This window comes from Bacillus rossius, chromosome 7, assembly GCF_032445375.1.
Source record: "Bacillus rossius redtenbacheri isolate Brsri chromosome 7, Brsri_v3, whole genome shotgun sequence".
NCBI classification, from domain to species: domain Eukaryota; kingdom Metazoa; phylum Arthropoda; class Insecta; order Phasmatodea; family Bacillidae; genus Bacillus; species Bacillus rossius.
Genome location: NC_086335.1, coordinates 62707672 through 62963467, shown reverse-complemented (window position 1 = coordinate 62963467; position 255796 = coordinate 62707672). Strand labels below are relative to the sequence as shown.

The 255796-nt window shown below is 38.3% G+C and overlaps 8 protein-coding genes across 13 annotated transcripts; 7 read left to right on the top strand and 1 right to left on the bottom strand.

Annotated features, from left to right (window-relative positions):
* Positions 1–7364: 7364 nt before the first annotated feature.
* LOC134534597 (zinc finger protein 425-like) lies at positions 7365–13016 on the top strand. The gene is made up of 3 exons (XM_063373078.1): positions 7365–7398; positions 7942–8175; positions 12766–13016. Exons 1-3 carry the CDS (start codon positions 7365–7367, stop codon positions 13014–13016), a joined length of 519 nt encoding a protein of 172 aa, XP_063229148.1.
* Positions 13017–27254: 14238 nt separating this feature from the next.
* On the top strand, positions 27255–31565 carry LOC134534596 (zinc finger protein 629-like). Its single transcript, XM_063373077.1, has 3 exons — positions 27255–27259; positions 28549–28811; positions 31342–31565. The coding sequence occupies exons 1-3, from the start codon at positions 27255–27257 to the stop codon at positions 31563–31565; spliced, it is 492 nt and encodes a 163-aa protein (XP_063229147.1).
* A 994-nt stretch (positions 31566–32559) lies between these two features.
* On the top strand, positions 32560–34710 carry LOC134534595 (zinc finger protein 397-like). Its single transcript, XM_063373076.1, has 3 exons — positions 32560–32568; positions 33095–33392; positions 34484–34710. The coding sequence occupies exons 1-3, from the start codon at positions 32560–32562 to the stop codon at positions 34708–34710; spliced, it is 534 nt and encodes a 177-aa protein (XP_063229146.1).
* Positions 34711–39041: 4331 nt separating this feature from the next.
* Positions 39042–51552, top strand: LOC134534192 (heparanase-like). The gene is made up of 9 exons (XM_063372352.1): positions 39042–39328; positions 40065–40278; positions 41000–41160; positions 41735–41908; positions 45827–46043; positions 48682–48815; positions 49478–49659; positions 50586–50833; positions 51294–51552. The coding sequence occupies exons 1-9, from the start codon at positions 39325–39327 to the stop codon at positions 51454–51456; spliced, it is 1497 nt and encodes a 498-aa protein (XP_063228422.1). The 5' UTR covers positions 39042–39324; the 3' UTR covers positions 51457–51552.
* A 5467-nt stretch (positions 51553–57019) lies between these two features.
* On the top strand, positions 57020–93907 carry LOC134534190 (sepiapterin reductase). Of its 5 annotated transcripts, XM_063372349.1 has the most exons (3): positions 57026–57211; positions 63397–63451; positions 91047–93907. In XM_063372349.1, the coding sequence occupies exon 3, from the start codon at positions 91246–91248 to the stop codon at positions 92044–92046; it is 801 nt and encodes a 266-aa protein (XP_063228419.1). In that variant the 5' UTR covers positions 57026–57211; positions 63397–63451; positions 91047–91245; the 3' UTR covers positions 92047–93907. The 5 variants fall into 5 exon arrangements, with proteins under 5 accessions (XP_063228418.1, XP_063228419.1, XP_063228420.1 ...); XM_063372348.1 differs by lacking the exon at positions 63397–63451 and having other exon boundaries at positions 57020–57211; XM_063372350.1 differs by lacking the exons at positions 57026–57211; positions 63397–63451 and adding an exon at positions 65442–65811.
* Positions 93908–110031: 16124 nt separating this feature from the next.
* Positions 110032–209115, top strand: LOC134534594 (sialin-like). The gene is made up of 16 exons (XM_063373075.1): positions 110032–110038; positions 121388–121548; positions 127330–127452; positions 127835–127957; positions 128441–128563; positions 129578–129801; positions 134743–134798; positions 159359–159582; positions 163231–163467; positions 174381–174465; positions 187620–187840; positions 189585–189731; positions 197880–198012; positions 199703–199858; positions 203098–203183; positions 207376–209115. Exons 1-16 carry the CDS (start codon positions 110032–110034, stop codon positions 207577–207579), a joined length of 2310 nt encoding a protein of 769 aa, XP_063229145.1. The 3' UTR covers positions 207580–209115.
* Positions 209116–209857: 742 nt separating this feature from the next.
* Positions 209858–230764, bottom strand: LOC134534189 (28S rRNA (cytosine-C(5))-methyltransferase-like). The gene is made up of 6 exons (XM_063372346.1): positions 230546–230764; positions 227856–228132; positions 223499–223758; positions 215988–216103; positions 213864–214036; positions 209858–210655 (listed from the first exon to the last, which is right to left on the bottom strand). The coding sequence occupies exons 1-6, from the start codon at positions 230660–230662 to the stop codon at positions 210210–210212; spliced, it is 1389 nt and encodes a 462-aa protein (XP_063228416.1). The 5' UTR covers positions 230663–230764; the 3' UTR covers positions 209858–210209.
* An 891-nt stretch (positions 230765–231655) lies between these two features.
* Positions 231656–251573, top strand: LOC134534470 (uncharacterized). 2 transcript variants are annotated; one of them, XM_063372946.1, is made up of 8 exons: positions 231656–232104; positions 233373–233666; positions 236145–238139; positions 239589–239838; positions 241258–241417; positions 247062–247182; positions 249042–249161; positions 251394–251573. In XM_063372946.1, exons 1-7 carry the CDS (start codon positions 231940–231942, stop codon positions 249123–249125), a joined length of 3069 nt encoding a protein of 1022 aa, XP_063229016.1. In that variant the 5' UTR covers positions 231656–231939; the 3' UTR covers positions 249126–249161; positions 251394–251573. The 2 variants fall into 2 exon arrangements, with proteins under 2 accessions (XP_063229016.1, XP_063229017.1); XM_063372947.1 differs by having other exon boundaries at positions 241264–241417; positions 251394–251572.
* The last annotated feature ends 4223 nt before the right edge of the window (positions 251574–255796 follow it).

Here is a 255796-nt window from a genome sequence, read left to right as displayed (position 1 = left end):
AAGAACGTTTGCGGGTGGTTCTGAAATTAGTTGCTAAGTTAAGTTCATTCCAATAACAATTTATTGACAAACTCAATGACACAAACAAGTACTTCATTGATTCTCAAACTGACATAAAAAGTAAATAAGTCGGGTTCTTGTGGAGTCGAACTGCTGATGCAAGACATATGAATTAACTTTCTGTGATGGATTGCAGAACAATTAAAAAAACAATACCCTTAATTCTGGGGAGCCGTGAGCTCGTCACCACCTACGACCGATACGCCGTCAAGCTAAACTACTAAGACTAGAAAACATACAAAGTCACACTGAACATTCAAAATCTTAATATTACTCAATATTACTCGTAACAGATCATTCATACAAGTGGTTACAATTATTTACACACAAACATTCGTTAAACAAAGTCTCTGTTTATCCGGTTTGTTTTTCTGTTACTCTTCCGCCGCAACCAAGTGAAGCTCGCTAAACATCGCCGCAGTAACGCACAAGTCCTTATCCCACTCGCTTTTTTTGGTGTCTACAATTCTTCGTTACCGGCGGTAGAAGTCCGTACTGTGTTGTAATCTGGTGGTGATTGTGTCGTGATAGTGTCGGGATTGTGCCAAGACACCCGCTCGCTCGGCCCTCACGGAAGTTGCTAATGCATGCCCTCTTGCCCTTGTGGTTGGACCTTCGTTTTTAGTTTATGTCAGTTCGGAAAGATTTTATGCCTAATCCAGCGACGCTTCCACATGAACTGTCCATATCCTGGGTTACAACTCGGAGAGGTCTCACCCAGTCGATGTCTTCTCGGTCCTCGGGCGGCAGCAACTCCGCGGTTGATGACGGTGTAGGCCGGCGAGCGGTGTCGGAGCAGCGTGGCAGCCTGCCCGCTTGATGTCCCAGTTGTTCTGCTCATCGGTTGACTTGGCGCATGCCCTTTTATACTCGTTGGCTTCCCTGACGAGCTGGAAGAAGAATAGTCTCGTCTATTCGGGGGAAGCCTGCCCAGCTCACTGTTGCGCGGGTGGTATGCAGTGAAAAGTCAGGGGTACTATTCTTTGCCTGTGTAAGCAGATACACACGTTACAAACGGTTGTTTTCTTACATCAAAATAGAACTAAATTGTATATATACCATTTGGATTCTTAAAAACAAAAAAATTGCTCAAAGATATCTAATTTTACTTACTAGGTTGTGCCAACATCATGTTTTTCATAGGTTTCAAGTGAACAAAACTAGATGTGATGTTAATGGAATATTATTTTATTTATTGGGTTTACATGTTCAGAGTAAAATGATAACCAGCTATGCAGGTATGGATATTGAGTAAGTCAAAATTACCTATGTGTGAGTAGTGAAAGGGCCTAATATGAACACATCACAGGGCCATGGTGGCAGTGTTCGGTCTGTCCTTGTTATTGGTTGGAACACACGTGTGCATACGCACTCTCTCGTGAGTTGCAGTTGCCGTAAGTGTTTGTGCATTCATTTTGCGTCGAAAATTCTTTGTTGCAAGGAAGATGCAGAGGTAATGCTGAGTACAACAGGCTTTTTGTGAATGTAAGTGATGCTGCTTTAAGTGCAATTATCGTGAGTAGCTAAAAGTTACATCTGTACATGTAGTCATCGCCATGGGGCTGAATTGATTGGATCATCGCTGGGATCGGTCAATGTCCTAGTCTTTGGGTGTTACTGTGACACAACATTGCTGTCTCCCCATGCAACCAACACTGAGAACTGACTCGGAACTGAACAGGTGTACTAAGCGTGACCAGGGATACAAATAGTGCAATAATCAGCAGAAAGTGTGCAGCATTATGTACTTTCAGTGTGTATTTGCGCAGGTGAATTAGCCATTAGAGTGATACGATAAGTCGTCATCATCAACTGCTTCTAGTTGGCGGCTGGGTCAGCAGAGTAAAATTCATCTATCTTCCTCTGCAATTCTACTAGTCCTCCTCCTTCACTCTGTTCCAGTGTTCTCCTCTCTCCTGCACTTCTTCAACTAACGCTCTTCCCACCTCCTTTTAGTCTTCCTTGAGGCCTCCTTCCTGTTTACTTCAACTCCATCATTTTCTTAGTTAACCTCTCTTTCCCCATTCTCTGCATATGCTCATACCATCTCATTCTTGCTTTTCCCGTGATATCATTCAAGACCTGTTCACCTGCTCCTGCTTACAACGTCTCATTCCCGATCCTGTCTCGCCTTGTAACATACTCCTCATAAACTCCATACCTATTGCTCTGATATTCCCAGTCTCTCTCTTGTCTACTGTCAAAATCTCTGCTATAAGTATTGCCTAACTTTTATAATGAATAATGGCTGAATGATGTCTGAAGGAAGTATTTAAGTCTTTATTTGGGGTTCAGTAGTGATGAGTTGAAGTGGAGCAGCGACAGAATGCACTGGGGAGGAAATGGGAAGACCCTGAGAAAACCCATGCGTTCACGCCAACATATGCCATATTTCCTGCATGCATAAAATTCTAGCACGATCCTGCTGAGAATTGAACCCGGATAGCCGTGGTTGAAAGGTGATCTGACCACTGAATGACAGTGGCTCTGTACGTAATAATAATAATATTATAAAGTTATTAATTGTGTGTTTGTATAGTATTTATTTTGAAATGATCTCTAGTATACAATTATATATTTGTGTAATTAATAGTATAATTTATGTTACTTATAATTACCATAAAATGGGGTCAATATGATCAAAAGTTTGAAACATAATATAGCAAAAAAAGAATTATATGTATAACTATGTATTAGAAATATCATTAGAATTATTGGAACACTGTATAAGTTTTTCTGCTATATTATGTTTCAAAATATAATATTACAAACTTTTGATCTTATTCACCCTGTTTTGCGGTGTGCATACAGTAGAGTCTCGCTAATCCAGGTCCCGCTCATCCGGACATCCAATTAATTCAGACAGGTTTTAATCACAAATCTTTTGTTTTGTTGATCCAACAACAGTTCGTAGGTTTAAAAACTTGGGTTCACGCATACAGTTGCATCAAGTATTAAAACTGAGATATAGGAAAAGTTGTATTTATGAAGAAGAAGAGAAAAAAAACATTTACTTTTACAGTTTAACCCATTTTAAGACAAATTCCGTGTAGTCTGGATTTTCGTTGATCCGGAAAGGGTCCAGTTTGCTTCTAGTCCGGATTAGCGAGATTCCACTGTATGTTTATTTTTTATTTATTTATTTATTTATTTATTTATTTATTTTGAATTTGTCACATGCCCACCAACAGTCGTAGACCTTAGTGGTGGGCACTGCATGCAATGACAGGAACACAGTTATCACTACCGGCATATGGACTCCCCACCTCCGTCGGTTTCAGTTCATATTAATTTTTATGGTTAATAGCATGTTAGTTAAGTTAATTCTTGGTGGAAAATATGTGATCTGTGAGGATTTCCTGATGGTTCTGGTTGGCAGAGGCTTGCAGCCTTCTCTCGCCGAGCGTGCCGAGCGTGAGCCGACGGGGCACGCTCTACAACGTGGTGGTCCTGGACGGCGGGCCCAGCATGCTGCAGTGCTGCAACTGCAGCAGGCTGTACGCGAGCCGGCGCTCGTACCGGCGCCACGTCAACCAGGAGTGCGGCAAGACGCCGGGCTTCTCCTGCCGTCTCTGCGGCTGCCGGATGAAGCAGAAGCACAACCTGAAAGGCCACCTGGTCCACCGCCACAACGTGGACGAGCACTGCTACAAGGACTTCATCCTCACCGACTGAATCAAACATTCGTACAGTGTCTTCGTCGTGATCGCCTGCAAACTTGAGCATGTTCAGTGTTTGAGTTGTTTCATTGCAATAAATTTCTGTGGCACATATAATCGATGTTATCTTTTTTAATTATGTACAAAATTACAGAAAGATACTTCTGAGTTCATAACTTCTAGTTAGGTTACTACATAGGTTTTTGCAACATTTAGCCACCTGTGCTGACCTTAGCTCCTTTTCTTTCTCTCACTCTTGTTTCTTTCTTTTCACTCTTTTCCTATCTTTTTCTCTTTTTCTCTCCATCTCTGTTGTTCTGTTTGGTTTTTTTGGGAACACATAGTTGCAACTATGATTCTAACTTGTTCTTCAACTACTAGTAAGTAATGTACGTGTTCCTCCATTATTCTTCCTTATCGTGTACGTTTACCAAACTTTGCAGTTGGGCGATGCCGGCCTTACGATTAACAGATGTTAAAAAAAACACAGTTTTATCAGCATTACAAGTGTGATTTTTTTTTATGGTTATGCTATGTCTTCGCCTTGTGCATCCTGCCCCGTCAGCTGGTTCCGTGAAGTGGCTGGCGTGGAAGGTATGCAGCTAGCCGGTGGGCTGGGTGTCTGTGCCCACACGGTAGTGCAAAGCAACAGAAAAAACAGTGTCGTGTTTCAAAGATAATGTTTCACTGTACTGTTGCTACAAAAGAAAAATACTTTTTAAGGACACACACATGCAGCTGTTCCACTGAGTGAGTTGTCGGCTCTCGGCTCCAGGGCTTCTCAGAACTTTATACCCTGTAATCCAGTCCACGGGTCACTTAACGATACTGTAGCTTAATGGCCAAAAGATGTTTACTACTCAGATTCAAGTAACACTTACAAGCTTTGAAATGTTTGCCATCTGCATTAATGTAATGCAAAATTTACTATAACATAAAATCGTTTAGTTAGTGTCAGCATGAAATACCTCGCAGTTAAAAAATAAGTGTGCCTGTAACCACATAGTGAGTAATTTTTGTTTGTGACATTTCTGTGATTATGAGGCTTTTTAGTAACACATTTTTAAATGAACCGGTCAATTTAATGAGAATGCACTCTTTGTGAATATGCTTAACCTGTTGCAGTTGTAACACCGTCGAAGGAAATCAATTTATTGATGCGGGCGTTCTCTGAACCTGCGAATGTGTAACTTCTCGCTATTCTCAGTATAGTGAATCATGACACTTATGTAATTGGTAAGTGTTGATGAGCATGATGTCAGTTAGATTTTAAATACTGTATCTGTGATGATGACATTTTGAAAAATGTCAGTTGGTGTAGATGTGCGTGATGCTCACAAGTTGCAAACATCTCGCAGTGGGGACTCGTAGCGTGCCGATGGCCAGTGAAAGACTCGCTTGTCGGGCTGGTTGCAGGGGCGTGCCTGGGACTGCCGGAGGGGTGGCTGCAGCTCGCCAGAGAAGAAGCATCCTTCCCCTGTCCCAGCTGCAGCAAGTCGTACAAGCTGAAGAGCAGCCTGACGCGGCACGTGCGGTTCGAGTGCGGCAAGGCGCCGTGGTTCAAGTGCCCGCACTGCCCCCGGCTGGCCAAGCACCGCCACCATCTGGCGCGCCACACACTGTCCCAGCACCACGCGCCCCTGCCACCCGACTTCTAGCTCCAGCAGCGCTCTGCCCGCACTCGAGTGCCAACACTTAGTTCACTTTTCAAGCGACTTGGGTCACAAAGGTCTCGAAAAAATTTACAAAACTGAAGGGCTGCTCTTGAAAGATGCAATAAAGTTAGAAATGAACCATAACAATGCTGGAAATCAAAGTAACTTTAATTTTCATCAGAAGAATTTTGGTAACTTGCATTCGGTTTATATTATGCCTTACTTAAGTTTGTAGTTACAGTTACACCTTAAATATGTTAAGTTGGAGACAGTCCACGTAAGTTTTTTTTTAAATTATTTCTGTAAGGATTTTTTAGCTTCTTGACATAAAAATCCCTTGTGTAGTACATTTTTTTTTTCAGAATTGTGTTTAATTTTGCTTAATTTACATATATAAATTACCTTTGTGATATAAAGAATTGTAAGTAGATTAAATAAAAGGTCCTGAAGAAGGTTCACCAATAATTGGTAGAAAAAGGGACATCATGGTTAAATAATTTAAGAACATAAAAGGAGAGAGGAACATTTGTCTCCTTCGCTCTTTCCCCATGAATCCATTTCTGTTTTTAATGTTGATAGGGTAGTCATTAATAGGTTTGTATTTAAATTTTTGAACCTAATGATATGTTGCTACATGAGCGTAAACTTGCCAAAAAATTGACTGCTTGTATAAAATAAAATGTTTATTTTGTTGGTTGCAAATGAATACCAAATGTTAATTGTTTTTAATAGTTTATGGGAGTGTTGGAATCTGCCAGAACTCTCGCCACATTCAAGCCAAGGACAATTTCTTCCTTTAATTTGTTCCTTGCTTTGTTCAGATCACCTACATAAATTAGTACAGCTTTCAAAACTGAATATGAAAACAAATTAAAAAGAAGAAAGGTGCTTCATGTATTTTGTTTTTCATATTTGGAATTTGTGAGTAAAGATAATTTAACTCATTTATTATGCAGAAAATAGAAACAGTCCAATTATTTTGGATTGAATTTCATAGTATCATCATGCCTACTACATTATATTTTAAGGATAAAGTGCAACACTTTCTTAATGCTTACTTGTGAAACAGTGAAAAATATTAAAATGCATTACATACTCATTAGTTTACTGATATATAGTGAAATTCTATTATGGATGTACTTATATAACACTACAAATGTAAAGCATTATGCATGAATCTGTATGTTTATTTAATAAAAATACCAAAACATCTGTATAGAAATATTTAATTTTGTGTACATACTAATTGGTCAAAAAACCTGTGAATTCTGTACCTTTCAGTATAGTCAAGTGTTAGTTTTACAGCATTGTGCATGAAGTTGGATTTACTTAAAACTAATTAAACAAAGACGTTGCCGGGAGATCCCGAGTGGACCCGAACTTGACCAAAAGTCTCAGTTATTTAACATACACTTTATTAAGCTACTGTTTCATGTAATAACAAGGGCGTGAAAGGGCGTACCTCCGTTGTGCAAGTTTTTTTTGTCTTTTCCAATATTAACATAATCCAATTAAGAGTTACGGTCCTGCTGTTTGGCATGAAGGCGCCATGATGCCTCGGAGAGCACGCTCTTCTGGCCCAGTCTGTCTCCATCTCCGGCTACGCATCATCGTCTTGCAACACTGATCTAGTAATTCCATTCTTCATATTTAACAATCTTAATCACTTTCCTAGTGTCCTCGGGGCCTGCCTCGGACAGCAGACCGTTTAACTTAAGTATTTTTGTGCCTGACACGGGACTTTGAATTCAGCCAACGAGAAGCGTGTGTGCCACCACAGATGTGGATCGCACTTTTTGTAAACTGATTAGTGCCTTAGGGCACTAATAGTATAAAACGTGTGGAGAGGCGGATTGTAACTTGTGAATCTCAATAAACACGTGTCCGATAAGCCGTTTTACTTCTTGGCCACATGTTGCCCAGCAGTAGTACCAGACCTGTGGAATGCCTTAAGAGCCCAAGCAGTGTTCATGTATAACATCTAAACAGCATGCCCGACGCTCAGAGCGGGCCAGGTCCGCAAGGTTTGAGGGGGGGGGGGGATAATTAGGGCGTCTCGAGTCTCGACCACACACATGGTTGTTAGTTAAATTTGTACAATTTCTTTCGGAACAAAATGTCTCGAGACTTTTCTGCAAGCAGAACTGTTTCCATAGAAGGTTATTGACATTATTTTTTTTCCAGTTGGTGTGATTATCTACTCACGGCCCAAGGTATTTGGTGTCAGCGTGTTCTTAAATTTCATTAACCTCATTGACATTATCCAGCTCTGAGAAACTATGTGAAGTTTAATAAAGGAGAGTGATGGAGGGAGTCGATGTATAAGACTGAAATTTTTCCTGAAAGCATGTTACACTGAATCTAAGAAATATAGTGTAAAATATGTCAATGTAAAAAGTAGTAAATTTCAATAAACAAGTAATAGCAGGTACATACTGCATCATTTACCTACCTTCAACGTGCACTGACAGGCTAATGATGATGTGGTTTAAGACGGTGTGTCGACGGTTACGGCTGGGCGTGTCGGCAGCAGTGGCGGAGGAGCTGAGATGCTGATCCTGTTGCAGGTCTCCTCGCCAGCTTCCGCCTGAACCCGTGGCGCGCGGACGACGACGGCGCGGCGCGGCGCTACCCGTGCCCGCTCTGCGGCAAGAAGTACCGCTGGAAGAAGTCCGTGCTGGCGCACGTGCGCTCCGAGTGCGGCCGCAGGCGGTCCTTCCAGTGCCCGTTCTGCGCCTACCGCGCCAAGAGGAACACGCACCTCAAGGCTCATGTCAAGTCCATCCACCCGGGAACCTCGTGTCTCTAGAGACCAAACCCTGAGCTTGTTGTTGTTGCTTGATCGTTACTGTCCGCCAGTGCCAGGGCCGGATTCACTGCCTGTGGGGCCCCTAGGCTGAGTCTGTGGTGCGGGCCCTCTCTAAGGGGAAGGAGTATCCCCTTCCAGTGAAACAGTGAGTGCCTGTTGCCTGGGTCTGGGTGGCTAGTTTATTTTAATTGACCTACAAAACTCATAGTTTTGATCAATCTTCCATTTTGAAAAAAAATTAGTTTATTATTAAACTAGACAGTTTAACCAAACAGTATTTAGAGGTTAAGGAATTAAGTGACACCAAAACCGATGAAAATAATCGATAATTTCTAAATGCTGACACAACTCATATGTCAGCTTTCCACAGAAGAGTTTAGTTCGGCGCAATTAATCCACACAAAACAACTGGACACTATGTCGACGCGTATTGTAAGAATATAACAAGATCCACATCGCAGTATAATTTTTTTTTCGTGTCGTGTGGTGCAGGCCCTCATTTGTGGTGCGGGCCCATAGGCTACAGCCTAGATAGCCTGCGCCTAAATACGGCCCTGGCCAGTGCTGAGTACAAGGACAGACAACAAAATATACGTCTATAAAGTTATTTTTAAAGTTACAGATTTTAAATGAAAATCAAAATAATTTAATGAATACCTATACTCGGGACATGTAGCAATAGCTTATGAAATATGCATTGTGTGTATGTATGTACATATTCTATTTTTTACCAATTTTTTGTTAACTTGCTTTTCTTGTCTGTCTGTTTGTTTTTCAGTTCGGTACAAATTTTACAATCAATTTTAAACTATCTTCTAGATGAGCTAGAGCCTTGAAACTTTAAACATAGCTCAGAACGTAATGACAGACAGATAATATATACATATTATATAAATAACAGCTAATAATATATAAAAATATAAAAATAACAGCTCACAATGATGTGATTGCACTTATTCTTGTCATGGTCCTACAACTTTGTATATTACTTTGAGCTGTAATGATTAGAATTGGCTTGACATACACAAAGCTTTTTTGATTACAGATAGCAGACCCGATGAAGGTCCTAGCCAATTAAATCTTGATGAAGTTCAGCTTTTGATTGAATCATATCCTTTTGTTTTAAGTCAACATGTTTCCCGCCATGTCGATACTTTCATGAAACAGATCAAACAAAATGACAAATTTCTTGGTGGAAAAATCATTGCTATATGGACATGAATTGAGTTTCAGAACTGTTCAAAAATAACAATGTAACATATTGATATAATATTGGTACGTATGTACAACAATATTGTATTTCAGATACGATCAGGTGAAGAGAAACTGAAACAAACCTTTTATTTGCCAAATGTCTCTGTTATAATTCCATCATGATGTTTAAAATTGATTGTAAAATTTCACACACATAATACTAAAATGCAGAATTTAATTATTTAAATTAAAATTTTTTCATATTTCACATTTTTAAAATGGAATAAAAAGTATAAAATGATTTTTCGTAGTCCCATACAGTTTTATAACCCCATACAAATTGTCCTGAAAATTTGTACTACCTATGAAAATACTTGTAAAATTTAAAATGAAAAATGTGGGGCGCATTCAATTGATAATAGTGACGAGTGTACGGAGTAGCTGTTGAGAAAACTCGCGCAATACAAGACTAAAAAGCATAAAAAAATTATTTAATTGAAAAAATTTTAATATACCACATTTTTAAAATGCACTAAAAAGTATAAATAATTATTTCTCCTTGCCCCTCATAGATTTATAACCCCATACAGATTATATTTATCTTTAAATTTACAGAATTTAAAAGAAAATTTATAAAAATAATTTAACGACGTCACATACTTGGGAAGTTTAGCAATATCTTATGAAATATACATGGTGTGTGTGTGTTCTGTGTATATATAAACTATTTTTTCTGTTGTCAGTTTACTTCCAAACTTATTTTAAGTGAGTTATAAGAGTACAAAATTGGTCTGCATTATACTACCAGCAAACTTTACATGTGTGTTTTTATTATTAATGAAAATATTAAAATAAGTTAATGTACACAGTGGCTGCATTCCATTTTGTCGCTGATCACTCGCAATGTGTGTGGTGTTGCTAGTACAGTGTATCTATCAGTCTTACTTAAGTATCTAGATTTGCATGGTTGGGTAATGTAGAATGCTGTTAACATTCAGTTTTAATAAACTTACTCTGTAATATGTTAGTTAACTATTTCAGTTGGCAGCATTACCTTTGATGCGTGATACCTTAAAAAGTAATATTTTACGTGGTATACTGCTTTTGGAGTGAAAATTTTGGAAATTTGGTAATGTTACGTTGTGTGGAAAAATGGTAGAGTCAAACCTCAATAATGCAAACCTGATGGGACCATATTTTTATCACTTTGCAATAACAAGGTTTGTATTTACTTAACTATTACAAAATTTAATCACACTTGTTATATAATTTTAAAATCAAATTCAAATAAAGTTAGAAACATTTTTCACATTTAGTACATGCATGACATCCCTAAAATAATAGTACATATTCCAAGGAAACTTGCACACAGTTTTATGCAGCACCAAATGTAATTTTTTAAGGATTGTTACATACAATTTTATGAATGCTAAAAGAAAAAAATATATACTGTATTACTTTTTACAAAAAGATTTAAGACAGAAGAATAAAGCAATAGTTTAGAAACTACCTACAAAAAGACATACATACCATCATTTTGGAAGAATATGTAATTTCTAAGCATTTCACCCCCCCCCCCCCCCCCCCCTTCCCCATCAACCTCTTCATCCACACTGAACCAATGCAATGGCATCAGTGTTATTTTAGCTGAATCTTTGATTTTTTCTTTACATTATTATGGGATATTTGCTTTAACCATCCTTTATTTCACATAATTTTTTCCCCTTGGGACAAAAACAGCTTTGTATTATGTATTAACCATCCTTTTGTATTAAACAAATTAATTTTCACTATAATGCCCACATAATTTGTAGGCACTATGAAAACATTGTGTATTAATGAGAGTTATGTATTAAACAGGTTTTTATTAATGAGGTTTCACTATCCATGTTAATGTAGTACTAAAATTTTGTTTTAACACATTAAAAAATAGATCACTATGTTCTGTGCATTACAATTATCTTGTAGGTTTTTTTGATAAAAACTCCATAGGTGGTTACAAGCAGGCTAATGTAGTAGACCTCATAAACTTTTATGAAAGCCTGCTGATACAGTTATTGTCTTATAGAAGTTCTAGTTAACAACACCAGAAATTGGTGATCCTTCCAGCTAAAGCAGGGTATTACTAACTTCAATACAAATATCTTAAAAAAATAGTTGTTTTGCTAACATCTACATTGTAACTTCCTTTGTGATCAATAAATACTTTGGTAAATATATTCCTTTATAAGTCATTATTTGGTGTTGTGTCAATTTCCAAGATCCCAAATTCAGCATTTTGACAGAGACATATGTCGACCTCCAAAGCATACCTCGTTATGTCTCTGTATTGTTTTGTACTAACATAATGGCTAAGTTGGTGGACAGTAATAACTATAAGCCGTATGGAGCTTTTCCATCAAGCTGTACTAGTACCAGAAATGACATATTTATTTCATTTTAATCTCTAATTTATTTGCAGGATAGGAATGAAATGATGTTGGCCACCACACTTTCAGGCAAATTAAATTATAAAATTAATTTTTGAATTTTTTATTTATTTATTTTTTTATTTCTGAACTTCGTACTTGTACAAGTGTATGAAAAATGTGGGTAGATGCATATAAATACATTCAAACCTCAATAATGCACACCTGAAAGAACCATAATTCTGTCACTTTGCAATAACAAGATTTGTTAAAACCAGGGGTGCAAGAACAGGGGGGGCAAGGGTATTTTGCCCCCCCTCTGAAACCTTGAAGTGGGGGCAAACGGGGGCAAAGAAAGTGCTATGTAATCAATTTTTGGATAATAAAACTGCTTAAATAGCACCATTTTCCACCTTGAAGTACAAATTTTCCCGGACCCCCCGCTTCAATAGGAGGGATCGATGATTCTTTATAAAAAGGTATATTGCCCCTCCCCCCCCCCCCCCCCCTTTTGGAAATTTAGTTGTTGCACCCCTGGTTAAAACCAACCTTTTACTAAATTTAGTCACAATTTTTATATTATTTCTAAATAAAATTTCAAATAAAGTTAAATCTTGCACACAGTTTTATATCGCACACAGAATGTACTTTTTTTTTTTTTAGGGATTAAAAAATACAATTTTAGGATGGCTACACCTGTGGCTCAAAAAAAATATTTTCTACTGTATTACACAAAAAGGCTTAAGACGGAATAATAAAGCAGTGGTTATAAATGTTCTACAATGAAGCAAAGCAATGGCATCAGTATTATATTAGTTGAAACATCACATTGTGTCTTGACATAAATCTGGGATAGATGTATTAATCATTCATTTTTACTACATGTAATTGTTTTCCCTTGGAACGAAAACAACTTTGTTTTACATAATAACTGTACTTATTGATGAGGTTTCACGGTACTGTGATGGTTGTGCGTGTAGTTCCCAGGTTCGACATGGCGGAGTCGTTGGATGCGGACCGGCCCTGGGCGTCGTGGGGTCGCGGCGACGACCCCAAGCTGTTCCCCTGCGGCCAGTGCGACAAGGCCTACAAGTCGCGCCACACGCTGCTCCGGCACAGGAAGTTTGAGTGCGGCAAGGAGCCACAGTTCCGGTGTCCCTGCTGCCCCTACCGGGCCTACCACAAGTGCAACCTCAAGTCGCACGTCAGGAACGTCCACAAGCTCGTTTAGCAGCTCTGGGACACCGACCTTCCTCTCTTGAGGGATCGCCAGTAACGTTCACTTCTCTCGAGAGATCGTCAACGATCTTTGCTTTTTCTCTTGAGAACTTGTTAAGATAGTTAACTTTATTTCAGGAGCTAGCCAAGAAGCTTGTCTAAGTTCACTTCCTCTCTTGAGAGATCATCAATAATGTTCACTTCTCTCGAGAGATCATCAATAATGTTTGCTTTTTCTCTTGAGAACTTGTTAAGAAAGATTTAACTTCATCTTGAAGTTTGAAATGAAACTTTACTTCCTCTCTTCAGGGCTTTTCAAGATTTACTTACTTTCTTAAGCACTTGAAAGAAAGTTTGTATCAATTTTGAGACCTTGTCAAAAATGTTTACTCTCTCTTGAGATCTTGTTAAGTAAACTCGGTTCCTCACTTGAGAATATTTGTGTCAAGTGTTGGTGTGAAAGCGAGCTAGCAACGAGACTTCCTGAACACCGAGTGCCACAAATTGGGGGTATATTTTCTTGTTAATGTCTGTGATCCGGAGAGACACTGCTATATTTTGTTTATTTAAAAACTTTCTTAGTTATAGAGCATTTGGTCTAGTTTCACTGAAGAATAATTATAGAAGATAATTATATTGGTTACTGAAGTAGTGATTGATTATACATTTATAACATTTTCCATTTGTTAACATGTATGTAGAATTTTTTTTTCTCACCTAACCCATATAAAGACATTAAAATTACAATGGCAAACATTTAAAAAACCTTACAGCGTCTATTCTAACAAAACAGATAAAAATAAATTTTGTCCAAAGTGTTATTTGATGAACTGCATCAGTAAATAATAAAGTACCATTTAAATTTTTTATGTGTAAACATCTCAGCACTCGGTATACAGCATTTGGTAGGAGTAATTTTGTGATAATGGAACGGAAATAGATGAACGGAAATGTGTTAAAAAGATGGCGGACTCACATGAAGCAACATAAACCAGTGTATAGACACTTTAATAAATATTAGAGTATATACCAAACGTATTGGTGTGCCAAATGAAACTTTATGATAGTGAAACTACTCTGAAATATATTTGATAAACTAAAATAGTTATAGTAAATAGTAATCCCAAGTTTTAAAATGCCTAAGAAAACTGACATTGCACTGTTGATACTACACAGTTTCCTTCTCTAACTCCAATTGTCTCAATAGCATAGTGGTAGAATGCGTGGTTGAAAAGCTCAAAGGGGTATTCTTGACGTGGTTCAAACCTTATTACTGGAAAAACTTTTTTTTTTTACTTTCTTATACCTGATTACTGGATTATACAAATTGTGCTATAGGTAAATAAATATGAGTACATTTTATTTGTTTATCTAATTGCTACAATATTATTAAATACATAGCTCAGTCAATTGGACTGATTATTTCATACTAGGTAGGCCTATATATTTTATTTCTACTTGAAATAAAATTTAATGAATTATGTTATTTAATGTATTATAATTCAGGAAATTAAAGTCTATGAAATCACATAGGGATTAATAAATAAAACTGTATAATAGTAGAACTAGCCTTTAATACTTAGTGTTATATTTTATAGTCATCTAACATGCGTGGAAACTTTATAGTATTAACTAATTAATGTATTTTAACCAGATGGACAATATTTTAATAAAATTCCTCGTCGAAAATCATTTCCAAAGCCGGGGTTTAGTACATATTTATTCAAGTCTTCTTCGCTTTTATTGGAGCCATTTCATTATGTTATTTAACCTTTCGCTCTGCAAATAGAATGATTTGATAGTCAACGTACATGCTCCAACAGCAGTTCTAGCGGCGAGTGCAGAAATACGTGTGATTCGCGTCCAGAAATTTTGTTGCAAACACAATTTGCATACAAGTATTTATCACTCTCTGCGTTATTTTTAAGATTTCTACATGAACTTTGTGTCAGAGTTTCATATTATAAGTTTATTTACAACATAACACGAATTTTCTCGTTACTGAGGTTAAATGTTTACACACTACTGGCGGGTACCTACTGAAAGACTCGCTCAAATTTTTTTAGGCTAACCTCTTTTTCAATGTGTGATTAAGTATTTGTTAATTGATTTGTTAGTATGTAGATAAAACTATACTGGGCTTGTGTATTTATTTATTTATTGTAAAATATTTGTTATTGTATTCTTATTGTATATTTATTAATTTTTTACTGACTTAAATGTAAAACATTTATGGTAAAATAAAAATAAATACTTAAGTAATGAAAGTATTTGTTACAAAAAATTTGTAATTATGTTAACCATTCACTCACATTTTTAAAATTTAAATGAGTTACCCAGTTACGAATGTCAGATCTGCTTTTTTTTTTATTTCTTTCTTTTTAGAGACTTTTCTCTTCTCAATCACCAAGTATTTCTCACTGAAAGTAAGTGAATTTTTTTTTGTGAGATACCAGAGGCAAGGTGTTTTGAGTGTTTTAAAACACCCGCCTCCCACCAAGGCGTGACCGGGGTCTAATTCCCGGCGGGGTCAATTTCTGGATTTTCGCTAGTGAGCAACGTGGTTGACGTTGCCGTGACTTGTGGGTTTTCTCTGGGTGTTCACGTTCCCCCAACCAATTCATCCCGTCGCTGCTTCCACACCCCGTCTCAGGCATTCTCCAGGCCGGCCGGAACGACAGGTCTGTCCCTCTGGCAGGACAGCCGGCTCCTGTGAGTGTCAGCCCCGTTCCATCCATGTAGACCCTGCCTCGGGCGGGAAGCTTCACATCAATTTTTTTTTACCAATCGTATCAAAAATTCAGAGCAGTTCGGAAAATTCCATAGCAATCATTATTGAGTTCTGATACTGAAGATCATTTAAGAAACAGTATGATTTCCAGGTCGGTGTGTTTGTCTGAATTGAAATGTTTATAAACATTTTCCCTTGAAGCAGTTGTTCGGCTAACGACGGAACGTTTCGTAAATAATGGAGAGCAGCTGATGTTAGGACCCAAAGAGGTGTTAGTTAGCCACAGGTAAATGCTACCTGTAGTACCCTCATTTCGATCATACCCATGAAGTATGACACTGCTCGCCTACTTTTTGGCTCTCTGTTGAAGTATCGATTCTTTGAGAACGTTAGTATTTCTTTTCCTTGGTAAACTGAAATTCATGCTAATACCATTTGTACACTTTATTAATGATTCAATGTTTTACATTTTTTTTTTTCCGCATGTAAAGTTAACACTGAAGAGAGTTTTATAATTTACTTGATTGCATTGAAATGTGCATGTTCAGTGCTTAAGAAAGCTGTAGTTGAGATACATCTAAATCTATCCACCTTTAGGATTATGATTTATCTTAATCTGCACATATAAAAGGATAGTTACTTGGTTAAGCGATGTTGAAATAACAGGCAGCACTGAGTTAGGTATACTACTATGTGATTGTCTACAATTATTTAACTTCATGATGCGTTATTCCGTGTAGCAAAAAGTATACATACCCTTGTATTTATAATTATTTTAAGTTCTTGGGCATACCTTGTAAATCAGTTGTATACATCTGTAACTTTTAAACCATTTGGTGAGCGGGCTGGACTGTTGTTTTGATCATGCCCAGCCTCTGGCTCTAATTTGGTAACCAAGTGATTTGCAGTCTTTTATATTTACATATGTCTTATATTAAAAATTAATATTTTAAACTATGATATAAATGCTAATTCTAGCTTAAGGTATTTGCTTGTTAGAATGTAGTTGCACTGTAGGTATGCCTGTGTGAATATTCAAATTTTCTAATAAAAATAATAAACTATTCGTATTCAATTTGACATTGAATACTAACACTTCGAAGTAACGAATATTTGTTTGCTTATGAATACTTTACATAGCATACCTTGTTGAGTTACAACACCATAAAACAAAGACACTCCATTGGAATGGGCATTAAAATAAGTAATCCAAGACCTTGGCTGCGACTAAAAAATATATTTAAAAAAGTAAATAACGGTTTAATATTTCAGATGAAATTAGCAAAAAATTGTGTTAATAATATTGCTTAACTAAAATACAATTTACCTGGCTGCCATTAACGAAAACTTGTGAATAACTAGGGTTTAAATATGTAAATATGAGCTTATTCAAACAAAAGTTGGGACTACAGCATTTTAAAAAAAGATTTACATTTTTGGTAAAATAGATTGCAGTGGGTGTCAAGGTATTTTGCGGTTCGCAAAAATTTTCTTGATCAATATGTGGAGTAACAGGTTGTGGAAAATAAGGCTAATATGAACTGAAATGAAAGGTAGGTTGGTTTTATAGGTTAAGTTAAGTCAAGTTAGGTTAGTTCCAGAAATAATTTTTTTTTTCATAATTTAAATATTTTAACAAACATTTTCCATATAATTATTATAGCTGACTTAACTTAACCAAACTTTCACTTTAGTACTAATTGGTTTATTTTCCAGAATTTGTTACATGACGTGAAATAATAATTTTTTAATGGGATTCAAATACTCATTATTACTATTTGAATTTGATATTTGTATTCGTATTCGATTCGAACTAAAAAAAAACGTGATATTCGCACAAGCCTAATAGGCTATTGGAACCTCTTGATATTTGTAAAGAAAATAAATTTCTACAATTTTATTTTTGAGTTTAACCTATCCAGTTAAATTGCAATGTGTCATTAATTACTTCTATGTAAACATATAAATGAACATTGTCCATTGCCAAACAAGATAACAAAAAAAAATGACTGTTTAACCAACTGAATAAAAAAATACAGAGAAGAATAAAGTCAGCATAGACATATTGTTGAAGTCTTATGTTGTAATGTCTGACATCTTTTTATGTTTAGTTATTTTCGGTTTTTCTTTGGTTATTCAAGTTTATTATTACTTCAACCTCTATTTGCTGAGTAGTTACCGTATTTACTCGTGTATAGCGCGCCCTCGTGTATAGCGCGCACCACGATTTTTGCAACTAATTCCAAAGAAAAAAAAAATTGAAATTTTTTTTTCCCCCATAAATAAATTTTACTAACATTTTGTGGTACCTGATTATTTAAATTGATGTGTGGTGATGCGTCAGGAAAATACATAAACTCTGCTGTCTAAACGGAAGATAATGAAGCGCTATATCGTCACAACTGGTACGTGGAAGGAAGGAAGGGAGGGAGGCGTGCCGCGCTACGTTGCTAAGCTGGCGCGGAGAACTTGATGACTCACCGGTGAGGAATGGAGGAAGCGAAGAAGTTGCCGGGGGGGGGGGGAGGGGGGGAAATGGTGACAACATTCTCTCTTTCTCTCTCTCTCTTTTTACTAGCTTCTGAGCTGGCTTTCTGTAAAGGGGGGAGGTCTAAAAATAAACAAGAGACCATGATGTGCGAGCTTGCGCGCGCGCGTGTGCGTGTGTGTGTGTGTGTGTGTGAAACAGAGGCCTTGTTGCTTGTGCGTATGTGTGGGGGCTGGCCAGAAACGTCACCCGGCAGTTAACGACTTCCACTCCTCCCCGCCTCCCCCCCCAAAAAATTTTTTTTCCCGTGTATAGCGCGCATCCTTATTTTTTTCCTTTACTTGAGGGGAAAAAAGGGCGCGCTATACACGAGTATATACGGTATTTATCTTCCTTCATTCCCATTATATTGACAAGAATTAATCATTCTAAACTATATTAATTTTGATCATAACTGGTTATGCTTTTTTTGCTTGTCTACCATTTTTGTTCGAAGGCAACTTCTAGGTTTCTGAATTGATTTTCAAGCCTGTGATTTTCTACCATTTGTTATTTTTTTGTAGGTCTTGAGGTTGCATCTGTTCTAATGATCCAGTTAAAAGCATAGAATAATCAGGGGTGGACACACAGTATTTCCTTCAGAGAGGACACCAGTTGTTTGAATACATTCTCCTCTGTAAAATCGGGGGAACGAGATGTAATATCTAGATTTTAAAAGTCTAGATATTAGATCCAGATTAAGTTATTAATAGTTCTACACCCACCTTTGATAATTATTTAATATTAAAATAACTCAAAATTTTACTTCAGAAGTTATTTTATGTGTAACATCTTAGCTCACGTATACAGCATTTGATAGGAGTAGTTTCGTGAATGTGACTACAGTTGCATGGAACAGAATGTGTAACCATGCTGCTGATGTATGTGGCATATGGTGCGAACCAAATTTCACAAAGCTGAAGGAAAATGTTACTTGCAGTGTTAACTGTATAGTGAATTTTAACAAGATGGGCAGTATTTTAATAAAATTCCTTGTCGAAATACAGGTACAAAGGGATCTTCCATTAATCACGTGAGGCGCGAAAGGGGGGGGGGAGGGGGGGGGGAAATCACAAAATATCACAAGGGGGGAGGAGGGGTGTAGAGAGATATCACGTGTATTTTTTTTTCGCCAGATTTCTACTAAACCGAAAAGCGATGCGTGACCTTGACTCGCCGTAGCCAGGCAACAATATCCCCGCCCGCCGCAACATGAACCACCCGGCTCGGCTTGCCAGTCGCCAGTAAGACTGTGATTTTGGCGCCGACTACATGTGTAAATCACATATAAGCCTTTCCTTTATTATTTTTATGCCAGTGAGAATAAACCTGCAACCTAAATGTGTGTCTGGACATTTTTATCACTGTGCTTAATTTTCCAGAATTAAATTAGATTATACCTATATTTAAAGATAATATTCCGAAATTTTTAAAAATATTTTGCACCAAAAAATTGACGTGATTTATTGGGGGGGGAAGGGGGGGGGGGGTTGTTGTCTGAAAACTCACCACAAATCACTAGAGGGGAGGGGGGGTTAAAAATTTGCTAAAAAAAAATCACGTGATTAATGGACAACCCCAAAGCCGGGGTTTAGTATTTTTTCAAGTATTTTTCTATTTAATTGGAGGTGTTTCTTTACATAGTTTAAAATTTTGTCTGCTGATCAAGTGATTCAATAGTCGACGTAGCTGCTCCAGCAACAAATTCCAGCGGTGGGAGCGGAAAACTATGTGCGATTCGCGTCAATAAACGCATTTTAAAACACCAAGTTGCGTATATTTATCACGCTCTGCATTATTTTAAAGAATTCTACGGTAAATTTTGTGTCCGAGTTACACTATTATAATGTGTATTTGCAATGTGAGGACTTGAATTTGCTCATTATTGAGGTTGGATGTTATAAATCTCTCAGTCACATTTTTTATCATTGCATTTTTACCTTATGGGAAAGAAGGGGGTGGGGGGGTTGCACGTGCCCCTGTGCCTCCCTTTCCTGATCCGGCTCCGGATATCAATCGCAGCCTCGCCGTGTCAGATGTTATCCAACCTTACGTTGGCGAAAAATTGATTCACACCCTGAGTCCTCTTCAAGATGTAAGCCCTCTTGGGGTATACTTGAAGGATTTATTCTTGTAATTCGTTAAATCAGAAAGTGTTTTGTTCTTCCTCTATTCTAATAAGTAGTTGGTTTTTCTTGGGTTTGAACTGAATCTTCTTTATCATCTATGCTAATAATATATATGAATATAATAATAATAATAATTGAATATATACTTCGTTTATTCTTCTTGGGAGTGTCAGTTGTCACTGTTCAGTTCTAAGCGAAGCACCAAGCCTCCTTGCTGGCTCTGACGCCTGCGTGCTCTGTGGCAGAGCCTGCCGGGAGCTGGGCGATGCTCGGCGGCCCAGCGCACCGGTGTGCGAGGTGCGGCCGCTCGTACCGCTGGAAGAGGAACCTCATGAGGCACGTGCGGCTCGAGTGCGGCAAGGAGCCCCAGTTCCAGTGCCCGCACTGCCCCAAGCGCAGCAAGCTCAAGAGCAACCTCATGCAGCACATCCGCATCAAGCACCGCGGCTACTTCTGACCAGCCACGCCGTCGCTGCCGCTCCCGGCTTCTCGTCGCGAGTCGCCGATAAAAGCAGTCCGACCATAACATAGATTAATATTATTCACATTTTGTTTGAGAATTCTGTAAGCTTCTTAAAATACAAATAAAATCATCTAACATCTTTATCTATCTATTAACTATGTTACCTGATTCCCTGAAGTAAACATGTGGCATGCTACACGATATTCTGAGCAATGAAAAATAAAAAATAAAAATGGATTTTTCATTTCTGTTGTTTGTTTAGGATGTTATTCGATGACGTTATAGGCGTTACTAGTCTGGTGTCACTTTGAAATTTACTCCCCCAAAATTGCATGTATTTTGGTTGAAAAATCAATTAGGCTCTTGAAACTCTGAACCATATTTTAAAATAGGTACAAAAAAAATTTCAGTTTTAATAATACTGATACCATTGCTTTGGCTCATTGTAGGTTGGAGAAAAAAAGCTTAGAAATATTATTCTTTGAAAATGATGTGATAGTATGTTGTTTCTTAGGTAAATTTTAAACTTTTGCTTTATTCATCTGTCTTTCATCCTTTTAAGTGTTATACTACAATAGAAACTCTTTTTTGAGCCACAGGTGTAGCCATCCTAAAATTTGTATTTTAAAATCCCTAAAAAGAGAAAATTTTGTATGGTGTGAAATTGTTTACAAGTTTTCAATTTATTTGAATTTTTTTATAAATTATATATTTTATGTTTTAATTGGTTAATACCAACCTCGTTATTGCAAAGTGACAAAATTATTGTCTCGTATTGTTTGTATTTTTGAGGTTTGTTTGTATGTCCAATGAAGGCATGCAATATGCCAGAGAGCCATGTAACTAACCATCTTTTAGAGTATGTTTGTTTTGTAATATTCTTAATGCTGAGAGTGTACAAGGTCTTTGTACTCTTAACATTTCAGTACGGAGATTGCATCTAGTGGTCACTTGGGACGTCAATCCCTTAGCGAATCTCCCTTTGAGTCCTGTGACAGAGTCATCCAGCCCAACTCTGACCACGGATGCTTCTACCTTTTGGACGCTTTGTTAGCATCGTAAACATCTTCCCAAGAATTAGGTTACCATATATTCATACTTTAGATGCAAAGGACAACAGCTGATGTATCTATCAGTCTAAAATTTAATTTATCTGATTTTTTTAAAACCCAAGTTATTCAACTACTGTCCAATATGTATTAAAATAATTACAGTACTACAATGGAGTCTGCAAAATAAAAAGATACCACTGGTAAATATATATTTGTAACTGTGTATTGTGATTACACTGCTCATTAATGCATTATCCGTCACTGCTAACAGTAGCGTATGCAGTAGTATTCTAGAAACTCTAAAATTTTATTTGTGCTTCCTAAATAAAAAAAAAAAAGTTTTTTGACTGACATTACCAACTAAACACTGTCAAACCAATTAAAAATTAATAATTAATATTTTAAGCACAGACAAAATACCTTTAAATACCTATGCATAATAGAAGAAAAATTAGTATGAATTAATTATGAAACATTAAGATAAGAAAACACCAACAACATAAAACATTCTCAGTTAGTGTTGTTAGTAGCAGGGGGCAGGAATTATGCTGTGTAACAACATGTACATACCAACAATCAAGGATCTTGGCATTTTAAAATGTGATTAAATCTACCACCAAGCTCATACGAATGAAAGTTAAAATTTTGTGATTGTAATTAGGGAGCATAAGTCTTGTTGTCTACGACCGTACCATCATCATCTGACCGATGATGCAGTCACCCTTATTATTTTCCGTCTTTGTTTTTCATCTGCCCTCCTTAGGGCTTGTTTGTCAGCTCTCTCCTCTATGCAACTAACTCGAGCTGTCGCTGAACTGTCGGTGGAGTGCCGGGCACCATCGGGTTGACCGTGTGTTTGCTGGTGTTCTGTCGCAGGGAGCCTCGCTGTGGACCAGCCCTGGGCGCCGTGGGGCTCCGGCGGCGCGCGGCGGGAGACGTTCGCCTGCGACCGCTGCAACAGGGTGTACAAGCAGCAGCGCACCCTCCACAGGCACAAGAAGTTCGAGTGCGGCAAGGAGCCGCAGTTCCGGTGTCCCTGTTGCCCCTACCGCGCCTACCACAAGTGCAACCTCAAGTCGCACGTCAGGAACTATCACTCCCTCTCTTCTGCAGGCTCTCTTGAGACATTGTAGAAGTATGGGTGTTTGTCCACAGTATCGTGAGAGAGTGTAGAATATTTACTTCCTCTCCTGAGCCACTGTCAAGAAGGATAACTTCCCTAACTTGAACGCTTCTAGAAAGTTAGATTCCTCTTTTAAGAGCTCATCAAGAACATTTACATTTTTTAAAAATTAGGGCAAACTATTTTCCCTTCATTTCTTGGAATGCTTTTCACGAAGGTTTATTTTTTATTACTTGAGAGCGTTAAAAATTTTATCTTCTTCTCTGGAGAGCTCAATGTCCAGAAGTGTGGGCAATGAGAAGTGACAATTTTTTGATAAAAGTTTTTTTAGATTTATGCAGCCATTATGCATTGCTAACATATCTTGTGACTGTTCTTGGGTGTTAATTTAAACTCTTATTTTTTTTCTCGATAACACAAAGTTAATATATTGGCATGTACAACAAGGCACTAAATAAAAGTATTTTCTTCAAGCTTTCAATATTCTGTATTAAAACATACCGAAATTTTTTGTAATTTAATTAATTAACAATGTGTAATTTTTAAGATAGTAAATATATTTAATTTATTTATTATCCAGTTAATGAATGATTGTTGTTCCAAATAATTTTGTTTAAATACTGTATTTACCCGCATATGGATCGCAGATTTTATGCTGATTTATTGTTTAATAAAATGTACTGCGACCCGTATGCGAAAATTACCATTTTACGTTAATAAAACCACTGTTGTGGTTGACTGTATGCTTAAATAACTAACCTGTGTTGGTTTTTAATAAATATGTCACAAGTAAATATAAATTGTTTACTTAAAATATCTCAGCAGTAAGTGTAAAACATCATGAACTGCACTGTTAAGCTACGTCTGCCACCTGTCAGGTGTGATTTACGTTATTAATTAATTGAGCAACGCTACGGATGGCACACATGGGCGCCACCACGTGGACCCGGCTAACAGCTCTGTCCCAAGGTTGTGATGCGACCCGTGTGGGAGCTAGGCTTGATTCCCTTTATACTGCTTCACAATCTACCCTACCAGCCCGCTCTGAGCGGCGGGCACCGAGTGATGGTCGTCGGTGGGCTCTTGTGGCGTCCCACACAGCGGTGGTGCACGTGGTCAGGTGAAGACACACGCGGTATCTGGTACAAGGGTTTCATTGCACAGAGTACTGACACCTTGCAATTCTCCTCCCCAGTTATACTGTAAACATTACCAACTGTGGGCCAGGACCCCTCGTGACCTGGCCAAGAAAAGTCTTGTGGGTTTATTTTAACTGTTCCGGAGAACTAAATAATAAAGTGAAACAGCCTGCCACCCGGAGTAGGCATCGAAGATAAAAGAAAATGTTTAAAATATATATAAATTGATGTATGTTCCCTATGGACTCCAAAATGGCTGGACCGATTTTGATGAAATTTTCAGGCAATCTTCATATTAGCGGGTGATTCTGTGAAGTTTGGTAGTGATCTTATCAACAGAGAGTTTTTTTTTAATTTTGAGCCATTTTCAATACAAATTAAAACAAAATTAGTTTTTTTTTTGTACATTCACAATTAAAAGCGATATAAGGGTCGCTAGTATTAATAGATACGGCAGATGCTAAACAATCAGTTAAACTCACGGTGAAGTCAACGAGGTGTGGACGACACTTCCTACCCCGGGTGGCAATCGGAAGAGACTGCTGAGGTTGGGGTGTTAGTTCTGTTACAAACTTACGGGGATAAAAGTCATAAACAAAAATTCCCTCTGTAGTTAATAACAAATTACAATTAATTATTGTGAAATTTTATTACATACAAGATTACTTGTCTATTTCTTAAATTAAAATATACCGTCTACCCTCATCGAGTTAGTTTGGAGCGCTACTCCATCCTCGATAAAACAACTGAAAGGCATATACACTTGGAGTTGAAGAGAAAACTAATTGCCTCTTGCGGGGCGGACAAACACACGCACGCACGCGCACACACTCATTGGCGAGAGGTGCTGGTGGGTGGAGGTGGGGAATGAAGCAGGGCAAGGCACATTGGGCTAAGGGAGGGCTTAGCCCTTGTCAATGTCAGTGTGATGGTATTGTTTGCGTAGTTTTATCCCTCAAATTAATTATTGAATATTTGGTTTTCTTTGTTTGAGTGTGTTACGAAGTTTCACTTCTAAATTGCTTGGTGGCCATGCATCCAATTTTCTTTTAATTATTTGTGTATGTGCGTGTGTTTTGTTTTCTCTACTTGAGATAAAGGAGATCCAAAGATCTAGTGATTTTTTGCGGTGGTTTGTTTGCTTGTTTGTTTGTTTGTTTGTTTGTGCCCTGCCCATTTTAATGATCCAAATGAATTATTTTAGTGGTTTTCCCTGTTCCCTTGGGCGACCGGACGGGAACGTTGTGAGTATATTGGGTGCGGACGAAGGTGGTCCTGACACGTGCGCTCTGTTGCAGAGCCCGCCGGGAGCTGGGCAATGCTCGGCGGCCACGTGTACCGCTGCCCGAGGTGCGGCCGCCCGTACCGCTGGAAGAACACCCTCCAGCGGCACGTGCGGCTCGAGTGCGGCAAGGAGCCCCAGTTCCAGTGCCCGCACTGCCCCAAGCGCAGCAAGCTCAAGAGCAACCTCATGCAGCACATCCGCATCAAGCACCGCGACTACTTCTGACAAGCCACGCCATCGCGAGCCGCCCGCTGAGTGCGACCCTAGGCAGTGATCATTTAAACACTTGTTACCGAAGCCCGGTTGCCAAGTTGGCTTCCATGACAGCTTTCCCACGCCTGTTTACGAGCACCTACGGACAGGGACAATATTGTATGGTGAATCGCAATAAAACCGAAATAACTCCGCATCACACTGAAATGTTATCTTTAAAAGATTTGTGCAATGGGAGTGCATGACTTGATGTAAGTTTTTGGACATACGCCATTGCCATTCTTAGCAATGGCGTATGTCCAAAAACTTACATCAAGTCATCACACTGAAATGCAAGTTAATGCACCATGTAGCATCGAAATGCAAGTTATAATATATAATTACGTAAGTAGAATTTAACGAATACTTATTTAATGTTTTGAAATTTAAGGAATGTAATTTCCGGACAAAAATGGTACCATTTTGCGTGGATCACAAAAATAATTTAATTGGTTTTTCTTTGTCCATATCTTATTGACTCACTTTCAAACTTTCTCGCTAATTTATTTTTATTGTTCTGAATGTATTTGTTATAGACCAATATTTTCACACAAATTATTTTATCGTAAAATTGCAGCATATAAATTTTACAGTGATTTCAGTGGAGTAAGTATTACAAAACAGCGTTTATAAAAATAAAAACAATAAAGTATGGTCTCTTAGCTATGGATGTTTCTGTACAACCACCATCACACAATGTTTCACTCTCAGCTACTGCAGTATTATTTTTTTTAATAAATCACACTTATTTGTGATAATTTTCATATGAAGATATTACATATCAGATATTCTGTATTTAATAAGACACTAGTCACTCTAAAAACATCTTTTATCACTAGAAGCAGCACCAGTCTATCTGATCAACTTAAATTTCCACCCAGAAGGAATCCTACGAGAAATATCCCACGAATGAAACCAGAACTTTCACAGAAAATTCACTACCGGTGGCCATGGAAGTGTCAGTCATGACATACCCACCCAAGTATAAAAATACGTGCAATTCATAAAATATTGTTTCTGTTAAGTTATTTGATTATTACTTGTGTACAACCCTTATGTAGGGCGTTTGTTGAGCACAAGCAGTGTTTGTACTCAGAAAAATAAAATGGTGTTTTCAATGTGTTGTATCACTGAACTTTGTGCATATAGACTACTACACAGTACCACATTCAACTTGCCCAGCAAGGAAGATGTTGGGTGACAAAATCTTTCCCAACACAGACAGCTTGAAATTGCATAGTGGTTCGAGCTCATTGTTAACATAAATTTTATTTTTAATGGGATTTCTACTGAAGTAGGAAGTGATTCATACTTCAAATGGCGAGCTTTATGAACACCAGTTATGTATAAATGTTTACCTAACTACAGTCTTTTATGTTATTGAATTATGATTCGTGATCCAATTTTATGGGAATACATTGCAGTCTTTGTAAACACTATCAACAACACTGTTGTTATAAGAATATTACAAGAGTCGGTTTTTTATTCACATAAATTTATTTTGAATTAAAGTGAAGCATTATTAATGGTTACAACACTTGTTATCAAAAATGTGGTATGTGTATCGCATAGTACCTTTTGTATAATGCTTGAATAAATTTAAGTGTTTACGTTATGACTCCATCATTATCATATCGTGTGGTATGGGGGTTTTAGTATTACACATTTGTCCCACACCTCAGTGCGAAATAATATAAGCAGTTACATTATTAAATTGGATTTCTTTGCGGAAATTTTTAATGTGTTGGTGTTGAATAAGTATATACACAGGAGGAGTCCTTCAGAAATGTATACATCCACGCTCTTGCCTCTTTCTTGAAACTTTTTTTAAATTGGCAACTGCGTACACAAATGGACTCTTAGTTTGGAAAATTTACCATGCCCTTATAATCTGAACCATTCATTCAGTAAGCTACGAGTTAATGACTAGTACTGATTTGTACAGAAAATGTTTGGTATAATAATGCAATGTAACTTTGTGATGCATGTAATAGTTTTGCTGCCAACCAGGTTCGTAGCCAGGATTTCATTTTGTGAGGGGAAATTTGCTGGCATTGTTTGCTAAAGATTTATAATAGCTCTCACTGTTGTTTTAGACCATGAGTTTTTAATTTGAAAGCCTAACAATTGCTATTTTGAAAATAATCGAAGACAGCAAGAATTTAAAAAAAAGTGTGTGCATGGAGTCCATGCAGGCCAGTAAAGTATAGATGGAGATAAAATGTTAGTTTTTTTTTAATTGAACAAGAGATAATAATTGAGTATAATAATAGTAAGATTGGGTATGATCTCAAATGGAAAAAAAAAAAAACTTGAGTAGACAAACAGAAGCAGCATTACGAGAATTCCGTAGCATCACTGCTGCAGCATTTCTACCTCTCCCATGCCGTCTTCCTTTCTGGCCGTACAACTAGCATACAGCATGCTACGCTAAGTACCTATTCTCCCTCTGCCATCTTCCCTTTCGGCCGCTGGTGCATGCGTTGGAGTTCGTCGCCGCTGGCATACTCTCCTCCTCTACCGGTTCCCCCACCACGTACCCAACTATTCCCCTCATGCTATCACAATTTTCGTAACGCTCAAGAATTGTAGCCCTCCACAGCAAAAACATTTCACGTCAATTAAGTATCTAAAGTGTGACTGTGAAAGTACTTCTTTCCACAGGATTTCAGGGAGGGATATATTTAGATGTCCTTTCTCCTGGCTAACGTCTGCTGTCGATGCCACCATTCCTCTTCCATCTTACTCTCTTGGCCGCCCTTGCCATCATCTGTTCTTACCACCTGTTTGTTGGTCTCCATCAGCGGCTGGGAGTTCCCCACTCTGACCCGTGTTCCTCCCCAGCTGGTCACCACGGTGTCTCGTTCCAGAGGCGGACCAGGCGCGGGTCCCCGGCGACGGCCCGGAGCTGCTGGCTTGCGGGCAGTGCTTCAAGACCTACAAGCTGCCCTACAACCTCTTCAAGCACAAGCAGTTTGAGTGCGGCCAGGAGCCCCGGTGGCGGTGCCCGCACTGCCCCTTCCGCAGCCGGCTGGAGAACGGGCTGGTGCACCACATCCGAGCCAAGCATGAGTCGGCTCCGCCGCGAGCCTCTCTAGAGTGCGAGCGTGCCGACGACTGAGCCACGTGCTTTGTTGATGTTGTGTACAGTAGAGACACCAGGCATGCTGTCTCCCCTACCTTTGAATATATATACTGTATAGAAGTCGCGAGTGGATAGGATTTACTCTACGTTTTTCAGGAGCGTATGATGAGCAGCTTTGGGAACTTCACTGCTGCAGTGCGCTGCCGTAACGCCCTGTATCATCTTAGGTTGTTATTTACACGTTAGAGCGCAGCACTGTCGCCCGCTGTCATTCCCCCGCACCCCCCCCCCACCCATCATTCACTGCAGCTCAAGGTCGTTCAACGGGAGGGGGGAAGGGGTGTTTGAAGAGTTCGACACTTGTCCGCTAGGGACCACCACAAGTCGATACCCTAGAGATGGTGGCGATTTCGGCGGTGAATTAACCAACTACCTCAAAACCGTATTAGAAATTTTAACCTGGGCTGGCGACTTCTATACAGTATATGTATTCAAAGCTCCTACTGAGGTACACCATCTCCCTTAGAGACACACTAGTTGTAGTACCCGGCGTCACCCGGGGATATTTATTGACGACGGAGTTCAAAACTAAACTGTTACTAGCACCATTAGTTCGCTAGCCGCTGTGAACTCCGCTTAGTGGGTCTTGTCAAGGAGAAGGATAGGACGTTGCCAAAATTTACTTACTATACGACCGTGTGTCGACATAGAGAAATGGCACACATTCACTGTTTGTATGTCTATGACCTATGACTTTCTGTTATAAAAATGAAAATTTAACCCATGGCGATCGGTTGAACGACGTAGAAGTTGATATGCGTTGCGCTGCATCGCCATTTAGTGGAGAGTTACAAAAATGAATAGCATAAAAACATTCTCCATGAAAAAACACTTTGATGTGCCAATTTTAATGGCGATCGGTCAAAACGGTGTCGAAGTTTGTCAATGTCATACGTACCATCATTTTTCTGTATATAATAACAAAGCTAAATAAAAAATAATTTCCCTTCACTAGAAAATTTCAACCAATTAGGCATTTTTGTATACTTGATAACACTCAGATCTCAGTAACCCTATGGTATCATCTTGGACTTCAAATAGTTTTTTTCACCAACATGTGAACTCTCTAATATGTATCCATTTTCCGCAGAACCCTAACATTATTTAATTAATTAAGTAATATCTTATGACTTAAATATTGTGTCTATTCTTACACTTTACCTAGCTTTAGTCAGATCTAAATTAGAATACTGTTAAGAAATTTGGAATAATAATAATTATGATAGTGAATAAATAGAATACATACAAAAAAAAAATCAAATTTTTCAAAATTGTGAGTTAAATACATTATCAGCTACATTTTTGATTGTAGAGTATATTTGGATTCTCTTTTTGTATAAAATTGTTGTAAATCAAAACTTTATTGTAAATATTTCCTTGATGATACTGGTATTAGAGCTCCCCAGTTAAATAGTCACCAACAATGTATGTTATGTACTACATACAACAAAAATTATTTAATTTGTAGATTAATTTTGATCATTAATAAATAATATAAAAATTGTGTGTTTTAATTCATTTATAACCCTTAATCATTTAATTTTTCTGTAATTGTTCTGTTCTTGTAGTAATGTCATATTGCATGTTACAGTTATTGTTTTGTATGCTGTGCCTTGTTTATATTCATGTCTGTTAATGTACGTCTGTCTTCATTGTCTGTTGTCATGTGGTCACTGCTTGTTGCGTGACTGCTAGCGTGGGGTTTATATCTGCATGGTTGGTATCCTGCAGGTAGTGCCCGTACACGTAGTGGCAACTGGCCTGCGGTACCTCGCCTCTTGCAGTGCCTGCATTTATTTTCTACAAGTTATGTGTCTGTTTTCTCTTTGTAAATGTATAATTTGTATGTGTATGTCGTGCCCACCGTTTTAAGTTCTCAAACTGTCGGTAGGTATTTCTAAGTTTATGTAAGCTTATTTCATTGTAAATATAACCATTCAATCTTTATATGCAGGTGTGAATCAACTATCTCTCCTAAGAAACATGGTACGATGGTTTGCGTTCCACTTATCACATCCGTGTAATGCTTCCGGCTGAATGCCTATCAAGACTATTATGCGTAAAACCACAAGTCTCTCCATAGAGCACCGTCGCTAAAAATTTACTGCTCTGGGTAGAAAGCTGCTGAACAAGAACTGGTATTGTTTCAAAACATTTTCAAACATATATCTGGACTTCGGATACCCTTTCAAAGAATTATAATTTTTCAGGAGAATAAGTTTTTTAATTTGTTTCAACTTTAATTTCGGATCTCTTTGCCAGGAGTTGTAATTGCTTTACGAAACTTTTTAACAGATTATTCTTGGCGTTCTCTATTCAAGCCACTGTCAGTTGTCTTTCGCCTCGGTGGTCTCATTTCCGAGTTGTGATTCGTCCACTCCAGCCTCTTATAAACCTCATTTCAGAACCTGTCTCTCAAGAGTGATGCCTGTATGTGTGAGAAGGCAGACGACGCACGCGACTCACATCCAGTCGACGCGTGTTCTGCGCAGGATTGTTCGGTGTTGACCGGCCCTGGGGGGTGTGCGGACCGAGCCCCGAGCTGTTCCCCTGCGAGAAGTGCGGCAAGGCGTACAGCCTGCGCAACAACCTGCTTCGCCACGTGCGGCGCGAGTGCGGCCAGGAGCCCCAGTTCCGGTGCCCGCACTGCCCCAAGCGCAGCAAGCGCAAGAGCAATCTCTTGCAGCACATCCGCACCAAGCACGGCACCTACTGAGCGTTTACCTCCGACGGGTTTTCTCATCGCAAGACGCTGAGCTGAACAACAACTAAACAACGTGTTGTGGCAGGGACGTCGGAACTTTTTCATGAGTGGTGGGGGGGCGAAAATATGTATCACACTTACCTCAGTCCTAGAGCGGGGGGGGGGGGGGGGGGGGTTCCGGAAAAATTTGGAAACTTAGATGCAAAATTGTGCTATTTAATGAGTTTCCGAACCAAAATAATATATACCATTCCAAGAATTTGATGACGTAGTATGTATTAAATATGGATTAAAATATCGTGGGTAGTGGGTGAAAAATAACCTAACCCACGTTTGTAACTACTGGTTGAGAAAAATACTACTAGGACCAAACATTTATTCTGGGAAAAGGAAGGGGGGCGAAATGCTATACTCTCGCCCCCCAATTCATAACAGCACGGGGGCGACTCGCCCCTGCTGCCCCCCCTGTTCCGACGTCCCTGTGTTGTGGTATTAAATTTGATCAGTGTGCAGTCGAGAAACATGGTAATGATTCTGTAAACTTGTTTGCAAATAAAATCTTCTAGCCTTTGCGTTGTGTGTATGATAATTACCAAGCCAAAGAGCCTATGCAAAGTCAACAAAAAGCCTTGTCACTCTAGACTCATAAAGAAAGGGAAAATTGCTTTGCACTTTGTACTGAGTACTTAAGGCATCACTAGAGTATTGTTATTTTAAAATTCACCACCACAGTTGTCAATAAACACCACTAGAACTACTCAGATTTGAAAAATTTCTCTCTATGGTTATAATTTCAATGTTTGTAAAATTGTGTATTTGATTGTGGTGGAAGTAAATTTAGGTAATGTTAATGAACAAATAATTAATTGTATAACCTATTCTTTCTATAAAGTCCAAGATTCTTTAAATGTGTGACATCCTACCCAAACGTATCATCCTCAACAAAATTTGAATGAGCTCTTGGCATATCACAGAACGTTGCAGCTGCAGCAGTATTGATACTGCTATGTCAGCGGTAAACCACACTGCACTGCTCATGCACACACACACACACACGAAGGCGGCAGAGGAGAGTTGTGCAAGGTGTCGTGATAACCTGGAACATGGCAGCTACTGCTAGAGCACTTTGTCATAATTATAGGGAGCACACAGGGTCAATGTGCACACAACCTTCGTACCGCTGCGTAAAATTTTATAGCAGCAATTTTGCACAAAAGTAGCTGTAGTGTAGTACCACTCCAGTACGTATTTGCATCTTTAGGTAGCACCGTATATGCGATACCACTGAACCATACCTCTATTGAGTGCTGTGCCGGTATACAACTTTTATCTCGTAGACTCCAGTTTGTGACTTCTGAATATTATATGAATGAAACTGTTAAAATAAATTTTCTGTGATATGCTGATGTATATTAGGTATTGCAGATTTATAACCATCTTGTTAATTTCACTACCTGTTCCTGCCTGCTTCCCGGTAGGCTTATGAAATTTGCTGCGTATTCCCTTTATTTTTTGGTGATAATTCCTCTTCCTTTCCTCAGCTCCTGGCTCCTTGCTTCTTCAGCTGTGGCCACCGTGTGAACGGCCCACTCCGGCACATACGTCTGCTGCTGACTGTGTGGGAGAATGCAGGTGGTGAGTGTCCAGCTCCCGTGTCTGTCGGCGCAGGTCTGCCCTGGGCGTCGAGGGCCCCGGGGAGGGGCCCCTTGCGGTTCGCCTGCGACCAGTGCGGCAAGGCCTACAACCTGCGGCACACCCTCCTGCGGCACATGCGGCTCGAGTGCGGCAAGGAGCCCCAGTTCCAGTGCCCGCACTGCCCCAAGCGCAGCAAGCGGAGAAGCAACCTCCTGCAGCACATCCGGATCATACACGGCCTCTGAGACTGCCGCCACTACTGCTTCCAGCTGATCGTTCAAGTGCCACTATAGAAACTATTCAACCTCATGTTTGCTATTAAATATTAATAATGTACAGTTGAATTATTTTTTTTTTTGTGATCTTTAATGATTGTAAATAAAATCTTTCACCCCAGGAAGTCGGGTGTGTATCAATTCTCACGGTAAAGATTCCTGTATAAATTTAATAAACCTTATCATTTTAGAAAGATAAAAGAAAGCAATTTTTTTGTACTTAGTGTGTGCTTTACGGCATGTGCGCAAGAAGGCAAACTCCAAGCTTTATGACACCCTTTTTTCCTATTAAAAAAAATCATTTTAGTGTTGGGGATTTTCCAAAAAAGTTTTTGTTTCTATTTGTCTACTTGTTGGCATGTGTGTATGAATTTCAGTGTGAAAACAACAATATGCTTCAAATCTGGTAACATTTTTATCTTTGTTGACGTTCATACGAAAAATAAATTCAAATATTTTAGTAGTTCTTAAGCTTTTTAAAACCATTTTTCTTTGCCATTCTCTACAGTAAACAAAAAATGCAGTTTTAATTGTGTTATTCCCAGTGGGGATGCTACAGCATTGTCACTGTAAAATTATACAGTGGTTTATTACTAACTCAACAAGGACTGGCCAGTTTCTAAACATTTATGTGCAGTTATTTCAAACTTTGTAGAGCTGTCATTTTGATTGTAATGAAGTAAACAGTATTAACAAAAAATTTATTATAATGGAGATAAGTAAAAAAAATAGTATCTATGCTAATTTTTTTGGCCTCTAGTTATTGCAGTCATCAATCTTCCCTATCGGTTCCAAACAGCTTCCCGCTAGTCCGAGAAAATGGCTGTCGTTGCCTGCTATCTCTCCGCCACTTCTCTTCCGTTGTTCTGCTGTTCTATTTCTTTCGCTCTGGTCAGTATCTATTGTTTCCACCTTGCTTCCTCCCTGGAGCGCCTTAATCGTCTACTCCCATCAACCGGGCCTCTCCACGTGTGCACGCGTGGGGGCAGCAGCTCGCGGTGACACGTGTTTGTCTGGCAGGAACCCTCGGTCCGGACCAGCGCGGGGCGTTGTGGGGGCTCGGGGGCGGGCCCTCGCTGTTCGCCTGCGACCAGTGCGGCAAGGCCTACAACCTGCGGCACACCCTCCTGCGGCACATGCGGCTCGAGTGCGGCAAGGAGCCCCAGTTCCAGTGCCCGCACTGCCCCAAGCGCAGCAAGCGGAGAAGCAACCTCCTGCAGCACATCCGGATCATACACGGCCTCTGAGACTGCCGCCGCTACTGCTTCCAGCTGGTCGTCGCAATCAGACCAAGTGCCACTATACAAACTATTCAACCTCATGTTTGTTGTTAAATATTCATAATGTACAGTATAATTTTTTTTTTTTGTGATCTTCAATGATTGCAAATAAAATCTTTCACCCCAGGAAGTCGGGTGGGTAATAAATTTCACGGAAAAGATTCCTGTATAAATTCAATAAACCTTAGCATTTTAGAAAGATAAAAACAACAATCGTTTTGTACTTAGTGTGTGTGCTTTATGGCATGTGCGCAAGAAGGCAAACTCAGAGAAGGCCATTCCCCCAAGCTTTATGAGACCCATTTTTCCTATTAAATAAGTCACTTTAGTGTTGGGAATTTCCAAAAAAAATTTTGTTTCAATTTGTCTACTTGTTGGCATGTGTGTATGAATTTCAGTGTAAAAACAACAAAAGGCTTCAAGACTGGTAACATTTTTATCTTTTTTAATGATCATACGAAAAATAAATTCAAATATTTTAGTAGTTCTTAAGCTATTTAAAACCATTTTTATTTGCCATTCTCTCCTGTAAACACAAAATGCAGTTTGAAGCGTGTAATTCTCATTGGGCACATGGTAGGCTACAGCATTGTCACTGTAAAATTATAGTGGTTTATTACTAACTCAACAAGGACTGGCCAGTTTCTAAACATTTCTGTGCAGTTATTTCAAACTTTGTAAAGCTGTAATTTTCATTGTAATGAAGTAAATAGTAATTTTTTAACAAAAAAGTTTATTATAATGGAGATAAGTAAAAAAAAATAGTATCTATGCTAATTTTTTTGGCCTCTAGTTATTGCAGTCATCAATCTTCCCTATCGGTTCCAAACAGCTTCCCGCTAGTCCGAGAAAATGGCTGTCGTTGCCTGCTATCTCTCCGCCACTTCTCTTCCGTTGTTCTGCTGTTCTATTTCTTTCGCTCTGGTCAGTATCTATTGTTTCCACCTTGCTTCCTCCCTGGAGCGCCTTAATCGTCTACTCCCATCAACCGGGCCTCTCCACGTGTGCACGCGTGGGGGCAGCAGCTCGCGGTGACACGTGTTTGTCTGGCAGGAACCCTCGGTCCGGACCAGCGCGGGGCGTTGTGGGGGCTCGGGGGCGGGCCCTCGCTGTTCGCCTGCGACCAGTGCGGCAAGGCCTACAACCTGCGGCACACCCTCCTGCGGCACATGCGGCTCGAGTGCGGCAAGGAGCCCCAGTTCCAGTGCCCGCACTGCCCCAAGCGCAGCAAGCGGAGAAGCAACCTCCTGCAGCACATCCGCGCCAAGCACTGCGACCTGGAATGACGGTCCCCGCTCCCTCAAGCTGCTCGTTGCTAGTAGCTCACTAAGTGTTCAAAGTTTGACAACTTTTATACTTAACTTGTATATTGTGTTAACCAGGGGTGCAACAACTAAATTTCCAAAGGGTAGGCAATATACCTTTTTATAAAGAATCATCGATCCCCCTATTGAAGCGGGGGGTCCGGGGGTCCTCCCCCGGGAAAATTTGTATTTCAAGGTGGAAAATGGTGCTACATATTTAAACAGTTTTATTATCTAAAAATTGATTTCACAGCACTTTCTTGCCCCCGTTTGCCCCCACTTCAAGGCTTCAGAGGGGGGGGGCAAAATACCCTTCCCCCCCCCCCCCCCTTCTGTTGTTGCGCCCCTGGTGATAACATATGTTGTAAATAAATTCATCTAACTTGTACGTGTGGTCGTTTATTAATCATCACAACAAAGGTCCCGATATAAATAGCATGTGCTTGTCATTGCTTCACAGGGCAGCTTAATAGGTACCTTAGTGGGAGATTGAATTAATGCATTAGGGTTGGAGGCTCACCAGAACTGGTTAGCTTGGAATTCTGTGGCATGACTTGAGGACAGATACTTGAATTTGATGAAAGATGATATTCAAGTCCTTTGTTATTGAGCTTCATTTTTTATTTTTTTGTGGCATTGCACACAACCACCTAACTAGTGACATAAAATTTTAAAAATTGTATTTTTAATTTGGACATATATTTTAGGATTAGGTATGTAACATCAAAAATGGAGATGCTGTGATGAATATTTGAGATATGAATGTTGCAAAACTAGATGCTCGTGAAAAATGTAGGCAGCTTTAAACACATGTATCAATACTTGATGTAAAGGGTTAAGTATTCTCAGTACCATACAATTGTGCAGGGCAAAGAAAGTGTACCTACTGTTACATACTGTTAGGACATCCCCTTGCAAGTTGCCTTTTCTAAGAGATGGCAAGAATAGCTCTTCTAAGTCCTAACAGTAATTATACTACAGTAATTAAATTAAGATGATGGTATCAAAATGTGTTATCCTGACATATCCTGTTGTAATGCCTACAGGCATAAGGACGGGGTGGAACGCCATAGCATGGCAAGGATTGCGAACGGGTATTTGTAACAACAAATTTTTAACAAAAATAAAGGTTTAATAAAACTTAACAAAAATAAATAACAAGGTGTTCATTACGTAACAAGAGTTTAACACACACAGCAAAAGTAAACGAGCCATTATCAAGGCTACAAAAGGTTAGATTTTACGCCAGCGCAACGTGGTACAAAACATGCGCGGTCCCATTAAGGGGCCTCGAAAAAGGGCGTCACAAGGTAGACGCATTGAAACTGCCAAATTACAAGATTGCCAAAATGCAGGGAAACCCACTGCCTTATGCGTATTACGTGCGTTACAAAAGTAAGTTACTTTATCTTAAAATGAATAATTATGTTACGTTTTACGTACGTCGACGACTCAGGGGAGAACAGTTACAAACAATTGAAGTTAAATTAAATTTATTCAAGTTACATGATTTCCAAAAGTAATTTTCCAGGTTGTGATCGAAAAGGAATTTAGACAAAACACACAAAATTCAATAAACGTTTACATTATGGCAAGGGCCACCGCCTTACTCCAACTTACATTTTCTTTCCCCCGAGGTCGCGCACGTCGTACAAAGTTAAAGTCTAAGTGACTGACTACATGCTGGCTAACAACCACTCGAGCTCTCACAAGAGACTAAAATAGGTCTGACGAGCTAGTTGATACAATAAGAACAAGACCGAATAAATCGAAAACGTCTGCTTTTATAACATATGTGCCGCGCAGTGCACATGCGCCGAACGGAGGAGGAGAGGGGAGAAGCAAGCAGGCATACACTAGGAGGGGGAAGGAAGGAGGGGACGACAAGCCGCTGCCCGCGCAGACGCGCGGTGTTTGAAAGAAGCGGCGATCCTAACGCTTCACTGTATGTACCTAATAAATACCAATCTGTCTGTCTGCTAGACACAACATTACTGCTACTAGCATAAAAAATATAAGCTAGATTGTCATACAGGCTATATTACCTTACAAAATATAGGCTATTTCATAAAATAATGCAGCTCAGCTTATTTTATCTCATTTAAGGGTTTGGCTCTTACACTTCGTTATAAGTGTTTCTTTTTCTTGCATTTTTTTTTTTCATTTTAAATATTCACATTAGATATGTTCTAAATATTATCTAATCTGTAAAAAGTGTTCATAGATATGATAATTTACGTAATTTTTTACGGCTTGATATCAAGTATTTGTGACTCAACAACACTTTCAAGAGAGCCACCAAAATATATTTGCAAGAAATTCTCTACTCAGTAATGACAAGTAAATTAATTAACCAACTTAGCGTATGAGATGGTGCCTAAACAGGAATATCACCACCAGCAGTTAATTTCTTTGTGATTTATGAACTTGTAGGCTAACTGTAGCTCCCTAGTATTGGTCCCATTTTAAGACGTGCAAGCGTCCGCTTGCAAGGAGCAGCAGTAGCGGCGAAGCACGTGGTCTCACGGACTTGCTGGAACAAACACTTCAAGCCAACTTAAATTCCAATTATTTGTATTTTATTAATAAGGATCAGAATAAAATCTTCCTAATAGAATAATTCTATGTTGTGATTTTATTGACTTCATTAACCTGAATTAAAAAGTAATTTTCTTTCAGTGAAATTAGTTATTCTTTCATGTGTACTGGTAGAAAACATTAAGCAATGGGTTGGATCTATGCATACTTTATGTTGGCCTAACAGGATTGCTAGTTGCGTGATCGCTTACAAGATAGCAGACGCAATAGATATCAATGATTTCCACACAAAATATTAGTGAAATTTTTTGGTCGTAGTGATTTTTGTTGTGGAAATGTGGCCATTGTTTTAACTTGGACGTATGATATTAGGGAACGAAAATATAAACCCAAAAGGAGTTTGCAGGCAATAAATTCTATTTTTTAATTATAATTTATTTATTATATTCTATTACTTATAACTATTAATTAAGTGGGGCTGATGAAGGTAAATTGGTAAGATATTCTTCATTTATCACGGGTTGTGCCACAAATCTTACAGAACTTATTATCTGTAGTGTTATCAGTTGTGATAATTTTTGACATTGTGGCATGATTTTATTGAGAAAAAAAATAATCAACAGAACTTTATCACAGTTAATTGAACTGTGGGCCTACATTTGTTTTAACACTCGTCTACTACCATTTAAGGTTCCTCTGTGATACTGTAAGCTTATCGGCTTACGAAAAATACACAGAAATGGGTAAGTAGACCGACACATACATCTTGTATCGTTATGTTGATTGCAAATTAAAATATCAGAATGCCTCACTGCAGTAGATTAAGCATACCGCAGAGATAACCACAGCTCTCTTGATTCGAATTTACAGCTTACCTAACAGCATGAATTTAAAATTACGTTTCACCTTTTTAAGTTTGATAGCTCGTAACTGATTAATTAATATATATGAATTTATTATATAGTAAATTGTTTACGAGTTATTTAAAAAACATCTCAGGAATGTTTGGGATAATCAGCCATTGACTGTAGCAATAACCCTTTCCCATATTCATCTGGAGAAGCCATGGGAAACTGAAATTCTGATGGTCGAACTGAAATTTGAACCCGTGTCGTCTGGAATGCAAACCGGTGTGTAACTACTGTGCCACCTTACTTTTTTTTTTAAATTTTAGGGTCATTTATTTATTATTCGAAGCCTTTAACTATCGTATCATTGATCAAATTGCTGTATGTAGAATAACACACATGCCTTACCCGGGACTCGAACTCAGAACCCTTCACACCGTAAGCCGGTGTGCCAGTTTCCTCCTTGATGGTCTCATTCTATCACACCTTAAACTTGTAAAATATCCCCAGGTTCGTAGATATGGAGGATTTCGAATCTGCTGTATGAAAACACAAATGCACACATGCTTTGACCCAAACTAGTGTTTACCTCCCTGTGCAGCTTACGGTTTGTTTTGTTCGTGCTCCACAGGTGTGTTTTGGCAGCAGCTGGTGGCGACGCTGCTGTTAGGCTTGAACATGGGTGTCGTACAAGTGTTGGCGACTCCCCATGAACCCAGAGACGTCGCTGTGGTCACCCTGGATGCGCCCGCTCTTTCTCTCGTGCGCAGAGCCAACGAGCGTATTCTGAGCTTCACCCTGGACTCGTCATTCATCATGGATAGATGGGTGGACAAACACATGAGGTGAGTGACCAGTCATTTAACATATCATGGAACAATGGATGGACTGTCACACTCATTTAACACATCACAAAATTGCAGAATGGATACATGAGGAACGACGGGGAAAAACAAATCACATGAGATGAGTGACCTGTCAACACATCATGAAAAGATGTGTGTGATATGTCAGCTTGTCAATACAGTTTGGCACTATATATAGGGCATTTTTAAAATTAAATATGCATTGTAGCACTATTTCTGTGCAAGACCACAGCATCATGTTCAACTGAAGATCCGTGATTCGTCTTAAGTTAAATAGCCATAGGAATATGGAGAAGCTACAGTATTTTGGACAACATGTTTGTCCGAAAAATTGTCACGAAATCTCTTTATATTGTGTGTGTTGATAAAAGTCAGGTAAAACTATTCCCCACGTTACTACCAATATGACTTCAGACAATCAAAATATTTATGGGCAGCTTTCTTAGCGATACAAAAAAACAAGTGAAATCGCACTAGCATTCGGAAGATTCTGAATTATAATACTGATCCATTGATCCTGATTTGGGTTTAAAATGGTAAATGGTTGCCCAAAAACTCTCCCGAACCATGGCTGACTCCTTCACCTATCATCTTACTTGAGTTGTTTCATGTATTTATCTCTATCGATATTGTTGTCGATGACTCTTGAGGCCACGCGAATAAGTTTCGTGAATGTCATCCAGAGTGGTTTTTGTTCCAGGAATGAGAAATTCCTGAAGCTGGCTTCACATCTGACAGCAGCCTACATGCGGGTTGGAGGCACCGTGAGCGACGCGATGTTGTTCAAGGAGAGCTCGTCGCTGGAAGGGAAGATGTCTGGAGAGGATTCTACGCGGGACTTTGCAACGTTCTACATGACCGGTACTTGGGTGTTCTTGGTTACAGTTTGCTACCCGGCCATACTGCTCTGGAGTCTGGCTCCTTGTGGGTGCTGAGTTCTGTACCTTACTCACGCACACAATGCGCAGAGGCAGGAGTTCCATAATCTCAGCAGGGGTACCAGCCAATAATAATACATAAACTGCACATGGTCTGGAGCGCAGGAGTTTTATGTGACTATGTTATATGATGAAAACTGTGGGCAAAAAAGCTGTGGTTTTTAAGTTGGCGAGTAAATTTAGTTTATCGTCCAAGAATGTCTTTTTCTTACATGTGGGCAATTATGCTGTCAGGTTATATCTCAAACTATACCTATATATCATAATTAAATTAAATTTTCATTCTACGTTTGGATTTGGAAAAGCTATAGAAATAAAACAGTCAAAATGGCATTGGCAGGTTTAATAATACATGCAGATTATGCATTTAGAGTAATACACACATATTGTTTATTTTCTTTGGGTATGTGCTAGAGACAAGTAATTTCTGAAAAATTTGTTTTTCTTGCTATGACTCTGTTAGAATTTAAGAAAAGAGTATGCATTTTTTTTTTCAGGTAACGAATGGAAGCTGATCAACGAATTCGTGAGGAAAGCCGGCCTCAAACTCGTGTTTTGCCTGAACGCGCTCCACAGGACTGGCTCCGCCTGGAATCCCGCTAATGCTAAGGAGCTGCTGGAGTTCTCCAGCAAGCAAGGCTACAGCAACATCACCTTCCAGCTGGGGAACGGTAAGAGACTTGTCTTCAGCCAGCGGCGACTGCATTGAGAGGAACAGAACTCTGATGTCGTCTGTAATGTTGGAATCACGATAGAGCGAGGGAATGTTTCTGGTCATTAGATATGCACTACAGTTATTAATATTTACATTTTTAACATCCATGTGTTTGAGATAAATATGTTCAGCCATAACTAAATTTTAAGTTCATTCGGAAAAAATTACTTTGTCGAAACATATTTAAAAAATGAAACAAATAAATGTAGGAAAAAATCTTTGAAAATATACTAAAAATAAATTTATTAATGTACCAATCTAACCATCATTTAAAAACAAAATTCCGATGCTCTTTTTAGTTACTTCGCACCCAAAACGCGATATAAATCAGTCGCGTCTGCGAATTTGGTTGCGTTGACGTTACAGATGTGTCAAATGTGATTGGCTACGAAATTTGAATCTAAATGGAGCCAACAAAGTCACAAAGCGCTAAAAAAAAAAGTCGTCAGCTTTTGAGTTAAAACTGCTTTATTTAAAGAGTACAATGTTAATTCAGCCTACAATAAACTCGTAATATCTTAGATTACACTGCAAGACCAGATTTGTGTTAGACATAATTATTGTATGAACTTTCACTCTATAAAATATTTTTTGTAGCCACTAATATATTTTTTCAAGTAACTCTAGTCAAGTTGTTAAATTAATGTATCACCTGCAGCCGAAAAACCAAACCATTTTTTTTTTTCATAATTAACTGGATTCTACTCTGACACAAATTTATCACGAAGCCTTATCTGACATAAAACTACTTAAACAACTATGATAGGCACTTTAACAAATAAAGTAATTTTAAGTGCCATATCTTTCGATTAGCTATCACTTTTAAATATGCTCTGATAACATTGTGTCTTCTACGTGAAAATAAAAATTTTATTCAAACATTATGTTTTGTTTCAGCAGATTATTTTAACCTAGTTATATACAAAAATAGTAACATAAAGATCAGGCGCGTAGGAAGCAAATATTTATTGGGGGGGCAAAGGAGAGTACCTATCATTATAAGTGGTGGATTTAACAATGGGGGTGTCCGGGGGCTCTCCCCCGGTAGAAAAAAAAATTGTATTGTAAGGAGAAAAATGGTGCTATTTAAGCATCTTTCGTACATAAAAATAGAATGTACTACTAGCAGAAATTGTAACTAATTTTTTATAACAAATTTACTTAAGGCTCGGCATCACAAAACAGTGTTCACTTTTCAGTTTTCACCTCGTAGAATTCATTTAAAAGGCAAGTTGGATAGGTCTATCGGTACATCAATCAAATCTCAAGTAAGGCTCCAGATTTTTGAAAATATACTATTCAGTATTCATTATATATTTTTATTGAAGGGAGTACTAGAAAGTATTTAGATTGTATTCAGAAAGGTCAAAATAATATTTTTTTATCATTTAAAATTTGAAAGTTAAAAAATAATAATTTTCAAAAAATGCAGTTCAACTTAAAAAAATAAAAAATAAATATAAATGGAAAAAAAACCTTTTTGCAATAACAATCATATAATTTTATTCATGAAAGACTTAAGTTTATTTTTACATTAAAAATGAACAATAAACTTTTTTTATTTTTTTTTTTTATTTTTACTGTCAGACTTAATAAATCTAGGTCAATATAGGAAAGGTCTATACATCAACTAAATATGAATTAAGGCTCCAAAGTTTTAAAAATTGACTACTCGTTATATTTTTTATTTAAAGGAGTACTAGAAAGTATTTACATTGTATGTATTCAGAAAAGTCAAAATATTTTTTTTAGCATTTAAAAATAAAAAAGTCACAAAAATTAATTTTTTCAAAAAATGCAGTTCAACTTTTAGAAAATAAAAAATTAATGATGGAAAATAGCTTTACGCAATAACACTCATATAATTTTATTCAGGAAAGTGAAAATTTTATTTTGGTATTAAAAATTAAAAAAGTCAATGTTTTAATTTTTTACTGTCAGACTCCCCTTAAGAATAAGTTTAAAATGCGAACCCCACAGAATAGGCGAGCGAAGATGCTTAAAAATAACTGCAAATCTGTTTGATAAATTCTTGTTCAATGATTTGTAGATTCAAAGAAAATTTTTTATTACTCGATGGAATAATCACGAGCGACGAGCGGAAAAAAAATAATGTACCGACATACTAAACTTTAATGTTAAATAGGTATATTACATATGGTTTTCGAGATCATGTAAAAATTTGTCTCGGTCTAAACTGCTCAAAAGTAATACCTGAGTTAAAGGAATCCAACTCTTCTTTAGGATCTTTGTCTTCACAGGCATTACAGCCTTTTAGGCGGTGGTTGTGATGAACTGCAGGACTGTGCAGAACGGTTGTTGAAGAAAAAGTTGATGCTTTTCTGAGTCATTGTACGCCGCAAAAATTAAAATACTGTTATAAATTTTCTCCTTAAACCCTAAATGTTTTTCATCACAGCCATTCCACACTACTCACTCACGATACTATAGATAAATAAGTTTATTTTAAACAGTTCTGTAGTACGGCTAACAAGTTTCTTGGACTTAAAAGCAAGACGTACAGCTGTTGAATGATGACATGTGGAAAGCGCTCTGCACGTCAGGTCGTTACCTTTAGGTAGAAACGAGGCGGGGTGAATGCAAGGGTCTGAAGGTCAGGTAGACAAGGGTGGACAAAAACGGAGCGTAAGCTACTGCAACGAGCGGAATCATTTACTGGTCTTATATCCCACAATAATATTTCCGCTATCAGCACTGTGAAACGTGAATATTTAGAAGAAAACAAGAACAGTTGCCGTATTTATTGTGCCTGTACACTTATCGAAAGGTCTTAATTTATTTTAAGAATAAGGTAACGCACAGACAAGAAAATCCCACAAAACCACTTAGCATTGCAATGAAGACAATGCCTCTTGTTCATCTGATGCAATGGCCGGGCAAAACCATCACTTTGCCCGGCCATGAAATGTTATGGCCGGGCAGTCTCCTGGGTCGCCCCCCCGGTTCCTACGCGCCTGATAAAGATGCAACTTCGCCTTTCTATTATTCATATTTCACATGTTTATGCTTAAGTTAATTTTTGTCTGATGGTTCAGACATGCATGCTAGTTGTTTTCTGCTTTCTTATCCGACACTTGATTTATTATCAACTTTGAACTGTCACATTTTTATGAAACAAAATTTTATTGCTACTTTAAAATCATTTAACTTATATTTACTGGATTAATCTGACGAACTAAGTTGAAAACATACTTATTTTAACGCAGTGAACCAACCTACAGTCGAAGTTTTTCAGTTGAATTCAGACTCATTATGTGTAAGCCTATACAAGCATACTAGCTGACGATACACCCGTGCTTCGCTACAGAAGACTGCAGGCAGAACAGTCTCGTACCCACCCCCGTTCAAAACCTTACAGCTCTTTGGTTGCTGTGAGCAACAAAATTCAGCAGCATATTTTTTGGGAGTTCATTTCCAAAAAATCAGTTCTTAGTGAATGCTCATAGATGAAAAAAAAAACACAGAATGGGAGATACCTACATATATCCTGAATGATTGAATTTTTTTTCCAAGGCATTGTTTTTGCTTTTGAGTTGTGCACTGGATTCCAAGAGTTGGGGCATTATAACCTGAGACTCTGTATGTGTGTGTGTGTGTATGTGTATATATATTTATATATATCTGTACCTTGGAGGCATAAGACACTATGTCCAATTTTGGGCCCAAATTAACTTGACCACCGTTTGACATTATTTCTAGTAGCATACAACACTAAGATCTACGATGTGTCAAAAATTCAGAGTAATTAAGTGAAGTGCTACTCGAAATCATTTAAACTGCTTTAACAGTGTGGTGTGCCCCCGAAGTGCAGGCACGAACTAGGGATGAGAGGAGCAGTAACTGTCGCCCGCAGAGCCGGACCTGTTCAGCGCTATGTACCACCAGTACGTGACGACCAGCCAGCTGGCGACGGACTTCGCCTCCCTGCGGTCGCTGCTCGACTCGTTCCCCGGGTTCCGGGGCAGCGCCCTGGTGGGGCCCGACGTGTTCAGCTCCGACTGGTACCTGGGCCGCTTCCTGGCGGCGCAGAAGGCGCAGAACCACTCGCTCAGCGTCGTGTCCGCGCACCAGTGAGTCCCGGCCGACGCCCTTCCGCGACAGGGGCGTAGCCAGGGGGAGGGGGAGGTTTAAGGTGTTTAACCCCCCCCCCCTTCTCTTAGCACCAAATCTTTAATTAATTTTTTATTCATCACTCAAACAAATTTCATATTAAAATTAATAAAAATTTTATCATTACAATATTTAAATTTAAGTACCGAAAACTGCTAAAATAGCACTATTTTACACCTTAAAATCCAAATTTTCCCGGGGGAGGACCCCCGGACCCCTGGACCCCCTTTTTAATACGGGGGGGGGGGGGGGGGGCATGCTTCTTAACACCCCCCATACACAAAACCTGGCTACGCCACTGTATCCGCGATACCCGAGAAGAAGCACAAACACAGGCCACTTAGCTCCAATGTATACAAGGAGATTATTGTAGAAGGATCTAGTGGGCTGTAATAGTGTGTTTCCTTCCAATTATGGCCCGACATCCCGCATACACAGAAGCAGCATACAAACTTTTGAATTGTTTGGGCGAAATCATCAAATAATTGCTATAAGAACAAAAAAATCCAAAATATATAATTGTTCAGTTGTCTTCTATCAAGCAAATACATTACTTAAATTTCTATGCCTGAACTTGGGAGTTCTAAAAGTCTACCATTCCCTGAGGTTTAAGTGTAACAATCAATATTTATTTTTTAAATTCAACTATAAAGAAAACTTGCTCGTAAAATTGTTTCACTGGACCTCCGCCTTCACAAACTCCTGGCCACGGGCTAGGTTGGGCTTTGAGCGGAATTGGGCTTCACCATCTTGCAATTCCAAGTATTCTGATTCCGCTTGAAATAAAGATTCCGTGTTACTTTTTTTTGGGGGGTCTAACGGGGCATAGAACTTAGCTTTTGGCTACTTGTTGAAGTCAACACCTGTGATCTGGTGTGATTATCGGGACAGCTGTAGTAGTAGGCATGCAATAATAAGTTATTTCTTCGCAGCACTTACAGACTAGAGCATGTTAGTATGTGTGCAAGATATATATTTAAGCCTTGACATGCCAAAATATTGGGATGAATAAATAAAAATTAGAAATATACTAAATAGTTTTGAGAAACCCAAGATGATGGGTCCTAAACCTCCTTATAGTGGTAGCCAAAAGAACGGCATGCAGAGCTCCAGGTGTTAACGCGCCATGTACAAACCGCTCAAGGTATACAATAAGTGTCTGACTACGAATAGCATTTTGGAGGCATCGCATGTTTCCATGCAGGTTTTGTTCCATGGTTTCGTCTATAACGTGTATTTTTTAAAACAGTGAAAAAGTAAAAAAAGGCAGTGTTTTCACGGACATTTTTAGGCAAGAAAAATTCAACACACAGTAGGTACCTATTGTAAGTAGTATAGGGACGTGCAAGGCGCCTTTATCTTTAATATTCCATCATAAAAGATTCACCGCAACAACGAAGTCTGTGCGTCAGCTCTGCACCTGGCGCATAGAGTGAAGAGGCGTGTAAGGGAGACACTGGTTCGCGCATCACACCCCTCATCGCCTCTATGTGCTAGGCACAGAACTGGCGTGAAGTTGACGCGTGGGTTACGTTCCTGTATGGGACTTTTAAGAGGAGACCCTATTAATTATAGATGATATTTTAAAGATAAAAGTTCTCCGCACGCTCCTATCCTACTTATAATGTATGCCGAATTTTAAACAAGGTACCTAAAAATGGCTGTGAAAACACCTGTTTTTTAATATTTTCACATGTTAAAAACGAAACCATGAAACTATACCTCAATAGGAAAGTGCAATGGCTCTTAAACACTCTCGGTGATCGGCCACCTTTAATAAAATAGACCGGTTTGCGTGCCTTTTGACGATCCAGCCAACTGGCCACTTTACAACAAAAGGTCCTCGAACGCCATGATCGCTACACAGAGAAAACGTTTTGGTTGAAGAATATAGAAATTCAGAGTTCTATTCCTAGTGGCGGAGTGCTGAGCCGGACGCCATCTTATATGAGCTCCTTTGACCATGCCGCCTGTCCTAGAACTCTCCAGCTATGCAGTCTCACTTGTACTATAGTATTAGCATTAGGCATGTCTTTATCTTTTTCATCTAGCATTACACTTTTGCCATAGTCAAACTTACGGATATTTATTAAGGAATCAGCCATGGCCTATAATAGGTAAACCTCTCGAGCATCTATCTGAATTTATTTCATGAAAACACGGAAAAACTTAAATCAAATTGGACGTACTGGTATTCGAAACTGGGTTTAACGTTTTACCACTGCGTAACCTTATTTTCATATTAAAAAATCGTCATGAATTATCTGAAAATCCCTAATTATTGATATGTTATTGACAGTAAAGTATTTTTGGTTTGGCAGTTTCACTGATTTCGACAAAATTTTGACCGATTCAGACGATACAAATGTACATCCTCAGCCGGGAATCGAACCCAGAACCCATCGCATTAAAAAGTCAGCGTGTAACTAACTGCTTTACGGAGGTCGGTGAACCTATTTTGGTTTTTCATGTTAGTATATGTAATTAATGGCTAAATCAGGTATTCCAGCGTTGTGTTAAACAACTAAAACTGTCTCCTTCATCTCATTATAGTTAAGTACAGAGTTTAAATTTGCTTATTTTATGTTTTTTTTACAGTTATTACGTAGCAGGGGATGTTGCAAAGGTGACAGATTTTTACAACCCCACAATTCTGAACACGCTCATTTCGTACATCAACGAAAAGAAGGCACTTCTCGTCAACACGAGCACGAACTCCCCATTTTGGCTGTGTGAGTATATTTAAATACATGATCAACAACTAGCAACTTACACCTCGTAATTAGATGAGTGTGAGTTAAGTTGGGGAAGAGGCTACTGTGGTTGATTGGACGAATCACTCGTTTCCCATCATCATCATTGCTGTAGTAATATGGACTTTCTCACCAACTAATTGTGGCAATGCTGCATTCTCATTTAATTACCTTGGTGTCGACAATGCGTTATGGGTAAGCGATTGTAACTGAAAGATGCCAAAAAAAATTAGGCCATAATAGTACTCTATCGTTAAGTGTTCAACATTTGGCTCGTTAAAGGATACATAGTAAGTTTAGTGAAATACCTTACATTAATAATTATTGGTTGATACAGTTTTCACCTGTGAAGCCATTCGTGTTTAGTTAAGTATTTAATTTATTTTTGAGTGTTACTACAACTGTAATAATTCTGTAAATAGACATTATGTTATGCACTTGGAAATTTTACTTAATGTGTCATACTTAAAAAGTAAACAATATAAAACTGTTATGGCGTAAAAACTTTTGAAACCAATATGTTCTTTTGGCAACTTTCTTTACCCAAAAGCCAGTTCATGAAGTTCATTAATTCAATAATTTGTGGTCACTCTAGCGGTCTTGATACTTGATTGCAAGGCTGCGTGTTCGTTTGATCGCAGCCGAGACGAGCTCTGCCTACAAAGGCGGGGCGGCCAACATCTCGAACAAGTTTGTGGATGGCTTCATGTGGCTGGACAAGCTGGCCCTCGCGGCGAAGTTGGGGGTGGACGTGGTTTGCAGGCAGGACATATACGGCAACAAGTACGGCCTGCTCAACATAGACAATTTGGATCCCAACCCTGTAAGTGTTCATAATATTTTTTTTTTAATTCGTGGTACCGTATGTAACGTTGTAGCCGGTTGAGTTTCGAGCTCATGTAAAGAATTTTCATGAAAGAATGTCCCAGATTCAATTATATATTATAACAGTTTTAATTTAGACTATTTACAACAAATAATACTCCAAATTGAAGGTAAACGAACCTATGTTCAATATGTGCACCTTTATTTATACGGTGCACATCCAACCTTAAGTCCAATTCTTCCCATACTTTGATTATCAAGTCCGGAGTAATGGAATCAGTATACTCTTCAACCCTTTGTCTCAACTCTGGCAAATCAATTGGTATAAGCAGATCGTAGATACTATCTTTTAAAAAGCCCCAAAGGCAAAAAAGTTGCGTTTTGTCTTTGAACGCGGAGGCCAGCGAAAAAGAGCTCTGTCATCTCGACCATGATGACCAATCCAATGGTCAGGGACTACGACATTAAACCACTCTCGTAAAAAGAGATTCCAATGGGGTGAGGCTCCATTCTGTTGCCAAATAATGCTTTACAGGTTTACCCGATACTAATTGGGAAGATAGCCAGTATTTTCTGCTGCAAGTGAGAATACAACAAAGCAATATTATCGCGTGCGCTTATCTAAAACTGTTTGAGTTACTCTTTAATTGTAACCTTGAACCAACACACTACAGTACTTAAAGTTGATACAATTAAATTTTATTTATAACTGGGACAATATTTTAATATAATACTCAGTTGGTTGTTACATTCTGGCATATACAATAAATTGTAATCAACCAAGAAAAAGAACAAAGTTTAAATAAAAAACATAATAAACAAATTGGCCGGCTAGAATTAGAAATGTTTACCGACTGCATTCCATGGTTGAGCGCCAACTTCGAAACAAATTGGTTCAAAAAGACGTGTTTCCGACGTGCGCAGGACTGGTGGTTGTCGGTGCTGTACAAGAAGCTGGTGGGCACTGGCGTGCTGAACACCACCCTGCCCAGCGGGGCGGTGCGGCTGTACGCGCAGTGCTCCAAGACCTCCCCGGGCTCCGTGCTGCTGTTCGGCATGAACCTGGACTCGCAGGAGGTGCAGGTGCAGCTCAGGCTGGGCGCGGCTGGGCGCTCGGCCCAGGGCAAGGTGTCCGCCTACGTGCTCACCGGGGAGTCCGGCCTGCTGTCGCAGTGAGTGGCCCCTTCTTCCTGGCCGCGGCCATTACCACTGACACGTGACACACGTATTGTGGGGAAATTGCCCGAGAGTAGCTCAAAGAAAACTGTAGTTCAAGATTTTTGGTCAACTCATTATGGTCTTTGGGGTTTTTAAAACCTTCATATTTTACTGAAGTCTCCATGTAACTAAGTCTAGAATATTACGGTCTAAATATCATAACTTAATTTATTTATATAACCTAACGTTTCGTTGCTACAATGTCGGGAAGCGAAAGTGTGGCATTTTATACTTAGTCTTGAATCCAAAAAGATAAATTTTTACTCTCTTATCACTGAATTTTTCTTTTAATCGAACTTTTGACGTATTTATTACTTTATTAGTTAGGCAAATTGGCCATCACTAGTGGCATTTGTCTCTGCAGCTAGCTAAGAGAGTGCGCGCCATGCTCAAATGCTGGGGTTGTTCCTTCAGGACGGTGCTGCTGAACGGCAAACGGCTCGAGCTGGGGGCGAACTACAGCCTGCCGACCCTGCAGCCCGTGTCGGTGGAGGCGTCTGCGCTCCGCCTTCCTGCTTTCTCCTTGGCCTTCCTCGTGCTGGAAGACGTGCAAGCGTCCGCTTGCAAGCAGCAGTAGCGGCGAAGCATGCGTACAGGGACTCGATACATATGTTAGCAACATGGCGTAGTTTTGTTACGACTGCAATAAACTTTTCCTGATTAGTAAATCATTTATGTATATTGTTTTTATTTGCTTAGGCCCTCTCATGCATTCATTATTTGAATTTGAATATCAGTTTTATAATTCTGAAAACGTTTTCAAAATTGTTACCCTCCACGCATGCGCCTCAGGTTACAAAATTCCGGACATTGAATAATAAAATAAATTTTGACAGTTCAAATGCCCAACATCCAGTAGCGTAGCCAGGATTTGTGAATGGGGGGGGGGGTGGTTAAGAAGCATGGTCCCCCCCCCCCCCCTTATTAAAGCGGGTGGTCCGGGGGTCCTCTACCGGAAAAATTGGGATTTTAAGGTGTAAAATAGTGCTATTTGAGCAGTTTTCGGTACTTAACTTTAAATATTGTAATGGTAAAAATATTATTAATTTTTTAATAAAAAATTTTTTTGAGTGATGAAGTAAGAAATTAATTAAATATGTTTTAATCAATCCAAGTGCCTTATCCACGTCCACTCAAAATCATAAATCATGGTCGAAGCTCAACAATACGAAAAAAAAAAAAAAAAAAAAAAAAAAAAAGGAATAAAAATGGTTGGGTTTCAGCAGAACTGGCCTATTCCTGAGAACAATTAGCTTTAGCTTGAAGAGTTACCCAGTCACCACCTGCTTATAATTACCGCGCTGGTTAAATACAATAAGTGTAAGATATTTGAAAACTTGGGACCCGTCACTGCATCACAACCTTATAGCTTCTGCTCGTGACAGGGGTAGGGGAAGGGAAGGAGAATCGGTAGGGCTCGCTTACTCTTCCCCTCCAGTGCAGTGGCCGGTGATAGCAGTAAGACACCCTGGCTTTTAGCTAACCTGCTTTCAGATAAGAAAAAATGGTGGATAAGGAGGGGGGGGTTTAGAACCCCTAAACCACCCCTCCCCCGGCTACGCCCCTGCCAACATCTACACGGAAGGAACTTTTCTGCCCCGACCATCTTTTCGAAATCACCTTCATCAATGCATCACTGCTGATGACCCATCATCTTCTTAATGTGATCTCCCGAACTTGATAAAAAAAAAGGGAGTTTTACTTATTCTAATAAAATAAACTTCATTTCTGTAAGTCACTCCATTTTTTTTAATAGTTATTCAATACCGCTATACACCTTTTGCCCCAACCTGTATAATATATAATGTTAAATTAAGCAATTATTTCTTTTGGAAGTTCCGATGCAAATATACAGAATGTCCCAGAACTCAACGACAGTCGATAGGTATATTTATAACTGTTCTGAACCAGAAAACTAAAACAAAAAAAAGTGTGGTAGTTTTCGATCTAAAGATATTTTTTCAAACTTTTTAAATCACCACCCTGCGCCCAATTATTAGATACAGGGAGTTAACATTTTCACACTCTCTACATTGGCCTTCTTGGTATATCACTGTGCTTAAGTGATAGATATCTCAACTTTCAAACAACAAAGGCGTTTCAACATGCTACAAAAGACGTCATAAAAGATTATCATTCTGGTCTCTTTTTTTTAAATTTCAAAGTCAAATATTTTTGGTATGAATTTTTTCAATTACACGTAACAAACAATGCGAACGAATCACGTTAATACTTGAACATATTACAGGAAGGAGCCGACGACTTTCTGAAAGTTTCCCATTGATTATGAACATACCTACTTCATAAATATAACAAACATGTATAGGTTATTCAACGCGTTTACAGGCATTGCATAGTCAACAAAATATAAATATTGAAGGCGTTACTTTATAGGCTATAATCACGTGCAAACAATCATAACGGATTTTCCATTATATTAATACCTATACATCATAGTTATAACACATTATAATTTACTTCTAATATTTCCAGCGTTACAAAAATTAATAAATACATTTTAAGCACTTTATTAATGATTAAATCTTGAGCCACTATAAAATTTAGCCCCTAACAAAATTACAACATGTAAATCCCTAGACAGGGAGCATTTCGTAACACGTAACTCCTAGCCCTCGGGGAGACCCGCGTACAGTGGCGCGCTTTTACGACGTGCTCCGTAGCCGATTGTGTAATCTATCATAAACGATGACCTGAAGAGATCGACCTTCGAAGCCCTATCCTCATAGCTACTCATAAATGCAAAAAAAAAAAAAAAAACTGTTACTTACGTTTCAACAATTCAAAATTTACAAGTGCATTTAAGAAAATTTACCCAAACCATACACAAAGTGTTGGGTATACAACGATCGCAGCACTACACACGAATGACCGGCATGTACCGAGCTTAAAACAATCAAGTATACACTGTCAACCTTTACAACCTGGACAAGCACTGATCCTTTATTAGGCCCGGTCCACACGAACGGGCAGTGTGCGGGACGGGAGCCGCGCGGCGCCCGCACGGTTTGTTACGGACAGTAAGATAGGTAGAGCAGCCCACACAGGGCGGGCACTGCGCGGCAGCGGTGCGGCAGCCGTGCGGCTGAAGCTGCCACCCGCACTGCCCATAGCGCGACGGGCACCGCGCGGCAGCCGCAACTTTGTTACGGGTTGTTGTGAGATACAGAGTCGTACACACGAGCGGTCGCGCCAGTCTTGCGGGGGAACCGTCTTGTGTGTGCTGTCAAGTTAGTAAGAATTGGTTTCCACCATGAATCATACTGACGTAAAAAAAGTTGATGTTGAAGTGTATACAGACCAGAAACTGGTTTACTCCAAAAAATTAGACGGGCAACATTGCAACCAGGTCAAATAATTGATTCCCTAAATACAGCTCCTATGTAGCCACTGCAAAGTACTTCCGCACACCCAAAACACATTTCTGCTTTCCAGACACCACTTACAAGTGTGTACCACCCACCTCCAACACCTATGTATGGACACCTCCAGGTACAAAGTGCAAAACCTATGTATACCCATCATCTGTCACAAATACAAGGAAGCCAAAACAGCGAGCTTACAGAAAATCGGCTTTTCACTTCATGTAGTTCCATCGTGTCACCATGTGACACCGAACTGTCTGCATTCTCGGATTACTCCTAATGTGCATACCATAAATATACACTTTGAATATCAAGTTTCATATTTATTATCTTTAATTTTATATTGTACGTGAATAGCTGTGCGAAAGAATTTTTTCAGACTTAAGGACATATTTGTTTTCCAGTGCGTACTGTACATAACAATATTTATAGAATTGTATAAATACACCTACAATACAATTATATTTTTAACTTTCTCATATTTAAAACAAACCTGTATTGTCTAAGAAAGTTATTGCGATATGTAAATGGCCATTTAGTACAAGTTAGTACAAGAAAAAGGAAACACGCTTAACTAAGCGTTAAAGCCATAATTTCCATTGTAGGTATAGCCAGCCTCATGTTTGTATCTTGCTTTTGCAGTCTCATGCAGTTAATGAAAGCTTGCAGACGACATTCACAAGTAATTAAAAATTTCATTTCGTCTTCTTGCAATAAAAAGTTCCTTGTAACAAACGACTGCTCACTATGGGATGTACCCAATAGGTACTTAAGATTCGACTTTCTTATTTTTAACACCTGAATACCTACGTACACAAGTACTGCACTATGGCGTGCATCCATTGCATCTAATGACTGAACTCCAAAATGGTAATGCCCGCAGACATCAGCCGCACACTGACCGCTCGTGTGGACTGCACCACGCAACTGCTATGCGGGCGCCGCGCGGCTCCCGTCCCGCACACTGGCCGTTCGTGTGGACCGGGCCTAACTAACACTTTATCGGCGCTCATCGCGTTAAGAAACAATATGGACCAGTATTCAGTATAAAGTATTTGATACAAAGGAAACTTTTTTGACGTGACAACGTCTAATAAATCGATGAACGCCGGCTGCACGCACGAAAAAGGATGACGCATTGTCCCGTTACGCACATTGTCCCGTTACGCCCATTGTACGCTTGCGCCGCATCTATATCTCTTCCACTCGATTGGAACAACCATCGATTTGACTTTTTCGAGGCACATTAAACATGAAACATTCCCATTTGTTTCCTACTTTTCCTATCATCGTCCTATCCTTAACGGAATAACACAGATTGGAAGAAGTTAAATAGCAAACATGTATAAAAGTTATAGTTAAAATAATTTCTTCGTTAAAGTAATAAACATATTTGAATTAATGAGTGCAAATAAAAGTAAATTTATCAATTAAATTGTAGATTTCATTTCACTCCTTCTTTGTATTCATACAAAATAGTGATAATTCAATAAAAATGATTCAATTTTATTCATAAAAGTATGCAATCATTTCATCAATGTTTTGTTATGACGTTGTCACGTTAAACTATCGTCCGTAAACCGACTTTACAAACAACCAATTTTTTTTGCGTGTAGCCTTTTTTTTTATCCAATAATTTTTTGTTGCATGCTGCGCGCGCATCGTAAAAATTCACTCTCATCTTTTTTTTTTTTTTTTTTTCATAACGCGGCAGAAGAAGTATTACTTCCAAAAGTTAATTTCAACGAAAAATCTAATTTGGTCTGAAATTCAATAGTAAACCGATTTTGCATGCGTCGTGCGCACGATCTGCTACGCACACGCCCAGCAACTTGATGTTCCGACACTGCTGGAGGAGGTGTCGCCCAGGCCCCCCACATCATTCTGTGGGCCCCGTTGCTAGAAGTCATGATGCCCCCCCCCCCCCCCACGCCCTTTTCTTTCCTAACAGAGATAAAAAAATGTTTTTTTTTCCTTTATGTACATTGTTTTAGTTATATATTTTTTTAAACCTTTTCACAATTATTTTTAAAACACATTAAAAATAGTTTCAAGTCAGTGTTTCGATTGTCAACGTAAATTTATTTTGATTAATGGCAAATAAATGAGCGTAAGTGTTCTGCACCGTCAGCACGGTGTCACGTCAATTGGTGGTGGTTTCGTTACTCGCAGTTGTGGATTCAGACACGTTCTGTACGCACAGCATATTCCGAATCATATATTACTCTGGTGTAATATTTCATCGGTAACCAAATTTAAGGCCTTACTGTTTAATTGTTTTCTATGATCAATTAAAAATTATCTACTTTTTTGTTTTAAGTTTTTTTTTCTTTCCTTCGCAGGCCCCCTAGCCAGGGGCGCAACAACAGGGGGGGGGGCAAGGGTATTTTGCCCCCCCCCCCTCTGAAACCTTGAAGTGGGGGCAAACGGGGGCAAAGAAAGTGCTGTGTAATCAATTTTTAGATAATAAAACTGCTTAAATAGCACCATTTTCCACCTTGAAATACAAATTTTCCCCGGCGGAGGACCCCCGGACCCCCCCCCCCCCCCCCGCTCCATTAGGGGGGATCGAGGATTCTTTATAAAAAGGTATATTGCCCCCTCTAGACCCATGGGCCCTGTTGCCATAGCAACGGTAGCACGGGCCATGTGGGGGTCCTGGCTGTCGCGTGACGCACGCGCCGCCGCGGAAAGGTCGCGCGTGACGTCACCGGACGGTCGCATTGACGTCAGCGCGGGCTGCACTGACGCGATAGGAACCTGTTCCCCGGCAGTGCGCACAGCGACAGGAATGCAGGCGGTCCTGTGGGCTCGCGGCTGTCGGCTCCGAGCCTGGACCGCTTAGCTCCCGATGTGCGGCGTTTCGGCGGCGGCAAATTCGTGAGAACGGAACGGCGCGGCGGTCGATGTGTCGCGAAGTCGCGGACCCGCGCGTAGCAACGCAAACCCGTACGTAGTCACGTCTGTAAAAGTTAGCGGACGTACCAAACCTTGTTGTTGTGCCAAATGAAACTTTTATGATGGTAAAACTACCCTGGTCGTTCAGTCGTATGGCGGACTTTTGCGTTTGGAAATTCACTTTTGAAAAATATATCTCTGCACACTCATTTCTACGCACTTCAACTTATTTTTTTATTTAACACGTATCCGTTTAAACGAATCACGAACTATTTTTTTTTTCGTTCCAGTTTTAGACTTTTGTATTAAAATAAATTGCAGAACGTGCTGAACTCATCCTAATTAAAACCTAAAACAATACTATAGATTGAAAAAAAATTGGGTCACGAATTTGTGAATTTCTTATTTTGAAAGTCAACGTTAAAAATTCTATTCGACGTACGATATATATGATATTGATTCTTAGTTAAAAATAAAATAAAATAAACAACAATTTCGGTGTCGTAATGATACTATCAAGTCCACTATGTTCTGTGCAAAATGTTATTGTTCACCGTTACGTAAGGAACGTAACGAAGCAGTAACGCAACACGCAACCAGCACATTAATCACGTTCGTTTATAAATCACGCAAGTCGCAAGGCGTAACCAACCCTATAAGTTAAAATTGTAAAACGGTAGAAAACAAATTTCTACCCCGTGTTTCTGGTGATAGTTCATGTTTATCGTGAAAACAATAATTTAATTGAAAAGTGTTATTTTCTTTCACTGTACAAAAGTTGAACAGGTGAAAATAATTATGATGTGTTTAATGAAGACAACATTGTGACCTTCTGTGCCCATAACGTCTGCGTCTTCAAAACCTTTTGGAACACTTCTTTTCACCAAATATATACTTTTTCAGTAGAATTCCAGTGGTACAAGTGAATTATTTTTTGTTCCACGGTGCAAAACATTGTGCTTTACATGCATTGCTAAGATAGTTTAATTTAACAATGTTTCCGTTTACATTTATTAAAAACTAACAGTTTTTTATGCACATACTTAATTACACATCTGTACATAAGCAGAAAACTGCAAAATATACAGAAAGTTTCCCATAAAACATATTTTCATAAGCCCTCAGTGAAGGGTTCCTTGATTCCAAAACAAGCCCCCCCCCCCCCCCCCCCCCGATCTACTCCCGTGTTTCTACATATATAAATCTATCTACTAATAATAAACACTGCTCCACAAATTGTTCTAACTGCGAAAATCGTTGAGGCGAAATAAATTTTTATCAAAATGTTTTCTAAGCGAATCATCAGTAACATTTGGGTATTTCCGTTAATATTATGCAGGAAGGCTTTTTGATCTTTAAGATAAACATATGCACAGTAATGTTGTTTAAAGTATTTTTAGTCAGTGTCATAACTTATCCATGTTTCCACTCGTAAAACTTTCGTGCAGTGAAAAGCGACTAACACTTTAAAATAACATTGTTGAGAATGTAACATGCTTTCATGATAAACATGAACTATTCAAAGAAGTCCGATGACGTAAATAACGCAATAAAACAACAGTCGGTTGTAAAAGCGCGGAAGATGCATGACGTCGTCAAACAGGTCGTTGTTTTCTTGCGTTAATTGCGTTCTGCGTCCTCGCGTTTATTATAAATACAGGTTGTTTACAGTTGTTTTTTTCGTCACTCGTTCTGTCTCTCTTCAACCCCATCCCCCAACTCCGCACAAAAAAATGGTTTGCTTTTGGAGTCACACTTCAAATAGGCTACAGTTGATTTAACCCTTTCATTCCCAAATTATTTAAAATAGAAAAAATATTCTTAGGTAAAATACGGATGAATATATATCTAGAATTACAATTATATTAAAAAAATAAATTTAATAAAACGTATATACATTTTGAGGATGTGGCCATATGGCAACCATTGGAAAACAGAATTGCCTTTATATTTATATTTATATTTGCATTCACAAGAGAGGTTTAAAATTTGTGTTGCCATATGGTATCAAAGGGAATGAAAGGGAAAGTAAAATTCGCCAACCCTATAACTTAAAATTGTAAAACAATGGAACAAAAAAAATTTCTTCCACGCGCATCTTTTGATAGTTCGTATTTGCCATGGAAACTAAACAAAAAAAGTAAATAATTTGATTTAAAAGTCGGTTTATTTTTTCACTTTGTGGATGTTTAACATATGATTTATGACGTAGAAAAAATAATCATCGTGGGTTCCTATGCAGCTAACGTGTGCGTCTTGAAGAAGAGGTTTTCGGAACACAACTCTCTGGAAAGGCCTCTGCTCAGACTGTTTGCTTAGTCAGACAACACTGCGACACAGTGTGCTGCATGTGTGTGTATTGTCATGATAGCTACTGCGGGCCTCGTGGTCCGGATGCCATAATCCAGCATCGAACCAAGCCCCTGTGAGGAGTTCCAGGCCACGGAGTGCCGCCCACTGCCTCTTGTTGTGAAATAGAGTTCATGTGCGGATGTCTGTGAAAAGGATGATACTTGGTTACTTATAAGGCGGTGTTAAAATTTGTTTCTCTAACGGGATCGCGGTAGGGACTCGAACCCATATGCTGCTGTGGGCATTGCGGTGAATAAAGATAGAAGTCACTTCTTTTCCTTGGGCTATCTGCAACCGATGTGGGCGATTTCTTGAGGACATGAGTGAGATGACACACTGCGCAGGGCGGCATTGTAGGAACGAAACTTTAGGTTATATAAATAAATTAAGTTATGATTTTTAGAGCGTGATATTTTAGACTTAGTTACAGGGAGACTTCAGTAAAATATGAAGCTTACAAACACCAAAGACCATAATGAGTTGATCAGAACGGCCCAATACGGCCCCTGGGAGCTCTCCCACCTCCGCTCGACCAACCACGGAGCGGGGTCCCCGCTGGCCCCGACGCCTCCCCTCCTTCCCCCCCTGGTCCCCCGCGCTGCAGTCACGGCCCCTTCGCGGACCCCGACGAGTCGCGGCCTCGAGGTCCTACCCCGCGCCGCCAGGATGTGCAGAGGCGTCTGCCGCGCCGGGCACCGCGTGCTGTTCGAGGATGGGCGAGTGCTCCTCACCGAAACAACAAATAAACTAAGTATTAAAAAAAAAAAAAAAAGGGCTAGGCTGATCCGAGACGTGTCGAAACAATAAGTGCGCGCCCATGTCTTGCCGGAGTGCGCGGGAGTGAAGCGGCCAGCGATGTCGGCGGTCTGCGTGCGGCTCCAAGGTATTTCACGGGGGTTGCGTGACCGTAACTTGGTTCCCTGCCTTCGACAGTTCTCGTGTTGCTCTTGGGGCGCGCCCAACGCGTCGGCGTGTCTCCCGGACCCGTGACTCGAGCAGTGGTTCGGTCCGTCAACAAGCCGAACCATCCACAACGATCCACACATCCATCAAATATTTCTCCGTTCTGACGCTCCCAACAGACTTGGTGGAGATTTATCTTGTATATACATAAATTAGTTTGACTATCATTAAAGTTTAGAATGTATTAATCATTTGAGTAGTCAAGTAGCGTTATTGGTAGGTACCGGAAAAAAAAAACTCTCTGGTTCAATGGCGTGCAGTATGGACTCCAAAGCTCTGCGTTTACTCGGTCACGCGTCACCCCCTCATGGATGCTGTCTTGGGAGACGTCCCAGCGTAGTAGCCTGTGATCCGTTACAGATTTTGTTGGGTGTTTCTTATTGGTCCAAAATCCTCCAGATGAGTTATCAGCCAATATAGGCATCAGAGGATTATAACCATTTAAATTTTTGCCTAACGCGCAATGAATTTGCGAATTTTCCCGGTCTCTACATATTGAATAAATTATTTTCATATTTCTCTAACGTATTTAATTGCACGTCCGTGCCTGGCTCGATTTTGGTATCGAACATTAAACTTAAAAATGTGATCAGACGTAAGTGAAAGACATTTATTTGAAGCGACTAAAAAGATAAACAAAATTAAAAACCTTTAAGCTTGTTATATAATTGCACGGAAACGGAGACGGACCACGCAAATGGAAATGGATCTTCCGGAACATTTCACTCTCGCATCTGCTGCTTCCGAAATGTACGGAAACGTAACAAATGGCAACCAATGAAATTGAATTTTAAGGTAACGAATTATGAATTTAATTAAAAATAATATTATGCTTCTAGATCACAGTACGGGCAGAATTTACATATACAGGGGTGCCCACATGGGGGGGTAACGACGCAGACTGCGTCATTAAAATTTCAGGGGGGGGGGGGGGTGTTAAAAGACGAGAAAAATGTATATATTATTTACATACTTATAACTTCTAATGTTAAAATACGTTTCTGGTGCTTTGATAGGTAGTTGAAAGGGATCTTTTAAATCAATTTGGCAACCCCGCACTTTCCTCAACAAAAGCAGTTTGGCATCTGTGGGTTCAGGATGGAAATATTACCTGATATGACCAAAATTATTATTAGAAAACCAGTTTTAATTAATGCAAAATGTGACAAAATATAATATTAAAAAAGTATAATATTATAAAATAATTGAGTAAATCATTGAGAAAATGGCATAAAAAATTTCGATTGGGAGGGGGGGTTGGCGCATCTTTAGGTTAGAGGGGGGGGGGGGGGGTAGTGATAGTGTTTGGGGGGGTGGGCACCTCTGACATATACAATAAAATTAAATGACAGAGTAATAAAAGAATATTAGATATTCTTGTACTTGAAACAATTTTTAACGTATTTAGAACACAAACAAACATGGCAACCACCGCAGCCAAATACTTTGCTTCTATTGGTCGCGCGGAGCACCGTGAACGTAAGAGTCCAGCATTGCCGAGGTTATCAGTACGGGTTCGTCTCCGTCTGCGTGCTGTTGCAGAAACTGTTCCGTGAGATACGTCTCGGTGTGCTCACGAAAATGTTCGACAAACATGCAGTTAATTATATTTTACTATAGATAATTATAATTTGTGCTTTACAACAGTTAAAAAAACAATTAGAAAACGTAAGTAATATTATTTCTTTTTAATTTGTAAGTCTACAGTTACTTATCTCAGTAAAATTTCCATTTTAATATACACTAAAACAACTACTTAGTAGTTTGTGTAGTTTTTGGATGTCAGTACAGGGGCGTACATGCTGGGGAGGGGGGTGGGGTGATATTTATCTCTCTCTTCCCCCCCCCCCCCCCCCCCCCATTTTGCCTGGAAATCATAAGAGACTCTAAAAATAAATCATTACCGCCAACAAAAGGAAAGAAATTATGAGCAAAGTTGTTCTATTCCCCTCCCCTTTTCCCTAAAAATACATTTCTCCGAATGCTTCTGGTCAAAACTACCTTTTGTTATGGTTACAACCAACAAGTCCATGATGTAATCTTGAAGAATACTAATATGCCTGCAAAGAAACATTCAATTCCCAAATTTTTACTTAGAGATACTTCCCAATGGAACTACAATTGGGAATGGAAGATAAATTACTCAATTTGAATTATTTACAACAATTTACTGTGTGGCAAGATCAACTGTTATGATGTAATACTTGAGACCTTCTTAAAATATAATCACATAATAAAAACTGTTGATAAGATCGTTAATACTGTCAACAAATTTTGAAATATATACCTAGGAGCTGGAATTATATTAACAAATATTAAAAAAAAAAAGTTTCGATACAGCCTATAGGGGTATGTAGTTTTAGAAGTACCTATTTCTTATGTAAATATTTTTAAAACTTTTATAAACTTCTGGACATTTTGAGAACATAATGTACATAACATCTTTATGTTCTCCAATATTAAAAAATGATCTATTAAACATTTTCTCATTTTCCTTGCAGAAAAAATATTATTAATGTTTTTAACTCACTGTATCCAGCAATAAATAGCTTAGAACGAATTGTTTATTATGCTAACTGAGGTGGTTATTCAATTTTAGGTAGATTTCAAATAGGTACTATATATAATAGCCTTTACTATGGTGTGACTGTCGGAAATTTAAAAAAAAATTATATAATTTTTTTTTGTTTCATGGTCCATAGACCCCTACATAAAATCGATGGTGGTTGTTGTTGCTGTTGTCCTAGGCATTATCATAAAGTTTCATTTGACACAACAATATGTAGGGTGTGTACCATAATGTTTACGAAAGTTATTATAAATGTGTTTATTTTGCTACAACATGGGTCAGCCATTATTGTAACACATTTCTGTTCATCAACTTATGTTCCATTTCACACAATTATTCCTACAAAATGCAGTATTTCGAGAGCTAAGACACTTCAATAAAAGGACTAACCACATCGCAACTGTATTGTGAGTAATCCTTTATGGTTTATGGTTTAACCCGCCTGTCCTCCTATTTGCCTTGTCCTATACATTTGTGTGTAGGAAATGTGCTTAGGGGCTTGTCCACGGGTCCATACATGTGGAACTATGCGGTATAACGGCCAGTTTCTCTCCCGGCTCAATCTAGTATTCATTGGTCACCGGGGCCGCATGTCCACACTTCGTCTTCCCAGAGAGGCTGCTCTCTGAGAACTGGTGCCTGGCAAACCAGAGAAAAGTCTGCAGCTTCTTCTCTCCCTTACACTATTGTGGCTACTAGAGGTGAGAACAAGGCAATGTGAGATCCAGTGGTGGTTCGCATGCGTCCGGTCCCTGAGACAGTCAGACGACTGGCGCGTCTCTGGCGGCTCTTCACCCATGGCCGGCGCGTCCACACAGGCGAACTAGGCAACCGCCTAGGGCGCCAAGTAGCTGGGGGCGGCGCAGCACGACACATAACAGCTGATATAATATGTTTAACGATTATTGAAACTAGATTAAAATGGATTTTTGTAACAGTTTGGAATGTTTATATTGATATAAGTAATTATTTAAAGTCCACAGTGACCTGTTTATAATTTGTAATAAGTAAAACTGTAAAAAAAAAAAAAAAACACAAGCCTGCTTACATTTGATTGTTGAAAAAATTTTAAGCTTACGTGATGTATTTTGAGGCAAGGCAAATTTTTTTGTGGTGTCCGGCCGGGAGGGGAGGGGGGCATTAAGGTTTTTCGCCTAGGGCGCCAATTTACCTTGCACGGGCCCTGTCTTCACCGCCAAAGATCATATTTCCCACGTTAAGTACACAGAGTTTTAGTCGAGTAGAAATAAGCAAAAAATGGGCCCGACATAGAACTAATACAAACAAAAAGTCTGATTGCGGTGTGTCTGCAAAATTCAAAATTAATTCCAATGTTTAAATTTAAATAACAGAAAAACCATGAGAGATACGGGGAAAACGAATAGACCTAAATTGTTTTAAATTTTATTCCCTTTAATTTAATTCTTATACATGTTTTCGCTAAACTGCATGGTTTACCCGTAAAATAACAAAAACTGCCGGAAATGTGCATACTGTCAGCCATATATCCAATATGGCGGCCAAAGGTGCAAAGATGCGAATGTAGATTTTTAGTATGTTAAACACTAAGGTATTACCTGCAAGACACCGCAATCAGACTTTTTATTTGTATTAATTCCATGTCAATGTTTATTTCTACTCGACTATTTAGGAACGACTCGGGCTGAGTTTGGTGGCATATTCGCACAGTGATTAATCTTTGCTTTATTAATAAATACAAATGATGATAATATTTCAATTAATATTTAACAATTCAAGGAAAACATAATAAAGTTTGGTGATTATATTTAGCGAATTAATACATGAGATTCCTGTGGAGGAACACAGAAGTGTCGCAAGGGCAGCTAACGATATATCGGCCATGGAGCCTTTCCACTTGCTGCACTTTCTTACACCATCGTCTGACGTGCAACATGCTGCAGGGCAGGCATCGATGTGGCATAACAGCCTGTGCGACAGAGGAGCACTGACTGTTGGCGTTTCACAACCATGTTGCATGCCAGTTTCACTTCGCCTATCTTAAATACCTGATCCCTAACTAGCTTAAAATCATCATCTAACATGTGCTAAAATTCAGTAGTAGAATAAATGCTGGACTAAGACAAATATGAAGTGGACAAGCCCTCTAAACTGTCTGCCCATCCTCGTGCGCAGGCGCGACTGTGCAATAGAGGAGGTTACAGCTAAAAGCAAATCTGGGAAAGGGATGTGGGAGCGGAGTGGAAAAATTCCTTCCAGTAAATTTAAACAATTGAAGTTGGAATCGTTTATGTTGTTAAAGTCTAGTTAAATAATTATCAAGAATTTGTTCGTTTATTTAGTTACAGTTGTTATTTTAGGTAACCTGGTTTAAAACGAGGTTCTGAAAAAAAAAACTTCAGAAAAAAACACATAGTAAAATTCTCTAATTACTGGTGGCCATTACATATGTTCTATCTCATCTCTGGAATTAATAAAATTGTAGTTTGTTACCAGGTGGTGGTAAAAATTACATAATTATATTTTAACCAAGTGATGCTGTTTTCTTTTGTCATCACATAGTCTAGGCTAAGTTGGTTGTTTTGCCAAAATGTCGGTTAAATGTGAGTTGTTTGCACTGTGGAAACATTTTAAAACGACTATATTATCATATCGAAGTGAAGGTTGTACGGCGGAGATTCTAATTCATACTGTTTAACAAACAGTCAAGCAACATTTCTGCAATGTTTTGGCCGTATCAATATGGCGATTTTAAGAAGTGATTCTTTTAGCATGCATCAAAAGACAGGTATTATGAATCTCACGCTATATTATACTTAAATAAAATGTAAATAAATAATTAAACGGTTAAGTTACAACCCAAATGTTGTTTGTAATATAAATAATATTTTTAAAATTATAAATATATTCCAACGACATAAATTTTGTACAAAGATCCTACATGTAGGACCATTTTAAGAGTCTGGCAAGCAAAACCTTTGGAAGTTGATTATTTATATTCAGAAACATTTTACTTTGCCCTAAGTTATGACTGTGCAAGTAGCCATAATGTCATTTTTAATTTAAAAAAAAATTCAAATGGGAAAATTACTAAGTAACTTTTTTTGGTTGTTTATTTTTTCATGGTTAGGTGCTTTTTTTTTTTTTTTTGCGGTTGAGGAGGAATTATTTTTTTTACGATGATATGAAAAGATTTTGCAAAATATCAGTGAAGACAGTATATCATATAAAGTGATGCAAGGTAAGCTGTTACAATTGCTAATTAAATTGTGTGGGAAGAAACGTCACCAACGGCTAAATTTGTAGGTCCATGTGTCAATTTGGTTAGTAACAATATTAAAGTCATTAAATTCTTTTAAATATACTTGTAAATTTTTTTTTTAATTTTTCAAACCCCGCTCTTTTTTCGAAGAAAATTAATGTATCCGCCCTGCCTGATCATTTATGTTAAAACAATTTTTGTTATTTCTCTATTTAAATTATTTAAAAATAATTTTTTTAAGTTGAACTATGAACACACCTGCCATTAAGAAAATTAGTATGATTTCCGAATGCACTCTCATATTAATTTCCTTTAAAAGAGTGCTCTGCCTGTAATTTCATAGCACATCGCAGCTGACAGACCCGATGTTGGTTTGGATGCTGAGTTTTGCAGGTTAGTACGGAACTTTCCATTGCTTGCTGCAGTGATAATACTGTTACAGGAAATTAAAGGTACAATAATTTTCTTTATGTGAAGTATTTTCATAGTGGTATTTTTTATAAGTTATTTATAAATTATTTTTATTTACAAATAACTAATAAATACATTTTTTACATATATGAATCAGTCAAGGGCGAATGCATTAATTTTCTTCGGAATAGGAGGGAGATTTTAAAAAAAACTTTATAATAACACTTGTATTCAAAAGAAATTAATTACATTACTGTTAGCACTAACCCACTGACAAATGGGCCTACATACCTATGTAAGAATAGGCGACGTGTCTTATCACACATTTTGATTAGCATGTGTAACAGAACACCTTGTATCATTCAAAATAAAATTTATATATTGATATATTTCTGTTATACCATGTAAATTATTAAATTAATTAGGCTATAATTTGCCTTATTTCCTAAAAGCCTCTGTTATGTGTAGTATCTTTTAATACCCTAAATTATAATGTCAAGCATCATCCATCACAGGATCATACCATCAGGATCTAGTGCACAGGAAAACTTTTAATATGAAGATGAATTATGCAATACAAATCATGCCAAGAACCTAACAAAAAAAAAACTCAAGTAGTAAAAATACTCGCCTATTCGGGAGGCGGGTTAAAAGCTTGACTCTCCACTGTGACTGACGATTAGGATAGCAACAGTTTATATTGTAGCTGACCTAACAAAACTAACCTTTCACATCATTGTACAATATTGTAGATATATTTGGGATGATATTTTTGACATAACACTATTGCTGGTTACATCGTACATCATAAGAGACTCGAGTAACGTACAAAAAAGATGAATATTCAAAAAAAGATAAACATGCTATGTCAAAAATTTCAAAACCTAATCAAGCACAGAAAATTACATGGTAGGAATTAATTGAAAAGTTATAACAGCAAAGGTGGACACAGTGAACTGACAAAATTAAGATAGTAGCAAGGAAAGTAAAAATAACCTGGGACAATAAAGTAACAAACAGGTGTACCCAACAATGATGCGGAACAGATAATGTGAACAAACACAATAACACAGAGGTGCACAATGGAAACCAAGCAATGTGACAGAGCAGATGATCTGGACAACGACAAACAGCACAGATAAACACTTGGAAACAGTGGCGTAGACAAGATTTATGTATTGAGGGGGGGGGGGGGGGGGTTAAGAAGCATGGTAACCCCCTCCCCCCCTATTAAAATGGTAGAGTCCGGGGGTCCGCCCCCGGAAAAAATTAGGATTTTAAGGTGTAAAATAGTGCTATTTTAGCAGTTTTCGGTACTTTAAATATTCTAATGGTAAAATATTTTTAATTTTTTAATAAAAAAAATTGTTTGATTGATGAAGTGATAAATTAATTAAAGATATTTATATATATCCAAGGGCCTTGTTTACGTCCACTCAAAATCATAAATCATGCTTGAAGCTCAACAATACAAAAAAAAAGGAATAAAAAGGGTTGGGTTTCGGCAGAACTGATCTATTCCTGGAAACAATTAGCTTTAGCTTGAAGAGTTACATGACACCATGTCATCGTCTCAATTCTATACACACACAGCGATATTTACACTTTTGGAAGCCCAGTCAACACCTGCTTATAATTACCGCGCTGGTTAAACACAGTAGGTGTAAGATATTTGATAGCTTGGGACCTGTCACGGCGTCACAACCTTATAGCTTCTGCTTGCAACAGGGGTAGGGGAAGGGAAGTAGAATCGGTAGGGCTCGCTTACTCTTCCCCTCTAGTGCAGTGGCCGGTGATAGCAGTAAGACACCCAGGCTTTTAGCTAACCTGCTTTCAGATAAGAAAAAAAAAATTTGGTTAAGGGGGGGGGGGGGGTTAGAACCCCGAATACCCCTCCCCCTTCCCCCCGGCTACACCCCTGCTTGGGAAGTCTTATGTAGCATGATATTAATTATGAATACTTGTGCAACTTTATGCCCATTATATTACTCTCAATTAATATTGAAAATAAATATGACGGAACAATAAATTCAAGGGAGGTACCATGATAAAATTTCAGGTTTACCCGTAAATAATAATAATAATGTCGAAAAATGAAAAAAATTAAAATGGTGTGTGAGACCAAGCCTTGAAAATGCTTTAAATAAGACCAATCCAAAAGTTTTTACTTTAGAAGTACGTATGTGTTTCAACACATAGCAAATACTGATGAAATCCTGCTACTTTACTACCCAGCATACTTTCACAGAATCTTTGAAAGCTTGGTGTCACTCGTCTATTTTTTTTTTGTTTGAAATAAAGTAAGAGTAAAAAGATTTGGAAACTCAAAGATTTAACAGTTAGAAGAAAGATTACAGGGTGTCTTGAGGTCACGGAAGTCCCAAAAAAGTAAAGAAACTGAAGGATGGATTTTGAAAGTCCCAAAATAAATGGTAAATGTTCTAGAAGTCACAAAAATTAATTCTCTGCATCATTTTGCTAACTTTCATTTTGTTTTTTTGATGATTCACTTATGTTATAGTTGCACATCAAATATTAATAGTTGTAGAATGTTGACATATATCATATATATAATATATCATATATACATAAGTAAACATATATGTATATATATAAATTACTGTGTAAAAGAAAATGGGTTAAGGATAAAAGTTTGGTATTGCATATCCAAGTCTATCATTTGATCCTAATGGCATGATACTGAATACATTGATCCTGTGATATGTGATTCTTGCTGTTTTAATTTAGTACCTACATCGAAAAATCCTGAATATAACAAAACTTGTGTTGTAACAATGAATTATGATTGAATTAGTTAAAATAAAAATCTGAATTAATTTTTTTTACTTCCTAACATTGTTTATGTTGTAATATTTTTGTTATGTCCAAGATCTTTCTACATACTAAATTAAAAATGCAAGTATCATGTACCATTGGATCAATCATATGGATGATCTCATCAGAATCAAAGGATAGATTTGGAAATGTGATACAGAACAATTACCGAGTTAAGAAAATTTATTTTAAAAATGTTTGAAACTGGTGTACCAGGTAATTTTAGACACACTAAAATAACGAAGAAATGCTGGTTACTGCAGTGCATTACATCAAAATCCAGGGCAAAACAAGAAATTTACCTGGTATTAAGCAAATTTGGTGTATACCAACTCAATCTTAAATATATAGAAATTTGTTAAACTGTAAAACCATTAAAACCTTGGCTTTACAAATAGCATGATCCAGAGTACTTCGGGTTTTTGGCCTGCAAATACCTACTTGAAGATTGTAAGAATAGTATATGTTGACATCAACGTAGGCAAAAATTTTAATTCTGTATTTGTTTGGTTTTTGGAGGTACAGTAAACTCCCTATTATCCACGGGCGGCGCATGCTACGAAAAAATACAGCACATATGTAAACCTGTATTTTATTACAAGTGAGCAAATTTGAACTCTACTGACGAGTGTATTGTGTGCAGTATACAGTAAAACGCCACAGGCCTTCTCGGAACTCACGCAGTAGGCTGGCATGCGTTGCTATTTTTGTCTCTGTCGTGCTTTGTTTCTAGTCGTATGGTTGAGCACTTTTATGTTTACATTTCTGAAATGTATTGTATGTTAATAATTCAGTGAAATACTAAAATTTTAGCATCATTTAAAAAATTTTTACTGTTGATTATAACTTTTACTGTACATAAAGTTTTAGATTTTTAAGTTGAAATTAATGTTTCCTTTTTTGTTTTCCATTTTTAGCTCTTTTGTGGATTATCCGCGATTTTCACTATCCGCGGTGGCCCTGCCACTTAATTTCACGGATAATCGGGAGTGTACTGTATGTTTCATCTGAAACCACATCTACCTCTGAATTATTCCTTTTCATTAAATAGTTACATTTCATCACATAGGCTAACATTTCTGGCAATTATCAACAAATGATGGGAGCACTACTTGATTATAAGCAAAGCGATATCACTGTTTTCTCTCTTCATATGTTTTGTCATCAAATATGATGCATCGAATCAGAAATTTAAAAAATGTTGATTTCATTCCCAGACAAAATGTGTCAACACTATCTCCCATAATTTTTCTAAATTTTCTGATTCCCTCTGAGAATTCCCACTAAATAAACCAGTCCAATAACAGCCTTTATTACTTTTTTTGTGCATTTTTAATCTTTCTCATGACTGTAATTGTCTGAAACTGACTCAATGTGTTGATATTGGACAATAACATCAAATTCATAATCTGTTATAAGAAAGTTCCAATGCTTGACTGGCATCTTAGCTGTCTTGCCCCTTTACTCCTGGGAAATGACTAAGTTATGTGATTATGTTTTTTTTGGTTTCGGTCTTGTTTCCTTCCATTCCGTAACCTTGTTTTTCGTGATTTAGTAATCATTACCATTACTTTTTACTTCTTTATCAGTATCATCTTGTATTTTATCAGATTCTTTGTGACAAATTTCGACTATCTTCGGCACCTGTCTCACTTAAACCGCCAACATCATCACCGACAACAGTTACGTTGAACAACATATCCATTACTGCTTGAAAATCACTAGGTTTGTTAACATCAAAAGTTATTTTCTCGCTGCAATATTTTATTCGCTCAATATGTGCTTACAATAATAAACATAAACTATCAAACATGTACCCTATCGGTTGAAATGTATCTCACATGTACCCTGTCTGTTGAAACATATCTCACACTATTACTTACTTGCGTGCAGTGTGTCTTGCAGATAAAACCGAACCATAGAGAGCTTAACTCATGTTAGTACACTGGTGAATCCAGAAAGGGGGGTGGGGGGGAGCATAACGGCATGCTAGATAACAGGACACATTTGAACCAAAACTAAAGTGTACTAAATATTCTGATTCTAAATGCACTAAAATTGTATTAGAATATTTAATTTGGCTCTCTGCTGACCATCAATCTGGATCCACCCTTGGGTCAGTGTGCCAATGATCATTGTGGGAGTGTCTCGCAGGAAGGTATTGGGAAGGGGGGGAAAGTCTGGGAATCTCCGTTTTGAAACAACACTCGGATTGATTGCAACTAATGGGGGTGTTAGGGATCGTCCATTAATCACGTGAGGCTCGAAGGGGGGGGGGGGGGGGGGGTTTCGGGAAAAATCACGAAATATCACAAGGGGGGAGGAGGGGTGTAGAGAGATATCACGTGTATTTATTTTTTCGCGCGATTTCTACTAAACCGAAAAGCGACGCGTGACCTTGACTCGTCGTAGCCAGGCAACAATATCCCCGCCCGCCGCAACATGAACCACCCGGCTCGGCTTGCCAGTCGCCAGTAAGACTGTGATTTTGGCGCCGAATATACATGCTGTGCTTAATTTTCCAGAATTAAATTAGATTATACCTATATTTAAATATAATATTCTGAAATTTTTAAAAATATTTTGTACCAAAAAAATACACGTGATTTATTGGAAGAGGGGGGGGGGGGGGGGGGGGTAAAGTCTAAAACCTCACCACAAATCACTAGGGGGGAGGGGGGGTTAAAAATTTGCTAAAAAAAAACATCACGTGATTAATGGACGACCCCTTACGTAAGTAAATAAAAATACAATAGTCTAAATCTGATTCCATACATATGTGGCTAAAGGCACACAAAGAACCATTAGGATTTTGCATTGACTTTTTTTATATTAATAGTATTTTAATACGTAAACAAAGAGAAAGGATAAATTAAAATTGGAAACCATATAAGCACTAGAAAATTGACTAAACCATGCAATCAATCAAAATAAAATTGTTTCCCCCTCAAATTGATAGTAAAGTCATGAAATTTAAGTAATAATACATTGTTTCTTGCTGGATACATAATCTGCTACAATTGGAATAATTTGATTTATTTATGTACGATAATAGAGATGTATGTTCAACATTCTTAAAAATTAAAATGGTTCCAACTTTATCTTAAATTTTGCACATAGAAATTTGTCAAAATGTAAAACCATAAAAACCTTGGCTCTACAAATAGCGTGTTCCAGAGGACTGAACTGTGTTTGCATACAGTGCACTGTGACAGAAAAGAGCAAGTGTTTGTGACCTGCTCCTAGCGAGTGCAGTTTGATGTCGTACCAGCAACTGGAACGTGACCCGAAATAGGTGCAGCCAGCTTTAGGACCTACTGTTTTAGTATTTAAGTTTTAAATGTGAAAATACACTCTTAAGCTCGGTCTCACATAACATGTTTAAGGTATTTTATTGTCAATACTATTATGTGAGGGCTTTTCCTTTAAATGTATGATTATTGTGCTCTAAAATATTCTCAAAATATATAAATATATTAAAGATTTTCTAATTGCTGTATAAAGTTGCATACAATCGTTCAATTTTATGATTACTTGTACAATCCAGTTTGAAAATAACATGAGAAAATTTGTAACTCAACAAAAAATGCAAGAGAGCTATCAAAATAAATTTACAGGAAAATCTCCCGGTAGCAATGACAAGAAATTGAAGTAACCAATCTAAGCCTTAAGTTTTATTGAATTGCTGGGAGACAAAATAACTCTTGATAATCCATTCCAAACAGTATCAAAAAATTAATTTTATTCCTCAATTATAAATTTTTTTGTTTGCTTAGTGACAAACTCAAACACAAACACAATTGCTGTTTTTAAATTATTTTAAAATTCTCATAATCTTTTACAACTCATTTTATTTGCTCTTTCCATCTGAATTCATCTGAACTGATTTTATGAATAGTTTTAATGTTTTGATTCTTGATTAGTGATTGAAAAATGCTCAGACACTGGAAATGGAAATGAATCGGTTTGAGGTGATAGTCATCAGTAATGTTGGAGACAATCGACAGGCAATGAGATGCTGAGAGCACTGATGGAAATGAGTAGGATGGGTAAATGGGAGCGCTCCGAGAAAACCCATTCGACTCTCGGCAAAGTGCACCATTGCAGAAAATCCGGGTTTGACCTCACCGGGAATTGAACCCGGCTTGCCTTGGGGAAAAAGGGGGGGGGGGGGGTGTTGGAGTTTGTGATGATTCTGACTCTGCCACATCGACCACCACTGACATCTTGGAGACAGGTGGAAGTTAGAGCTTTTGGTGCGCTCTCTCTTGATGCAGTTCGCTTCTGGAACCTGAAAAACTACCGCTATCACAGTGAGTGCGTTGGGACTGAATACGTCTCTCGGCCAGTACAGACCAAGAGCAGGCTAGTGCAGATGCTGATGTTCCCCATTGGTTTCAGTTAAGACTTCATATAGCCGTACTGCATTGATTGTATGCAAAATAGTATATTTAATAACTGAACTAATATGGTGAGAAACTCATAACAATTCCACTAATACGATTTTACTTGAAAAAAAGAGTTGATCAAAAATGGAGCAAGTGAGATATGTATTAGGTAAATTCGTAAACAGAAACCATACTGGAATGATTTATGCTTTTGATATGTGTTTGAGAGTCACATACAAATTTACAACAATTATTGCACATTTTAAACTACCAACTATCAAGATGTGGTGGCAACCTCAGTCAAAGAAAAAGGTTGAATTTTCTCATTTTCTGTTATTGCTGATGTTCTACATTCATAAGGCAAGGGTTGCAGTTTGAATACCAACCCCAGACATTGCTTCAATTTGAGAACTAGTCTATTCACGAGGCTATATGCACTAAAAAAAAATCTTAAGAAGTTCTCACTTAAGTTTTCTTGCTTTATACTATTAAAAACTTGAGCACTTGACCTATAAATACATACTGTAGATGTACATAGTGAAGCACTCATAGAAGTAAAACATTTGTTTTTAAATGTTTTTATTTTAGTCTCTGTGTAATTTTATCTTTGCCTTATATTGAAAATTATTTCCAAATTTTGTTCTCTATGAATATTTCACTCTAGCTTAGACGTTAATTTTATTACTTTCTATAAATATGTTTCTTGATTAAAATAATTATTAATGCTTTGTTTGATATTGTCCCATTAAATTCGGTGTTACTATATTTATGTATTGTTCCTGAGAGATAACACTTAAGAGATTATTATTCTTGGAGGCTAGGGCACAATTAATATTTCCGCTTAAACTATATTTGCGATTTCAAGCGATATATCGATGAGCTCGGAACAAGGAAAATTAAAATGTTTATTTTTTTTAAAAATTTGGAAGCTTAGTTTTGGATTGTTCTTTCGACGGCCAAGGGATTAAGATACATCGTTAATAAGTTCCATGTAATTTGAGATTATAGAATCAAAGAATCAACGTGTAAAGTTTTAGTAGCAATTAATGAACTACTAAAACCAGGAATAATATTGATACATTTCAAGAAACCCGGTACTACTAAGTATTAGAAGAGGTAGTGACCAATTATGGAGCATGACATCAAGACCGTCGATTGGTACAGGCAACGTTAATTAGCTTGATACCAGAGAATCAAATATGTCCGTGAAGCAAGAAAGAAGAGATGCCGACCCACGCCGCGAAGGAAGGATGTCGATCTACTAGAGGAGACATCGCGGACGACGGGATCCGAGGCAGCATCCACTACGACGACTCCAATTTTACCGACGTCAAGTTCAGAGGGAGAGGACCGGAGGAGTAACCTAACATTCGACTTCGGCAGTTGCAGAGCCAGCAGCACAGGAAGGAAGCCACGGAGTTTGAAAGGTTTTCCAGAGCATTCCAAATCGTGTAGCAGTTCGACGAGGTTTGTTTCCCCAACCAAAGGTATCCCAAACTGCATAAAGTTCGTGTTAACCTTTGATACTGAACAGTCACAAGATTTATAATTGTTTTATTATTTGACCCACAAATAATTAGTCAAATTTGTTCAAAAGAAACTATGGTGAATTAAGTGTTATCTCACAGATTTGAAATGTCATAAGTTCAATCCAATAATGCTATTCATAAAAGTAATTATATAAATGTCCACTCTCCAATTGTAAACTGAGTTTGTATGCTACTATTAGTTCTAAGTCCAAAGGTTCCTATAACTCTTGCTCTTCGACTGAGTATTATAAACATCTTTGGTTTGAAATCTAACATAAACAAACTACCAAACTTAAATACTACGAATATCATCAATAAAAAGATGATGAGCTATATTGATCTGGAATATTTGTAAATGATAATCACTTGTCACGTTTTCATTATTTTAGTACGCAGTGTAAATGGGTATGTCTGTGTAAATGTGTATTGTCACCAGCGTCACAATTAATTACGTTGGTAGTAAAAATTCAAATTTCAATACACCTTTCATTTTCAGCATCTCTGTTACACTGATGTTCATGACCACTTCACAGCTTACAGATGTTTTGAACTACTATACTGGACTAATTAATGAATAACGTTAAAGATAAGATATTGTTTTTGCAAAAAGATCTTATTCGTGGATTCAGCCCTTAGAAGAGTGAAATTAATTAAAGTACATGTATACTTGGATATCTTCATCTCTATATATTAGTTTCCATAGATTCGGTGTATCAACTGCAGGTAATAATTGTAGTTACTTTGTAGGTCTGCGCCTATTGAACTGGTGACTAACAAAGGGGCTAGATCCATAAATCTGTCTGTTCATCTCGGTGACTGACAGTTTTACGATTTTATAAGTTTTCCATGTTTGTTTGTCAATGAAGATGATAAATACTAAATAAATTTCTAAGTAACTTCAGAAACTTCTTATTACGGTTTTACTATATAATCTCAACTGTGCGTGACTTCATTGTGGGGATGATGTGACTTGCTTTTCATTTAAATGGATGCTGTTGTTTACTTAAACATTTGAAATAGATACTGAAGAGCTCATTTTTAACTACTACATTCTTGCATGGTGAAGCAACATTGCTCTGCATCTTTCACAGAATTCGCTTTGGCTTGTAGCCAACTTTTCTATAGTTATACGAAGTTACTTCTTTAGCCTAAATTGAAAAGTAATGACTTAAAAAAAAATCTTTTAAGTGAAAATGTTAGAGTTCACAAATGTTTGATTGTTTTTCAGAACAGTGATTAATATATTATTAATGACATTTTCAAACAGGAATCTACTAGGATAGGTGCTTCAACTAAACCACAATTCTTGAACATCAGTCCAACAATGTAATGAACTATCACATATATGTTTAAGGCTTTAGATTTTTTTTTTTACATTTAAAACTTAAAGTAAAGTGTTAATATTAATTTTTTTTAGCCTGTGTTATTTTAAGTAATTTTTTATGGTTTTCTTGAATATAAATTTTTCAACCAAGAAATATTTTTTTGTCAAGTTAGATGTTAGCATGTATCTATCAGTATTCACCATTGTTTAGAGAAATTTAAGATGTCTATATACATGCAGGGGGGTAGCCAGGATTTTATTTAACGGAGGAAATGGCAATATCATTGTTTGAATTTAACTTTTTACAAATTTTGAGGATGATATTTCCCCCTCCTCCCTTGATTGTTCCCCTGTTTATGCTCCAATTTCATCTGGTTAGGTGTACTAGTTTAAAGGGGACTGCCTGCGAGGTAGAGGGTGAAATGCACATTCTAATGCACCCGTTGCAGTTAGCTTGGGTGTATGTAGCCTTTATGTAAGGCTGCATGCCACTGTAGCACTTAAAGCTGTGATCTTGTAATTTTATCAGTGGGAGTATGAAACATAGTTCACTGCATAACATCACTTGATAAGTTTTAATCTATATAGCAATATGAAAATATCTAACCTAGCTATGTTGAAGGGTGCTATGTCATCCAACATAGTCTGAAGCTTTACCTACTTCTTTTCATGTAAAAACGCATTGAAAATATGTTCAGTATTTTCCTGTGAAAATGTGTAATTTAAAAACTACAGCACAATTATGCCCACATAAAGTGGATCTAAAAATTTTTTTTTTCCAATGTTAAGTTGAATGGTTTTAATCCTTGGTAGGCACATCATGTTATTCATATACACTTCAAAAAATAAATGTTACTTTTTTGTTTTATAAAGTTTTTTTGTCACAATTTCCTTTTGGAGTCAATGCAATGTGTGTGTGTGTGTATATGTGTATGTATATATGTGTGTGTGTGAAAAGGCCCTTTTACATGACTACTAAAAACTTATAGATATGTATTTACTTCACCCTGTTGCATTATGACAATTATTCAGTTAATCTGAATGTGTGTATGTGTATGTATGTATGTATGTATGTATGTATATATATATATATATATATATATATATATATATATATATATATATATATATATATATATATATATATATATATGCATGCATGTGTTTGTGCACATGCACATATACAAAAAATCTGGCTAATGCAATCAAGTTTTAAGGGAAAATAAATATTTAAAAAAAAATAATGAAATTTTTATTTTTTAAAAATTATATCAGTGGTTAAACATTTTTGAAACATTTAGAGGCTTATAGAGATACATTTTACTACACGTTGCATTACAGCAGTATTCGGTTTATTAAAAACCACAATAGTCTGAAGCAGGTCTCAGCCCCAATTTGTTCAAATGACTGGTATTTCACTGTATGTATATTTAAGGGCACAAGTTAAGTTTCCCTGTTCAGCAACAAAATCTTACAACAGTCTGTTTGCTAGGAAAATGTACTGAAATATTGCATTCAAAAATTAATTTATATCATTTAATATTTTATATGAAATATCTAATAATAGTTTCAATTGTTTATATTCTCTGTAAATATATAAGGCTAATAAAAAAAATTTTTTAGCCCTAAACATTTCAAAACTTTTTTTTACAATTCTTACTTCAAAGTGTGTAAATAAGACATGTTTATTTTTGTGAAATTTCATTTTTTTAAAAAAAATCCTGTTTATTTGCATTTTTTAAATTTATTCTGCCGAAGTTTGATCGTATATTTAAGAAGGAAGAAATTAAATATCAAATTTGGGAGAATATTTTAATGTTAGTTTTACAAAATAATGAAAAAGCAATTCTGTTTATAATTTTTTTTCATTATCTCATTTATTGAAGACAATTTAGAATTTGCAATATATTGATTGAATAATAAATTATACTTTTCCTGAAATTACTTTCGTTGAATAAATATTGAAAGGATTTACTTCTCTGATAATGAGTCCCGATTGTTCTATTCTAAGCTTGGTGACCACGGATAACACCTTCATGGTAGATGCCATGGTGCCTACGAGGTTTTACTTGGCGGGGTCATTTCGTGAAGGCGAAGCGGCAAAACCACGCCCTGTACTGAGCTCAGGAAAGAAGCTTTCCACAGGTTGAAGATATCAATAGTAGCTGGCAACTGAACCTGGGACCTAAGTTGACTTGCCAGCTAAGAGTTATGACCACTAGCTTAAACAGCTGGATTTAAATATATAATATATTTTCATCAAAACAGTTTAAGTTAATGCTGTTGTTAATGAATGGGTATTTATAAACAATATAAATTTTTTTAGCATTTTTAATACGGTGCTTTTTCTGGACATTGCGTATTTTGTTGGCTAAGCTTTAGAGGCCCGCCTACTCAGGGGTGTATCTGTGTCAGCGAGGCGGGATAAGCGCGACGCTCGCTGGTTCTTCTAGCGCGGTGTCTCCTCTGGACTGGCGCGCAGTCTTCTCGTCGTGCACAAGAAGACTACGAGATTTGAGTGGTATCCATAACATTATATGGCAGGGAAATGAAAATTAAGATGTGATGCAAGTTCCTGTAGAGCTCTCAAAAATCTGTGCCGGGTGTTTCATGCCTAAAAAATTATTTTGAAAACATGCATTTCAGCCATTTTCATTCTTCTAAAAATACAGTTTACAAACAAAATACGGAAAAAGTACTACTCATCCACCCTCAGTGTATTCTTAAATACCTTTCGTAAACACACCACTCTAATACCTCGAGCAGTTTTCAAATTGCATGGTTTTTTTTTCTGACGCTCTATATACGGTACGCGGGGCCATTAAGGAAAGTGGTAGTGTTAGTCCACCAATAGGGTTCATAACTTATTTTGATAAAAAAAAACCTTATAACTATTAAATTCAAAACTGGAATTAAGTTGGCTGGTGGCACCGCCCGAAAGAGTTAGTTCTATCTCGAACGACCCATAACTACCTTCCTGCACAGTTGCGTAACCGAGCGAGGCGCGGTGAGAGCTGCGTGTTGTTAATCTAGAAGTTCCCGAGGGCAAAAAAAAAAAAAGAGAAAGAGGAAGGGGAAATAGTTTCGAGGGGCCGTCGACTAGACTCCGCCATGACTGCTATTTCACTTGTGCCTTGCTAGCCTCGAAGCTTCCTGGTAACGAGAGCAGCTCGCAGGAGTGGTGGTTGCCCCCCCCCCCCCCCCCCCGCCCCCAATCACGCTTGTGCTCAATTTGATTTTACTTTTAGGAGTGAAGCTTTTTGGGTGTGATGAGAGTAAAATTTCAAGGCCGACTTTAATGCAACGTCTTCTGACGCGAAAGAGATGGCCAAAGAGATACACCGCCGTTTCTTCACATGCTGGGCCGGGAGCGAGTGAAGGTGACACCAGCAACTATTATGTTCCCATAACTCGCTATGTGGAATTGCAATAAAAGATTGTGACCCCGTCACTTGTTCTAATAATCAGAAACGACGGTGGGACTCAAAGTGTGCGGTTTTAAGATCAAAGTGGCTCACGGTCCAGTAAGGTAGCAAAAACATGTAGGGTTGCTTGACTCTAATTTATTTATTTATTGTATGTGTTAGGCGGCCCCTCAGATAGTTGGCTAACTGGTGTTTGTAAAGGCCCGTCTACAATTGCAGTCCTTAACTGTGTCTGACTGACACTGATCACTGATTGGCCGACGTGACGTTCTGACGTCATGCGTAGTGTGGGCGATGGTCCGAACACATTGTTCAACTTGAACTTTTTGTCCCAATCTGCGTCCTTTGTTTTAATAGAAGAAAGAACACTCGTAATATGTGCTGTATCCGGTTCACGTTTCAAAAGATAAACAGAAAATAGCATTTACTTTAGCCTTACAGAATATAAATAAATGCTATTGAACTCTCACAAATTTTCCAAGTCAACTAAAGCATGAAAATAGTAAACAAAAACAATTGAAAAAGGAATTATTTTAGCACTCTAAATTTACTGCACTCTGGCGACTACTTTATAAATCGTCACCACTTTTGTAAACCGAGCTGTTTTCCGTTATTTCTGTGAATCAATTTGAATACACATACATTTCGTATCTGAGCGCACGTCACGCTCTAAGATGTGAAAGAGTGGAAGATAGGAGCGGATAAAGCTCCCGCTCGCGAGGACGAGCCTTGAGGTTGTCCGTGTGATGATAAGCTCCAGAGCCGCAGGCGTCGCTCCCTGAGACAGTAAGCTCAGCTGTGGGACAGCGGCGAGAGGCATTGTTGTAGAACAATGGCCGCGCGGTGTTCTGCTCGCGCGCGACTGTGCTGCCCCCTGGGCGGGTGGTGATCGCAACCTGCGCCCACTAGCGCCGCGTGGCGGTGGTGCGCGGCACTCGCTACCCACTAGTCTCTCATGAAGCACGTGCCGCGCGTCAGTTGACGCCCGAAGTCATCTGCTTTTTTGTCAGTGGTTCGTCGATTATCTTGTTCCGGCTTCGCGATCAATCACCCCTGTAGCAGGTGGGCGCAACTGAATAGGCGGCATATGGCCACAAAACAAAAACTGTGCGGTTGAGCAATGCCAACATAAAAAATAAAGTTTTAAATATAAAGAAATCATTATTAAACATAATGACTTAAATAAAAAAAAGTAATTTTACGTTATTAGTTCAGAATTTATAGAATGTTGTATTAACGGTGTGGCGAATTGAGTATGATTGCAACCTATTATAGCCTGTAAAAATATTTGACAATATTGAATTATCTTGTTATCAATTAAATAAGCATGGCTGATATGTGCCCATGAGCAGGCTTGTGCGTGTGTGTGTGTGTTTTTTTTTTTGCAATTGAAAATGAAGTTATGATTTTCAACACTCGTAATTTGCGAATATGCTGTTTTTAAGTTTTGAAACAAAAGATAAAGCACTTTAATGTAGTGTTTTGGTCTTTACGTATTGAGAAAATAGATAATCTGAAATATTTATGAACATTCCCAGTAACGAACGACCAAAAATAAATAATTAAAATAATATAGCCAACATGTTCTTTCGAAAAGTTAACGACCTTTAGGGGTTTAGTTGCTGATAAATACCGCACAGTTGCCGATTTGCAAAGAAAATAAGAGCTTTAGTTAAAGCATTGAGTTGCGCCTCTTTGACATTCAGAGCTTAATTTGAAATAATTTTTAGTAATGTGACTTGTGAACGATCTGTGATTTATTTCTTAATATAATTATTTTGACTCTAAAAAAAATTATTGTTGAGGAAACACTTAATGTTTTTTTATATATAAATAAAAGTGCGAATCAACAAATGTTACATCGTCAGGTTGGAGTACTTTTTCTTTTTAAAACGCGCTCGTTAAAAAAAACACGCTGTTTTGCATATGCCTGTCTAATGCGTATATTAAAAATAATAAATAGGATGCATAACTATTAAATAATGTTTAGCACCTAAATGCAAAGGAATCGAGAGACCTCGGTAAATGTTTATATAAATACCAACATTCGTGTTAATTTTTGTGCAACCATACGTGTTTGAATGTATCAATTGATTCTTCAAGGCACTGGTTACTGGTCGTCTGGTCCATTCCTGTTTGCGTATTTGCTTTGAATGCGGCTACAACTTCAAATAAAGCCAATTAGTGCGGATTGCATTAGATGGGTAATTATGTAAATTAATATTAGGATTTTAGAAGCCAAAGATGGTTATATATTGTGCAACAATTAGGTTAACCTAACAGTGTTTTAGACCACCAACACCACCTTCCATCTCTAATAAAATCTTATAAAAATCCTTAATTTTTGTGGCATTGCATATCAAGACACTGAAATACAAATTAGACAATATTTTATTAAAAATTTAAATTTATTAAAATGCCCTAGATCTTGAACCCAAAGATTGCTACGGAGAACCTGGATCCTAGTATAGTTCGGCACAAAACTAAATTTCTTTGGTTTTATGCTGTGAGGTTGGTAGTGTGAGAAATATTAGTGACCGATTTCAGAAAGAAAAAAAAGGAACTATTTTTAAGCTGGCAGTGAAATCTTATGTTAACTTCTATACTCGTTGCATCAGCCGACGCAACTTGAAACTTTTATGAGCGGCCAGGTGTTCCGAGGGTCACTACAGCTCTTACCCAGCTAGCCGGCGATGTGCAGTTGTTGACGATTGTAGTAAAGGTGGGTTTACAATTGAAAATTAAGAATTAAGACTTAGTCGTGTACTTACCATATGACTCTATGAAAACTAGTGGAATGGTTTATGATTGTCGTGTGTTAATTTTGACGGGTCGTGTGCGAACCATATGATGACTTAAGACTTAACAGAAATGATTATATTTTATATTTTACGTTAAGACTTAAGGGAAGCTACCAATCACAACAAACCGGAACCTTTCAGCCGGAAGTTTATGTCTTGGTATTGGACCGAGCGAGGCAGTATTTTTGGTTAGAATTCGTATGTTTGTAATTACGAATTAATTTAGACATGAGTAAACATTCTTATGCAACAATTTGACATTTCAGTAGATGATGATGATGATGAAAAATAGATATCCCATTTGTCAATAACCTATTTCAAACCTGCTTCTCCATTTCGAACAATGGCCGACCATGTTTTTTTGTGCTGCGATTGGTTGGAATTAACGACTTCTATGTCAATCATAAACTGGAAAATGTAGTTTTGAATTAATCGTGTGCTCGATGTTAAGTTATAATTCTTAAGGAAGTCAATCGTAAACCCAGCTTAACCCCCCCGCTCAGCGATTACTGCCGACACTCCTGGCCCAAAACACATTCTAACTGAAGGTCTTCCTTCCTTGGATCCTCGAAGGACAACGAAGACAGCAGCGCATTCGTCAGCTGGTCCACGAGTTGGTTATCTATATATTCCCAACAAATCCAATTGCTCATCACGGCTGGATCCCTGTATTCGCCACCGACAGGACGCCTTCGATTTCAGTTGGTCGCTATGTACACAATGTACACAAAATGATTCCCGCACAATCTCCGATGCCAGGGGCAATGAACCTCCGGGCAGAGCAGTCAGCTTTTTCCTCCAATTTTTTATTTTTTTTTTTAAGTTATACTTCTTTAGGCGCGTTATGAAAAAATGATGAGTGAAATTTTAAGATGCGCGCGCATCACTGTAACACAAAATTAACAGGTTGAAGCTGCGCGCGCACCATGTGCCGACATTTTCACAGGAAGATGGCGGACCCACGTGTATGAACATAAACCCACATTGGGGACATACCAAACGTATCGGTGTGCCAAATGAAACTTTATGATAGTGAAATTACCATGGAATTTATTTTGGTAAACTAAAATAGTCATAGTAAAGAGTAAATTCCAAGGTTTTAAAAAACCACATTATTTTGGTATTACATTAAATATAATACACATTTTCCTCGTAACCTTCTGTCAGAGCAGTGGTTATACTGCGCGGTCAACATGCTGAAGGGCCGTGGTTCAAAACTCGGCGGTAGGTTTTTTTTTTTTTTACTTTTTTAAAGTTATATTTCTTTAGACGCGTTATGAAAAAGACGATGAGAGTGAAATTTTAAGATGCGCGCGCATCACTGTAACACAAAATTAACAGGTTGAAGCTGCCCGCTAAACCGCTCATTAAGTCTCGAAAAAAAGCTACCAACAAAATAGAAATAGAACCTCTATTAGTCGCGCATGTTGGCACGCTCGTCGCCTCTGATCGCTGTTTTCATATTTATAATATTTATCCACATGTTTCTAGTTTCTACATTCACAACACGTGTTTTAGTTTCATACAAGTGCGAATTATATTCAGTAGTGATTTAAATTGAATATTTTGATTAATATTATTTACTATTCGTAAATATTAGTAAATAAATTGTGCCTTTTTACTTTTTCAAGTGCTCCGATATAATTGAGGTTAACCATGTGTATGTATTATTTATTGATATAAATAAAAATATTATTTAATATAATTAATACTAAATATTATTAAATTATTAACGTTAAATATTTATTATTGGTTATTAAATATTTACAAAATAAAGAAATAAATTTAATAAAACATTTAAGTAATAAAATATTTGTGATAAAAATTAAAATCGAACACCAAAATAAAATATTAATTTTTAATATTCATTATTAAATTGAATCAATAATAAATATTTATAAAAATAAATGAACAAATATAATGAAAACGTTTTGATAAAAATGAAAAGTGAATATTAAATTACGAAAATAATAAACATTTAAAAAAAAATAAACTTAAATTAAATTTTTGAATTTATTATTAAATTTATTTATTTTCTTTTAAAATATTAAATAATAAATAATTAAAATAAAGAATCTTATAATATTTAGTAAAATTGTCATATATATTATCTTCTAAATTTTATTTATTTAATTCAATTTTAAACTGAACTTTATTGACTGTGTTGACTATCTTTTTCCAGCCCTTTTATTATTTTATTGTAATTAATTATTGCATGCAATTAAAAACTGTTTTTAATGATGCCAAAGAAGTATAACTTCTCACGCGCGTACATAAGTACACGCACCCATTATTATTATTATTTTTTAGGTTATTTACAATTTCATCACATTATTACGTGTACATTTTTACGTTTACATCTCATCAGCTCTTCGAGCTTTTTCGCGAATACATACATTATCACATTTTTACACTTTTGGGTTTACAACATTTACATTTTTAAGCTTATTGGAAAAATGAATTCCATCTATTCTAACTAGTGCTACCAACAGTTGGCGCTGCCAGCCAGAGCATGCCACTTGTTGGGAAGGGCAACTGAGTTTCTTGGTCCCGTTGTAAGCAAGGTAAATAGACACGTGAACGGGAAACATCTGCAGACTTGACTCGTTCTTGCAGGGGGGTTGGTTGATAACACGATTCTTTTGTAACTGAACATTTACGAAGATCCCAGCATGATTTTTTAACAAGTGTTCTAGTGAATTTTTTAACAGTTTGTTGCTTGGCTTCTGGACTGCTCCCTGATGATGGCGACTGCAACGTCGACCGAAACGTCACGTCGGTGCTATATTTTTCTTCGACGCGGCTACAATCCGGAAGCCAAGCAACTCCGGACTTTTAACCGCGAAAGCCTGCGATCCTTTTTTAACAGTTAAGTTATGCATCGAGCTGGTGTAAACTGTTGCATTGTTGGAAATGTAGAAATGTTGCTTTCACTGTACATATGATTCTAACGCACCGAAAACATACCAAATTATTTCGCAGCCACATGTCTAAAACGCATAACTTTTCTTACAATTTTAAAAATATTTTTTGCCGATGTTGCTGGAAGGTATTTCAGACACGCAACACGCAGTTCTGTCATCAGATAGACGGATATAGTAACGGAAACTGCATGCCAGGAAAACGCCATTACGCCGAGAAGGATGACTCTGACGTTTTTGAGAATTTCTTGTACTTGGACTCGCGTTGGTGTCAGCCTTAAATGGTTTAGGTAGAGAGATAAGCCAAGACTGTTTCCCACGAAACACTGTAGTTTATTTTTCTGTTTGATTCGAAGGTATAAATGAAAAAAAGTGTAGCTCCAACCCTAACCGCTTCAGTTATTATTTTGATTTTTTAGTCACACGTTTTTTCTCCTGTTTTATTCGTATTGTCTTCGGAGGTAATCCATGCTGTTATTAGGGGAGGCCGAGGCTAGTTGTTACTGGCATGTAACTTTTTTTTTTAAATTATTTTTAACAGCGTGAACATACAGAACAGAACAACTTGCCCCGTGTAACAACCACCCATTGCCTTCTTGTCGTTATGTCGTAACACCTGTGTTCAGTGTGAGGACGTGACTCGTGGGCACCGCCGTGATTTGGGGGGGGGGGGGGGGGGGGGTGCATCCCATCGATTTGACTTTTTCGAGGCACATTAAACTTGAAACACTCCCATACGTTTCCTACTTTTCCTATCATCGTCCTATCCTTAACAGAATAACACAAATTGGAAGAAGTTAAATAGCAAACATGTATAAAAGTTATAGTTAAAATAATCTGTTCGTTAAAGTAATAAACATATTTGAAATAATGAGTGCAAATAAAAGTAAATTTATCAAATTGTAGATTTCATTTGACTCCTTCTTTGTATCCATACAAAATAGCGATAATTCAATAAAAATCATTCAATTTTATTTATAAAAGTATGCAATCATTTCATCAATGTTTTGTTATGACGTTGTCACGTTAAACTATCGTCAGTAAACCGACTTTACAGGCAACCAATTTTTTCTTAATCTTAATATTAATGTTAGATATTTTTGTCAAATTATGGCCCATGTGTGAAAAGTTACTTTCAATACATTCAGCTTACAAAAAAATAGTTTAAAGCCATTGTTATTCTGTTCGAATTTGCAGTAATTTACTGTGAACCAAAAAAAAATCTAGTTTGTGCTTTAAGTAATAACAGTAGCATGTAATCTAACATGATTAGTATAAATAATTGCACATATTTTGAACCAGAAAATGTACATTTAATTATTCATACAAATAACTATTTATTTAAGAGGGATATAGTTCGATTCAGAAAATAATACACAAGATGACACACGTTTTCTCAGATTTAAAGTTGTGAGATACGTTTCCTGCCCATTTTAAAATCATTTTGTTTGTCACGGAGGGTGCTTTTGTTTTGCATTTAAAGTTGCAGTATCTGTTATTTTGTGGTATGATATTCTTGAGACGTCTATCAACAAAAGTGAATTTCCTTTGCATTAAAAATAATTTAAGTTTTCTCATAAAAAGGTTTCTGAGTATAAATGACTTCGTACGCAATATTGTTACGTATTGTGTGTGACTCGGTACTTTGCTTTCTTTTGGCGAAAACAGGACAAAAATAACAGTATTTAATGATATTTTTTTTTTTTTTTTTCAGAAAATATTTTTACGTTTAATTGTTATATTAAGATCGTGAAAGTTTATGTTTTGTCTTAAGCTACTAATATTGTCGTTAATATGTACTTCACGTTAGGAGCGTACTAAAACTAGTCCACTCCTAATTTATGTTTGTTAAAGGCATAAAACGCAAACATGCTTGCACATATATTTATTCTATAGTCTGCCTACTGAAATAGAATCAAATATGAAAAAAGTACATTATATTTTCTATAAAAAATTACCAAAAACGAACTTTGGGCATGAATTTCGCTATATCTTTCACGTCATTGTGATTTTTTTGTAGACAACAATACGTTCAATTTGTTTTGTGGTCTCAATTTGTTTGTATGAAATGTCGCAAATGAAAATGAAACAATACAGTATTAAATTTAAACAAAACAAATTCGTTTCCGTGTAAAAAAAACACGGAATATGTATTTGGCGCTGGTTGCTCGTTAAATTTCTAGCTTATTTTTGAGAACGGTAGGATGCGGTTCGAAAGTATCAATGTGCTCGGAGAGCATAAACTATTTGAATTTATTCATTTCGTACTAACCAGTCGTCTAAAGTTTTCGTACGAAGACGTGAAACCCAATAACGTAATAATGATTATCGTGATTTATGAATTATCCGCGACATTGCCTCTTCGATTTAAGGCTTGCATTTCTTTAAGCCCGGGATTCCCAGAGGCCCATGGCAGGACGATGCGCGGGGAGTGGAGGGGGGTGTGGGTAGCGGTGATTCTTGCGATCCGGCCAGGCGTGGCATGCCTTACGTCAGCGGCCGGCGCGTGACGTCAGTGGCCGGCGTGTGACGTCAGTGGCCGGCGCGTGACGTCAGTGGCCGGCGCGTGACGTCAGTGGCCGGCGTGTGACGTCAGCGGTCGCCCACTGACGACTCGCCCCGAACCTGGCGCGCGTCGCGTCTTGTCTCTGGCGTTCATAGCAATATTATGCTTTCCCCACATTTTGCATATTCACAGGAAGAATGTAATCTTTCCCCCCCCCCCCCCCCCCCCCAAAAAAAAGACCTTTCATTTCGTTCATATCTGAATAAAGTTAGGCTACTTTTCATTTAGAAAAAAAAATACTTTAAAATAGTTAATAATTTTTTCGCATGATTCTTGACATACAATCGCGAAGTTTAGCTTTTCGGGAGTACCCCGAGAAAACCTACCGGCTCGCTAAAAACATTTCCACTCTAGCTGAAAATTCGGGGTCGACCTTTATTACTTTAATATTATATTTCGAAACAGAAATTTATCTATGTTACACCCTCTGTAGAGTCCAATACCCGTGATAGAAGTATTATGAAAGATACGCAAAGTACTCTAGATATAGTATGAGCCTGATGCAGGTTCATCACGTGAAAATAAGTTGAAAACATACATGAGAATCGCTGTCTAAAGTGCTTTGAAGATTCAGCCGAACCAGTCGTTTATTGAAATTAAAAAATAAAGTATTGATGATGGAATGTCAAGCATGGGGATAACGACCAATTGAACGACGCTTTACAAACACTGCAAATCTTGTATCTGAACTAAAATTATTTAACTATAATTAGGATAACACCTTTATTTCAAATACATTTTTATGACATTGAGTAATAATATGGTTTCAATAGGCTGATTAATAACCTACACGTATGTTCGCGCGGGACGAACTACATACTTCGACGCCTGGCAGGCATGCAACACCCAACACCCAAAACTCTGTTTGATTAAGCTGCCTACAATCAGGGGCACTGATTGCTAAGTGATGTACACGCCAATGAAGATACTCGAAGAAAACACTGAACTAATAATTAAACTAAAACAACTACAGATGTTACCTAAAGAATATAATCGTGAATTCTTAGCAACCATATTTGTCATGAAACACAACACGAGAAAAAAAAATGTGCGTGCGCCTTTATTTGTTATGTAATAACTTATTTTAAATAATATCTTGATAATTAAAGGACGTTTTACTTTCCGTACCGCAGTTTAAAAAATGCAGCTCTTGAAATTTGAGTATTGCGTTTTAAATATGGAAGTCGGGCAGCGCGTTTAACAGCTGCCCGGACTTGAATCAAGCTGCCAGAAAAATGACTTTACAGCGCTTTCGGATAACGACTATAAGCTCGGCCCTTAGTGTCCGTCAATGTATGTATTTCGACGGTAAATGAGACATCCTGTTTCCAGCCGCTGTGGCTTGGGGCATAGTGACTTCCAGTATTGGGGTGCATTCCTCGCATTTTAAGAGCTACATTTTGTGAACTGCGGTACAGTAATAAAACGTCCTTTCATTATAGTGTTGTGGTTTACTAGAAAATATTTCCTCGCAAATAAAGGCGCGACCACAATGTGAACTTTATCCTTACTTTTGACATGTGGATAAATAAATCAGCCTTTCAAAAACAACCAATTCCTCGGTCTCACAAACATTTATCGTAAATATGCGTGTTACTCAAAATTATTTCAGTTAAATAATGTTAGGTAATGGACAAGATTTTCAGTGTTTGTAAAGCTTTGTCCAGTTATACATTAACCTTATGCTTGACATTCTATCATTAATACCTTCTTTATTAATTTAAATAAACGACTGGTTCAGTTGCATATCAGTCTTTGAAAGCACTTTAGATCATGAGTAGCATATATATTTTCAACTTATTTTTACGCGATGAAGTTTCAGCCGAAGTTGATCTGTCAAATTCAGACTCGCTCTGCATAGTGCACTTGACTATGCACACTTTTAAATTGTGCCACTAAAAATTGAAGTTTTGTGGATACCAAAAAAAAAAAAAAAAAAAAAAACTTGCAGCTTTTCGTAGTATAAACTTCGATTAGTAAGCTTTCGGTTTGTTTGAACTACCATCAAATGCTATTTGGTAATCTTCACGTTTGAGCTTAATATATTTCGAGGGTTATGTTAGAATCTTTGATTAGATTAGGACTGGTCTGGGTTTCCCTTCAAGAGTAGCTTTTGTCATAGAAACAAAATACCATAATTGTTAAAGTAATTTAATTATATATCACAACGATTTAGCAACAGTAAAAATCACAAAAATTAGACAACTGTTTGAATGCTGTCAAGCTTAACCCTTTACTTTTATTAATTGTTTCAAATTACTAATTGCTGGCATTGACGAACTTAAGAAATGTGTGCGCAAAAACTCTTACACACAAATAGTGCTTTAGGCTGCTACAGATGATTTACGTAGTCTTTGAAAAATACTTTAATGCTACTGTTTGGAGTACTTTATTCGACCCACTTTTTATATGTACTTATTCTGACCAGTGTGTCAAAGTGTGTATGTGTGATATTAAACTGACATTGTAGTAATGAAAAACTTGCATGCAGTCATTTAAAATATACATATTTTTAACCAGACGTAAATTATTATACTTTTTTTGTTTTGTTTTGTTTTCAGATTTCAACCTGGCTTCGTGAGAGTTCTGAAGAGGAACAAGGAGACTGCTTATTCTGAAATTGCATTTATGGGAAAAATAATCGTGACTGCAAGTCTTTAATTTTTGATTGGAGTAACATTAGCAACATTTTTTTTTTTTCGGTTCACAAATTTTGAGATATCCTAAACTATCTGAAGCGCGAAGGGCAGTTGACACGAAATGGCTTTCTGGGGCAAAAAGACTTTCTGCGTGGTGACCGGCGCCAGCAGAGGCATCGGACGGTACTTCTCCATCGAGTTCTCCCGCCACTTCGCGGACGGGTCCGTGGTGGTGCTGCTGGCGCGGTCCGAGGCCGCGCTGGACGACACGAGGGCCGCGATCCTGAAGAACAACCCGAACCTGCGCGTGTCGGCGGCTCGGGTGGACCTCTCGCGGCCCGCGGCGGGGGCCTACCGGAAGATCGTGAAGGCGGCCCTGGACGAGCACAAGCTGTCCCCGTCCGACGTGGACCTCGCGCTGCTGGTCAACAACGCGGGCACGGTGGGAGACGTCTCGCAGGCCGCCAGGGACGCCGGCGACCCGGCGCAGTGGCAGGACTACCTGTCGCTCAACGTCACGTCGTGCGTCTGCTTCACGGCGCAGTTCCTGCAGGTGTTCGGCGCCGACTCGGTGAAGAAGACTGTCGTGAACATCACGTCGCTGAGCGCCGTGGCGCCCATGAAGTCGTTCGCCTACTACTGCGTCGGCAAGGCCGCCCGGGAGATGTACTTCCGCGTGCTGGCCGAGGAGTCGCCCGACGTGGACGTGCTCAACTACTCCCCGGGGCCCATCGACACGGACATGGTGTCGGAGGTCATCGACAACGTCGGGCGCAAGGACATGCGCGACATGTTCGTGAACCTGAAAGACACGCAGAAGTTGGTCACGTTGGATCAAACCACGTCGAGGATCATTAAAATTTTGGAGGAAGGAAAGTATTCGTCTGGAGACCATGTGGACTACTACGACACCAAATTTTAAATTACTTAAATTTTCATTTAAGTATTTGACAAGTGTGTTAAATTACTTCAATAATGGGGGGGGGGGGGGATATATTAATTGTAACTATTCCATGCACCTTAATTGGTATAATTTGGTTCACTTTATTGAATGTTGCTACATAAATGGATATCGGTTGCATTACAATGTGTATCAATCAGGTTTACAGTATCCGCCTTATCATCGTTACTGTGAGTTTACATATGAAATATGTTTTTGATGTTGCTATGGTATATTTTGATGTGCATAGCCTCGTTTTACATCAATTATTTAGGACTAGTCAATGTGAAATATTTCATCATTTTAAAATGCCTTGGTTTTAATTAGTAACTATGTATTAGTATTGCTTGAGTGCTTGATTATGTGGGTCTAATAATTTGAGTTGGTTGAATTTTTTTTCGCTGTGTTGTACAGATTCAGTAATCTAAAGTCTGTACTGAAATGGACATGAAAGCCGGTGTGTGAATGCCTTGTGAATACTCCATGCACTCATCCTTTGGAAAAGGCCTTTATTTGTAGTATTATAGATCTTACTAGCAGTATTGCTTGAACTTGATTATGTGGATCTGATAAATTGAGTTGGTTAAATTTTTTTTAGCACTGTGATATACAGAATCAATAATTTTAACTTAAATGAAAGCAAGTTTGTGTGCCGTGCTCCATGAACATTTTGTGTGATCACTGAAGAGCATTGGCAACTTAATACAATTACATTTAATTATGATAATTTAGCCATAATTGTGTTGATTGCACGGTCCTTACTGCCTGTGGAGGCAGCGGCAAACCCATGACTTTTATTAGCTCATCAGCGTTATGAGCCCCGCGATTCAATAAAGTAATGTGACATGTTCTGAGCCCAACTACACGGTGTGAGGCTTAATCTACTCGACCGCATAATCTCTCTGAAAACTTTCCGACGTGTTGCAATTGGTAACTTATCCATTCGACACGCCGCAAATGGTTTGCTAAGCATGTGCAACATTTTCTGCAATATATATATGCATACCGGATTATTAATACATATTTAGTAATACTGATGTGTATTTGTTTAATCATTTGTTTATACTTTATATTATAGTTCTTTAATGAACTATAAAAAATGCATTTATCTGTATTACTGTGTCAGTCAGCATAGGTGTGCCCAGACATTTCCATTAGGGGGGGCCCTACTAAATTTTTATATCAGAAGCTGAAATTAGAATGTTAAATAGCCTAAATACATTCACTCATTGCCGTGTTTATATTTTTGTGCAGTATCAAAGAGATATGTTTACTAGTTAATATTTATATCCGTATAATTTTAACAATCTTGAAAATATGTTTGTTTTTCCATAGACAATGTTTTAAGTGTACTTACACATCTTTCCCCCTCGAATTTCCAATAGCTTGGTCCAGATCTACCTTGAAATGAACTTCTTTTTAGTGAATGCAAACACAGAAATTCAGATAACAGAACTTTAACAAACCTCTTAAAATATTTTTTTTTGCTTGGCCATTTTAAGGGACCTCATGTTTTAAATAAACTAAGGCGGCTGTATTTCCAGACGATAAAATGTTTAAAAATATAGTTAGCATGCTGCAACACTGAAACACAGTTTGAGTGTCACAGTGTAAGGAATATACGAATATTAACGAACGCATTAGAGAAAATGCCGATCTGAGTGATTACATTAGGGGGGCCATGGCCCACCTGGCCCCCCCTGTAGGCACGCCTATGTCAGTCAGAAAACTTAGATAAGTGAGCATAGTATTTTAGCGTTTCATGTATGTTGGTGTATTGCTGTCAATTTTGGGTTCTGTATATAACTTTTTTACTTTTTTTATTAAATTTATATTTATGTGATTTTGATTTTAATTAACTTCCTAGCATATGTGTAGTTTTTTTGTGGTACATTGTACGGAAACGTAAAGTTTATAAATAAGGTTGGGTTCAACATGTTTTTTTTAAATTTTAATCACTTACTAGTAGGTATTTTTAAAAGGCTATTTCTGTAAATTTTAGCAGACACCTCCCTTAAAATTTCGTGTTCTGTTACAAATATGTTTAAAGAATTTTTACAAAGTGTTATAATATAATGGGTGTAAAAAGTCACGCAAGTCATAATTGCAAATAACTTATGTGCGTTTTAAAGTTTTTTTTACGCCTCAATTCAGGTATCCAGACAGCATTATGTCCCATTGTGGCCAGTGGCCACGCCACATTTAATTTTTACACTTAAGTAGATAAAATTTCAATTATTAATAAAAAAATTCTCTGTCTTATGTTTGGCATTTCAGCTTTAGTACGAATATTTTTATGTTATTTAAAATTGCAAAACGCAGCTTTAATCGTTTGTTCGTATTTAATTAATGAGGTCTTTCAAGTAAAAAATTAAAAGTATTAAAATAAAAAATATATAAACCATAGTGGACCGACGGGGCTTTGAACCCGCGCCCGGCAGAGTTTATGTGGAGTTTAGAAACGGAAACTATCGTTTTCGACACCGGAGTGCGGGAGTGGCGTGTGACGTCAGGACAGAGTGGCATGAGAGAGTCGTCGACAGAGCAGAGTGGCGCAGTTTGGCTACCCCCTTGCAGGTATACTAACACACAATCATCAAACAAAGAACTTAAGAAAAAATCATTAAAAAATTAAAAATACGAAAAACTAAATGTAAGTTTTCATTTCTCTAGCAGAATAATTATTTCAATTTCTATGTGTAAACATTGGAGTTCATATACTCGTATTATTCCCTGAGATTTCGTCGCAATAAATTTTCTTATTTAATTAAAATTGAATGCATACTTATAAAAATTGATACAATGGTTATACTGTACCCTTTTCTTTACAAAAACCCTGGCTACGGCCCTGGTGTAACAGCATCTTGTCCGGATTAAGGTGAACTCTACATACTGCAACGAAAATCTTAAATAATGATTTGTTTTTTCAAAGATACCACCTCCACAATCGTCACGTTGGATGCACGACCCTCCAGCTGGTGTAGTGGAGGGGGGGAGGGGGGACCATGGCATGGCTGCAGTGGTTCCCCTTTGCCTTCTCGGGTAGGGAATGGTTTATTAACTGAAAACAAAAGACCCCTACCCAGCCGGTAATTGAAGCCCAGAGCCTTAATCAATTTTTTTGAAAAAAAAAAAAAATGTTTTAGACTTTTTCTTGTTGCCAGTTTTCATCATAAACGATTCGACCATCAGCCCTGTAAAAGTTGAAATCGACATTCATTTGTTAAGTTCGACAGTTGTATTGACTTTTGACGCTTGGCTTTACAACCAGGGCCGGTGCAAGGTAAATTGGCGCCCCAGGCGAAAAACCTTAATGCCCCCCCCCCCCCCCCCCCCCGGCCGGACACCCCAAAAAAAATTTTCCTTGCCTCAAAATACATCACGTAAGCCTAAGAATTTGTCAACAATCAAATGTAAGCAGGCTTGTGTTTTTTTTTTTTTTTTTTTACTTATTGCAAATCATAGACAGGCCACCGTGGACTTTAAATAATTACTTATATCAATATAAACATTCCAAACTGTTACAAAAATCCATTTTCATCTAGTTTCAGTAATCGTTAAAACATATTATATGAGCTGTTATGTGTCGTGCTGCGCCGCCCCCAGCTACTTTGTGCCCTAGGCGGTTGCCTAGTTCGCCTATATGGTCGCGCCGGCCCTGTTTACAACCAAACCTTACCCGGGGCTCGAACCCAGGACGCCTCGCACAGAGAGTTGGCGGGCGTCCAACTGATGTACGGAGTTCGGCGCCATTGAGCCAGCAGGCAGGTGTCTTTCTAAATAGCAGTGGATTAAACATGCTGAGTATAGGAATACTAGTACTTTAGAATCCAAAAAAAGGAATTTCTCTTGGCTAATGTGGGCTCTCGGGAAGGAACGTAACTGGCCAAGAAACCCCATCTTGCTCGCGGCTTTGTGGGTCACCTCGGCAAGATCGTGTCCTGTTTAGAACAGTAGGAGGGTAATTTTCCGGTATTCAACCTCTCTTGTGGGGAAGCCTTCTTTTCACAGACGAGAGAGCCAAATGCCCGATCGTGCATCTGCGGTTTTTTTTTTTGTTCATTGTAAATAAATATGGCTGTGTTGATAAAAGTAAAGACCATAAACAAGGCACCGGTATTTATTTGTACGCCGCCATATTTTTCGTTTGCCGTGTGTCCGTGAATGTTTTTGGACAACACATGATAACTAATGGTCAATTAGGTTAGGTTAGATACATTATAAATACTTTAAAACATTGTGGACTGTTGATTTGGTTAGGATAGCTACATTAAAGATACTGTGAAATCATGTAAACGGTTTTCTAGCCCTGGATAGCTACATATTAAAAAGTTATTTGCTTAGCAACCATAAAATGATTTTGCAGTATTTTTAACGTAGCCATACTTACCTAATATAACCAACCATCCACAATGTTTTAAAGTATTTATAATGTAGCTAACCTATCCTAATCGACCGCAAAATTTAATGCCACACCGGTTTATACAATGAGATAGAACGGTGCTAAATCCCAAATAAATACACCTGTTGTGGTACGAAAAAAAAAAAGCGAGCATGAACTTCGGGGAACTTCGGGTGTGGCTCTCTCGTCTGTGAACAGATGGCTTCCCTCTCTTATGGGGAGGAGGGTCCGTGGGGCCATAGATAATATAATTAAGCTCATCACTGACTCTGTAACGCTGTAAGATTCCAGCGCAAAGCTTTTTTTATATAATGCTATATACACACAATAAAAAAAAACACACACACACACAACCCCACCGTCCCTTCCTCACCAGCATGCTTTTGCATAATATTAAAAAAATCCTACAAAGGTCAGAGCATAATTTATGAAAAAAAAAATGGACAACAGTTTGTAAGGATAAGTTACCAATTTTACTTACCTACAGCTCCTTTACACCTGTTTTAAATGTTTCCCCACTTCGGAAAGGTGGACAGGTATCCCTCTTGCCACTCTTACTGGATACGTCCTTTGTTCTCGGTGCTGTGTCGGGTGGCTTTGTGCTGTCACGGAGCCACTTCGGCTTGGTTCCACACGGACTGACTCCAGTGTTTGATAGGAACTAACCAGCCATGCACAGTGCTGGCGGGAAGAGGGTTGAGGGCAAAATCCCCGCCACCCGGTTAAGATTTGAGAACTCTTTTAAAGCATGAGTTTACTCCTTTTGCAGGATGAAATAAGAAGTCTATTATTAATAAAATTCGTTGGAAATCTTACTGTGATGTTTACAGTTTTTGTGTTTTTTTTTTAAACCGTGGGGTTTGAAATACTAAGTTGCATTTAAGTTTTTTTTATAATGTATATCGCTGTAGTTTGTGAGAATTATGTTTAAGTGCTTTAATAATTAACATAAATTTTAGTTACAACTATTATATACGCCTTAATTTGTATAACTGTGTTCATTTTATAGGACATTGCTACACAAATGGATATCAATATAGTGAGTCAGCATTTCTTTATGATATGTATCAATCAGGTTTTTAGTGTCCGCCTTATTATTACTGTATGTTTACAGATTATATATGTTTTTTTATGGGCTATGATATATTATGATGTGCATAGCCTCGTTTTACTTCAATTACTTAGGACTAGTCAATATGAATTATATTATATTTTGAAAAATGGCTTGGTGTTAAGTAGCATAGGTGTAATGGTATTGCTTGGACTAGTCAATATAAAGTATATCTAATTTTTAAAATGGTTTGGTATTAAGTAGTATAGATATTAGTATTGCTTGATTACTTGATTATGCGGGTCTAATAATTTGGGTTGGTTCAATTTTTATTTTTGTTTTTGCACTATTTTGTGCAGAATCAATCATTTTAACTCTGCATTGAAGCTTAAATGAAAGCAAGTGCGTGAACGCACTGTAAGTGCTCCATGAACATTTTTTTGTGATACACTGAAGAGCATTGGCAACTTAATATAATTATATTTAATTATGATAATTTAATCATAATTGTGTTGATTGCACGGTCCTTACTTCCTGTGGTAGCAGCGGCAAACCCACGACTTTTATTAGCTCATCTGCGTTATGAGCCCCTCGATTCATTTCAATGTATTTTACACGGTGTGAGGCATAATCTACTCGACCGCATAATCTACGTGAAAAATTTCCGACCTGTCGTAATCTGAAACTTATCCTTTCAAGCCACATATGATGTGCTATACATGTTGCAACATTTTCTGTAATTTTAACTAGATTATTATTTTCGGAATTTCTCGGTAAATGTAGAGAAACAAAACGCACTTAAAATACTTAATTTCAGCCATTTTATTGCAAATTCTGTTGTATTAGAATGCATACCTGAGTATGAATATATATTTAGTAATACTGATGTGTACTTGATTAATCGATTGTTTATACTTTATATAATTGTTTATACTTTTTTAATGAACTATAAAGAATGCATTTATCTGTATTACTGTGTCAGTCAGAAACCCTAAATAAGTGAGCATAGTAATTCAGTATTTCATGTATGTTGATGTATTGCTGTCAATTTTAGATTCTGTATAGAAATTATATACTTTTTTATTAAATTAGTTTTTATGTGATGTTGATTTTAATTTCGTAGCATATGTGTAGTTTAATTGTGGTACATTGTACGGCAACCTAAATTTGATAAATAAGGTTCGGTTCAACATTTTTTATTTATATTTGTCGTTTAGTAATAGGTATTATTTGAAGGCTTTTCCTGTGAATTTTAGCACGACACCCTTGTTGCCTATTCGTGTTCTCTTACAAATATTTTCAACTGATGTTTACTAAGTGTTAAAATATAATGGGTTTAAAAAGTCACGCAAGTCATAATTACGAATACTTGAAAATAACTTGTGTTATGTGCGTTTTAAGGTAAATTCCTTTTACTCCGCATTTTCGGTGATCTGGCCAGGTTCGGACACGCAAGTGATTTTTACACTTAAGCAGATAACATTTAAATAATTTTAAGTAATAAAAATGCCCCTGTCTTATTATTTTAAACAGATCTGTTTTCGAATGAGTTTTTGTGTATGTTTTTTGACGTGACGTCTAATAAATCGATGAACGCCGGCTGCACGCACGAAAATGTGTCCATACAAAATAGTGATGATTCAATAAAAACGATTCATTTTTATTCATAAAAGTATGCAATCATTTCATCAATGTTTTGTTATGACGTCACGTTAAACTATAGTCCGTAAACCGACTATACAGACAACCAATTTTTTAAAATTGTAAATGACAGTTTTAATCGTTGGTTCGTACTTAATTAATAAGATACTTCAAGTAAGAAAATTATAAGTATTAAAATTAAAATAAAAGAAATATATTAATCATAGTGGATCGACTGGGCTTTGAACCGGCGCCCGGCAGAGTTTATGTGGAGTTTGGAAACTGTATATTGGCCTCGACACCGGAGTGCGGGAGTGGCGTGTGACGTCAGGACAGAGTGGCGTGAGAGTGTCTACGGCAGAGCAGAGTGGCTCAGTATTGCTACACCATGGCTGGTCTGCCAACACAGCCAGCGATAGAGCGAAGAGTTGTTTGCCTTTGCCGGGCATGTTGGCGGACCAGCAAGGGGGCAACCAGGGGCAACCAGGGGCAACCAGGGGCAACCAGGGGCAACCAGGGGACAACCAGCGAGCAACTAGGGTCGTGGCCAGGGGGAGGTCCGTGGGCGACAGATCCTTCCATTCCAGGATTTAAAAATAAACACAAGCGAAGACAGTGTTAATCAAATAATAACCAATTAGCTACACAAGGTTACAGAGAGATTGATTTGAAAGGATGATTGTAATCCTTAGTGGGCTACAATAACGCATTTCTTCCCCATTTTAGCCCGAAATGCCTCGTACACAAGGGCGGCAGGATTCATGTTCCAAGTAGTCCGTATTAATTGCCGGTTTGCACACGTGTTAAAGCAGTAACGTCTTTCACACATACTTGACTAACGTTTCACGTATTTGATAACATTAAACACTATCCTGGAATACATTTTGTACACTTTTAATTTTCATAACAAGAAATAATAGCAACTTAAAAAGAAAGACTGTTCTATTGTGCGATCGTGCTGCTATCTCTAGTATTTTTTTTACGCGACAATTATTGTACCGATGGTTACGAAACGTCCTCTAGAATGCGTTGAATCCAGTTTCTAGCCTCGCACAAGGGTACCGTTTATTTAAACGGTTGCCGGATTTTTTTTACCATATACTGGAATTAGATTGGACACGTTTTGGAATACGGGCGCGAGTTAGTCAACGACATGTGGAACTCAACTGAAACTGTCACCGATGTTGAAAACATCGACCTAAAGTGCCCGAAGACGCATTTCCATACTCGACGATCAAGAAAACTCCCAGTAAAGCTTGCAAACAATTGATTGCGTCTCCTAATACGGGTACCTGGTTTTCGCACGTGCCGGCTGGACATGCATTGTATTCGCGAATGTTGCGTTGCCAGCCAAACCGAATAAATCACTGGAACTGGTTTGATACTAATCGCTGCAACTGCTGGGCTGGATTTATCGCAGGGAGGAGGTAAAGGCGAAGGTTACAAAACGAAACAGCACGTGTACTTACGTAATACTGAGCCGTACACTCACACGCCGTACACAAAAAAAAAAAATTAAACTGTACGAGGAAAGCTAGTATGCACAATATGTAATTACTTAACAGAATAAATGTGTGTTATGATGTGATTTAAATGTGATAGCAAGGAGAGTAAATTATGTAATACAGAACGAATTAAAAGAATAAGCAGTTCACACTATTGTTTTCTCTATATATATAGCGGCAGGCATGCTATCTACTGAACCAGCAGCACTCGTAGGAAGTGGATGTTTGAGTAAGGTTATTATAAAATCTATATATATACACATACATACACACCCAACTTTGAATAATCTTGTAATTATTTTGAAACGAAATGAAAATAATGGGCATTTCAAATGAAACTTTTGGCCAATATATTTAATAACCCGCCAGTTTTGAGCACAGTGTTACTAATGCTCGAATCTAAAAAAATCGGGAATTCGTTGAAGTAAATTTTAAATACATAAACAAGATGCCGTAAAGGCACAACAGCTATATTTATTAATTTCCCTTTGCTCTTCAAACATAAAAGTTTTCAATAATGATTTGTCAACTTAATTTATTCACTTTGGAAATTTTAACCCATCAAAAAGTTTGTTTTTAAACAGTATAGTTATTTATTCCAATCTACACTGATTTTTTAAGTATATTTTTGGGGATCTACTGTAGGAATAAAATTTGAGAAGGAGAAGCGTATTAGGGTGGTATTCCAATACGTTCGGGTAAGGTAGTGAATAAGCACTGCATTGTTGGGACACAACCGTAACCTAACTCGCGAACCGTATTCCTAAACATGTCCAAACAGAAGCCCAGTAAGGAAACAAATCGTCGGAAAACGTTTTAATAAACAGTGCCCTGCGCGAGTTTATAAACTCGTTTCAACGCTTTATAGCGGACGTTTCGCAACCACCGATACAATTGTTGTTACGGTAAAATTACTAGAGATAGCAGCACCATCGCACAAAAATAGAACGACCTTCGTGATATGCTCAAGTACCTACTTTGGAAGTTGCGATTATTTGTTATGGCTATTAAAGTTTACAGAATGTTTTCCAGGATTGTTTTTCGCTGCCATAGTGTACCATTTAGCCCACCGACACGCTTGATACGTCCCCCCCCCCCCCCCAATGATCGCAAAAATGACTGAATTCGAGTCAATGGCGCCAGACGCGCTTCTACCATCTGGACGGAATCAACGAATGAGTGAGCTCTGCGAATGCGCAGAATTTGTGCAACAGAACGGCAATAAGGGACTGGCCGTGTACTATTCGCACTAGTAGTACTGTTAGGTTACCTAAACCCTTATTAATGTGTCTTGGAACACTGGCCTTAACGTGGGTCGTTACCACAACGCCGAACGTACAATAACGCCGAATGCCAAATTTACCGCAACGCCGACAGCTAGAAAACTGCTGTGTACCACAACGCCGAATTACAGTAACGCCGAAAAATGTTGCTGCGGGAAGGGGGGGGGGGGGGGGCACAGGAGCAAAAAGAAAAACAACTGAATGAATGTGTGTGTTTCTTAAATGTATCTTAACGCCGAAATAACACAACCTAACCTAACCTTGGCTAGCCTAACCTAGCCTAACCTAACCTTACCTTACCTAACCTAACATTTGTGGCAGTCCTGCAATGACATTTTTCGGCGTTAATGTATTTCGGCGTTGTGGTACACAGAAGTTTTCTAGCTGTCGGCGTTGTAGTCAATTTGGCATTCGGCGTTATGGTTTTCGGCGTTATTGTACGTTCGGCTTTGTGGTATTTCGGCGTTGTGGTGCGTCCCCCCTTAACTATATATTTGTATTGGGAGTGGCCACTGACTTGGTAATGGACTTACTCAGTGCTATTATTGCATATACGGATTTTGTAAATAGTTTACTTGATGGTGTTGAGGTAGGTCGGGTTGATAGGGCACGACAGAAAGCGCCTACTTCAGAAGACTGCCGCACGCTATTATTTTGAACGCAATTCCTGTCACGAGTGTACAAGTGTCGCCTACCTTCCAGGCGTACACTATCATCCAGTAGGAAGGGACTACAAGTTTCGTCGTTAACTAGCACCACATAAATTTACGAAAAGATAGACTCGTAGATGGCGATCGTAGTTGTCCAAAGATTTCTAGCTTCTTTCTGTCCTCACGAGCCTTATTGTTACATTTGAATAAATACCTGGAAGTTTGTTTTCAAATATGTACTACTTAGCAGGAATATCACGTTTTTTTTATAACGTATTATTTTAACCATTTCATTTTTTTTCAAATTCATAACTGAGGGTAGGGGAAGAAAAAAGGGTGATCAAAATATTATATAAATTAATATATTTTGACTCTTGATATGAATTAAGATTTCAGTCAACCAGTGGCCTAGTGCGTGATAATTTGTACAACTATACCTGATGTTTTACAGTAGACTTTAAAATAACTGTTTTAAAAAGTCTCTTTAAAGCATAGCTAATGTAGTTTTTGAGTAGACAGGTAACCCACTCTGAAAATACCAGGAATATTTACTTGTTTTCGACTAATCAAATTATCCTAAAGTATTTTCGGCCGTTACGAGAATCACGAAATAAATTCGCTTAGCAAGAATGATATGAGTGGAAAACTTTCGAACAGTGAAATTAAATGAAGAGTTATTTGCAAGTTAGGCTTAATGCTAGACTTCAACCGCCATGTTGATTTTGATTTTTTTTTGGTGATTGCAGATTTTTATCAAGAGTTATTTAAAATATGATATTACATAGGATGATTCGAATTTTTACGAACAAACTTCTACTGCGGGTTCATTACGAATTTAAGTTAAAAGATTTATTTTACATAACTTTTTCCGTCACGTCTTGACCCCAATTGTTTCAATTAATTCAAACCAGCTTTGCGGTGATTATAGATATTTTTTTAACTAAACATAAACCAAACTCTTAGGTATTCCAGCTTAAGTATTATTTATTATTTGCAATAAAATAGTTGTTCAGCTTAAACTTCAAGGTAATTTTGACCATAAGAATCTTAAGCCGAATTCTGAATCACTAAGTAGAAACAATTTTGTTTGTGTAACCTATCTGTGAAAACCCAGCAAATATCCACGACGCTTAAATGTCGGGCAACAATATTAATGACTGATTTACGTTTGACATTTTACAAATAGCTGAGATCAAATAGCACACATATGGGGACGAAATTTTCTACGGGACCCAAAGTTCAATGCTTGAATACTTGAACATTAATTCTCTTACACGAAGAAATTGTCATAACAACGCAATAAACAACATGGCGAGGGGAACCAAGCATTAAGAACATTTTTATGATGGAGTAACGATTTTTTTGTGATGTGAAAATCCAGCCCCAGTTCCAGGTTAGGAACAACGTGCCGGTGTAAAGAAATTTCCCTTTTGGAAAACTTGTTCTGTTCAAGGCCACAAGGAATGAGCCTGCCTTGGTAACAAACAGCACGTGCCTGTTGTACTACCAGTGAGGGGATGGATCTGTATCGTGATTGATGAAGATGACATAACCATTAGAGATTTAGACTGCCTGGCGACTTTTTCTCAAGGGCACGTGTCTTGCCATTAAGGGGGTGCCTTTCATTTCAGGTCATGATTTCATATTTATATTAATCACTGATCAACTTTTAGACTTTTTCCATTGTTTAACTCACACGAAATTAAAAATTTATTTACACAGCGCATATTTTTTTTTTGGCATAATTAGCTGCCAAAGTTACATTTTTTAACATTTTTGGGTTGTACAAATAAGGAGAATTTAATTTATTGCAAAACTGAAACTTTTTAGGCTTAACTGCAATGCCACTGGCTACTTCATGATATGGTTTGCATTTCTATCACAAAAACTCATTTCATGTTTCTTCGCTGTCAAAATCGTAACAAATTTGAGAATTTTGAAATGCCAGGTAAAATTAATTAATATTTTTTGAAAGAAATTCAAACCATTTCTTGAAGTAGCCAGTAGCATTGCAGTTAAACCTAAAAAGTTTCAGTTCTGCAATAAATTTTATTCTCCTTATTTGTACAACCCAAAAATGTTAAAAATGTAACTTTGGCAGCTAATTATGCAAAAAGTATGCGCTGTATATATTTTTCATTTCGTGAAAGTTTAACAATTGAAAAAGTCTACAAGTTTATCTGTAATTGCTGTAAATATAAAATCTTGACCTGAAATGGGAGGGCACCCCCTAAGACTGTAAAAAATAGGCTCTGTAACCACATGTCGTTACGAACAGACCTTTTTACAAAATATTTTCATAAGTTGAAATTTACAAGGAAAATTTTTTAATTGTGGGTGCTTGTAACCATCGGGATTTGCCAATGTTATCTCCTTTTATTAATGTACTATTAATAGTTATTATTTGAATGAATGTTGAACTTATGATTCTACTTCATTTGTTTTTTATTTAACTCTGTATGGGAATAACTACACCAAACACCTTTATGCATGATAATTATTAGTAAACTAGTTAATTTAACCTACCTTCCTTTTGAGGCAGAAATAAAATTTATAGTCAACAAATATAACCTTACTGGTTTGTCGTACACAGTTGTCAGTAACCTAGGTTTTTCAAGTAGCCAACAATTAAATCACATGCAACTTGTGAACATAGACTGTTCGTTACTAGTTTACAAGAGTGCTGTTGTGAAACACCAATAACTGATTTTTTTAACATAGTTGTAAAATGTTACTTGTTAGTAACGAACTTGTAGATTTTTGAAATGGGCCCATGGGGCTCATTTCTCAACGGTAAAAGTATTTTTATTACCAATTACAAAAAAAAAAATCTCTGGTAATCTCAAGTTGTTACGAACAGGCATTTCACATTTGTTTTTTACTGAAGTTGTCATTAACGAGTCAAAGATATTTTTTGGTGTGACAAGTGTAGTTGGCACACGTGAAATAACAATATTTGGCTACATTATGTCATTTAATTGATGTTCCAGCCGATTTCCGAAGAGTAGTTGGATGAACACTGACCAACGGTGCGAAGGGTTCTGGTTTCGAGTCCCGGATAAGACGTGGATGTAACATTTCAATGCTTAAGCTACAAATGTTGTCAGTGCCGTAGAACGAGGCCTCTGCAAGCAAGTTACAGCCATCGACTGCAAAACAACTTTTTTCCATATTATAAGTGAGTTTATATATTTTTTCTTTTATTCTTCTGGCTCGCTGGTAAGTTGACAAAGGTTGGCAGCCGCCCAGCAGACTTTTTTTGTCGACGGGCATCACGCGAGCAGCCTGCAGCAGATGACCTCGGTACTCTCACGTGGTCTTAAATTGAAACGGGTTTCGATAACAGACCTCCGAGAAATTCCCCCCGGGCGTCAGGAGACAGAGAGACAGGCAACGTGTAGGGTGCACACACATCTTCAATACTTGGACAAGTGCGCAAGTATGCAATTTGCGTACAGGCGAGAGTGTGTGAATGTGTGCAAGTATCCGGGTGCTAGTATGCGAATGCCCAAGTATGCACGTGTGATATACTGCAAACATGCCATCGAGCGCTTTTGCTGCCACCTGTAATTGATGCCTGAGGTGATGGTACACTGATACGCTTCATTAAAGTAAGCAGTGGAAGTTCAAAATCGTAACAAACATGGCAACGAAAACCCTGAAGAAAAAAAAGTTTCACATTTGTCGACTGTCTACTTTATTCGGTGTTCCGTCCTCGAGCGCCCCACTCCCGGGGGTTGCACTTTTCGTCTCCTGTTACGCTCTGATCTCGACCATCTTACCGGCCGCAAAGAAGTTTCACCTCAGGAATGCGTATGTAGCTGTTGTTGATGATAATAGTATAAACACGGATAATCAGGGACGTAACTAGAAAAGGAAGGGGGGGGGGGGGAAGGGTGCCAGACGGGCTGTTGCCCCGGGCGCCGCATTTAGGGGGGGAGGGGGAGCTAAACTGGCAAAGAAATTTTTACTACATCATTTTACTTAAATATCGTAGTGATAGAACACGAAAAAAATTGTTGGAGGGCAGATGAACTGAATTAATTTTAATTGAAAGTTTCATACATGTACACCGTCAAATATTAAAAAAAAAAAAAACTGGTATTTTTTGCGTTCTATCCAACTTGCGATGTGTTCCAAATGAAATGACTTAAAATAAATCTATTTATTTACCATATAACTTTAATAAATATATTTTGGAATAGTAGCATTAGTATGTGGTGGCTATATGAGGTGTTGTCTGGAAAGGTTTTGGTTTGGTTGATTGAAAAAATTAAAAAAGGGAAGGGGGGCCCCGCTAAAATAAGTTCTTGCCCCGGGTAGAAACTAGTCTAGTTACGTATCTGCGGATAATGTTAGATTTATTAGAAAGTCATAACTGTAAAGCTGAACAAGTGATGTGTCAAATGCATGTCACTGTTTGTACAACGAGCCCACATGTTTCATGTTCAGTTCAAGAGACCAAACTTAGCTTTCGTAAGCCAAGTACCTGACTCTGTGGTAAACAGCTGGCGACATGGCTGTAGGTACCTGAACTTTGATTTTAATGTAGTCTGTTGATAGTGATTAAAAATACTACCTCATAAGGTAATTCACCTGCCCCTGTGTTTAATCATCTGGTATTTTAATGGTTCAAACTTATCCGAATGTTTTTGGAAGCCCTGCTGAAGATATACCGTCACATTCTTCACACCCACCTGTCGGCATGCGCTGAGCGAGGCGAATCTGTTACGTAACTATAAAAATGTTGCTGTCAAGCTGGAAGTTATACCGTTCCAAATTGATGAAAACAAACATATTTAGGAAGCCACAAGTTTTAAACGTAGAACTGCTTTTATAAGAAACTAAGTGGAGGAACTACTTTCCTTGATGCGCCCTACCTACCTGAGTAATATACCTACCAGGTTTGAAACAAAAATCTGGTATTACCAGTTTACAGGCAGTGATTTTTTGTAAGAGTTGGTTTCAAAAAATATTCAGATAAGCTTGAATAGACTGTAGTAACTTATATTGACCGTTTTTCATATTTGTTAGAACTGAAAGTTTTAATTGTTAAGAAATTTCGTTTTGCAGTTTATTTTATTTATGAAGAGCTTTGGTTTTCGAGAGACTTTTTTGTAGTAATATTATTTTGTTTATTATTGAAGTTCCTAAATATTTGTTTTATCAGTAAAAACTGATCATGTATATTACTTCAGCACATGGTCTTCACATGTACGAAATATAATTGAAATAGGTTTAGTAGTTTTGGCGTGACGCGGTCACAAATTACCATCTGCTCACTTAAGTAACTTAGGTTTTTTTGGCAATACTTTCAACATGGGTACCCCAAAACTTTGAGTCCAGTGTTTTCAATTTCACGCGACCAAAATCATACCTAATAAATTTACAAAATCTGTTTCACCAGTTTTTTCCCAGGGATTTATCTAAACGGGGGTTGTGCCCCGGACATGGTATTATTTATTATGGACATTTACTTTGTTCATTACAGACTGGCCAGGATAAGCAAACCAGAATAGTAACAAGTTCATGATACATTTCATAAAAATTACGTTAATCCTCAATGATTTTTAATAGGTTATTATTTTCAAGTTAGTCTTTTCACAGAAGTTGAGATAAGTTATTTTTTAAATAGAGCAGTTTTTTTCTTATAATTTTTTTCCAAATAAACCAGTTTCGAAAAGTATTTTGTTCTATCATAACATTTTAAAAACAAAACAAAAATTCCGATCACAACTTACATAACAGGTCCAGACGATCTATACACATTGTCACTGTCACTCGTCACTCGGAAGTATATAGCACACGTTCATTAAATCATTAGGTTAAACAACGTTTTGAAGTTATACTTCTTTAGGCGCGTTATGAAATAATGATGAGAGTTAAATTTTTAGATGCGCGCGTATCACTGTAACACAAAATTATAATATTTATCCAAATGTTTCTTGTTTCTACATTCACAACACGTGTTTTAGTTTCATACAAGTGCGAATTATATACTGTATGTGCTAATAAATTATACTCAGTAGTGATTTAAATTGAATATTTTGATTAATATTATTTACTATTCGTAAATATTAGTAAAAAAAATTTGTGCCTTTATACTTTTTCTAGTGCTCCAATATAATTGAGGTTAACTATCCGTATGTATTATTTATTGATATAAATGAAAATATCATTATTTAATATAATTAATACATACTAAATATTATTATATGATTAATATTAAATATGTATTACAGGTTATTTAATATTTAAAAAATAAAGAAATAAATTTAATAAAAAAATTGTGATAAAAATTAAAATCGAACATCAAATTAAAATATTAATTTTTAATATTTAGTATTAAATTGAATAAAAAAAAATATTTATAAAAATAAATGATCAAATTTAATGAATGTTTTTGATAAAAATGAAAAGTGAATATTAAATTAAGAAAATAATAAATATTAAAAAAAACGAGTTAACTTATATTTAATTTGTGAATTTATTATTAAATTGATTTATTTTCTTTTAAAATATTTAATAATTAATAATAAATATTTAAAATTAAGAATCTTATAATATTTAGTACAAATTATGTCATATATATTTATTAATTTTCTAAATTTTATTTATTTAATTTTTCAAATTTAAACTGAACTTTATTGAATGTGTTGAATATCTTTTTCCAGCCCTTTTATTTTATTGTAATTAATTATTTGCATGCAATTAAAAACTATTTTTTAATGATGCCAAAGAAGTATAACTTCGCACGCGCGTACATAAGTACACGCACCCATTTTGTTTCTTTTTTAACGAAGTACAGAATGACATTATCTTTGAAAGATTTGTGCAATGGGAGTGCATGACTTGATGTAAGCTTTTGGACACACGCCATTGCTAAGCACATGTATGTCTGTAGAAGAAAACTACAAAAAAAAAAACCCAAAAGACAAAAAAAAAATTACAATTTAAGCAAAAAATTGCTGTTGTCAACAGGATATAAACACTACATAATATTCCATAACAGGAATATGGTAGAAAAAAAACAAAGAAAAACAAAGAAAAATGGACTAAGAGAACGGAAAAAAACCCACAAATGATGACAGCACAAAAATATTGAACCCAAAAAAATTCAGCACAACAGTTGAAACGAGACAAAAACACGACAAAACGAAAAGACTAAACAAACACAATAGTTTTCCGAAACAGAAACGAGCGACGTTTCGGGAACTGCTATCTGCTCCCGTCCTCAGGCAGAGGCGCTCATGGTACGAACACACAGGTGCGACTGATGCAGAACGACGCGGGACCCGCGTGGTCTCTCCGGCGATGGCCGACGTCTGGGTTCGATTTTCTCGTTACGTAAGTCCGGAAAAGAAAAGAAAAAGGTTCCTGTTCGGCCTGGCCTCGACCGGCAGGCGTGAAATCATGCCGTCGCACTTCCATCTAGATGCCCGGTGAGTTGCCGACGGCGAGTCCAGTCCATCCGACGATCAAGTGACGACTGGTTCACTGGTTTGAAAAAAGAAGCTGTCTTCCCTGACCGAGGCGGTCACGAAGGGGAAGCAACCCTCCGTGGGTCGACTCACCAATCACAGCACAGAACTAGGCACAGGGCCGGATTTAGAGGTCTGGAGGCCTCGGGGCAACAGAGGAGCGGAGGCCCCCTGGCCCCAAATTATTTTCCAAATAAAATGAACAATTTTTTTTTTCAGTCGAGTTTTCCAATAAATAATTTATTGTGAAATCAAGTAGATTCTCTAAGTATTTTAAAAACATACATAAATATAATCCAAGACAAGAATTATATTAAATTATTGTGGGGGCCCTCCGTTTGTGGAGGCCCCGGGGCTTTCGCCCCGGTTGCCCTCCCCTAAATCCGGCCCTGACTAAGCACATGACCATATGTGGAATAATATTGAGAGAAAAAAAATTTTTTTTTCTCTCTCTTATGAAAGTATGGAAAGACACATCGCGCCACTGCATGGTTCGTTCTGATTGGTTTGGCGAAGCAGCGTCCAACGGAAGTTCTCGTCCGTTGCTGCGCAGTCATGCGCTTGCGCGCTGGGTTTTTCCCCGACAGCGCACTGACTTGTGGCGCGAAAAAAAACGATTTTTTTTCCCTAACCTAACTAAAACTAAGTGTATTTGGGCGGAGTCCGGGTTAGGGAAGGAACCTAGATTAGGGTGACCAAATCATAAACTCGAAAAAACGGGACACATCCAAGGAGGGTTTGGGGGCGATACCCTCCAGCTGAAGGGGAGTCGGAGGGGCCTCCATCGAGACGTAATCTCATTGAAACCTGCTCTTTTTTTTGCTAATTTGAGACCTATAAATCTTTTTTAATTTACCTATGAATGTGTAATTGAATTTAAATTGTGAGGCCTATAATAAATGAAAACAACAATTATGCAGTGAATACTTATAATAAATAAGTATTATGACATACTTCAAAACATAATTAAACAAGATAACTAAAATTGTTTGTCAAAGTTATGTTAAAAATCTTTAGGATTTAAATTGGGGATATTTTTCTTTCGTTCCAGACAATTTTAAAACCTCTTTCTTTTCCGATATAAAGTTGTAAATACTAGAACAGTCCATTCTTAAATTGTAGAATACCTCCAAAAGTTCAACTGTCGAGGAGAGGGGAAGACGGTCCGAGGAGAGGCGCGACAAAAGTGTATCATCAACCCAACCTATATACGGGACATTTAGGCGTCCCGGGAGACTTTTTCGGGACCCCGTGTACGATCGTTAAAAAACGGGACCTAGATGCGTCTCAGGCCGAAGCCTATACGCCTAGTCATGCTGGGATTAGTCATGCAGGGAGAGGGTCGCATGCATCGTGTGCTAGGAGGGGATTGGCCAGCCATGGCAACGATTGGCGCCATGACTAACTCCCCTCACTCAAATCTAGACTCTAACTAGAGATAGGTTGGGCCCAGGTAAAACCTGCACAGACACAGGGAAAACCCTGGGCACTGTCATGCGGGGTGCAAATTTTCACGCATTAGGTGTAGGAAAATACAGGAGACAGAGGATGATGAAAAATGACTAACTGGCGACAAAGTGTGGCGCCTGTGTATCACTTTCTTTTGAAACCTTCTAGAAGATGCTTTGAAATTGTACAAATTAAATTAAATACAAATTAATTAAATAAACATTAATTTTAACTGTCCCAACCAAATTGAGAAAAAATAATAATATTACATTCATATTTATGTGAAACCTAACCAAAGTTAATAATAATTAATTAATATTTAAGCTCAAACAAAATACATTAAATTCCTAAACATAATATAAAAAGCATGAGTATAAATTAATTATGGAATATTAAGAAATCATCAACTGCATAACACATTCTAAGTTACAGTGTTATTAGAAGCAGGAAAAAAAGGGGGGGGTGGGTTGTAGTAACTATGCTAGCTACAACTTGAATATCGTAGTGATAAAAGATAAAAACAAGTATTAGGGGCAAATCAACTGAAATATACATATACGTAAATCATCAAATATTTAAAAACTGGTATTTTTCGCGTACTATTCAACTTGCGATGTATCACAACTGAAATTACTGCGAATAAATGTATTTATTAAATAAAATTTTTTTTTTGAATAGTGAAATTAATGTGTGGTGGCGATATGAGGTGTTGTTGGGAAAGGTTATGGTTTAGATGGTTTAACAGACCTTAGTTTCCTATACTCTCTGTACAATATCTGATTTCATACTTCCAATACAAGCTAGGATTGACATAAAAAATTGGTTGTCTGTAAAGTCGGTTTACGGACGATAGTTTAACGTGACGTCATAACAAAACATTGATGAAATGATTGCATTCTTTTATGAATAAAATTGAATCATTTTTATTGAATTATCACTATTTTGTATGGATACAAAGAAGGAGTGAAATGAAATCTACAATTTAATTGATAAATTTACTTTTATTTGCACTCATTAATTCAAATATGTTTATTACTTTAACTGTAACTTTTATACGTGTTTGCTATTAAACTTCTTCTAATCTGTGTTATTCTGTTAAGGATAGGACGATGATAGGAAAAGTAGGAAACGAATGAGAGTGTTTCAAGGATGATGTGAAGGAAAATGGCTCACCCAACACCAAGATGCAGTCAAAAATAATATATTTGGGCCACGGAATCTGCAGCAATGCTAGGAGGAACGGGTTAGCAAAGAGCAATGAAAATGTTACATTGAAATGCATGTAAACAGAATTGTGCCACGGACTAGGTCGCAATGCTAGGAGGTACAGGTTAGCAAAGAAAAATATAAAATGAGCGTAACGGGATACAGCGAAACGGAAAATGTGCGTAACGGGACATTTTTTTCGTGCGTGCAGCCGGCGTTCATCGATTTACTAGACGTTGTCACGTCAAAATGTTTCATTTAACTCAAAAAACATTTATTAGTAATTGTTTGGTAAAAAATAGCTTTTTGTAAAGAAGTACGTAAATATTATTATAATATAAAACTAATTAAAATCATGTGCGAAAACACGAAGTATGTCCCGTTACATGTCATTCTTTTATATGTACGCTGAACACGGTTGGACTTGTAGTCTTTTTTTAATCGCTAAACCTTCATAAAATGAGTGTACATATTGCATACACTTGTTGCTAATTAGCTGCCAAAATTTGCGTTTGTATAAAGTTTTTGTGCAGCGTGTACCAGGAGAACCAAAATCCAACAACCAAAGGGAAAACTTCCAGGTCTCGAGAGGCGGTGCCTCCAGCTGAAGACTCTCTGCTCTGGCCTGGAATACGAGATTCTTCCTGTTGCGTGTCCGGATGTTATTTCTCCCTCCCCCCCCCCCCTTGTGAACACCCCTCATCAATCCCTTGGGAAGGGGGAGGGGGGGAGGGGCAGCCCGGCCAGACCGCAGCGCCATGTAACTGGACGGGTTCTGGGTACATTAATGGCCGACGGAGCTGCGGTCGCATGGGCGTGCCAGGGTGGTTACATAACCTCCAAACATCTGGGGGGATCTCTTTCTCTTTCTCTCTCTCTCTCTCTCTCTCTCGCTCTCTCTCTCTATCCCTCCCTATCCCGGACACCGTCACGTATCGCGCCGGCATCACAAGAGCGCGCGCGGAGAGATGCCCGCGTTACCTCCCAGTTAAATACGCACCACACATGCGTCAACCGCCGACGTCTGCACGTCGACAAGGTTTGAGGATAGTATTGTTGCGATGCTGCTGGAGACGAGGCAGGCCAGCAAGCCCCGGCGCGCCTTCCTCTAGGAATCCGTAAGGTCCTGGGCAAGGAGTATAGAAGTAAACAGATTTCACTCCCAGGCTAATTTTTTTTTCCTCTCTCTATGAAATCCGTCACTAACGATTCTGATACTACCAAACACACATCATAAAAACCAAAGTAACTCAGTTTTGTTCCGGACGATATTGGGATCTAGGTTGTCCACCGAATTTAACAAAAGCTTGATTACCACTGTGAAAAGAGAATATGTTTTATAATCATTGTAATGCCAATTTTATTTTAGGTACTTTTAAACATGAGATTACTTTTAAATATGACTATTTTAGTTTACAAAATATGTTACGAGATAGTTTTTCACTATAACAAAGATTTATTTGGGACACTGGTGCGTCCTCCGATGATCACCAGACGCGGGTCCACCATCTGGATGAAATCAACGAAAAGTGAGCTCTGCGCATGCGCGGAATTTGGGCAATAAAAAAATCGGCAACGGATAGGAAACAAAATTACGTTCCCTAAAAAGGACTGGCCGGTCAATTTAAATATCACCCATAAACGCAGTTTCTACCATTGACGCTATTCTATAAACTACAAAAAAAAAAAAAAAAAAAATAAAAAAAAAATTAAAATAGATACGTTATCTTACACAACCACGTTAAAAAATTATTATTTTACGACATTAAAAATATACTTTTTATTACATATAAAATATACTTTTGTATCTCAGTCATTTAAATTAAAAAGCTATTTACATACAAATGAAGGGCCCAAAAGTGAAACGAATCTTAATACAAGTATTTTCATAATCCTTTGTGTTTAAGACGGTTTGTATTTGAATCGTTACAGTGGCCTGAGCGTCGCAGAGTTAACGGTACTGCGGCGACGCTACGGTACCTGGAGACGCAGCAAGCTGGTGCTGAATTTCGTAACACACGACCTCCATGGCCGAGTATTCACAAGTCAAAAGTATTTTCTTCTTTTAGGGAAATCTGAAAATATGTTACGTTTCACAAATCGACCACATCCAAGTTATATTTATGTGAGATGTATTTTAATAATTTTTTTCTCTAGCAAAGGACTGTTTATACAGTCCCATAAAATCAAAATTTATCTTATTCTTTCCTACCTTGTCAACATGAAGCACGATTTTAAAGTTGTTATTTTTATTTTGACAAGTTCATCCTGTCACTCACAAGGTTGAAATCCTGTAGGCTACTCAAGGGATCGAACACATGGCACACTTTTCAGACGAGGCGTGTCATTTTTATTAGAAAATACGGTTTCAGTATGTAAATATCCAAGAAGTAAAAGCTGTTTTGAAGACTTTAAACATACGACATAAAAAAAAACAGGAAACGTTAATTTAAAGAATATAATTTTATAGATAGTATCAATACCAATCCAAACGAATGAATTCTAACTGCCCGTGGTCGGGAAAAGTGTCTCGCCAGTCCAAACTGTCAGTCCAAACTGTCAGTCCAAACTGTCAGTCCAAACTGTCAGTCCAAACTGTCAGTTCAAACTGTCAGTCCAAACTGTCATCGGACTAGTGTTGTGGCAGCTGGCAGATGCATTTGTTTATACTATTTGGTTGCTTTGATATATTTCCCCCTCATTTTCAAACTTAAAAAAGTGTGACTTCCACAGTTTCTTCCATAATTTTTGAAAGATTTGTGGAATGGGAGTGCATTACTTCATGTAAGCTTTTGGACATACGCCATTGCTAAGCACATGTATGTCTGTAGAAGAAAACTACAAAAAACACAAAAGACAAAAACACAAATTAAAAAATTGCTGTTGTCAACAGGATATAAACACCACATAATATTCCATAACAGGAATATGGTCAACAAACAAACAAAAAACCAAGAAAAATGGACTAACAGAACGAAAAAAAAAAACCACAAATGAAGACAGCACAAAAATTATCAACAAAAAAAAATCCAGCACAATAGTTGAAACGAGACAAAAACACGACAAAACGAAAAGACGAAACCGACACAATAGTTTTCTAAAACAGAAACATGTTCTGCGATGGAACGATACATCCAACAGCAAACAGCAACCACAAGACTGATCTCGTGTGAGGAAGGCTTCAGTTCAGTCCAAACTGTCAGTTCGGACTGAGCAGTTGGACTGACGGTGCGTTGGGACGCGGCGAGAGCAGCGAGTGGTGGGTGTTGTGGCTTCAGGCTGACCTTCAACAGTTGCCACCGGGCCGTCAGCTCAGCCACCACAGGACCGGAGTCAGCAGGGAGCACTAACGCCCCTGACCTCCAGCGCTGAATTTATCAAAGCTAGGTTTTGCTGGTCGTGTGATGAAGACGAGCAGGGCTGTTACGCAGCCTATAGTTCTGAAGGGGGGCAGGGAAGGTTGTTTCGGAAACACCCTACCACGGGCAGGGGTCACTGGAGGGGGGATGGAAGGAAACCCCGTGTAGACAAGAACCAGCCGCGGCCAGAACTACCTGCTGAGGAGACCCAGAGGTCCACTCCCAGCTCGTAGCTGCTGAACGATGCAGTCCCCGCAGGTCCGTAGCGGGGACGCACCACAACGCCGAACGTACAATAACGCCGAAAACAATAACGCCGAATGCCAAATTGACTACAACGCCGACAGCTAGAAAACTGCTGTGTACCACAACGCCGAATTACCACAACGCCTAAATACATTAACGCCTAAATACATTAACGCCTAAATACATTAACGCCGAAAAATGTAATTGCAGGACTGCCACAAAGGTTAGGTTAGGTAAGGTTAGCACACAAATTCATTCAGTTGTTTTTCATTTTTTTCCTGTGACCCCCCCCCTTCCCCGCAGCAACATTTTTCGGCGTTACTGTATTTCGGCGTTGTGGTACACAGAAGTTTTCTAGCTGTCGGCATTGCGGTCAATTTGGCATTCGGCGTTATGGTATTCGGAGTTATTGTACGTTCGGCGTTGTGGTATTTCGGCGTTGTGGTAACGACCCGTCCGTAGCCAGGATTTCGTTAACCAAGATACCAATTTTGTGAGAAATTTTATTTATAATCGAATAATAAAACATCGCCACACTTAAAATCTAGGGAAACAGTAAACTTTTAGATCTCCAAGGTTTACACATGGAAATAAAAGTATTAATTTTGCTTGAGAAAATAAAACTCAACATATCGTATTTTGATTTCGATTATTTTTTTTTAAATAATGTGTTACTAAGATAATTTTCTGATAATTTTTTTTCTAAACAAGTCAAGTATCATATGATTTACAGCCCTAGATACACTAGCTAGCGTCGCACTCATCACACCGCATCACTGACACAAATACACCCCTGACTAGGCGGTACCTTAACAGATTATTACAGGCCATCAAATAGTGTTTATATTTTACATTTGTAGTAGTTCCCAAAATATATAACAGATAATCAAAACTATTTATTTAAGAACACTGCCACTGCGAAATTTCATTGGTTAAAATAAATACATATAAATTTAATTGTGAACCGGTTTTCTCGCCCAGTCGTGTTCATTGGTAACTATGCACTACTCATGTTTTTTTATTATTTTTAAATTGTGAACACCGCCTCGTCAGGGGTGTATGTGCGTTAGCGAGGCGGGATGATAAGCGCGACGCTCGCTGGTGCTTCTAGCGCGGTGTCTCCTCTGGACTGGCGCGCAGTCTTCTCGTCGTCACAGGATAACTGTGAAATTTGAGCGGCGACCGTAACATTATACGGCCAAAATATTAAGATAAAGGTGTAATGCAAGTCCCTTAAGTGCTTTCAAGAATCTGTACTGGTTGTTTTACGCCTAACAATTACTCTGAAAACATGCGTTTTAGCCATTTTAACTCTTCTAAAAATACAGTTTTAAAACTTAATCCGGAATCAAAAGTACTTTTCGGCTTTCGGCGAACTCTTAAATGCTTTTCGTAAGCAAACCCCACTCGGATATCTTGAGTAGTTTTTAAATCGCGTTGTTTTTCCTGAAGCTCTGCACACCGTATATGTGTTTGGGTAGGCGGAGCCCTTAAGACATGGTTTGAATACCAGTGGCTCCATCCCACGGAGCTGGCTGTTACTGAAATGCTGTTTTAGTTCGTGTATTCGCCACTCCATGCCCGCAGTCAGCGCCACCGTGCTGGCGACAAGCTACCACCTTACGTAATCTGTTGAACAGGTTTTTACTTCATTTTTACTTTCAGTAAATTTGCATACGTCATCAATGTGAGTGCTGATTTCAGAGCTAAACTCTGGACGGAATACACAAACACGATGCTTCAGAACGATTGCGAAATACGTATAGGGGAAACAGTATTATGATAACCAAAGCCCTGTCATTACTTGGAAGCATGAGTGGCTGACTTAAAGAAGAGCGGGTCGAGTAAAAAAAATCAAAGGTGCCGATTCAAGTTTTTATTTTTTTTACTAATGTATTTTTAGACATTTTGTTTTTAATAGAACGTAAATACAGACAACTTAGGCATTACATTAGTAAAATTACAGCTCTCGTGTATAGCAATTTAAATTATAATTTACGAAGTGGAATTGTTTAAGACTCTGTTATCTTGTTTGATTTCAATAGAGGCGGTCAGAAGCAAAGGAGTGGAAGTGACTCAATAAAGATACGTATTATGTTTAGTTGTATACTGATATGAAAACAGGAGCGTACGCACATAAGTTGGGGGGGGGGGGGGGGGGGGAAGGACAAACAATTTTTGGCGGGAATGATGGATTTTTGTTTATGTTTCGTGAAAAAGGGGTGGGATGATATCCCACAACCTTTTCAGTCTCACCTACAAAACGATGTCTTTCATATCAGCACCTGAATCTCTTACGAGTTTGTAGCAAAAGGTATGTGCTACATACGAGCATCATGTTAAGCCATACTATAATTATGGAATACATGGGAAGAAATTGTAGTGCGTAGAAAGTATTCGAGAGAAATAATTATTGTGCGTGGTCTGGAGTCTCCAACTGAAATTGCAAAAATGTCCGAGATAAGTAAATAAGTCCATGTTTAAATGCAGTAATTACTGCAGGCGTGTACTAGGGGTCAGGGGCGGTACATATAGGCATAGGCCCACCCACCAGGTCTGTCAGTTGACACTAATATCTCCTCTCCTAGAGTTTACAAGTTCAGTACAGTGAATATAGTAATAGAACGCATGCAAGGCTGCATAGTCTGCCGTACAAACACACATGTGAGAGAGCCGTTGACTAATCAATATCAAGGATTCATTCTGACAAATATAAACCGGGGAGGAAATATTGTTTGCTTTTGTGTGGTAATTGAAGTTTGGAATTTGTGTCCTGGGAATAGGACCGCTCATGACCACACCTGTAGCCACGCCTATGGTAAGTAGCTGATATTTTGTGAGTACTACATTAAAATATGCACTGCGTAAAATTGCAGCCATACTATTTTTGTTATTATTCCAACTAAAAATTGTTCGTCTGGGGAGTCCTAATTTTAAACAAATAAACGATTCATTATTTGCACGGTCTAATTTTCACAGTTTTACTGGCAAATCGTAAGTCATTGATGCGTAGAAGAAAAGAATCTATCCATGTCATCAATCATCTACGGCCCAGCAAAGTTGTTAATCTCGAAAAGTTGTCAGGACTGGAATAGTGACAAGATAAATGGTATATTGATATCGCGGTCGAGTAACGGTTGTGTAAAGAACTCGAATAAATGTTGCCACCTTTCACGAAGGCTATGGAAAGCGTTCCAAGAACAAAAAATGCTCGGAGAATGCTGTTTTTACTGGTCAGTACTCCACACATTTACGTACCTTGCTTTATTTTTAAAATTATAGTTTGCCTGCCTTTAAGTTAACACTTTTTACAGTAAAGGCCACAACACATTTTATTAAAGTTATACTTCTATTTCGACTTCCAACAAGGTTGCGTTAAACGTTTAACGCTCCTGGGGAGGGGGAATAGAAAAAGAGAGAGCGAGAGTGAATGCCATTGTAAGGAACTAAGTAGAGAGTAAGAAAAAATAAAGATCCTGAAAGTTTGTACTGTCGTCATATTTGTTTCAATTTTCAATACCCTTTTTGTATATTACAATTTAAATTGCAGAAAAAAATCATGTTTCATAGACACATAAATTGTGAGTGTGTGTCATTTCTCTATGTCCACGATGTCTCGCCGCGTCAATTTTCTCCTTGGGGCGAACCCGTCCGCTTGATTACATAAACAGCTTTTATCGTTGAATGATTTCATGATTTATTTCATGAAAATCTGCTCTCATAAAAAAGTTAGTTTTATAGACATTCAATAGGTCTCTCTCTCTCTCTCTATCTCTCTCTCTGAAAATCAATCTATGAATCGTTACAAATTTATTTCCTTAATTTTTTTAGTTTGATTTGATACAATATGATTTCATAAAAATCAATTTCTACCCCTTCCTATTTTAATTTCCACATTACGAAGTTTCACTTCTTCCGCGCGGAGGGACTCCACGCACTATTTTTGCATGCAATTAAAAACTATTTTTTAATGATGCCAAAGAAGTATAACTTCTCACGCGCGTACCTAAGTACACGCACCCATTTTATTTATTTTGTTCGTAACGCATTTATTAGTATTGACCGCAAAATATGTTGAAATGGTATCATGCATGTAACATCCCAGGTTTGTCAACGCGTAAATTACTTATGGGGTTTGTATCGATAAAAAAAAAATGCAGCTAATATAAAAAAAATATTTTCAGCGTGTCAATCCTTTGAATGGTCACAAAAAAACACTAATTTATTTTAAATATTTTACTGGCGAGGCAGTAACTAGTCAACGTACACAGCTGCGAATAATAAGTATTTTTTAAACGTTATCCAAATTATATTTAGAAAAATTACAATAAAAATACTTAAAAATTAAAAACGTTTTAGAGGAAAATGAGAAAAAATAACAAGCTTTACACATTCATTCCTCATAATGAAGATAATTCCGCGGAAGATACGTAAACTTTATACTTTATGCTACCAGTGGACATGTTCGATTTAGATTGAACATTGAAAACTATATTATTAATATCTAAACACTTTAGCCAAATAAATATTATTTATATAAAGTAATGAAATAATTATAAGTGGCTATAGAATAACCTAAAGCGAGTTTTATGTTCAAGTGTCGTGGTGCAATAGTATAAATATAAAAAAAGAAAATTGTTCCAAAATAAATTTGATTTTTTTCCTCCACTGCGAAACGTTATTACAATTCAACAGCGTTCGAGGGATGTTCATAAAGTAAGATCTGTTATGTCATTAGAAATAAACTCATTAGAAAATATATTCATTGACATTTTTAGTTCACTACATATCTACTTCATTTTTCCACTTAATCGCCCTTCAGTTCCAAGCACTTTTTGTTCGTCGCCTGGAAATTAAACCAGTTCACGACGGAAGTCTTCAACTCCTCGTCGGCAGCTTGATGACTGAACGTTCGTGGTCATCCTCAAAGAGGCCGCGGCAACATCTTCGAAGACAGTCCAGCAAACAGCGATCAGCAGCGACAGCAGCCAGTCCCTCGCATCGCCGAAGCGAGCGGGCGAGTCACGCCGGGAAGCGCGGCTACCCGCAGTGCGGACGAGTGAAGCGGGCAGCCCGCTCGCAGGGGCAAATGATCGTAGCATCCCAGCCCCCTTCGACTATCAAGCCGATGGCATCTTGGCGAGTCACGCGCCGGGCAGACACGGCTACTCGCCGGCCACCTCAGGTGGCAAGGAGAGCGAGGTCAGGCGTGTGAGGACGCGCGTCGTGATTATATTTGTGTGTGCAGAAGTATCTTCACTCGCCCCTGAGTGTGGGCTTCCTGCTTTACTTGCTTGCACTGCGAGTAGCCGCGCTTTCTGGCTGTTCAATTTCCGGGCGGCGAACTTGATGACGATTATGTTGGAAAATGAAGTAGATAATATGTAGACAAAATAAAACTGTCAAAACCTTTTTTTTTACACTAGTTTATTTTTGACGTGGCAACGTCTAATAAATCGATGAACGCCGGCTGCACGCACGAAAAAGTGTCCCATTACGCACATTGTTCCGTTACGCTGTGTCCCGTTACGCTCATTGTACGCTTGTGCCGCACCGACAGAAGTGAAAAATTAAAACTTTGTTTATAAATGTGTAATATGAAATAATTTCTACGTCAAATGTACGTAAGAAAATGAATCTGATTACTAGTATAATTTCAAGTATTTATTCTTTTATTATTAAAATAAAAATGATTCAATTTTATTCATAAAAGTATGCAATCATTTCATCAATGTTTTGTTATGACGTTGTCACGTTAAACTATCGTCCGTAAACCGACTTTACAGACAACCAATTTCTTAAATGACCAAACGGACCTCACTTTGTAAACAACCCTCGTATATTTCGTGGTCAAAGTCACTAATTACTTCTGGGATTCTTGGTCGAGGCCTGTGTAATCAGCGGTCTTCCCCCCAGTTTACGACGTGCCTTGTTGCAGCCGTCTTTAAGGGCGATCAATAACTTAAGTCCTCGTGTTCTCTGGTACAGCTCGGCTGGGAATGACTCCGTATTCTGGTACAGCTCGGCTGTACGAAAATACTGACCCGGATAATGTTGTTAATCACGCTTGAAGACGACTGCGACAAGGCGTGCCGAAACGGCAGACCCTCCGTAATTCTCAGTTACAACTATTCGTCTGCCCTAACATGATCACTTTCGAGATAAATAAATAAAAATACTGCCAGTTAGATCGAATTATTTAACTTAAAAGTAGAGGAGGAAGAGAGTTATCTCTAGAAATGATGTCTCACTACCCCCTTCCCCCACTTCACACCACCACAGCGCCACTATAGGGATCGGCATGTTCCAGAGCCCCGTAATTGTTCCGGGAGCTTCGGGTGTCAAGTAGACCTGATGACGCCACACTCCAAAAAAAGGCGCGAGACCATTCTAGAAAGGGGGGCGGGGCTGAGGTGTATATAAACGGTGACGCCGGCCTCCGAGGCATTGAAGTGACCCCTTGGCGAGTGAAAGTGAACGACGAGCGACGGACTTGGTGTGCGCAGAATGGTGCATCGGGACTGTGTTCTGTGCGACGGACGAGTGAGTAGTGCGAGGCAGTGAGAAGTGCGAGACGGGTCGTTACCACAACGCCGAAATACCATAACGCCAAATGTCAAAATTGACCACAACGCCGACAGCTAGAAAACTGCTGTGTTCCACAACGCCGAAATAACAACTGAATGAATTTGTGTGTGTTTCTTAAATGTACCTTAACGCCGAAATACCACAATCAAACCTAACCATACCTAACCTAACCTAGCGTAATACAACCTAACCTAACTTAACCTAGCCTATCCTACCCTAGCATACCCTAGCCTAATCTAGTCTACCCTAACCTAGTCTAACCTAACCTAGTCTAGCCTAACCTTGTCTAACCTAACCTAGTCTAACCTAACCTAGTCTAACCTAACCTAACCTTTGTGGCAGTCCTGCAATGATATTTTTCGGCGTTGTGGTATTTCGGCGTTGTGGTATTTCGGCGTTGTGGTGCGTCCCCGTGCGAGGCAGTGTGTTGGAACAGAGGTGCTAGGTAAGAGACGAGCAGTAGAGACAACCACTGTCGAACCGAGCTCCTGTGGGGAGAGTGAACTGTGGACTAAACAAAAGAGTGATTTATTTGTGGACAACTTTATTAAAAGTGTAAACAGCAGTTAACATATAAAACAATATTTAATTAAATTAGTTTATCATTTTCCAAACTTACGGGGGAACGTTTTGCACCACAACTTGCATGCAACAGGACCGACTGATCAGAGAGACTTCATACAACACCTCCACCTGGCAATTCATCAAACATAACATGTTGACCAAATATTTAGGACACTATTAGAATGGGTTTTAATAAGAGAATAGCAAATTAAAACGTAAAATATAAACTACAGGGTAATCTTTGAAATTACGTTTATAAAGATTTCTAATTGAAAAAAAAAATTACCTGACATGCAAAAAATTAAATTATGTAACATGACCGTCCTATATACATCATTTGTATAATTTAAAAGTATTAAATAGCAAACCAGACTTAAAGGTTGTTCCATTGGCTAGCGTGCCTGGCTGATGTGCCAAGGGACTCGTGTTCATATCCAAGCTGGGGAAATGATTTTTATTAGATACTTTATATAAATACTGAAATTGAATTCTCGAGTTAGTGCTAATATTGATTATACCTAGACAAAAAGTCAATTCTAGGTTTTTAGTATCCTTTCCTGTATATTTAAAATTAATTTTATGTGTAGACATTAAATTATACTTTTGCAAATATGTATTAAATTTGATATACAAATAAATATTTTATGAGACAAAAAATCTATAAATAAAATTTTATAAAATGCATAATTTACTGGGAATATATATTTTTTAATTTTTAATTTCATCTTAAAAACATTACGTATTCAATTTGATGAAAAAATAAATTTTTGTTAGGCAAAAAACTTATATCAATTAATTATATCAATAAATTTTATGTCCAGACACAAAACTATTTCATGATTTTTACACTTGACTGAAGAAAAATGGTTTCGGAAACTATTAGTTTCTGTTAAAATGAAATAAAGTTTTATTTTTATTTATTTATGGTTCACTATTTTTGACAATAAATAAGAAAACGACGTGCTATAAGCATCACAATTCGATTAAAAACGGCGCTTTATACGCTGATATATATATATATATATATATATATATATATATATATATATATATATATATATATAGAGCGCTCGTCACTTGACGGCCAAAGACGAAAACGCGTGAAATAATAAAAAGAGAGGTCAAAAATGGTTCCGTCTCTCACTCGCACTGGCTAGTCATGACGGAGAGGCCCGAGTATTGCCGAAGACCCTTCGTTTGTGTTTAGTTCACACGTACGCTCGCCCGCACACAGCCCCACTTTTACAATAACGCTTTACTACTTTCTCTCCAATATTTCTCGCTCATGTTTGCAAATACGCAGATGGAACTGGGAACCTTTTATATGTATTTTTTAATTCTCCACAACTTTTTTTTGCTTAAACGCCTAGATTCTGAGAAAAACTGAGTCAAACAATTTTTTAACCCTTTTCTCCAAAAACGTCACGTCCGATTTAAAAAAAAATTAGCACCATTCGATTCAGCGTCCTCGAAATACCCTTATATAAAGTTTTCAGGTCTGCTGGTAAAAAGTGCTTACTTTGCTTCTTGTTGACTAGTCTATATTACCATATGTCCCAGATGTTGAATCACGTTTTTAAATTAACTGTAAAAATCAACGAACTACACTAATATTTTTACTACATATTTATCGGTAATTTTTCCACCAGTTTTGAAGCTGATTATTAAAGTTAAGTAGCAAATGCATGCAGCACCTTGTATATGACGAATTATGGTAAAAATTAAAACTGTAGGTACTGCAATAGAGGCAATAGAGGCTATAGAGCATAGAAAAGAGAGGAAACCCTTACGCTAATATCCATAGATAAAGTATGATGAAGATGTAAATATCCACGAGAAAGTTTTTTTTATATCAGACACATAATAATATATCGTTAAAGAACATGGATGTATTTAAGTATTCATAAAAACTAACTTTTGGCTTTACTTAAAATCGGTTTTTACACACAAATATTTAACACGTTTAAGTTAACAGCTATCTAATGAGTTAAAATTTTTCAAAAAATATTTTAAAATGTATTTTTAACTTATCACAAAGTTGGTAGCCATGTCCGCTGAATCGGGTTAGCGGCGAGCACGAAGAACATCTGGGCGCGCACCGCCAGCTCAGTGACGTCAGTACAATCCTTTATATAATCATTCCCAAGGTCGTGTGTCCCCTCCCCCTCCCCCCTCCTGTGACGCATGAGCGCAACTGCTCGCGAGTCGACAATTCCTTCACGCGCGTGGGACATGAGCGCTCCAAGGACATGAGCCGACCCGGGGTCCCAGCGGCCAGTGGCCCTGCGACATGAGCGCCTGGCTCATGTGTCCCGGCAACACTCCGGAGGGGGGGAGAGCGTTAGCCAGGTGGGACTCTTTTAAATATGAGCAATATTTCATTGAGGCGGACAGCACGCCTCATGTCTCGTGTTTTGTTTATATATTTATTTATTTGATATTTTCACTTCAAGGTAAACTAGTTCTGCCATTTCGTATTTTTAGTAATTTTCCTTTTTTTTTTTGCTTGGACTGTGCTTATTTACTTCTCAAAAATATTGTAATTTTTAACGGAAATATGTTTTGTAATTTATTTATAACTTTTATTAAAGATATTACGGGTGCCACCAACGCAGGAACGACGTACCGAAAGTGTACGAGAAGTGTGTGTGTGTGTTAGTGGGTGTGCCACCCTGTGCCGGGACTCATACCAGAATTCCGGTGTTTATTTTTTTCGGATGCGCGGATGGCGCGCTTTGCGCATGCGCGGCGCCCGAGCGTGGAGCTAATGGTCGGAGCCGCGGGAAGAGTCTGCTTCGCGACGCCTGGTGGTGTGCACACGTCAGCGAGTGGGGCGCTCGACGTCAGCGAGTGGGGCGCTCGACGTCAGCGAGTGGGGCGCTCGACGTCAGCGAGTGGGGCGCTCAACGCGCCTTCGCGGGCCGGAACATCTAGTGCAGAGCGACGAGCACCGCCTGGACTCTGGACTGCAACACCTCCACTGCCAAAGGAAGATCTGCCCAGTATCTTGGCCTCAATGGTGACGGAACAGTTTCCTGAATTTAAGTTTTACATTTCCAGTTTGCTAGTGCCGGGGCACTTTGCTTGATGCGGGACGCTTTTTTTTGGGAAATTTTCTGAGAACTATTTTGCCAGTTTTTCACAGCACCGCAAATAATTCATTTTAGTTTTGGAACTGGTGTGTGAGCGAGACTTCCGCGCGCCTCCACCACGAGATATTTTCATGGCAAGCAGTGCGCGGGAGTGCGCGCCCAGGGTAACCTAGCCGCGCGCACTGGACTGCGAGCGCGGCGCGTGCAGTGTAATCCCTCCGGTAGCCGCCTGCGTGTCTGCAGTGCGCGGGAGTGCGCGCCCAGGGTAACCTAGCTGCGCGCACTGGACTGCGAGCGCGGCGCGTGCAGTGTAATCCCTCCGGTAGCCGCCTGCGTGTCTGCAGTGCGCGGGAGTGCGCGCCCAGGGTAACCTAGCTGCGCGCACTGGACTGCGAGCGCGGCGCGTGCAGTGTAATCCCTCCGGTAGCCGCCTGCGTGTCTGCAGTGCGCGGGAGTGCGCGCCCAGGGTAACCTAGCCGCGCGCACTGGACTGCGAGCGCGGCGCGTGCAGTGTAATCCCTCCGGTAGCCGCCTGCGTGTCTGCAGTGCGCGGGAGTGCGCGCCCAGGGTAACCTAGCTGCGCGCACTGGACTGCGAGCGCGGCGCGTGCAGTGTAATCCCTCCGGTAGCCGCCTGCGTGTCTGCAGTGCGCGGGAGTGCGCGCCCAGGGTAACCTAGCCGCGCGCACTGGACTGCGAGCGCGGCGCGTGCAGTGTAATCCCTCCGGTAGCCGCCTGCGTGTCTGCAGTGCGCGGGAGTGCGCGCCCAGGGTAACCTAGCCGCGCGCATTGGACTGCGAGCGCGGCGCGTGCAGTGTAATCCCTCCGGTAGCCGCCTGCGTGTCTGCAGTGCGCGGGAGTGCGCGCCCAGGGTAACCTAGCCGCGCGCACTGGACTGCGAGCGCGGCGCGTGCAGTGTAATCCCTCCGGTAGCCGCCTGCGTGTCTGCAGTGCGCGGGAGTGCGCGCCCAGGGTAACCTAGCCGCGCGCACTGAACTGCGAGCGCGGCGCGTGCAGTGTAATCCCTCCGGTAGCCGCCTGCGTGTCTGCAGTGCGCGGGAGTGCGCGCCCAGGGTAACCTAGCCGCGCGCACTGGACTGCGAGCGCGGCGCGTGCAGTGTAATCCCTCCGGTAGCCGCCTGCGTGTCTGCAGTGCGCGGGAGTGCGCGCCCAGGGTAACCTAGCCGCGCGCACTGGACTGCGAGCGCGGCGCGTGCAGTGTAATCCCTCCGGTAGCCGCCTGCGTGTCTGCAGTGCGCGGGAGTGCGCGCCCAGGGTAACCTAGCCGCGCGCACTGAACTGCGAGCGCGGCGCGTGCAGTGTAATCCCTCCGGTAGCCGCCTGCGTGTCTGCAGTGCGCGGGAGTGCGCGCCCAGGGTAACCTAGCCGCGCGCACTGGACTGCGAGCGCGGCGCGTGCAGTGTAATCCCTCCGGTAGCCGCCTGCGTGTCTGCAGTGCGCGGGAGTGCGCGCCCAGGGTAACCTAGCCGCGCGCACTGGACTGCGAGCGCGGCGCGTGCAGTGTAATCCCTCCGGTAGCCGCCTGCGTGTCTGCAGTGCGCGGGAGTGCGCGCCCAGGGTAACCTAGCCGCGCGCATTGGTCTGCGAGCGCGGCGCGTGCAGTGTAATCCCTCCGGTAGCCGCCTGCGTGTCTGCAGTGCGCGGGAGTGCGCGCCCAGGGTAACCTAGCCGCGCGCACTGGACTGCGAGCGCGGCGCGTGCAGTGTAATCCCTCCGGTAGCCGTCTGCGTGTCTGCAGTGCGCGGGAGTGCGCGCCCAGGGTAACCTAGCCGCGCGCACTGGACTGCGAGCGCGGCGCGTGCAGTGTAATCCCTCCGGTAGCCGTCTGCGTGTCTGCAGTGCGCGGGAGTGCGCGCCCAGGGTAACCTAGCCGCGCGCATTGGTCTGCGAGCGCGGCGCGTGCAGTGTAATCCCTCCGGTAGCCGCCTGCGTGTCTGCAGTGCGCGGGAGTGCGCGCCCAGGGTAACCTAGCCGCGCGCACTGGACTGCGAGCGCGGCGCGTGCAGTGTAATCCCTCCGGTAGCCGCCTGCGTGTCTGCAGTGCGCGGGAGTGCGCGCCCAGGGTAACCTAGCCGCGCGCACTGGACTGCGAGCGCGGCGCGTGCAGTGTAATCCCTCCGGTAGCCGCCTGCGTGTCTGCAGTGCGCGGGAGTGCGCGCCCAGGGTAACCTAGCCGCGCGCACTGGACTGCGAGCGCGGCGCGTGCAGTGTAATCCCTCCGGTAGCCGTCTGCGTGTCTGCAGTGCGCGGGAGTGCGCGCCCAGGGTAACCTAGCCGCGCGCACTGGACTGCGAGCGCGGCGCGTGCAGTGTAATCCCTCCGGTAGCCGCCTGCGTGTCTGCAGTGCGCGGGAGTGCGCGCCCAGGGTAACCTAGCCGCGCGCACTGGACTGCGAGCGCGGCGCGTGCAGTGTAATCCCTCCGGTAGCCGCCTGCGTGTCTGCAGTGCGCGGGAGTGCGCGCCCAGGGTAACCTAGCCGCGCGCACTGGACTGCGAGCGCGGCGCGTGCAGTGTAATCCCTCCGGTAGCCGTCTGCGTGTCTGCAGTGCGCGGGAGTGCGCGCCCAGGGTAACCTAGCCGCGCGCACTGGACTGCGAGCGCGGCGCGTGCAGTGTAATCCCTCCGGTAGCCGTCTGCGTGTCTGCAGTGCGCGGGAGTGCGCGCCCAGGGTAACCTAGCCGCGCGCACTGGACTGCGAGCGCGGCGCGTGCAGTGTAATCCCTCCGGTAGCCGTCTGCGTGTCTGCAGTGCGCGGGAGTGCGCGCCCAGGGTAACCTAGCTGCGCGCACTGGACTGCGAGCGCGGCGCGTGCAGTGTAATCCCTCCGGTAGCCGTCTGCGTGTCTAGAGCGGGAGGGAGGTGGGGTGGGGAGAAATAGGCTCTCTACACTAGGCCTGCACAGGACCTCTTCAGCGGTGGATTCAAATTCAATAACGGTCGGTCTGCACGATCCTTGCTCTACGGCGCTGGCACCAGCACGGGGGCGCGGCTCCAAGGTTGCCGGCCCTGCTCGCAGACAGCTTCTCCCGGCTGCCGCGTGGCCGCGCTGGGGGGCTCGGGCCGGCAGGTCTGCCCACCTCCGCGCGCGGGACGAGCGGAGACTTCGACGCACGACCACCACCAGTGCGCACGTTTAGGGTCGCCGGGGCGGCCGCTGCACCTCCTCCTCCTCCAGCCATGGACCGCGTCCCGCGAGACAAGTGAGTACCGACCCTGTAATTACGGCGCACCGGCTGTCGGGCAGCGCTGCTCGTGGCGAACACGAGAACTGCCAGCCGGTTCGAAACGCCGCTAGACGTGCGCGCGTCCCAAGTTGAGGAACAGGCCTGACGTTTGGGTTGACGTTACAGCAGAGATGTCCTCCCCCACCCTCGACCACCCAAGTGATGATGGTGCATTCCCCCACTCCCTTGAACCCTCAATCGTTTCCCTTCCCCCCAAATAAAAAAAATTGGTTGTCTGTAAAGTCGGTTTGCGGACGATAGTTTAACGGGACAACGTCATAACAAAACATTGATGAAATGATTGCATACTTTATGAATAAAATCGAATCATTTTTATTTTAATAATAAAAGAATAAATACTGGAAATTATACTAGTAATCAGATTTTTAAAATGCAAAAATAATTAACCTTTATTGCCGAAATTGTTGTGTAATAAGCAATGAAAACCACATTAACTTTTCACTTCACTTTTTAAACAGTAGAGTAGAAAAGAGATAGATTCGGCGTAAGCGTACAATGAGCGTAACGGGACACAGCGTAACGGAACAATGTGCGTAAAGGGACACTTTTACGTGCGTGCAGCCGGCGTTCATCGATTTATTAGACGTTGTCACGTCAAAAATAATGTAACCTAGAATTTGAATTTGAAAGTGACCAACCAACCGGTCCGGGGATCCCAACCCTAGAAAATCTTTGAAAAAAAGTACATCAAAACGGTTTTTTAATGTAAAAAGCTTTTAGATTTAGAATTGGTTTATTTTTTACTATCACACCCCCTTCCCCTTTTACAAGTGTTTTAAATTCCCGCCCAAAATGTTCCTAAATGGCACAGTTCGCACCATATTTCCCCCCCCGTGAACAGCCCTGCGTTGCAGTCACACCATTTGCTAATCTAGTATGTCGTTGCCGCGGCAATGCAGGACGTTTCTCAGATGTTCCTGTGCTATCAAGAGTATTTATAACTGAATAATACTCTGAAAACACGAGTTTCGCCTTTTTCACGCTCATAAAAAATACAGCTTGAAAACGAAATTCGGAAACATAACTACTAATTCAACCTCATCGTATTTTTTTTTGTGCTTTTCGTAAACAGAAACCACTCTGATATCTTTATCTGTTTTCAAATGAATCTCTGCACACCATATATGTAACCTTGTGGCAGTCCCTAAACCCCGAGTATTTTTTTAAAATATCTTCTAATACCTTATAGTTTACCAAAATTACTTAAGTTTTATTTTACTGAAGTGCTAGAGATAACAGGACTTTTTTTAACTACAAATAAAATGTACAAAATATTTCAATTCTAAATGTACAAAAATTATATTAGAAAATTTGATTTGGCCCTCCCCTGACCATCAATCTGGATCCGCTCTTGCAATCCATGTCAATAGCTCTCTTGTAATTTATACGTTATTTGAGAAGAAAAAAACTACATTAAATTGCATTTTATGAGTCGTCTCGATTTCCTCAACATATATTAACTGAATGCTATAAATTCGCTCTAAAAAGTCACACAATTGTTCATAATTATAAAAATTTGCTTGGCCTTTTGCAGCTAGAAAATAACATTTAATAAATATATGCTGAGGACATTTGTGCCCCAACAATAAATGCAACAGAGCTATAAAATAAGTGAGCTATTCTTTCAGTTATCGCCAGTGATGTGTATAAACATCTAACCTCGGTAACGAGCAAATTAATCTGTTTTCATTTTGCAAATGAGCTTATAATACGAACTTCGGACACCAAATTTAACTTAGAATTCTTTGAAATTATGCCGAGCATGATAAAAATTCTAAAAGTGTGCATTTTAAGGAAAAATTGTAGAAAAGATTTTCCTGTTTTGAAACGTAATTTTAATTCTGTTTAACAAGATGGTACTACTGATTTCTCAGGGCTAGCCTAACCATAGGTGTACCGAACGCGTTACTTGTATGTAAATAATGACTCAACGCTGAACCTGTGAAATTTCATGCCTAGACAGGAATAAACATAGCCTGCGTTTTTTGAGATTATACCTCTTTAGACGGATTGAGGATGAAAATTTTAATATGCACCCGAAATGCAATGAAACAAGCACTTTGAAAGTTGGATGCAGAAACTGCTGTAGCCTCGAGCTGAAGTCGTCAATATGGCGGACCCACGTGTGACAACCTGCATCCGTGCATGTTTCGCGAATATCGGGGGACGTACTGAAGTAGTATGCAAATACCGGTCCGGGAACAGGTTTCAGGCTTGAGGATGGAGGATTGTCGACGGCATATTGGATTGCGACGTCACGGCGGCCATCTTGGATGACCTTGACCTTTATCTTTTACCTTGGCCGTCGAAATTTGTCAAAATTTTCCCAAACCTCGCCACAATCTGCTAAAGTTTCAATTTTTTTAGAAAAGAATTCTGCCAAAAAATCTAAAAAAATTTGAAAAATAAAACATTTCTCTATTTCGAGGGTAAAAATTCCCGTTTGAGGAAAAATTTCCCGGTTTATTCATGAAAAATTCAAATATTCTGAATTATAAAAATCTCAAAAGACTTTTGCCTTTGAAAGAACCAAAATTACCTACCCATTGAGGTTTAAATTCCCAATTAGCAGGGCTCCAATAAGCCTCCGGTGAGTAGCTTTAACCTTGGCCTCCACATGGACCGCAAACTTGAAATCTTTAATTTGCAACCAAAAAAATTCCAAAACATTAAAAATAATTGCTTACTTCAAATGTTTACTTAATCGATTTCGGTCCTCGGTTCGATTCCCGACGAGAGTAAACATTACATTTATTAATAAAAAATTTAAAAAAATTTTAATTTACAATTTAATTGAAATGAGAGAAATCCTTGCATATGTCATATTCGCCATCTTGAATTATGACCTAACCGCTGAAATTTTCGTTACGGCCTCCATCTTGAAAATTCGCAAATATTAAGTTATAAACACGGTAAAATTTTAAAATTAAGTAAAATAGTAATTAATAAACGTTTTAATAAAAAAACATTCCACCATGTTGGATTATGACATCACGACTGCCATATTTTATCGCATCAAGCAAGGATCAAACCAAGGACCCTAATAATATTATTAACGCAAAAATTATATAACCAAATTGGCGTGTGAGACCGAACCTTGAAGTATACTAACACATTTTGAAATCTTACTTCGCGAACCCGCAGCAAGTAAAATCATAGAAATAGTTTTATTAGTTATTATAAAATGAATATAACATTGATACAGGTGTGCTTGAAAAAGAAATTAAAGTTAAATTTTTAAAAAGATTTTACACTTGAGTAAACTACCACGAGTAAGTGAATTACATCATTGGAAAAGTAATGCATCCAAAATTTGTTTGAAACCTTACATTCGGAAGAAAAAAAACTGCCTAGAATCGATAGTGAGTCCAACCGATTACATCAAACTTTGGAAATCAATTAAATAATTTAGTGCTAAAACGGTTGGGGAAAAAATTTTCACGTACTTTTAACTAAAATCTTTATTTAGCAGTGCAACAATTCAATGTTTAAACTGTCAGAAGAAAAAAAAAATCTCCACGATTTTTGAACTTTGCCCGCACTCGTGAGTGCACGGCTACTCACACGGTTAGCAAGGCCGTTGACATTCCAGCCGTCGGCCCAAGGATACGCGCCCATTCAAAGAAGTCTCTGTTCGTTCCGTTTACGTAACTACGGTATCTGGCGTTACGTAACTTTGGGCCGCCAACAGGACCGGCTTTATGGCTAGAGGTGGTCGGACCCATAACTTATCTCACTACCTTTTTATTTTTACAACTTACTACCGGGTTCATTAAAAAATTACAATAGACAAGTTTCAGTTGTGTATAATTGCCTACTTTGTATTCCGTTCACGTTAAATTGAAAATGACAACTGCAGCTCAGAAAATTATTTCACCCGATTAAAAAAAAAGTGTAACATTTGATTAATAATCTCAAATAAAATATACCACGCCCTGTATGACTAAATATTTAAGCTATAATATGGATAAAAGTTAGTTTGGTTAAATGAGCCCTTTTGTGATTTACACCACAAACGCTAATGCAGTGGTTCCCAAAACATTTTCAGCTGGTGCCCCTCCCCCCCTTTTTTTTTGCTTTAGAAATGTGATGAATCACCACGTTTTGACTACGTCGACGGGGAGGAATGAAAAACAGAATCTTACTTAGCAAGCAATAACACTATTGAATAAAATATTTCATTGCCTTAATTCTCCAGCACCTAATATACAAAAACTTTTATCAAATAAACATATTGTTAGTTTAAAAAAAAAGAAATAGGTATAGCTACTACATGTCAACCATTTCGAATTTGAATGGCATTGTGCATTAGTCTACATGCTAAGATGTGTTACAAACGAATATACGCCTAAAAGACAAAATTAATTTGGATATAATAGTAACCCCCCCTCGTACCACTCCGTAGACTAACCACGCCACCACTGAGGGAAAAAAAAGAATAAGAAGGGGAGGGAATTGGAATAAAGACAACGACAAGATGTGTCACGAAAAAAAATAAAATAAAAACTAGCTCCCACTAGCTTGAACGTAAACCTGCACCTTCGAAAGGAGTATTTATAGAGTTGTTCGTTGGCGAAGTATTAGCTGAGAACACACAACCTTCTGATATACAGCTCTCAGTACGTGTACATCTCGACACTCGGTCCTGGATCTTTCGTTACAAAAGCCAACTTTCCAGCCAATGAACAGAGGATATTTACTCGTGTGTGTGTGAATGACTGTGCAGTCTATCCTAGAGTCAATGAACCTCGTGATTTTTTTCTTCCGATTTTATAGTGATCACCCTGAATTTTAATTTTTGTCCCTGACGACGACTTGCGAATACGAACAGAATTAATAAATACAGACTTTGCCTTTTTTTTCTGCGGAGTAAATGATTTTAATTTTGTGTTGCAGGTTCCCAGATGACTCCAACTCCATCAACGCACAAGAGAGAACTGTAGACTCAAATGGTGAGTTTTCGGTTCATGCAGCGAGTAAAGAGAAATTATTGGTCTGGATATATATATATATATATATATATCGACGATGGGAATTTTAATACGTAAGTCTATTTAACAGCATATGAGGAAATAAATATCTAAAATTTAGATTCATGTCAACGCAGTCACTGCTAAAAGTTGCTGAGGAGTTCGATCCCCGACGAGGCCGCAAGCGGAAAGCGTGACGGACGTTTACGGTTTGTTTTCTCAGGGCGCTCTCGATTCCTTCAGACATTCATTCCGTCAACGCTCCATTCCCATCTCGTCGCCCCCCCCCCCCCCCTTCCGGGTCGCAGCAGAAGCAACCACGACGCGACCCATGTTGACTGCCGCCTATGACTTATCTGCCAAAAGAACTTAAATAGTCTGGAAAAGTCTATTGAAACTAATGCATCGGGTTGAAATCTACGCTTACCATATTTAAAAAAAAGCGTAACTGAAAATAAAATATTAATACGTTGATGCCACGTGGGTCAAAAGAAAAAAAAATTCGCATTTAAATAATGTTTTTTTTTTTTTTTTAACTATGAGATGAAACAATAAAGTACGCAATGGAGGTTCGCACTGGAAGAACACAATTGTAACAAACCTGGTGACGAAAATAGTACCGATAGTCTTGCAGTTGCCTGACTGTCTACTTAATTCGTTATTCCCCCTCCCTCCCATCACCTCACTCAATAGACTTATCCACTTTCCGTTACACTATGATTAGTCATCGACTTGACTTATCCTACCATCTGTAAAGAAGTTTCACTTCAAAAAATTGTTACCCAGAAGTTACAACTATAAAATCAAAATATGTCCAACATAAATATATTAAAAATATGTTTAAAATATTTATAAAATAATAAGTCCAGCAAAAATAAATTATTATAAAGGAATTACTCGGGAGCACTTCATCTTCATTTCGTAGATGAACTAATGAGATGATATAGTGATGGACATCTAAGCCTCAAATTGACCTTGAAGCCTTTTTTGAAGTCTTTTTCAAATGTTGGCATTATTACAAGTTTTCCCAACAATTAGAGAATTTAGGCTTTTCATTTATCCAATCATTTTATTTATTTAATTGAATACTTATTTAACATACTGTTACGAACGTGAGCAAGGCCGCGACACATGCAGGTGCAGGGCTGGCTGGCGGTTGCCGCAACATGATATGCGCCCCCCCTCCTTCCCTCCACTCCCCGCGCGGCGCAGTGCCTTTGACACGTAACTGACACCTGACAGCTGCGGAGTTACGCGAGCCGCCGACACGTGTTTCGAGAGATTTCTGCCGTCGGGACGGCGCGGAATGACGCGACTGGCCCCGGCCGCGCTCGGGAGTTCTGGAAGGTGTCTAGGCCTATATATATATATATATATATATGTGCCCGGGACGCCGGCCTAGGGCAGTGGGAAGTTCAGAGAGTTGAGTCAGAGTTCAGGCGGGAGCTTTCCCGCGGCGGAGTTTCCGGGGCGATAGTGCCGCGGGTGCGGCAGAGTGGCGAAGTCCTTGGACGAAGGTTCCAGGGCAGAGAGTGAGTGAGTGAGTGAGTGAGTGAGTGAAGTCGGGAGTTTTCCCGCGGCGGAGTTCCGAGCGAAGTTCCGAGCGAGGCGTCGAGCGGATCCTCGGCGAAGGCAAGTGCGTCGGCGGCGGCGGAGTGTGGCGACGGAGTCCCGCGGCGGAGATCCACGAGGGCCTAATGAAGATTACCAAGAATTCTACTATCGAAAAAACTTCAAAATAAAGCTGAAAAAATCGAAAACTTTCTCGCTTATTAGGTATAGATAGGGATAAATAATTATAATTTTTTTATTAAACAAGAGATAATAATTGAGAACAGTAAGAATGCGGTTATGATCTAAAATGAAAAAAAAAAACAACAAAAAAACACTGCATTCAATTATTACATTACACTTATAAAGTCTATCTCAAAAGTCTGTAAGTCCTTTTGACATTTTAAATACACAGTTTTCACATACTAAAAATTTTAATAATTTATAAAGCTAACCTCTTAAGGCTATTTTTTTTTTAATTTTTTATTAACTATTCACATAAAAATGAATAATACTTATAAAGTTACGCACAAATCAATAAATATTTTCACACTAGAATATATATATATATATATATATATATATATATATATATATATATATATATAGCATTGGAGTGGCGTCGCCGCTGACGCACCCTCCTCTACCGGTTCCCCTACCACGTACTTGACTATCCTCCTCATGCGATCGGAATTTTCGTAACGCTTTAAAAATTGTAGCTCCGTCAGCAAAAAAGTTCCACTTTAAAAAAAATATCCCTTCTAGCCACGGTGCACTCAGGCGGTCTGTGGCGGTAGCAACCATGTAAGCAATGTTTATTTTTGCTTACACGCAAGTTGCGATTAAACTGGACTTTTATCATCTTGACTGTGAAGTGAAAAACAAAAAAACAAATAAAAATAAAATAACTCGCTGCAATTCCTGCGGATCTTGAGCATTCATTATTCAACTTTTTTTTTTCTTTTCAGAAAGCTTTTAATTTTGTGTCAGGTTTCCTCTTATCTGCCATAGTGGTTTTACAGATCTCGAAACTTTCTCTTTACATTAGCAATGTTATTGCTAGGTAGCGCATACTAATCACTAGACGTGTTCTCTTTGAAAGGTCAAGAAGGGGGGGGGGGAATATATATCTGGCACGGCATTAAAAACAGTTGTCCGCGGTCATGTTCCCAGCCAGGCCCGAGGGGAGGATCGCTTGCAGCAGACGTCTTCTTTTTTGATATACTCGTCACCCACCTTGCAGTTCCAGAGGTGGGGCTGCAGCCAACACAGACAAAAAAAGAAAGGCTTGCGCGACCCCCCCCCCCCCCCCGCCGTTCCTTCGCCCATCCTATTCCAAGCGGTTCCTTCCACGTCATCACGTGAAATTTGAGCGGACCACTCACGTGATGCAGCCTCCTTGAATAACCCTCCGGTCGCGGTCAAGCTGTACAGTGCGGGCCAAGAGTTTTGCGAGTTCCCGGTAGGATAGGAACGCGTAGCTGGGCACGGACCGGCTATTCAAAAAGTTGATCCCCCAGCAATAGGGCGAGGGTCAAGGGGCCCGCCTCGTCAGGGGTGTAATTGAGTTAGCGAGGCGGGATGATAAGCGCGACGCTCGCTGGTGCTTCTAGCGCGTTGTCTCCTCTGGACTGGCGCGCAGTCTTCTCGTCGTGAAAGGACGACTGTGATATTTGAGCGGTGACCGTAACATTACATGGCCGAGAAATGATGATAAAGGGGTAATGCAAGTCCCTCAAGTGCTTTCAAGAATCTGTACCGGTTGTTTTACGCATAAAAATTACTCTGAAAACATGCGTTTTAGCCATTTTAACTCTTATAAAAAATACAGTTTAAAAACTTAATCCGAAATCAAAAGTACTTTTCGGCCCTCGGCGAACTCTTAAATGTTTTTCGTAAACAGACCCCCGCTCGGATATCTTGAGTAGTTTTGAAATCGCGTTGTTTTTTCTGAAGCTCTGCACACCGTGTGTGGCCGGGCAGGCGCCCTCTGCATCAGGTACGTGAGCACTGGGATTTCCCCAGAAATTTCCCTGTCTTTCCCTGTCATTTCCCTGTAATTTCCCTGTCATTTCCCTGTAATTTCCCTGTCATTTCCCTGTCATTTCCCTGTCATTTCCCTGTCATTTCCCTGTCATTTCCCTGTCATTTCCCTGTCATTTCCCTGTCATTTCCCTGTCATTTCCCTGTCATTTCCCTGTCTTTTCCCTGTCATTTCCCTGTCATTTCCCTGTCATTTCCCTGTCATTTCCCTGTCATTTCCCTGTCATTTCCCTGTCATTTCCCTGTCTTTTCCCTGTCTTTTCCCTGTCTTTTCCCTGTCTTTTCCCTGTCTTTTCCCTGTCATTTCCCTGTCATTTCCCTGTCATTTCCCTGTCTTTTCCCTGTCATTTCCCTGTCATTACCCTGGCTGCAGTTCGCTGCGGACAAATACGGAACAGATTGTTACCCACATACACATACCTGGCACAAATAACGTTGCGTGAATAGATGCTAATCATTTTTCAAATACCTTCTCAAAGTTTAAAGTTATAAGAAAAAAAAGGCCTTATTTTTAAATATCTCGCATTTCATTAGGTATTATTGTGCAGCATTATTAGTGCGCCATTAGAAAGTGCATTTTATGTACTTTAGAGATAGTTCAAATTTTATTAGTAAAAAAATCTTCGGATTGAGCATATATGTTGAGCACATGTACATCAGAACATCACATTCAAACATCACAGCGGTCAAATGAAGCACTCAAATTAAAAAAAAAAAAACAAGTTTAACAACGAGTGGTAGGCATCCTATAGATGTGTAGGAACATGATATTATCGATTACAATATATATATATATATATATTGACCTATATTAATTGAAACTGTTTTGGCGCGATGAGTGTAAAATTTCAAAGCCATATTTTAATGCAACGTTTTCGTGAAATATTGTTGTGAAATGTTTCTGACCCGAGGAGGACAAAGAATAGGTACTTGGCGAAAAATATATAAAGAGAGCACTATGGTATATACGTTGCTGGGCTCGTTTTCGTTCTCCTCTTTGTGCGATGATTCGTCCCCCGCCCAAAAACAAAATATAGAACCGAGAGAAATAGATGAACGAAGGAATAAGACAGTGTATCTGCATGTGCTTGTTTCAGCAAATATATATAGAGGTATACTATACAGCCAGCTGTGAGTGCCTTAAAAATGCTACCAGCGCGCTCGCGTTCCTGCTTGTTCAACCAGCAGCGTAGAGAGCGCTGTTGAGACAGTCCCTGCATTTCCCGCATACACAGCGCTACCCGTTAACACATTTCATATTTCGTTCAGAGATTTGGCGTGTTCCAAATGGCAGAATTGATTGAAGAAACAGTAACAGACACAGTTTTTCTATATGGTGTGATTATTCAAACAGTGTATGATATAATTGTAAACTAATAATTATTGATTGATCGATAGTTATTGTTATCCTGAGCAGTCATTTTGAAATGAGAAATATTTTTAAGGTGAAATCTTTTTTAGCCGCGTTGAGCGATTTTTGGTAGGGGCAAAACTTATGGTTTCGCGTCACCGACATGCTAGTGACGTGTTGCGCCTGACTGGCGAATCGCAGCGGCCTGTGTACATGTATACGCATATATACACTAATGTATTGTATATACTCGACTGTATCATGTGCGTGTTGGACTCTTTTATGGATGGGTAAAATCTTGTGAGTTCGCATCACCGACATGATGTAGTAGCAGTAAGTGAAGCAGGCTCAGCTGTGATGGTGATCACAGAACAAGGAGGGAAATAAAGAATTGCGACTCATACAGTGGAAACTGAAACCATGTTCCACGCGACATGTGTCGCTATCTGTTGGGCGGGCCCATAACTGCCAGCAAATAAAAAATCGGAATAGAGGTTCTCATACAAAGTTTTTTTTTTAATGGGGGACCCCGCCAGGGGGTCCGCCCCGCCCAAAAATAGCTCTTTATTATGAAAAAGAGAATACAAATAGAAAACATGGAAGAGAACATCTGATACATTTACATTAAGGTATTTACAATTAAAGATACATACATTTTTGTCCCCTTCCAACATTCAAGTCCTTGGGGGCCGATATTTCGTGTGGGGTGAAGTGTCTACATTTTTCTGGTTGTATTAGGTTATCTCCTTGGCGGCGCAAAACAAATTTAATCTGTGCGAAAATACTTAATGCTGTTTGGTAATAAATAAAGGAGTAGGAGGTGCTAAAACTCACTGTATTACGCACCACAAAATTAGTGGCTACCTGAATAGAGTGAATTTTCACTGGTTTGTTTGCCTGATAATAGCTTATACATTACTTCTCCTAATAAATTAATGTAGTTAATGTCAGCAATATATTATGAAAACTACTATCTGGCGGACGGGCCCATAACTCCTTCAAAAAACTATGTCTCAATCTCGGTAATTAGAGTTGCTCCTCTGTGATGGTGATGACACGGTGTGGCACCGCCTCGAGGCCCGCTGCGGCCGCTAGGGAACGCTTCATGAAGGCCCTGTCGCGCTGTCCAATCAGCGCTCCCGACACCTCCCGGCGTGTCGTGTCCAGGGGTTGTGACGTCACCGGAAACTCCACCGGTGCAGTCATGTTCGTTTGACAAGCTTAGATGACTTGAGTCTCCCATCAAGCATTTCGCACTTGGAACAGGCTCTACAACATGTCGGGTGCCGTCGGCCAATCAGAATCCTTGCCTATCGAACAATCTTAATGACATCCGTTTCGATCACAACGAATCTCTAAAATGACATCGAACGCACGTGCGATAAAATAGGTTATAAAAGTGAAGTAACTAAAATGATGTTAATATGACTGACGTAAGAGAAAAAATATTTATGTGTAAAAATGAAAATGATATTTTTCTATAACTTGAAAGTCAATGAACACTTATTTCCATTATGTAACGAATATTATTGTGAGTTGAATGTATATATGTTTTTAAAAAAAATTATAAATAGGTACCTACATTCAGAGTAACAAGTTCAAAAATTTAATTTAATTTCAAAATGAGATTAAAATTGAAAAGTTTGATGAGACAGCTTGGACCACAAAAAAATCTTTGCATATTGTGGCATGATTTAGATCATATTTGAGATTATCTGTCCAAATGTACCTATTTGATGGAGAAGATCGGAAGCAAGTTTCCGTCCAATACTACCCGTGCAACTCTATTGTCAGATGTAGTTGGAGAAAATATTTGACGGTGTGTAAGGGGCCTTCAGCAACTATTCAGAGCCCCATGGAAGCAAATAGTGCCGACTCGGCACGGCCCGATCACACACCAACTGTCCTGAAGACATCAGTCATCGTAGTGATGTTCTTGCAAGGGGAGGTCGGCTGCTCAACATAACCGATGTCTTCTGGACTCACAGTACTGCAGGGCCCGACTGGAAATGGAAGGGACGAAGTGGGAGCTCCAGATGGCCAAGCGTTCAGGATTTGAAAATTTCCGTCGCGGATCAGTCAACACGTTAAGTCCTTTATGCTGGCGTAATTTCCCAGCAGTGGTTTGGCGCAGCAACAAGATTTCTGATTCACAAAGCAAGTCTCACAAGTGCTAAACTTACAAAAGCCTTGCCCAAAAAAAATTTTACGTAGTAAATCCCTACGTGCATTTCTTCTTTGATTTACTTGTGGGGAGGACAAACAAATCCACAATCATACGACGAGGTTTGCCCAGAAGAAGAAGGTTGGCCAGCGTGCAGTATCAAAGTGATTATTATTATATTATTTTCAAATGCACTTCCACTGGTTCAACCCTGAGATGTGTATTATTTATTTTTATCGTCAGGCAAAGAACTCGAACAGAAAGTTTCAAACCTGCTCTCATCGAGAGAGAGAAAAGAATCTCGTGCCGACAAAGACTGCATCGCTGTATCGCAGATCAACAGCTGCTCTCCAGGATCTTGCAACATGACGAGTTACTTGAGGTTCTCTGCCAGACTGTGCGATGAGAAGGCTTTTATTAATGTTAATCAAGTTTGTTTTTTTCCCCGTGGATTCTTTAAAACAACCATTTAACTGCAAAAATTGCAGCGGTTATAACTTGTTAAAGTGCCGACAAAGTCACCGCTTCCCCTGTTTTCTACGATAAATATCACTCCAACACATGCGATTCATTTGCATATGTTAATAAATTTTTTAAAAATAATTTATAAAATAAATCCTCATGTACGCTGCAATTGTAATTCATTCTCGGGAAGTAATTCGGAATCAACACATTTTCCTGTTAAAATAATGACGCTCTTTGCTTTGTGAAGAAAAAAATATATATATTCAAAACGCTATGCATTATTTCTGTTCACATGTGGCGCCAGTATCGTAAGAAAACTGGAAAGGAGCCAAAGATAAACACCTGTGAGCCTGGCGTAGTGAATCGGACATCTTGTCGCGGCGCCAAACCACTGCCGGGAAATTACGCCAGCATAAAGGACTTACGTACTGACCTATCCGCGACGTTAATGTTGCTTCCTGAACGCCTGGCCATCTGTAGCTCCCACTACATCCCTTCCATTTCCAGTCGAGCCCTGCAGAACTGTGAGTCCTAACGACACCGCTCATGACTAGTAGCTGACCTTCCCTTTATGAGTAGACCTTCTTTCAGGTCGTGATTTTATATTTATATTAACCACTGATCAACTTTTGGACTTTTTCAATTGTTTAACTTTCACGAAATTAAAAATTTATACAGCGCATAGTTTTTGCATAATTAGCTGCCAAAGTTACATTTTTAACGTTTTTGGGTTGTACAAATAAGGAGAATTTAATATATTGCAGAACTGAAACTTTTTAGGTTTAACGGCAATGCCACTGGCTACTTCATGATATGGTTTGCATTTCTATCACAAAAACTCAATCCATGTTTCTTGGCTGTCAAAATCGTAACAATTTTGTGAATTTTGAAATGCCAGGTAAAATAAATAAATATTTTCTGAAATGAATTCAAACCATTTCTTGAAGTAGCCAGTGGCATTGCAGTTAAACCTAATAAATTTAATTTTTTCAATACATTAAATTATCCTTGTTTGTACAACCCAAAAATGCTAAAAATGTAACTTTGGCAGCTAATTATGCAAAAAGTATGCGCTGTATATATTTTTCATTTCGTGAAAGTTAAACAATTGAAAAAGTATACAAGTTTATTTGTAATTACTGTAAATATAAAATCTTGAATCGAAATGGTTTAAATTATTTGAAGATATAATTTTAAGGTGCGTTATGAAAAATTATGAGAGTTAATTTTTACAATGCGCGCGCACCATTCAACGGAATTTTCACAGAATGAAAAAAAATAAATCTTTATACATATAAATAGATTTGTGTTGATAAACTTTTTCAAGTGTATTTATATAAGTGAGGTTATGTTCCCGTGTGTGTAATTTATTTCCATCATAATTTAATACATTATTATTTAATAAATACTTGAAATAAAAAAATAGAATAAATATTCAGCATATTTATTGATTGTCATTATTAATTAGGACATTTTTCTCGATCAACACATGTGTATATTAATATTGAAACTAAGTAATTATTTCAATTTTTAATTTGATTGAGTTTATACTTTACCAACCGAATTTATAATATCACTACAGTCGTTTTATAATTTTTCTATTAATTATTAGCATACAAAACTAAAAATATTTTTTATTGCGCAAAATAGGTATAACTTATAACGCGCGTAGGCCCTACATAAGTACACGCACCCATTATTATTATTACTTTCATTTTCGCTTCATTACAATAACAATTTAAGGGTTATTTATAAAATTTTAACTCGATACATCCTCCCATTTTTGAAGTGAAGACTTATTTAGCCGCGTTGAGCGATTTTTGGTAAGGGCAAAACTTATGGTTTCGCGTCACCGACATGCTAGTGACGTGTTGCGCCAGACTGGCGAATCGCAGCGGCCTGTGTACATGTATACGCATGTATACACTAATACATTGTATGTACTCGACTGTATCATGTGCGTGTTGGACTCTTTTATGGATGGGTAAAATCTTGTGAGTTCGCATCACCGACATGATGTAGTAGCAGTAAGTGAAGCAGGCTCAGCTGTGATGGTGATCACAGAACAAGGAGGGAAATAAAGAATTGCGACTCATCAGTGGAAACTGAAACCATGTTCCACGCGACATGTGTCGCTATCTGTTGGGCGGGCCCATAACTGCCAGCAAATAAAAAATCGGAATAGAGGTTCTCATACAAAGTTTTTTTTAATGGGGGACCCCACTTGGGGGTCCGCCCCGCCAAAAAATAGCTCTTTATTATGAAAAAGAGAATACAAATAGAAAACATGGAAGAGAACATCTGATACATTTACATTAAGGTATTTACAATTAAAGATACATACATTTTTGTACCCTTCCAACATTCAAGTCCTTGGGGGCCGATATTTCGTGTGAGGTGAAGTGTCTTCATTTTTTTTTTGTTATATTAAGTTATCTCCTTGGCAGCGCAAAACTAATTTAATCTGTGCGAAAATACTTAATGCTGTTTGGTAATAAATAAAGGAGTAGGAGGTGCTAAAACTCACTGTATTACGCACCACAAAATTAGTGGCTACCTGAATAGAGTGAATTTTCACTGGTTTGTTTGCCTGATAATAGCTTATACATTACTTCTCCTAATAAATTAATGTAGTTAATGTCAGCAATATATTATGAAAACTACTATCCGGAGGACGGGCCCATAACTACTTCAAAAAACTATGTCTCAGTCTCGGTAATAAGAGTTTCTCCCACGTGAGGAGTGGCACCGCCTCAGGGCCCGCTACGGCCGCCAGGGACAGCTTCATTAAGGCCCTGTCGCGCTGTCCAATCAGCGCTCCCGACACCTCCCTGCGTGTCGTGTCCAGGGGTTGTGACGTCACCGGGAACTCCCCCGGCGCAGCCATGTTCGTTTGACAAGCTTAGATGACTTGAGTCTCCCATCAAGCATTTCGCACTTGGAACAGGCTCTACAACATGTCGGGTGCCGTCAGCCAATCAGAATCCTTGCCTATCGAACAATCTTAATGACATCCGTTTCGATCACAAAGAATCTTCAAAATGACAACGAACACACGTGCGATAAAAGAGGTTATAAAAGCGAAGTAACTACAATGATGTTAATATGACTGACGTAAGCGAAAAAATATTTATGTGTAAAAATGAAAATTATATCTCTATAACTTGAAAGTCAATGAACACTTATTTCCATTATGTAACGAATGTTATTTTGAGTTGAATGTATATATGTTTTTTTTAAAAATTATAAATACCTACATTCAGAGTAACAAGTTCCAAAATTTAATTTAATTTCAAAATGAGATTAAAATTGAAAAGTTTGATGAGACAGCTTAGACCACAAAAAATCTTTGCATATTGTGGCATGATTTAGAACATATTTGAGATTATCTGTCCAAATGTATTTGATGGAGAAGATAGGAAGTCAGTTTCCGTCCAATACTACCCGTGCAACTCTATTGTCAGATATAGTTGGAGAAAATATTTGACGGTGTGTAGGGGCCCTAAGCAACTATTCAGAGCCCCACGGAAGCAAATAGTGCCGACTCGGCACGGCCCGATCACACACCAACTGTCCTGAAGACATCAGTCATCGTAGTGATGCTTCTTGCAAGGGGAGGTCGGCTGCTCAACATAACCGATGTCTTCTGGACTCACAGTACTGCAGGGCTCGACTGGAAATGGAAGGGACGAAGTGGGAGCTCCAGATGGCCAAGCGTTCAGGATTTGAAAATTTCCGTCGCGGATCAGTCAACACGTTAAGTCCTTTATGCTAGCGTAATTTCCCAGAAGTGGTTTGGCGCAGCGACAAGATTTCTGATTCACAAAGCAAGTCTCACGAGTGCTAAACTTACAAAAGCCTTGCCCAAAAAAAATATTTACGTAGTAAAGCCCTACGTGCATTTCTTCTTTGATTTACATGTGGGGAGGACAAACAAATCCACAATCATACGACGAGGTTTGCCCAGAAGAAGAAGGTTGGCCAGCGTGCAGTATCAAAGTGATTATTATTATATTATTTTCAAATGCACTTCCACTGGTTCAACCCTGAGATGTGTATTATTTATTTTTATCGTCAGGCAAAGAACTCGAACAGAAAGTTTCAAACCTGCTCTCATCGAGAGAGAGAAAAGAATCTCGTGCCGACAAAGACTGCATCGCTGTATCGCAGATCAACAGCTGCTCTCCAGGATCTTGCAACATGCCGAGTTACTTGAGGTTCTCTGCCAGACTGTGCGATGAGAAGGCTTTTATTAATGTTAATCAAGTTTGTTTTTCCCGCGGATACTTAAAATCAACCACTTGGTTATAACTTGGAAAAGTGCCGACTGAATTAATGCTTCCCCTGTTTTCTACGATGAATATCACTCCAGCACATGCGATTTATCTGCATATGATAATATATTTTTTTTTTAATAATTCATAAAATAAATCCTCATGTACGCCGCAATTGCAATTCATTCTCGGGAAGTAATTCGGAATCACCACATTTTCCCTTATAATGCACCTGTTAAAATAATGATGCACTTCGCTTTTTGAAGAAAAAAAATATATATGCAAAACATTATGCATTATTTCTGTTCACTTGTGGCATCAGTATCGTAAAAACTGGAAAAGCCAAAGAAAAACAAGTTTTCGCGCGGGGACGCACACCCGTGAACCTGGCGTTGTGAATCGGAAATCTTGTCGCTGCGCCGAACCACTGGTGGGCAATGACGCCAGCATAAAGGACCTACGTACTGACCGATCCGCGACGTAAATAATGTTGCTTCCTGAACGCCTGGCCATCTGGAGCTCTCACTTCATCCCTTCCATTTCCAGTCGAGCCCTGCAGAACTGTGAGGCCTCAACGACACCGCTCATGACTAGTAGCCGACCTTCCCTTATGAGTGTACCTTCTTATCGCTCCTTAAGGGCGTGCCTCCCATTTCAGGTCGTGATTTTATATTTATACTAGCTGCAGTACCCAGCGTTGCCCGGGCTGAACACAGGGTGAAGGGAAACTGTTTAGAGATCAGATGTAGTTAGTAATTATTGTCTTCTTAATTTGAATGTCAAGTGTGCAAAATAATTTATATAACTTTCAGATCCCGACAGACGTTGTTCTGCCAGTTTATAGTTATTTACTTGGTCTTTATGTAATCTAGACTTTATAAAGCAATATAGAAAAAAAAACTGAAAAATAAGGGATTACTAATATTGAAAAGATTCCATTATCTAGCTAATGCTCGGCATGCATTGCAATGCATCATTCAGTTTTGTTTTGTAATATGTTTGAAGTAGTTACACATATACAAATAATCTATCCATGTCTCTAAATATATATTTATCTCTATCTACATCTATAGTCCTATATATCTATGTATCTCTCTATCTGTATTTATCTCTTTATATCTACATACATACCTCACACTATCTCTATGTATTCTATATGAGGGTACTGATTGCTTCGTTGTTAATATCACACGGGTGTTTTTTACTTGTATGGGAAAATTAAGAATAATAAGGCATCGAGTGCGTGGCAACAATGTTAATAGGAAATAAACTTCTAGCGCCTGCGGCATTGTCAACACACACTTCGTACGTGTACTGCATGTTGTATCTAACCCCCTCCAACGCATTTGATTCTAAATTACACTTTTAACAAGGATACCTAATGTTATTTATAATATAATATAGCCTATAGCTTTCCTCGATAAATGTACTATCCAACACTGAAAAAAATTTCAAATTGGACCAGTGGTTCCTCAGATTAGTGCGTTCAAACAAACAACCAAACAAACTCTTCAGATTTATAATATTAGTATAGATTAATCACTGATCATATTTTAGACTTTAATTGTTTAATTTTCACGAAATTAAAAATTTATACAGCGCATACTTTTTGCATAATTAGCTGCCAAAGTTATATTTTTAACGTTTTTGGGTTTTACAAATAAGGAGAATTTAATATATTACAGAACTGAAACTTTTTAGGTTTAACTGCAATGCTACTGGCTACTTCATGATATGGTTTGCATTTCTATCACAAAAACTCATTTCATGTTTCTTGGCTGTCAAAATCGTAACAAATTTGAGAAATTTGAAATACCAGGTAAAATTAATTAATATTTTCTGAAATTAATTCAAACCATTTATTGAAGTAGCCAGTGGCATTACAGTTAAACCTAAAAAGTTTCGTTTTTTCAATAAATTAAATTCTCCTTGTTTGTACAATCCAAAAATACTAAAAATGTAACTTTGGCAGCTAATTATGCAACAATTATGCGCTGTATATATTTTTTTCATTTCGTGAAAGTTAAACAATTGAAAAATTCTACAAGTTTATCTGTAACTACTGTAAATATAAAATCTTGAATCGAAATGGGAGGCACCCCCTTAAGGCTCATGCCACGTTGAAATTATTTGAAGTTATACTTTTAAGGTGCGTTATGAAAAATTATGAGAGTTAATTTTTACAATGTGCGCGCACCGTGCAACGGAATTTTCAAAGAATAAAAAAAAATGCTATATACATATAAAAAAATTATATGTCCTTTTAAATTTTATGCTTGAGTGATTGAGAGTGAATACTAGTCACAAACACTAAAAACATTTATTTATTGTGAATATTAGCGATGTAATTTGTGTTGATAAACTTTCTCAAGTGTATTATTATAAGTGAGGTTATGTTCCCGTGTGTGTAATTTATTTCCTTTATAAGTTATTACATTATTATTTAATAAATACTTGAAATAAAAAAAGAGAATAAACATTCAGCATATTTATTGATTTGCATTATTAAGTTTTTCTCGATCAACACACATTTATATTAATATTGAATACCTACTGAGTATTTATTTCATCTTTTAATTTGATTGATTTTTTACTTTACCAACCGAATTTATAACATCACTACAGGCGTTTTATAATTTTTCTATTAATTATTTGCATGCAAAACTAAAGATAATTTTTTTATTGCGCAAAGTAGGTATAACTTATAACGCGCGTACATAAGTACACGCGCCCATTATTATTATTATTTTATTTTCACGTCATTACAATAACGATTTAAGGGTTATTTATAAAATTTTAACTCGATACATCCTCCCATTTTTGAAGTGAAAACTTCTTTAGCAGCGTTGAGCGATTTTTGGTAGGGGCAAAACTTATGGGTTCCCGTCACCGACATGCTAGTGACGTGTTGCGCCAGACTGGCGAATCGCAGCGGCCTGTGTACATGTATACGCATATATACACTAATGCATTGTACATACTCGACTGTATCATGTGCGTGTTGGACTCTTTTTCGGATGGGTATATCTTGTGAGTTCGCATCACCGACATGCTGTAGCAGCAGTAAGTGAAGTTAATTTGACCACGTGAATATATGACCTAGGTCTGATATCACTGGTAAGTCATAGAGGTTATGAATTTTTACGTAATTTTTACATACCACTGACATCTGTTGTGACTAAAAAATGATGTAAGGATAAATGATATCATGCTGACATCGCACTGATATAATACCAAAATCATTTTCTTACGTACATTTGACGTATAAATTATGTCATATTACACATTTAAAAACAAAGTTTTAAGTTTTCACTTCTGTTGACAGCCCCCATGACTGGCTAATTTTTTTTGGTTCTGATACAAATACTTTGAACATATACATTCACTTAGTGTAATATCGTGGGTGTAAAAAGGGCACAAGTGATGGTAGCCACGAGAACGTGTGCTTCTTTTACTCCCACTGTATTACCCTAAGTGATTATCTGTGTTGAAAGTACTTGTGGCGGAACAAGAAATGCAAATGGGGTAATCGAGTTAAAATGTTATACATAGCACTTAAGTAGAAGTAATGGCGTGGAGAGGAAAAATATCGCCATGGCGTGTGATAACGGCACTTAGCGCTTCATTGCCAACACATTTTGAACGGGTAAAGCACTAGAACAAAAGGAGAACTATTCAACCTCCTATGCTCGCCCCACGGATACTAAATGCCTTCCATTACTTCCCCTTAAAAGATAAACTATAAAACAATAATGTGGGCGACTTTTTCAGTACTCGCCACTAATGTGTATCATCTAAACTCGGCAAAATCATGTGTTCACGTGTTGCAAATACACTTATAATACAAAAATCGGACACGATGTTTAACGTAAAATTCTTTAAATAATGCTGAGTTTGGTAAATGGACGCAAATTGTGTTTTTAACTACATTTCTGGACGCGAACCACAAGTAGTTTCCGCGACCGCCGCTAGAGTTCGCTGCCGGAGCAGCTACGTGGACTGTCGAATCATTCGATTTGCAGAGGGAAATGTTAAACTATACATTGAAAAGGCTCGTAAAGGAAAAAAAAAAGAGTACTTGTGAAAATACTAAACTGAGGCTTTGAACTTGATCTTCGACAAGGATTTTTTTAAAAAATTAATATACTGCCCATCTTGTTAAAACTCTTGAAACAGTTGTCTTTGTGAACTTTGGATCGCGCCATCCGCAAATACGCACAGATGGCAGCACCGTGGTTACACATTTCCGTTCCACGTTACTTTCGTTCCATTCCCGAAATTACTCTTACCAAAAGCCATTTACTGAGACCTAAGAACTGTACACATCAAAAAGTGTCGTAGCTTTTGAATTACAGGCATTTTTTGTTCAAAATATTTAGAATTCCCACCCTGCACCAAATTATTAAATAATAGGCTATATAATATGATTAAAAATTCTACTACTCAATCATTCATAACAGTACCACTTATATTTATTCAAAAGAAAACCAAAACAATTATGCTTTTGGGAGAAAAATTTTATTTACACGACTTAAGTACGCTGTAATAACTTTTAATCGATTCACTTTGACTATTAATAGCCTATAGTAAAAAAAAATTACCTTGCTAACTTAGCAAGCTACTTGAAAATATGCCTCATTTCAGCAAAGTTAACATAGTAAATTATTGTTATAGTATTAATAGTCAAAGTCACCCGATTAAATTTTTTTGCCGCCCGCATAAATCACGCAAAGAATTTGTTTCTTTAAAAAAATTGGTTGTCTGTAAAGTCGGTTTAGGGACGATAGTTTATCGTGACATCGTAATATAATTGCATACTTTTATGAATAAAATTGAATCATTTTAATTTTAATAATATAAGAATAAATACTTGAAATTATACTAGTAATCAGATTTTTAAAATGCAAGAATAATTAACCTTTATTGCCGAAATTGTTGTTTTAATAAGCAATGAACACCACATCAACTTTCCACTTCACTTTATAACCAGTCGACGAAACAGTTCACGTGTAGATGTAAGTTGTGTGCTGCCGTTGTTTTTCTTCTCCTCGGACGCATAGGCCAATCGAGTGGAAGAGAGATAGATGCGGCGCAAGCGTACAATGAGTGTAACGGGACACAGCGTAACGGAACAATGTGCGTAACGGGACACTTTTTCGTGTGTGCAGCCGGCGTTCATCGATTTATTAGACGTTGTCACGTCAAGAAGTACCTTATTTTTTTTTTGTTATAAGTAGTAGAATTTTGTATGATTACGTAGCAAAATTTGTAGTCATCGTATTTAATCATTTAGTGTAGGGTGGAGATTTTACAACTTTTGATAAAATGATACCTATAATTACAAAAACTACGCTACATTTAAAAAAAATTGTATGATTCAGAACCATTATTAACTGGCCTATCGACTGTTCTCGGTTTGACGATGAGTTCTGGGACAGCTTGTATATGAGCACTCCTAGGTTACTTCAGCTATTTTGTCTACCAAAAAAAAAAAAAAAAAAGAGAAAAGAGAAATTTCACTGAAAAATGTATTATATTTATGTGACACTATTTTAAGCTATGTATACTTATTAATATAACTAGCTGTACCCGCGACTTCGTCCGCGTGCGATAGTGTCTTTGGGTAGCATTTTTAATTATTTAGGCTAATTATTTTACAAATACGACACATACGTATAAATACTTTAATGATCTATTTGCAGTGTTTCACTGCAAAGAGCTTATTAAATTATTTAAGTATATAAGTACATAAGGTATAAAGTATTAATATGAGTTTATTTAAGTACATTTTTATAAACTACGTTTTTTTTTTATTTCCCGTCTTTGGCCAAAACATAAAGATTTTGCGGATTAGATACACGTGAGCATGCCACATAGAGTTTGTTGCCCATAGGAAAAACATTTTTTTTTCTAAATGAATTCCTGCAACTTTCAGCGTCTGTCCTTGAGCTTTATTAATTGTTATTGCAAATGCTGCTTTCAGGGGAAACTGCACACTTTTAAATTGAAATGGCAAATCAGTCGGAATTATTGGAATACAGGTTATCAAAACATGTTCTCTGTTTGCCATTCCAGTCATGATTGTAACTTTTTTAATGTTGTGCCCCAGATGTGTAATTTGTAGCCTTGGCGCGTCAAGATTTCTCATTAATAGGACTGGAACACCAACGTTCATCCTCAACTTTTGGGAGGGCAAACCTGATAATTCTAAAGAGTTGAGAAACTCTATAGGGTATGATGTGACTTGTTCAGTGTCCATAACATTATCAACTGTGAGGTATTCTACAACATCCCCCTCCACGTGTGACATGTTTCGTTCGTTTATTTGATTAACAATCTCATTAGTCGGCGCCAAAATTTCCCTTTCACACAGCCATTTTCGATTGCCCATATTTATTTGAAGATCAGGATAGACATTATTTTTTAGGTCATCTGTGCTATCGACGATTTGACAGAACTCACGTCTCAGTGTAATCATGTCGTTACTGTCAGTTGGCATACAATCTTCTCCGATTTTTAGAAGAGCAGCTGTATATTGCACTGCTTGAGAATCATTATGAAGCTGTCCTCGCATATTTGTAGTGAGACAAACCAACTACAAAATTAATGACAACAATGGTATTTGATGTATAATTCACAAAAACAAACACAAATCTTATGGAAAAAAATCGTACTAAGATTGTTTGTTATTACAAAATAAACAAAAGGAGTTACCGTTCTCAGGTACCTATAGCTAATATCCAAATGCACAACAAATAATAATGACGAAGTAACACCTAACTAAACTCGAAAGTAATATAGTTTTGACGAATGAAATAAACAAAACAATGACCCAACTAAAGAAAAAAATATTTAATGACCTAACCCAAAATCTTAAAGTTATTTGTATTTCACGAAGAACATTAATTAAATAAACATAAAATCGTTTAAGCAAATCGAATAGTAATCAATTTGCAGTTAATAATAATGAATTTGCAGGTTATCTTTAAAAGATTTGTGCAATGGGAGTGCATGACTTGATGTAAGTTTTTGGACATACGCCATTGCTAAGAACTTTTTCTGTTGAAGAAAAACTAATAAATAAAATAAATAAATAAAAATACCCAAAATAGACAAAAAACACACAAAATTAAGCAAACAATTGCTGTTGTCATCAAGGATATGAACACCACAAAATATTCTGAAACAGGAATATGGTCAACAAACAAAGGAAAACAAAGAAAAATGTACTAAGAGAACGAAAAAAAAAAAACCACAAATGATGACAACACAAAAATATTGAACCCAAAATAATTCAGCACAACAGTTGAAACGAGACAAAAAAAACACGACAAAACGAAAAGACAAACAAATACAATAGTTTTACCAAAACAGAAACAAGCGACGTTTCGGGAACTGCTATCTGCTCCCGTCCTCAGGCAGAGACGCACATGGTACGGAAACACAGATGTGACTGAGAAGGGGCTGGAAAATGAGGGTATTTATCAGAGAAAGGGCTACATCTGTCATTGGCTGAGCAAGATGTAGCCCTTTCTCTGATAAATACCCTCATTTTCCAGCCCCTTCTCAGTCGCACCTGTGTTTCCGTACCATGTGCGTCTCTGCCTGAGGACGGGAGCAGATAGCAGTTTCCGAAACGTCGCTTGTTTCTGTTTTGGTAAAACTATTGTATTTGTTTGTCTTTTCGTTTTGTCGTGTTTTTTTGTCTCGTTTCAACTGTTGTGCTGAATTATTTTGGGTTCAATATTTTTGTGTTATCATTTGTGGGTTTTTTTTCGTTCTCTTAGTACATTTTTTTTTTGTTTTTCTTTGTTTGTTGACCATATTCCAGTTTCGGAATATTTTGTGGTGTTCATATCCTTGTTGACAACAGCAATTGTTTGCTTAATTTTGTGTGTTTTTTGTCTTTTTTGGGTATTTTTATTTATTTATTTTATTTATTAGTTTTTCTTCAACAGAAAAAGTTCTTAGCAATGGCGTATGTCCAAAAACTTACATCAAGTAATGAATTTGCAGCGGAAAAAATCCGTATTCGTATGCGTGTGGCACAGTCGTCTGCCCTCACGTGTCTGCCTGTTCGGGTAAGCACACTTAGGCATATTTCTCCACCTACACCGCGCCGTACCACGCCGCGCTCCCCCCCCCCCCCCTACTACCTCTCGCGGCTGCACAGCGCTCATTGTGTACGGCGCGGTGCTTGGCAAGTTTCTTACTCGCGTTAACTTCAGTTTCACATTTTGTAATGACTCCGTAAATGTTACATCAGAATAGCTCTAATATTTTGTCTCTTGTCGCAAACTTATAAAACATTCACATAAACCTTAAATATTTCCATACAAACTTTCATCCCCTATTCCCTATTGTTATTTTACACCCTTGAGGGTAAAATTTTTACAAAATTTGAATGTCATATTTATTTATATCGAATCAACAGCTTAAAAAATAAGTTTCAAGCTTCTAGCTCTAAAAAATGACGATACTTACATACAACTTTTCATCCCCCCTTTCAACCTTTTTTTCGCATTAAAAAGTTGCCTATGTCCTTTCTCAGGCTCTAGACTATCTGTGTAGCAAATTTCATTTAAACCGGTTCAGTAGTTTTGGCGTGAAAGCGTGACACAGACAGAGTTAATTTCGCATTTATAATATTCGTAAGGATTATTTTTGCAAGCTATGTTTAAAAATGTCATTCGTATATCTCCTTACAAGCCAATTACTAGCAAGAAGCAGTAAAATTTCTAATCTTAGTAATGTCTTAATTTGAAAAAGAAACCTTCGAATTACTTGCAAAAAAAAAGTTTAAGTTTAATTTCTAAACTTGTGACCAGCATTTAAAAACGTTTTATTAGTTGACTAACAGTGTTTCCAAACAACAGTGACTTGTATTGAGCTAATAAAAAAAAAGCGATAAGCAATGATGAATACGAAATGCGCCCGAGAATTAAAAAAAAAGAAGAAATAATTTATTACTTCTCTGATAGCATAATTTTCTTAAAAAAAAAAAAAAAAAACCCTTTGGCTGTTCTCATTCAAACGTGATGTGTTAACGGAGGCCATGAATCTGTGTTGTCGAGACCTCTCATTTTTTTTTGTTTGGTTGACGGCAGTGGTCAGAGGACACCAAGTGTTGGGCGGTGTTGCCAGAGATGCTGAAAGATAAGCCCAGCGTTGCAAGTGCCGAATGTCGGAACGGAGCGAGGTTTATAAACTTGTCGAAGCGGGAAGTTCAGTTGGGTTCGAGTTTCAGTGGACAGTCAACTTCCCCGCCACCTGGACATCACTGTTTTATATTTTTTTTTGACGTGACAACGTCTAATAAATCGATGAACGCCGGCTGCACGCACGGAAATGTGTCCCGTTACGCACATTTTTCCGTTATGCTGTGTCCCGTTACGCTAATAAATTGACTAAAAATTATGGTGATTCATATAATTGTTGACAGATATTTGGATACAGTTTATTTATATGAAAACTTGTTTATAATTATATTTAAACTTTATAGCTAAACGCGAGTTTATAAAATTAATTACAAGTCATTTACACGTGAACTGTTTCGTCGACTGTTTATAAAGTGAAGTGAAAAGTTAATGTGGTTTTCATTGCTTATTACAACAACAATTTCGGCAATAAAGGTTAATTATTCTTGCATTCTAAAAATCTGATTACTAGTATAATTTCATGTATTTATTCTTTTATTATTAAAATAAAAATGATGCAATTTTATTCATAAAAGTATGCAATCATTTCATCAATGTTTTGTTGTGACGTTGTCACGTTAAACTATAGTCCGTAAACCGACTTTACATACAACCAATGTTTTTGTGGAATTTTTAGAAGTTCTATATAATTTCTAGAAAAAATCCGGCTAAGTACTTAAAATATTGCTAAATGACAAAACATTACACTTGGTACTTTTAAAAAGGTGCCTCAAAATGATAAACGTAAATGACAACATTTATAAAGTTTGCTTAAAAATCGAATTATACTTACCTAATTAAGTTTACATCTGCGGAACGCAATAAATATAACACAAATTTTAAAATGTAAATGAGTGTGACATTTTGCAAAGAGCAAATGATATGTAGCACATGCACGTGATACATTTTGCCACGAAAATTTATAGAAAATAGTATTAGTTAAAACATAATGAAACTAAAATTCAATATATTAACATGGTGGGTGATTTTTTCAGTCGGCTCCCAGGTCCAATAGGCCATTGGAAATGTTGGCGTGTTATTACTTTAGTCAAAACGATATTAATTATTTTTAGTAACGATTTATGATTTTCTTTATTTAAATAAAAAATATTCCTAGGCATGAGTTAAATGAGATAAGCGCAGGAGAGCCCAGAGACTCGTAGATGTGCGTCAGCGAAGCAGTTGTCTTGCTGGGGATTCGAGCAAGTTGCTTGTCACGCTAGACATGATCCAAGTGTGCGTGAACTAGCATAAGCCAGTCGGAGAAAAAAATAAACACTTTTCATAAGATGTCAAGTCCAGTAACTATTTTACTTTATTTTCAATTTCATCCATTTGAACACACACTTGTTTATCACACGATGGTATCGGATACGTTAAAATGTTAGTTACTGGTAACAAATACAAATTTATATACATAAGGATAAAACATTATTAGAGTACAGAAAAAAATAACTCACATGTATATACAGCCAAAGTTAAAACGGTAATAAAGATACAAATATAGCCTTCACAGACAAAAGTAATATACAAATATATAAAGAACAAAAGGAAAAAAAAACAGTAATACATATACGATGGAGATTGTACAAGAAATGTGCTTATTACTTAATATTACAAACAATAAAATAGTATTGAAAAGTAAAACACAAGTTTTTTACTAGCAAAAATTTATGGTAAAAAAAAATTCATGTTACCCGATTAAGACTAGTACCTACTTTCAGGCATCTGAATACTTTTGGAATCCAATTTTAAAAAAAGTGACAGTCAGTTATCGCATGCAATTAAAAGCAAGAAGCATGACCAGGTTTGCATCCTGCTGAAACATGTTTTTTTTTTGTTCAGGAACATTAAAGTGAGATAAAAATGAACTGTCTTATGTTTGTGCCAGACAGCCTGATAGTCACAAGGCCAAATAGCTTCGCTGAAACTTTCCACACGGCGGAGGGATACTCAAAGTACATTTTAAGGAGGTATTCCTAACGTGTTTGTTAATTTATACTCGAGTCAACTGAAGTTTCTTACCACGTCGTGAACACGTTATTTCATCTGAAGTTTCAAATACTTCGAAACTGTTCAGATAAAGCTTAAATATACTGTACATTCATTAGAACTGGATACACGTTTCTCAGGGAATTATTTCAAATTTGATTACAGCGTTTGAGTAGCACAACACGTAATAAATAATACTAGTGGTAACCGTATCAATTATATGGCGGAGAAATAAGGTGTAATGCAAGTTGTTGAATGCTTTCACAAATCTTTACCAGATTTTTCATGCCTAGAGATTGATTTGAAAACACGTATTTTTAGCAATTGTTACTCTTCTAAAGTTACAGGTTAAAAACTAAATTATATTATACGGAAGCTGAACTACTAATTCTGACAGTGTAAAAAATAAATGAGTGTACTTTTTACAAGGATGATCCTTGGAAAATCAGTTGCCGACGATATCACTTGCAAAACTATGCAAGGCAGAGCTTTGTATGATTGCAAATGGCACGAAAAGTACAAACCTGCAGTTTTGCAAATGTAATCGTTGGCAAGTGAGTTTCTCGTGCGCGGCCGGGCTAGGCAGGGGCGCAGGGGCCAACACCACCAACACGTGGCTCGGATCAGTTGCTGGTGCGGACAGCACAAGTCAGTGATCAGTGCGTCCATTGCCCGGTCCGCATGCCTGTCTGTGCCTGTCCGTGCCTGTCCGTGCCTGTCCGTGGCCATCGATCCAGGGGTTCGCAGAGTCCCAGGCCGCGGGGGGCCGCCCATTAACTCTTGGCACGTGTCTGGGCGGGGTCGTTACCACAACGCCGAAATACCACAACGCCGAACGTACAATAACGCCGAATGACCACAACGCCGAAATACAGTAACGCCGAAAAATGTTGCTGTACCACAACGCCGAAATAACAACTGAATTAATTTGTGTGTGTTTCTTAAATGTACCTTAACGCCGAAGTACCACAATCAATCCTAACCTTACCTAACCTAACCTAGCGTAATATAACCTAACATAACTTAACCTAGCCTAACCTAGCCTAACCTTACCTAGTCTAACCTAACCTAGCCTAACCTAACCTAGTCTAACCTAACCTAGTCTAACCTAACCTAGTCTAACCTAACCTAACCTAACCTAGTCTAACCTAACCTAGTCTAACCTAACCTAGTCTAACCTAACCTAGTCTAACCTAACCTAGTCTAACCTAACCTAACCTTTGTGGCAGTTGCAATGACATTTTTTCGGCGTTGTGGTAATTTGGCGTTGTGGTACACAGCAGTTTTCTAGCTGTCGGCGTTGTGGTACACAGCAGTTTTCTAGCTGTCGGCGTTGTGGTCAATTTGGCATTCGGCGTTATGGTATTCGGCGTTATTGTACGTTCGGCGTTGTGGTGCGTCCCCGTCTGTGCGTACGTTTTTTTGATGTGTTTGGGTGTAAATGATTGTGGAGTCTGTGCCAGGGGGTGGTCTGAGAACAACACCGCGTGACGTCACGCTCGCAGGAGTCCTGGCGCGGGTGCCAGCCCGGGTGGTGCTGGGCGTCATGTCCTTCCTCGGCTTCTTCGCCAACTACACGCTGCGCGTCAACATCAACATCGCCATCCTGGAGATGGTGGGCCAGCGGCCGGCCGCCGCCTCTGCCGCCGCCTCTGCCGCCGCCCCCGGGGGCGGGGACTGCCCGCGGCCCGCCGCCAACCTCTCCGCCGCCGCCGGCAACAGCACACAGGTGGGTGTCCTGCCAGGACGCGTTAAGGGCTGTTCGCGTGGCTGGGCGGACCCGCTCCAAAGCAGTGGCGTTCAAACACTCCGCTCTAGCGCAGACGTTTAGGCCCCTTTCCGACGACGTGGTTTAGGCCCCTTTCAGACGACGTGGTTTAGTTTCCTTTCAGGCGAGATAGTTTGGGCCCCTTTCAGACTTGGTTGATTCAACCAAGTTGCGTGGTTGACTCTCAGCTAGTTGACTGCCGCGTGAAGACTCTCTCTCTCTCTCTCTCTCTCTCTCTCTCTCTCTCTCTCTCTCTATGGGCTGGTTCCACACCTGGCAACTCGTGGAATCAATTTGTCTTCCCGTCAGGAGGTCGGTACGGTGTCGGAACCCGAGGAGGCAGGAACACGTATTGTGCTCGCTCTCCTGCGAGAAGAGAAGCATAAAAGGAGGAAACAAAGTCAAGGGGAAAAAAAGTGGGTTCATTCGTAGTTATAAAACTTCCCTCCAAAATCAATCCTTTTGATTTTATCGCTGTATTCCTTACATCTCATGTTCCTTATCGCGTGGCATCTACGGATTTACTATTCTGTAAACTGCTCCACACGGAAACCCGACAGGTGGAACGCCCCCCATTACGACCTCGGTGGACTCGAATAGGCGACTGGTGTCTTGTTTGTTGAGTCTACACTGTCAACAATTTTACACCTTCAAATAAAGAAGAGCGCTGGTTACAAATTATTCAGGGATTTTTCGTAAATTTACGGCTATCTTCGCGAATTTGCGGACGCTAAGTTCACTTTTCCACGTGTGTGTTCAGCTGTGTTAGAACGAAACGCACAACTCGGGAAGTCGAAATAAGGCTTAGTTTATACGAAGAGTAGGTTGTTTGAAAATTACGAAGAACTCTTTTCGTTTATTTGAGTCAAATTCTTCGTTGAAAAGTCGGCAAGTTCCCTGTAATTTGTGACAGTGTACTATTGGGGAAGACAACGTGAGGGGCACAGCTGCCTGTTGGCCACTCGCCAAGAGAACGAGGTGACTGCGTGTGAAGGGGTGGGGCGTTTCCCTGTCTTTTCCTGCATCGCTACACTCGACACCCGTCTCTTCAGCGAGGGACATCAACAAGTCGCCTCGTCTGAAGGGTGCCTCAGAATCAGCCTTGTTCAAAATGTCCCAGATTTAAATATCAACTGGAAAACAGCTGACAGGCCAATTATTTACGGTTCTGAGAGTAACAACAAAAAATAAAAGTATACCGCAGTTTTTTTTTATTTAAAGGATTTTATTTTTCAAAAGTTTTTAAATTCCCACCTTGTACCAAAGTACAGGATGTCCGTCAAAGAATTTCCCAGTTTCAATGATATATTATAACAGTTTAATTTAGTCTATTTACAACAGATCGTACATAAAATTGAAGGTAAACTAACCTAGTTTTTACTTACAAATGTTCAATATGTGCACGTTTAGTTATACGGAACACATCCAACTTTAAGTCCAATCCTTCCCACACTTTGGTAAACATGTCCGGAGTAATAGAAACAACCTCTTCAATCCTGTGTCTCAGCTGTGGCAAATCATGCATTAGAGAGCGGTAGAACGTAGACACCATATTTTATGAAGCCCCAAAGGAAAAAAATAAATGCATAGCGTCATGTCAGCTGAACATGGAGGTCAGCTCTGTCCTTTGTCGTCTCAATCATTATGACCAATCCGACGGTCAGAGACTTAAACGTTCAACCACTCTCGCACAAATAAGTTACCCTGAACCATCACTTTACAGCGCTTACAGATGATACTATTAAATTTTATTACTGGGATATTCTTTTGTAGACATGATCTATTACATACTACGGCTACATATTGTTGTTACTCCATCATGGAAGATACTTCTATTGATAACATTTCTAAAATAAAGTCATATATAATACATCTGGGGAAATTTTCTTTGCATTACTTATGCGGCAACATTTTTTTAACCGGGTAACGATGTCACTCATACTCTAAAACTAATTACTATGCTAACTCAGCAAGTTATTTGAAAATATGGCTCATTCAACGTCTACGTCCGGCTTGTCACGTGTCCTCCCGCGGGGCGTATAACATCTGCGTTTGAATCACGCGTCCTCTCAGCCAGTGGAGTAGTGCCTTGATGCGCGCGAAATTCAAACTTGCTCGCTACTGCTGGCACCTGTACCATTGGGAGGTTGCATTTAAGGACATTTGTTCGCTGATAAAATTATTTGGTCTGGGAATTATCTGCCATCTATTAAAGTTGTGCCCCACGATTTGTGAACATTTTGTATATTAAATTACATGGATTGTTTACATTATATTATGAGCTAATGTAAAAATTTCTCAAAAAAAATTAAATAAGAAACGTAATGAATCCATGCAATGATTCCAGGCAGTACCGCGGGGTGGAGTCTTGACTCACTGGAGGTTTTCATGTGTCAGGTTGATTCTGCAGGGGTTTGCAGTCACCATCCGCGACACAGCGGTAACTGGGCAAAAAACCACGCACAATCTGTAATCACGAATGGAAAATTTTTCCACTAAGTGCCAAAAAAAAAACCGCCGTCCCGACTGCAATGCAACATAGAACCACTTAACCGGCAGCTGACCCTAATGATCAGATCAAACGAAATCAACAAATTTTAACCACACAGTTTAATATCAACTGTTACTAATATCTTGCGGAAGAGACTAAATTATTAAATAAATTTCAATTGTTTACTTGAAAATCCGATCTATAACATTTAATCAGTTGAAAAACCAGTTATGAATAAATTATGAGTTCAATCATGTAAATAGTGCTATAGCATCAGCCTACCAGTGACTCTATACTTTATTAAAATCCATAAAAAAATTTCAAATAATAAAAACAGTGATGCTCTCTATATTTGTCTTTTTGTTTGCGTACTTCTAAACCACGCAATAAATTTTGATGCGACTTTCGCCATAATAAAATTAAAAAAAATTCCTTAAGGTTTTTGTGTAAAAAAAAATTCATATTAAACTAAAAGTTATTTGGGCACTTATGTGGCTTACCATGACTTACAAATAACTGATAAATCAAATAATGTGTTACAGATATTATTGTAGGTCTTAAAAAGTCCACAAATAAAGGTCGCGATAGCACATGACCATCTTCTAAGGATGACTAAATTAACTCATTTTCATCTTTCGAAATTAGTTAAAAATTAATGATTATATATTTGTGAAGTGACAAGGTTATTATCATCATCATGCAATAAAAATGTTTAATTACGTAAGGCATTTTATTTAAATCAAAATAGTTTTAACACCGTATCACATGGCACTTATAAGTACTTGAGTATTATATCCAAATGACGCCGCACGAAAGGGAGGCTCTGTAGTGCATCGAGAGACGTGTATCAAGTTGGCGACCTCACATTGGAATTTCAAGGTATGTTTTTCAGCACAAATTCCCGTTTTTACGGGACAAATTAGCACAAATTGAGCTCTCATTTTTGACAAATTTTGACCTTGAAATTCCAACGTGCGGTCGCCAACTCGACACACGTCATAAAGAGGGGTTAGCTACCGGGGCGCGCCCGTCGCTCGTCGCCCACCATCGCTCGCCAAGGAGCGCGCCGCTCGTCGCCCACCATCGCTCGCCAAGGTGGGTTGGGGTTGGAGTTGCAGGGAGGAGGGGAGTTCGACTGGAGCACGGACGAGCAGGCGCTGGTGCTGGGAGCCTTCTACTGGTGCTACGTGCTGAGCCTGGTGCCGGCGGACTTGCTGGCGCAGCGGCTGGGCCCCAAGGCCGTGTTCGGCGGCGCCAACGTGCTGTGCGCCCTGGCGGCGGTCCTTACGCCCGCCGCGGCGCGCCTGCACTACGGGGCGCTGCTCGCCGTCAGGATGCTGCAGGGGCTGCTGTCCGTGAGTCTCCCCGGCGCACGCCCCCGACTCCAGCGCCACCAGCTCAGGGGTCGTCCATTAATCACGTGATTTTTTTTTTTTAGCAAATTTTTTACTCCTCCTCCCCCCTAGTGATTTGTGGTGAGGTGTTCAAACAACAAACCACCCCCCCCCCCCCCCCAATAAATAACGTGTATTTTTTGGTGCAAAATATTTTTAAAAATTTCTGAATATTATCTTTAAATATAGGTATAATCTAATTTCATTCTGGAAAATTAAGCACAGTGATAAAAATGTCCAGACACACATTAAGAGGCCGTGTCACAAATTTGCGCTCCTATCTATATCAATGTTATTTTAAAAGGCAGTTTTTCTCAAAGTCTATAAGAGGTAGGGGCCGGAAATTTTGCCTACTGAAAGTATACAATACATTTAACATAACCGCTTTTTTCAAATTTAGTTATCATATCATATATTATTTCTGTGATGAAAATAATATTATCAATATTTTGATTTGTCCAGATACATTGAAATTTTGCTTATATTTATAATTATTTAGCAAAAACTGAAAACGCCATTGAAATGTATTGCACATTACCTTTCGATCAGTGTCTTCATGATCATGATGGGTTTATAAACCTGGGTGTAATCAAGTCTTTAACTATTACATGACAACATTTATACTTAATAATTTGGAGATATGCCTTTTCTATCCTCAGCCCCTGAGCTTTTACTATCTGGTCTGGCGACCGACCTGACACTCTTCAACCACCCCAGGGGTCTCCGATTGCACATCTTATCAAAAAAAAAAGCTGTTCGTTCATTTGTTTTTGTGTTCGAGCGAAGGTTTACTTCTCCATAAGTGCCACAGACTTCACACATTTATGCCAAGGGAATATTCGGCTGATGTGACGCCATACGAATGTATTATTTGCGACCATACAACTTTTTTGTTTGTCATCGGGAAAATGACGCCGCAGTTTGATTTTTTGTGGTGATATTAAATAAATTTTCTTGCTAGGGAATGTTCATTTTGAATTGAGCATTTTTAAATGTCAGCGTAGAATATGCTTATCTGCCCATTTTGTTTCTTTCCATAATAATGAGTAAAGTTAACATTGTCATAGACATTTTATTATATTCGTTTGCCGTCCAAGTACAAATGTCACACTATATCGCACGTAATTATATTTTTTACTAATTTGTTAGTTGTCATTTTATTTAAGTTATAAATAACAGTAATAAAAATTATTTTTTAATAGTCCAGAATAGAGATTGAGTTATTATTCATTTAATAGGGGTTTAAAATATGGTACTACATACATATTTATATTATCTTGTTGTCTTCTTTGTAACTTTACTGGAAGAATGGCATTTGGTATGTATGTTAACTCACAATGAAAATACTTCAGAAGTACTCAATTAACAGTGAACAACCTAGGGCCTATACTAATTTCATTATGTTCATGAAATATAATTGATATTACTAATAATGAACTGTATGTGTTTTGCGTAGAGATATCGTACGAACTGTATGTGGTACAGACCAACATTAGCTAAGACTCTGTAAATAAGTAATTTCAGTTAATGTGTAGAGAATATTAAAAGTTAGAAATAATGATATATATAAAACAATGCAGAGTTATCAGCATAAAAATAGAAGTTGTTTTTACGTAGCGCCTACTGGAATGTATATTTTGTGTTGAATTATGTGGTATGATTAGTATTCTCTTATTGTAAGTGTGTTTTGTTAAAATCTTATAAAACATCACTTACTGTTCAAGGATTTTCATTTTTTTTGTGATGATCTTACTTAAACAAGTTTTAATTATATTACACATGTATATTTTAAAATCATTTTAATGTATACTTATAGAATTGTAATAGGCTTTATACGGACTCTCACGATGCATGTGAGCATCTATAATTAATAGAGACCGGAAAAATTCGCGGATTCATTAGGCGATAGGCTAGAAATCAAATACATATACCTTTTAGATGATTTTGCTATTGGCTTACTGTTCATCTGGACGAATCTCAACCAATTATAAAACACCAACCAAAGATGGATCGAATCACAGACAAACAAGCTGAGACGACTAACAAGTCAGCAGCAAATGAACTGCCGTTATTTGCCCGAGTGTACAGGGGAATGTGCAGTCTATCCTGAAGGCCGTCGAAACCGCGAATTTTTCCGGTCCCTAATCTACATCAATATTATGGCCGTTTTACAAGATCAAATATTTATTGAATTCAATCTTTTGCATTCATTGTACATGATTTTCGATATGTACATTGAATTCAATACAAATTGAAGATGTTACTCAACTAAGCTTATTCTTATTAACTTATAAGTATTTTGTTTGTTCAGTACATAAAAGTAAAAGATTCGTTATTATTTAAATAATGAGCATCTTTAAGCAATAACGTTTTCAAAATATTTACATAAACATAATGGAATATATTTTTTAAATACTTTATATCTACGATCACATCAACGGCAGTATTATGTAATCAATGAGGTAATGAAATATCTTGAAAGGATATTTTCTTCTCTGTAAAGTAAATTTGTAATGCAGCCCTCTTAATGTTAGTCTTGTGAGTTATTTCGTCTTCTAATATGCTACAGCAATGTATAAAATTAAGTTTTGTTAGTTTTTTAGTCTTGTGTAATGTTAAAGTGTAATGTGATAAATTCAATAATTTTTTTGTAAGTTCGTATTCATAAAGGTAGGCTACATATCGTATTAAGATAAATAGTAATATTTGTAAATTTAAATTCTTTGAAACAACGTCGATAAGAGGTTCACCTACCTCTGTTAAACTGTATGATGGTGCATTGTAAAAAATTAGGTAGTCTGACTTAAGTGATATTGTATTTAGATTGTGTGTGATGCATATGCAATATATAAGCATATGCATTTATGTTATTATCCTTTTAAAACGTTACATGATGAATTTCGTATACTTTTTAATGTCAACTAACATTATTTTTCACGGACTATTACATCCAGATAAAGAATAATTACCACATGTTTAAAGATTAATTGTATTCCGATACGTTTAAAGTATTAAAATTTTTAGTTTTAGTTTTAGATACGACTCATACTACATTTGTTAAAGTGAGGTTTCTTGATTCTGAATCCCTGCATCCGCAATTTCCTAGTGAGCCGCCGGTCAGATTGTCATCCTCTTAGATTGTCGAGGAACCAGATACATTTTTCGTCGAGTAAACTCGAGCTGTCAACCGTCCCACTAATCCTGTGATAAGGGTATAGTAGCTTTATCACGCGCTGCGGCTACAGTTCCTTCGGTTGAAAAAGCCACTAAATCTCACTGTTAAAAGAGAGAACTTCTAGAGCAGAATATTGGAAATAAACATTTACTGACACGGCCTCTTAAGGTTGCAGGTTTATTCTCACTGGCATAAAAATAATAAAGGAAAGGCTTATATGTGATTTACGCATGTATTCGGCGTCAAAATCACAGTCTTGCAAGCCGAGCCGGGTGGTTCATGTTGCGGCGGGCGGGGATATTGTTGCCTGGCTACGGCGAGTCAAGGACACGCATCGCTTTTCGGTTTAGTCATTGAATATATATAACTTATAGAAGTCGCGAGGGGATAGGATTTATTATTCCAATTTTCGGATCCAAAACTGAGGTAGTTGTTAGCTCCGCCGCTAGACAGCTCTTCTTTCCACAAGAGGGTACTCGTAGTTACCAGCTTCCACGCCAGAGCGCTGTAGCGTCGCTTTTTTCAAGGTCGTGCGCGTAATTCTCTGTTTCACTCTATCGAGAGGCGGTGCCTTTTGTTGAAATCCGAGCGCTTAGATACGGGCGGGCGCAACTGAATTGGAGGAGTACGGTCACCGAAAAAAAATGTGCGGTTAAAAGATGCCAACATCAAAAATTAAGTTTAATTATAAGAAAACTACAGAAATTTCTTAAACGTAATAACGTAAAAAAAAACAACTGACATTCGTAGTTCAGAATTTATAAAATGTTGTGTTAACGGAGTGGTGCATTGAGTAAAATGGCAAAACATAATTTGGAATAATTCTTGACATCGTTGAATGATTTTGGTAGCTATGAAACAACTATGGCTGCGATGACTGTTCAAACGCGTGCACGTGTTGTTATTAGTAACAGAAACTAATGGTATGATGTCATACTTTGTGGCTATGCAGTTTATAATTTTTTTAACATAAGATGAAGCATTTTTACATAATGTTTTGGTTGTTTCGTTATTCAAAATAAATAATCTTAAACGTTATATGGTGAATATTCCCAGTAGCGAATGACCACAAAAAAAATCAATTTTGCCAACATAGATCTGAAAAGTTAACGATTTACTATGTTAAGTTGCTTATAAATAACGCACATTTCCCGGATCGCCAAAGAAAATAAGAGTGTTTGTTATAGCATTGAGTTCCCACTCTTTATATTCCTTGCTTTGAGGTTAGATACACAAGTTAAGCCCGGGCTACATTCGCAATAGCAAGCAAACAGCACAGACGCACAGAAGTTCAACATACACTATTAGATATGAGCTGCCACATTGGCAAATAGCACGCGCACAGAAAAATAGCACAGGATCGGCGCACAGAAAGTTCATTAACTTTTAACTTTTAGGTTATTTTCTGTGCGCGACCATGGTGGTAGCCAATCAGCAAACAGTTTAAGTACTACTCGAGTGGGCTTATAAAAGAACAATTGTCACGAAAGTATTGGTGCTCTTGACTTGAGTAGTTTGTTATTGTTTTCAAACACGCGATAACATAAAAATGGAAGGCACATTTGATAGCTTTTTGATAGCTGTAATAGAAAGTAAAAATATTTTGTATGACAGGGGATCCGCAGGATACAAAAATGAAGAAGCTAAATTAAATGCTTGGAAGTCTGTGTCTGAATGTGTTAAAGAAGCCGGATTTGAAATAAACAGTGATATATATTTTTGAATGCTCATTGTGTTTTGTACGTAAACTTTGAAATATTTAAAATATTTCTGGGTTTAACGAAAACCGTACCACAATAACAACACACGAATCTAAACGAACGTCACGTATGCCAACTTCAGTGACCAAAATTGTGAACGGGAGTTTTACATTTAAAAAACTTTTTTGAATGCTTCCGGTATTATTTTGTGTTGTGTTGTGCGTGAATGTAGCATCAAGCTCTGTGCTATCTCTGTGCGTGTGTGCTATCTGTGTGCTGTTTGCGTGCTATTGCGAATGTATCCCGGCCTTTATGCTCGTAAAAACGATGCGCAAGTATTTTGAATACAAATATATTTTCTTTTAATAACCGAAAGGTAAATATTATTTCCATGAAATATAATACAATTCTTTAAACACAGACAACATATAAGAGCTATTTTTTGTTTATTATTCCATCTGGCGTGATAAATATTATATTTTAAAAACTGTTTGTGGATTTTTAATATAAAATAAATATTTATTTATGACATCAATTTAAGTTGTTCAAAAAATTCACTTTGGTATGAATTAAACCAAATTCATGTTATCCAGGGCACAAAATTAGAAACTACCAAAAAAGATTATTTACATTGCTGTTTTGTGTAAATCTGTGCACGGACTTAGTAAGTGACATATTTATAATTCCTCATTTTAGCAACCCATTTTAACACAAGAGAAAAATGATTTTATATTAAAAAATTATTATTTTAAACCATTAATTAGCAGGAAACATGTATGAATAATCTATTTAAATTTGCATTTGAACAGTGAATATTATTTTGCAATAATAAATATTTTTATCATCGTATATTAATGATGAAAAGTTTGTATTTCCATCTAATCAGAAGTATTATGACACAGTTAATTAAATTGCTTTACAAGTTTTTATTCACATGAAAATCATTAAAAATTGGTTGGAAAGTTATATAAATATACAAAAACAAATCATTATACATACAATTTTATTATCTTAGTGGATTTAAATTAATGGTGTCCCAGTGACTACTGCGAAGAAAAAAGTCTTGCGAAAGGTTTCCTCGTAATTGAAATTCGTCAAAAAAAAACTATCTCTCATTTTTGGTGACATTTCTGACAAGTGGTACAATGAAATTTGAGACTGGCAAATGAATGTTGTGAAGCAATAAACAAAATATCACATTCGTGAACTACAAATGCATAATTGTTTTTTATTTTATAATAAAAGTGTATCTAATAACCCGTGGATTTGCTCACGTAATTTCCGGGTATTGCTGATATTCTACCATTTTAAGAAAATATGTATTAAATTTCAAAGATTTTTGAAGAATTATACATAAAGAACTGTCAAGTATAGAACATATTTAATAAATAAAAATATTTTTACGACTTATTTTTAATTGGTTTAGCGTAAGTCTATTTTAACTTTTATTTAAAATTAAGTACCTACCTTATTTTCTATCTCCCGGTTTAGTGACTTTGAGAATATATTTTTCCTTGATGAAATCTTAACTCTTTTCCATCTGACGAAGAAGCCAATTAAAAAATAAACTAAGACTCGCGCACTTATTGTATGTTAAGACTGCCATCGTTTTAAATTACTGTAATTTTTTTAGTTATAGTCATGCTTAGTATAATAACATAATATGCCTTATTACGCATACATTTCAGTATTCATGAAACCAGTGCATTTTTATTTGAAATGTAGAGCAGTTACCAAATTTCTTATCTCGCATATTGATCTTTTGGTATGGCTAGTATTACTTAAACTAAATTTTTGAATTTTCACTGATGCACTGTTTTCCCTTTTCTATGTGATTTAGAAAATATAGCAATATACGTAAACCAATTAAACCAAAATCATCCTGAATTTTTATTACCGAAAAAAGTTAATTACCAAAAATTTAATGTGCGTATTTTTATATTGAATTTATATATATCTTGCCAATACTGATTTAGTGGGTTACATTTTTATTTTTTATTTTTAAAAATAATATCTACCCCTTTTACTACTTAATAGATAACGTTGAATAAGAGAAGGTTGTTTAAGGTATGTTGATTTTCCTTGCCAATATCTAAAAGTAAATTTGTAAAAACGCGAAATATAGTATAAATAAGTATTTTACTTTTAAAATAAAACCATATTTTGAACGGAACACTGACTATTGGCCCAATACAAAGTTTTAATAGCTAATTTTCACTTCACTCGGGTACAGAATCCCATCATTCAGTGATTTCCGTGGCTAGCTTCTTTTGGGATTTCATCATTCTCAAACGACGGTAAGGGAAGCTCCTCTTCAAGGTCGCCTAACGATGTTGATAAGACCTGCCGGGTAATTTGAATCGTTGGTCTGTGATTTTCGAGGGGGGGGGGGGGGGGTGAAGGATGATGTCACGACTGGGCTGGTTAACCTAGTTCTGCCAAATACCGCCAGGGGCGTATACAGCCGATACCCAGCGATGAAAGCGATCGCAGCGGCGGAGCTTGGAACTACAACAATTCGTCTGCGAAACCGGACAGAAAATTTAACCTGGGCTCGCGACTTCTATACATTATATATATTCAATGGTTTAGTAGAAATCGGGCGAAAAAAAAAAATACACGCGATATCTCTCTACACCCCCCCTCCCCCCTTGTGATATTTCGTGATTTTTCACGACCCCCTGCCCCCCCCCCCCCCTTTTCGAGCCTCGATCCCTTAGCAACAATTTATTACGAAACGAAAAATGATTGTGCATATAATTTGAAAGTCCAAGCCACGGTCAGATTCCATCCGAAAGGGCTAGGTTTTTTTTTTTTTTTTTTTTAAATTTACGTAAGCGTAACACATGATAAAATACGTTCGAACCTAACCTACAAAATTGGTTTTGTTTACATACACGTTATTACGGTCAAAGTTATCAAAAGCATTATCTTTAATTCAGTCATAATATTTTGTTCGGTAATGTTTAATAGGATACTGAAATGTTGATTATTACGGCAGGGGCTGCTGGCGTCTCTCCCCGGGAGAACAACTCCAGCGTGAACAACTCTTACCTGCTTTCTGACGTGTTGACGTTTTGTAAATCGATGAACGCCGGCTGCACGCACGAAAAAGAATGGCACATTGTCACGTTCCGCCTGAGCCGAGCGTGCAAGAACCGACCAACCAACGTGCGAGAAAAACTTCTATAACATCAAACAGGTGAAGACGGGCTTTTTAAAATTAGCAATTTTAAAAAAAATTTGATATGACGTTACCACGTAAAATTATCGTACATAAACCGACTTTACAGACAACCCCTACTCTTTGTTTAAAAACGTTTTACTGCCGTACCGTTTAGAATACTTACGTGTATTACTAAAACTTTTTTTTTATTTTATAATTGGTTTCCGTTTATTTCAGAAATAATTCCTTCACCGCATCTAAACTCTATGAAATACAGAAATACTTCGAAGTAGCTTGGCTTCTGGATTGTAGCTGTGTCCTTGGCGAATACTTACATCGACGTCTCGGTCGACATTGCAGTCGCCGTCATCAGGGAGCAGTTACCTACCTCAGTGGGTAACTTTCAGACGATGGTCGTGAAAGCCTGCGAACATTTTAAGAAATTATTTATCTAAAAACAAAAAATCATTTCCTACAATTTTATATAATACAATAAACAAATCTTCAGTGAGCCATCGAAATTTTTTTGTCAATATTAATTCAGACATTTGATTATTTAAAAATTAAAAAAAAAATTTTTTTTGTGCATGTACTGTTATTAAATACAAACTTTTTGTTGTTAACTAATGAGTTTTCATTAAGAACTTAGACATTCTGTAAGTTCCAGTTAAGTATATTGTACAAGAAATTACTATAAGGCTCTATAGAACTTGGTTCAAATGTAAAATAAACGCCATCTATAGCTACCAAAGAGAACATCCAAGTCATTGTATACAGTTCTCTTTGTGCAAGTCACATTTATATCTTGAAATCAAATAGATTATCCTCTGTAAAATTGCAGTATAAGTATATCAGATATAGAAAACATCGAGGAAATGGTTTCAGTAAGAGTATAGAAAAAACAATTTTTTAAATTACTAGGATATATTTTTTTTCTACGCGCAAAAACAGGATTTCGCGTAATTGATGGAACGGGTTTTTCCACGTCCACGAAATGATTTAAAATTTTTTATGGCCACTCTAATTTCACTAAAACGTACAGGATGATCAGTAAATTATCAATTAGACAGGCTTCAGTTTCTGAATTTCAATCTATGACTGCCCAGTCAGTTATGGCGTTATTTATGTATTTTAGTTAGCATTTATCGAGCACCCAATGATGGGTGTCAAAGACGGTACCTAAAAGGTCCAGAGAATGACATCCAGCCAACCTTCGAGTCACAATAGCTCCCAGCTTGAATTATAAGGAATCAGCATTGGCATTGGACAGTTCACTGACAGACGAAACCCAACTATAGCTGTTTTTGTAAAAATATCACGAGCCTTATATATATATTTTTGATGTGTAATATCTTATCTCTCGGTATACGCATTTGGTGAGAGTATTTTCATGAATGCGACGAAAGTCAAGGAATGGAAATAATAAATTAACAAACACGGTGCTGCTATATGTGGTGGATGGCGCTACCAAAGTTCACGAAAACAAAGGGGGAAACTTTATTTTATTAACTATTTTATAAATATTAACAATATTGGCAGTATTTTGATAAAATTCCTTGTCAAAAATCAGCCCCAAAGCCGGAGTTAGGAATTTTTTTAAAAGTTTTTTTTCACATTTATTGGAGCCGTTCCATTATATAGTTTAAAATTTAGCTCTGTAAATAGAATGATTCGATAGTCGACGTAGCTGCTCCGGCAGCGAATTCTAGCGGAAGGTGCTGAAACTACGTGTGATTCGCGTTCAGAAATGTAGTTGAAAATACAGTTTTTGTATAGTCATCATTCTTGGCATTATTTTAAAGAAATCTATGTTAAATTTCTTGTCCGATTTTCGTATCATACGTGTATTTGCAACATGTGAACACACACATTTACTCGTTACCGTGGTTTTAGGTTACACATCTCTGGCGAGTACTGAAAAACTCGTTTACACATTTGTTTTTTTAAGACAGTCGGTTTGATGGGTTAAGAATGTTTTATCGCGTTCTTAATTATCTATTTGAGCGCTGGGCGAATTCTCACGCTAAATTTACCTAGTTTTTCGTAAATTGAATACAAATCCATGTTGTAACCATACCAGTTTTTGACATGATTTTGTTTTAAAATATGGTATTTTCAAATAGTAATATTCCAGTTACCTAAAAATATATTTTTTTGGTTATATATATAATATATATATGAGAGAAAAATAATTTGTTACCATATCTACGATAGTATTAGTGAATTAATGAAAAATGCCACAGTGTTTTTTTCTCTCACACAAAATAGTATTATGGAATACACTTGAAGGTCAAGTATTCAGTTCCCGTCTTAGTCGTGGGGGTTTCTCTGCCCCCCCTTAATTTTTGGAATAAACTTCTCTAATTTCTATTCCTCAAGTTTTCGCGAAATCATTTCAGGACAATCCTAGATTGGTTCCATGACCGAACTTTTGCCTAGTATCTCCTCTCCGTGTCGTTGAGTGATAACGTCTTTTTATCACTTTTTTTTCAACGGAACGTAAAGTCGAACTTAAATAAGTAAGCTGATCCCAATAATAAGTACTATTATGGCTAAACATTTCGGGATGGAATTGAATTGAAACTATAATTAACGGTGTCTGCTGTAGCACATCAACAAATAGGCTAAGTACGTAGCACTTGACATAAAATTTCATCCGTGAAAGAAAAAAAAAATATTTGATCATCTTTGGCCTTCTTGAGAACGTAAATCGTGCGCGAAATATCCAGGTAACGTTTAGCCGTAATAAATATCCGCTGTTGTTATTTGAGGAGCGTGCTTGTTCTCGAGAAGGCAGTTGAAAGATGACTTATTGCTGCCATTTGTTTCCCAGGGTCCGACTTGGCCTTCCATGCACGTGATGGTTACGAAGTGGATTCCGCCGCACGAGAGAAGCAAGTTCGTCACAACTTACTACGGTTAGTCATCTCCGGAGATTAGGAAAGGATACAGATGGAGCATTAGTCGTTAGACGTGAAGCAGTTCCTCCCCCCTTTTTATCTTCAGATTTTCACATAACCAAAATGGCGGATGTTTGTTTACATTTGTATCAGCTGTTCTACCCTGCTCTTATTAATGACTGTAGTTAAGCTGTTCGGAAGAAAATTATATCACAATGTTTATATATTAAAAGTCTAAATCGAATCTTCATAATACAAATTTCATGATATGAGTTGAAATTGTTCTCCAATACAGGTACAGCGGATAATTTTTTAAACAAACGGCCGCCGTATTGGTGCGTGTAGCACACTGAAATCCCCCCCCCCCTCTTTTGGCTTCACCACCTCCTACCCCCTTCGGCTAGAATCGGACCTTTTGCCCCAATCTGTGTGCTTCCCTAATATCTGGTCATCTCCAGACAGGTAGTGCAGTCTGTGTCTTAAAATGTGGCAATTCTCATAAGTGGCATCAATCGTCTACTTATCCTTCTTCAACAGTGTTTGTGAACAAACGTTACGTGACGCTTTGCAAGTGACAGATGGCAAATGGGCACCACTGGTACTACTTCATGAGGGCCGTCAAATTTGATACACGTTTCATGAAAGAGACTATGCTCGCACGCAGACCCGCTGCCCGCTATGCGTAACCATCAACTGACTAATCAAATATTCGCGTCACTTCAAGATTATGTGTAAATTATCACAGTTTCTTTAAACGCTTTTACATTACGCTTGTCCGTACCTATATATAAATTTTATTTTATTTTACGGTGTTGGGTTTCGCGCGAGGTGTTCTGGGTTCGAGTTCCTGATAAGACATGAGTTTAGTCTAAGATTAGACTCAGATGTGTCAAGAGTCAAATAAGCTGGCAAACAGATCCTACTAAAATATAAATGCGGAAGTTTGTTGGTTTGTATTTCTTTCACGCAGCAACGAGCAACCGATCGGAATGATTTTTTTTTTTGCATAGAGACAGATTATGGACCGGAAAGTATCATAGGCTACTTTTATTATCCCGAAAAATGCACGGTTCCTATGGGATAGTAATTACCTCTTCATACTGGAAATGGCTAAACGGATTTTGCTATTGCATTGTCTAAGCTTTATTTGAATCCATGGTAACGGGTTATTGAATCGTTAATACCTTGTGTGTCTCCATGGCAACGACCATTGCATCGGTTGCTTGAATTTCGGGGTTGGATTTGTCGGTTAGTTAATATTAGTATTCATGGCAACGGGCATTGCATCGTTATATTTTTTTTTTATTCGAGGCACAGCAGTGGCGTACCCACAAGGGGGGTGTCATGTAGGAGCTGGTCCTACGAGTGCCTGTAGACCGCCCTAGCGAAGCACGGGTACTCCAGATAGTGATACAGTATGTTCATAAAAGAATGTCCCAGTTATACATTTTCGAAAAACCAGTACAGACTGCCAGCAGAAGAAGCACAGGCGCGTGAAGTGCGTCCCTCCCACGCGAGCGTAACTCCTGTTGGAAAGGGGGGGGGGGGGGGGAGGCGGGCACTCTCGGCAGAACCTAGAAGCGCAGCAATATCACTAATTCACAGTAAATCACAACCCATCATCATTCGAGTAGATCACACACTCACTCACAATCGATCACACACACACACTCACAATCACCAACACACACACACACACTCATATCACACATCAAGCAGTAAGCTAAATCCTCTCACAAGGATCACAACCATTACACAAAAGGCCAAAACAAAACACACAACCACAAAACAAGAGGTTAGGGGCGGCAGAATGCGACCTGGGACTCTTAGCGAGCCCCTGGTTCGAGGCCAAAGACAGGCACTCGGGCCGGAGGCTTGCCAACGGTAATGATGACAGTATCAGTTCCGCGACACACATGTCGCAGACTGTGTTGTCAGCATTAGCAACTGATCTGAGCTGTAGGCGTTGTAGAATGTTGGTTCAAGATCGCAATTAAACAGTAACTCAAACAATTTTAGATAAGCCAATGCGCGAGTACTATTGCTTTGTTGTTTTATTGCAGCGCCACCTACGCTAAAATTGTGACTGCTGAGCGTAAAGCGTTTTGTGTTCTGCGATTTGCTAAGAGTGAAGCTGTAATTTCAGTCCAACGTGAGTTTCGTTTAAAGATTAATTATCCTGACCTAAACAAACCATTCACACAATCTGCCAATTTTTTTTAATGTAGCTATACTGTGATCCCCCGTTTGGCAAAAAAAAAAAAAAACATCTACCAAAGGTATAGGCCATTCGAGACGACAGAGCTCTTTTTCACTGGCCTCCAATTTCACCTAACATAACGCCATGGGATTATTTTTCCCCCTTTGGGGATTTATAAATAACGTGTCTAGGTTCCGCCACTACCACCGGATGATTTCCCAGAGTTCAGACACAGAATTGAATAGGCTAAGTGCTTCCATTACTCCCTATTTGTTAAGTGTAGGGAGAGTTGGATGTGTGCCGTATAACTAAAAGTGACCATATTGAACATTTGTAAGAAAAAAACTAGGTTAGTTTACCTTCAATTTATTGTAAATAGTCTAGATAAAACTGTTGTAATATACCATCGAAACTGAGTCATTATTTTATGGACATCCTGTAGAATAAATAAGGGTGGTGCATTGTTCAGACACCCAAGAGCCCCTGGGTTTGATACCAGCAAATGACGGGACGGGTTACTCACAACATGCCACAGTAGATCTTCAGATCTTTTCCCCAGTGTTCCGGGTCTGTATCGTCTGGTGTTAGGCTCTAATGAACTCGCTTGACAAGACGTTTAGCCCAAGTAAAGAACAAATATTTCAAACTCCAATATTGGCGCTTGGCGAATTTAGCTCAGGTAAATTGAATAATTAAAAAATAAACAAATTATAGACCTAAATAACTGCCAGCTTCATTTTTCTCCATTATATTTTTAATGTGTATCAACAGTTGAATAATCTTACACATGTGGCCTAGTGAATAAATGCTCAGGAATGGGTTGTCAATAGACTTTTGAGCATACGTTTTTAAGTTTTTGGTTGTGTTATAGACGGATATCTCAAAAGTCATGGGGTCAATGGCATAGCAAAATGTGTTAAATTTTTCCCGCTTAAATCTAAATAATGGTTGGTGTTAGCGAAAATGTATATTAACAAAGTTAAAAACGACCAAATATTGCATAAAATAGTCCCTATTCGTGTTTTTGTACCACTAACAGTTTTATAGCTATCAGCCAATGAAAATTGTTTTCCTTTTCTTTAAAAAATAATTTATACACAAGATTTTTTGAAATGTGATATCTCGTACATTCTACACCGCTGTACGTAGAGCTTTAAAGCTCAGAAACAAATTTGTAGAAAACAAAATTACCTTAAAAAGAATTTACAAAATATTAAAATTTGCCCATTACAGAAATGTGTATGCCTATTTTTTTGTTCGTAAACATTCCTCTTAAAAATTGTTTTATAATACGTGCCCACACATATGTATTATGCACGTAAATATATATTGTTGACGAAGCAGTCGGCGCTCTAAGTTAAAATTTTTTTTACTTAATTTAAATTGGTAGTTATAATAGGGTTAAGACCAATAGAGAGGGATGGATGTCCAGACATCCAAGGTCAACCTGGATGTGTGACGAACTGGTTACATCAAAAGAGAAACGCTGATGGCGTGTTACCAACAAACCGCAGCAAAATTCCTTTTGTCCCAATTATTGTAACATTTCCCTACATACCAAAAATTCCCGTTCCATGCATAAAACAAAACTGTAAAAAAAATAGTTTAGCTCTCAATACAATACTTATAGACCGTTTGAAGCTAAAAAAAAAAAAAAAAAAAGAGAACTACAAAGAAATTAATACAATTTAGTTCATTAATTTTAAGCCTTATAATAATTTACAAATTACTTATAAAACTAATAAAAAAATGTACTTCATTTTATCTTTGGCTTTTAGCAAAATTACATTGCATAATAAAACCATTATATAGAGAAAAAATAGCTTAATTGATCACGAAAGAGAAATATAATTTTTTATATTAGTGGTTTTCATTAATGCCATTAAATGCATGAATATACAAGAATAGAACTTATTATTTATATTCAACAAATATTAGTACAGGTTTAAATTATCTGTATGTTGAATCTGACAATTGCAATTTGGAAAGGATAACATTTGAAATATTTATATTCATAGGAGTATAATAACGAACCGTTAAAAATTTTACTCTAAAAAATATGTGTACATAAATTGTAGCCACCAAACAGCCATTTATTTATTCCATTTGTACAGCTAAACTGTGCTGAAGGTTAAATTTATCATTGGTTGCAAGGTGGGAAAAAAAAAACTTCCCACGTGAGTTACGGCAATATTCATACCCAGGTAGATTAATCTCAAGTTACACCCAGTGTAATAAATTACACTTTACACAGCAGAACTATCGTGCATCTACGTAAATTCTCGTACGCTTGCCGACACTGGCAGTCGCAATGAAGACTTCTACTTCACGACGTTGCTCGGAAGAATGCGCCGCGCGCAGTTACGCAATGGAACGCGGCGTCAGACAAAGCTTCTCTCTTTTTTCTCTCTCTCTTTCTCTCTCTCTCTCTCTCTCTCTCTCTCTCTCTCTCTCGGGTATTTTACCTGAACACAGAGTCTCTAGCCAAGGATGAGCACGCAATGCCTCCCCAAGCCAGCGGGTTTCTTATTCCTGTTCTCTCTCTCTTCTCCTTTACTCCAGCCGTCGAGTTCTGGCCGCAAATGGGCACTTTGGCCCATCCCTAATTCGAACGTAATTACGAATCCTCGAGCACCGTCAGATCTCGAGGATTTGAACGATTTGATGTTCGAGGGGTGAGGGGGGGAGGGGGAAATATCCGAAGGGCAAAAAATTTCAGAGATTCATCCCCACAAGAAGCTATTGAAGACATTCCATCAGCTTACAGTTCTCTGGGAATGTATGTCTAGCATTCAACGGACATTTTTGACACAAAATCAAGTTACATGCTTATCTACTAAACATGTAAATAGTTTTTTTTTTAAGTGAAACTTGTTTTTACAGCCGTTAGAGTAATATTAGAATCAGAGGGTAACGGAATTAACGTGTGTAACGTATTTAACGAATTTAGTTCGAATTGCGCGGATGTTTGAACTGAAACACATTTACAGCCCGTTACTGGTGGCAGCAGTGCATGATTTGGGATACTTTACCATACTTAGCATATTTTTCGCATACTTTTCAAAACTTTTGCACATTTTTAATACTTTTCATACGTTCTCATAGGCATGCATAAGTTTGCATACTTTTTTTACGCTTTCGAAACTCGTAACTCGCAACTCTAAACTCTCAGATCTTAGGTTGGATCCGGCGTTAGCATTATAATTTTAACAATTTGTACAGACATTTACAACTGGGCTATGTATTTTATTTTAGCTATTATAAATCCATTAATCCATCCTTAGATTTCAATTGAAGACGTGGACAGACACTAGTAAATAAAGGTCTATTACGCGTGTTTCAAATGTATGAGTAACTTAAATTTCCTATTCCTCTATCGTGGAGTTTCATTTCTAATGCGTGTAGCGTCTACGCACCCATATTATTTTACACTTAAAAAAATAATAATTAGAATGTTTTTTTAACGTTAAATTTCTACGTGTTTGATCATATGTTATTTATTCCGGACTCTTGATATTTATATTAATATTCAAGAAAATATTTTAAGAATTGGATTCGATATTTGTATTTTGAGGAAAGGTGGAACCGAACCATCGCTAGTTCTAGTTGGAAAAAAAATTGATTTCGTAATGTAATAAAGCTGGGTTGGTTGTTACTTTTAAGTTCTCGAATCAACAGTTATATGAAATGCGTATCCTAGGTCATAAAGCTACATCACGTGTTTGTTGATCGTTCCAAATACGGGTCAGAAATGTATGTGCTTGTACTTTATGTACTACCTATATGATGGTTATAAAATAAAGTTCTAGTTCACTCTGTTGCAAACTGCCTCCCAGTCAGACTAGCTAGTAAAATTTGGTATCATTTTATAAGTATAATTTAAATACATTTATATCACTATTTATAATTTTATTATTAATAGTTTGGCGAACATAATGCAGTTGAGATACTGGCAAGAAATATTTTAAAAACAAACGAATATGCTTTCGGCGTCACTCGTCTGAAAAAAAAAAAAAAAAGTAAAATCTAAAACGCGATGTGAACGGTGTTAGTGGGGGAGAAAAACCCATTTCTCTCCCAGATGATTGATAACTTAATGTTTAGGTGACTTGTAAAGGAAAATAATTTTTATGGCAATTTAGTCGCATCAATATTTAACGATGGACTCTTTATTGCCGACAGTTAATTTTGTTTATGGTGATTTCGTGCGTAGTGAGATCTTGATGGTACGAGCTCATAGTTGTTTCTCCGCCAATAATGGAGCCACTCGCATGCGCGTCACGGAACGAAAAAGCGATGAAAAGTTAAGTGGGAGTTGGTGTTTTTTTACGCGACCACTCCGCCGCCTTACCTCCACGCGAGAAAACTACTGGCTAGACGACAACGCCAGCACCGAACGAGATGCCGAAGAAGATACTCGTCTGGAGCAGATGAGCTGCTTCCGCGTCGACAGAATGTGTCCTCTATCGAGGCAGCGTTAAAACATGTATCCTTTAACTTTGAGGGCTGCATTAATCGAGAGAATAGTCTCTAAACAGTGGCGGGTACAGGAATTATTTGGAAAAAAGGTGTGTGTGATAAGGGTAGATTTTGAAGAAAGAGAGAGAGAGAAAAAAAAATCAGTTGCATGTAGCCTCTTTAATAACTGTGACTTGGTACTTCAACCCCTATGCCTAAATCATTCCCTCGGCGATCGAGGCCACGACCCCCCGGGAAATTCCTAGCGCTCGGACTTTTTGTCTTCCCCTCGACAGGAGCCGTTTTGGGTATATTAGGAGGTAGTGGAGCCCATGAGGGAAAGGAAATTTTTAATTTTTCGGCGATGGTAGCCTTAACAAGGGGTCTGTGAAGTTATACTCACTTGGCGTAATAAAACAACTAAATTTAATTTTGCAAGCAAATAAATAACAGAATTAAAATAATTAAAGTGACTGGGGTGATATCATAAATACTGTTGGTAAATTATGCAATAAGTACTCAGCATTAAATATTACAGCGTTCGTTATTAATTTGATTCCAGAATATCTCAAAAACGGCGAGGTTAAGGATAACGCAAATAGACTATCTTTTCCCCCTTTTGTTTGATTAAACTTAATTCGGTCACGTAGTGTTCAATTTGAAATACTTTCTCTGTTATTTTTAATAAACATGTTCCGCTCCAAATTCCAACAATGGGGAATTTTGATTTAATACAATTTTTTATTTTTTTGCAATCATAGCAAACCTATTATGTTCGTCGGTGCTTTCGTGTTCGTATTGTCCCTAAAACCTGTTTCGGTTCATCGTTGGGTTCATTTGTTTGACATAAGTTTATTTAGGCTTGTTCTTTGTGGGTTTAGGTTTTCATTTTTATTACTTATTTTTCAGTCTTGAATTTCTCCAGGACAAACAGAGCAAAACTGCAATGGTGTTTGTCCAAAAAAACTGTATTCCAGTCTTGGGAAGGAGTTTAGAACATACGTCGTCTGTATAGGTATATGTTTTCATCCTATTATTTCATGGCGTGCATGCAGCCACAGTTTGTCGGTCGGATTCAGACATATCTGCCTGGGAAGGACATGCTTTCTGGTTGGCTGGATCTGATGGCCAATCAGCGGCCACTTTCCTCCTCAGCTTCCAGTTACAGTCATCATAACCGAGTGATTTTGACGGTTATCGAGCAAACTCGTTTTGGACTGTTTCTTCTTAATTAAGTTGGGAAGTTTCCCCAGGGAAACGTTATTTATAATTTTTTATGTTTCTAGAGCGATCAGAAAATAGTCTTTGATATAAAAAATACTCTCGGGATCGCATTCTATTTCTATTTCACCTTATTTGAATTTAATTTATAATCACCATGAAATGACGATTTAAGCATTTGTGTTAGTAGCATTTTAATGTGAAAAAAAAAACACACACAACATTTCCTTACTCCTTTACCAAGATTTTAAAGGGGAAAACATAACTTTTTCAAGTTAGTTTTTACTTTATGAAAACTCGAGTTTGAAGTAAGGGGCGATTTAAAATTATTGTTTGTTATTTTTAACATGTAATTATGATAGGAAAATTGATAATTCTTTAGTTTGCAAATTTAAAATAATTTATGTATTTTGTGTTTTTAAAGTATTATTTTCACACAAGAATTCTTAAATTTTAAATTGCATCAGCAATGGCGTCTGTCCAAAACTACCTCTTGAATCAACCAATCCCCGTCGCAAGATCCATTCAAACAACGCACCGTACATATGTCATTGTTAAAATATCAGGAGGGAAAAAAAAATCACACATTCAAAATAGCCGCAGAAGTAAAAATTTTATTTTCGTCTGGAAAATCCGGTTTCACCAGTACTGCGGAGGTTTCGAATCCTAACTTTCAAGGCCCGTTCGCATGTCACTCACGCCTATCGCCGCAGCTGTCTGGCGGAAATTCTGTAACCCCCCCCCCCCCCTTTTTTTCTTCTCAACTTTAATTTCCCTCAAAAAACGATTTATTTAACATTTTATTATGCTGCCTTGGCAATCCCCCAAAATCTTCACGCTGTAGCAGTCCGCTGTGCAGTGACTGTTGCCTGCTGGCACCCAAACTCTCGCAACTGCTTCTCAGGCTTCGCGAACACAAAACAAAAGAACGTCGCACCCACGTTGATCTTCCCGGTAACAATGCACCGTCCCAGACTTGCAGGTCGTGAACATAACCCCAAAATAACAACTGAACAATCGCGACGAAGCAAGGGAGTACGCAGAATTCTAATTGGGTTGATTGGGGGGGGGGGGGGGGGGGGGGAGGGAGATTGAACCATTTCCCCCGCTGTTTGCTTTCAAATTATTTCAATTTGTTGGTGTGACAGTTGTAACGGAAGGTCTGCGCAAAACATCAGCACTGGTTACACACTCGAGATTCACGGAGGGCTAAAAGTTCAGCACATCACAGGCCAGGATGACGGTTGGTTCGAATTTCAAATGAACATCTATGGAAGATCCACACTGTTAAAAGTTTTCACCTTCCATCTATGAAGAACGATGGTTAAAAATTCTTCAGAGATCTAATTAAATTTATCACTATCTTGGTAATTTTTTCGGAATCCACAAGAATAATATTAGCAAAACATTCAAAAACGAATTAAGACGACTGCATAAACATTCCCCCCCCCCCTTTCCCGTTTGTGTTTATCCTGTTTATAATTTCAAAAAAAGAACTCGGAAGTTTAAATACGGCGTTGTTTCAACTGTTTCGACTGTGGAGAAGTGGCGCGTTTAGAGTGGTCCAATTTTAAAGGAACCTAAATAAGATCGAGGTAGTCTTGGAATATTACAAATCTATGGTCTCAAATACTGTTATTTAATAGTTTCAAAAACTTTTCGATAAAAGAAAAGTTTAACATGTGAATTAAAGTATTTAAGTTAATATAAATAATAAATATTCCCTACAAAAAAAAAAGGTTGCGTGTACTAACGTACGCGCCTTAGAAGTTACACTTACTTGGCGTATTAAAAACTAACTTTATTTTGTAAGAAAATAATTAATTGAAATAAAATAATACATGGACTGAGATGATATTATAAATACGGTTGTAAAAGGATGAAATTAAGATTAATTTTTTTAAAAACAAATACCGAGCATTTAATATTAATATAAATACGCGTATAAAATTAATTATTTAATTTAGTAAAATAATCGAGATAAATTTTAATGAATAATGAAAATCAATAGTTATGTTGAATATTATTTTAATTTATTTTTAGTTATTTAGTAAATAATTATATAATAACATATTATTTATAATGCAAATAAATTATAAATACGGGAACCTGACCTCACTCATATAAATAAACTTGAAAATACACTTGTAAAAGTTTCATTTCACAATAAAAACTAATTTTTTTAATTATATAGACAAGCAGACCATAACAATCACTAAATTATAAGATTTAAAAGCACGTACATAATTTTTATTTGGAAGTTGGTTTTTTTCTTATTGTGAAAATTACTTTGCATGGTGCGCGCGCATCGTAAAAATTCACTCTCCTCGTTTTACCGTAAATCGTCTAAAGAAGTATAACTTCAAAAATAAAATAAAATTTGGACTCTGGAAGGGAAGTCGCCCCCCTGAGCCCCATTCCCCCCCCCCCCCTCTGGAGCCTTGCTTGTTTTAAACCATCCCCCCCTTTTTTTGACGTGACGTCTAATAAATCGATGAACGCCGGCTGCACGCACGAAAAAGTGTCCCGTTACGCGCATTGTCCCGTTACGCTGTGTCCTGTTACGCTCATTGTACGCTTGCGGCGCATCTATCTCTCTTCCACTCGATTGGAACAACCATCGATTTGACTTTTTCGAGCCACATTAAACTTGAAACACTCCCATTCGTTTCCTACTTTTCCTATCATCGTCCTATCCTTAACAGAATAACACAGATTGGACGAAGTTAAATAGTAAACATGTACAAAAGTTATAGTTAAAATAATCTCTTCGATAAAGTAATAAACATACTTGAATTAATGAGTGCAAATAAAAGTAAATTTATCAATCAAATTGTAGATTTCATTTCACTCCTTTGTATCCATACAAAATAGTGATAATTCAATAAAAATGATTCAATTTTATTCATAAAAGTATGCAATCATTTCATCAATGTTTTGTTATGACGTTGTCACGTTAAACTATCGTCCGTAAACCGACTTTACAGACAAACAATTTATTTTTTATTTCTGTCTGAAAACGTTGTTCCTTCGAATGGTGCCAGTTGTTGATAGGCGTCTCTCGGGGCCGGAAGATTCTCTCGCGAGACCGGTTCTGACAGGTGGTCACCAACGAAGCCACCATAGAGAATTGTTTTCTGGAGGGGAGAAAAAAAACAACAACAACGAAAAGACAGATTTCCCGTCGCCTTCACTTAACAGAGCCCCGAGGCGGCACGGGAATGATGGATGGACCCCTCGCCGCGGGAGAACCGTGCGTCGGGTGTCGACACGCCGCGGCGCGGCGAGCGAGACCCAGTGGCGTGGTCGGAGCACACTCTCAGGGAGGGGCGCGCGCTGTGTTCGGCTTTCACTCAACCATTTAGAACCAGCGCCGTTCTAATGGCAGCGACACCCCCTCAACCTACTTCCATAACCCTCAGCAATAACGTCTAACTCAGTAAATGTGACTGAAGTGAAACTTCTTTGGCAGTTCAAAACTCGAATCGTGAGGGGTAAAACGGCAGAGAGAGAGAGAGAGAGAGAGAAAGAGAGAGAGAAAGAGAGAAAGAGAGAAAGAGAGAAAGAGAGAAGAGAGAAAGAGAGAAAGAGAGAAAGAGAGAGAGAAAGACAATTTTATAAATAAACATGAATTAACAAAATTATTACCCACTTCAAAATAAAACTGCTCCAGATATAAATAATTATTTATCAATAATGATTAACAACAAATATTACTCACAGTTGAAATACTCACACCATTAAGATTTTTTTTTTTAGTATAACTCAAAGCTAGGTGTAATTATAATGAATTAGTTTTTAATTTAATTTTTATTATGTTTAGGGTTGATGTGTTCGAGCATTCTAATAGACTGATTTTGTAGTTCTGCAAAATATCACCTTATCGTTGAGTTATAATGCAACAGATTCTGCCAAACGGCTACATAGACATACTGCAATGCATTTATAGGCATTGATAGTGTTCTGCGGTCGAATGAATGAACAATTACATGTTCGCCCGTTCCGCTCCGCGACAACTAAACGGCACGGACCTTTCTCGCAGTAATTCTTTCCATCACAACCATAATGCCAGGGGTGAAATTAAAAACCATAAATATTCCACGCACGGGATTTGTTTGAACCTTTTTTTTAACTAACATATTCTTAGTTGGACTCTACATATATTTTGTTGACACACTCGTGGGCTCATAATAAATAAAAATTAATTACCCTGCCAAATTAAAGCGGGAAACCCATTATACCAGCAAAGAATATTTAGTTACGCAGCTAAAAAAATACCCATATAACACTGTTTAACAATACTGATATACGGAAGTACCTTATTAAAATTATACGTGCTTGACAACGAATGAGTATCGATAAGTCTGTACTCAGGACATGGCTGGCCTCGTGGTTCAGAGACGTCTGGTCTATGCGACTGACATTGAGCATGACCTGTTTAAAATGTTGGTCGCGTATCGGCGTATAAACTACTTTATACCATATTTTGTGAAGTATTACTTGTAAACAAATCCAAGTGTCAATGTTTGTATCCGAGTTTGACTGTGATGCGCAGAAGGCAACAACCTACAATAGTTTCGCTTATCCGACATAAACAGACCGGCAGAACGTCGAATAGGCGAAAATCTCGAATAACAGAGAGGTGTAAATATAAACGTTATGTATTTTATAGAAAAAAAAAAATCCATATATATTGTAATTTTAAACGTCCCGAACATAATAGTCGAGTTTTACAACACACCAACGGGGGAAAAAAAAATTAGCTGTGGTAGCATTGTAAAAAACTGATACTCATACCTCTCAGTTATTGTTTATTTATTCAATTCAATCCATAGAGCCTTTAATTACGGTAGAAACCATAAAATAAATTTACCATGATTGCCGATTGGTATGTAATTTTTGTTCCCTCGGTGGGACGAAGTATAATATGCAGGACGCCCGCCTTCTTTATTACTTAATGTAAACATTTTTTTAAATTCCACAATTTAAAAAAAAAATATGTATCTTAAGATTAAACGTCACCAAGGTCATAACTGTAAACATGATCTAAAAATAAATTGCATGACTTAAAAGGTTTATAATGGATTTTATCAGTAATAGAATTTTAATTTTTGTTCTGTGAGGGTAAACGCAAGCATAAATTTTTTTCTTGGAAACTCAACCACCCCGAGGGCCCTGATAGCACGGGATGCATGGGCGAAGGCGGGACAAAGGAAGGAGACAGTGTAGTACACCGAGTACAATGCAGGCAGAGAAGGTGCAGCAGCTGCAACAAGTTTTGCTCGCGCCGCAGGCAACTCGGTGGGCGCGGCGGCCACTTTCCCGCTGTGCGGCGTGCTGATCGCGCACCTCGGCTGGGAGTACGCCTTCTACGTGCCGGGGGCCGTCGGCCTGCTGTGGAGCCTACTGTGGTGGCTGCTGGTGTTCGACTCGCCAGCGCAGCACCCGCGCATCTCGCCGCGGGAGAGGCGCATGATCGAGGCGGCCGTCAACCCGCACCTGGCGAGGAAGCAGGTGGGCCGCTCCCCGTGGTCTGCGCCATCTTGATACGCCCGAAACATTAGCTGTGCTCATGGTCTGCGCCATCTTGAGACGCCCGAAACATTATCTGTGCTCATGGTCTGCGCCATCTTGAGACGCCCGAAACATTAGCTGAGCTCATGGTCTGCGCCATCTTGAGACGCCCGAAACATTACCTGAAGTGCAGAGTTCGCTTGCCAAACCAACGTCGGACCTGATCAAGCACCATTTCCTCAATATCTTGTGGGTTACAATATGGCAATGTCGAGTTAAAAAAAAAGTTACTTCAAGAACATCACAGAATGCGTCTCCTGACGATTTCATACTCCGTGGGAACAGTGCTGTAGCAAGGACTGTTACTCTTCACCCTACATGTACAGAATGTTCTCGAATTTCAGGGCATAAATTTAATGGGAGAACGGGTATGCCAAATAAAGCTTTTTTTTTTTGTTAAGGAACTTACTATATCCAAAAATGAACCCCCTGGAAAGGTAATACGCAAACTGTAGCTCTCTCTCTCTCTCTCTCTCTCTCTCTCTCTCTCTCTCTCTCTCTCTCTCTCTCTAGAGTTTGTGTGGTGAACAAGAGCATCTTGCAGTACACACACACGCCAATAAATATCATACAATGTCACCAAACGAATAATTAAAATATGCCAGGGCCCAAATTCTTAATGGTGTCGGTACTTGGTTTCGACCACTGTCTCAGGTCCACACACATTCGTCTCTAGATCTGGCTCTAACAGCGGCATGGTCTTCACCTTCATTTTAAGTTCTAATCAAAATTTATAAACATCATTTACGAAAAAAAAGCTGTATAGGCTACTGGGATGTGTATTATTCACATCATTCCAAGTCACCGCAGAATGCTCGTAAGGATATTCTACATCAGTTCACTATTAATGGTTCTTCAAACCCAATTGTTTATGTGGTTTAATTTTTGTCCATACTGTTGCTGTAGTGAAACCCATAATACTGCAATATATAAATATTTTTTTTCAGAATCATCAAACATAATGAGAAGCCAGAATATCCCCCCTCTTAATTTCATCTCCAATTTAGTGAATAACTCCCAACTGGAAACATTTACTAAACTAATTGCCAGAGTGAAGCTTAGTGTTAAATTAAATATTACTTTTGCTAGAGGCCTATCTGAAAATGAATAATATTCTACACTATGCATTTGGTAGGTAGTGGTAGAATTCCTGGTTCCTGGCATTATTTCACCATGTCTGGCTAATCATTTCAGTCTTGATGGGTATTAAAAGGTTGTCATAAAATCGAATTTTTTTAAAATATAGGCATGACTATAGTGAAATTGGACCTGCTCAAAACTGCATAAAATTAAAATTTAGCAGTTCAGTTAATATTTTTAGTCCTGTAATAGGCATTTTTTTATGTGCAGTCAGTAGCGGATCCAGAGGGTGGGCTAAGGGGCTCAAGCCCCCTCCAAAAGCATTTGGGTCCACTATTGTTTTAGTGTTTGTCTTGATAAATCCTAGCCTCAGCTGGGTCAAGCCCCTCCCAAACCAAAATCCTGGATCCGCCACTGATTGCAGTGGAGAAAACTCGTGTATCTTACCATACTAAAATATAGTAGTGTGTTAATGAGAATATTCTTTTAATGCAGGACAAATTAAACTAGACTAGGTTTTTTCGGATAAAGCTAGGACACGCTGTGAGCCATAAGTAACCCCACCAGCGCAGTGTGGTGACTGTCTGTGTGTCTGTGTCGGCAGCCGCCCATCCCTTGGAAAGCCATCCTTAGTTCCATGCCCTTCTGGGCCTTGATGACGGGCACCATCGGCAGCACGTGGACGTTCCTCGCCATGCTCACCTACGGGCCGACGTACCTCAAGAACGTCCACGGACTCGGCATCGAAATGGTGAGGATGGAAGTTCCCATGACCAGAGAATGGAAATAAATGTAATGTGTTTACCTGGCCCAACAGTCAGACTAAAGAAATTTTGAAAGAAACCTTTAGAATCCTGCAGGGCTGTCGGGCCGGGGGGGGGGGAGGGAAAAAGGAGGGGGGGCATAATCCCCAGGGCCCAGGCACTAATGCATGAGCGTATCCAGATGGTAGGTAGGTAGTACAAAATGCTGACAATATATACAATACACACAGTTCACATTTACAATTATGGCCACAAAATTATTTGCTTCCCCGGGCCCTTAGTTTCTCTCTCAATTCTGGATTCCTTTGGCAAGACAATTTTCAGTGCTCAAACAAACTTTCAATCAACAAGAATATGATTGAGAGTTAGTGCAATTAATTAGTTTTGTGGTGCTTTTTAAAAGTAATGAGATTGATTTGAAGTTATGTTAAAAAGATTTTTTAATTTATTTAAATTATTTTCTAGATTTCATTTACACATTACCTCGTAGCTACCGATTTTTTTTTTTTTTAGCCTATTCAATTGTTAATGTAATTAGAGTGGTCGCTCATCTCATCCTCTTGAGAGTCCTAAAGTATATAGCACAAGTTGTGTGAATACTCTCATGTTACTCAACTTTTAGGTAGGTATGTATACAATTGAGAAATTCAGGGCCAGTGAGGTTCAAGCATTTCTATCTTTATTTACTTACGAGCAATAAGCAATGTCTCTTACAGACTCTTACCACGCAGAAGGCGGACAAGTGACAATTTATTATTATTATTATTATTATTATAATTTTAACATATTCCTGTCACCAGCAATGCATTGCCACCGTACTCTGCAGAACGTCTTCCCACGTCATTTTCAGAGGGGGTTGATGGATGTCTACAGGCCACTTTGTTCAAAGTGTTCCACTCGGTGGGTGATTGCCTGCCCTTAGTTTCATCCCTCCTCCGCCTTCTTAGCAGGAAGCACTTGCTGCCATTATAACCACATGATTAATACTGTACTGCAACTATGGGTACATTTCCAGCCCAGATTAAGTGAATAATTTATTTTAATTTATATTTCTTGTCCTGTATATATTTTTATTATTTGGAAACTCTTTGGATTTGATATGTATATCTATGTAATTGAAACTCTATGACTAAAACAAACGTTTGAGGAGTGAGGACTAGTAATTTATTGCAAGGGCCGACCTCCGTAGCGTAGTCGGATGCACACCGGCTTACGGTGCGAGGGGTTCTGGGTTCGAGTCCCGGGTAAGGCATGGGTGTTAATTTACAGTAAGAGATTTGATTGCTACGAAATGATAAAGATTGGAATGATTTAGTTCTGGTTGTGGGCGAAAGCCGTTAACCATACAAACAACTAAAAAAAAAAAAAAAAAAAAAAAAAAAATATTGCAAGGACCCCTCTAAGAACAATTGAACTTGTAACGGTAAATTGCTAATTTGACATCTTGTTTATTAATGCAAAATTTGATAACTAAATGTCTTTATTTTAAATGTAACGTAAGATTTTGTGTTCCGCGCTATTGTTGCGGGTGGAATTGATGTATTTCATTTAAAAGATTTGTAACTATCATTAGTTCTCGGCCAATCAGGTGCCATATTTTAAATGTTTCACGCATTGTGAAACTACTTAAATTAAGAAGGTTTTAAAAAGGGAATGTAATGGGCAATGGCCAATCAATGAATGGACACGTATCTGACTTCGTCGAAAACTGTGCATAAATACGTGAGTAATATATGACTGTGTTTGTTACTCCATCTCGTTAATAAGAAACATGTATCACGCCCATAACGAATTTATTTTGTGGCCTAACTTCAAGAAAGACGTTGAGAAACTTAAATTCACGTAATTAATATTACTATATTTAATTTGGCACTCGTATAACACAACTTTAATTACCCAGTGGTCTGGGAGAGAGAGCATCAAAGCTCTAGGTAGGTACCGACTTAAACTATTTTGATCTAACCGAGGTAAAAACATATGTAAATCATAATTACAGACTGAATCTGTGTAGTCTATACCATATTGGACCCGAACAAAAGAGACATTTGATTGCTAAGTAAATGTGCGCATCGTCACTATATATGTATGTTCTGCAGTGCCAACAATTATTAAAATTTTGAAAGCAATAATATTTTTCCTTTTGCTAAAAACCTGAGATAATTCTGACTTTCATTAATAAATGATTATAAATACCATTGTGTTTTGTAATATTATAATATACCTATTATCAACTGTATCCCTACACACAAGCATATGTGCATACATATAAATCTATGTGTCAATACAAGACAAGTATAATAAATAGCAACAACAGTTAAGCTAGTAGCTGCACAATTAATCTAGCGCCACAAGCATTGAGGCCTTTAGTAGTCGTACATTATCAACTGCAGGGACCACCTTTATTGTCATTCCAATGCTCGTTTAAAAACTTCATGCTCAACTTCTTTCGGAGCTCGAAATTAGTGATTACTAAGATGGTTCAAAAAGAAAGTAAGGTTTACTGTGTAAGCTTTTGACATTAAGGCTCAATCTCACAAAACATATCAATTTTTTTTTAAAATTTTATCAACATTACTATTATTTAAGGAAAAATGAATATATGTAAAAAAAAATATTAGTGAAATAACAACATATACAAGGAGGTATAGAGTTGAAATAAAAAAGAGCCCTTAAATATGAGGGCTGATCGCGCATTGCCGGTGATTTCGAGATGTTAACTATGGGCGCCACCACGTGGAAGGGCACGTGGACCCGGCGGAGTCTCTCGCTCAGGGCGTGACGTAGCCCAAGTGGGGACGAGTTACCAGCCCTTTCTATCCTAGCTACCCAGACCTGGCCCGCTCTAGGCGTCGGGCACGCCACACTCCTAGACTCACTCACCACGTGATTAAATAAATACTCACTTTATATTTATTTTCCAGATTTAATTTCACTAACACGTCTCTCTACACGCCCGTTACACGTTACACATTACACGGTTAAAAAGCCTGAGGCACGAATCGGTTTAGGTGAAGGCATGGTCCGCACACGTGGCCATGCTGCAAAGTTTATTTATTACACGGTGATGAAAGAAACTCGACTGAGACAATTAATTAATTAAACAGTCCGCTGACCGAGAGCTGCCCCGAGGATGACGTACGAAAGAGATTCAGAAATAATTAACGAGACAGAATTACTTGGTCAGTGCTGAACAAAGGTTGAAGTCCCCGGGGTGCTGGCGCGTCTGCTCTCGGTCAGTGATGAAGATGGACTGGGCTGAGCTCATCGCTCGCAGGTGGCAACATGGCGCCCTTCGCGCCAACACAATTACCGTTACTGTATTCTACGACTCCGTGCCCCGGCGAAAGTTGAGTAAATTACAGATAAACATTAAAAATATATAAAAATTACTGACAATGGAAAGTTTGTTACTATTTACTTATTTAATGATAATTCATATAAAAGCATTCCTATCCTCGTCCAAGTCCGTGCCTGTTCGGGTCCGCCCGGGCAACGTCTATAGTTATTTAAGGTAACCTATTTAAATTACAGAAAACACAAGTAAATTGCACAACACTGGGGCAAAGACGAATGAAAACAAAAAGGGTTTACAAATAATATTAAAACGTAGCAAATTAGGGGTGCGGCGCACTGCAGCTAAGCGCCCTCTTGCCGGGCTAGACACACACGCACACACGCACGCACGAGCGGGAGGTTTGAACTGAAACGGTGGTTGGGCGGTGTCATATCGGGCTCAAAGGGGCCGCAGGCCCGGACGACGTCAATTGCCCCCTCCGAAAGTAGGCCGATATGACAGCGCCGTTTGACAGATGGTTGGGGGGCGTTGCCTGTGGTGTTTACGTCGCGCACTCCCACGTGGCAATGTTGATGTTTATGTTTGTGCGGGCAGGTGGCAATGTTGACATGACGGACGGACAAGCAATGTTTACACGATGGAAGGGCGAGCAATGTTTACATGATGGCGGCGAGCAATGTTTACAAAATGACAGTTGAGCAATATTTACACTATGGAGGACGATACACACGGACAGAATGGGCGCTGGCTGACTAACCTTGTGGGTGGTGACCCACCAGTTGTCCCGAGCCCCAAATCTGCGTCAGCTGCGGCTGCGGCGGCTGCTGCGTGTGATAGCGTGGCGGTGGCCAGGGCGCCGGCCGGCAGGGGCGGCGGCGGCCAAGGTCAGGCGGCTCGTGGCAGGCGGGCAGCAAGCGCGGGCGGCGCTCGGCACGGCCCGGCTCAGCCTCGCCGACAGGCGGGCGCTTCGCGGCCCGTCGTGACAGACGGGTGACAGGTGTCGAAGTCCGGGTGGTGGTCACGTTCGGTGGTGGGACGGTCGGGCGTCCCGGCGTCGTGGCGTCGACCTGCATCGCGACAGGCGGATGTAGGGAGCTCAGGCGACTCTTCACGGTGCGGCGTCCCAATGTTGCCAACTTGCGACATTTTTGTGGCGTCTCGGGCGGCAGGGCACTTGACCGGTGTTCCGGTACTGCGGCATTCGGCGTCGGAATCGGGCGTCGTGGCGTCTCGGTCGTTCCTGGCGTCGCGTCAGGTGGGCCTGTAGGCGGCGTCCGCGTCGGCGTCGCGCGCGTCCTTCTCTTTCGGTCCGGTTCATCCGTCTGTGCCTCGAAACCAGGCGGGCACAGAGGAGCAAATCCAGGCGGCGGGGCGGCGCTCAGGCGTCTCGGCGTCATGGCCCTGGACATCGTGTCGCAAAGCGTCCTGTTTGCGACTGCGCACTCTGGTAGCGGTGACGACGGCCGGATGACGTCGAAGCCAGGTGGTGGCGACAAGGTGACACGAAGCGTCGGCGTCGAATCTGGTGGCGTCCGTGGCGAGTCGTGTGGCGGAGACGATGCGGGTTTCGCCGGAAATGACCTTGGTGGCGTCGGGACGGCGGTTCGGTGCGGTGGCGAGGTCATTCCGGCGTCGGGAGGTGTCTCCGACACGAGGCGGGTGCTGGACGGCGTATCAGACTGCGGCGGGACGGTCGTTGTCGGGCGTCGCTCGGTTGGCTTCGGCGAGTCAGGCGTCATCATAGTCGGGATGAGTGGCGTCAGGTCGGCGAAACGAGGTCTTGCTGGCGATGATGCGTTAGGACCAGCGTCGGGAGACGTCAGGTCGACGAGAGGTGCCGAGGTTGGCGGCTCCAGGACAGGAGGTGGCGGAAGCGGAATTGTCGGCGTCGGGACGGCGAGCGTCGGCGTCGGGATAAGTGGCGTCGGGTCGACGAAACGCAGTGTGGCAGGCGGCGGCGGGATCGGACTTGTGTCGGGAGACGTCAAGTCGATGAGCGTCGGCACGGCGGGCGTCGGCGTCGGGACGACTGGCGTCTTTGTCAGGGCGGTAGGCGTCGGTAGCGTAACACGTGACGGTGCGGGTGGCGTCAGGACGTACCTTCGTGGTGCTGGTGTCGGCGTCGTGCGTGAGGAGTCGGCTTGGTGCGGCGGTGACGTTCCGGCAACGGGCGGCGTCCTTGGCACGGGCTGCGTCGGCGAGTCGAGCAGCGTCTTTTCCGGCGTGGTTGGCGTCGGCGTGAGCGGAGTCGTTTTCGGTGTGGTTGGCGTCGGCGTGAGCGGCGTCTTTTTCGGCGTGAGTGGTGTCGGCGTGATCGGAGTCGGTGTCGGCGTGAGCGGCGTCGGCGTTTCGGGAAGCGTCGAGGCGTGTCGTGGAGGATTTTCCAGCGTCTCTGCCTCGTACTGCGCCTGGGTGGCTAGGTAGGCAGTGCACCGTGCGCACGTGAAGGTAAAAAACTTGCGCAGTACGGTCCATTCACGTTCGCCGATACAGCCACGATGCCACAGGCCGGCACATTCCTGGCAGCGGTATCCCTCGCTACTACCTCCGGGACACGACCTAGCTCCACATTTCGTCACGCCGTGTATGCGGTACTCCGTACAGTAGCCACACTCGTATCCGGCGGCGGTCCTGCCATGCAAGTCCCAACTCGGGCGGGGAAAGTAACACCCGATACACTCGTCCGGATACGGATACATGTCTACGCACGTGGTACTCTGCACACGAACACATCAGCACTGTGTTACTTACTGCGCTCGGAGTCCGTTGTTTGTGCGCGGATTCCTGGAAGCGTGCGCTTGGCTGATCACGTGGCCGGCGCGCCAGAGTCCCGCTATGCGCTCCGGCGCGAACTTTAGTTCCGCGCGCTCCGCGTAACAACCGCCTATCTCACACGCTCGTACAGGTCTGGTTTTCGCGGAAGATGTAACTCGCCCCACGTTGGGCGCCATTTGAGGGCTGATCGCGCATTGCCGGTGATTTCGAGATGTTAACTATGGGCGCCACCACGTGGAAGGGCACGTGGACCCGGCGGAGTCTCTCGCTCAGGGCGTGACGTAGCCCAAGTGGGGACGAGTTACCAGCCCTTTCTATCCTAGCTACCCAGACCTGGCCCGCTCTAGGCGTCGGGCACGCCACACTCCTAGACTCACTCACCACGTGATTAAATAAATACTCACTTTATATTTATTTTCCAGATTTAATTTCACTAACACGTCTCTCTACACGCCCGTTACACGTTACACATTACACGGTTAAAAAGCCTGAGGCACGAATCGGTTTAGGTGAAGGCATGGTCCGCACACGTGGCCATGCTGCAAAGTTTACTTATTACACGGCGATGAAAGAAACTCGACTGAGACAATTAATTAATTAAACAGTCCGCTGACCGAGAGCTGCCCCGAGGATGACGTACGAAAGAGATTCAGAAATAATTAACGAGACAGAATTACTTGGTCAGTGCTGAACAAAGGTTGAAGTCCCCGGGGTGCTGGCGCGTCTGCTCTCGGTCAGTGATGAAGATGGACTGGGCTGAGCTCATCGCTCGCAGGTGGCAACATGGCGCCCTTCGCGCCAACACAATTACCGTTACTGTATTCTACGACTCCGTGCCCCGGCGAAAGTTGAGTAAATTACAGATAAACATTAAAAATATATAAAAATTACTGACAATGGAAAGTTTGTTACTATTTACTTATTTAATGATAATTCATATAAAAGCATTCCTATCCTCGTCCAAGTCCGTGCCTGTTCGGGTCCGCCCGGGCAACGTCTATAGTTATTTAAGGTAACCTATTTAAATTACAGAAAACACAAGTAAATTGCACAACACTGGGGCAAAGACGAATGAAAACAAAAAGGGTTTACAAATAATATTAAAACGTAGCAAATTAGGGGTGCGGCGCACTGCAGCTAAGCACCCTCTTGCCGGGCTAGACACACACGCACACACGCACGCACGAGCGGGAGGTTTGAACTGAAACGGTGGTTGGGCGGTGTCATATCGGGCTCAAAGGGGCCGCAGGCCCGGACGACGTCAAATAAACACATTTTGTGATTTGAACATGAATTCAAATAAATTCATAATAGCACCTCATTTTATTTGTTTGTGAAACGCTTCTACTAAACAAGTCATTAATTAATGGTTTCTAACATAAACATTTTTTTATGTCGGTTCTAGCATGTACTGAAAGCATGAAATCATGTATACAGTTTTGGATTAACCATTCATGTGTATAGCTTTTGTATTAAAATAATTTATTTTTTTGTGTATCATTAACTAAATCAATAAAAATGAGGTTTTTTCCTAAAAAAAAAAAAATCCAGGTTTCTGCGGTTTTGGGAAACTCCCTTAAAGGCTTAAAAAAACCTTTTTATAAATGATGAGAAAAAAAATTAACATCTTACCTGCAGGTGTCCACAAGGAAAAAATATTTAGTACCAACTTAGGCGAGAAAAAAGTACTAGATTTGAAAAAAAAAAGTACTAAATTATAAATTGTTATGGTTTTAACAATTTAGGAAGTTATTATCACATTGCAATGCTCTAACAATGCTCAATGCTCACACACATACATTCCATATTTTTTTAAAAATAATTACGCTTAATAATAAAACATATTGGAGTTAGGTACTGTAATAATATTAAATTAAAGAAAAAAGTACTAGATCTGAGCGTAAATGTACTTGACCACAAAAAACTTATAAAAGTACTAGATCTAGTAGGAAAGTACTAACTGTGGACACCCTGCATACCTGGTGAGACCAAGCCCTAAGTACACACATTTACGAGATCATACAATGAAAGTGTTCTGAACGTTCGGGGTCGATGTCTGTGGCAGAACGGCCTGATCTCGGGGCTGCCGAACGTCAGTCGCTTCCTCCTGGGACTGCTCTTCTCCTCGCTGGCAGACTTCCTGCTCCGCTCTGCGGGCTGGACTGTGACGCACGTCCGGAAGCTGGCCACTGCCGTAGGTACGTCACATCAGCGCTGCTGCTCCCAGTTGTGTGAAAACATTTCCACTAGGATGGGCCAATCAAACCCTCAAGTTCCTTAGTATTTGAAGGATTCAGGGCCGGTGCAAGGTAAATTGGCGCCCTAGGCGAAACACCTTAGTGCCCCCCCGCCAGACACACCAATAAAATTTTTCCTTGCCTCAAAATATGTCACATAAGCCTAAGATATTGTCAACAATCAAATGTAAGCAGGCTTGTTTTTTTTTTTACTTTTTTACTTATCACAAATCATAAACAGGTCACCGTGGACTTTAAATAATTACTTATATCAATATAAACATTCCAAACTGTTACAAAAATCCATTTTCATCTAGTTTCAATAATCGTTAAACATATTATATCAGCTGTTATGTGTCGTGCTGCGCCGCCCCCAGCTACTTGGCGCCCTAGGCGGTTGCCTAGTTCGCCTATATGGACGCGCCGGCCCTGGAAGGATTAGATATTCGAGGAAAACAATAAGTGAGTGTACTTATGTACGCGTGCTAGAAGTTACAGGTACTAAGGAGGCCAGCTGAAAATGGCGACAGTGCTTTGCTGTTAATATATTCAGTGTTTTCTGGTTGGAAGAGTAATGGTGGATGTTGTGAAATTATTAAGAATGTTAACATTATGCTACCAGGAAACTATGAAAACCTTCCAGAGACCTTATCACAAGAAAGTATTAGTTTGGAAGTTGAAAGCTCTAACCTAGGTCAAGGAAAATTTGTGCTAAGCAAAGTAATTTCTGATAAGAAACTCCATGTTTTGTTACTAGTGTATAATTAAAGAATTATTGTCTCCATGATTTTTGAGTAATGGGATTGAAGGCAATAGACAACAAAGGAATATGATGAAATTGATATTTACAGTTTCAAGAAGTGATGTGCTGCTTTTACTCCCTGATACACTAATGGAATGTCGAATTGAGGAATTGGTAGTGATAGGGTTTTTTACAAGTTTAATTTGCTTCTAACATGCTTTCATTCATTTTGCCATCAATATTAACAGTTTATCTGAGAATTACTCTGAATTAAACTTAGTGACTTAATGTTTGCTAGTATTTTGAACTACCAATTTTTTTAAGTAAAATCAGTGTCAGTATTTTGACATTTAAAATAAGAACTCATATACAGATTATTTTTTTTACAGTGTCAGTTGCAGATATTTGTATACATGAATATTTACTTTTGAATATTTAAAAAAGTAATTGTTAAGTTTTAAAAAATTGCATTAAAAATGCTAATTTCACAATAAAAGATGCTAATATTGGAAAAAAAAGTATATGCTAATCTTTCCAGCCCATAAATTATTTTGTTTATAACATTTTGTAATTTGTACATTCTTTTAAATTTTAAATAAATTCATACTATAGCCACAATTGAGGTTTATAAAAGGCTTCTACTAAACAAACTTAAAAAAAAAAATTGTCAGTTTTAGCATGTACAAAGCATTAAATCATGTGGTATACAGTTTCACATTAATCGTGTGTAGCCTTCGTCTTCAAAATCTTTATTTTTAGCAAATCATCATTCATTAAATCATCAAAATTAAGGTTTTCCGAAAACCTTGAAAAACTTGGGTTTCTGCAGTTTTGGGAAAACTCCCTTTAAAGGCTTTAAGGACCATCACGGCAATTTGTAATGGGGTTCTCCTGCTCCTCACTCCCCAGCCCTGCTGGTGCCCGGGACGCTGTGCCTGCTGATGACCAACGTGGGCTGCGACGCGGCCGCGGAGATCACCCTGCTGATACTGCTGGTCGGCCTGGGGGGCTGCGCCTCCTCTGGGACGCTCGCCAACAACATCGACCTGGCCCCGAACTTCGCCGGTGAGACCACGTCGCAGGGCCGGCCGGCTCGGGCAGCGTGTAACATGTAACAACCTGGTGGTTTTGTTTAGACCAAGCTCGGAGCTGCTCGGCTGCTGGGTCGTAGCCAGGGGCATAGCCAAAGGGGGGGTTTCAGGGGTTCAAACCACCGCCTTAGCACCAAATCTTTAATTAATTTCTTATTCAAAACTCAAACAAATTTCATATTTAAAATAATAAAAATTTTACCATTACAATATTTAAACTTAAGTAACCGAAAACTGCTAAAATAGCACTATTTTACACCTTAAAATCCAAATTTTCCCGGGGGAGGATCCCCGGACCCACCGCTTTAATACGGAAGGGTGGTGAGGGGGGGGGGGGGGGGGGGGGGGGGGCATGCTTCTTAACACCCCCCATACACAAATCTTGGCTACGCCACTGGTTGTAGCCACGTCGAGGGCGCAGATATCACCGATGTTTCGGTCGCCGTTTCAGTCGCCATCATCAGGGAGCAGTTAGTTACCTGCGACCCAGAAGCCAAGCAACTCCGGACAGTGGCCTCGAAAGCCTGCGATCTTTATTAAACCATTTTTTTTTTAAATTACATAAGTTATTTTGGTTCTAACCATGCTCAAATGAAAGCCATACAACATCCCGCTTTCTGCCACTCATGTTGAACCAGAAATGTTGTAACATCAAAGAACTTAAGTCCAACCAAATCTGCACAGCTGACTGGGACTTAACCACGAAAAGGTTATTTTCCCACAGGAGGAGGAATTTTTCTTTTAAATAGGTGTTTCTCACAGAATGGGGATTTACATTACAGTCGGGATTTCCCACAGAATAGGAATTACTATTTAATATTTTTAATTTTAGAGGAGTATTTAGTTGGTATTATTTATCAGATAATTTAAATGATAAGCTCTTGTATATAATTTGGGTCATGTAAATCACAAGAAACATTAATGACCAAACTTTTGTGTTTATCAAAGTGGAATTAGACATTTTATTTAAAAAAAAATACATTATTTAAAAAAAAAGTTGTTTAAAAAAAATTAGATATACGTATATAAATCAACCAACCCTGCTTCCAAGTAATCTTCCAAAACAATTATCACTTTAATGCAAACCATTTGGGCTTATCAGATGGGGGCGGATCCAGAGAAAACATGCAAGTGGAATTGGAGAGGGGAGGATGTACTCATATGTTACAAAGTGGACCGATACTACAAGTACAATTATTAAACATTGTAAAGTAATGTTTTTTATTTTCATTCACATAAAGGAATGAGTTTTTAAGTTCTATTAAAAAAAGATTTAGTGCTATTATGGTGTAAATAATCATTTAAAAAAATTTATTTGTAATGAAAAATCAGTGTGTATTAAATACACTGGACTTGTTTTAAACGAAGTGAAATAATTATGTTCGCACAATGAAAGTCAATCCTAATACATCAAATGAGAAACCATGATAAAGAGATTTCCAATTAATGACTGATAGAACACCACCTTGATTAACCAAGGTACCCCCTTATTTCATTTACCAAACCCCTGTTAATTGAGCAAAACTCCAATTCCATCAAACAAGACTCTCGATAAATTTACTCACAACCATGATTGATTGGTGTATACACCAATGCATGGAAAAACATGAAAACCTGATTAATTAAATTAGCCCAATCAATGTCAGTCCAATTAGTCAGAATGTAGTTGGATTAGATGTAATGTTTCACCTTAGAAAATAGTTTTAATTAGTTCCATCTAACACAGTGACTTCAAATTTCACAGAAACTAAGGGAACACTCGTTAGACATTCAAGAAATTTGTTTCACTGACTTTCATGAAAAGAATTTCTGACATAAAATATAAATTAATGTTCCATCTGTACCAATATTGATGCTACAGCTAAATTATTGATCAAACCTAAATTAACCAACTAGTGTGATGCAGTGAGGCGGCAGTGGTAAGACACAGGCGTCACATTCCAGACGGCCTGAGTACGTAACCCGGCCCGGGCGTGCCGTCGGTTTTCCATGGTTTCCTTACCTTAGACCATGGCCAATTTCTTCTCCATATCTCTTATTGGTGTCGAGTGCTTCCATTTATAATGACCTTGCTACGGACACCATGTTAAGGCTTGGACTCACGCAAAGTAGTTTGTTTAGTTTTCATTTGATAACTATTAATTAAGGGATTTTCCTCTAAATTTATCCCGGTGGTATTGTGCATTTGTTGTTGGGCAGGGGCGCAACAACAGGGGGGGGGGGGGGCAAGGGTATCTTGCCCCCCCCCCCCCCCCCCGAAACCTTTAAGTGGGGGCAAACGGGGGCAAAGAAAGTGCTGTGTAATCAATTTTTAGATAATAAAACTGCTTAAATAGCACCATTTTACACCTTGAAATACAAATTTTCCCGGGGGAGGACCCCCGGACCCCCCACTTCAATAGGGGGGGATCCAGGATTCTTTATAAAAAGGTATATTACCCCCCTTTGAAAATATAGTTGTTGCACCCCTGTTGCTGGGTCACAGTTTTTCTCACCAGATATTTACATAACATTATTATTTAATAGCTGTAATTGGTGGGGACAAGATTACACCAAAATAACATCAAGACGCATGTCAAAATATGTACTGCAATAACACCAAAATGCAAGTTGTATCATGGAATTGAGTAGCATTTCACCAAAACTTATTTCAAATCATAAAAAAAGTTATATTTTAATGTTTTAAATCCAAGATATGTAATTTTCAGACAAAAAATTGTATCAAAGTGCATGGATCAGAAAAAAAATAATTTAATTTTTTTTATTGTTTACCTCTTATTGAATCACTTTTAAACCACAAATGCTTAACAATTTATTTTTATTGTTCTTTTACAAATTATATATAAATTTAACCACTATATTTTGGTGGAGTAAATAACTAAATATCACAGAACAGCTTTTACATAAATAAAATCAATACCAACACATATCTTCTGTTTTAAAAACAAAATTGGTCTACAAATAAAACCAAAAAATCTTATCTCAAGTAATAGGTCATGCAAGTGATCATAACAAAATATGAACCTACTAATACTTTTATCCCCAGTTAAATATTTATTAAATATCTGTTAAAATTTTTAAGAAGAGCTTTCATGATGAATTTACAGGAAACAAACTCAAACAAAAGTATGACAAAAAAATAAAAATAACCACCATGGTAGTGTGCAACTGAGCCTCCAATATAAATTTGAACTGTTATGTTTCTGATTTCAGGAATGCTTCTAGGGCTGACCAGTTTCTTGTCTATGAGTTCCGGGTTCCTAGTGCCGCCTCTAGTCAGCAGCATCGTGGGTGACCAGGTGAGTGGTGGCTACCAGAGGCATACAGCCACAGAGTGGTTCTGAACTACAGAACACTCCTGATCATCCGCGAAATGAAGTGGCAGGGCCACCGCGGATAGTGAAAATCGCGGATAATCCGCAAAAGAGCCGAAAATGGGAAATAAAACTGGAAACATTAATTTCAACTTATAAATCTAAACATTTATGTGCAGTAAAAGTTACAATTAAAATACATATTTTTAAATGATGCTAAAATTTTAGAATTTTACTGAGTAATTAACATACAATACATTTCAGTTGAGGGCTGATCGCGCATTGCCGGTGATTTCGAGATGTTAACTATGGGCGCCACCACGTGGAAGGGCACGTGGACCCGGCGGAGTCTCTCACTCAGGGCGTGACGTAGCCCAAGTGGGGACGAGTTACCAGCCCTTTCTATCCTAGCTACCCAGACCTGGCCCGCTCTAGGCGTCGGGCACGCCACGCTCCTAGACTCACTCACCACGTGATTAAATAAGTACTCACTTTATATTTATTCTCCAGATTTAATTTCACTAACACGTCTCTCTACACGCCCGTTACACGTTACACATTACACGGTTAAAAAGCCTGAGGCACGAATCGGTTTAGGTGAGGGCATGGTCCACACACGTGGCCATGCTGCAAAGTATACTTATTACACGGTGATGAAAAAAACTCGACTGAGACAATTAATCAATTAAACAGCCCGCTGACCGAGAGCTGCCCCGAGGATGACGAACGAAAGCGATTTAAAAAGAATTAACGATACAGAAATTACTTGGTCAGTGATGAACAAAGGTTGAGGTCCCCGGGGTGCTGGCGCGTCTGCTCTCGGTCAGTGATGAAGATGGACTGGGCTGAGCTCATCGCTCGCAGGTGGCAACATGGCGCCCTTCGCGCCAACACAATTACCGTTACTGTATTCTACGACTCCGTGCCCCGGCGAAAGTTGAGTAAATTACAGATAAACATTAAAAATATATAAAAATTACTGACAATGGAAAGTTTGTTACTATTTACTTATTTAATGATAATTCATATAAAAGCATTCCTATCCTCGTCCAAGTCCGTGCCTGTTCGGGTCCGCCCGGGCAACGTCTATAGTTATTTAAGGTAACCTATTTAAATTACAGAAAACACAAGTAAATTGCACAACACTGGGGCAAAGACGAATGAAAACAAAAAGGGTTTACAAATAATATTAAAACGTAGCAAATTAGGGGTGCGGCGCACTGCAGCTAAGCGCCCTCTTGCCGGGCTAGACACACACGCACACACGCACGCACGAGCGGGAGGTTTGAACTGAAACGGTGGTTGGGCGGTGTCATATCGGGCTCAAAGGGGCCGCAGGCCCGGACGACGTCACAGTAATGTACACATAAAAGTGTTCAACCATATGACTAGAAACAAAGTGCGACAGAGACAAAAATATCAACGCATGCCAGCTTACTGAGTGAGTTCCGAGAAGGTCTGTGGCGTTTTACTGTATACTGCACACAATACACTCGTCAGTAGAGTTCAAATTTGCTCACTTGTAATAAAATACAGATTTACATATGTGCTGTATTTTTTCGTAGCATGCGCGGATAAAAGGGAGTTTACTGTACCAGTAAAAATGCCAAAATGCTGTGATATTCATCACAGTAAATTAGGCAGCAAAACGATTCATATACTATGTGTTATGGCTAGGGACAAGATTTCATGTATTTTTTTTACAGGTCAATTAAGGTTTTGAAGGAGAAGATTTCAGTGGTATTGTTTTTATTTACCTACTATATGCATTGTCTTTATTCATGAAGACAGTGCATTGTTCAACAAATATGAAAATTAATATTTGTCAGTGCATACTTCAACAAAACTGTCACATTTCTACTTATACAGAAAAAAATAATTTGTAATAAGCATGTCTGGGACAGAACTAATCAGAAAAATGAAAATAAATAGGCAAATTTTTATGTATTTGAAAAAGGCGCTAGTGTCATTAATGTTAAAAGTGTTACTAATAAGAGAAGAGAGATAAAACAAAAAGAAATTGATATTAGTTGTTTTTTCTTATTATAATCTCTTCATGCTGAATAAATTACATTAATTGAATTTACTATAGTAAAAGTTACATTTTTGTAATTTGAGTTATGTTCTGTCAAACTACTGGTTATTTCATGATTTTAGTTGCATTTTGGTGCTAAATGGTGTATTAACTTGGATTTTGATGCCACATGCTTTTCGGTGATATTTCGATTTTATTGCAATTCACCATATAATCTTGTCCCTAGTTATGGCTTATAAGGGTTAATGAAGGTAGGTATATTACCTTTTAAAAGTTGAGACTTTAAAAGGTTTATTTCTAAATGGTAGGCCTGTGTGAATATTCAAATTTTTGAGTAACAAAACAAAGTTTATTATTTGTATAATTCGATTTTGAATACAAATGCACTGGGGGAAAAAAAAAAAAAAACGAATATTCAGTCGTTTACGAATATGGCTGTGCAGGATCTCGAAAGTCAGAAAAAATTTTAGGCAACACAGAAGATATTCTCTTGGGGCGGGGACAAAATTTCTACATGATATTTGTGATGTTTTAGGTTTATTTATGTAGTTTTTTTTACACCTGGCCGTGTAAATTTTGAGAAGACCAGTCTAGTAAAGCCGGACTTAACACAGTAATTCGGAACCATTAGTAACATCCATGTTATCAGCTAAAGTATTTTACGAAGAAGAGTATGCAGGTTGTTAAAAATAGATCATAACTGACATCATACTGATAAGGATTAATAATGTGTCTGTCAACTTTAACACTTTTTTTTATTTTTATAGTTTTCAGATCAGAAGGTAGAAACACGGCATGCCACTCTGTGATTAGTTTCGTTCAGAACGGGGCGGCAAAACTTGTATGGATCTCTGTGGAAATCATCTGGTCGCATACTCACAGCAAGACTCTTAAAACCTAACAACGAAAACATTTTTTCAGGCGGATAATACATAGTTGTCGACAATCTACAACCGGAGGAGGCCAACGCTCATATTCCTAGAGTAGTGACAGCTCAGGCAATCATCTTGTCATGCCCCCCCCCCCCCCCCCACAAGTCTCACTAAGGAGGAAATAAAAAGGGGTGGGGGGTGAAACTTAGCTTCTTTTACCAAGCGCACATACACTGGGCAGAAAAAAATAGGAAAATTCTTAGCAGCTACTGTGTTCTTAAACTTTAGTTAATACAAGCCAAAAAATGTAATCCATAAATGTTAATATATATAATAATTTATTTTCACATTTCAAACAAACAAGATTTAACATTTTTTAGTGCCACTTTCTTCAAACATACTGCAATTGCCTTACATATTAGCTTTGCACTGTTTATTAAAATATTTTTTAATTTTTTTTTACAGATTCTATTTTTGATTACCATGAAAAATAAATAATAATTAATTTTATTTTCCCAAACAAATTTGAATATTTCAACAAAATTTTACCTACACTAATTTCAGCTGACATAAACTAACCAACCTTTTACTTTAGTATTATTTAGCTAATTTCTCAGAAGTCACTACACTACACATTTACTTTTTCTTTCAATATGTATTTGTTATAAGTGAAGAAATTTTTTTTATTGGATTTTAAGTCTTGCTATTTGCATTCATATTCGTATTAGATTCAAACAAACAAACAAACAAACAAACAAACAAACAAAAAAAAACTTGATATTCACACAGGTCTACTAAATTAACAAAATGTGAGATGAAGGGTAGTATTTTCTTAAATAAACATCTGCAATTAAGAGCAGTAAGACGGTCTGAAGAATATCATTTAGGGTTTATAAAGCTCTTATCGTATTCCATAAAAAAGGAGCATGAGAAAACAAAAATGACAGATATATAGTGAAATCTTATTACACTATACTGCTAGAAACATACTTTCTTTGGTTCTTAATAATGACAGTACTTTATACTGAACTTTTACCAAATGAAAACATTACTGTCCCTAAGTACTTCATAATAAAGCTTCATCAAGTGAATAATGTGCAAAAAGAGGTTTTATAATTTAAATTCATCAGCAAACCTAAAATTGATCGCTAGTATTGTTGGATATGAAGAGAGTTGCATTTATGAAAAATGAATCATTTTAATTTGAAAATTTAAAGATCTCTGACGACTCTTTCCTTGAGATACACATTGTTAACATATTTTGTTTCAGTTGTATTCCATGTCCTTGTGGAGGGTTGTCTTCTCCATAACTGCATTCATATCCTTCTTCTGCTGCTTTGTGTTCCTGGCATTTGGGAGTGGCGAGGTGCAGTGGTGGAACGGGACAGAAAAGCAAAACCACGAGAAGAAAGAAGCTGGCAAGACAAGTACCGTCACCGAAATGCTCCTGAAAAGTGAGCTTCAGAAAGTTTAACAGAAATAAATGAGCCATCAGGATGGAAAGCAGTCCCGAAGGAAGTGGAGGAATCGATTGAGATGAATCTCGCATGATGTAAAAATAGCATCCAAACAAGCCTAGTTTTTAACCGCCTTTAACAATGTATAATATTTATAGTCAAGGGAAGTTTTCCAAGATGCACATGAAATAACCATTAAGAGGGAATTTTTTCCTGCATCCGCCTTTAGCAAACATAAAATTTTTAACATTTATACTCTTAAGATTGTGATATGCACAACTAGTCTTTCATACAGCATCCGCCTTAATTAAACTGCTAAGAAATTAATGCTAAGAGAGTCATATCACATAAAGAGTGCTAAAAATTGTGTTCATTAAAAATTTAATTTTTTAATATTTTAGCTACTAATACTATTCTTATTGAGAGACATGAAAAGTACTGAGGATTATATATGCCTTAAATTTCCTCAAACAAAATAATACCGTATATACTCTTGTATAGCGCGCCCTTTTTTCCCCTCAAGTAAAGGAAAAAAATAAGGATGCGCGCTATACACGGGAAAAAAATTTTTTTGGGGGGGGGGAGGCGGGGAGGAGTGGAAGTCGTTAACTGCCGGGTGACGGGTGACGTTTCTGGCCAGCCCCCACACATACGCACAAGCAACAAGGCCTCTGTTTCACACACACACACACACACACACACACACACACACGCACACGCGCGCGCAAGCTCGCACATCATGGTCTCTTGTTTATTTTTAGACCTCCCCCCTTTACAGAAAGCCAGCTCGGAAGCTAGTAAAAAGAGAGAGAGAGAAAGAGAGAATGTTGTCACCAGTTCCCTCCCCCCCCTCTCCCGTCCAACTTCTTCGCTTCCTCCATTCCTCACCGGTGAGTCATCAAGTTCTCCGCGCCAGCTTAGCAACGTAGCGCGGCACGCCTCCCTCCCTTCCTTCCTTCCACGTACCATTTGTGACGATATAGCGCTTCATTATCTTCCGTTTAGACAGCAGAGTTTATGTATTTTCCTGACGCATCACCACACATCAATTTAAATAATCAGGTACCACAAAATGTTAGTAAAATTTATTTATGGGGGAAAAAAAAATTTCAATTTTTTTTTCTTTGGAATTAGTTGCAAAAATCGTGGTGCACGCTATACACGAGGGCGCGCTATACACGAGTAAATACGGTAATAATTTTTTTTTAACAGGAAAGATGTGTGTTTCATGAAATTGTCCCATTGTTAAGAGTTATTGAGAGACTTGAAAACATATCTTAGAATGAAAGGCCTACAGTATGTCATAGCTTTGTGACACAGCAAAATATTTACAAAATAAATTTTTTTAAAAGGATCTTGAATGTATATTGAATGTATGAATGTACAGCACCAATTGATAGTATCGATCAGCACAAGCACTGCCTATTTTCGTTGTGAATAGCAACATTGGTCATCTGGTCAAAATGTGGGCTTTGTTTTTGTTGATAAAATATGCTAATGCAATTAACTATTTCACTCTTGATTTAATGCCACTTTAAACAAAAAAAAAAAAAGACACACTTGGAAATTCTTGATTACATTCTTATTTAAAGTTGATAAAACTGTTGGTTAACAGAAAATGATTGCATAAAAAAAATAATACTGAGTTAACCTTATCTCCCGGTTGATTACTCATTGTGTCATTGTGTTTCAGAAATGCTATAATTCATGCAAAGTTTTATAACACATACATTAAGTGGCATTTAAAATCTCTAATATATTATCTGAACACTGAAAAAAAAAATCACAAAAAAAAGTTAAATACAAGCCCGCCTTAACATGTTTAATATTATAGATTTTCTCGCACGGTGGTTGGCCAGTTTTTGCACGCTCGGCTCAGGCGGAACGTGACAATGAGTCATGCTTTTTCGTGCGTGCAGCCGGAGTTCATTAATTTATAAGACGTTATCACGTCAAAATGGAATTTGTAGAAAATCACATTTCAACTTCAAAGTATTACAGCGGATTTTTTTTACTCAGGTCCCTACTTATTGTGATTTGCATTCCTGTGGGTACACTTGTGAAGAATTCTAAATAATTCTTAGAAGGATGCATACAATCTTTTGAGAATTATATCGCTTAATCAGTCAAAAATATGTTGTTTTTTTCTGTGGAAAATTGTACAAGTTTTCAGTGTCTTTGTAAAAGATTTACATTTCTTTACGATTCTATGTTTATAAAAGTTGGTATGTATTCACTATGCAAAATTTGTCAGAATACTTCACCAATGCTTGTGATCAATATCCTCTAAAAGTATTTTTATTCTGTATGTTTTTAAATAAAAATTTTAATTTCCAGCACAAACATACTTGTATGTAAAACAGTTCAACTTCCAGTTACTTTACTCAACAAAATCTAAAGTAGGTAACCTCATTATTAGAATTTAATCAAGCTATGTACATTAAATGCTGTTCACACAGCACAGGAAAGTTCCTTCGTATTTGTTGTACATAACTTCTGCTAGATTTTAGACATTACTCGAACTTTTGAAAGTGGATATTGAATGAGGCCGATACACTTTGTTGTTAGTGTATGGTATTTTACATATCGTTTGTTAAAAAAGAGTCGTAAGGGCAAAACCAAATTTCTCATCCCCTGGCGTCTAATATTACTTTAATTTCTTTTTTTTACGGCTTAGTTTCCTTTGCTTTGACTCGCTCTCTCCCGCCACGTCGCCGGCAACGTCCGGGAGCCTCTCGAACACCGCGACGAAGAAGCCGTTGGTCAGGTCCACGCGAGGCCTGGCGTAGAGGCAGCGCGGCCCGTGCTCGTACTCGTCCGAGCCGCGGCTGATCCAGCGGTCCTCGCCGCCGAACGGCGCGCCGAGCTCGAACCTGTGAGGGGCGCGGGTCGACTGGACGTGCGAGAGCGCCTCCTCGACCACCTGCTCGTTCTCCTCCGCGTCGAGCGAGCAGGTCGAGTAGACGACGCGCTTCGCGGCCGGGAAGCCCGTCAGGGCGTGCTTCAGCAGCAGCGCCTGCACCGTCGCCAGCCTCTGCAACCGCGCCGGGTCCGCCTGCTTCTCGGTCGCCGACGACACGCGATCCACTATACCTGCAGCCGTTCACGACCACTTGATTTTATGCAGCACTTTTTCTTTTGTGCGACACTTTAAGTCTATAAATTGGAACTTGTAATAATACTAATTTCACAATTTACCAAGCTACCGTTGAACCCGTATTTTTAAATTCAAAATATAATTTCGAATAAATTATTCAATAATTCATTAATACATCATATAATTCTTTAACAAAATTTAAAGTGTGTATTAACACAGTCAAATAAAACCACCTGTGTTTTTTACTCTTTGTAGGAGTACAGAAAAATTTATGCAAAATACAGAAAATTGAAAAAGAGATATCATGCTAGATAAGATCTACGTACAATGTTGCAGAAAACATATTGAAAGTCCAGATAAATCTTATTGGCTTCATGCATTTAATTTTGTTGTGAACGAGTCCCACCTGCTGGTCTTATCAGTAACAAATAGTTTAAAAATATTGATTTATGTTGATTTGTTTATCAAATTATTCAATTTGAATTCAACATTTTTCGAAATTACCTAATTGTAAGAGACACTTTGGCCACAAATTTCAAATTGAAGTATACACACATACACACATTGTGTAGCTAAAAACTATAACAGTGCATTAGAGATTCTAATAAACATAGTACAATGTTAAACAAATTAAATTGAAACCTATGTCATTATTAGGGCATTACTTATACGCGTATAATTTAATGTTTCATAGTAACAGTTACAATGAAACTAATGGGTGATCAAGATGATGATATTCATCTTGACAGATTTAGTCACTAATGGGCTAGCTTGATAGGTCCTTTTTTTGGTAGCTTCTTTAACCTTAATATGATCTTCAATAATTTTATCTGTGCTTAGCTTACTTAACAAGAGAAAAAACTATCATGAACGTACATCTGTCATTTACGAAATTAAATTATGTTGATGTTACTAACAGGAACACCAGTTACCTAAATTCATCAGAACATTGATAGCTGTTAAAACTAGTGGTGCACCGATGCGGATACCGATGAATCGTAATCGGCGATTATGGGTACTTACCGATTAATCGTAATCGATGATTATATTAACGATTACTTTGCCGATTATCTACGTCCCGGTGTAATTAAGTAGGTTTTTACCGTGTAATATTTTGTTACACATTTTAGGACGAAATACGGTAATATTTGTATATATTACTAAATTCATTTAACTCCGTCATATCAAGATTACAGATATTTAGTTAAGTTTAATAAATCTCATTGCCTCTAATAATAAAAAATACATTTTTCCTACACATTTATTTACGTTTTGTCTTTTGTTCTGTCTTTTGTTTAGTGGCCTTGTACATTACCTATAGCCAGAGACGTAAAATAGATGGCACGCAATAAAAATACCACAAGCAGTTGCAGTGGATTCTATGAGAATCGATCTTTTCGAGTCGTAGTAGCGGTTCAAAATCGTGGTCCCGATACCTTTCAGAGTTTATCACTGCATTTTACAAACTCGTTATGGGCGTCTTTGGTAACATTATCCGTTGTTGTGTTATTTGTATGTGACATGAAAAGTGAAAAAGTATTTATAATTTTATACATTCAGTCAACATTATTAAAATCACATGTGCTAGAATTGGTTTTGAGTCATTTTTATATAATTATAGTGAGATGGCGACTAGGGAGAAAAAAAAGTGAAGTGTGGAAACATTTTTCTATAAACTCAAGTGAACAAAATATAGCAACATGTTTACATTGTTAAACGGTAATTTCTCGATGCAACCTTATGTGATAGTCAATAATAATGCTAGTTTTCCGCAACAAAAACTTACCCATTGTAAATTACAATTATTAGACTGTAGTTCAAGTTGTTTACAATAACAAATATAAATAGAAGTTAATTTAATTTACACTTTGCAATGACTTAATAGTGTATTTTATATATTTTTATACTGTTATTATAACTGTATTCTCAATTTTACCTACTCTTGTAATTAAATTCACATGGGAATAAAAATTTTTGTGTGCATTATTACACTTAAAAAAATTTGTTCATTATAATCGGTAACTGAATCGGTATCTGCCGATTATTGCTCTCATAATCGGTAATCGAATCGGTAATCTGTAAAGTCATATCGGTGCACCACTAGTTAAAACTATGTACTATTTAAAAACTTCATTGTTACTAACAGTGGTTTTCAAAACAAGATTGTAACCCAAATTAGGGTGGATAGATCACAAGGGTAATACTAACCACTGCGGCCTAGGAATGACGAGATAAATTTTAGAACAGCATTACGTAACTGAAAAAATTTTGAAGTTCTACCTGTAGATAAGAGCAAGAAGGAAAAATTTTTAGGACATACGTGAATAAAGATGCTTGAATTGCTATGTAATTTTAACTTGGTAAATTAAACTTACTTGATGTCACTGAGTGACAGTAAAATATTTTACGGTATCAGGGTTGCAATCATTAAATTTTGGGAATCACTGGAAGGAAAAAAAAAAAGTGACTTAATTATTTCGGTTTGTGTGTTTTTTTTCTTCATATTACCATTAAACTACATTAAAAATACTTATTTATAGGTTGGCAAGTTGTTGATAAACATATAAAAGAGAAACAATTATTATGCTTGTATGGGAATAAGTACAATTTCTGCTTTGTGGTAAAAAGTTTTTTTTTTTACATACATATACACCTAAATGTTTTATGTTTACTTGTATTTTTTTACTATTTCACCATTTGTATACAAATAAATTTTATACAAATATATGAGTTCTATTTTATTCAGAAACCTTGTGGCACCATGAACAAACTAAGTGAATGAATCTAGCCTTGTCCAAATTACAGAACCCATATTCTAATTTAGTTCTTACTAAGGCTATATATATTTTGCAAGTGTTTATGGCATAAGAGGTGAAGTACTCTAGTAAAGCTACTGACAAGAGCAGTGGTACAACAACTAAATTAAAAGGGGGGGGGGGGGGGGAAATATAACTTTTTATAAAGAATCATCGATCCCCCTATTGAAGGGTCCGGGTGTTTTTTTCCCGGGAAAATTTGTATTTCAAGGTGGAAAATGGTGCTATTTAAGCAGTTTTATTATCTAAAAATTGATTACACAGCACTTTCTTTGCCCCCGTTTGCCCCCACTTCAAGGTTTCAGAGGGGGGGGGCAAAATACTCTTGCCCCCCTGGACAAGAGCATAGTTGGACGGGCCACGCGGAAGGGCGGGGAGAGCCAGTTACCTGAACCAGAGCAACTGGGGTCCACCAGGATGTACTCCACGCCGGGGCACTGCTCCGAGTTCACCGTGAGCGCGTCCGCGAGCAGAGTCCTCACGCACGTCGCTCCGTACTGCTCCACCTTCTCGCAGAGAGTCTGGTAGCGCTTGGCGTTCCTCTCCACCGCGTACACCGTGCTGCACCGCACGCACATTCAGCTTCATTTGATCTAACTGAAGATTCTGATACACCAATATAATAACTATACGCGAGATTTTAAGTTTTTTTTTTGGTTTTCATTCGATTCAACAAACATGAAACAAAAATGTTTTATAACATTTATTTCACCAAACTAGTGTAATTTTGATCATGATACATGATAATAAAATAATCTGTAATAAGTGTGTCTACAACAGAATTACGACAATTAACCAAAAGTAAAGCGGCATATAAACTTACTGATTTAAAGTTTGGGTTTAAGTTTTAGTAAAATTTTAATAAAATGCTGATAACATGATTTCACGATTTTGGGTGTATTTCCGATGCTATACGTTTATTAACTTGAAGTTCAGTACAGTACAACCCTGTTATAACATTCTCCAAGGGACCAACATAAAAAAATGTTATAAGCAGGAAAATGTTATAAGCAGGAAATCATCTTCACTTTGTAAAAATTACGCGTGGATCGATTATATTAAAAAGTATAGGTAAAACGACACAAAATACAGGAGTAATACACTAAGTACAGCAATAGAGTGGAAAATTGGTTAATTTTATTTATAGATAATACCTAATAATATGCTAAAGAAAAAAATGTTTTGTACGATACAGTTCAGAGTCAAAACAGAAATATTCAACTCTTTTGCAATCGCAACACGCGTTTTGTTGGGGTTCCTGTCCACTTGGTTAATAAACTGAATTTTTTCAGCTACAGAATATGATTTTCGCTTATATTTATCGGCCATCATAGCCGTACAAAAACCTGAATAAAATTTCAATACGGCGTATTTTAATTAAATACGGCCGTGACTACAATAAATAAGTAAAAAATAATAATAATTACGGTAAAGGTTAACCACAAAAAAAAAGCCGTGAATATATCCATAGAACAGTTAACCATTTCAAGGTGTTAAACCTTTGAAACAAAAACCAGCACCATAGACTACAGTAGCACTGTTTCCGACCATGTATCAGTGCACAAAATGCGCATCATAAGTATAAAGGAACAAGTCATAGACTAACAAGCGCGAACAGGACGCCATATTGATAGTCGATCCGGTGCAAGTTGTGGAGTGCGTGTGTACCACGTCTATGGTGAACTACACAAATGTAAACATCTGATGTTTGTATATGCGTGCTGTATTTTCTAGCTATGGTTTCGCTCTAAATTATGACTTTGAAGGAAGGGATACTGAAAATTGTGGCAGTTATCAAAGCAAATTTGAACGTTAAAGGCGGGAATGTAGAAATTTTAATATTGTTACAGGCGGGAAATTAAAGCATTGTGATAAATGGAGAAATGACGGGACCGTGAAATTATGGTGTTATAGGCGGGAAAATGTTAAAAACGGGAATGTTATAACCGGGTTGTACTGTATTGTTATATGGTGTATCAACATGACTTGATGTAAACTTTTAGACATACGCCATTGATAAGCCCATGTATGTCTGTAGAAGAAAAATACAAAAAACACAAATGACAAAAACACAAATGAAGCAAAAAAATTGCTGTTAGGATATAAACACCCCATAATATTCCATAACAGGAATATTGTCAACAAACAAAGAAAAGCAAAAGAAAAATGAACTAACAGAACGGAAAAAAAAAAAAAAAAGATTTTTTCACGTTCTGTTAATCCATTTTTCTTTTGCTTTTCTTTGTTTGTTGACAATAGTATTCCTGTTATGGAATATTATGGGGTGTTTATATCCTGACAACAGCAATTTTTTTGCTTAATTTGTGTTTTTGTCATTTGTGTTTTTTGTAAGTTTTCTTCTACAGACATACATGTGCTTAGCAATGGCGTGTGTCCAAAAGTTTACATCAAGTCATGCACTCCCATTGCACAAATCTTTCAAAGATAAAACATGGTGTACGAACATGCTGTTCGCGAAGAACGCATGCCACCAGTAGTACAACCCCGTTACCCTCGGTTGTTCATGACGGCTGCGATGTGGCTGGTCTTCATCCCCGGGGCAGCACACAGGTCCAGCACCACGCTGCCGGGAGGGGGGTTCAGCAGGTGGACCGGCAGCAGGCTAGCCTGCAACACAGCGCGCGTGCTGGCGGGAGCTCTCACCCACCGGCAACCTCTAGGGCGCTAGCAACAAATTAGTAGGGATGTGCGAGTACCCAATATTTTCGGGTACGGTTCGAATCCACAATTACCCGAACCCGGAATAGTTGTACGTTCATGGATTCGAACAGTATTACAAATATTCACAAAAGTTATAAATCAATATAATACGGCTCAGAAATACTAGAAGTGAAAAATAAAATTAGACTACTATTACATAAGTATTTATAATATGATGTATCAAAGAAAGATATGTAAATTAAATAATTAACACAGTGACATTAAAAGAATTTCGAGATTTTGAGAGCTTAAACCATAACTACGAATTTCGTCGTATAGCAAACTATAAACTAAAAACAATTACATACCTACAAGAAAAAAACGTCTTGGCTATTTATTGGAGAAAAAATGGTTTCGTTTGCTGAAACGTTTATAAAACTGGGATTTCCCTGTGGCTTGCAGTTTATTATGATTGAGTTGGAGAATCTAATATGTTTTGGTTTTCATATTTTAAAGTGTTTATTCTTTATTATTAATTGAGTTTACATAATTATAAACATTTCACTCTCAGTGTAATAAATAATTGCCAGTAGTTACAGTTAAGAGAACACACATTATTTTTAAATTAATCAGTTATTTTTAATTATTCTGTGCTTAATATTCGGAATCGGATTCATATCTCAAATATTGCCAGGGATTCGAATCGGATTCGAACCAAACTGAAAATCAAGGATTTGCACATCCCTAAAAATTAGAATAAAAAATAAATGGTGAACCAACAGTACAACATTTTAGTAAAATTTTCGGCTATAGTTTTTCATACGGCATTTCTAAGTACAGTAAAACCTCATTCATCCAACTCTCATTGATAATCCAGATCTGGTTTTGTAGACATTTCATTCAATCAATATAAATAAAAATGTAAACGTTCGTTCAAAATCTTAAATCTCTGAATTTTTTTTTTCATATTGCTTTGAAATTTTGAAACGATGTTGCATTCGAATAAGCGACATGTTTTTATATACCTATGTCATAACTGTGACAGGTTAAAAAATAGAGAATGTCTGGTCTACAGAACTAACCATGCTGAACGAATGTAGTGAAGGCAAAGACAAACACCAGGAGGAAACATCACTATTTGAATTTCCTCACAAAAACTTCTGTTGAACCAAATTGTTCCCCATCACCTGTTCTCAACCATTGGAACTTGGGGTTCATTTAAGTGTCATGAGACGATGAGTACTTGGTTCATCTTGTTGAATTTTTTAGACAGCAATATTTTGATGGTGGTGATGCTACGAAGCACTTCAAAAAACTGAGCAACGATGAGGTTTTAGTTTTGCAATGTGATGCAAAATTTGTGAGAGTATTGCAAAAAAAAACTGTCAATTTGTTTGGAAGGGTCATCATATTCCTTATGCACAAAAATTGTGTGAAATCTGTCTGATTTAAAGACAGCGTTCAAGCTTGTCAGAGACAACAAATTTTGCTGGAGAGAGAAAAAAATTGTGGAATTCTGCTCTGCAACAGGAGCAAAACTTACTGTGACTGACCAGAAATCTTTTCTGAAACTGTCATCTTTGAAGGGCGGGTATCTCGAAAAATCGTTCTTGGAGAATATTGGCTTCTTGTTCAATCCATGAGAAATCATTTCAACAGGTCCAGAAATTGATGCTGTTCAACTTACAGGATCAAGTCCACGCTGTGCCTTTACTTCAAGATCTGGCATTTCAACAGTTTTCGGAGGGCTACGCAGCAACAAAATAAGCAGATCTGAAGTCTTGACATTGGAAAGTTGACATGCTACATACAAGTTTTGCTCTCGAAGAATGATTTTCGTGAATTCTCTAACAGTGCAGTCAAGTGTCTGGGTGCCAGTGTCCAAATGTTGACTGTGAACATGCCTTCTCAACGTACAGCAATATAATGAGTGACAAAACGCACATCTTTGAGGGGCAGGAAAAGAGATAATGCTAGCAATGCCTTTTGAGGCAGACTATTTTGCAGCAGGTAAATCAAAACTGATTTTCTGAGATAGTGGTCAAAATTATCTGGAGTTACTAATCTTCACCTCAATAAGCATGTGTTTCAGATCAGTTTCTGACTTGTTTTATAAATCTATATATGTATTCTTGAGAAATTTAACTGTAAGAAGTAATATTTGTACTTAAAATCATTGTTCTTGATAAATTTTGACCTAAAAAGCAACAATTCTTACCAAATACATGTAAAATTACAATGATGAAATTTATGTTTTTTTAACAACAATTTTTTTCTCTCACTGAAATATTTGTTTTATTCACTGAAATTGACCACTTTTATTTAATATTTTCCACTGGCCTTACCTATTTAATAATTCACCTATTTTGCAATTTTCTGAAAGAAATAATGAAAATTAACCTCTACCATACAACGGTTCGTTATATACAAAAAATAAACAGATGTTCAACGCCGATTGTAATTTTGTTATTTTTATTTTTTTTCAAATAGAATGCACAGACGATTCCAAACACTTCCAAAAAAAGGCTGCTCACTCATTCCACATACATTCGCCCGTTGAGAAATGCTCACAGCTCGCGCGAGGAGAAATAATACACAAAATATAACGTCGATTAAGTCTTTCAACAATGTTTTACTGCAAATACACGAAGATGGTGCGACCTCGAACAGGGCCGCACCCAACGAAAAACAGCGAGCCGCCGAAACGCGGCCTCGCCTGGCAGCGATCGCCCGACGACTACTACTGAACTCATGACACGTCTCCTCCACGCAGGGAGTAGACGTCACATGACCTCACCGACCAATCACACGCACTCTTCATTCACACTTACAGATACGAGCCAATCACAGAACAAGTTACAATACATGAAAAAACCTTTTACATACAGAACTCTGGGCTTCCCCTGATCTATCTCTTTTCAATTTCACATCGAAATCGGGGACTCCCATTCTCTTTCTCTCTCCCACACCGTGAGAGAGCAGTTATCACTCAGTTCCCACGCAGGGGGGAAATTACCGTCTTTATCTCGGTTGGCGGGGAAGCACTGTTTCTTTCTCACTCCCACTTACAGGCCTCTCATGCCTCTCTTTCTAACCATCACACCAGACACAGTCCATTGTTCTAGAATTATGCAACACGTTAATTAAAATTAAGAACAATAATTATAATACGAATTACTTTACAAAATTAAACTTATTGAGAAAAACCAAAAAAAATAGGCCTAAACAGGTAAAATTATAGTACAGCGACTCATTTGTGAATAATTACATAAAAAATAGTAATGATTAAAATTGTCTAATAAAATACAAAATACCTTCTTAAAACACAGAGCACGTGCAAATAACATATATTAATATTCATAACGTTTGAGTCTACTGTCTCATAACATACACACCACTCTAAAATCATTGACTTATTTATATTTATTTATACAAAAAGAAGTTTAAAAGAAAATTATTTATTTAGGAGGGCAGGGTCTTGCAATGCTACAACCATTCCTGGCCTTTAATTATATAACAAAAATTCAAACACACCTTGCATACACCATTTTATAATGTGTATAACTATGCACTAAACCACCATCTGAAAAAAAATTCTTTCAGTCTGAGCGATGGTAGACTGAAGCTGAAATTTAACCCTCAAATTACAAATTATTACCACTGGTAAATATCCATAACTTTTCCAGGATTTCAAGTACATTCGCTGACCAATCCCAACATCCTTGACTTTCTAGAAAGTGGACTAGCATATTAAAATATGAATAGCATATTAAAATAATTATTTAGTGCAAGAAAGCACTAGTTCATAAATTTTAATAATTTTAACAAAAGTGAATGTATGTTGGAGTACTATTTGTAAACAAATGTACATAACATATTGTAACATGTGTACCTGCGTACACTAGCAAAGTATTGTACCCCTGACTTTTCACGGCATACCACCTACAACACAGTGAGCTGGGCAGGCTTCCCCCGAATAGACGAGACTATTCTTCTTCCAGCTCGTCTGGGAAGCCTGCGAGTATAAAAGGGCATGCGCCCAGACTATCGATAAGCAGAACAACTGGGACATCCAGCCAGCAGGCTGCTTCGCTGCTCCGACACCGCTCGCCGGCCTACACTGTCAATCGCCGCGGAGTTGCTGCCGCCCGAGGACCGACAAGACATCGACTGGGTGAGACCTCTCCGAGTTGTAACCCAGGATATAGACAGTTCATGGGGAAGCGTCGCTGGATTAAGCATAAAATCTTTCAGAACGAACATTAACAAAAAACGACGGTTCAGCCACAAGGGCAAAGAGGGCGGGCATTAGCAAACTCCGTGAGGGCCGAGCGAGCGGAAGTATTGACACAATCACGACACTATCACAACAACATCGCTACACAGTTTGGACTCTAACTCTACCACCGGTAACGAAGAATCGTAGCCACAAGAGACAGTGAACAAGATAAAGAACTTAGGCGTTACTACGGGAATGCGGATAGAGCTTCACATGGTACCGGGGGAAGAGTAACGAAAACCAACCCATAAACATTGACAGTGTTACACGACTAGTTGAGTGTATATATTTGTAACCTCTGGTATTAACTATCTGTATTTACGTTACGTGTAACATTGAGTAATATTAAGGTTAGGTATGTTCCTTGTAACTTTGTAAATGGTATGGCCTTAGTAGTTGAAATTGACGGCGTTTTGATCGTTAGCTGTGACGAGCGCAAGCCTCGCCACAATTAAGGGTATTATTTTGTTTTGTTTTAGTTGTTCTGGAATCGATAACTTAGCGCTAATTGGTACGTTTTAAGTTCTAGTGGGAACTTGCATCGGCGTTTCGTCTCCACGAGAACCCGACTTGTTTAAGTGTTATGTCAGTTTGAGAATCTATGCAATTCCTTTTGGTGTTATTAAGTTTGTCAATAAATTGTTATTGGATCAAATTTAACTTAGCAACTAATTTCATAACCACCCGCAAACGTCCCTTTTCTTCCTTGTTAGGGTTTTCCTATGTCCTTAGTAAAACCCGCGACAATATTAAGTCAGCACATTTATACAGTTCTACTGCAAATTGTAAGCCAAAGTTGACACTATGCAGATTTCATCAGTCTATCTATGAGGTATGATTAGAAAATATGACAAATGAATTTTTTTTAGCAGAAAATGCTGAGTAGAATCTCGTTATAAAGTACATCAATAAAGCCCCAACTTTTATATTTAGTAATGAAAGTACTTTATTCTGAAAGTCTATATATTTACCTTTAAAACGTAGTATTTTTGAATTTTTAAATATAAAGTAGTAGGGGATCAAATGTTACATTAGCTTGGAAGCAAATATTTGTAAAACAACAAGAATTAAAAAAAAAAAAAAAAAAAAAATTATTTAACTTAATACAGTAGCCTAAATTCTAGGCCTATAATAACAAAATTTATATCTGTCGAACACAAAATGACAAATGGGTTAAACTATTTTGCAGATATGTACATTTATTGGGACAGAATTCCCTTGTTATCTCCTAGGCGAAGTCTCTTGCGACCAGCAGATAAAGATGACTGTTCATACATTTTAATAAATTTTTAGCGATCTTTTATTATTGTTGATAGTGTAGTGAGCACCAAACCAAATGACCGTGCCACATTTGCATTTATCCTTCAATGTGAACTGCTTGAGTTTCTTTTTATCTTTTTGGCCATCCATCCTGATTAAAATATGTATTCAATCAACAATATTGTTTGCCTCGCGCCACGTCAAACGTAAATAAACCTCGCATCCATAGATAACCATAGCGCCACACTAGTAGCGCACGTTGCGAGCATGGTTGTAACAGGCGACATTCCAAATTTTCTTGGCAACACAATTAAAGCGTGTCGCCCATGTTGTGACACAAAACAGTTCAAAACTTAATCTGCATAAATTAACATTGGATTTTCTATTACATATATAAAATGAAATATAATTTTTATTTGTTTGTATCTGCGTTAATAAAAACTTTTAAAACGTGCTCAACAAATAACCAAAAGCTGGCGCAGCTAAAAACAAGTCTTGAAGAGGGGTGAGACAGCAATAGATTGTTTAGATCGTCTTGTGCACTAAACACTAAAGTGTGTGATCCATGGAGGAGGAAGAATGGCACGTTATACTGTACTATGATTCTATGAATCGTTGAGACATTGTTTGTTTACGTTTTATAGATGTTAACGATTCTTGAAAACGATAAAAATTAATCATAATGTACATTTATATTAAAGAACTCCTGCGCAAAAAACAATTATGTAAAATTTTCCTGACAACTGGAAAAGAATGGTCGTTGTATTGAAAATTAGGATACGTTTTTAATGTTAAAGTGAAATATTTTTAAATTGTTTACATTGGTGTTTTGAGCGGGAATTTAAAATCATACCTTGAACTGAAAGATACGTTATTCTGAAGTACGTTGTAACAGAATTTCACTGTACATCTATTTGAAGTAATAAAGCCAGATAGCCTGATACATTGAGATAGTCAGTATCAAGTTTGGAAAAGTTGTGACTTTCTTTAAATTATTAATGCAATGGGGAATTTTGACGCAGTTTTTTTGACATTATGTCATTGCAATGGCGCATGTCCAAAAAACTGCATTAAAGTTGTGACTTATCAGTCGGCTTCCCGTGCCAGAAGAGAGAGGTTGTGTGTACCATGTCTGTTGCACATCATGGATTTTGAACAACGCGTTAACATTAAGTTTTGTTTTAAGTTGCAAAAAGTGCTCAAGAAGCTAAAGAAATGTTAAAATCAGTATATGGTGATAATGTGGTGTCTCTGAAAACAGTTTATAAGTGGTATGAGCGATTAAAAGTGGAATAAGTCGGGTGAAGACAAGCAACGGTCTTGAAGTCCTTCGAGATAGGGACATACGAAAAAGTTAATTGAATTTGGAATGCAAACTATCAATCATGGTTGTTTTTATAATAAGTATCAAGTACGGAAATTATTGAAGGTATTAAACTGAAAATTGATCATCAAAGCCAGGGTATCGTCCCAACTCCGATCCCTTGCATGCAGGGGCGCAACACAGGGAGGAGGGGGGGCGGAAGGGGGCAAGGGTATTTTGCCCCCCCTTCTGAAACCTTGAAGTGGGGGCAAACGGGGGCAAAGAAAGTGTTGTGTAATCAATTTTTAGATAATAAAACTGCTTAAATAGCACCATTTTCCACCTTGAAATACAAATTTTCCCGGGGGAGGACACCCTGACCCCCCGCTTCAATAGGGGGGGATCAATAATTCTTTATAAAAAGGTATATTGCCCCCCTTTTGGAAATTTAGCTGTTGCGCCCCTGCTTGCATGCTGTATGAAGTATCTGTCGGATAAGGAAAGCACACGCAGTGCTCACCTTGTCCTGCAGCACGATGGCGCCGCTGCGGTACAGCGGGTCGGTGAAGAACTCGGTCCCCTTCGGGAACACGAGCAGCTCCGGCAGGTGGGTGTCGCGGAGGAAGCTGCCCTCCCGCAGGCCCGCGACGGCGTCCAGGAAGTCCGGGTAGCTCAGGCCGAAGACCCTCCTGTGCTTCCAGCCACGGTGCTGCAGGTCGCTGACCACATCCTCGTAGGTCGCCACCAGGGTGTTGACCCGCGCGTAGCGGGGCTTGTTCACTGCCGGGGGGGACATTCCAGTTAGCCGACCGGCACGCTGTCCGGGCTCACCCAGGTGTACACACACGAGGCTTGCCCTTGGAGAAGTTTAGCTGATAAACTACAATATGTTCTGCCTGTAAACTGAATCACTCATGCCTAGGGCCATGAAAATTTCGCGAAAACATCCCGAGAGTAGCTGGAAGTTAAAACACTGTAGCATCGTCTGTGTTTCGTGATTGGGTGAGTTACTTTGAGGTGCATGTCGATTGTTACAACAACCATTCACACTAATTCAGCGTGGAAGCAAACTCGTCCTTAGTGGCTCGTGCAAACAAGGCAACGACTTCTCTCGCAGACGGCCGCCAATCACAAGGAAGAAACCGCTGGTGTGGGTATACCTTGTTGCAGTCTAGAAAGCGTTCAGATTTTTTCGCGAAAATTTCCTGCCCCTACTCATGCCACTTCAGTCCGGGGCTTCCTGGACATCTGCGACGAGGCGAACGGCCGCTGCCACCGACGAATCAATTGTCGCCAGCGTGGCAAAGGGTCTAGTAAATATGGAATAAACTTAATAATTTAAAATTAGTTTCTAGTGCTATGTACTTGAATTATGATTTCCGATCCATAAAGTCTATTTCATAAACTCATAATCAAAAGTTTGGGGTTGCATTATATTCAGAAACAAATCATCTTTGGGTAAATATGATACATCATATACGTATTAAAAATGGTTTATATATATGTTATAAAGATAAATATAGGCCTTAAAAGGTCTTTAATCAGATGAGTTTTGGACCACAACCATGTAAGATTAGGGGTTTTGCCGAATTATCAAAGATCAATATATTGTATTTAGCCAAAAATAATGTTTTTCCGAATATAATGCAACCTCAGAACTTTTGATTATGAGTTTACGAAGACGACTTTATGGATTGGAAATCACAATTCAAGTACGTACATAGCACTAGAAAATTAATTTAAATTATTAAATTTATTCCATATTAACTAGACCCTTTTTGGTGCCACTTTAGTCAGTAGTAGAATGATTTACATTGTCTCTTTTGAAACATCAAATGTATTTTACATATAAATAATATACAATTTCATTCTACTAAGGTATGTGACTTCCAAAATATCTCCATATCCAATAACTACTTGTATCTATTCATTTGTGCAACAAATGTTGAGTACTGATCACTGACCCTGTTCTCCAAACATTTGGTTCTAATGGCCAAAAAATTATTTCACAGACGGTACACTAGTTATAATTAAAATTAAAATTTAACCACAAAACTAAAAACCACAAAAAATCCAGATATATTAAATAAATAAAGTAATGTCTGTTTTTCTAATACAATAATTTCTTGCCCCACACATATTTCTTGTAACCTTTTAGTGAAAGTTTTGGTTATGAAATGAGATACAGATTTAAATCAAGGAAAATACGAAAAACAAATTCCTCAAACACACTTTACTGAAAAATGTAACAGATATATATAGCCAAGATTTTAAGATATAAAAATTATTAAAAATAGTGGATATTGTCTTTATCATCATTAAAAATTAAAGTAAATTTCATGATAAGAACTTATCAAACATACTGATGTTGATCGACAGCTTCAACTATTCATGGTAAGATACTTAAAAAGTGTACATAAAACAATACGTACTACATATTTTGATGATAGACTAAGTTGACAAAAAAGTTATATGTAAGTACAACTTATAATTTTTTTTTAATGCAATGTCTAGAGCCAAGATTTTATTATTTTACATTTTGACAAGTTTTGTTCTTATTGTTTTTATTTTTGAATTATTTTTGAACATATAAAATTACTCAAATATCAGAAAAAGAATGGTGTTATTTGAACTAAAAACAAAAGAACTCTTTAACCAGTGGGGAAAAAAAAAAATTTATTTACTGTGTGGTTTAAGTTTTTTTCTGGTGCCAATAGGTATACGTATTTTCAAATTTAGATTTTACTTTATGTCACTGTCTTATTATTTCAATACCTACTAACAATATGAACGAAAAAATCAACATGTAATGTTAAAAATCTGAAGTCATTATACATGTGATGTTACTCTATGTTTGTAAGGTTTACTTTGATAACATCAAAATTAGAAACTAAACAATTTTTGTTTTTACTTAGCATATAATAATTAGTTTTTTTTTTTAAAATTTAAGCCTAAACCAAAAATTGATGAATATTTTTTTATATGTTTAATAGATTACTATAGCTACTATAAATATACATAAATTAGGGGTGTGCGGGAATAGGTTTTTTTACTGCGGAAAATTTTCGGGAAAAATAAATTATTCCTGCAGGAAACGGGACGGGATCGGGAAAATGAAGAAGAAGAAGAAGAAAAAAATTTAATTCTAATGAGAAGATGGCCATTTAAACGTTTCTTGCAAAGTTAGTTGTTTTTTTTGCTATTTCTTTTGTCTGCTTCACTTGCCCTTTTTTCAGCGGCGACTTCATATTTTTTAGCATCCTCAAATTATTTTTTTATAGCCAGACATGCTACCATGCTCGCATCTCAAAAAATTTTCACACGAGACACACTTTGCCAGGGATTTACTGTCTGTCAGACATTCAAAATACTTCCAAACACTTTTAGGTTTACAAGTAACAAGCTGATCGGTTGCGACCTCCATTACTTGTAGGCTGCTAGTTTGTTTTAATATACAATGGCATCGAATATAGGAACAGATACTTTGCACAAGCCTCAATAACGTAACGTCAGCCAACAAAGCCCGCCAAACTAAACAGTAAACAACTATTTTTTTCTCCCAAAGCAAAATCATAGATGTTTAGATACTCGTGAGCAGTGGTGTAAAACAACGTAACATATTTTTCAAAGTGCCAATACAGTTCTCCACATCGCCACTGCTATCAAGTGATAAGAATGGTTACGCTTTGTTATGTAACGCAAGTCTAGTATTTCTTATATCTTTGGTGAAAAGGTTGGATTGCGCATGTGTTTTGTTTGTGTTAAGGACACACAGTGGTTTTAGGTTAAGTATTCGATGGTGACGGCAATAACGTTATATAACTGACTATTCACGTATCTTGCAAATTTGTACCCTTTAAGAAATATATTTATGAACACATACAATATTTAAGGTACTCCATTAATGTTTTTTATATTCCAATTAGATATGTGTAAACGATTATCATAATTCACTGCACACCACAGCTGTCGCTACGATCGGCATACGTTTAAAAGAGGTTTTGGGTTTAAATAGTATGGAAACCCTTCAAAAATGTACGAATCCATAAAAAATATTGTTGTCAAAACAGTTTGAATTGATAGAAAACATTTTCACATGATTAGTAAACATTTGTAAATTTTTAAACAATTTCCCGAAAAATTTGGGAGTAATAATTTATTGAAACATGCAGACTTATAGTTATAGTCAATAAACACATCAACATTTTACAGAAAAAAAATTCATTTTGAAGAGACAATATTGATATCTGGCTTAGAAATATCATCAACATAGTATTCTTTCTGTTCACCATTATAAAGCCCATAAACTATTTGGCATAAGTGTACTTGTTCATTCAAACTTAATAACATTTACACAAAGCACTGAAAATGATAAAAATTTCTAATTCACTAACTAACCATTAAGCTATACGCACGACAACCACCATACATATGAAAACTAGTCATTTTTGGGAGTATCCTAACTGACAAGAAAGAAATTTGGGAAGAAGTTCATTTCTCTTTCTTGTCATCTTCTTTGCGGTCGTCGTCCGGCTCGTAGAAGCCCTTGCAGGCGTACGCCATGATGATGACGTTGACGACCACTACCGCTGCCACCACGGACCACACGGTGTTCGCGAAGCCCCCGATGCCGAAGTAGTGCAGGAAGCTGTGCTTGACGCCGACGAACGCGAGGAACGGCAGCGAGAACATGCCCATGCTGTAGAACAGGAACCACGCCAGCACCCTCACAGTCTGCATGATGTCGTCGTCCGGAGGCGGGACGACCAGGCTGTCGACGAGGTCCCCGGACCCCCGCCTCTCGACGCCGCTTCGCTCCATCGCGTTCCTCACGCCTGCAACGGACCACAGAGGAGCGGAGCCTCTTTAGGCCTTACCTTCCGCGGACCTCTCGACTGGGACACCGGCCGCCTCCAAGGACGCCAGCTCCTCCCTCAGCCCGGGCTCGTAGCGCAGGACGGTCTGCATGCGCTTGCCGCCGGGCGGCAGGCGCTGCTTCCTCCACAACAGCTCTGTAACCAAGACGCGAACCAGCCACGGGTCCCACCGCAGGTGCTGCTCATTCTCCAGAATGCGCGTCCTCTCCAGGAGCTCTCCCAACACCGACTCGCGACTGAGGGTCTCTATGACCAGCGCGTACAGGGCCTTGATGTTCTGGAAAAGAAACCTATGGTACCACTTTACCGGGACAGCAAGATTGCAACACTACTAACTTGACAGCAAAATATAACCATCTTAGTAAGTCCCTTTTAACTCAGTTAAATAGATAAACCCAAAAAAATTTTCAGAACAAAATAAAGAAAAATAAATAAAGAGTGTGTGTAAAACTCCATACAGATAGCATGTGTAATTCAAGTCATAGAATTGAAATTTGTTTTGGCAATTCAAACTTTGACTTGGAAATATATTGTATGGGGTAAAACAGAAGAGAGAGAGAGAAAAAGAGAAAGAAGACAATTTTCTAAATAAACATGAACAAACAAAATTATTACTCACTTCAAAATAACTGCACAGAATATCAATAATTATTGACAGTCAATAATGATTAATCAACAATAAATATTACACACTGTTGAAATACTCACACCATAAAGTAAAACTGTGCGTGTTATGGTTTCTTCAAACAATTCTGCCATTTGGAACATGCCAGATCTCTGAACTAAATACGAAATTCATAACAGGTAGAGCTAAATAAAAGCAGGGAATGCAGGGACTGTTTCTACAGTACTCTGTAAGCTGCTGGTTGAACAAGGAGGAACGCAAACAGGCTGGTAGCATATAAAAAATTCAAGGCACTTACAGCTGACATATAGAATGAAAACGAGCCCAGCAACACACATAGCATAATGCTCTCTTTATCGCTCTTTGGCCAAGTACTTATTCCTCTGTATCAAAACACCCTCTTAGATAATGACTGAGAAACATGTCAGGAAGTAAAATGAATCATTACAAAACTTTTATTACATATATATTTTTTTACGAAAATGTAGCTCTCCTTGAAAATGACCCACTTTTTTGTTACTATATAAAATTTTCTATTTATTTATTAAATTTAATCATGGTGCAATGCAAAACCAAAGTGACCCTCGTCACTCCAGCCATTGGCCTCAAATGGGGGTAAGTATGTTGCATTAACTAAGGCTGCATGTTGCTTTGTTGGTTGATACGAAAACAAATAAGGATGTTTTACGATTAATTCATTAAATCAATTGATTCAAAGTAGCTGGAACTGGTCCACAAAGTTGATTCCAGAAAGGCTACAGCTGCATTTTATAAGGTTAGAAAAATTAGTCAGTTCCTTCGTGATAGGCTTTGTTTCAGTTCTTATTCCAGGATGCATGATCTCCATGAAAGCTCATGTCATCACACTCCATCCATCATAATATGAAGTTAGCAGGGTTGCAAGAATGCAGTTCCCAAGAATAAAAGTGACAGTATAAAAAAAAATTGCTAGGGTCTTGGAACCTAGACAGTGTTTTTTTTAAGGGCTAAGAAGCCCGCCAAGTCAGGGGTGTATCTGTGTTAGTGAATCAGAATGATAAGTGCACGCACACTTGTGTTTCTAGCAACGTGTTGCCTCTTAAGTGCAATGCTCTGAACTGGTGCATGGTTTTCTTGTCGACCACACAACTATGTAATATGAGTGGTAACCATAACAATACATGGCTGAGAAATTAAAATAAATGTGTAATGCAAGACCCTTGGTGCTTTCAGAAATCTTTAATGGTCATTTCACATTTAAAAATAACTATGAAAACATGTGTTTCTCCCCATTTCACTCTCCTAAAAATAAAGCTTAGGCCATTCTAAAATGGCACGAAAATGGAAATTGATCTCTTGGAACATTTCAAGGTTATGAAATAGTAACATAACTAAAAATATAAATTACACTTCAAGATCATAGCACGAGCAGAATGTGCATATATATTTAAAAAAAAAAAAAAAGTGACAAAGTAATAACAGAATAAATATTTTCGTACTTGAAACAATGTTTACAATATTCACAAACATGGCTACCACCATGGCGAAGTACTCGGCTTCTATTGGTCATGCAGAGCAAAGTAAATGGAACAGCACAGCACTGCTACGTTAATGTGTATGGATCACTCTCCGTCTGCATGCTGTTGCAGAAATCCTGTTCAGTGAGAATCGTCTCCGGTAACGTGATACGTCTCCGTTTCCGTGTCATTGTAGAACGGGACTTAAAAAATAAATATGAAACAGAACCACTCATCAGTTAAATGTTAATCGTAAATAGACACTGCTCGGATATCTTGAACAGTATTAAAATCTCGTGGTTTCTTATGAAGTTCTGCACACCGTATGTGCACCCAAGTACGTGTGCCCCTTAACGTTGATGATATATATTTAAAAAAAATAGAGTACATGTATTCTGTCGAAACCAATAGCCCAGGCAAACCTTACAATTCATTCGAAAAGTAGCCAGAGTGTGCCAGAGGGAGAGTGCAAGTGAGCGCGAGCACCCTCTTGAATTGGGATACCGTGTTAGCATCACTGATAATGGCGTAAGTGATTGAAGGAAACGCACTAACCTACAAATACTTACAAAATGCCTATATTTGTGCGAATACACGAGTTCTTTTAAACTTGCGCCCTCTTCTTTAACAGATTTTGCGATCTTGCTTGCAACAACATAAAGCTTAGGAACTCTAATCATGGACATTTCTAAATCCAATAAATCTCGTTAAAAAAACGCGTTACCACAAAGTATACAAACAAAAACCACCCTCGCACCATTCCATAGAGCAAAAGAAGGTCGCACCCGTACACCTTCCCAGGCCTGAGTCAGTGTTCCTAATTGTCCAAGTGAAAAACCTATTTTAATACTACCCGCAAGTATTACTGTCCAACACAGTGAAAGACGAAAATTTGATAGTGTGACAAGACTTTTAACTGTTATCGTTGGTATTAACATCTTAAAATAGGCTGTTTTTAAATAACGTTTGATTAAAAATTGTTATGATAAAAAATTGTCGAAACCAAAGATGACCTTTTGCCTCAGAGATTAGGGAGAGATTAGGGAAATATATAAATGGAGCTTAATGTCCGATTCTAGAAAAAGGAGCTGAATCAAAAGGGGAGAGGGATTTCAGCACTACACATACAAATATGGCGGTCGTTTGTTTACTAATTTATCAGTTCTACTTGAATTGGAGGTAATAGTGGAGACAAATGTTAACTCATATTATTAAATTTGTATTAGGAAGATTCGTTTTGAACTGTTAATTTATATTAACATATTAACATTTTTTCCGAACAGATTAATTACATTCGTTAATGAATGCAGACTAGAACAGCTAATACAAACATAAAAACCTTCGCCATATTAGTATGTGAAAGTCAGAAAAAAAAGGGGGAAAGAGGCTTCACATCTGACGGCTAATGCTCCATTTGTATCCTTAATCCTGTCATAACCTCTGCTTTGTTGTAGAACCCGAAGATATTATCTAACATTCACCAGTTAACTACAAAAAAAAAACTTACTTTCATATTTTTTTCTTAACAACACCAAGGAACAGGGAGGGATAAATTACTACCCATACCTTGGTATTCTCTAATCGATGGGGTAGCCAAAGCTGCATTATTACATTGTGTGAGAAGTGGTTTATTTTTCTTCAGCTAGTTTTTTGAGTCATATTGATCAGATGCCCAAAACATTGACTAAAGTGTAGTGTTTGAATATGGAAGATTTCACAGACCTACAAAAGAATATTACATAGATGTGGCACATGTGAAAACACGAAGAAATATCAAGCATAGCACTAAAGTCTAGCTATGAGTTTAATTAATCAAGCTTAATACCTCCATGCTTTCAAGTAATATATTATTCTTTGCATAAAACTGTTTTTTATTAAATAATCAACAGTATGTTGTTATTATAGTCATTGCAATGTCCTAAACTGTCAAATTTGAGTGTGTCCCAAAATATTTAATGGAATCATGAGAGCGTGTACCGAAATTGGCGTCAGTTGGAGGAAGCGGTCACAATCTCTTCCTCGAGAAAGCTCGCTGGGTGCAGACGATGCATGCCGAGACCCAGCAGTGGACGCATGGGACTGGCAGCTGCCTCAGCATGCAGGCGATGTTCACGGATTGAACGCATCAGTAAGACCATTTACCTAAGCATAATTATGGATTTCAAGGCCAAATAAAAGAGAGTGTAGCTTTTAATAGGAGTCACAGTGTCGTAGAATGACAGTCGCATTACGTTAATAAACCTCAAGTTTTGCTATGAAATAAAAATTTCAATGACTAGTTAGTCAATTAAGAAGAAACTAAAAAAAAAGTCGAACCTGCGAGCCAAAATTAATTTACTTGTTGGTAAATTGATAAAAAGTATGGGCCTGTTTATCTGTGAATGGTATAACACGTCGTTTTCCTGTCCAATATTAACTTTGTCATGACGTGAGGCATTGGGGGAGGGGGGATAAACTGGAATAGTAATTTTATATATATACACACATATACACACACATACATCGTGTATATCGTAGTATTAGAACACAAAAAATTAGAGGGCATATGAACATAATTATCTGTATTGAAATATGCATATATGTATATTGTCAAATATTTAAATACTGATATTTTTCGCGTACTATTGAAATTGCTAAGTATTAAATATGAAGTTAATGTAAATAAATGTATTTATTTACAATCTAAGTTGAATAAAAATATTTGGAATAGTGGAATTAATATGTGGTGGCGATACAAAGTGCTATCGGGCAAGATTTTAGTTTAGTTGGTTTGAAAAAGAAGGGGGGGGGGGGGGTGGGGAAGGGCAAGAAGAGTTCTTGTCCCGGGGGGAAACAAGTCTAGTTACGTCCCTGTGCATTCCAGAGGACCCAGTTTCGAGTCCTGGTTCGGATATCCTGAATTCGGTTATTCATAGTTTCCAGAAATCTCTCCAAGCAAGTGCTAAGATGGATCATTACAGTTGACCTTGGCCGATTCCGTCGCCAGTTCCCTTGAACTTTCAAAGAATTTGTTCATCTTAAATTACCTCGTTGTCGGAGGGTATTTAAGCATAAGTAAAAGTATATGTACACACACATACACACACACACACACACTGATAGCCTAATGTGTGTTTCTTACAAACAATGAAATGACAGTATTTTTAATTGCGAAATTCATTGCAATCTCCATTGCAGGCAGCAAGCTTACATTTAGGATAATCATGTGATTTTATAATTATATGCATGTTTTCTACACGAAAACAAAACTTTTAATCAAAAATGTTTTTTTTTATATAAATCCTCATACAATACTTGTACATATGCACGTTGCAAATGTACAGGCAAATATTGTGCAATATAAAAAAAACAAAACAGAAATCAAGTGTGTTATATTTTATGTTTGTGTGTTTACAGTCTTGTAACAAACCTGTCACTGAAGAATTTGGAAAAGAAAATATAAGCCCTTATTTGAAGGAATCATTTGATGAAAAAATAGTTCTAAGGGATGAGAACTTTGCTCTAAAGGAAACAATTCATCAGCTGGAAACAAAGCTACGTTGTCTGTGCAAGGAGAAAGACATTATAAGTTTTGTCTTTACCGAGACAAAGGATGAACTGCTGCGTGAAGTGTCTAAGCAAGAACAGATGAAGAAAGATCTAGCTCTCAAAGAGGAATTACTCTACCAGGCAAAAGAAACTGAAAAAGAGGTACGGTATGCATCAGCATAGTGTAGATACGTTTTTATGTAAAATGGTTCATGCAATGGGGTAAATTTTGATTTAATACAATTTCTTGGACATAAGCCATAGCAGTTTTGCACTGTTTGTTATGGAAAAAAATTCAAATGCTTGATGTGACACCTATCTTTATTTTTGGTTTAAAAATATTATCACTGTGTGAACAACAGCTCTTGGTACACAGCATTTGGTGGGAGTGATTTCGTGAACTGGAAAGGAAGTGCTGCCATCTGTGGCGGATGACGGAAAACAAACATTCATAGGGACAAAGGGAAACGTTTAGTAAATTTGAACAAAATGGACAGTATTTCAATAAAATTCCTTTTTGAAAATCAGGCCCAAAACCGGGTCTTAGCATTTTTTTGTTCAATTTTTTTTTCACTTTTTTTTTGGAGCAGTTTCATTATGTAGTTTAACCTTCCGCTCTGCAAATCGAATGATTCAATAGTCAACGTAACTGCTACGGCAGAGAATTCTAGCGGCGTATACGGAAACTAACTGTGATTAGCGTCCAGAAATATAGTTGAAAACACAAATTGCGCATATTTATCGCGATCAACATTATTTTAAAGAATTCTACGTTAAATTTCGTATCCGAGTTTTTTTTTATCATAAATATATTTGAAACATTAGAACTCATGAATTTGCTCGTTACCGAGGTTAGATGTTACACATCTGTGGTGAGTAGGTACTAAAAACTACCTTGCTTATTTTTTCTACATAATTTCTATACTTGCAGCCTAACGATGGAAAAAAATAAATAAAAGCAATCAAATGAATCAAGTTTATGATTGTGTTAACATGGATTGATTATGTCCAGGTTTAGTGAATCTGCACCGACATTATTAAAGCAAAGTTCTAGTTTCATGTAAATTACAAATTCAGGGAATTAACTTTAGAAACCACGAATATTAGTTCTCTGCTTTTTTTTCTTGGCCTCCTCCAAAATAAGGTTAATTTTTAAATTAATGCTTAATCACTTTTAGGGCAAGGTCACAGTTTATTTAGTAACCTAAGAGAGGAGGTTAAGCTATCCATATTATTCTATATGAAACAGCAAACTTACCTAAGCCTATTTACAATTTGAACTAAACTAAGAGACAAAACATAATCTCAAAATTTGACTTGGGAAGAGTTTTGTCTGTACATCGATGTTTTTTGACGTGATAACGTCTTATAAATTGATGAACGCCGGCTGCACGCACGAAAAAGTGTCAGGTTCCGCCTGAGCCGAGCGTGCAAGAACCGGCCAACCAACTGCGAGAAAATCTTCTATAATATCAAACAGGTTAATGCGGGATTTTTAACTAATTGTTCGTGAATATATTTAAACAAATTATTTAAATTAAATTTGCAAAAAATGTAAATAATATTTGAGAATTAAAAAGTATGCAATTTTTCATCAATGTTTTATTATGACATTATCATGTAAAATTATCGTTCGTAAACCGACTTTACAGACAACCCCCCCCCCCCTTTTTTTTTCTGAACCTGCTATCGCAAATCACTAGTATCATCCCCGCAACAAAAAGCACGACCAGACAAATCTCTTAAGGTTTTTTTCTTTACATCTCGTCTAATGAGGAACGGAAAAGTACATGGAAATTGTCGAAGCAATGCACTTAAACACAATTATTGTTTGCGGAAAAAAAATTGAAAAAAAAAAAAAAACAGGGTTGGGAAAGGTTTTAACCCCTTAAACCCACTCGTTATAAACGGCTTTGATGAAAATGCATTTTATATAGGATATCCATAAAATAATGGCCCATTTTCAATGGTTTAATATAACAGTTTAATTTAGACTATTAACAACAAATCATTCATAAAATGAAGGTAAACAAACCTAGTTTTTCTTATAAATGTTCAAAATGTGCACCATCAAACCTACAGTCCAATTCTTCCCACACTTTTGTTAACACGTCCGGAGTAATTCTGTGTCTCAACTCTGGCAAACCATTAGCGGTGGAACGTGGACACGAACTTTTTAAAGCCCTAAAGGGGAAAAAAAAAATCTCATGGCGTTATGTCAGGTGAACTTGGAGTTCAGCGAAAAAGAGCTCTGTCGTCTCGAAGATTACGACCAACCAACGGCCAGGAACTAGGACATTAAACCATTCTCGTACAAAGAGATTCCAGTGCGGAACGCACATTGAACTGAAATTAGAGATTCACTCTTAGCAAATTGCAGAACACATAACGCTTTAGCTAAGGAGTCGCCATTTTGCGTAGGTAATGCCGTCAATGAGAAAATAACACAGCCGTGCTCATGCATGCGCTTATTTAAAACTATTTTAGTTACTCTTTAATAAATTGTGATCTTGAACCAAACTTCAACTACGCTTACAGTTGAAACTATTAAAATTTATAGGTGGGACATTCCTTTGATGTATATTCTGTATAAATTGTATGCACTAAGTTTATATATTATTGTTGATTTTCCCCCCACAGATTACAGAAAACCAGTGGAGGCTCTCAGATATTACTGAAATGAAACAAATGGTGGCCGATCTGAACACGAAACTCTTCGAATCAAATTTGGCACGCCACAAGGTAGAAACTGAGCTAGATGCAAAACTTGTGGAAATGAGGCGACAATTAATTGACAGTGAAGATGAGAATATTTTTTTGAAGAGAGAACTGAAATTGTGCAAAACTAAAAATGTTTTACTAAATTCTGCGATAAGTAATTTGAATCTAGAACTAGCGGAGGCAAAGAAACAGGCAACGAAATTAATCGCCGAAAATGCTTCGGCTGAAGATAAAATAAGAAGCCAGCAGACAGAAAAGGAGTTAACAGATAGCAGACTAAGGACAGCAGAACTGGAAAACGAACTGAATAAGAAAAACCTAGAGGAAGCACGAACAGCTTACGAAGAATTGACGAAGCAGCTTGAGCATAAAGATGTCGCACTGAGTGAAGCAAAGTTCAAACTTGAGTTAGTTACGCAAGATTATGAAAGTGCAAAGAACACGTTGGAACAGACAGAATCTCGCTACTGTAAGACTTCAAAGCTCTTAAACAACTCAGAGACCGAGTGCAGCCGCTTGAAAAGGGAGGTGAACGACTTAGAAGACGCACTAAAAGAAGCGAAACAAAAGTTAAGTGAGCTAGAAGAGAAGAAAGTCAGACTATCAAAACTTTTCAACGAATCGCAGCAGAAGTATTCGGCTGAAAAGGAAAACACCAGGAGACTGGAAAAGGATTTTCGCGAGTTGAAGCACGAGACTGCGAAGTTGGGAGACAAATACACTCGTTCAAAGAAAGCGCTGAGTAAACTGAAAATCAAGCACTCACTATCACTGGCTGAGCTCAAGAAGGCGAGGCAGAAGCACGTGGATACAGTCAAGAAGCTAAGAAACACCAAACTCAAACACTTACGCCTACAACAAAGATGCACGATGAGTGATATTCACGTTCTTGAGGAGACAACAAGAGTAAAGAAAAACCAAACGGAAATAAATTTTCACAAGGGTGGGCAGAGACCTAGCAACTTAAGAATTAAAAACAGTGAAAAACGTAATTTTGATGTAAATCGAGGGGCTCTTGGAAATGTGGTGGAGCTACTGGGTTCTACAGAAATTGACGATGGTTCTAAAATTATTTGCATAAATGATAAAACAGAAGATGCTAATACTGTAGAGACGAATCACGAGAAAAATTCACAAAAATGCTTTGAAACAGTACACCACCTCTGTAGAACCATTTCAGGAAATTCTATTATGTCAAACGATTCGAAGACTCGCGAAGAATTCTCCGAAGCAAGCAGTGAAACAGCTGAACTGGGATTCGATCGTTTTAACACAGCATGGTTTGCAGATAAAATTGGCCCAGGAAGTACTGGGGAAAAGGACAACAATTTTGAATTGATAGGAAGGTATGTAGAAGTAGGAAATCAACTATATGAACTAACAAAGAATAGATTTGATTGCTTGAAGGAAGGAAATATGTTCACAAATAAGGATTTGAAGGAGTTGGAGGAAAAGTTGTTGAAAATACAAAATGATTTAGATAGGAAAGAGTTGGAATACAACGAAATGCTTGAGAAGTTAGAAAAGTCGAAAGCGGGATACGATAAAGTATTTTCCGAATGTCTGGAAATTGAGAAGGCACTAAATAAGCACCTCCCGAGTAGCGACGGGAAACATGAATTAAACGAGGCCGAAGAGAAGAATTCGTCCTCAAACTGCAACAAAAATCTGCAAGAAATAGAAGCTGAAAACATCGACCGACTGAAAGTTTCAAACGAACACGAAACACATATGCGCTCCACGGAATCGCAGTTAATTGAAAAAGAAGTATCAAATTCTCTCCCCTTGGAGTTTTCAGCAAACGAAATAAATTTCGCAGTCCCAGACAAATCACTGACAAATCGTGACAATGATGACGGGGAGGCACAGTCAACTAATTCGTTACAGGACCTGATTCCCATAAAGGAAGAGGAGGTAATTACACTAATTGATGTACAATATTATTAAATGAAAATGCATTTACCTTGCACACATACTCACGTTAAACCGTTAGTTCTTTCAAGTCGTAGACGTGAGATCAGACATTAAGTTTAGGCTAAGCACATGCTACCATCACCAGCCGTTTAGACGTCAAAACCCGGAGTGGGCCTAGTGAGTTGTAAGGTTCAGAACCGGGAAATCCCAGTACCGAAATTATTGGGTTTTCCCGGTACTTTTTATACATAGTAAAATAACCGGGAATCTAAAATCGATTCCCTGCTCTTTCGGTACTTTCGGGACTCGACATCGGCATGACTTGTTTACTGAATGGCTCTTAAATTTTAAGTTTTTATTCAGAATCGATTGAAAGTTTTAGTTAAAACTGTGATTTGTCGTTGCCAATATTCTTTAAATAATAATATTTTTCTTTTAAAGTTTATTATGAACAGAAGAGATGTTATCTTAATATAATAATTCTGTTATTTTGCATGCGTTAAAACTATTATTTACTTTTTTAATTACATAGATTCCCCATGCGCTCCAAGGTGATTTTACTTTGCGGGGACTAAGCCGACTGCTTTAGCTTTACATTGACACATGGCCATGCCACGAAGTTTATCCATGTCCGGGATTGACCGACTCCATGGGAAATTAGCCTGTCGGCGTTTTCTTATCATCTATTTTATTATGTAACGAATATTATCATGAGTTAAATTTTTAAATGTTTAAAAAAAATTTAAAAAATGCACATATAGCCTTTCGAGTAAAAAAAATTCCACCCAGCACTGCGATGCATTATTTAATTTAAAAACAATATATAGAAATTGAAAATTTTTAGATATTTCAGACCAAAAAATAATTTTTGTTAGTGCGACATGGTCTAAAAAACCTATTTGAGGTTATCTGTCCAAATTTCTTTAATGGAGAAGCCAATTTTCCGTGCGATGCCATCCCTCCAACTCTATTGTCGAGCACAGTTGCAGGCAAGTGCTTGGCAGAGGCAGGGACGCAGCAACTGGGGGGGGGGGGGGGCAAGGGTATTCCCCCCCCCTCTGAAACCTTCAAGTGGGGGCAAACGGGGGCAAAGAAAGTGCTGTGTAATCAATTTTTAGATAATAAAACTGCTTAAATAGCACCATTTTCAACCTTGAAATACAAATTTTCCCGGGGGAGGACCCCCGGACCCCCGCTTCAATAGGGGGGATCGATTATACTTTATAAAAAGGTATATTGCCCCCCCCCCCCTTTGTAAATTTAGTTGTTGCACCCCTGGACAGAGGGACAGGGCCCTAACCATAGCAACAAGGAAGGAAGTCGGCTGTTTTCCTGGCGCATTTCGGTAAACCGTGCATGGCCGATGGAACTCGGACTGGGATACCCGGGGAATTGCCAGCTCCGCACCACGTCACGTCGTCTGACGCTGGCCTCTCTCCCTGGACGCAGGTCGCTTCTTCGGCGACGTCAGGGCTCGGGTCGCTCCCGGACCACGAGTCGCAGTCGCAGTCGCAGTCGCAGTCGCAGTCACAGTCGCAGTCGCAGTCGCAGCCGCTGTCGCAGTCGCAGCCGCTGTCGCAGTCGCAGTCGCAGTCGCAGCCGCAGTCGCAGTCGCAGTCGCAGTCGCAGCCGCTGTCGCAGTCGCAGTTGCAGTCGCAGTCGCAGGAGGACGGCCCAAATACGGCGACACCGGCCGAAGGTGTGTGCTCTGCAACGTCTCAGGGGCGTGTGTTCAAGTATCCTTCATTTGTTTTGGTTTCCACAATTTCGTGTTTCTGCTGATTATCATCGTCAACTATACAAATAAAAAATAATTAATGTTCGTTCGATCATCGTCCAAAATCTTAAAATCTCCGAAAGTTCTTCACCGAATGCTTCGAAATTTTGACACAACATTGCATTCGAATACGCGCAATTTTTATATACCTGTCACACCTGTGACAGGTAAAAAAGATAAAAATATAGATTTTTAATATTTGCATTGCTATAAAGTGACATGTATAGATATATAGGTAAATATTTAAGAGAGTAGAGGGATATAGAGGGATAAAAAGAGGTATAGAGAGTTATATACATGTGCATAAGGAGATATATAGAGGTATAGAGCTATACATAAGAGAGAAAGAGATATAGAGAATTAGAGCGAGATCAAGAGTGGCTTTGTATATGTGTACAGACTTCAAACAAATTAAAAAAAAAGAGTGAGGCATTGAAACGCATGCCGAGCATTAGCTAGTCATCATACGTATTATGTTAATACAATAAGAACTCAAATGCATTAAAAGTGTATAAATACAATTTATATCAGTAATATTCACAATTCATAAATGTTTTTAATTATGTGTACCAGTATTCAATATCAATCACTAAAATATATTATTTGAAAGCACATTTATAATCATCCTATCAATTTTTGTTGCATGCTGCGTACGCATCGTAAAAATTCACGTCCTTCATATCTTCATAACGCGCCCAAAGTAAGACGTCAAAGCTAAAGATCCGATTTTTTTTTCCTAACCTAACTAAAACTAAGTGTATTTTGGAGGGGTCCGGGCTAGGGAGGGACCTAGGTGCGTCTCAGACCGAAGCCTATACGCCTAGTCATGCTGGGATTAGCCATGCAGGGAGAGGGTCGCATGCATCATGTGCTAGGAGGGGATTGGCCAGCCATGGCAGCGATTGGCGCCATGACTAACTCCCCTCACTCTTAAATCTAGACTATAACTAGAGATAGGTTGGGCCCAGGTAAAACCTGCATAGACACAGGGAAAACCCTGGGCACATTCATGCGGGATGCAAATTGGCATGCATTACGTGTAGGAATTTACAGGAGACAGAGGATGGTCTGGATGAAGTGTTGGACAGAGTAGAAAAGAGTCTACCATGCGGGCGTTGGGCACTTGGACTCGTGGTCCGCTTTTCTAGTTGTCCAGTACTGGATTTAGTGACCAGGGACGCAAGCGCCCCTGGTGGTGAGTGGTTGCACTGACCACTCACTCCGCCGCCAGTCAGCACCTAAAAAACTGTTTATTACAGTGACCGAACCTACCCTTTCATCTCGGTAAACTTCGTGACTGTTCGGGTCGAGGTGCGGGAGAAGAGGAGGTCGGCCCGGTAGTTCCAGGAGCGCCGCCAGATGTCAGCGGCGCCGAGAGGCTGCGGGCGCTCAGCTCGCGGCTGGCCTCGGTGCTGGAGAGGGTGGTAACCCTGGAGGACCTTCTGCGCATCAACGAGCAGTACCCCAGCCCGCTGTCCGGCTGCTCCGTCCAAGACTACCGGTGCGTCGCTGCGACAGCCCCCGCCTCCGGGTGCCTCCCGTTTCAGACCAGTCATTACAGATAAACTTATAGACTTTTTCAATTGTTTAACTTCCACGAAATGAAAAATATATACAGCACAAACCTTTTTGCATAATTAGCTGCCAAAGTTACATTTTTAACGTTTTTGACGTGACAACGTCTAACAAATCGATAAACGCCGGCTGCACGCACGAAAAAAATGTCCCGTTGCGAATATTGTTCCGTTACGCTGTGTCCCGTTACGTCTCATTGTTCCATTACGCTGTGTCCCGTTACGCTCATTGTTCCGTTACGTTGTGTTCCGTTATGCTGTCGGCGAGTGCAGTAATAATAGGTTATGTTACAATTGACTAAAACATTATGGTGATTCATATAATTGATGATAGATATTTGATTACAGTTTATTTATTTGAAAACTTGTTCATAATTATATTTAAACTTTATAGCTAAACGCCAGTTTTTAAAATTAATTACAAGTCATCTACACGTGAACTGTTTCGTCGACTGTTTATAAAGTGAAGTGAAAAGTTCATGTGGTTTTCATTGCTTATTACAACAACAATTTCGGCAATAAAGGTTAATTATTCCTGCATTTTAAAAATCTGATTACTAGTATAATTTCAAGTATTTATTCTTTTATTATTACAATAAAAATGATTCAATTTGATTCATAAAAGTATGCAATCATTTCATCAATGTTTTGTTATGACGTTGTCACGTTAAACTATCGTCCGTAAAACGACTTTACAGACAACCAATTTTTTTTTGGTTGTACAAATAAGTAGAATTTAATTTATTGCAAAAATATACTTTTTTACGTTTAACTGCAGTGCCACTGGCTTCTTCAAGAAATTGTTTTTAAATTTCTTTCAGAAAATATTAATTAATTTTACCTGGCATTTCTAAATTCTCAAATTTGTTACGATTTTGACAGCCGAGAAACATGAAATGAGTTTTCGTGATAGAAATGCAAACCATGTCATGAAGTAGCCAGTGGCATTGCAGTTAAACCTAAAAAAGTTTCTGTTCTGCAATAAATTAAATTATCCTTATTTGTACAACCCAAAAAACGTTAATAAATGTAACTTTGGCAGCTAATTGCGCAAAAAGTATGCGCTGTGCATATTTTTTATTTCCTGAAAGTTACACAATTGAAAAAGTCTAAAAGTTTATCAGTGATTAATATAAATATGAAATCATGACCTGAAATGGTAGGCACCCCCTTAACGATGCTCCAAGACGGCCGGGTGAGGCAGCCAATAAGCACTGCATTGTTGTGACCACGATCTAAGAAGGGGAGGTCTGGACACTCGCCAGATAAAAGTGACTACTTACTGTCTCCATAGTTCATTCGACGTCCGCTATTCAATTCTAGCGCTATGTGTCTTGCGGTGGAAATATATCACTAGACGTTATTATGAATTTGTCAATTATATTGAAAAACAAACAAGAGGTAAATAATACATATACGATGCAACGATAGTTTAAAATCTAGAGGTGTAAAAGTAACGAAAAAAACGTACCCGTATGTATTCGTTACTATAACAATTAGTACTCGTTACTTTCGTATCGTTACGGTACTCGTTACTTCTGATACCGCATAACATGTTATGTTATGTTACAGCAACGAATCGAGTCGTATTGCGTACGAGTACAGTATGACGTCGCGTAAATAATAATAAATCAAATATTAACAGTTAACAATATTTGATAATTAACAGTTTTTGTTAACCAAGAAACAATTAAATCTCATTAGAGCGGCTTTATTATATTATCTCTTTTCAGATAAGAACAAAAAACGTGAAAATACGCGATAGTAAAAAACATATACATACGTACCTATTTCTAATTTGTAAAAAATTCTTTCTTACGTTGTTTCTGTTTCAATAGAAACTTTGTCTACACACACAATACCTTTAATAAACAGTAAAAAAACTTGGACGACGAATTTCCAAATTATACTTTACTTAATAAACAAACATCGTTCTTTGTAACGTACGTTTTAAAATTCATCAAATAATAATAATTACACTATATTTTAACATTTAAATTTAAAGGGTGAATCAAAGTACATAACTTGGCTGATTTACGTATTTGAATAACAATAACAAACCTGCATTTACAATACATTATTTTCTACACAAATAAGTGCCATCGTCAGGTATTGTAATGTAAATTACAAACGGCGATTACTCCTAAACTAGTTGGAATTTCGTATCTCCGCCTTTTGAAATAACAAAGGAAAGTTTAGAGCACTGAATAAAAGTATTATGGGATTTTTATTATTTTTTTTTAAGGAAGAGACCGCACTCGTTTTGCAAATTTTGTATTTTAATAAATAATGGTGTATTGTCAAACTACTTACAAACAAGTATTATCAGGGGTTTGCTGGTCATTAATAAAATTCATCATACATTCCATTTTTAAAAAAGTCGAGCCTATACAAAATTAAGTAGGTATTCTTTAGACTACATTCATACAAATAATAAAATTTAACTTACTATTCCAATGACGTTTCCGAACTGATCTTTGTGATCCTGTTTTGTGAGAATGTCGTCTTCCACAAAATGTTTTTCGCATACATAATGGGATCTTTTAAGGACAAACTTGTCTCGTGGAATTGCTTTCTGCCACAATTGCCTAACATTGTCATCATTGGGAATTCGGAATATCGCAACTTTCTCGTCCGAATTTGTCTGATAATTTGTTTTGCATGCAGGTGCAACACAATGGTTTGGCATTTTCACAATTACAATAATACACGCTTATTCTCTTTACTAACAATCAATGCTCCTTGATCACATTGAAGTTCCCGTTTTCCCGCCAATACAAATGTGGAAAAAATACTACGTAACCTAATTTAAGTACCTCATTTATTAAATAATTCCCAAACTTATAAAACAAAAACACATCCAATTTAATACTGTATCGATATCTGGAGATTAATGCATTTTTAACATTTAAATGAAAATTTAAATGATTATTATGTTGAGTTGTTCATAACAACAAAGGTTAAAATACCACCGCAGAACAAGCAGCGCTACAGGTCAGCTGGTGGAGCGGAGCAGAACTACGGAGACATTAGGTGTGCCACTTTTGCATGCTGGCCTGATTGAGGAGTGTCCAGACCTCCCCTTCTTAGACCGTGGTTGTGACACAACCATAACCAAACTCGCGGACCGTATTCCAGAACGTGTCCAAACCCAATCCTTGCAAAAACCGTTTTAATAAACTGCGCTCTGCGCGAGGCTAGAAACGCGACTTTAATGCACTCTAGCGGACGTTCGGTGACTCATCGATACATTTGCTGCGACAAATGTGCCACAGATGGCAGAGCACTATCGCGCGAATTAAATGGTTTAATTTTAATCTTCTCAAGTGCTTTTAAAGTTGCGATCATTTGTTTTCATTGACCGTTAAAAGTGTACCAAAAATGTATCCCAGGATGGTGTCGCTATCATAAAGTCTCATTTGGCACACCGACACGCTTGGAAATTTTCTCCCGATGATATCAAATATGACTGTACGCGAGTTAATGGCACCAGATACGGTTCAGCCAGCTGGACGAAAAAAAAAAAAAAAATTGTTTGTCTGTAAAGTAGGTTTACGGACGATAGTTTAAAGTGACATCATAAAAAAAATTATGAAATGATTGCATAGTTTTATGAATAAAATTGAATAATTTTTATTGAATTATCACTATTTTGTATGGATACAAAGAAGGAGTGAACTTAAATCTACAATTTAATTGATAAATTTACTTTTATTTGTACTCATTAATTCAAATATGTTTATTACTTTAACGAACAGATTATTTTAACTATAAATTTTATACATGTTTGCTTTTTAACTTCTTCCAATCTGTGTTATTCTGTTAAGGATAGGACGATGATAGGAAAAGTAGGAAACGAATGGGAGTGTTTCAAGTTTAATGTGCCTCGAAAAAGTAAAATCGATGGTTGTTCCAATCGAGTGGAAGAGAGAAAGATGCGGCGCAAGCGTACAATGAGCGTAACGGGACACAGCGTTACGGGACAATGTGCGTTACGGGACACTTTTTCGTGCGTGCAGCCGGCGTTCATCGATTTATTAGACGTTGTCACGTCAATTAAGTGAGCTCTGCGCATGCGCGTAAATTTGGGCAACAGAACGCCAACGGATAGGACACCAAAATTCGTTGCCTAAAATTAAGGGTCGCCCGGAAAACTGACCTGCCCACAATTGCGATGTCCGATGTCCGAATCCACTAATTTCTAAAGTAGTCACTAGAGCGCAGTAAACATAGAGCGGAAAAATAGGTTTTTTTTTTTTTTTTTTTTCGATTGTTTCGTGGATTGTAAATGAGCATGCAGCAAGTTTTGGAAAATAATTTAACCTGTGAAAGTTGTAAGAGTTCAACAATATTTAGTTATTCGGAAAGGCATAAGTAAATTCTAATAAATAAATCCTGAACACCTTGCCAAAAATAAATTTGTGTGCTCGGCCTTTGAAAAGCACCAATCAATGTTTCATCTCGGTCTTCTTTGCTTCCTGTTTCTCCACCACATAGTCTGTCATTTCCTGTTTACAACTTTGAAACGGGAACTGGAAATACCAATTAACACGAGTGTCATTCTTCAATGCCACCAAATGACACAGATTATCACATCAAAGGGGGCGTCGCCTTGAATTTCTCCTTTGGTGGACTGAAACGTGTCTCTGACTAACATTTGACGTAGATGTTTGCTCCAACCTGTTTTCACAAAACTGAATACCTTCGTCCAGGAAAAAAAGGGGGGAGTTGTCTGTGATGTCGGTTTACGGACGATAATTTTACGTGATAACGTCATAAGTAAACATTGATTGAAAAATTGCATACTTTTTTAATTTCTCAAATATTATTTACAGTTTTTGCCAATATTATTTAAATAATTTGATTAAATATAATCACGAACAATTAGTTTAAAAAGCCCGCCTTAACCTGTTTGATATGATGGAAGATTTTCTCGCACGGTGGTTGGCCGGTTCTTGCGCACGCTCGGCTCAGGTGGAACGTGACAATTTTTCGAGCGTGCAGCCGGCGTTCATCGATTTATAAGACTTTATCACGTCAAAAAAAAAAAAAAAGAAGGTTCCTGCAGGATAGTATTGTCATGAAACTCCGTAACAACAGAACCAGGAAGTTAATATATATATATTTGAAGCTAGTATTAAATAAATACTTTTAATGGTTTATTATTGTATCGCCTCATAGACCTGAAGCTTGACACGCCAGACCGCGCTGGTCAATGGCCGCTTCAGGATGACTTTTCTGGAGGGGCTATCGCACAAAGAAAGGTCGTAGTTGCAAAAAATTGAAAGTGGTCAGATATTGGCCTTGGCATATTATTTACAAATTACAGGTTTCAAATACAGAACCTTAGTAGCTCCACGCAACTTTTGATGAGATAAAAGTTTAACATATGAGATTAAATATTTAAGTAAACATAAATATACACTAATGAATAAAATTTGTCTCGGGAGGGGATATCGCCCCCACCGCCCCCCTTCTGGAGCCGCGCTTGGCGCTGGTCCACTCTGTCAACACCGGAGACGCGCGACAGTTCTGGACCGCCGCCACGGCAACACGGCTGCTGTGTTGCAGGAACAACTTGCTGGAGGAGAAGAGGCAGCTGGAAGCGGCCGTGCCCGTGTTGCAAGCGGAGATACGGGACCTGAGCGCGTGCGTGGAGCGCTTTCCGGATCACCGCGCCGTCGAGTTCCAGGTACAACCATGGGGGGAGAAACTCTAATTACCGAGACTGAGACCTAGTTTTTTGAAGTAGTGATGGGCCCGTCCGCTAGGTATTAGTTTTCATAATATATATTGCTGACATAACTACATTAATTTATTAGAAGTAATGCATAAGCTATTATCAGGCAAACAAGCCAGTGAAAATTCACTCTATTTAGGTAGCCACTAATTTTGTGGTGTGTAATACAATAAGTTTTTGCGCTTCCTAATCCTTTATTTATTACATGACGGTTTATTACAAAACAGCATTAAGTATTTTCGCATCGATTAATTTAGTTTTGCGCCACCAAGAAGATAACTCAATATAACAAAAAAAATCCTATAAACTTTGTATGAGAACCTCTATTCCGATTTTTTATTTGCTGGTAGTTATGGGCCCGCCCAACAGATAGCGACACATGGTTTAAGTTTCCACTGTAAGAGTCGCACTTCTTTATTTCCCTCCTTGTTCTGTGGGTACAACTGCCACGGAGTCGGCGGTTGTCGGGAGACACTTGTCTTGCAGCGCGGGAATGTGTTACAAACGCGGTGCTGCCATCTGTGGTGGATGGCGCGATCCAAAGTTCACAAAGTCATCGGGAAACTTTGTACTATGAAATCTTTGATGAATTTTAAAAAAGGTGGACAGTATTTTAATAAAATTCTACTGTCGAAACCGGGCTTTACCTTTTTTTTTGACGTCATAACGTCTTAGTAATCGATGAACACCGGCTGCAAGCACGCCAAATTTTCACGTTCCGCCTGAGCCGAGCGTGCAAGAACCGGCCAACCACCGTGCGAGAAAATCTTCCATAATATCAAACAGGTTAAGGTGGGCTTTTAAACTAATTGTTCGTGATTATATTTAATCAAATTATTAATTTAATTAAATTTGCATAACTGTAAATAATATTTGAAAATTAAAAAAAGTATGCAATTTTTCATCAATGCTTTCTTATGACGTTATCATGTAAAAATATCGTCCGTAAACCGACTTTACAGACAACCCCCTTTGTTTTTTTTTATCGGAGCCGTTTCATTATATAAGTTTTAAAATTTCTGTCTGCTAATCAAATGATTCAATAGTCGACGTAGCGGCTCCGGCAACGAATTAATGTACCTTGCGAGATTTTTTTTATCACGCTAGGCATTATTTTTAAGAATTATAGGTAAATTTCTTTGTACGAGTTTCATATTATAAGTGTATCTGAAACATGAGAACACAAAAATTTGCTCGTTACCGAGGTTAGATGTTACAAAACTCTTGCGAGTACTGAATGACTCGCTAACGTGCTTTATTTTTTTTTTCACACCACTTTTCTCAGACAGGTCGTGACTTCGAAGTACGTTGCAATTTACGTGAATTACACTCAGCACCACTAATAACCCTCTCACCTAAACTATGAGAGTTAGTTCCCTATTGATTTGTTAAGGTTTTTTTAATTTTTTAGCCGTGCATAAATAAACTCATTTTGCGGATCAGTCACACACATCAGAAACATTTTTTTTTTCTCAAGTTCGCCAATGTCGGATCACGTCGTACTCTGCTGACATTCAAGCGCATTCACAATCACGCATGCGCAGAGTTGAATAATGCCTGGACGTTTTGACAGAGAAAAGCGTAATTTTATGTCAAGAATACCACTGTTCAGATAGGTTTATATACTCTTGTACATGTGTAGTCACTTCAAAATTAAAAAAAAAAATGATTTCTTTTGCAGCAATACGAACCTTAAATTAACGTGTTATGGCTATTGTATGTGACGGATTTTTATTTGAGGAAATGCTATGAAATTAAATCATTGTTGAATTTCTTTTTTATAATGGTTTTATTTCTAATTGTTGTTTCAGGAGCCAGAAAGAGACGTTAATAGCAGTCACTTTGGCGGAGAAAGCACTTGTTCCACCCTCAGTCGAATGCCGACCGGAAGATAACCTTGAAGTTCGGATGGAGCCACTTAAATCTCTTTGGTAATAGATTAGTAGTGACGTCATATGATACGTATTCAAATTCAATATAGTTAGGAAAAAAAATTCACATTTTCTAACGAAACAACTGAATAAAACCAAATAAACATTGGTATTACACTGTTACACATTGCTTAAAGGTGTCTGTCTCGTTCCAATTCACTATTCAAATTTTACGTTTCACATGGTTAAACTTTTAGTAAACGTACTTCAACAAAATGAAAAAAAAAATATGTAGACCATACTTTTTTTATAATTAGCTAAGTCGGATTTTTAAAATTTTTGTCTAGTATGGGTAAGAGAACCAAATTAAATAAATAACTGAAATTTTTGTGTTTAAAGGCAATGCTGGTGCCTACTGGTTTAAAATATTTACAGAAAAAAATATATTTTGCTTTATAAAATCTAAAAATTCTGATGATTTTTAAAAGCCAGAAAACATAAAACTCTTATTATCTTTTTTAAATAATTAAATAATTTCAAGCAGCTTCCAGAAAAAAATGACTTAAACATAAAAAGTAATTTTTTTATATTCCATTTATTTCTCCTTATCCATTATGCACAAATCGTTAATAATGCAACTTTGCCAGCTAATTATAGAAAAGAGTTTGGTAAATACTTTTTCTACTTGTGGAAGTTCAGCCACTCGAAAAGTTGGCAAGTTCAATCGTGTGGAACCTAAATATAAAAATAATGACCTGAAACTGATTTGTAGCAGCTAGTCACTTCTGACTTCAGGCATTACTTTAAATGTATACTATGTTTTAACGAAGCAAAAATTTTGAAAACTACACGACAGAAAATTTTTATAAATGTGTAGTAAACAAGATGGCATCCTCCTGTTCTCGTCTCTCTCCTTTAATGCCAATTAATTACTGGCTGATCCGGCATTGTCGTGTTCGTTTGGTTCTACTCACCACAGTAAAACAATTTTTGCATTTATTCCTGGCGAGTTCCTTCCAAGCTAGTTGAAATAATCTTATAACATTAGAATTTATGCAGATACGGCTAGTTTTGCTAACTAGTTGCTGATCAGAGCGATCATGGCATTTGTAACCTACAACCACTCCACTGAACAAGGCCAAGTCCGAATTCATCTTAAGTATATGCATGTACTTGTTCCCTTAAGTGATGTCACGAGGGCCATTTATGGAATTGAAGAATGCATATATGTAAGAGAACGAATCTGTGAACTTCCCGCGTACTTCCAGATAAAAAAAAAAACGTCGTTATTTTGACCCAATATTTGTAGGTTTTATTAGATGCAAAATTTATGTAATTTAATGACTCATAAAATCATATTATCTTTATACTTTACTGAAGTTAATGGTTTGAATGAAAAAGGAATAATTTAAAAATCCTTATAAGGTATTTAAAAAAAAAAAAAACGAAAGCCCATACATACCGATCGTAACAAATGAAACAAAGGTAGAATCATGAAGTAAACTTGTTAACATCCGTGTGTGAGCTTAAATGTAATTTAATCAGTCTCTGTGTAAATCCTCGCCTGAATAATTCTAACTATTTTTAAATGATTGACCATAGATTAAATGGTGTAAAAACCCAAATATTATTAAAAACCACATTTCGTTTTTACTAAATATTTAAATCTTCACAAATAAATAGTTTAAACCAAAATCTTACAGTTTATTTCCTCACCACAAAACGTTTGCAATTTACAACAAATCTTGTGGGTTGTGTTATATTTTTTTATGAATTAACACCCTTCAGCAACCCTCTGAGTGAGATACCAAAAATGAGGAACGGATAGCTGGTTGCCAACTGTTCAACTGAATATTTGAATCTCTGGAAACCCAGGCGTCTTTGCCGGGTTGCATTTGGTAGGATGATTCTGCAGGGGTTTGCCTCAGTCTCTCGCGCTATCGACTCCACCCTTTTCCTTGGGAAATCTAGGCGGTATAAATTCATACTCATACCTTAACCGGGATTCTAACCCAGAACCCATCTCACTTATAGGTGACGCGCCTCAAACTTCACAGGGTTAAAGTCATGATGAGTGAGTCACCACCAAGCACTCGTAAGTCATTATGAGCCACGACAGATGCTTAATAAAGAGTCCAGTTGTCACATTGTTCTACCGAAGTATAAATATAAAAAAATATAAATAATTCTTAGTTAAAATGAAGTAAAAGTATAAGTATGTACTAATTTTTATCAAACGGCAAGGATGTTTAATGTGAAAAAAATTGACCTGTTGTTTTATTTTTTTTTCAGATACCAAATTTGCTACAGGGAAGTGACGCTAATGTTTCAACAAATGTGATTGGCGTAATTTTCCAAATCGTGTTCTCAAATAATACAAAACAATTTTATGATGTTTTAATCAAACAAAAAAAAAACATTTCAAAATGTCTGTATGGTGTTTGTGCAATATATATTGTACTTCGTTTTGATTTTTTTGCCAGTTTACTGTATTTCAGCTCCGAGATAGTCGAGCTCTGTCGCAACATGACATCAAACAGTTGTCTGCGCGTGGCAACACTGGCTCGCTATTCCCCGGCAGAGCTGTCGAAATCAGCGGACGAAAGGAACGAATGACACGCTCATTTGTTTACAAACAGTACCACGCAATACGCACACGATTTTGTAAATATTGGTTTACGTACAGTTACGCCAATGAAGCGTAACGTATCTCAATGCAAAATTTACGAAATACTAGAAACTGGTTTCTATGAAACTGATAGCTACATACAAAAGGAAGCGAGATTTCGTAAGCCCATACAAACATGCCAGTTGCGAACGCTTCGAGTGAAATTTTTGAAAATTTCTATTGATCATTTTCCACAATCGCAAATAATTTCAATCCACAAGTTGCACGTACAGTATACAGAGTGTTTAAATAACTATCAGAATATTACGTTAATGGGTGATAGAACACAACTATACATATGCGATCTCCCAAGCACACAAATCCCACATCACAAGAACTGGTCAAAGCGAACATTGACAGTATGTTCGAGACTTCTGGTCCCTACTGAGCTAACTCACGTCGTACTTTAAGCACAACATTATATGATATCTAGTAGTGAGCGAGATTAAGCCAGGGTAAAAATTTGGGACCGTTAAATTTCATCGTAATTATTTCAAACACACACCTTTTCAATTTGTGGTTCGTAAAAAAGGAAGGGTCAGGCTGAAAAGGAGATGCAGCATAAGATAAAAGTGATATTATTACGTAATAAAAAAACTTTTAAATTTTTTATGTATTATTAATTTTTTTGCTTGAGTTTAAGTGTAAAATTAACTCGGTCGGGCTTCCCTTTAATGGGTTGTTAAATGGGACATGATTGGTGGTTGAGGGGGGGGGGGGGGTGGAGGGAAAGGCACCACCAAGTTTTTCCGATCCCGTAACGGGAAGAAGAGGCAAAAAGAGACGAAAGTATGGGAAGAAAAAGGGTTGGAGGGGAAAGGGAAGGCAGTTCTCCAGCGAGCTAAAATTTAATTTACATGTTGATGTTTATCGGGTTCCTTTCTAAAGTTCGTTATTACTCTATTGAAGTGCACTTAAAGTGGGATTATAAAACGATACTCCCGAATTAGTTTTTTTTGACGTGATAACGTCTTTTATAAATCGATGAACGCTGGCTGCACGCACGAAAAAGCCTGACTCATTGTCACATTCCGCCTGAACCGAGCGTGCAAGCGAGAGCGCGTAACAAGCGATAGAGAGGCTCGATCGGCCTAAGCGTTCGGCTTGCGACGCATATGTCTCTCTTCCACTACTCACGTTATCACGTGAAATTATCGTCCGTTAACCGACTTTACTTTTTTTTTAAGTAAGGAATTATTTATTATTTTCCAAACTATAATAAATACGTAGGACTGGCCTAGTTATTAGTTCCCTCGCTTCTCACCGAGGGTGATCCGGGTTCGATTACAGCTGGGGGAAACAAGATGGACGTTGCTGTGAGATGGTCTGATACCTCGGGGTACATCCCCCCTCCCCTAGGTGAACCCCCCCCCCCACCCCCTTCCACCTCAAGCAGTCGCCGCGCCGGCCGGAACGACAAGTCTGTTCCGCTGTGGGTGTCAGCCCCGTTCCATCCATGCTGACCCGGCCCCAGCTACACAATTCTGGTCAATTTCTTTGTTCAGTCATTCCGTTCCATAAGCATGCTCCTTTCCGAAATGAAGTTAGCATATTTTTATAGATTTCCGAAAAATTTCGAGTTTAGCGGCTTTACCCTAAAAAAATTGGTTGTCTGTAAAGTCGGTTTACAGACGATAGTTTAACGTGACAACGTCATCACAAAACATTGATGAAATGATTGCATACTTTTATAAATAAAATCGAATCATTTTTATTTTAATAATAAAAGAATAAATACTTGAAATTATACTAGTAATCAGATTTTTAAAATGCAAGAATAATGAACCTTTATTGCCGAAATTGTTGTTGTAATAAGCAATGAAAACAACATTAACTTTTCACTTCACTTTATAACCAGTCGACGAAACAGTTCACGTGTAGATGTAAGTTGTGTGCTGCCGCTGTCTTTCTTCTCCTCGGACGCATAGACCAATCGAGTGGAAGAGAGATAGATGCGGCGCAAGTGTACAATGATCGTAACGGGACACAGCGTAACGGAACAATGTGCGTTACGGGACACTATTAGGCGCGTGCAGCCGGCGTTCATCGATTTATTAGACGTCACGTCAAAAAAATTACATTTTCGGATTTTTTTTTCTAAACACGACGTACATTACTTTATTTACCGTGAAAAGAGACGTTTAAAAATTCTAACTAGTTTATGAGATATTACAGTTTATAGGTTACATTACGAAGACTGAGAAATCAGGGTGGAAAACAGTTTTGGTCGTAACATACCGACATTAAACAGCCTTGTCTTTTAGTGAACAGTATTGGCTACGCTAATTTCCTAAAGCACTATGGAGAACTAAATGATAAAATTGCAGCTTGTATGAATTAAACAGTAGGGTGGTGACAACCATCTAAACCAATCTCTCGTGAAAGGGATGCAGCATGTATTTCTGGTTCATAGGTGGGTACCTAAAAATAAGTTAATTAATTTTCACTGGTTTGTTTTCCCGTCAATAGCTGATGCATTACGTCTCACGATCAAAGTAGCTATGTTAGTAATATGTCATGAAAGCTTCTGTCTGGCGGGTGGGAGAAAAAATACTTGAAAAAACTACGTCTCAGTCGCGGCAATTAGAGTTGTTTCTCCCCCAAGGCGACAACCAGGTCAACAGGAGGGAGAGGTCCTATATCGCGAGGTCGCGCGCGTGTTTGTGTCAGTGGCGGACGCGGAGCGCAGGGATTGGTCCCCGCGAAGGGCAGCGAAGGGTGGACAGGGTTGCGATGGCCGTTATCCCACCAGGCACTTTCCCGACGCCGGCCGCTGTACCGCGGCAGTTTGGGAGGACGTGACCGTTCGGCGTCGTTAGCAGGGCCACCCGTCCACCCATCTCCCTCACTTCGACCCCTCGCGCGAGCCACTGACACCCCCCCAGCCACCCTCCTTCCTCAAACAACCCTCGTATTCGCCGCAGGGGGCCAGGGGCGGAGAGCAGACGCCAATCTACCGCCGCGCCTGGGTCGTATGCAACGCGCCCGACGGCTCCCCCTGGAGCGTTAGGCAGCCGGAGTTACCGCCCGTTGATATTCTGAAAAATAAAAGCATAAAACGCAACGGCAAGGCTGAAGGCAGGCAACGAGGGCAGGTTTTGCAAACGTAGCGACCTCGCCTCCCCTTCCTCCCTTAAACAACCCCTCGCGCAGACAAGCGCGAACAAAACAAACGAAACGCGGGTCAGTTCAGCCAGCGCCTCACGGCGGCTCTTCGTAGAAGCTAGTGAAGTCCTGCCTCCAAGGGTTTGAGGGTTTGAAATAAACGTTGTTCCACAGGAAACAACTTCGTCCTTTGAATTATTCTAGCATTGGGGAATAACGATTTGAACTAATTTCATGGACGAACTACATTGCTATTTTTTTTACACTGGTCGCAATAGAACTTCAAGAAAAGACCACATAGATTAATACATTAACACAAGGAAAAACATAATCGATGTCGGATTATATGTTGACCGCTACATCCATAGACAGCACAAATAATCCAAAGGAAGGAATTTTTATTACAAAAAAATTTACAGCACGGACGAGCTTTGTGTACTGACAATTGCAGAAAGAACAGTGAGTACAAAACCTTGGACAACACATCGTCGTACGGACAAATACAACTATGAAACCAAACAAATTATCTGGTCAACAAAATTTCTACAGCAAGGATTTTAAAAGACAAACGTTTCGGGGACTGATATATTTTTTTTCCCGACCGCAAGCTCATTCAAACTGAACATATTCCCAATATGATATCGCACGCAGTAACATAAATCTCCATATCAGGCGGGGATGACAACGTTAGTGAAATATGGCGGTACACAAAACTTTTTAATATAAGCTCTTAGAATGGTCATTTCTACAAGTGGTGTGTGGTTGCAGCCTCTTTAATGAGTCAGGGGTCTGGATGTGTCTGAACAGCGAAGCGCGTCTGTGCATGCTTGACATACCTTGTGCCGTCAATCAGTGATATCTGTGCACTATTTAATTTTTGACGTGACAACGTCTAATAAATCTATGAACGCCAGCTGCACGC

What these genes read in the sequence shown, in the direction of transcription:
- LOC134534595 (XM_063373076.1), top strand. An exon ending in CAAGCGCAGCAAGCGGAGAA is followed by an intron (nt 33,393 to 34,483) that starts GCAACCTCCTGC and finishes TTTGTCTGGCAG; the next exon opens with GAACCCTCGGTCCGGACCAG.
- LOC134534596 (XM_063373077.1), top strand. An exon ending in AGCCTCTCTAGAGTGCGAGC is followed by an intron (nt 28,812 to 31,341) that starts GTGCCGACGACT and finishes TGTTCTGCGCAG; the next exon opens with GATTGTTCGGTGTTGACCGG.
- LOC134534597 (XM_063373078.1), top strand. Translation starts at nt 7,365, where the DNA reads ATGCCCGACGCTCAGAGCGGGCCAGGTCCGCAAG. An exon ending in GAGCGGGCCAGGTCCGCAAG is followed by an intron (nt 7,399 to 7,941) that starts GTTTGAGGGGGG and finishes ATCCTGTTGCAG; the next exon opens with GTCTCCTCGCCAGCTTCCGC. An exon ending in CATCCACCCGGGAACCTCGT is followed by an intron (nt 8,176 to 12,765) that starts GTCTCTAGAGAC and finishes TTGTGCGTGTAG; the next exon opens with TTCCCAGGTTCGACATGGCG.
- LOC134534470 (XM_063372946.1), top strand. Translation starts at nt 231,940, where the DNA reads ATGAGAGCGTGTACCGAAATTGGCGTCAGTTGGAGGAAGCGGTCACAA. An exon ending in TTCACGGATTGAACGCATCA is followed by an intron (nt 232,105 to 233,372) that starts GTAAGACCATTT and finishes GTGTGTTTACAG; the next exon opens with TCTTGTAACAAACCTGTCAC. An exon ending in CAAAAGAAACTGAAAAAGAG is followed by an intron (nt 233,667 to 236,144) that starts GTACGGTATGCA and finishes TTCCCCCCACAG; the next exon opens with ATTACAGAAAACCAGTGGAG.
- LOC134534594 (XM_063373075.1), top strand. An exon ending in CGCGGGAGTGCGCGCCCAGG is followed by an intron (nt 127,453 to 127,834) that starts GTAACCTAGCCG and finishes GCGTGTCTGCAG; the next exon opens with TGCGCGGGAGTGCGCGCCCA. An exon ending in CGCACCTGGCGAGGAAGCAG is followed by an intron (nt 187,841 to 189,584) that starts GTGGGCCGCTCC and finishes CTGTGTCGGCAG; the next exon opens with CCGCCCATCCCTTGGAAAGC.
- LOC134534189 (XM_063372346.1), bottom strand. Translation starts at nt 230,662, where the DNA reads ATGTCCATGATTAGAGTTCCTAAGCTTTATGTTGTTGCAAGCAAGATC. An exon ending in AGTCGAGAGGTCCGCGGAAG is followed by an intron (nt 223,759 to 227,855) that starts GTAAGGCCTAAA and finishes CCCCCCCGGCAG; the next exon opens with TGAACAAGCCCCGCTACGCG. An exon ending in CCATCGTGCTGCAGGACAAG is followed by an intron (nt 216,104 to 223,498) that starts GTGAGCACTGCG and finishes GCTGTGTTGCAG; the next exon opens with GCTAGCCTGCTGCCGGTCCA.
- LOC134534190 (XM_063372348.1), top strand. Translation starts at nt 91,246, where the DNA reads ATGGCTTTCTGGGGCAAAAAGACTTTCTGCGTGGTGACCGGCGCCAGC.
- LOC134534192 (XM_063372352.1), top strand. An exon ending in CACCTTCCAGCTGGGGAACG is followed by an intron (nt 41,909 to 45,826) that starts GTAAGAGACTTG and finishes TGTCGCCCGCAG; the next exon opens with AGCCGGACCTGTTCAGCGCT. An exon ending in AGCGTCGTGTCCGCGCACCA is followed by an intron (nt 46,044 to 48,681) that starts GTGAGTCCCGGC and finishes TTTTTTTTACAG; the next exon opens with TTATTACGTAGCAGGGGATG.